Source organism: Ranitomeya variabilis, chromosome 1 (assembly GCF_051348905.1).
Source record: "Ranitomeya variabilis isolate aRanVar5 chromosome 1, aRanVar5.hap1, whole genome shotgun sequence".
Taxonomy (NCBI): Eukaryota; Metazoa; Chordata; class Amphibia; order Anura; family Dendrobatidae; genus Ranitomeya; species Ranitomeya variabilis.
In genome coordinates, this window is record NC_135232.1 from 201,276,529 (window position 1) to 201,564,886 (window position 288,358).

At 44.0% G+C, this 288,358-nt stretch overlaps 1 protein-coding gene and 1 long non-coding RNA gene across 4 annotated transcripts; one reads left to right on the plus strand and one right to left on the minus strand.

Annotated features, from left to right (window-relative positions):
- Positions 1–35,767: 35,767 nt before the first annotated feature.
- On the plus strand, positions 35,768–209,824 carry ZNRF3 (zinc and ring finger 3). 2 transcript variants are annotated; one of them, XM_077292036.1, is made up of 9 exons: positions 35,768–36,231; positions 149,497–149,622; positions 197,550–197,624; positions 198,836–198,967; positions 199,089–199,199; positions 204,424–204,591; positions 205,457–205,559; positions 206,014–207,579; positions 209,675–209,824. In XM_077292036.1, exons 1-9 carry the CDS (start codon positions 36,013–36,015, stop codon positions 209,698–209,700), a joined length of 2,526 nt encoding a protein of 841 aa, XP_077148151.1. In that variant the 5' UTR covers positions 35,768–36,012; the 3' UTR covers positions 209,701–209,824. The 2 variants fall into 2 exon arrangements, with proteins under 2 accessions (XP_077148151.1, XP_077148162.1); XM_077292047.1 differs by lacking the exon at positions 35,768–36,231 and adding an exon at positions 108,616–108,710.
- On the minus strand, positions 92,958–108,523 carry LOC143793859 (uncharacterized). Of its 2 annotated transcripts, none has more exons than XR_013220301.1 (4): positions 108,458–108,523; positions 100,187–100,338; positions 97,181–97,413; positions 92,958–93,518 (listed from the first exon to the last, which is right to left on the minus strand). It is a non-coding gene; the product is annotated as an uncharacterized LOC143793859 (long non-coding RNA). The 2 variants fall into 2 exon arrangements; XR_013220302.1 differs by lacking the exon at positions 92,958–93,518 and adding an exon at positions 95,695–96,051.
- Positions 209,825–288,358: the final 78,534 nt, after the last annotated feature.

A 288,358-nucleotide genomic window follows, 5' to 3' on the forward strand; every position in this document is an offset into this window, starting at 1 on the left:
AAGTAGTTTGTAACCATACTGGACAAATGCTGTCTCCTGTCACTTTGAATCAATGCAGCAGTACCTGTCGTGTCTGCGGTCATTGCGAAATCACTCCACAACCTGATCATAAAACCCCTCTATCCAACGCCACTTCGGATTTGTGCACCTCTAACACCTCTGCCATGTTGCCCCCTATGGCTCGTGTGAGAACCATCACCACCGCTGTGTTCTGGGAATGCCTGAACCAAATTATCTACAAGAGTTGCTTGTTTGGTAGCCAATATTTGCTCAAGGTTCTCATGTGGCATGATATTTTGTAATTTTCCTTTATATCGTGGATCCAGGAGGCAGGCCAACCAGTAATCGTCATCGGTTATCATTTTGATAATGCGGAGGTCCTTTTCTAGGATCGCAAAGGCATACTCAGCCATGTGGGCCAATGTTCCAGGTGTCAATTCACTGCTTGTGCTGGGTTGAGGAGCACTTTCTTGCAAATCAACATCACTTGTGTCCGACAAAAACCCTGTACCTGACCTTGCAACGCCACCAGTTTCTATTGCCCCCTGAGAAGCATCCTCCTCCCATAAATATTCATCCCCATCATCCTCCTTCTCCTCCTCTTCGTCCACCACCTCATCCAGGAGAGTTCCCTGAGCAGACAATGACTGACTGTCATCAAGGCTTCCCTCCTCCTCGGCTGCAGACGCCTGCTCCTTAATGTGCGTCAAACTTTGCATCAGTAGACGCATTAGTGGGATGCTCATGCTTATGATGGCGTCGTCTGCACTTACCAACCGTGTGCATTCCTCAAAACACTGAAGGACTTGACAGAGGTCTTGTAGCTTTGACCACTGCACACCAGACAACTCCATGTCTGCCATCCAAGTGCCTGTCCGTGTATGTGTATCCTCCCACAAATTAATTACAACACGCCTCTGTTCGCACAGCCTCTGAACCATGTGCAGTGTGGAGTTCCACCTTGTTGCAACGTCGATTATTAGATGGTGCTGGGGAAGATTCAGCAATCGCTGATGGATCAGCATACGGCTGGAGTGTACGTGCGACCGGCGGATGTGCGAGCAAAGTCTTCACACCTTCAGGAGCAGGGCTGGTAACTCCGGATAATTTTTGAGGAAGCACTGCACCGCCAGGTTCAAGGTGTGAGCCAGCAAGGTATGTGTTTCAGTTCTGAAAGGGCTATGGCAGCCATAAAATTCCTTCCGTTATCACTGACTACCTTGCCTGCCTCAAGATATACACTGCCCAGCCATGACTGAGTTTGTTGCTGCAAGTACTCGGCCAGTACTTCCGCGGCGTGTCTGTTGTTGCCCAAACACTTGTAACACATTTGTAACACAGCCTGCTGATGCTTACCACTAGCTGTTCCATAATGGGACACCTCGTGTGCAACACTGGCAGCTGCGGATGGAGTGGTCGTGCGACTGCGCTGTGTGTGGACAAGCTTTCGCTTCTGGAGGAGGAGGAGGAGGTGTGGCGAACGCGTACAGCCAACTGTTTCCTAGACCGTGGGCTAGGCAGAACTGTCCCACTATGGCTGTCCCCTGTGGACCCTGCATCCACCACATTAATTAATTAAGTGCACCGTGATGGACACGTAACGTCCCTGGCCATGCCTACTGGTCCATGCATCTGTTTTGAGGTGCACCTTTCCACTGACTGATTGCCTCAGTGCTTGGACAATGCGGTCTTTGACATGCTGGTGGAGGGCTGGGATGGCTTTTCTCGCAAAGAAGTGCCGACTGGGTAGGTCATAGCGTAGTACTGCGTAGGCCATCAGGTCTTTGAAAGCTTCGCTTTCAACCAACCGTTAGGGCATCATCTCTAACGAGATTAGAATAGCAATGTGGGCGTTCAAACCCTGTTTACGTGGATGGGAGGATGAGCACTATCTTTTCCTAATGAGAGACTCTTGTAGGGTGAGCTGGACTGGAGAGCTACATATGGTGGAACTAGCGGTGGTGGTGGACATGGCGGATTGAGAGAGGGTGTGTGATGGTATTCTTGATGTTGGCCTACATACAGTGTTTCCTACCAATAACCTTGTGATTCCCTGACTGCTTTGGCCTTGCGACGATACCTCCACATTTGCTGCTGGTGGTGTCCTAACCGGTGGGCTGACAGTGAGGGAAGTAATGTAGTGTTGCTGACTACTGTTATGGTTACCCCAATGACCAGGGGAATAAAAATACAAAACGGACTAGCTCTCGGGTGATGGAAACTAAGGTCGACCGTGACCTGAACCTGACCCAACACTTACAGTAGCCGGGGGATGTACCTACGATGCCCTAGACACCACGCGCCAGCCGGAGATCTAACTACCCCTATAAGAGGAATATACAGGCCTGCCTTACCTCCAGTGAGGAACCCCAAAAGATGATAGTAGGCCCCCACAGATATTGACGGTGAGTTCAGAGGAAATGACATACGTAGGATGAACAGCAGATTTAGCACAGTGAGGTCCGCTTACTAGATAGCAGAAGGACAGGAAAGTGTTACTTCACGGTCGACCTAAAAATCACTATTCAAAAACACCATCCAGAAATTACTTTAAACTCCAGTGACAACTCATGCCACTGGAGTAGTAATTTTCTGTCCACAAGAGCTTCCAGCACTGAAGAGTCACATTGCAGATAGCTGGACAAAAATAGCAAAAACAAGAAACAAAATTCAACTTAGCTGAACTGGAACTTGAGGCAGGTGAATGCAACAGAATGCTACCAGCACATTGCTGGCCGGCATATGACTAACAGCCAAGCAGCCTTAAATAGGAAACTCCCCTAGAGGGTGGCGACAGGTAATCAGAGATGGAGGAAGGCACATAAGAGGCACTACCATAACAGACCACCGGGGGAGCCCACAAACCGAATTCACAACAGTACCCCCCCCTTAAGGAGGGGGCACCGAACCCTCACCAGAACCACCAGGGCGATCTGGATGAGCACTATGAAATGCACGAACCAAATCAGGAGCATGAACATCGGATGCTGTCACCCAAGAATTATCCTCCTGGCCATAACCTTTCCACTTAACCAGATACTGAAGTTTCCGTCTGGAAACACGGGAGTCCAAGATCTTTTCCACCACATACTCCAATTCACCCTCAACCAACACAGGAGCAGGTGGATCAGCAGAAGGAACAACCGGTACCTCATACCTCCGCAATAATGACCGATGGAAAACATTATGGATATTAAAAGATGCTGGGAGGTCCAAACGAAAGGACACAGGATTAAGAACCTCCAGAATCCTATAAGGGCCGATAAACCGAGGCTTAAACTTAGGAGACGAGACCTTCATAGGAACAAATCGAGAAGACAGCCACACCAGGTCCCCAACACAAAGACGAGGACCAATACGCCGATGACGATTAGTGAACTGTTGAGTCTTCTCCTGGGACAACTTCAGATTGTCCACAACCTGTCCCCAAATCCGATGCATCCTATCAACCACAGCATCCACTCCAGGACAATCCGAAGACTCCAATTGACCGGACGAAAACCGAGGGTGAAACCCTGAATTACAAAAAAATGGAGAAACCAAAGTGGCAGAACTGGCCCGATTGTTAAGGGCAAACTCTGCCAATGGCAAAAAGTCAAGCCAATCATCCTGATCAGCGGACACAAAACACCTCAAGTAAGTCTCCAAGGTCTGATTAGTACGCTCAGTCTGGCCATTAGTCTGAGGATGGAATGCAGACGAAAAAGACAAATCGATACCCATCCTGGCACAGAACGTCCGCCAAAATCTAGACACAAACTGAGTACCCCTGTCAGACACTATATTCTCAGGAATACCATGCAAACGCACCACATTCTGAAAAAATAGAGGAACCAACTCAGAGGAGGAGGGCAATTTGGGTAAAGGTACCAAATGAACCATCTTGGAAAAACGGTCACAAATCACCCAGATGACAGACATCCTACGAGAAACCGGAAGGTCAGAAATAAAGTCCATAGAGATGTGCGTCCAAGGCCTCTTAGGAATAGGCAAGGGCAACAACAACCCACTGGCCCTAGAACAGCAGGGCTTGGCCCGAGCACAAACATCACAAGACTGCACAAACATGCGCACATCTCGAGACAAAGAAGGCCACCAGAAGGACCTAGACACCAAATCCCTGGTGCCAAAAATTCCAGGATGACCTGTCAACGCGGAAGAATGAACCTCCGAGATAACTCTACTGGTCCAATCATCAGGGACAAACAGTCTACCAGGCGGACAGCGATCAGGCCTATCCACCTGAAACTCCTGCAAAGAACGCCGCAGGTCTGGGGAGACAGCTGACAATATCACCCCATCCTTCAGGATGCCGGTAGGTTCGGAATCACCAGGCGAGTCAGGCTCAAAACTCCTAGAGAGGGCATCCGCCTTCACATTCTTGGACCCAGGCAGATATGACACCACAAAGTTAAATCGGGAGAAAAACAACGACCAGCGCGCCTGTCTAGGATTCAGACGCCTGGCCGACTCAAGATAAATTAGATTCTTGTGGTCAGTGAGGACCACCACCTGGTGTCTAGCACCCTCAAGCCAATGACGCCACTCCTCAAACGCCCACTTCATGGCCAGAAGTTCCCGATTTCCCACATCATAATTTCGCTCAGCGGGCGAAAACTTTCGGGAGAAAAACGCACATGGTCTCATTACTGAGCAGTCAGGATCTTTCTGCGACAAAACTGCACCTGCTCCGATCTCCGAAGCATCCACCTCAACCTGGAACGGAAGTAACACATCAGGTTGGCGCAACACAGGAGCGGAAGAAAAGCGGCGCTTAAGCTCTTGAAAGGCCTCCACAGCCGCAGAGGACCAATTAGCAACATCAGCACCCTTTTTGGTCAAATCAGTCAAAGGTTTAGCAATGGCAGAAAAACCCGCTATAAATCGGCGATAGAAATTAGCAAAACCCAAGAACTTTTGCAGACTCTTCAAAGAAGTAGGTTGCATCCAATCACAAATGGCCTGGACCTTGACAGGGTCCATCTCCATAGATGAAGGGGAAAAAATATATCCCAAAAAGGAAATTCTCTGAACTCCAAAACTACACTTTGAGCCCTTTACAAAAAGAGAATTAGCTCGCAAAACCTGAAAAACTCTCCTGACCTGTTGAACGTGAGATTCCCAGTCCTCCGAAAAAACAAGAATATCATCCAAATACACAATCATAAACTTATCCAGATATTCACGGAAAATATCGTGCATAAAGGACTGAAAAACGGAAGGGGCATTTGCGAGACCGAAAGGCATTACCAAATACTCAAAATGGCCTTCAGGCGTATTAAATGCGGTCTTCCACTCATCCCCCTGCTTAATCCGCACCAAATTATACGCACCACGTAGATCGATCTTAGTGAACCACTTAGCCCCCTTTATACGAGCAAACAAATCAGTCAGTAAAGGTAACGGGTACTGGTATTTAACTGTAATCTTATTCAAAAGTCGATAGTCGATACAAGGTCTCAATGAACCATCCTTTTTACCTACAAAGAAAAATCCTGCCCCTAGTGGAGACAACGAGGGGCGAATATGACCCTTTTCCAAGGATTCTCTGATATACTCCCGCATAGCAGTATGTTCGGGCACAGACAAATTAAACAAGCGACCCTTAGGAAACTTACTACCGGGGATCAATTCAATAGCGCAGTCACACTCTCTGTGAGGAGGGAGAGAATCAACTTTAGGCTCTTGAAAGACATCATAAAAATCTGACAGAAATGCTGGGATCTCAGAGGGAGTAGATGAAGAAATAGGAACCAAAGGTGCATCCCCATGAATACCCCGACATCCCCAGCTCAACACAGACATAGATTTCCAGTCCAAGACGGGATTATGAATCTGTAACCATGGTAATCCAAGCACTAAGACATCATGTAGGTTATATAATACAAGGAAACGAATAATCTCCTGATGGTCTGGGGTAAGACGCATAGTCACTTGTGTCCAATATTGTGGTTTATTGCTAGCCAAAGGTGTAGAATCAATACCCTTCAGGGGAATAGAAACTTCCAATGGCTCCAAATCAAACCCACAACGCTTGGCAAAGGACCAATCCATGAGACTCAGAGCGGCGCCAGAATCCACATAAGCATTCACAGTAACAGATGATAAGGTACAAATCAATGTCACGGACAAAAGAAATTTTGACTGCAAGGTACCTGTAGAAAAAGATTTATCAACCTTTTTATCAACCTTATTTATACGTTTAGAGCATGCTGATATAACATGAGCTGGATCTCCACAGTAGAAGCACAATCCATTTTTGCGCCTGTAATTTTGACGTTCGCCTCTAGACAAAACACGATCGCATTGCATATGCTCTAATGCCTTTTCAGAGGTCACCGCCAAATGGTGCACAGGTCTTTGCTCAGAAGACACCGCCATATGGTGCACAGGTTTTTGCTCAGAAGATACCGCCATATGGTGCACAGATTTTTCCTCAGAAGACCCCGCCATATGGTGCACAGATTTGCGCTCCCGCAAACGCCGATCAATCTGGATAGCCAATTTCATGGCATCATTCAGACCTGCAGGCACAGGGAACCCCACCATGACATCCTTCACGGCATCAGAGAGACCTTCTCTGAAATTAGCTGCTAAAGCGCACTCATTCCATCTAGTAAGCACCGACCATTTACGGAATTTCTGGCAGTATATCTCAGCTTCATCTTGCCCTTGGGAAAGAGCTATCAAGGCTTTCTCAGCCAAAATCTCCAAATTAGGCTCTTCATAAAGCAACCCCAAAGCCTGAAAAAACGCATCTACATTTAACAACGCAGGATCCCCTGGCGATAATGCAAATGCCCAACTTTGTGGGTCGCCACGCAATAGAGAGATAACAATTTTAACACATAGATTTTTTACAGGCCGGCCAAACTGTTATGGTTACCCCAATGACCAGGGGAATAAAAATACAAAACGGACTAGCTCTCGGGTGATGGAAACTAAGGTCGACCGTGACCTGAACCTGACCCAACACTTACAGTAGCCGGGGGATGTACCTACGATGCCCTAGACACCACGCGCCAGCCGGAGATCTAACTACCCCTATAAGAGGAATATACAGGCCTGCCTTACCTCCAGTGAGGAACCCCAAAAGATGATAGTAGGCCCCCACAGATATTGACGGTGAGTTCAGAGGAAATGACATACGTAGGATGAACAGCAGATTTAGCACAGTGAGGTCCGCTTACTAGATAGCAGAAGGACAGGAAAGTGTTACTTCACGGTCGACCTAAAAATCACTATTCAAAAACACCATCCAGAAATTACTTTAAACTCCAGTGACAACTCATGCCACTGGAGTAGTAATTTTCTGTCCACAAGAGCTTCCAGCACTGAAGAGTCACATTGCAGATAGCTGGACAAAAATAGCAAAAACAAGAAACAAAATTCAACTTAGCTGAACTGGAACTTGAGGCAGGTGAATGCAACAGAATGCTACCAGCACATTGCTGGCCGGCATATGACTAACAGCCAAGCAGCCTTAAATAGGAAACTCCCCTAGAGGGTGGCGACAGGTAATCAGAGATGGAGGAAGGCACATAAGAGGCACTACCATAACAGACCACCGGGGGAGCCCACAAACCGAATTCACAACAGACTACCTTCATTCTGAGCAGGTGCACCAACGGTACGGGACGTTTGGTAGTTAGTTCAGGCTTGCAAGTGCATGCTGGTTAAATGTCTAAGCATGCACGTTGTATTTAAATTTAGGGGATTCTTCCCTCTGCTAAAGGTCTTTGAGCATTTCTTACAGATAACTTTGCACTGATCATTCGGATCTTGGTTAAAAAATTGCCACACTACACTCTTCCTACTATGGAATACCTTTTCAGGCATTGCACGCTGTGCTACTTTCACCGGATGGCCATGCTGTACTAAAACTGTTTTTGTTTTTGACAAACGTTTTTGGCCTGATACGGGCCTGCCAGATGACAGCTGTTGCGATGTAGATGGCTGCTGCGGATCATCCTCCTCCGCTTCTGAGCTACTGGCAGCGGCACCCTCTTCCCCCAATGGCTGCCAATCTGGGTCAACAACTGGGTCATCTATCACCTCCTCTTCAATGTCATGTGCACCTTCCTCTGTGTCACCGTGTAAGGTGCTATAGCATTCGGGACGGGGCACCATAGTCTCATCAGGGTCAGATTCTGGCTCAGTACACTGTGAGGGCAATGTAGTGATCTGAGTCAATGGAACAGCATAATTATCTAGCTGTGGCTGTGAATCAGTGCACTCCATGTCCGATTCATCTTGTAATGGGCAGTTAACAATTTCCCTTTCTAACCCAGGCACGGTGTAAGGATTTGGACTGTACCTCTGTTCCTGTCTGCTGTTGCCCTCAGTTCGGTTACTTTTGCCCTTACCTAAGATGGAGTCACTGGCCTCACGGGGGCCATCTTGCTTCCTGTCAGACTTTCCCTGTTCCTGTCTGTGGTGTATATAAGGGAGCTCTGTATATTACTCATTGCTTGAGTATCTTGTTCCTGGACTTGTGATCAAGCTGGAAGAACTGCTATCTTGCTGGTTTCTTCGTTTCCTTGGGATACCCCATCTGTCTCCGGATCTACATCTCTTCATCGTAAGACTTGTTTCCCTGGATCTGCTCTACACTCGTATCTGCTGCTGGACTGTTCCCTGCTAGGAGGCCTGGCCTGGTCTCCAGGTCTCTGGACCTGACATACTTGGACTTCCACGGTCTGTACACATGCTTACTGCTTATCCAGCTCTGTCTGCTACTAACCTGCTGTGTCATAGCTGTTTACCTGCATACCATCATAAATATTCATGAACTCTTAACCTGTTGTCTCTCGGCCTCTTTTCTGACCCATGATACTGATCTCCACTGCACTTAGCACTAAGTTTATAACACACGGTATGTGTAAAGAGCTCCATGGAGTAAGCTGTAGTGTCGCCTGATGCATCCTTCACTTTTGGTTTGGGTGAAGGACACAAGGAAACGTCTTGTTCCTGACTGGGAGCATCCACTGACGACTCGCTGCTTTTATATTTGGAACTTTCTGAAGAAGAGGCGAAAGAGCTAGAGGCTGAGTCAGCAAGGAAAGCCAAAACTTTTTCCTGCTGCTCCGGCTTTAAAAGCTGTTTTCCTACTCCCAGATAAGGGAGCTTTCGAGGCCTTGTGTAGCCAGACGATGACGCTGGCTCAACACCTCCAGCCTTAGGTGCTATTGTGCTTTTCCCACTACCACCAGATGCACCACCACCACCACCAGTACCAGCTGGCAATGACTGCCCACGGGCTCTTCCACTAGACTTCCTCATTTTTTGGAAAATCGAACCAAAATAACAACCGTTATATGGTACTGTAAAACAAGGTAGAAGGTGTATATTAACTTGTTGAGAATTTAAATCTTCCTTTTTTTGGGAGACTGAACCAAAACTCAGGCCCTGTGCATAAAACAACAAAATGTAAGTGGCAGAAAGTGGCTGGCTGATATACGACAAATTAACAGGACAGAAATATATCCACTTTGTGAGAATTTGAATCTCACTTTTTTTGGGGGGGAGACTGAACCAAAACTCAGGCCCAGTGTATAAAACAACGCAATGTAAGTGGCAGAAAGTGGCTGGCTGATATACGACAAACTAACAGGACAGAAATATATCCACTTTGTGAGAATTTGAATCTCACTTTTTTTTTTGGGGGGGGAGACTGAACCAAAACTCAGGCCCAGTGTATAAAACAACACAATGTAAGTGGCAGAAAGTGGCTGGCTGATATATGACAAACTAACAGGACAGAAGTATATCCACTTTGTGAGAATTTTGAATCTCACTTTTTTTGGGGGGAGACTGAACCAAAACTCAGGGCCAGTGTATAAAACAACACAGTGTAAGTGGCAGAAAGTGGCTGGAAGATATATGAAAAAATACAAGGACTGTAGTACAATTTCAATCTCCCTACAATGATCTCAGGACAAGTATGGCAGCGATAAAAAGGACTGCTGCACACAAAAGTGTGGACAAATAAACAAAATAACTGTGCAGAAAGGAGCAACAGGATTTTTGCTTTTAAAAAAGCAGTTGGTTTGCACAGCAGCCTGCAAACAGCAATGCAGCTATCAGGGAGCCTTATAAGGCAGCCTAATAAGCTACAGAGCTGATGCACAAAAATATAGCCTCCACCCTCCCTGCAAAAAAAACGTGGTGTTGGACAGTGGAAATCGCCACAGCACATGCGGTTTGGGGGTTAATCTTCCCTCCCTAGCTATATCCCTTCTTATGATGAAGCTGCAGCAACCTCTCCCTATGCTAAGATCGGCAGAAGTAAGATGGCGGTCGGCGTGCACGCCCCTTTATAGCCCCTGTGATGCCGCAGAAAGCAAGGCAATCACTGTCATGCCCTTCTCTAAGATGGTGGGGATCGAGACCTATGTCATCACGCTGCCCACACTCTGCGTCCTCCTTCAGTGGCTGAAAAATGGCGCTGAAAGTGTCATACGAAATGCGACTTTGGCGCGCAGATCGCCGATCACGTGGCCAATCCCACACTAGGATCGGGTCGGGTTTCATGAAACCCGACTTTGCCGAAAGTCGGCGATTTTTTAATTTGTCCGATCCGTTTCGCTCAACCCTAGTGGTATATATCCTGAAAAAAATTAATCAAGTGAAACAGTTTTTTAGTATAGAGCACTCGTGTTAAATACAAAAGAGCAAATTATAAACAATAACTTACACCTAAAACCAATGGTAGGGAAAATAGAAAAATCTAGATCTTGCTGTGCACTGGTATTGGCACCCTTTTATTAAATTACTGTAGTATGGAAACACATTTTGACTCGCTTGTGGTAAATCACATATGAGAATCAACCGAGCACTCTGCCTCTTAGCCACAGGTGTTTTAATCGCAGGAGGTCCATTACCCCTCCACAGAGAGAGAGAAATTTAGTCTAAGAGGTTTCACAGGTACCCATTCAGATGAAGACGTTTATTCTTAACGAGGAAAGGAAAGTGTAGGACCTTGTATACGAGAGATGCCCTAATGTGGCTACCAGGTACACATGAATTGGCCAATGTATGCGCTAAACGCTCTCATTTTTTCATATTTCTAGTGCAGTAATGCAGTTCAACTTTCATGTTTGCATGTTTTAGCGCTACAGTGTGCTGCCTTATTTATTTGACTCTGTACGAGTTGGTGACTCTAGGTTGAGCACCTGTTCACACTTGATCTATGTTTGGATGTGACGGTCAGTTGTATTCACTAGACGTCTGATAGAGCACTCCGCCTCTTAGCCACAGGTGTTTTAATCGCAGCAGGTCCATTACCCCTCCACAGAGAGAGAGAAATTTAGTCTAAGAAGAGGTTTCACAGGTACTGATTCAGATGAAGATGTTTATTCTCAGCGAGGAAAGGAAAGTGTAGGACCTGGTATACGAGAGATGCCCTAATGCGGCTACCAGGTACACATGAATTGGCCAATTTATGCGCTAAACGCTCTCAATTTTTCATATTTCTAGTGCAGTAATGCAGTTCAACTTTCATGTTTCATGTTTGCATGTTTTAGCGCTACAGTGTGCTGCCTTATTTATTTGAATGAGAACCAACTGTGATTAATTGTCGGTACCCATGTGACATGAATTAGCCAATGAATGATAACTTCAGTATTTTACTTCCAAAGGGTATAAGGCTGTCTCCAAAGATCTTGGTATACCAGTTTCAAACAGTGGACAATGTTATTAAGAAGTTTTCCAATCATGGTACTGTCAATAACCTCCCTGGATGTGGGGGAAATAGGAAAATTGATAAGAGATGTCTGAGAAGGTTGGTGCGAATGGTGGAATAAACACCATGTCAAACATCCAAAGAACTGAAGGCCAAACTGGAACAGTCTGGGGTCATAGTCTCAACAAGTATCATATGCCGTACACGAAACCAAGCAGAGCTTTATGGGCGAAGGTCAAGAAACCATTGCTGAAGAAAAGACATAAATAGGAATGACTGATCTTTGCCAAAGAGTAGAAACTACAATCCTGAGAAAATTCTGCATCTGGTGCTGTAGGCATTGATCAAATCACATGAATCATGAAATCATCATCAAAATGCCCTACCCAGTGTAACAAAACTTGGTTTGAGTCGAGGACCATGGGTCTACCAGCAAGACAATGACTCAAAGCACACATCCAAAAGTACACACGAATGGTTGAAAAGAAATATGGACTGTTTTAAAATGGCCAGCATTAAGTCCTGACCTTAATCCCATTGAAAATCTTTGGGGTGAGTGGAAATCTGCCATTGGGAAAAAAAACAGTGCAAACATTCAAGAGCTTGAATAAACTGCAAAGGAATCGTAGGAGAAAATGCCAGCTGAAACGGTCAAGAAGCTTATAGATGGTGTTAGGCAGTGAGGGGAATTATATGCGAGGGACAGTATGCATCCCCCAGGAAGTGCATTGAGGCGACTGGAGTGCATTGCAGTCACAGACATAGCTGTGGCTCCAGTGCAGAATAAAAGTAAATTTGGTCGTGGACAAGCTATTTGCCCAAGGCAGATTTAAGAAAACCCAGCATGGGCTTTTATTTTTGGAGTGAACTACAGGATGTAGTGTGGTGGTTCACTCTCTCCAGCAGGGTCTTACAAGTGGCCCATGGCCACAGATCTCATTTAAAAAGCCTGCAGCAAAGGTTGGGTGAGTCAGCATTGGTTTGCAAGCTGCAGCTGGCTCTGCAACATATGGCTTATGTGTGCAGTAAACACAGAGCCAAGGGAAGCGAACGCCTGGTGCCCCATCAGTGTGACATGGTGGAGCAGTTGCCCATGGCAACCTGTGTCGGATACGGACTGTCTTGACACCTCAGCTGCGATCTGGAGGATACCGTTTGCTTTGCATTTGTGAGTTTTTGGACATTAAAGACATTTTGCTTTGAACTTTACTTGGTTACTGCCTCATTACCGCACGGTGTGAACACCGCCGCACTACAATGGCTACAAGAAATGTTTGGAGGCTGTCATCAATGCTAAAGGGTGTGCAACCAAGAATTATTTAGGGGTGCCCTTATCACTGCACATGCTGTTTATTCTGTTTCTTCTTTGAAATTGAAACATGTAAGTTGAAAAACAATGTTTTATTGTTTTATTACTTTGGACCACTAATTAAAAAATCATGAGGATCTAACTTTGGTAATTTCCATTTATTTCTGAAGATATTGTACAGTCTATGAAAAAAATGACCGGCTGCCAATAACAGTGAGCAGCATTGTATGTTCCTGTGTTTGCGTGGGTTTCCTCCCAAACGCCAAAGACATACTGATAAGGAATTTAAATTCTGAGCACCAATGAGGACCGCCATGATAATGTCTGTCATGATTAAGGGAGCTTAGTCTCCAGAAACGTGTTGAGATTCTTACCCATATGGCTCGTGTTGAAGTCTGTATCCTCTATGCTTAAAGTTTGTGAATAAAGAAAACGCTTTTTTACGGATTCGGTGAAGCTGGACATTCTCTTCTTTTTTGGATTCTATACACCTGGACACAGCGGGTCCGTGCTCCCGAAGATTGGTTTATGCATCACGGGTGAGCTGGTTTATATTCCTTCTTTCTAGGGCTAGAGGAAGCCTACGTAGCCCTCCTGAAAGCATCAGAGCACCAGGCAGATCGAGAGGCAGCGCAAGCAGAGCAGGAGGTGGCAGAATGCCAAGCAGAGCAAAAGCATCAGCTGGAGTTGGTTCGGCATGGTCTCCTACCACTCACTACAGCACCTCTGGAACCCAAGGTCCAAACCGAGGACTTCCCTTTGGACGGAGACCTGTACTCTTTTCTGCGAGCCTTTGAGTGAACCTGCCGACAGTACCATCTGGCCTCAGATAAGTGGGCCATTCCTGACCCCCCGTTTGAGGGGTAAGTCTCTGGAAGTTCTGGGGGACTTACCTGCCAGGGGGGAGCAGAACTGAGAGCAACAAACAGGCCCTGATCCAGTTTAACCTCACTCTGGTGTCTTACCGCAGGAAGTTCCGGAGCCTGCAAAAAGGCCCCAAGGACATGTGGGCCGACCACATGCGGGCCCCTATGAGAGCTGCAGAGCACTGGACCAAGAGTCTGGAGCTCACCACCGGCCAGGAGATCCAGGAGGTGTTTGTCATGGAGCAATTCTTGTGCAACTGCCCAGAGGATCTTCAGCGGTACATCCGTGACCGGAAACCACAAGGAGCTGCTGCTACAGCTGCCCTGGCAGATGAATATGCCAATAACCAGGCCCCTGAAGCCAAGGGGGCCACCCACAGCACAAGACTCTTCTTCCCTCTCCAGGCCAGGGGCAGAACCCGGGAGGCGTCACCTCAGCCCCGTCCTCATCCCCAAAACCAATCCATCATGTGTGTGGGTGGGGTGGTGGGACATCCCGTGACAATTACCAGTCCATCACTGTAAACCACGCCCCTTGTGCGGCCTAAGATGATGTCCCCTCAGGACTTGATACCCGGAAAAACCCTCAACGTCTCCAGGATTAGAGGCGTCGAACTGGCGCTGCCCGTCGCCAGGGTTCCCAAGGAGGAGAATGAGGGAGGTGGGAGTGTCGTCGAATATCCCCACGAATGGTTTACTTGGGACTGCTAGTGTCACAGTATGTGGCTACTGAGACCCCAAGTTCTGGTCTCCTATTATGTCTTGATTGATTTGTCTACTGCTAGCAATGTTATAAGTGTGTTTCCTGTTCCTTCTGCAGCAAGGGGGAGGTGGGAGCCGAGAATGACTCCTGCACTGATAGGGCACATGCGGCGCGCACAGATGAGACAGAGCCAGAAGACACAGGAAGGTGTGAGAATGCCCCCAGGTGTGATGAGACAGTGTGCTCTGGAGGGAGAGGTAGGGGGCAGGTAGCTGCAAGGTCAGAACCTGAGCTGGTGGAAGGGGCTGCCGCAGGGATTGTAGGGCCCCTAGAGGAGTCCAAACTGCTGGGTGCTGCGCAGCTGAAGGGGAACGTACCAATGGGGTTGGGCTGTCACAGGAGAGGTGGAGCTTCCAGTAACGCCCCAGGGCAGGAGGTCTCCACACCCTGGATGCCTGACCAGGTTGGTCCAACTGACTCGGCAACTTGTGTGGAAGCCAAGGGGAGGCAGGCACTACCCAGGGTTACAGCGGTCGTGGCCGCTGTAACCAGGAGTGCTGGAGCCCAAGGAGCCTCACGGAGGTCCGACGGCCTTCCCCCTTCTGACCAAGTGGCAACTGAGCCAGAGGGAGGCCTGGAGATGGGACCTTGGGAACTGACAGAAGACGTGGAAGTTTCGTCTATTCTGGCCACATCTAGTCAGGGGTTTCAGGCGTACATTGGAGGCCGATGACAGCCTGAAGGCCCTTAAGGAGCAGGCGGCACAGCCTTTCACAAACTCAGACCTCGAGCAGGTGGTCTGGGACCAGGAGCAGCTGTGTCGATTCAGCAACAGTCACCAGAGGCGTGGCCTAGGGACCAACAGTTAGTGGTACCCTATCCGTTCCAGGAGTTGTTGCGGATCACACATGAGCTTCCGATGGCTGGACATTTAGGGATCGCTATGACCAAGGCCAGGCTAGCCTAGCCCAGCATTTCTACTGGCCTAAAATGGGGACCAATGAGGCTGTCTACTGCCATTTGTGTGACACCTGTCAGAGTGGGGAAGGAGGGGCACACCCTAAAGCCCCACTGGTGCCATTGCCCACCATTGTTGAGCCTTTCTGGAGGGTGGCTGTGGATCTCATTGGACCGCTGTCCATTCCCAGCCACTCCGGGAAACGCTACATACCAACGGTAGTGGATTATGCCACCCGGTACCCAGAAGAGGTAGCCTTGTCGTCCACTCGGGCTGACAAGGTGGCCACCGCTTTATTGGAGATTTTCCCCAGAGTGGGATTTCCCCAAGAAATGCTCACCGACCGAGACCCAGTTCATGTCGCAGCTGATGGAGTCCCTTTTTAAGCAAATACAGGTGCAACATCTGGCGGCCAGCCCATACCATCCACAGACTAATGGTCTGTGCGAGCGGTTCAATGGAGCCTTCAAGCAGATGCTTAGGATGTTGGTTGACTCCCACGGGAGCGATACCTCCTTCACCTACTATTTGCCTATCGGGAAGCTCCACAGGCCTCAACGTGGTTCACCCCATTCAAACTCCTGTATGGGCGGCATCAACGAGGGCCCCTTGCCCTGGTGTAAGAGGCATGGGAAGGAGACTTGGCCACCCCTGGAGTGTCAGTCATTGAGTACGTCGTGCTTCCAGGACAAAATTACTGCCTTGTCATGGCTGGTACAGGACAATATGGCCCAGGCTGACCAGAAGCGCTGGTACGACCAAAACGCTTGTGAAAGGACCTACCAAGTGGGTCAGAAAGTGTGGGTACTGGTCCAAGTACCAAAGGACAACCTTTAGGCAGCCTGGGAGGGCCCATACCTCGTGCATCAGCAGCTCAATGACATCACGTACCTGGTCACCCTACATCACACCCATGAAAGGAAGGCCTTCCATGTGAACATGATGAAGGCCCATCATGAGCGGGAGGCCTGCGCCTTCCCTGTGTGCAACCTTCCCGAGGAAGGAGACCGAAACCCTCCTGGATCTGCTCACCCAAGCCAAGGTGGGTGGATCCATTGAAGATGTAGAGGTTGGCCACCAGCTCTCCGAGGACCAATGGTCCCAGCTGGTGAATACTCTACGCCCCTTCCGGGAGCTGTCAGCAGCCTTCCCGGAGGGACTGAGTTGGCCGTCCATCACGTGGACACTGGGAATTACCCTCCAATCCGGCGGTCAGCATATCGGGTCTCTCGAGGTGCAGCAGCAGATGCACCAGGAGATTGACGAGATGCTGAAGCTGGGGGTGATCCAACAGCACGTGGGTGTCGTCCATAGTCCTCATCCCTAAAAAGGACCAAACAACCCAGTTCTGTGTGGACTACCGGTGTCATGGTCACCGATGCACTGTCATGGTCACCAATGCGTTCCCTATGCCTCGCATCGATGACCTGCTTGATCAGTTGACCGGGGCTAAGTACCTGACCATTATGGATATGAGCCTGGGATATTGGCAGAACCCTCTGACCCACGAGGCCCAGGAGCGCTCCTCCTTTGTCACCCCATTTGGACTGCACAAGTCCACCGTGATGCCATTTAGCATGAAGAATGCCCCTGCCACTTTTCAGCGGATGGTCAACACGCTGCTCCAGGAACTTGAAGGGTAAGCGGCTGCGAACCTGGATGATATTGTCATCTTCAGTCCCACACTGAAGGATCACCTAGAGCATCTGACGCAGGTGCTTAGGCGGATGCACCAGGCAGGTTTGACAATCAAGCCGGAAAAGTGCCAGCTGGGCATGAGCGAGGTCCTCTACCTGGGTCACAGGGTAGGCGGGGGGTTCTGAAGCCAGAACCTGGGAAGGTGGGTGCCATCGCATCCTGGCCCACCCAAAGAACCAAGAAACAGGTAATGTCCTTCCTCAGCACCGCTGGGTACTATAGGTTTGTTCCACACTATAGCACCCTGGCCAAGCCCCTGCTGGACCTCACCAAGAAAAAGCTGCCGCTCGTGGTAGACTGGTCAGTCGCCTGCGAGACAGCTTTTCAGGTGCACAAGACCTCTCTCCAGCTCCCCAGTACTACAAGCTGCTGACTTTGCACGGCCGTTTGTAGTACAAACCAACGCCAGTGACTTTGGTCTCGGTGCCGTGCTCAGCCAGGTAAAAAATGCTCTCTCCAGCTCCCCAGTACAAGCTGTTGACATTTCATGTCCGTTTGTAGTACAAACGCCAGTGACTTTGGTCTCGTTGCCATGCTCAGCCAGGTAAACGACGCGGGCCAGGAGCATCCCGTCCTGTACCTGAGCAGGAAGCTATTCCCGAGAGAGGTGGCCTACTCCACGATGGAAATGGAGTGCCTGGCAATTGTGTGGGCCCTGCAGCCATACTTGTACGGGCATCCCTTCATTGTGGAGACAGACCACAACCCCCTCAGCTGGATGCACACCGTCTCCAGGACGAATGGGAGGTTGCTGCATTGGAGCCTGTCACTCCAGCAATACTTCTCTATTCGCCACAAAAGGGGCCGAGACCATGGCAACTCTGACGGGCTATCTTGGCAAGGAGATGCTTACCTGCCTAGGCCACCAAACAAATGCACTCTCAGGATGCAGTGGACCCATGTGGTAGAAGAAACACAGGTGCAGGATAACCGATGAAGCAGCCACTCACAACCTACCAAATTAATGGAGGGGGTGGCTGCTTGGCACATTGCCGCACATAAAAGACTTGTATGCGGCGCTGTTCACACAATGGAGATGCACAGCATCCAGGCAGGCCTAGTAGTGACACCCTTCTATTAGATCAGGCGGGCCTGCCCAGCGCTATCCAAATGCACCCCATGTGAACAGACACCACAGTTTACAAGACAAAAATGGGCCCAACTGCACCCTGGAAAAAAAGTGCAAAAAACACATAAAAAAAAAAAATTCTATGTGAGGTATTGGTTAATATTTTGGCCAAAATACGGAAGCTCATGACCCGCGTCAAGGGTCCCCACGCTCATGAGTCCTAACTCTAAACAGCAAAAGCACAAAAAGAGGATTCAAAGATCCTCCAAAAATAGAAAATACAGCAAAACAAGGCAGAGATGCTTACCTGCCTAGGCCACCAAACAAATGCACTCTCAGGATGCAGTGGACCCATGTGGTAGAAGAAACACAGGTGCAGCATAACCGATGAAGCAGCCACTCACAACCTACCAAATTAATGGAGGGGGTGGCTGCTTGGCACATTGCCGCACATAAAAGACTTGTATGCGGCGCTGTTCACACAATGGAGATGCACAGCATCCAGGCAGGCCTAGTAGTGACACCCTTCTATTAGATCAGGCGGGCCTACCCAGCGCTATCCAAATGCACCCCATGTGAACAGACACCACAGTTTACAAGACAAAAATGGGCCCAACTGCACCCTGGAAAAAAAGTGCAAAAAACACATAAAAAAAAAAAAAATTCTATGTGAGGTATTGGTTAATATTTTGGCCAAAATACGGAAGCTCATGACCCGCGTCAAGGGTCCCCACGCTCATGAGTCCTAACTCTAAACAGCAAAAGCACAAAAAGAGGATTCAAAGATCCTCCAAAAATAGAAAATACAGCAAAACAAGGCAGAGATGCTTACCTGCCTAGGCCACCAAACAAATGCACTCTCAGGATGCAGTGGACCCATGTGGTAGAAGTGTTTGGTGGCCTAGGCAGGTAAGCATCTCTGCCTTGTTTTGCTGTATTTTCTATTTTTGGAGGATCTTTGAATCCTCTTTTTGTGCTTTTGCTGTTTAATACACAAGCGAGTCCAATTCATGCAAACAAAAGTAAAGGCCCAAAATCAGCAGCACATGGCAGAATTAAACGTCCTTGCACGGCCAAAATGCCACAGTATATACCGCCATCATGTGCCACATAATAATGTCCATACTAATTGTGTAAACATAGATAGGTGTATCAATTACCCATTTCTGGTAAGGTGTCCTGAGCTGGGTCCCGGTCCCGTACCCCAACGCGCGTTTCGCGTTTACGTGTGCCGCTTCCTCAGGGGGCGTGGTTTAATCCGGCTCTTCTTCCGGTATAAATACTAATTCAGTGGAGTCCCATGTGATATAAGGGGGCGTGCGCGTGCGCTGCGGTGAACCGCAGATGACCATCACGTGCAGCGCCTCAAGCCTCGATCTCAGCAGACAAGCCCGGGTCACATGAGCGGGTTAGCGCCACGCCCACTACATATGACACCGGACCGCCGGCGAGAAAGAGGGAATCAGAGGCAGCTGGTATGTGCGAAAGATAAAGGGGCTATGAATAATAAAGTGTTTGATGATTACACATACTGTTACATATGCAAATAAAAAGTGAAAAGTGCAATAAAGTGACTGGTGCTGGTATAAAAACCTAGTGATTTAACACACTTAAGAGAAATATAACCACTTTATTTATACAATATTAAAAATGTATTGATCACTGCATCCATTAGATATACAACACGGCAGTCATATTGGAGAGGGGAGGGGAGTGGAATCCCGTAATAGCCATATAATATATCCCAAAGCATAAAATTCAAAGATGAAATCCATCCCTTTAACACCAGATGTCATATACTTTTCTTATAGCTGGAACAATCCATGGACAGATGTACCATCACTCATATGTCCCCACGTAGGTAAGTAAAATCCATTAGTGATGTGTTTTGTGCCAAATGTTTTTTTCTCTTTTCCACTGTTCTCTATCACACGAATGCTGACATACCAGTGAACACACATCAAAAAAGCATCAGGATCATCCCAAGATACGTCGTTTAGTTGTGATGGCCATATTTGTCCACGTGCTTTGTAATGCATGTTTAAACTGACTTTTACTGCAGATGTCATCTCCTTTTCTTATAGCTGGAACACTCCAGATGTCACCATCACTCCTCAGTCCCCACGTAGGTAAGTAGAATCCATTAATAATGTCTTTTGTGCCATATGTCTTTCACCGTTCTCTATCACATGGATGCTGACATACATATACACACCCTAAAATTAAAAGAAAACAAAGAACCAAATTAAAACCAATGATCAGAGGCAAGGACAACAAAGAAACCCTACTACAAATTACAAAAATGATGAGAATCCATGTGCTTCATTGAGACCCTTAGGTGTCATGGTTCCCAAGGTGGAAATCCAACGACATTCCCTTTGCGCCAAAAGCCGCCTAACATCTCCGCCTCTTATACCACATTGTACGTGATCAATCCCACGTACCATAAAGGACCTGGGATTGCAATCATGAAATAATTTGAAGTGTCGTGGTATAGTTTTCAATTTTACCAGATCAATTTCTTTCGCTGAAGCTACTATATCACGTACATGTTCACGCACACGGGTTCCGAGGCGACGAGAGGTGAGTCCAACGTAAACCCGCTCATGTGACCCGGGCTTGTCTGCTGAGATCGAGGCTTGAGGCGCTGCACGTGATGGTCATCTGCGGTTCACCGCAGCGCACGCGCACGCCCCCTTATATCACATGGGACTCCACTGAATTAGTATTTATACCGGAAGAAGAGCCGGATTAAACCACGCCCCCTGAGGAAGCGGCACACGTAAACGCGAAACGCGCGTTGGGGTACGGGACCGGGACCCAGCTCAGGACACCTTACCAGAAATGGGTAATTGATACACCTATCTATGTTTACACAATTAGTATGGACATTATTATGTGGCACATGATGGCGGTATATACTGTGGCATTTTGGCCGTGCAAGGACGTTTAATTCTGCCATGTGCTGCTGATTTTGGGCCTTTACTTTTGTTTGCATGAATTGGACTCGCTTGTGTATTAATTTTTAACCTCCCTAATACCTATGTCCTGTCATGTGTCCCGGTTTATGGGTTGCACCTTAATAATCACCGTTTAGCTACCTAGTGAATTTATTCATATTCATGTACCGTATTATATATCTGTTTTAAATGGAATTGATACTAGTCTTATAATAAAGGATATTTTGATTATATCCAGGCTTAATGTGACTCGTTTTTCTCCTGTTTTAATAGGCCTGCCTGGATGCTGTGCATCTCCATTGTGTGAACAGCGCCGCATACAAGTCTTTTATGTGCGGCAATGTGCCAAGCAGCCACCCCCTCCATTAATTTGGTAGGTTGTGAGTGGCTGCTTCATCGGTTATGCTGCACCTGTGTTTCTTCTACCACATGGGTCCACTGCATCCTGAGAGTGCATTTGTTTGGTGGCCTAGGCAGGTAAGCATCTCTGCCTTGTTTTGCTGTATTTTCTATTTTTGGAGGATCTTTGAATCCTCTTTTTGTGCTTTTGCTGTTTAGAGTTAGGACTCATGAGCGTGGGGACCCTTGACGCGGGTCATGAGCTTCCGTATTTTGGCCAAAATATTAACCAATACCTCACATAGAATTTTTTTTTTTTATGTGTTTTTTGCACTTTTTTTCCAGGGTGCAGTTGGGCCCATTTTTGTCTTGTAAACTGTGGTGTCTGTTCACATGGGGTGCATTTGGATAGCGCTGGGCAGGCCCGCCTGATCTAATAGAAGGGTGTCACTACTAGGCCTGCCTGGATGCTGTGCATCTCCATTGTGTGAACAGCGCCGCATACAAGTCTTTTATGTGCGGCAATGTGCCAAGCAGCCACCCCCTCCATTAATTTGGTAGGTTGTGAGTGGCTGCTTCATCGGTTATGCTGCACCTGTGTTTCTTCTACCACATGGGTCCCACTGCATCCTGAGAGTGCATTTGTTTGGTGGCCTAGGCAGGTAAGCATCTCTGCCTTGTTTTGCTGTATTTTCTATTTTTGGAGGATCTTTGAATCCTCTTTTTGTGCTTTTGCTGTTTAGAGTTAGGACTCATGAGCGTGGGGACCCTTGACGCGGGTCATGAGCTTCCGTATTTTGGCCAAAATATTAACCAATACCTCACATAGAATTTTTTTTTTTATGTGTTTTTTGCACTTTTTTTCCAGGGTGCAGTTGGGCCCATTTTTGTCTTGTAAACTGTGGTGTCTGTTCACATGGGGTGCATTTGGATAGCGCTGGGCAGGCCCGCCTGATCTAATAGAAGGGTGTCACTACTAGGCCTGCCTGGATGCTGTGCATCTCCATTGTGTGAACAGCGCCGCATACAAGTCTTTTATGTGCGGCAATGTGCCAAGCAGCCACCCCCTCCATTAATTTGGTAGGTTGTGAGTGGCTGCTTCATCGGTTATGCTGCACCTGTGTTTCTTCTACCACATGGGTCCACTGCATCCTGAGAGTGCATTTGTTTGGTGGCCTAGGCAGGTAAGCATCTCTGCCTTGTTTTGCTGTATTTTCTATTTTTGGAGGATCTTTGAATCCTCTTTTTGTGCTTTTGCTGGCTATCTTGGCAAGGAGAAATTGCGGAAGTGCCCTCGGGGGAACACAGGAATATGATACCCCCTAGCACCCTCTAAAGTGGGGAGGTATGAGGGACAAAGTAAATGTCTCTCCACTTCTGAAATGTGCCCCCACCCTTGGCATGCATTCCACAGTATCATTGTTTTCTTTTCATTAAAAGAGCTAGGACAAGCTCTTTGAAGCTTGGTCCCCACCAATTAGCACCAAAGTGCGTGCTCCTGAAGCTGCAGGCAAATGGAGAGAAGCAAATGGAAACACAGTCATACAAGTCACAATAAGCTCTGAGGTATTGAATCTGGAAAATTACCTATAATAGCAGAATGCAATATCTCTGAGCCTAGCCGAGCACATTATCGGAATCCGCGTTCCTTTCCCCACACGCCCATATTATTTAGCCACCTCCCGAACCCTGGATTATGGAGTTATGAAGCATAGCTACCAGGAATTACATACGGTAGGCATAATTAATCTCTATGCACAGATAAAATCCAGCAGAAGTCCGTGAGGGCGCCGTCTCCTTCAGAGTATCAGGCGGAAAGTTATGGTCCATCTACGGTTCTGGACATAAAATCATATTCTCAGAGATGGGAGGAGAGGTTGCACCACCCAGGGGTGGGAGCAGATGTGTGAGGTAACAGCCTAGGAGATATATGGCAGCCACTTATTTTGGACTTAGTTTTCTAATGGCTGGAGGATACGTTAGCTGCCGCAGCCAGGAAAGCCTGTAACTAAGATTTGTACCTGTGATCCATCAGCACCTCCCTGTAATCACATGCTACATAACACCGTAATTGCAACCTATCTATGTACTACACTCCTGACTGTATATATTTGCTCTTGTATATCTAACTGCATTTTCTAGTGCACCTCCTCGGCGATTAAATATAAAATTAATCTTGGGCTGCTCTTTTATCTCGATTCACGAATCCACACATCCTCACGCTCGGTTGGTTACATTATACACTACCCCAGGGTTGATTTCTGACCCGATATAAGCCTGCTGTCAGACGGGGCTTATTTAAAAAAAAGGAACTGGTGGTAGAATACTGTACTGTTTTAGTGAGGAACTCTGGCAGTGACGGCTGTGAGGTTTATATACAGTACAGACCAAAAGTTTGGACACACCTTCTCATTTATAGATTTTTCTGTATTTTCAGGACTATGAAAATTGTACATTCACACTGAAGGCATCAAAACTATGAATTAACACATGTGGAATTCTATACTTAACAAAAAAGTGTGAAACAACTGAAAATATGTCTTATATTCTAGGTTCTTCAAAGTAGCCTCCTTTTGCTTTGATGACTGCTTTGCACACTCTTGGCATTCTCTTGTACCTACTAACCAGAGGAGAGCCAAGCCAATCACCATCAAATGCTCTTCTAAGCACTTCTGCTCCTTTGTTTTAGTGATCAGTGTTGGTCTTTGGAAGCCAAAGCTTCAGGTTCACAAGTATGAAAACAAAGATAATGATTTTGCTACCAACATAGAAACAGTCTTTTCATTTACAAAGAACGGCCACAGGGGAGCAATAACATTACACTTTTCCAGAATTCTTCAGGTACGAAGCTCGATCACTAGAACATGCAGCAAACAAAATATCTACTTGGTCAGTTGATAGTAGTAGTTTCTCCAGTAACTCTATGCAGGGCTTCCCTCCTTCAGTGGTGGCTTCAGCTAGGACTCCACTACATTACTGATGAGTACCTGTCCTCACGTTAGGTCGGGAATGGACATTGACAGTGAAGGTCCCTGTGCAGGACTTGTCCCTAGGCTCTCCCATACTTCAATCACCCAAGTAAACACACATTTGCATGCATATTCACTTTCGAAAAACAATATAGTAAGATGTCCACAAGCTAATAAATAATGCACATACATTTACACATTAAGCACGCATTTACATAGTACACATATGCACACAGCATAAATAAGATACGGATATATACATCAGACACGTGAATAAAGAATATTTTTTATTATGCATTTGTTCAGACCACCAGACGAGCTGAAGGTTTTTTTTTAGTGTCATTTTGCCAAACACATATGTAAGAATTACATTAGTGTTCACTTTTTTTTATGGATTTAATGGAATAAGAAATAATTACTCCATTTAGCTATCACCATAATCTGTTCACTTATTATACGAGTTGTTACGATTACACGGATATAAAATATGCCCATGTTAGTTACCATTTGTGATGTTTATTTTAAAAACTGTGATTATTGTAATTGTTTTTCATTATTTGTTAACGATTTTGTAGGGGAACAAAATTCCTTTTCTCTTACTTCAAATATACAGGTATATAGAGATGAAAAATTCTGCTCCAGTGCAGTAAGTGGCACAAAGCTAGAGCTGCTCCCTGCCGTGCTACAGGTTGTGAGTTTGGATACTGGAACAGACCACATTTCAAAGCAAAAATTTGAAGGGGTTTTCTATTTTAGTAAAAAAGATTTAAAATTACCCAAGTTGATTAGGGCCTAGATATCATAAACTGTTTTTTTACATTTCCATGTAGTCCCTTTCAACACGCAACTCTGCTTATTTACATCTCAATTCAACAGGGATGAGACATGTCACTAGTATATCAGGCTTATCTAAAACTGGATTATCCGCTAGATAAAGGTTGAGACTTCCCTAACAGACCACATGCATAGAAGACAAGACACAGCTGTTGCTTGGTTTAGGTATGCAATGTAGACATATGGCTGTACGCCCCCTGCACCCCAGAACTATCCTATCCACAGAATAGGGTTGTAAGTCTGAGAAAACCACAGATCCATGTGACTGGTTGATGTGATGTAATCACAGCCAGATTACAAAATGATAGTTCAAGTTACATGACAGCTCCCATGAAGACCAAGAAGGAGACACTTACCGTATATTTGTGTAAGTGCAATACAAAGTTGAAGTTGTGGATGAAGTCTTAATTGTGATGCTGAGTCACTACTCACGGACAAGCCATGAGACCGGTTAGTCAGGAGGTCAGATACCAGGAGGGCTCGGAGTACAGAGGGGCAGGAGAAAGGCGTGGTCAAGTCACAGTATGGGGTTAAATGCCAGGAGGGTACCTCAAGATAAAGTGATACGAGAAACGGATAGTCCAAGCGCAAGTCCAGGATCAGGTACCTGAGGTCAGATAGTGCTAACAGCAAAATGGATAATACACAGGAATAGGCAAGACAAATCCAAGGTCCAACAACAAAGATCAGGAAATCAGACAATAAGCACACACCACACTGAGCAAAGCTACAACTCACAATGGTCTGCTCATAGCTAGTCAGTTAAATACGTAGCTAGCAAATTATCAAGAATGGGCGACACCTGGAGGATAGTTCACAGGCTTGGCCAGATTGAGCAGTAGGGCTGTCAATCAAAATACTGACAGCCCAGCATGCCCCAGATTGGATGACTGGGCTGTCACTCACCATACTGACAGTCCAGCACACTCCAGATCATATAGAGCAGCTGAGCTGTCACTAACAGCATCCCTAGGACACAGTGAGTGATGAAACCGTGACATTAATAATGGAGAGAAGTCTGAGCGTGTACAATCCCATGAATCAATGACAAATGAAAGCAGAGACATAAGGGGGAAGGAAAATGGAAGGATCACAGCGGCATCTGGGCTTGCCTTGACCCCGTGTGACTGAACTGACTACACATGCCATATGTATGCCTCTGTGTAAGGTAATTTATAGCAAATTCGGGATAAGTCGTTTTCTGGTCCTGTGGCTACTTTTAGTATGCAGTGACTGGAGCTGAAGCACCATAGCTACAATATGTAATGACTGTTCTGGGGTTCTGCCGATTAGCGCCCAGTGAAAGGGGCCACTACTCATTGTATGAAGCTGTGTTGTCCTAGCTATGGACACTTTACAGCTCATTCAGACGAGTGTAGAAGGATTCATGCAAACGAGCGCATAAATCGTACGTATGCTGTCCGATTTTAAATCAGATATCACACAAACAGGACATTGACCCATGTTATTCAATAGAGCTATTCAATTCTATTCTCAGCCCGACTGTCCGTGAGAAAAGAAATTGCAGCATGCACTACTTTCTTCTGAGTCTCGAATGAGATTTACCCATTCATGTCTATGGGTGCCTAAAATGGATGATAGGTGTCGCTCAACTGTATGAGTGGGTGCTCTGAAATCTGACAGGATTCACATAAATGAAATAGAATATACACTTTGGCACTCCCAAGATCTAAGATCTAGTCCTCCATGTTGCGGAGTGCCGAAGTTCATATCATATTTCATTTATGGGTGAGTAACGAAAAAATTGGATCCCACACAAATATGCGAGTGGCATCTGATTTTTACGGATACATTTCTACTATAAACCAAGGACATTTTGGTCATGTGCATTTTTTAGTGTAGACATGTGAAAATGGATGTCAGATGGATATCACATAGATGTAAGGAAAGTACACAGAGATGGCACATGGATGAAAAATTAGAAGAAAATCGTCTGAGCTTTCTGGATGAAGCGCGGATGCTTTCTCACCAGCAGGGCTGTAGAGTCGGTAAGCCAGACCACCGACTATGAACCTGACTCCTAAAATTTCCCTGACTACCAACTCCACAACACTGCCCCACTACTGAGCATGTACATAAAGTGCAGCACCGATTCATCTCCACTCCGACTCCACAGCACTGCCTCACTACTGAGCATGTACACAAAGTGCAGCACAGATTCATCTCCACTCCGACTCCACAGCACTGGTCACTAGTGAGCATGTACATAAAGTGCAGCACAGATTCATCTCCACTACGACGCCACAGCACTGCCTCACTACTGAGCATGTACAGAAAGTGCAGCACAGATTCATCTCAACTAAAAGCCGAGGTCCACAGAACAGGAACAGAGCAGACATTTATAGGACATTTCATAACTTTACCACATTCTTATGAAAACATATTTAGCACATCCTGCACTGAACTATTGTACCCAATTTATTATATACAGTCATGGCCAAAAGTTTTGAGAATGACACCAAAATTATATTTTCACATGATCTGCTGCCCTCTGGTTTTTATTAGTGTTTGTCTGATGTTTATATCACATACAGAAATATAATTGCAATCATATTATGAGTACCAATAGGTTATATTGACAGAATGAGTTAATGCAGCAAGTCAGTATTTGCAGTGTTGACCCTTCTTCTTCAAGACCTCTGCAATTCTCCCTGGCATGCTCTCAATCAACTTCTGGACCAAATCCTGACTGATAGCAGTCTATTCTTGCATAATCAATGCTTGCATTTTGCCAGAATTTGTTGGTTTTTGTTTGTCCATCCGTCTCTTGATGATTGACCACAAGTTCTCAATGGGACTCTGTCACCTGAATTTGGAGGGAACAATTTTCAGCCATAGGGGAGGGGTTTTTGGGTGTTTGATTCACCCTTTCCTTACCCGCTGGCTGCAATATTGGATTGAAGTTCATTCTCTGTCCTCCATAGTACACGCCTGCGTAAGGCAAGATTGCCTTGTGCGGGCATGTACTACGGAGGACAGAGAATGAACTTCAATCCAATATTGCAGCCAGCATGCAGCCAGCGGGTAAGGAAAGGGTGAATCAAACACCCGAAAACCCCGCCCCTATGGCTGAAAATTGTTCCCTCCAAATTCAGGTGACAGAGTCCCTTTAAAATCTGGGGAGTTTCCAGGCCATGGACCCAAAATCTGTTTTGTTCCATAAGCCATTTAGTTATCACCTTTGCTTTATGGCAAGGTGCTCCATCATGCTGGAAAAGGCATTGTTGGACGTCAAACTGCTCTTGGACGGTTGGGAGAAGTTGCTCTTGGAGGACATTCTGGTACCATTCTTTATTCATGGCTGTGTTTTTAGGCAAGACTGTGAGTGAGCCGATTCCCTTGGCTGAGAAGCAACCCCACACATGAATGGTTTCAGGATGCTTTACAGTTGGCATGAGACAAGACTGGTGGTAGCGCTCACCTCTTCTTCTCTGAATAAGCTGTTTTCCAGATGTCCCAAACAATCGAAAAGGGGATTCATCAGAGAAAATGACTTTGCCCCAGTCCTCAGCAGTCCACTCCCTGTACCTTTTGCAGAATATCAGTCGGTCCCTGATGTTTTTTCTGGAGAAGTGGCTTCTTTGCTGCCCTCCTTTAAACCAGGCCTTGCTCAAATTGTCTCCGCCTCACAGTGCGTGCAGAAGCACTCACACCAGCCTGCTGCCATTCCTGAGCAAGTGCGGCACTGCTGGTAGTCCGATCCCGCAGCTGAAACAGTTTTAAGATACGATTCTTTAGAGATAACCATGGTTAACTGAAGAAACAATGATACCAAGCACCAGCCTCCTTTTAAAGTGTCCAGTGATGTCATTCTTACTTAATCATGACTGATTGATCGCCAGCCCTGTCCTCATCAACACCCACACCTGTGTTAATGGATCAATCACTAAAACGATGTTAGCTGCTCCTTTTAAGGCAGGACTGCAATGATGTTGAAATGTGTTTTGGGGGTTAAAGTTCATTTTCTGGGCAAATATTGACTTTGCAAGTATAGTAATTGCTGTTAAGCTGATCACTATGACATTCAGGAGAATATGCAAATTGCCATTAGAAAAAATGAAGCAGTAGACTTTGGAAAAATTTATATTTGTCTCATTCTCAAAATTTTTGTCCATGACTGTACTAGATGGTGGCCCGATTCTAACGTATCGGGTATTCTAGAATATGTATGCGTAGTATCTTGCGCCGCCCACGCAGTACATTGCACAGCCCACGTAGTACATTGCGCAGCCCACGTAGTACATTGACCAGCCCACGCAGTACGTTGCGCAGCCCACGTAGTACATTGCGCAGCCCACGTAGTATATTGCGCAGGCCACGTTGTATATTGCCCAGCCACGTAGTATATAGCACAGCCCATGTAGTATATTGCCCAGCCACGTATATAGCACAGCCCATGTAGTATATTGCCCAGCCATGTATATAGCACAGCCCATGTAGTATATTGCGCAGCCCACGTAGTATATTGCGCAGCCCACGTAGTATATTGCGCAGCCCACGTAGTATATTGCCCAGCCACATATATAGCACAGCCCATGTAGTATATTGCCCAGCCACGTATATAGCACAGCCCATGTAGTATATTGCACAGCCCATGTAGTGTATTGCCCAGCCCACGCAGTATATAGCAATGCAGGCATCATATCCCTGTAAAAAAAAAAAAAGAAATAAAATAAAAAAAAATAGTTATATACTCACCTTCCGGAGCCTCCGGATCCAAGCGATGCTCCTCGCCCCCTCCGGTCCCAAGAGTGCATTGCGGTCTCGCGAGATGATGACGTAGCGGTCTCGCGAGACCACTACGTCATCATCTCGCGAGATCGCAGCATGGAGCGTCGGGAGGAGCGGGAAAGGCCTGTTGTCGTTCAGGGGGCCGACGGACTGTGAGTATCTAACGATTTTTTATTTTTTTTAATTATTTTTAACATTAGATCGTTTTACTATTCATGCCGCATAGGCAGCATGAATAGTAAAAAGTTGGTCACACAGGGTTAATAGCAGCGGCAACGGAGTGCATTACACCACGGCATAACGCGGTCCGTTACCGCTGCCATTAACCCTGTGTGAGGGCAGACTGGAGGGGTGTATGCGGGCGTTGGGCAGTGAGTGTGGGCACTGCGGGGAGTAAGGAGCGGCCATTTTCTTCCAGACTGTGCGCGTCGCTGATTGGTCGCGGCAGCCATGACAGGCAGCTGCCGAGACCAATCAGCGAACGAATAACCATTACAGACAGAAGGACAGACAGACGGAAGTGACCCTTAGACAATTATATAGTAGATTTTAGGAGTCGGAGTTGGTCCATTTTAAACCAACTCCACCAAAATAGACACCGACTCCATAGCTCTTGCTGCAAAACCTGGTGAAAGCTGATTGCGTGGAGCCCCCAAAGGTCGATATTGTTGTCATCTATATAGTAGATATGTTAAGGTCTTATATTATAGGCCCATTTAGCATTCAATCCAGTGATGCAGCGCTACTGTGAGGTGAACCAAGCAAAATACCTGGGGCTGAAGTTTCCCCTGCGCCATTTGGGTAACGCTGGGTTCAATTGAGCATACGCAAAATCATGCGATTTTCATCCAGATAAAATGGACAATTTAATCCGTACTCCATTCATAAGTCTGTTCTTTTACTTGTATATTACACCAGTATGGACTCAGTTTTATACATTTAGGCTGTGTGCACATGTTCAGGATTTTTCGTGTTTTTTTTTGGCCGTTTTCCGAGGGGAAAAATGCTTACAAAAAACGCATACATAAGCATCTCATCATTTTTAATGCATTCTGCAATTTTTGTGCACATGATGCGTTTTTTTCAGCGTAAAAAATGCATTGCGGTAAAAAACGCAGCATGTTCATTAATTTTTGTAGATTTTTCGCGTTTTTCCCACTATTTAACGCATTGGGAAGCTCCGGAAAAAAAACGCGCAAAAAACGCATCAAAAACGCGTTCGGATTTCCTGCAGAAAAAGTCCGGTTTTGTTCAGGAAAATTCTGCAGAAAATCCTGACGTGTGCACATAGCCTAAATGTTTTTTATGTTGATAAATGCAATGATGCGTGAAAAAATATATCATCTCTGGTAACCCGCACATGCTTCGTTTTTTGCGCACACACATTCACTTCTAATGGGCGAGTCTGCTCCGAGATATGGATTAGGGTGATTTCTTACACGCAGACTATTGGTCCCATTATACGTACATCTTAAAGGGAACCTGTCACCCCCAAAATCAAAGGTGAGCTAAGCCCACCAGCATCAGGGGCTTATCTACAGCATTCTGTAATGCTGTTGATAAGCCCCCAATGTATCCTGAAAGATGAGAAAAAGAGGTTAGATTATACTCACCCAGGGGCGGTCCAGGTCCGATGGGCGCCGCGGTCCGGGGCCTCCCATCTTCTTACGATGACGTCCTCTTCTTGTCTTCACGCTCCGGCGCAGGCGTACTTTGTCCGCCCTGTTGAGGGCAGAGCAAAGTACTGCAGTGCACAGGCGCCGGGAAAGGTCAGAGAGGCCCGGCGCCTGCACAAGGCAGTACTTTGCTCTGCCCTCAACAGGCCAGACAAAGTACGCCTGCGCCGGAGCGTGAAGACAAGAAGAGGATGTCATCGTAAGAAGATGGGAGGCCCCAGACTGGACCGCAGCGGGACCGCCCCTGGGTGAGTATAATCTAACCTCTTTTTCTCATCTTTCAGGATACATTGGGGGCTTATCAACAGCATTACAGAATGCTGTAGATAAGCCCCTGATGCTGGTGGGCTTAGCTCACCTTTGATTTTGGGGGTGACAGGTTCCCTTTAACAAGCCCTCACAGACCCTAATGACCCAGCTTCTATAGGACGGAGGTGCACATCAGGCACAGGCTGCGGATTTCCAAGAGCAGTACATACTCTTCATCCTATGATGGACGGCTTCATCCTCTACCTAGGAAAGCTCACATCAGGGCAATGCAAGACCCCAGGTGTGATAAGCAAAAGTGGAAAGGAAAAAGGAAAGAAAGCAATTAGAAAAGTAAATCTTTTAAATAAACACACAAACAAAGGTGTTTAGGAACCATTAGGAGAACATGCTGGGCCCCACGATAATGCACCACCTCCTCTCCAGGTGAAGGACTGCAGCCCCCGGGACAGGTCTCCCAGGCCAGGACTGCAGCCCCCGGACAGGTCCTCCCAGGTGCAGGACTGCAGCCCCCCCAGACAGGTCTCCCCAGGCGCAGGACTGCAGCCCCCCGGAAAGGTCTCCCCAGGCGCAGGACTGCAGCCCCCCAGAAAAGTCTCCCCAGGTGCAGGACAGCAGCCCCCCCCCCCCGGCAGGTCTCCCCAGGTGCAGGACTGCAGCCCCCGGACACGCCTCTCCAGGTGCAGGACAGCAGCCCCCCCCCTCCCAGGTCTCCCCAGGTGCAGGACTGCAGCTCCCCGGACAGGTTTCCCCAGGTGCAGGCCTGCAGCCCCTAGACAAGCCTCCCCAGGTGCAGTTCTGCAGCCCCCTGGACAGGTCTCCCCAGGTGCAGGACTGCAGCCCCCGGACAGGTCTCCCCAGGTGCAGGACTGCAGCCCTCGGACAGCTCTCCCCAGGTGCAGGACTGCAGCCACCAGAGAGGTCTCCCCAGGTGCAGGACTGCAGCCACCAGACAGGTCTCCCCAGGTGCAGGACTGCAGCCACCAGACAGGTCTCCCCAGGTGCAGGACTGCAGCCACCAGACAGGTCTCCCCAGGTGCAGGACTGCAGCCACCAGACAGGTCTCCCCAGGTGCAGGACTGCAGCTCCCGGACAGGTCTCCCCATGCACAGGACTGCAGCCCCCGAACAGGTCTCCCCAGGTGCAGGACTGCAGCCCCCGGACAGGTCTCCCCAGGTGCAGGACTGCAGCCCCCGGACAGGTGTCCCCAGGCGCAGGACTGCAGCCCCCAGACAGGTCTCCCCAGGCGCAATACTGCAGCCCCCGGACAGGTCTCCCCAGGCGCAGGACTGCAGCCCCCGGACAGGACTCCCCAGGCGTCAGACTGCAGCCTCCCGGACAGGTCTCCCCAGGTGCAGGACTGCAGCCCCCGGACAGGTCTCCCCATGCGCAGGACTGCAGCCCCCCGGACAGGTCTCTCCAGGTGCAGGACTGCAGCCCCCCGGACAGGTCTCCCCAGGTGCAGGACTGCAGCCCCCCGGACAGGTCTCCCCAGGTGCAGGACTGCAGCCCCCCGGACAGGTCTCCCCAGGTGCAGGACTGCAGCCCCCCAGACAGGTCTCCCCTTGCGTCAGACTGCAGCCTCCCGGACAGCCCGCAGCCTTTGATCTTTGTCCTCCTCCCCAGGCGCAGGACTGCAGCCCCCGGACAGGTCTCCCCAGGCGCAGGACTGCAGCCCCCGGACAGGACTCCCCAGATGTCAGACTGCAGCCTCCCGGACAGGTCTCCCCAGGTGCAGGACTGCAGCCCCCGGACAGGTCTCCCCAGGTGCAGGACTGCAGCCCCCGGACAGGTCTCCCCAGGTGCAGGACTGCAGCCCCCGGACAGGTCTCCCCAGGTGCAGGACTGCAGCCCCCGGACAGGTCTCCCCAGGTGCAGGACTGCAGCCCCCGGACAGGTCTCCCCAGGTGCAGGACTGCAGCCCCCGGACAGGTCTCCCCAGGAGCAGGACTGCAGCCCCCGGACAGGTCTCCCCAGGTGCAGGACTGCAGCCCCCCGGACAGGTCTCCACAGGCGCAATACTGCAGCCCCCGGACAGGTCTCCCCAGGCGCAGGACTGCAGCCTCCCGGACAGGTCTCCCCAGGTGCAGGACTGCAGCCCCCCCGGACAGGTCTCTCCAGGTGCAGGACTGCAGCCACCAGACAGGTCTCCCCAGGTGCAGGACTGCAGCCCCCCCGGACAGGTCTCTCCAGGTGCAGGACTGCAGCCACCAGACAGGTCTCCCCAGGTGCAGGACTGCAGCCACCAGACAGGTCTCCCCATGCGCAGGACTGCAGCCCCCGAACAGGTCTCCCCAGGTGCAGGACTGCAGCTCCCGGACAGGTCTCCCAAGGTGCAGGACTGCAGCCCCCGGACAGGTGTCCCCAGGCGCAGGACTGCAGCCCCCGGACAGGTCTCCCCAGGCGCAATACTGCAGCCCCCGGACAGGTCTCCCCAGGCGCAGGACTGCAGCCCCCGGACAGGACTCCCCAGGCGTCAGACTGCAGCCTCCCGGACAGGTCTCCCCAGGTGCAGGACTGCAGCCCCCGGACAGGTCTCCCCATGCGCAGGACTGCAGCCCCCGGACAGGTCTCTCCAGGTGCAGGACTGCAGCCCCCCGGACAGGTCTCCCCAGGTGCAGGACTGCAGCCCCCCGGACAGGTCTCCCCAGGCGTCAGACTGCAGCCTCCCGGACAGGTCTCCCCAGGCGCAGGACTGCAGCCCCCGGACAGGTCTCCCCAGGCGCAGGACTGCAGCCCCCCGGACAGGTCTCCCCAGGCGTCAGACTGCAGCCTCCCGGACAGGTCTCCCCAGGTGCAGGACTGCAGCCCCCCGGACAGGTCTCCCCAGGTGCAGGACTGCAGCCCCCCGGACAGGTCTCCCCAGGTGCAGGACTGCAGCCCCCCGGACAGGTCTCCCCAGGTGCAGGACTGCAGCCCCCCGGACAGGTGAGGTCTCCCCAGGTGCAGGACTGCAGCCCCCCGGACAGGTCTCCCCAGGTGCAGGACTGCAGCCCCCGGACAGGTCTCTCCAGGTGCAGGACTGCAGCCCCCCGGACAGGTCTCCCCTGGCGTCAGACTGCAGCCTCCCGGACAGCCCGCAGCCTTTGATCTTTGTCCTCCTCCCCAGGCGCAGGACTGCAGCCCCCGGACAGGTCTCCCCAGGCGCAGGACTGCAGCCCCCGGACAGGACTCCCCAGATGTCAGACTGCAGCCTCCCGGACAGGTCTCCCCAGGTGCAGGACTGCAGCCCCCCGGACAGGTCTCCCCAGGTGCAGGACTGCAGCCCCCCGGACAGGTCTCCCCAGGTGCAGGACTGCAGCCCCCGGACAGGTCTCCCCAGGTGCAGGACTGCAGCCCCCCGGACAGGTCTCCCCAGGTGCAGGACTGCAGCCCCCGGACAGGTCTCCCCAGGCGTCAGACTGCAGCCTCCCGGACAGCCCGCAGCCTTTGATCTTTGTCCTCCTCCCCGCCCGCTCCTCCTCCCGCACTGACTTCCCGGACCGCCGCCGCCGCTCTTCTGCCATCAGGACACTGGAAGAAGAAACAAGAATCCCGTAAGAAGTTCCTGGTGTTCCTGTGTTGTTCCCAGTGCAGCCCCCTCCTCCCCGGCACTGGGAGGGGACACGGAGGGGTCAGGGAGAGCTGGGAGGCGGGGACAACCCCCCCTTTTGGGAGAAAAAAAAAGGGAAAAAAAAGAAAGACAATCACGTGGATGAGATGAAAGGGATGCCGCCTGGCAGGGAGCGGAGACACCGAGGATCCTCAGCCATGTAATGGAGCGATGAGCGGGCAGCCCCCCATGTGATCCCCGCCTCCCGACTGCTGCGATCCCGGCTCTGAGCGCTGCGCCCTCCTGCTTCATCCGCCCGGCCGATCGTGCTGAACCCCCGGCCCCAGGACAAGTCGGAAATTATGTTCCCGTCGGTGCTGACCCCCCATCCTGCGAGATGAAAGAGCCGAGGGTCCGGGGGAGCCTGCCCCTGCTCTGGCTGGGGGTCCTGCTGGCTGCGGCTCCCGGGGGGTCCCGGGCTAAGGAGACTGCGTTTGTGGAAGTGGTTCTGTTCGAGTCCAGTCCCAATGGAGATTATAAAACCCACACTACTGAGCTGCAGGGGAGGTTCACCCGGGCGGGAGCCACGATCAGCGCGGAGGGGGAGATCGTGCAGGTAAGAGCCCAGGACCGGCGGCAGGTCACACAGTGTGGGGAGGGGCGGCCGCGGCTTTCCCCGGTGCCCTCCGCGGCATTCTCCGGTGCCCTCCGCGGCATTCCCCGGTGCCCTCCGCGGCATTCCCCGGTGCCCTCCGCGGCATTCCCCGGTGCCCTCCGCAGGTTTCCCCGGTGCCCTCCGTAGCATTCCCCGGTCCGGTGCCCTCCGCAGGTTTCCGTGGTGCCCTCCGCAGCTGTCCCCGGTGCCCTCCGCTCCCTCCTGAGGGCAGAGCAGAAGTTTCCTCACTTGCAGCAGGGCAGTGACTGGGGAAGGGGCAGCCTGTGGAGTCTGGTGACAAGATGGCCTCTACTATGTGTGGACTTCATTCACAATAGGGACACTGCTGGTGAGGAGCTGTGATAAGGAGAGCTGCCTGGTTCCTCAGCCTGTGAGGGCCTGCTGGGAGTTGTAGTCCCGCAGCAGCTGGCCAGGTGAGCCCTGACAGGCCATTGTCTCTGTTAGTAAATAAAGCCTTACATTTGCCAATAGTCTCACTTTCCTTGTGTTTAACCCTCTCAGCCCTGCCGGCAGCAGACTGTTTGTGCTTGTCCTTTTTGTGTTGTACTTCAGGTAACTGACCCGTCACAGTGCCCTGCTGGGGATGATACTGCACACAGTGCCCTGCTGGGGATGATACTGCACACAGTGCCCTGCTGGGGATGTTACTGCACACAGTGCCCTGCTGGGGATGATACTGCACACCGTGCCCTGCTGGGGATGATACTGCACACAGTGCCCTGCTGGGGATGATACTGCACACAGTGCCCTGCTGGGGATGATACTGCACACGGTGCCCTGCTGGGGATGTTACTGCACACAGTGCCCTGCTGGGGATGGTACTGCACACAGTGCCCTGCTGGGGATGATACTGCACACAGTGCCCTGCTGGGGATGGTACTGCACACAGTGCCCTGCTGGGGATGATACTGCACACAGTGCCCTGCTGGGGATGTTACTGCACACAGTGCCCTGCTGGGGATGATACTGCACACAGTGCCCTGCTGGGGATGTTACTGCACACAGTGCCCTGCTGGGGATGGTACTGCACACAGTGCCCTGCTGGGGATGTTACTGCACACAGTGCCCTGCTGGGGATGTTACTGCACACAGTGCCCTGCTGGGGATGGTACTGCACACAGTGCCCTGCTGGGGATGGTACTGCACACAGTGCCCTGCTGGGGATGTTACTGCACACAGTGCCCTGCTGGGGATGATACTGCACACGGTGCCCTGCTGGGGATGGTACTGCACACGGTGCCCTGCTGGGGATGGTACTGCACACAGTGCCCTGCTGGGGATGTTACTGCACACAGTGCCCTGCTGGGGATGTTACTGCACACAGTGCCCTGCTGGGGATGTTACTGCACACAGTGCCCTGCTGGGGATGGTACTGCACACGGTGCCCTGCTGGGGATGTTACTGCACACAGTGCCCTGCTGGGGATGTTACTGCACACAGTGCCCTGCTGGGGATGTTACTGCACACAGTGCCCTGCCGGGGATGTTACTGCACACAGTGCCCTGCCGGGGATGATACTGCACACAGTGCCCTGGCTATAAGGCATGCCATGTAATAGGCCTGGTCCAGACTGGCAGTGTGGGCATCCGTACCAGGGAAGGCATCGCTGGCTTACTTTTTGGGGTGAGGCGGGCACAGTGATCGCATTCTCCTGCACCCCGTGTTCTGACAGTGAGTTATTGGAGAAGATTCCGGGCTGGGATGATAGAAGTGAGATTGTCAGCGCTGCGCTTAACCCTTCGGGGGCCGGAGGTGACATCTGTGTACAGTATGTTTGGAAGGCCAGTGGCGTAAGAGCATCCAGACTGTGACCCATGGGGCACAAATGGTTTCTGCTCTGTATTTTTTATTTTTTTTGGGTGATTGGCTGGTACAGAATAAAAGGCCTGGATTTTTCTCTCTGCGCTTTGCGTTTTTCTGCCACGTGCGGTCTGTCCCCAGTGCTGCATGTGAATGCTTTGATGTTCGAGGCCGTTCCCATGTAATTAGACTGCAAGCTCTGCAGATCAGAGACGCGGTCGCATTGGATTAAATACACAAATTAACTGCAATCGCCATAGAAAAACACTTTCTAGTTAACTTAATTTCTAAGCTTTCTGCAGTTCTCCTTAGGGGAAAAAAAGCAAAAGCCAATCGGATGGTATTTAGTTACCATGTGAGCTGGAATGTGACTGGTTTCTCTGGGACCTAGCTCGCTGTCTGGACTATTGACCAACCATTCTGAGAAGTTCCCATCCTGTCAGCTTGTGAAGCCTCACATTAATCTGGCCCTAAATATTATCAGTGATAATCATGAGCCACAATCTAGGACTTTGTGTTCTTATGTGAGTTATTACTCTACCTTTCCATTATCTCTGTCCCTGGGAAAGCTGGGTGACAGTGTGGCCGCCACTACGACTCCAGTAAGGTTTGCCGCCCAGATGCTTTAATAGCACGTGCCCTTATTTCCACATAACAGTTCGGTGGAACCCTAGGTGAGGCTGCAAGGGGTTTTATGAAGAGGTTTTTTCTTAGCAGGTCCATTCCAAAAAAAAATGGTTGAAAGACTTCCTATTTATTTCTTTTGTAAAACCTGTTTGATGTTCAGTGTTTTGAGCATTTTTTTTTTTTTTCTCGTCAGGTGTTGAAAAAGTGTAAGTCGCGGATTTGATGGAATCTGCTCCAAATTAGCACTGGCCCTATCGGAAGGTGCAAAAAACCCCCCAAAATTTCAAAACCTTTCAAAAACTCTTCATAATTGAAAGGAAAAACTAAAAAATCCCCAATCAAGGAGCATTTCTCGAGCACTTTTCACTGATTTTTAATTTTTTTTTCCCGAATAGAGCAAAAATCCCGTACGTCTGTGTGCGCATACCACAAGGGTGTATTCACACGTGTGATTTTGCATTGAAACACATTTTGTCTTACATGTTTTTCGCCAACTGCAAACATTGTTGCAACCAATATCGGCATGATGACACCACAGTAAGGCTACGTTCACATTTGCGTTGTGCGCCGCAGCGTCGGCGCCGCAGCGCACAACGCAAACAAAAACGCGGCAAAACGCACGCTAAAACGCTGCGTTTTGCGCCGCATGCGTCGTTTTTGCCCGCAAGTTGGACGCAAAAAAAATGCAACTTGAAGCGTTTCTTGCGTCCAACGCTTGCGGCCATGCGGCGCAAAACGCAGCACAACGCATGTCCATGCGCCCCCATGTTAAGTATAGGGGCGCATGACGCATGCGGCGCCGCTGCGGCGCCCGACGCTGCGGCGCTGACCGCAAATGTGAACGTAGCCTAAATCATGGTTTTCATGCAGTTTTAACCAACATGACGACATGTCCATATTCCCTAGTACTTATTACAGTATTTTATTTATTTTATTGAATACAACCATTCCACATTCCCACATATCAGTCTATTGTAATACTCCAGTCTACAGTATTTGTAATCCTATACTTGTGTATGCATCCCATTATCAACACTGCTGGGTTCTGTTAACCCAAGGAAATGTGCAAAGAATGTTTTTCAGATGTGCATGAACGAGTTTTACGTTTCAGGACACACCAGCGCCTTTTTAAACATTTCTAGCGACGTCTTTGGCTGTCGTGTTTTTTTTTTTTTTTTTTTTTTTTTGCTTTAATTTTTTAACTCATGTTGAATAAACTACAGAGGAAACCATCTGACGAATGATCAGGTCACTTCTATTGAGTTCTCTGCATCTTTGGGAACCTGGAGTAGTTAAAAGAATCTGAAAAAACTGAATATGTGCACAGCAAGTCGTTTCTACGTTGCAGTGCAGGTGTCCATTCCTTTTAGCGTTTATTTAGTGCATTTTCTGAGGTGGGCTATGGACCATATCCACCTGAAAAAGACGTCTTGTAGACATACCACTATGTTTTTCCATTCTTTAAGGATTAGACTAAATCTACACACCTGTGATACCTGGACCATGCGCAGATCATAACGCGTGGCCCAACCGGCGGGTCTCCTGATCTGAGCTGTCTATTATATGCCTAGTAGGCAGTTATCTCAGGTCAGGAGACCCGCCGGTAGGATGATTTCCACAGTCAGGAGACCTGCCGGTCAGATGGTTCCACATGGTTCATGTTTCACTTATGTGAATTTGGCCTTACTTGCCGTAGTGGACTAGAAAATTATGGTCTGCACTAAATTCTTGGCATTAAAGCACTGCAATCCAGATTGAGCCTGACAGATCCCATTGTTGGCCTAAGTGAGTGATTGGATCTGTCATATGGGTCATGGCCTTGTGCTTGAGGATGTTTCCCAAACAGGACATGTTGAATTCTTTGTTCTCACTCCCGATAAACAGTCGCCAGAGTTATCTGTCAGTGGCTCATTCTCTTCTCACCTCTGAGAACATGTGCATGCTCACCTGAACCCAGCAGATGTGTATATGGAGCGGAGAGGGGTAATTGTTGGGCCAAGGAGTGTTTGGTTGACTATCTAAGGTGAACCTTCATGTGATCTTCGATCAGTTCATATTTCATTTTGATTCTTTACTGAGAATAAATGATCGATTGACGTCATTAAATTTCTATTTTGTATGATGAGATGAATCTTGTTACTAGAACATGTTGCCTTGCAGGTATGTCTAGTACCTTGAAACAAATGAGCAAAGGCCGTTCTCATTTCCATGCTCTCCTACACTGTGTCCATTCTTTGCTATGTTGTATGTCCTTCCTTTCTGTGAATGTCTTTCAGATGCATACAATCGGCGTACAGTAGTCCTGCAGCTGGAGAAGAGTCGGCTGGGAAAGCCAGTGGTAATGCAGCATCTGTGGAGGATGAGATGTCAATAGGTTGAGAGCATGATCTGATTACTTCCCAGGTTTGCTGCAAGTGCGAGAACGTATTGTTGCAGCACACAGTGGAGGGATCTGCTTTGTGTTAGAGATTCTTCCTGTAACTGATACCTACATCCTTCCTTGTCCTGATCATTAGCCTGTGAAATAAGACACTCGCAGTATGTGCGCTTGATAACGTAGCTCTTGGTGGACAGATTTCATCAGGTTTCTTTTGTGACCTAGATATTTGCAGGTGTAAATGTATGATCTGTTACCGATATGTGCACCATGTATCTGGAGTTTACTGATGTGTTGCATATTTACAGCCATGTCCCAGAAAAAGTGTTACAGAAACTGGAATTTATGTCGGGCCGAAACGCAGCCTCTATGGGTGGCCAATAAGTCAGCAAATAGTGTGCAAGATCATCCAACTATTATAAAAATGTAACAAGTACTTTTTTTTTTTTTTTTTTAAAGAGGGGTGTGTGGGACAGTAAGATACAATATTCGTCGTTGACATGACAGGTTTGATTAATACTATGGGAGAGGTGTCAGTTATTTAAGGTTAACTATCGTACCCTGTAGTAGTTCAGGTATTCCTCTGAATATAGGAAAGGAATTTATATATGTAAAGCTACTTATTACAATAAGTGCATGTTTCGTAACTTCATAGATGAGAACCACTATTGCACCATTATCGCTAATTACTGACCAAAAGCATGGCATCTTCTGATCTATATGGATCAAATAAGTAATTTTTGGACGTTTTTCATAGTCTTAGGTTTATTGTCACTGGCGGACACAGACAGAAAAGGGCCCCTGTGTAAGAACAATATATGGGCCCTTTGCTGTCCAAGAGCTCCTAAAAAGGCTAATTTCCACATGCTTTGGAGGTAGAAATGGCCCCCTTACCTCTTGGGCCCCTGTGTGGTTGCACCATTGATATGTCTGTTCTTGCTTTCAGTCCATGACACCGGCAGAGAGTGCCAACATTTTAAGACACATATGCGTTTCATACACTCTGGGTTGTATTAAGGCTCCTGCACATGATTGCGTTATCGTTACGGGTGCGATGCAACAAAACATCGTCTCGCACTAGGACCAATGTTAGTCTATTGGGCTGTGAACCAGTCTGTCCATCGGAAAAAATCTCTGCATGTCCTAGTTTGATCCCATATTTAGATCGTACTCATCCATGCAAGTCTGAGTCCTTGGAAAACATCGGACTGCACTAAGATGATCTGGTCACTACTGCGCATGTACATGAAGTGCAGCACAGATTCATCTCCACAGCACTGCCTCACTACTGCGCATGTATATAAAGTGCAGCACAGATTCATCTCCACAGCACTGCCTCACTACTGCGCATGTATATAAAGTGCAGCACAGATTCATCTCCACAGCACTGCCTCACTACTGAGCATGTATATAAAGTGCAGCACAGATTCATCTCCACAGCACTGCCTCACTACTGCGCATGTATATAAAGTGCAGCACAGATTCATCTCCACAGCACTGCCTCACTACTGAGCATGTATATAAAGTGCAGCACCGATTCATCTCCACTCTGACTCCACAGCACTGCCTCACTACTGCGCATGTATATAAAGTGCAGCACAGATTCATCTCCACAGCACTGCCTCACTACTGCGCATGTACATGAAGTGCAGCACAGGTTTATCTCCACTCTGACTCCACAGCACTGCCTCAGTACTGAGCATGTATATAAAGTGCAGCACAGATTCATCTCAACTAAAAGCCGAGATCCTTAGATCAGGAACAGAACAGACATTTATAGGACATTTCATAACTTTCCCAAATTATTATGAAAACATTTACAGCACGTTCTGCATTGTACTACTGTACCCAATTTATTATATATTTTAGGAGTCAGCCGGTCCATTTTATACTGACTCCACCTCCGACTCCACAGCCCTGGAACCTAGCCAATAAAGACTAAAACAAAGCAATTTTTAAGGGATGATGAGGGAGGACAGTTACATTGAATGATGCCTATAAGGAGAATTGCCAAGGCTTGTAAGCCAAAAAGTGGCACCAGAGATAAAGGCTACAGCTTCCAGAGTTATTCAGGTCTCACACCTTTTAGTATGCCGAATGTTATTTTGGTCTGAGTGCGTAACAGACTGAACAATCGCCAATGTTGGCCAATGTGCTAGTGCATATGAATGATCTTTCACAGAGCAGCGGCCATGACTGCTGTGAGATTGGCCATGTTTGTGTGATTCTTACCATACTGTCAAAAGTTTTTTTTCCTTCACATATTGCTCTTATTTTCTATAAAGGACAACTTTAATTGTTAGAAAAGTAAGCGCGTATGCTGGCATGAGTGAATGGCATGATCATTTCTTCTTGAACGCTTCTTGTCGTAGCTGTCTTCTGCTCATGGACCATAGCTACTGGTAAACACCTGGTCTAAGGGTACCGTCTCACATAACGATTTACCAACGATCACGACCAGCGATACGACCTGGCCGTGATCGTTGGTAAGTGGTTGTGTGGTCGCTGGGGAGCTGTCACACAGACCGCTCTCCAGCGACCAACGATGCCGAAGGCCCTGGGTAACCAGGGTAAACATCGGGTTACTAAGCGCAGGGCCGCGCTTAGTAACCCGATGTTTACCGTGGTTACCAGCGTAAAAGTAAAAAAAAAACACAGTACATACTTACATTCCGGTGTCTGTCCCCCGGCGTTCTGCTTCTCTCCACTGTGTCTGCGCCAGCCGGAAAGCACAGCGGTGACGTCACCGCTGTGCTCGCTTTCCGGCCGGCGCTCACAGTGCAGAGAAGCAGAACGCCGGGGGACAGACAGCGGAATGTGAGTATGTACTGTTTGTTTTTTTTTTACTTTTACGCTGGTAACCACGGTAAACATCGGGTTACTAAGCGCGGCCCTGCGCTTAGTAACCCGATGTTTACCCTGGTTACAAGCGAACGCATCGCTGGATCGCTGTCACACACACCGATCCAGCGATGACAGCGGGAGATCCAGCGACGAAAGAAAGTTCCAAACGATCTGCTACGACGTACGATTCTCAGCAGGGTCCCTGATCGCTGCTGCGTGTCAGACACAGCGATATCGTATGGATATCGCTGGAACGTCACGGATCGTACCGTCGTAGCGACCAAAGTGCCACTGTGTGACGGTACCCTAAAGGTACCTTCACACTAAACGATATCGCTAGCGATCCGTGACGTTGCAGCGTCCTGGATAGCGATATCGTTTAGTTTGACACGCAGCAGCGATCAGGATCCTGCTGTGATATCGCTGGTCGTTGAACAAAGTTCAGAACTTTATTTGGTCGTCAGACCGGCGTGTATCATCGTGTTTGACACCAAAAGCAACGATACCAGCGATGTTTTACACTGGTAACCAGGATAAACATCGGGTTACTAAGCGCAGGGCCGCGCTTAGTAACCCGATGTTTACCCTGGTTACCAGTGTAAAATGTAAAAAAAACAAACAGTACATACTCACCTTCGCATCCCCCGGCGTCCGCTTCCCACACTGACTGAGCGCCGTAAAGTGAAAGTACAGCACAGCGGTGACGTCACCGCTGTGCTGTTAGGGCCGGCGCTCAGTCAGTGCAGGAAGCGGACGCCGGGGGACGCGAATGTGAGTATGTACTGTTTGTTTTTTTTACATTTTACGCTGGTAACCAGGGTAAACATCGGGTTACTAAGCGCGGCCCTGCGCTTAGCAACCCAATGTTTACCCTGGTTACCCGGGGACCTCGGCATCGTTGGTCGCTGGAGAGCGGTCTGTGTGACAGCTCCCCAGCGATCAAACAGCAACGCTGCAGCGATCGGCATCGTTGTCGCTATCGCTGCAGCGTCGCTTAATGTGAAGGTACCTTAAGACCCTCAGTCGCTCGAATGAAAGGAAATGGCTCTTCACTATAGAATCTGCTGGCTTACTGATTGACATGATCTATTGGATCACAGGAATGGCGAGAGGCAACGTTAACACTTCTCTTTTGGTAGAAAGGAAATTCCTCACCACCATCTGATTTTATTTCGTATTTCCATCTACGTTAATTCTTATTTATTTTACTTTGCTTATATAGTGCTATCATATTCTGCAGCCCTTTACATACGTTATCATCTAAGTCCACAATCTTAATTCCCTGTCAGTATGTCTTTGGAGTGTGAGTGGAAACCGGAGAACCTGGAGGAAACCCACACAAACACGGGGGGAACATACAAACTCCATAGAGTCGGATTTGAACCCAGCAGGGCTGTGGATTCTGAGTCGGAGCCCATTTTAGTGGAGTCGGTGTCATGGAAATTGAGGAGTCGGAGTTAGAAGTTTGGCTTACCGACTCCCACAACTCTGGAACCCAGGACCCAGCACTATAAAACACCAGTGCTGACCATCGAGCCATTGTTTCTTCTAGTAAGCATGTTGTCCAAATACCTTTTCGGTAAATTAGATCCCTTCTTTTTATTTGCGTAGAAAATAATACGTACTTATGTGAGAAGGAAACTCGTTTTGTGAGGTTGTGTAGTGCGTGTTTATTGCAGTAAAATACAAATTAACTGAACAAATCAGTTACTTTGTTATTCACATGAAGTTGTATCATTTCCCTTATCAGATCATATTCTAATGAGGTTCTAAGAAGGGGAAACCTTTTTTTCCATATACCACCTGGAAGGACATATGTTTTTTGTTCATATGTTTATGCTGATTGCCATGCTATCACAGAAGAAAACCTCCTAAAGCTATTAATAATAAAAGAATCTGAGAAATGCTAGTTTTCCCTGAGGTTGACCATTTTCTAAGAAGTAGAAGCAATTTTCTTTGTTTTTAAAGCGTTACTTAAGTCTTTTACTGAACTGTTTATGTCTGGATCACACTGTCATGATTGTGTTGCTTGTCGGTGTTGGTTGATTTTTCTTTTTATGTCTTTTAATCTTATTTTCGGGCAGTACTTAGGTTTTATTGGATCATAGCAAGGCCTCCTATTTGATGCGTTGACTCTTTGTGATGTAGATCCTTCCTCATATCTCACTTTGGTCTTGGTTATGAGTATATTCCCTTTTGGGTGAAAGACCTGCGCAAATCCAGTGCTTGCTTTGAACTTATAGGTTATATCGGTGCGATGCCGATATCCTTTTTTAGTGGTTTCTGAGAAGAGTCGTATTCATCTAGTTTTAGGGGAAGTATCCATTGGGTGATCTGGCACAACGAGTGACCGGTCCACATTCTTTACACTCACCACCGCCACAGACACCTTTTACCATGTGTGTTTCCTATGCTTTATGCCAACTGTTTGCTCTCTTAACTCTAATCTCAACTGAGCTCTTATTAATACAAAATTAGCAACTTAAACAAGCCATTTAAAACTGTTTTATCCTGCCGAGCCGAGAGATAATGTCAAGAGTTGGCAAAATGAAGCAGTATTTTATTCTCTATGGGCTTTCGTAAGACTTATCTAAACTCTCTTTCAAGTCCTTCAGCTATTTCGTTTTTTTTTTTTCCTTTGGTTGACAACTGTAATGTACAGAAAATTGACTGAGATTAGAATGTAATATATTTGCTTTTACAGAAGTAGTTTGTGTTGAAAAGTATAGATGGTTGGGAGAAAGTTGTGAGCAATGTATAATCTGTTGGATAATGATTCTCAAGGCAAACTATTCTAGAGAGTGTTTCCATGTTTTCTCATGGCCATCACTGGCTACCTGCATGATTCTTGGATATAGCATTGTATGGTGACTGAATGCATGGTAGGATAGATGAAGTTGAGGGCAGGACAGAAGACTACAGGCATCAAAAACCTGATTGTCCTACTTATATTTATTTTACTTCATTAACGGTACATAGTGCCATTAATTCCTATCAGTATGTCTTCTGAGTGTGGCAGGAAACATGAGTACCTCGAGGAAACCAACGCAAACACGGGAAGAACATGCAGATGTCCTGCTTGGTGGGACTTGAACTCTGGTTTGCAATACTACAGTGCTAACCACTGAGGAATCATACCGCTCCATATTGCCATCATTAAAAAGTAACAGTATTAACTCCCCATGTTTGCGTGGGTTTCACCCGGGTTTTATGGTTTCCTCTCACGCTCCAAAGACATACTGATAGGGAGATTATAGATTCAACCCCAATGGGGACAGCGATTATGTCTGATAAATGCTTCAGAATGTGATGGCGTTTTATAAGCAAAAGCATAATTTATGACCAGCATTTTAATTTTTAATTCATAAATCAATAATAAATATGAAAATAATCTATTTTGTAATTTACTTTATCAGAGGAATATGCTTCTTTCTCCTGGATTGATCTTTCACTCACTTCATGGGTAAACCCTTTAAAATCTGTATTTATTGAAGACAGATTTTACCTGTGAATTGAGAATTTTGAGAGTGAAACATCAGCCAGGGAGGATAAAGAAGCAGAATTCTCTAATAAGAGATATTACAAAGTTTCTCATTTTCATGACTTCTGAAAAATTGTGTGGCTGCAAATCTCACCTTATTGTCCCATCGAGAGAGTTTTGATGATCACCATGTCATAAATTTATTGCAATCAAACACTATAGGACTCTTTTATTCTATATACTGTGTGTGTAAGCTAGACTTAATATATTATTTTTAGCCACTTTTTGTATCTCCTCTGATTACTGGTTGTCAGGGACACCATTTTTTCCTATTCTATTGGAATCATTTGACATTACGTCCATGTGACTGTCCTCCATTCTTTTGTCAGATAATGAATTCCCACCCAATTATATTCATCTCCATCATTTATTGTTGTTGTTCCGGCTTTATCCTTGAAGAGTTAGTTTTGTAAAGGTGTCTAGCCTGGAATGGAGCACACTAAACAGGATGGTGTCCTCCATTCTAATTCTAGGCATATAGTGCATTAAGTTGACCTTTTGTAGCTAAAGAGGTTGTCCACTACTTTAATATTGATTATCAGTGTCAGTTACGGAGCTGCTCCGTCTGTTGATGATGGCCATGGCCGGGTGCTGCACATCCATCCCCTGTTGATTAGAATAAGGGGCGGATGTGCAGTACCCAGCCGCGTGCACTATCAGTAGATGGAGCTGCTCCATAACTGCACTTTTGGCCACTGCCAGCACAGAGATCAGCTGATCGGGGTGAGTGTTGCACCCCCACAAATCATACATTGATGACCTATCATAAGGATGGGTCATCAATGTTAAAATAGTTCCTCTGTAATGCCCCTTCTGTCCTACTTTATCATAGTAAGTTGACGTATATATCACTTTCAACTTGCACTTTATATAGCAAGGATTCCTTTATAGTTGTCCATCTGCTAATAACATGTCATAAGAAAAGTAAATTCTTATCATTTAGCTATTTAGATGCATATTAACATTGGTCAAATCTTTGAAATTCTATTTACCGTATTTGCTCTCGGAGTACATCCAATAAAAGCCACAATACATCCAAGCTAAGACATTTATTATTAAAGTAGAAGTGGTGGGCACTTAAATCCCATAGCTTTTTCGTGTAGCATTAGCTTTTTGTGTATCCTATTTTATTTATGAAACCTTTTGTCTGAACTCGCGTTTCGAGCCATGATTACTGCATGGTTGACATGCACTGTAGGGTGAAAAGCACCCGCGTTATTGCATGGTATTGCATGGGATATGGTTTCACATAAATATATCAGCTCCTATTAAATGATTAGGTAAGACTCTGACCAACTTAAGCCAGGATGGCCACTGCCTGATACCAGCTTGCCCTATTCCTCTCAAAGGTTAGCACATTTTTCATTTTTAGATTTCATTATAAAATTGACTGCAGGTACGCTTTCCTCACAGGAGCTAATTACAGTGCTATATTCCGCTGGGTTTCTGCTTTTTCCACAAACACATAACAAACCTAAAGGCACCTGAAGCATATGTTTTATGGTATTGCAATTTGCTTAGCATCATCATAAGTGGTATCTATCTTTGTATTTCTAAAGGGGATTTTGGAGAACTGTGATCTGTACATCATTACTTCTTAACTTTACCGTAGACATCAAATAGCTTTCAGCCAATTGATCGTTCAGCCAACAAATATCTTTCCTGAGTTCCCATGTCCGGCGATAACTTATTTTCAGGGAGAAGAAAAAGTGTTGGTGTTGAAACTCAATATCCCACCAGTCCTAGGCAGAACTTTGCCTCAGTGGTTAGTACTCTTGCTTTGTAGCGCTGGTGTCCTGGGTTCAAATCCCACCAAGGACAACATCTACAAGAAGTTAGCATGTTCTTTCCTCCGGTACTCCAAAGACATACTGGTAGAGAATTTAGAATGTGAGCCCCATTGGGGACAAGGTTGACCATATCTGTGAACTGCTGTGGAATATGATGGAGTGTCGGAGGCCCTTGTACACACTAGGTCATCCTATCTCCTGGGGCTAAACTCAGGTTGGCTTCATGCCCATCCCTTAAGTTATTTTTTGAGCGTTATCTTGCCACCCACAAGTGCTGCCGTTTTAATGGACAAATCAAGTAGAATCATGATGTGGTTTTCATATTTTTTCCTTCTCTCTTTTATTTCAAGACACGATGGCAAGGGTGACGGTTAGAAGGCCATGCAGCATACGGATGTGGTAGCATGAAAGGCATGAAGCTGCTCCAGAAAGTAGATTCCATTTTGATTTTTAGTTAATGTGTATAATAAATCTTTACTTTCATGCCATGTTCATGACATATCGGAGTATAGGACAAATCGTTATTACACATATATACCATATGTCATACATGCACAGAAATTCTCATAGCCTAAGAAGAAAATAGATATAATTTCCACAACTGTAATTTTCAGCTTTTTGTAGGCCATTTGCTAAATTACTAATATCATATGATATAATTGATATAATTTTCTTAATTTCTCCATGAAATGTAATTGACCTTAATTTTACATAAGTGCTGTGATTATGTGTGCATACAAGTATTTGAAACGCAAGCGATTTATAACCGAAAGTGAATTGGAAGGCAGTCATGGCACATTATAGGTAATTGTCTAATGGTTAATTTTTCTCTACATGGTGATATCTTCATGTGTGAGGCATGTGTTTAGTGCCAAAAATTATATGATATACTGACCTGGGAATTGAGGAAAAAAAAACTTTCCAGAAAAACTTTTGGAGAGTGTATCTTTTGCTTCTGTGTAATTTTTTTGCCACCAAATACACTGCTCCCACTCTGAACCATAATGAATGAATATAGTCTTAGATGAAAGCCAGTGAAACACTGTTATTTGGGATTGCCCAACCATCTAATGTGTATATTGGTGTCTCAAGGCTTCCCCAAATGAAATATTTCAGGGGAAAGAAGAATGTGGTTGTTATTCAACATGTCCAATCCTTTTTTCTTCTGTGGTAGCATTTTTCCTTGCTCCTTTGAAAACATGCTCTATCTCCTGACTGTGTTTGACCATATGTCCACCATCAGGGCTGTGGAGTCGGTAAGCCACACCTCCGACTCCTCAATTTTCATGACACCGACTCCGACTCCACAGCCCTGATGTTCACCCTCTACCACCTCCGAAATCCTTCACCAGGACTGAGGGACCTACCATCCTCTCTTTTATGGACTGTACACAGGAGTACAGGTCAATTTGGAAGGATATCCCAAAGCACTATTTGCTTGTACCCGTATGTTTTCTTGCGATATCGCTGGGGCAATGATTTAGAGAGGTGGATTACCCGATACATTTTGTGAAGAGCGAGGCACTCACCAAGTCATTGTAAACACGTTAGACTGCTACTGCATTCAAATGGGTAGCCGGACCCTCATACTTGTGACAACTGGGGGTACTAAAAGCGTTTGGACACTTGACTCTTATCTTGTGAATAGATTTGTGCTTCTGGAAACGGCTCTTTTGATGTCCATATACCTGTTAATGAATTTAAGTATTTGAACGGTTCTAAAGCCACCGGAATCATACATGAAAGGTCTTCTAAAAAGTTCCATTTACTTGGCCAACAGATCTAAATGCTTTAGGATATGGAGTGTGGTCCACCCTAATGAAGTGAACACATATATATATATATATAGTATTGTAACATTTTATTTTTTGATTATTGTGCATAGCAATTTTCCCTAGACGGAGACCACATTTTGTCAAAGCATGTGTTTAAATAAACAGTGTTTTCTATTTGCAGGAGTTAAAATGGGACTTAAATACAGCTTGTAGATTTTTGGATTGGTAGGAGGAGAAAAGTTCTTCTTTATAGCCAGACAGTGTTTTCCACCTCTTAGGCGTCTGATTTCCTTGGTTGTATGTGAATTACCAGACTTTTAAGAGCATTGCCACCCAAACATAAATTTGACCATGTATTAATAAACAGCAGCCATCTTTTTTAAAATTACGGTATGTTTGTTTTAGAGATTTTTAGTTATCATTTTTTTCTTTGCGGTGGCCATTTTTTGCAAACATGACGATAGGAAATCCAGCCACTTTTTTGACTGGATACATTATGAATCTATTTTTTTTTCCTATAAGGGTACATTCATTCATTCATTCAACATATTCAACTACATATTAGCTTGAATATGTACAAATTGATTAATGAACATTAAATGAAAATGTCTCAGCTACTACACAAGATGCTAAATGGCAACAAAAAGGTTAATTTACATTGCGTGATGCAATGCAACATTCAGAGCCTGTAGTCTATTATTGATCTCGGCAGCACAGGTCCTGTTTACAGAGCATGATCCGCTGCCGAGAGCAATGTTCTTTTGTACCGCAGAAGGCTCATTTACTGGGTTATTGGCAGCCTTTTTAGACTGCTCGATTATCAATAATGAGCATTCTTAGGAACACTTGTTCATGAAAATCAGACAGTGTTGATGGATCTTAAGCAATCTGCATCATCAGACCTTTTTTAGGAACTTCTTGGGGCCCAAGCTTACAAATTTTTACTATACAGTCATGAACGAAAGTGTTGTCACCCTTGAAATTGTTCCAGAAAATGAAGTATTTCTCCAAGATAGTTATTACAATTATACATGTTTTGTTACTCGCATGTTTCTTTCTGGAACAACACGAAAAAAGGCAAATGGGAAATAATTTCACACAAAACCCCCAAAATGGACCTGACAAAATACAGTAGTTGACACCTTTACAAAATTGCAGGTAAACAACTTTGTTTGAAGCATGTGATGCGCGTTCAAACTCAACTGTGGCAAGTAACAGGTGTAGGCAATATGAAAATGCCACCTGAAACCAGATAAAAAGGGGAGAAACTGACTTAATCTTTGCATTGTGTGTCTGTGTGTGCCACACTAAGCATGGAGAACAGAAAGATGAGAACAGAACTGCCTGAGCACTTGAGAACCAAAATTGTTGTGCAGTATCAACAATCTCAAGGTTACAAGACCATCTCCAGAGCTGTTGATGTTCCTTTGTCCACGGTGCGCAACATAATTAAGAAGTTTTCAACCCATGGCAGTGTAGCTAATCGCATTGGACGTGGAAGGCAGAGAAAAATTGATGAAAGGTTGCAACGCAGGATAGTCCGGTTGGTGGATAAGCAGCCCCAATCAAGTTCCAAAGAAATTCAAGCTGTCCTCCAGGCTTCGGGTGTATCCGTGTTAGCATGGATTATCATAGCAGAAGACCCAAGAGGACCCCATAGCCGACACAGAGACACATAAAAGCTAGACTGCAGTTTGCCAGAATGTACATGAGTAAGCCATGATCTTTCTGGGAAAACATCTTGTGGACAGATGAGACCAAGATAGAGATCTTTGGTAAAGCACATAATTTTGCTGTTTACCAAAAATGGATTGAGACCTACAAAGAAAACAATACAGTACCTACAGTCAAATATGGTGGAGGTTCAAAGATGTTTTGGGTTCTTTTCTGCCTCTGGCACTGGGTGTCTTGACTGTGTGCAAGGCATCATGAAATCTGAAAATTACCAAAGGATTTTGGGTAACAATGTAGTATCAGATAGCTGGGATTGTGTTCTATGTCATGGGTCTTTTAGCAGGACGCTGACCATAAACATACTTCAAGAAGCACCCAAAAATGAATGGAAACAAAGCGCTGGGGAGTTCTGAAGTGGCCCGCAATGAGTCCAGATCTAAATTGATGTAAGGAGAAGGCACTCTTCTAATATAAGAAACCTGACGCAATTTGCAAAAAAAAAATGTCCAAAATTCCAGTTGAGAGGTGACAGAAGCTTGTTGATGGTTACAGGAAGTGATTGATTGCAGTAATTTATTTCAAAGGGTGTGCAACCAAATATTAAGTTGAGGGGGTGCCAGCAATTTTGTCCTGCCAATTTTTGAGGTTTTGTGTGAAATTTTGTCCAATTTGCTTTTTTTTTCCCTCTGTTTTTGTGTTGTTCCAATACACTCAAAGGAATTAAACATGTATATAAAAAAACATGCGTCATTGCAATAATTTTCTCGGAGACCTACTTAATTTTCTGGAACAATTTCAATGGTGCTAACACTTTTGGTCATGACTGTATGGATCTCTACATTTCCTGCAGTAATGAATGGCATTATATTTGCTGGTGGTAATACAGCATAGTGTGTAGTACAGGTGCTATGGTTCTGCTTAGTCTGTGAACTGGCTTATATCACTAAAACTTTACAGAAAAAATGAGTCTTTGTGCAAGGTGTTGTATACTAGGTACAAGGAAACGGGGAGTAGTGCAATATTTCACTTTTGATATAATAGAAGCAGGTTAGGTAGGAAGTATTGTATGCATTAACTTTTTCCCCCCTTTTTTTTTTTTTTTTCTATTTTTTCTTTTTTTTTTCTTTTTCAATTGAACAAGCCCCTGGCCGACACCGGTGTCTCAGGTTGCAGTTCTTCCCTGTCTGTCGGTTCAGGGATCAGAGGTTCCTGCATGTTGAATCTGGCAGCGCCAGGGGCCAGTTTCTAACAGTGTGACAGCATTTTTAATTTAACAGTGCCGCCTTTGATGTTCTTCAAATATTTATAGGCAGGTTAAGATAACTCTAGCAGGGATATTATTAATGTATATATTTGCTAAGTAGTTGCATGTCACGTGTCCACTTCAAATTTAATTTAAGAGTACACCGCAACTATATTACTGATCATAAAACTAATATAGCTTTGATATCTATCAAATGTCTTTTCTTTACTACACAATTAAATGCAAATTTAGTCAATGCAGGTATTCAACCGTTATAGAAATGCAGATCTACATGGACTTGTTAAGGATTTTTTTTTTTTAACGTTATCTTAATCTTCCTTTTTTCTCTTTTACGAGCACTCCTAAAGGTTGACTATTCAGACCAGTGCCATGGTCATGCTACTCTGCGCTCTGAGATCCTGCCAGCGGAAGCAGCCATGCCTCTTCCACACTGGAGGAGCGCAGGCGCTCTGAGACTTTCCATATTTAGCGATCCAACCATTGCTTGCAAACGCTCGCGCTCCTTGTCTAGGTAACTGGCTACTCTTTGGTCAGTAACCTAGGAAAAGAGCTGAACGCTGCAATTTATCCTTAACGAATCTTTATATTTTACAAAGTTGCCTGTTTTGATTCACACTTTGCAAGTTTACTCATGTAAGAAGTTGAGACATCTTAATAGATAAGTATTTCTTCGTTATACGGCTTATTACACACTCACTTGCAACTCTAAAGTCATTGATTGTTTTATTTTGAAGACTTTTCATTGCAGTTTTTTGCTTCTAGATTATTTTTCAAGCAATTCTACTTTTGGTTAATTATAGTTTGTTATATGACTTGGCAGATTGTTGAATACAATTAAAGAGGTTGTCCACAACGACAACAACCTCTTCTCCATCTGAATGATTTCCTCCGTTAAAATAAAAACACTTACACTCCCGTCCCGTGCCGGCGCCGTTTCAACGGTGTCAGGACTCGTGTTCCTGGGTCTCACGTGAGGTTGTTACTTCACCTACGAGTTTTGTGTCAAGGATAGATTATAGTCATGTTGTGTGAGATAATTACGGGACATCCTTTCTTAAAGGCTTCATGGAGTTCATTTGTTCAACAGTAGATCTCCAATTGACCTTTGAGAGGAGACCTTTCTACATTGGCTACTTTTTTTTCCCTAGATGATCACTTTGATAACATATATTGATTGTTCTCCACCAATTCTCGTGAGACTTTGCTTATGGTTGTCTATGGAGCCTTCTACAAAACATATTACGTTGCAGTATTGCTTCTGTGTGTGTGGCCGAGTTGCTCATGGCTTTACATAAACTCTTTTGAAGGTTATTGTACCATAGATACATCATCTTGTTAAGTGTAAACTTGTCTAAGAGACAGTATACCATCGTAAATGTGGAAATATGGCATCTACCAATCATATAGCAAGCCTGGGCTTTGGGAACCATTGTGTTTTAATGGGTTGTAACTGTTTGGAAACTTAGTATTGGGATTAAAATGGATTCAAAAGAGGGAAATAAAAAGCTTAATTCGCATCCCACTGTACACTATACACCGCTGTACCCCTACTATAAGGTGAATTGTATTCTAGTTAATTCCTAGTCCCAGGAAGACATGGCTCCTCTGCTTTTACTGCTGGCGCCTAACTATGAACACACTGTTCATGTTGCCGTCTGGCTCCTATTTGTCATATAATATTCATCTTTGAGCTAAATCATGTCACTGATATGTCAGTAAGATTAAAGTACATAATTGTCATTTCTAGGAAAAGAGCCAGGTTTTATAGACTACTCTTAAGTATGGAAAATTGCTCGCTACAATTCCTGGTCTTTTTCTATTGATCACTTCCTATACTTTTAGCTTTATAGAGCAGTCTTTATTAAATACTTAGGTTTTCCCATCTACTCTCAAGAGCTAAAATCATCTTGGGTAGCGTTGAAAGAGAATTAATAAAATTGAATACTCAATCTATTTCGATTACTCCATGGAATAAAATTCAAGGAACATTATTAGAGAGGCATGAGAGAAATTATGAAACTGATTTTGCAAAAAAAATTTGTAGTATATAAAATTGAGCAAAAAAGACTCAGCGGACCTTGGTCCAGCTGTCACATCTGTAGTCTGTGGCCGCGGGACTAGAGCGCAGCCAACCACCTCCTACCTGCCGGTATCCCTGGTGTCTTTCCTGATGAGCAAGCCCAGCTTGAAGTCTTGTGGGCATTAAACTGCAACAGTGACTTTGCCCTGAGCCTACTGTGGCACCAAGGATACCAGGCGGTAGGATGTTCGTTGGGCTCTGGTCTAGCACACTCGGACTAACAATGAAGCTGCTGGATCAGACACCTGCAAATCTATTTTCTCACCCAGGCAATAAAAGCTGGAGACCTTGGTGAAATGAAGTAGAACCCTCTTCCGATTTTTAGGCCCGGTATGACGCGTTCATGATGTTATGTGCACAAGAAGCTGTACGCAAAACGCATGTTGGAATGCATGGCACGGGAACAGGAAAGCATCCTTCAATATGACTGAATGTCTATGTTGGCCCAATTTTCCTCACTTGTTATACTTCCCTTTGTCTAGTTAGACTGTCTCCGTTGTCAGTATTTTTCACTCCTTGGCTGGATTTGCAATTATTGATGCACTTTAGTTTATTGGATTGCAATTTACTTTAAACAAGGCTACTATGGCTCATTAATTATATATCCAGTTGTATTTGTAGCACCTTTTGCGGCCTAAGTTTCATATTGCTCACTGTCCTCCAGTGTGTTTACCAATGGTACATCATTTACAGATATGTTAAAAATAATGTGCAATTAATAAGTAACATATTTTCAGCCTTTTCATTAATTATTCATTATTTGTAGATGTATTTTCTTTTTAGTTGCATGTTACTTTAAAAAAATAAAAATCTGTTATCAAGTACTATATAGCTATATAGCATTGTACATTTCTGATTCATGGCACTGGCCTGGTTACGGCACCTATGTTTTGAAAATGGTGACCTACTGTCTGCTGGCATCTTGTCTCCAAGGCATTTAGTCTATTTTCTATTTCATTAATCATATCCTAGTGGGTGTGTTTTAAGCCTAATTTTGTATTAATAAAAGCATGAGTATTGAATAACTTTGTAGTAGTTTGTGTGTCTTGGTGCATCAGTATTTTCTTTTTAGATAGGTCACATGCACATTGATTTATGTGTCATGGAGCTTGAAACAGTGTTGATTGTTTAGGACATCATGGCTGCTCATTGGTTAGAGCTGGTTATAGACATGGAACTTCCTCTAGATGTTTACATGATCTCCTTCCACTTAAAGGGAACGCTTATATAACCTACTGACTCCCCCTATATAGCCCCACAAATCTTCTTGATTTCTCTGGCGCTGTATGCTAATCGTGTCTGTCTGATCCGTTGGGCGTGGCTTCTGTCCTTTCCACCCCTCCCCCTGCTGCTGCTCACCGTCCTTGACATGGATGACGCCTCATTCTCATTGCCTGCGCAGACACATTGCGTCTCGCGCTTCTGCAGTATGCTTTGCCCAACTGCGGGCTAAGCCGAAAAGCAGAAGTATACATGCGCACTTCTGCTTTTTGGCTTTGCCTACAGTTGGGCAAAGCATACTGCGCGAGAGGCGACTTGTCTGCGCATGCGCGAAATATCTCATGGCTTAATGTCACCTTACAATAGCAAGGTGACATTAACCCTTCATTACACCATATCCCGCCGCTACACGGGAGTGGGAAGAGAGTGGCCAAGTGCCAGAATAGGCGCATGTTCCAGATGTGCCTTTTCTGGGGTGGCTGGGGGCAGATGTTTGTAGCCAGGGGGGGCCAATAACCATGGACCCTCTCTAGGCTATTAATATCTGCCCTCAGTCACTGGCTTTACCACTCTGGCGGAGAAAATTGCGCGGGAGCCCACGCCAATTTTTTCCGCAATTTAACCCTTTATTTTACAAGCTACAGCGCCCAAATTTTGCACATACACACTACTAACATTAGTAGTGTGGAATATGCAAAAAAAAGGGATATGAGATGGTTTACTGTATGTAAACCATGTCTCATATCCTGTCGGGTTTGTGAAGGAGAAATGAAAAGCCGGCAATTGAATTACCGGCTTTTCTATAGAACACCGCTGCGTATTTCTCGCAAGTTACACTGCTGGTCCGTGTGTAATCCGTATTTTTCTTGCCCCCATAGACTTTCATTGGCGATTTTTTTTATTTATTTTTTTTTGCGCAATACGGTGACAAACGCAGCATGCTGCGATTTTCTACGGCCGTAGAAGACCGTATAATACGGATCCGTAAAATTTGGCTGATAGGAGCTGGGACATAGAGAATCATTGGGCCGTGTGTTATGCGTATTTTACGGATGTATTTTCTGCGCTCATACGTCTATAAAACTCGCCAGTGTGACGCCGGCCTAATTGTCATCTTGTCAATGAAAAGGCTATGAATAAGTTGGAACCTGAGGCTGACCTGCAGCTCCTTGTATTTTGTATATACATGGGTCATGACACGGGAAATAGTCGGAGCCACCAGGATTGTAGCAAGGTGACACCGGCATGGTTGGTTGCAGGTATGCCTTGATCATCATCAACCAGAACTAGTTTTATTGTTCCATATTTAGTCTGGTATATATCTTAATTGAAAATCACAAAATTACATTTCTTAGTCTCTTGGACCTCACAAACTCACTTTGTGTTAGAAGGGAACCAAACATGTACGGTAGTTGAGTAGCATCTCAAGTCTGAGTATACTCATGATCCAAACTTTCTGTACACTGCTATGGAAATGCCTGGGAATGTAGTATCTCTCTTTGATGGTGCTGATTAGTAATGTTCTAATAAAACAGGATTTCATGGCTTGGCCTTACTCACTTCATAGTGTCAATTGGCTCGTTCACTGCATGTTGGAGGCCCAGCGATGGGTTGTGGGATGTTTTGACATTGTTTTCTTGCCAAGACCTTGTGGATAAAGCAGCAGATTTATCTGTTTAGCTATGAATTTGCTATATAGTTTCAATTTCTGAGATATTTCGCTAATGGACCAAAGATCTCCAAGTCAAGGTTTACTGTAATGCATTTAAAGCATAAATATGAGCTCATGCATTAGAAACCAGAAAGCAACATTTCATGTGCAAATAATAAAATACAGAGATGTATAACTGTAGGTCTCGGCTTCTTGACAAGGATAGATATTTCCTATTCCAGTGTTTGATATAATCTTGGTATGGTCTTGAAGACTGGCTTATAAAAGTGTGTACACTCCATGGAGAGGAGCCATCGTAATATGCGAGACGTAACTAAACAAGGTCATTAATGTTAATTACCATTTTCATTTTAGAAATGTAAAGCAGGGGTGTAGTCTTTGGAGGCCAGTTACTACACACCAATAGCCAGCTTGGCTACCATGCTCCTTGTAATTTTTCCAGCTCTACACACACAACACTAATAATAAAGCATGTATTATCAGTGGGGGCAGAAATCAAACCTATAACAAGACGTACGTCCTCTGCAATTGAATAAACTAATTTTTATAGAAACATTGTATAAAAAAATAGTTTTAGATGCTCAAGTATAAAAAAAAAAAAAAAGTAGGGAGCCACATAGTACATATTGTGAGGGTCATAGCAAACACATTGAAACAGTATGTAAGGAATGAGTACGGTAAATGAGGAAGTTGTGAAAATGTAGAAATCATAAAATGTATGTGTATGATAATAATACTACACGAACATGGATACCAGTGAGTACCAATTAAATTATAATTCAAACCAAAATTCACCATCATTATAAGACATACCTCTTGGTGGGATTTGAACCCAGGACCCCAGCGCTACAAGGTTGCAGTGCTAACCGCTGAGCCAGTGTGCTGATGTCTTATCTTGATGATGAATTTTGGTTTGACTTTTATCATTTCTTTCGGTATTCTATTCATGTAGTATTATCATACACACATTTACGTTTTATTATTTGTACATTTTCACAACTTCACCATGTACAGGGTGGGCCATTTATATGGATACACCTAAATAAAATGGGAACGGTTGGTGATATCCACTTCCTGTTTGTGGCACACTAGTATTTGGAAGGGGGAAAACTTTTCAAGATGGGTGGTGACCGTGGCTGCCATTTTGAAGTTGGCCATTTTGGATCCAACTTTATTTTTTCCAATTGGAAGAGGGTCATGTGACACATCAAACTTATTGAGAATTTCACAAGAAAAACAGTGGTGTGCTTGGTTTTAATGTAACTTTATTCTTTCATGAGTTATTTACAAGTTTATGACCACTTTAAAATGTGTTCAAAGTGCTGCCCATTGTGTTGGATTGTCAATGCAACCCTCTTCTCCCTCTCTTGACACAGTGATAGCAACACGGCAAAAGAAATGCTAGCACAGGCTTCCAGTATCTGTTTCAGATGCTGCACATCTGGTATCATCACAGCATAGACAATTGCCTTCGGATGACCCCAAAGATAAAAGTCCAAGGGGGTCAGATCGGGAGACCTTGGTGGCCATTCAATTGGCCCACGATGACCAATCCACTTTCCAGGAAACTGTTCATGTACGAATGCTCGGACATGACACACAAGATGGTGCACCACCACATTATGGATCCCAGGTCCGAGCATTCCTATATGAACAGTTTCCTGTAAAGTGGATTGGTCATCGTGGGCCAGTTGAATGGCCACTAATGTCTCCTGATCTGACCCCCTTGGACTTTTATCTTTGGGGTCATCTGAAGGCAATTGTCTATGCTGTGAAGATAGGAGATGTGCAGCATCTGAAACAACGGATACTGGAAGCCTGTGCTAGCATTTCTTCTACCTGTTTTTATATTTGAACATGTAAAACTATTTTTTATACATTGTTCAATAAAATTAATTTATTGAATTTTTTTTTATATACGGTATATATTTTTCCATCACTGTTGTAAATGGCATTTGAATTTTTTTTCTGGTAGTCTGTTTGCCATATCTTGCCGGTGACATGGATGTGATTCCAGGCCAACACCATCTATGTGTATATGTTTGTCGCGGGCTCTTGAGACCACTTGAGGCCACCATTCTTTAGCTAAGCAACACATGAGATAACTGGCTGCCTATTGCATTCCTCCACCCCAAAAATGTACATCTGAGAAGTGGGCATATTTTGTTCAATAGGGCGTGGGGATAAATGAGTGGAAAACACCCCCGGCTGTGTTTTTTTTTTTTTTTTTTTTTTCTTTGATTCTTCCATTGAAGAATATCCATTTTGAAATTTACAGCAAATATTGGAAGACTGTTGACTTGCTCCCATACTTATTAGATTGTTTGCTGAGCCTGCTGTTAATTATCAGGAGCCTTTTCCGGGGTCGATATACCATGTAGTACGATACTTAGTCTGATTTGTACCTGAGATATGTGCCAGCTGTAGGCTGCTGGGCAATTCGCACTATGTACTACGGGGAGTTGGGGGCTGAGTGGATTGGTGAAGGACCGATCCTGTGCATCACTTCTACTTACCAGTGGAAACTGTTTAGTAAAGTCATCTGTATGTGGCATTTTTTTTTTAAACTTTTGCGTAATTTTAACATGAGATCTGTGCACAGTACCCGAGTATAATTATCTTTGTAGGCCGTAAAGATGTGGTGGTGGAGGGGTTGCTCAGTTGCCTTTGACAGTCTTGTGAATACCTTCCACAATACTCTTCCCAACATGTCTGACTCCTGTGTCCTGTTTTGCATGGCTATCAAAGCACTTGTTCTCTCGTAAATGAGTGCCTGGGGCTCATGCCTGCACACTGCATACTGTGAGAAAGGCAACACCCTTAGCAAAGCCCCCGCTCCAGATTGGATTGCACTAGCCTGGGAAGCCAAAGCATCCTTTCTAGTGGAGTTAGGTTACCTCCCCTTGAAAGCAAAGCTGAGTAAATTGACTCCAGTTACAAGCAGACACCATGTGGTTAAATAAAAAATAAAAAAATAAAAAATAAAAATACGGAGCTGGCTGGTATCCCAAGTTCTGTGGATCAACAGTAGAAATGACTTAATAGAAACCTTAGCTTCCCGCTCCTTTAAAGTGTGTTTGGTTCCAGGTGGAGTGTTGCCTGCATTGGCTACAACATCAGAAGGATCGGGAGATTTTGCATGCATGACACTGTATCAGAGCCATGAAAATTAAAATGCAAATCTTTATCAGTGTACACTTAGTTTTATTTGTGCAAACATACAAATGAGACAAATCTACAAACACCTCTTGCATTATATGATTCAAATCTTTAGTTTTACCTTCCAGTGTTTTTGACCTTCAGATAACTGGACAGATAACTGGAATATTTTTAGAATGTAAGAAAGGTAGCTGCTTAGTGTAAGTTTCTTCTCTTCGCCTGTGATCAGAATTCTGATCATGGACAAAACGTGTATACTTCGAAAACTTGTAGCACTCACAGATATTCAATTCAAGAGATTTTATTGGCCTATACTTGTAAGAAATCAATATTATTGCCCTCTTACAGGAGCATTTATCAGTCGAAATCAATGTGTTATATGCATCGGTATATACAGTAAAATCTCATATACATATTAAATGTATAGGCTGACAATCTAGTCTTGTTGACTCTGCTGAATCTCTGAAGTCTAAGATACGCTCTTGTTATTAGAGCGGAAGGTCTGGTTGGTGGACCATGTATTCTCATAGTTGATGGCTACTTTTTACTAATTGATTGGTATTGGTTTAGAAGGGCTGGAGATGGGGGATAAGTGTTTTTCTTTTTTTTTCTGCAATAGTGTCCTACTTAGGCCACGTTCACACATTCAGTATTTTACATCAGTAGCCAAAACCAGGAGTGGAACAGTCGGAGAAATATGTCACCACTTCATGTTTCACCCACTCCTGGTTTTGGCTTACAAATATTGATGTAAAATACTAAACGTGTGAACGTGGCCTAAATCAGATGAAATGTGTTACTATTTGGTGTGACGCAAACTTCAAGTGGTTGTCTTAATAGGTGGATACATTGTATTGGACTTCAGAAATGAAAAGTACTTACTGTAACATGTAGGTGCTTTGCACCCCATGTACAAATAGCCTCTCCAGAGAGGAAGAGGACAGGAGCTCTGGGGCCATGTATTGGATGTAGCAATCCTAAAAATTAATATTGGCCCCTGCCACATGACTTTGAAGAAGAAGCCAAACTATGTGACAAGGCTTTTTTTAAAGGATCGATTTAGACTTGTAGGATTGCTCCTTACAATAGGAGGCACTAGAGTTCCTGTCATCTTCTCTGCAGAGGCATATTTAAATCCCCAAGGAAGCATTGCAAGACCTATGAGCGTTCCTATGCCAACTTAGCCCTCTCCGCAATGAGAGACTTAACCCCTTTTTACTCATTGAAACATCATGTCATATGACCATAACAGTCAATCATGAGTATGCCAGATGGCATGTTATAATGCCAGTGTAAGGCCTCTTTCACACTTCTGTCGTTTAGGGGCAGTCGCAATGCGTCGTTCTGTGCAAAAAACGCATCCTGCAAAGTTGCCCGCAGGATGCGTTTTTTGCACATAGACTTGTATTACCGATGCATCGCGACGTATGGACACACGTTCCATACGTCGTGCACTGGATGCGTCGGTATTTGGCGGACCGTCGTAGCGAAAAAACATTCAAGGGAACGTTTTTTCGTACGTCGGGTCCTGCAATTCCTACTGCGCATGTGCGGCCGGAACTCCACCCCCTCCTCCCTCTGACTATACAGTGGGCAGCGGACGCGTTGAAACAATGCGTCCGCTGCCCACGTTGCACAGAATTTTCACAACGTCCGTTAGTACGTCGCGCTGACGCTTAGCGACGGCCCCGTACCGACGGAAGTGTGAAAGAAGCCTAATGTAATTGATGCCCCCCATGTTGTCTGACAAAAAAAATATTCTAGGCATGGATGGTTTTAAAATAATAAAGCCATACTATCCTTCCATCACCCTGTGGATGCAGCCCAGTCTGCTCATAGGTCTGTCTCCGCTTCGGGAGGAATGTCTGCACCATCCAGATGTCAACTAGATGCGGAAGCCTGTAATTCGCATTTGATGATGATTTTTCGAGGTGTCTGTTTTTATTTTAAGAACATCCATACCTTGAAACATTTTTCTTTTTAGCATCTCATAAACACCACTAACTTTCTGAAACTTTAACATTTAAGGTACCGTTACACTAAACGACTTACCAACGATCACGACCAGCGATGCGATCGCTGGTAAGTCGTTGTGTGGTCGCTGGGGAGCTGTCACACAGACAGCTCTCTCCAGCGACCAACGATCAGGGGAACGACTTCGGCATCGTTGAAACTGTCTTCAACGATGCCGAAGTCCCCCTGCAGCACCCGGGTAACCAGGGTAAACATCGGGTTACTAAGCGCAGGGCCGCGCTTAGTAACCCGATATTTACCCTGGTTACCATTGTAAAAGTTAAAAAAAACCACTACATACTCACCTTCTGATGTCGGTCACGTCCCCCGCCGGCGGCTTCCCTGCACTGAATGTGTCAGCGCCGGCCGGCCGTAAAGCAGAGCACCAGCAATAATATACTTGGCACTCAGGAGAACTTTGTAGTGAAGTAAAACATCATTTATTCAGTGCATCCAGTTCAACATGAATTTCATGTTGAACTGGATGCACTGAATAAATGATGTTTTACTTCACTACAAAGTTCTCCTGAGTGCCAAGTATATTATTGCTGATGTACTACGGGTTGGATACCTAACTTGAGCACCTCCCAGATACCCAGAGTGCCGTGCTTTACTATTATGTAAAGCAGAGCACAGCGGTGACGTCACCGCTGTGCTCTGCTTTACGGCCAGCCGGCGCTGACACATTCAGTGCAGGTTAGCCGCCGGCGGGGGACGTGACAGACATCAGAAGGTGAGTATGTAGTGTTTTTTTTTTACTTTTACAATGGTAACCAGGGTAAATATCGGGTTACTAAGCGCGGCCCTGCGCTTAGTAACCCGATATTTACCCTGGTTACAAGTGAACACATCGCTGGATCGGTGTCACACACACCAATCCAGCAATGACAGCGGGTGATCAGCGACAAAATAAAGTTCTGGACTTCTAGCTCCGACCAGCGATATCACAGCGGGATCCAGATCGCTGCTGCGTGTCAAACACAACGAGATCGCTATCCAGGATGCTGCAACGTCACGGATCGTTGTCGTTCTCGCTGCAAAGTCGCTTAGTGTGAAGGTACCTTAAGCCCTCAAGAGGCGATCCTGTCAACTTTAGGAAAATAAAGGGGGGCTATTTTTTTTTTTACATACCAAATCTAGAGATTTTCTGTCCACAGTCTAAGTAAATACGGTACATGGTACATAGTCTTTCAGATTTAGTGTGTGGTATACTGTACTGTGCTCTTAGAGGCAGGGCTGTGGAGTCAGAATCGGTGTTATGGAAATTGAGGAGTCAGAGGTTTGACTTATCAACTCCACAGCCCTGCTTAGAGGACCTTTCACCAGTTTTATCATGTTAAACTGACCATATCATGGAATAGTGTCTGTTCAGAGATAAATTAATTTTAAAATTTCGCTTCTGTTGCAGAGATATTTAATTTGTTAAATTTAGATTCTATTCTAATTTATGATAAACTCAACAGGACACTGGTAGAGATTCTTGTCTGGGGGCATTGACTTTTTCCACTACATGATGTTGACTAATCATAAGAAAAAGGCGTAATGCAGAGGAAAAATGTAGTAAAATGTAATGATAGACAGCTCTGTTCTTAGCCCTGTGTAGTATAGAGCAGAGCTGAGTTCAATTACAATTATCTCAAGAACCTCCACCTCCCCTCTTAAAGCGCTTGCAACTCTGCCTCTCCCCCAACACTGATTTATGTGACATGACAGCTGGAAGTGTTTGTAATCACACTCGGCTTTGCTGCTTTCCCTTCCACCCTCCACACTGACTGCTGTTAGACTGAGCTGGAAGTGTTCATAATCACACTAGCTCACCTGCTCCCTCTTCACTATACTGACTGCTTTGAGATAAAAGCCGGAGATGTTTGTAATTACACTCAACTCTGTGGTATATGTACACAGTAGGTATAGAGATCATAGCTGAGATCAAGGCTTTCTTGCTACATCTCACAGGAGAAAGCTTGTTCTGTTGAACTTCCAGGGTATGTTACTCCCCCCCCCCCCCCCCCCCCGAACAAGCTGAGAAATTAAAAAAAAATAAAAACTATTTTTTGTTGAACTCTACGACTGCTATTCCATAATGTGGCCAGATTAACATGCTCAAACTAGTGAAAGGTCCTCTTTTAAAAGTAAGTACAGTTACTTACAGTTTGTCCTATAAACCTGCCCCTCCTTGTCATTATCCTAAAAACAGGAGTAGAAGACAGTAGAGAAAATTGCAAACTTTCAAAGAGTGTGCTTTACTTTTTAATTTTCTCTAATTGGCTTTAATAACTATAATTACCATTTTACCACACAGCGCATAAAATATTCTGCGATCAGTCTCCAAGCAAAACAGAGGGGAAAATGAATACTAATGCTGTGATTGATAAATTAACAGTATGTCGCTGTCTCAAGTTGTTTTTAGATAGATTAAAGGGAGCCTGTCACCTGATTTATGCTGCCCAAACCGGGGGTAACATGAATCTGAACTCGGCTATATGATTGCAGCCAGGTATGTGTTCTCAGTAATGTTCCAGCATTTCAGAGCAGATATACCTTTATACCTTACAAATCCAGCTGCGGACTATTGCCAGAGGCTAGACTAGTCCAGAGCCGCCTCCAGTCGGCTTCTCCCTGTCAATCACCCTCTGCGGCGCACAAGGCAAAGCCCTGTGATCCTCCAACTTTCCGGCATCCCTTGCGCATCTTCTTTAGGCCTGGCGCAATGTTATGCATGCGTCATACCGCAATGATCATGTCCTGCTGTCCCCAGTAAGAGGGCCTGGAGATACCAGCAGGTAAGAGAAGGTTCACAGGACTATAGACTAATGACTTTTCCGTCAGGGTCCTTCGAATCTTTTTTTTTTTTTCTCAACCCTAGTAGGCAGATGTTAAAAGCAGGAGACCTCGGTGTCCTAAATATCTCACTGTGAAATGCATTGGCATGGCCATGGCCTAGACTGGGTGCTTTTTTTTTTTTTGCTTAGAGAAGTTTAAAGCCTGTTTCTCCTTTTTAATTATTATTATTATTATTTATTTATTTTTTTTGTAAGTACTGACACATAGTATATGTATATAGTTTTTTTTTTTTCCTTTGGGGCGGTGCAAGGGTTAACTTGCATGAATGGTTAATGGAAGCGGGTGGCGGTGCATAAACCTGTGCAGCCAAAGCCATAATGATCCTTTCAAAAACCAACACCTTTCCTCCAGGCTGATTGAAATGCTAAGATCAAAGCCTACACACTCACAGATTCGCACACACATCCTTCAAAGCAATGCACGATTGATACTGAAAACGGAAAAGCTGTTGGTGATGTAATATAGCTTTTTATTTCACCCCCCCACCTCCGCCGCCCTCTCTTTCTCTCTCCCTCTCTCTGTTTAAACAAAGGCCGCCCTTGTTTATTTAGAGAAGCAAAGTGTGCTGAGAGCTGGGGAGGCAGGAGAGATACCCAGGTATTCCGAACTGCAGCCTGATTTCGGGGAATGCTGCCAGTTATCGGAGATCAGCTGCCACCCAGGTTGATTTTTCACCTTGCCCCCTCACATCCTGCTGATTCTTGCCTTTTGGATTTATTAAAACGTAAACTTTTAGCTGCAGGTAAAATTTGGCACACAATGCTGAAAAGGTTAAAATGAATTTGGAGTGAGACATTTACTGGAAATATCAGAGAATTAATCTAGATAAAGGGAGTCTGTCATACCTAAACCTCAAATTCCACCACTTATATAGTCTTATAGGGGACTTATCCTCTAGAAAATTCAGACCTGTACTGTAGACTTTACTGCCTTTACTTTTACATAAAAAAACCATTTTAATTCATATGCTAATTAGGGGTCCTCAGTGCATCTTTGGCGTGGGTAAGAGCTCAGTGCACCCTTATGCCGCCACGGTTAGCCCCCCCCCATGCCCCCTTAGTTTGATTGACAGCGCTTGCTTCGAGCGCTGCCTGAATTGAATTCCCAGCCCTACCCCCTGATACTGCAGGAGCTCAACAAGCGCAAGAGCACAACGTTAGTGTAGGATCTCATCCCCCGATACCGTCTATAGTACCACTCACTGCACACAGGTTCAAAGAGTAGCAAGCGGTGTTCTCGGGTCCTGCAGTGTCGGTGTGTTTAGGGCCGGAGATTCAATACAGCCAGTTCTCAAATGATTACTGTGAATCCAGCTAAAGTGGCGGAATGGTGCACTGAGCTCTTGGCCACACCAAGGGTGCACCAAGGATACCTAGTGAATCGGTCCGATTATGCTAATGACACTCTGATCAATCTTTGTCAGAGTGTGACCAAAGAAAAAAGACAGAAAAAAAAATGTCTCCAACTTCTCCATTCTGTCATCCGAGTTCGGTCCAACTTTTTTGACAGACCCCTTGACTTGAATAGCCGAGTACGATCCAATTAAGGATACAAATCATGCGTGTTTTGATTTTTTTTATTTATTAATTTTTTTTTTCTTTTTCTCAGACAAAATCGGTGCAAGAAAAAAATCATAACATTAGTCCAAGTGCAATAATCCAGTATTTTGTCAGAGTGCACTCAGACTGAAAATAAAGTCACATGCACGAGCCCTAATAATAAGCCATCAATATTGGGATACCACAGAAATAATGTGTGTATTGCACAAACTAAATATTAATTTCACCATTTTCCCTTTGGTGCTGCTGAAAGGAAATTGGACATTTTGCTACCAGCCATTTTCCTCAGCAAGTTATAGTTTTTCTTCTGGACCTGTTAGTTGGACAGCTTATATTTGGGGGTAGGGCATTTATTCATTCATAATTAATAATTCATAATTTAAGATCTGTCATTTTCTAATTCACTGACCTGTGTTTTTTTATTTTTATTTTTACTGTTAGTACATGGTAACCTTCATTGATCACATTGAAGGGCGGAGTATATGTTATAATCCAGTCCTTCCACAGTAGATTGCCTACACTGGACAAGTATGTGACCACTATGGAAGTTGTGGCAATCAATGTACAGTGCTCTAGAGTATGTTGGTGCTATGCAAACAGTGGGAAGTAAATAAATGCTCACCACAAATTATATTACTGTCCTTCCCCAATTTGTTGCAATATGGCAGCATGTGACCCTGACCATCAGCTTCGTCCAGTTGTAAGATATTTCATATGAGAAAGCCACTTTTCAATTGGAGGATGATTCGTAGACATTAACATAAAGAAATCCTGCCAAGCTCCTGTTAGCCCCCCCCCCCCCGCGTAAACCTGAAAGAAATATAGCGGGTGGGTCTCATGGCCTCATGGACCCTGTCATTTAATATGACTTTCTGTCAGAAGAAAGGTCAAATAAAGGCCAGGTCAGTCATCTCTGAAAGTGTGAAACTGGTTTTATCCAGTTTTTTCTGGTATGTTTGGCAGCTATTGTAACGGTTTTCTATTGGCTGTTAGCCGCTTTGCCGCTCTTTTTTTATATATAAACCCTGGTTTTGTGGTATCTGGTCATTCTGTCAGCGGAAGAAGATAAAGAAGACCCCACCCTCCCTCCCCTGAATTCTTGTAATTTTGCTATCGTGTAGTTTAATTGTGGGAAAATCACCCATGTCTGGGTGGATTGGTTTATTGGAAAAGTTTGGAACTTTGGTTTTATAATTTGAGGAGTTTATTTATTGGTGATTAATTAATTTATGTAACCCTAAATAAACTACACGGCCATTTTTATCCACAATTAAAGTGTTTTGTGTTTTTATTGTATGAATGCGTTCTATGAGGCCATGTAAAGGGAACCTGTCCTGTAAGAAAAGAAGGCTATTAAGCTGCAGATCTGAGGTGAATCTGCAGGTTATTAGCGTTGTGAAGCTGCTCGGCGACACCACTGAGAGCCCCGCTGCGGGGAGGAAATGAAGTTTACTTCTCCGTTAGCCCCGGGCTTTCAGTCATAGGGGTGGCACCGGCGCGGTTTCAGTCACCGCTGAGTGTATAGAGCTGCAGCTAGAATCGCACCCCAAGGACTGACAGTCGGCTCAGTATTAGACACAATCCGTGGACAGATATGGCATTAGTATTTGGAAGAAAGCAACAATATTTGTCTATTCCTCAAATTAAAATGTGCCAAGTAAGGCATATATATGTTGGACCTCCTGAGCAAGAGCTGCCCTTTTACTGGAGACTTCCTCTAAGCGGAGAGTCACGTGGCTGCGTAACTCAGACAAAGATCACAATGCAATACTTGGACCGGCTGAGCATGACAGCATTGCCTTGAGATCTTTGTCTGCGCTATACAACCGTCTGACTCTCCCCTTAGAGGAGTATATGTGTTGGTATACTCACCTCATAAAATATCAACCAGCGCCATTTGAAACCTTATTCATCATTGTAATTAATATGGAGCAACATCGCTGGCTGGTGATTTACTTATACTTTCCAGGCAGTGATTTGATCTACTTATTTTTCCAAGGTCTGATTTAATTCTCTTCATAAAATCATGTAAGTTTGGTAATCTTAGTAACCAACACAACTTCCTTCTCTTAATTTATTATTTTTCTATGAATATTTATTATATGTTTATAAAAATATATACATTTGGTTGAAGCATGAGAGGATTTCTGCCGGTTGGCCTGTCCCATGTCCTTAATTTCTTACAGTGAGTGGGTTTAGATTGGTCCTGCAAGTATAGGACTCAGCTTCACCTTGAATTACATGAGTATTACTGGGCTCTTTTGATCTTCCTTCCTCACTTCCTGAGTCGTCTCAATGCCTCTTTGATGGATTATTGTATTTTGCCTTTTCAAAGCTCTAGTATTGTGTGTCTGGCTAACAGTAAAACAAAAGCTTCACGTTCCCATCTGGTTCTCTGCACAGTGACCCTGGGAAGAGACGTGCACACATATATAAAATGTAGTTTGATGCAAGTAGAAGGTTACATTTTTTTTCATTTTTTTTTTCCCTTCAAATGTATTGAGGTTTAATACTTCACCTCTTGCATGTTCGAATTTCTTAGGGGCTATGATGTAAGAACATGCTTGCATTGTTAGTCAAGAAGTGATGAAATGATTGCGGTACTTTGATATCTGATGGAAAGTTCTCGGGGCTTTTCTGTTGATGGCTGAAACTACAGGTGGGATTTGTTAGACCATTTATTTCACTGGAATTGGTGGAATTCTCAGAAGTGAAGAAAACCCCACTATTGTCTCCTGATGTTATATGTCAACTGAATAATCATTGATGACCATAAAGCGAAATGAGTCATGGTGAGCTAGTGATGTGGTTTTTAATGTACAAATATGTAAAGGAAATAAGGTGGACAAGGGGTCAAAAGTGAAGTGTCACAGCCATAAACTCCCACTACAGAACCAATCTGAAATATAGGAACATATTAAAGTGGCGCATTGATCTCACTTGCCCTACAACCCAAAATGAGGTCTAATTGATGTGTCTAGTATTGGGTTATTAATGCATCCCAAGGTTTCAGGCTTTTATTTCCTTGTGGTTCCAAAGTTTGCTGAGGTGCCTATGAAAAATTAATAATTTTTCTCTATTTTAAGTGTTTTCCAGTTAAATCAAGATATCGCCTATCTTGATGATTGGTAATAACTTGTTGATCGATGGAGTCCAAACGCTGAGACACATAGAGATTCGCAGAATGCAGAGCTTTTATCCCCATTAGAATGGAGTGGCAATGCACATGCTCAACCTGCCCGACATTTATTTTCTAAGGGGCTGCCGAGTGATATTTGGCCTTTTGCGGCAGCCCTATAGAGACTAAATAGAACAATGGTCAGGCATCCAAGTTGCTTCTTGTAACAGGAATTCCCAGTCTACCGATCTGTGTGGGACACCCACTATCAGACGTCATTTCATAAAGAGTCAAAGTGCCATTAAACACAAAAATAACAAAGGGTATATTAGCTTCAAAGATGCACCACCACTTTTTAACTCCCTACTGGTCTATACTTGTTTTATCTTTGGACACATAGCATTGCCCGGCTTCAGGCCTCATTTAGAGGTCTATGATTTTTATGATATACTTCATATTTTATATAATATATTTTATATATTTTATGTTTTAGTTTGAATTTCATATACAGTGGGGCAAAAAAGTATTTAGTCAGTCAGCAATAGTGCAAGTTCCACCACTTAAAAAGATGAGAGGCGTCTGTAATTTACATCATAGGTAGACCTCAACTATGGGAGACAAACTGAGAAAAAAAAATCCAGAAAATCACATTGTCTGTTTTTTATCATTTTATTTGCATTTTATGGTAGAAAATAAGTATTTGGTCAGAAACAAACAATCAAGATTTCTGGCTCTCACAGACCTGTAACTTCTTCTTTAAGAGTCTCCTCTTTCCTCCACTCATTACCTGTAGTAATGGCACCTGTTTAAACTTGTTATCAGTATAAAAAGACACCTGTGCACACCCTCAAACAGTCTGACTCCAAACTCCACTATGGTGAAGACCAAAGAGCTGTCAAAGGACACCAGAAACAAAATTGTAGCCCTGCACCAGGCTGGGAAGACTGAATCTGAAATAGCCAACCAGCTTGGAGTGAAGAAATCAACAGTGGGAGCAATAATTAGAAAATGGAAGACATACAAGACCACTGATAATCTCCCTCGATCTGGGGCTCCACGCAAAATCCCACCCCGTGGGGTCAGAATGATCACAAGAACGGTGAGCAAAAATCCCAGAACCACGCGGGGGGACCTAGTGAATGAACTGCAGAGAGCTGGGACCAATGTAACAAGGCCTACCATAAGTAACACACTACGCCACCATGGACTCAGATCCTGCAGTGCCAGACGTGTCCCACTGCTTAAGCCAGTACATGTCCGGGCCAGTCTGAAGTTTGCTAGAGAGCATTTGGATGATCCAGAGGAGTTTTGGGAGAATGTCCTATGGTCTGATGAAACCAAACTGGAACTGTTTGGTAGAAACACAACTTGTTGTGTTTGGAGGAAAAAGAATACTGAGTTGCATCCATCAAACACCATACCTACTGTAAAGCATGGTGGTGGAAACATCATGCTTTGGGGCTGTTTCTCTGCAAAGGGGCCAGGATGACTGATCCGGGTACATGAAAGAATGAATGGGGCCATGTTTCGTGAGATTTTGAGTGCAAACCTCCTTCCATCAGCAAGGGCATTGAAGATGAAACGTGGCTGGGTCTTTCAACATGACAATGATCCAAAGCACACCGCCAGGGCAACGAAGGAGTGGCTTCGTAAGAAGCATTTCAAGGTCCTGGAGTGGCCTAGCCAGTCTCCAGATCTCAACCCTATAGAAAACCTTTGGAGGGAGTTGAAAGTCCGTGTTGCCAAGCGAAAAGCCAAAAACATCACTGCTCTAGAGGAGATCTGCATGGAGGAATGGGCCAACATACCAACAACAGTGTGTGGCAACCTTGTGAAGACTTACAGAAAACGTTTGACCTCTGTCATTGCCAACAAAGGATAGATTACAAAGTATTGAGATAAAATTTTGTTTCTGACCAAATACTTATTTTCCACCATAAAATGCAAATAAAATGATAAAAAAACAGACAATGTGATTTCCTGGATTTTTTTTTCTCAGTTTGTCTCCCATAGTTGAGGTCTACCTATGATGTAAATTACAGACGCCTCTCATCTTTTTAAGTGGTGGAACTTGCACTATTGCTGACTGACTAAATACTTTTTTGCCCCACTGTAGTCCAGTGTTAATCACTTAGAGTGCTGCTGTATTGTAGTAATTTGTAACTGTTCACATTGCTTTATTGTTAGCGAGTGCTGGTAAATTAATTTTTTTTGTGGTATATATTTGGAGGTGGCGGCTACCTCAATAATTGTCTGACCACTCCCCCCATCAGCCTAAGGCGATTTTTATTTGGTGATGGATCCTAACCACTCTTTAAATCTGTAGTCTTTTGGCCTGGGACAGGGATGTTTGATTGATATTAGGTTTAGTGTCTTATTAGAGATGGGTCTCCTTGTTTTGACTGGTGCGCCGCTAAGAACCTTCATTTTATAGGTGCATATTCTATATAGCAGTCATACAGTCTAAATTTCATATATTGGTTGTTTGCATACATCGTGGTGCTTACAGAGTCCTGCTGTATTCTCCTCTTTGCATCATTTTTATAGTACATTTAAAACATGGACCATTGCCCATCCGTGTTTTGGATCAGAGTTTCATCTGTGTTTGGTCAATGATTTTGACTGATGGAACAAAATAAATTTCAAAGCTTCTCCTATAAATTACAATTAGTGATGAGCGAATATACTCGTTACTTGAGATTTCTCGAGCATACTCGGGGGTCCTCCGAGTATTTTTTAGTGCTCGGAGATTTAGTTTTTCTTGCCGCAGCTGAATGATTTACATCTGTTAGCCAGCATACGTACATGTGTGGATGCTAGAGAACCCCCACATGTACTTATGCTGGCTAACAGATGTACCGTATATACTCGAGTATAAGCCGAGATTTTCAGCCCAAATTTTTGGGCTGAAAGTGCCCTCTCGGCTTATACTCGAGTCATGATCGGTGGTGGGGTCGGCGGGTGAGCACTGTCATATACTCACCTAGTCCCGGCGTTCCTAGCGCTCCCCCTGCCTGTCACACTGTCTTCGGTGCCGCAGCCTCTTCCCCTGAGCGGTCACGTGGGACCGCTCATTAGAGAAATGAATAGGCGGCTCCACCTCCCATAGGGGCGGAGCCGCATATTCATTTCTCTAATGAAGCGGTGCCGGTGACCGCTGATAGAGAAAGAGGCTGCGGCACCGAAGACAGGCAGGGGGAAGGAGCGGGACGCCGGGAGCAGGTAAGTATGTCATATTCACCTGTCCTCGTTCCACACGCCGGGTGTCGCGCCATCTTCCCGGCGTCTCTCCGCTCTGACTGTTCAGGCAGAGGGCGCGATGACGCATATAGTGTGCGCGCCGCCCTCTGCCTGGTCAGTCAGTGCGGAGAGACGCCGGGAAGATGGCGCCGAGGAGCTGCAAGCAAGACAGGTGAGTATGTGTTTTGTTTTTTTTATTGCAGCAGCAGCACAGCTATGGGGCAATAATGGACGGTGCAGAGCACTGTATGGCACAGCTATGGGGCAATAATGGACGGTGCAGAGCACTGTATGGCACAGCTATGGGGCAATAATGGTGCAGAGCACTATATGGCACAGCTATGGGGCAATGGTGCAGAGCACTATATGGCACAGCTATGGGGCAACGGCAGTGCAGAGCATTATATATATGGCACAGCTATGGGGCAACGGTGCAGAGCATTATATATGGCACAGCTTTATGTGGAGCATCTATGGGGCAACGGTGCAGAGCATTGTGTATATGGCACAGCTTTATGTGGAGTATCTATGGGGCAATGGTGCAGAGCATTGTATATATGGCACAGCTTTATGTGGAGCATCTATGAGGCCATAATGAACGGTATGGAGTATCTATTTTTAATTTTGAAATTCACCGGTACCTGCTGCATTTTCCACCCTAGGCTTATACTCGAGTCAATAAGTTTTCCCAGTTTTTTGTGGCAAAATTAGGGGGGTCGGCTTATACTCGGGTCGGCTTATACTCGAGTATATACGGTAAATCATTCAGCTGCGGCACTAAAAACAAAATCTCCGAGCACTAAAAAATACTCGGAGGACCCCCGAGCATGCTCGAGAAATCTCGAGTAACGAGTATATTCGCTCATCACTAATTACAATGTTAGGCCTTTTTCACACGTCAGTATGTCCTGGACGTGCAGTGACAGTTTTCTCACGTACCGGAGACACTGACACACGTACACCCATTTAAATGAATGTGTCTCTTCACATGTCGGCATGTTTTCACGGACCTTGTGTTCGTGTGCAAAACACGCTGACATGTCTGTTTTTGAGCTACAGCACGGATCACACAGACCCATACAAGTCAATGGATACGTGTAAATACGTACTGCACACGGATGGTGTCCGTGTGCGTTTTTAAAGTCATAGGGTTAAAATTGAAAGAAATTGTTTCAAGACACGGACAGCACATGAATGCTACATGGATGGTACACACAGATAGCACACGGATGTGACAAACGAACACACTGATATCTCTGGTACCCGTTTTTCCGGTACCGGAAAAATCAGGATGTGTGAAACCGGCCTAAGTCACAGAAGGCATGTGAATTCTACACTGAAGCCATCTGTGTGCCGTCCGTGATTTTTATGAACACACAAACTTGTATGGGTAATTTTGATCCATGTGGCTTTAGTCAAAAACGGACATGATTTTTTGTGGACCTTTCAGCCACGCAAGTAGACTATAATGAAATTATATTGTGTACGTGAAAAACGTTGATAAAATATGTACATGATTCATGGACTTCTCAATGAGACAGTAGAGCCTGTAATTAACTGAGTGTTTAATTCCAAGTGTGTGGCAAGGACCAAGATGTAGAGGCCAACCGGGACTTGCTGTGTTACCAGTTTGGGGCCTGGTCCTTCACATTCTGGCTTTGTCCTGCCAGTTCTGACTATATCGGACTGTATAGGGTCACCCCTCTTTGACAAGGGGAATGTAGTACTCAGTTGGAAATGTATTCATAAGATTCTGGACAGGATAATTCGGGAATTCTCACAGCTCTAGTGCTAAAGATGGTCCAGAATTATTTATGGAGAAGAGGAAGTATCTACTAGGACATGGAGTCAGGAGTGCTGACCGCTCCTTATCTTTGGGTTAGATTTTAAGTTTTTAAGCCTTTAAAATAACTCAGAAGGGCCAAATAGGGGACATATTAGAAAACATGAGTTGGTATAAATAAATGTGTGAATATTCCAATCTTGTAGAGGGTGTGACAGTGACACATAATTAAAGGAACTGTCAGCGGGCATTTTACCCCAGAATTCACCTCACAGGTGGATGGACTCACATATCCCTGGAAATGGGCTTTCTGTCTGCTGAGTGCAACGTTTGCTAACAAGTCTGAGTTTAGTGTCTCCAGGCCCGAGTGAGGAGACCTGCCGGCTGCAGCCCGCTGTCCTTTGAAAGCTGAGATCTTTAAAGTGCAGCCAAATGCTTAGTGAGTGAGGAATGATGTGCAATGGAAAGATTGTGTCTCACTTCCTGCTAACATGCTCTGCATACTATACCTCATCTATTATACCTTCTTCAAAGCCGAGGCTCAAGTCCTGGGCCGTGTTGCCATCTCCCCTTTCACTAGGCCCCACAGCGGGTATCAGCCTGTCTCTATATCCAGCGTTCCAGTATTTCTGGTAATGAATTTACTTTTGTTGCTTGCTAATATCTAGAGCTATTTAAATAAAGCTCCTAGTTTAGGAAACCCCAGAACTTTTCACAGTCAGATTGGAAACTCTGAGAAGGATTTGCCGTGATTTGTGTTGGAAAGGCACGCTGCTGTATAAAGCTTTGAGAGGGTGTTCTGGCTCGAGTATAAAGAAGACTCTCTTCTAATGGCTTGTCGGGCTCAGAACACAGTAGAACTTAAAAGACGTTCATAAAAAAAGAACATTTATATATAGACAAAAATCTCTTTAACACCAAAGTAGTATTTAATAAAACAGCACCAAGAAAATATATATATATATTTTTTTTTTTTTCATGCTTTTTGGATGTTTCTAAAGACCTCGAAATGTCACTCAGTTGAAGTTATGAGTCCCTTCTTGGAAAAGTTATGTCTAACTTTGAAGCAAAGATTTATTTTTTCATTGTCTCTAATCATCTAAAATAAAAGAAGCTTTGCAAATATTCTTCACCATGAAACTCCAGCACAGAAAGGAGCGAAGACCTTCAGTGTCATTCAGTTTGTTAATTGATCCGGCAATATGATAAGCAGATCTAGTCCAACGTTTCGACCTATGCTACTTTGCAAGTAGTCTTGATTAAAATGTTCTTTTGTCTCGTGTCTACAGTTTCTGTACAGGCCTATATGTACAGTATCTATGGTGCCAAACGACGAATGAACTGTGTGTAGTCTGAATTCTGTGCAATCCTATTACCTTTATTTGTCTCCTATTAAGAGGGAACCAAAAGCAGATTCATCCTGCTCAAACCACAGGCAGCATGAATTAGTAACTGGCTCTTTTTTTCAGCTCTGTATGTTTTACTCCGAAATGCATACTTGGAAGTCAGCCTGGAAAAAATAAGTCACTGATGACTAGTCCAAGAGGCAGGTCCCTAGTGTATTCTCACTGCCTCGATTTCCATAACTGACAGTTCTCTACCTGTGTTTGTACAATGTGAGACCTGTTGGTTAAAGGGAACCTGTCACCCCCCCAGGCGTTTTTAACTAAAAGAGCCATCTTGTGCAGCAATAATGCTTCATTCTGACAATGTGGCTCTTTTAGTTCTGGGTGCTGTAGCTGCCGAAATAATCAGTTTTGTAATTTGTCCTAAATACCTTTTCTTCAGTCAAGGAGGCAGGCCTTTCCCCACTGCTGCAGACGCCACACAGCCGTCACTCAAATCTTCTTGGCGCCGGGCGCCGCCTCTTCACCGCTGTTTTGAAATGAGCCGGCACCTGCGCTCTTTTCTCCTGCCTTGGGCAGGCGCAGTGAGCGCTGCCCGTCTGTCCTCATATGCAGTCTAGCTGACTGCGCCTGCGTGGCAGCTCTGCCTGTGATTCCCAGCCCTGCAGTGACTTATGATTTATTCACATTGTGGGGCTGGGATTCACAGGCAGGGCGTCCGCACAGGCGCAGTCAGCTGGGCTGCATATGAGGACAGACGGGCCGCGCTCACTGCGCCTGCCCAAGGCAGGAGAAAAGAGCGCAGGTGCCGGCTCATTTCAAAACAGCGGTGAAGAGGCGCCGCCTGGTGCCAAGAAGATGTGAGTGACAGCTGTGTGGCATCTGCAGCAGGGGGGAAACGCCGGCCTCCTTGACTGAAGAATAGGTATTTAGGACAAATTGCAAAACTGATTATTTCTGCAGTTACAGCACCCAGAACTAAAAGAGCCACCTTGTCGGAATGCAGCATTACTGCTGCACAAGGTGGCTCTTTTAGTTAAAAACGCCTGGGGGGGTGACAGGTTCCCATTTAAGAGGATCGAAGTGAGAGAAACTGCAGAGGACCAGCCTGTTGAACTAGCCCTCAGAGACGCGTGGTCACCCGCCAGCCTTTCAAAGTATGTTTCCTTTGAAACACTGGATAGTGAAACCTACATAGCTGTAGTAGCACAGTCCATGTCTGATTCGTGTGGCCTTTGGTTTGGGCAGCCTGAATCTCCTTTCAGGTTGCCTTTCATTCTAACCTGACAAATTCTGATTATAAATATGGATGTAGCCATTAAAAAAATTAGTAAATAAGGGTCATCTGCCTGTTACATGTATTTATTAAAAATTGTTAGGTCATGTTTTAAAGCAGGGGTAGACAAAGCCTCTGAGAATCAGTCAGGCCAATCCAGAAGCCTCTTTTCAATATTGATCCCGCTGTTGAAAATTGACCAGTTCTTAGTCCTTTTGCTGCCAAAGATGTATGTAAGAGCTGTTGCTTTTTTGGTGTTTCTTCTGAGTTTGGACATACAGAGACGCAGGTGCATACCAGACTGTAAAGGTATTCAGAAAACTCGACACACCAGCTAAAAGTTGTGAATTTATTCACATGTCCCACTGCATCGGCCATGGCCATGGAAGTGGCCACTTCACGAGAGAGGGAATACCACCAGTTACCTGCTGATGACTGCGGCTCTTCTTTGATTAGCCAACCTGCCATGATGTCACATGTGTGTCATACCACAACGATGGTGTTGTGCCAGGTTGACTATTCGCAAGAAAAGCCGTGCATGTCAGCTGGTAAGCGCCAGTTCTACTTTTCCTGTACAGGGCCACAGATCACTGCCGTGGTCCATGACATGGGACTTGCGAATCGATTTGCACCAGCTTTATTAGCTAGTATTGTACATGCATCCTTTTCTTTATATTAGGAAATGTCTTCACCATCAAATCAAACCTGGGTCATTTTCTAGGTTCCATATTCAGAGTGCAATACTTCAGTCAGGGAACAGCATGAAATGTTTTACTTCCCAATCTTAAAGGATGTGTTCAAGAACACTAAGGCTATGTGACATGTCTGAATGTTGCACATCTTGATCTATAAATGCTAAGAGGTGTTGTGTGTCCCAGGTTCTGCTTTGTGTAGAATTTCAGTTTCAAAACTATATATTATGCCTTTTCCATTACATTGTACTTCTTTTGTGCCTAAAAAAAAAGTAAAGTGTGGATTGTAACTAATATATATATTAATATATATAAATAAGATTTCTGGTAACCAATAGGCTACCACTACAACTCCTTAAACTTTCTAAGTTTACAAGATTTCAGTACAAGAAAAATATACCGTATAAATTTGTATCGTGCTAGCCAGTAGTAGAAAAATATTAAAATTTGAGAGTCCTCAAAGTTGACACCTTTTAAAGGCTAACTGAAAAGGTGGTAACAAATTGCAAGCTTTCGAGACTACTCGGGTCTCTTCATCTCTTCATTCTATGCCTGATGAACGGACCTGAGTAGTCTGGAAAGCTTGCAATTTGTTAACATCTTTTCAGTTAGCCATTAAAAGTATTAACCACTGAGGACTCTCAATTTTTTTTATATTTTCCAAGATTTCAGTAGGCAGATTTGCTATTCAGGAATCTGAAAACTGCGTCTGACACCAGCTTCAATAGCCTAGCAATATTGATTTTGTTACTAGCTAAGCTGTTCTAGGATTATGGGAATCTTTAATAACGCTTCAGTTGAGAATCTTTTGGGGCATTGTAAAAACCTATTATTTTTTATTATAATTATTGTGGTCGGAAATTTCATTGTCTTCTCCAGTAGTTGCAGAGTTGAAATTGATAGTATACCTGCACAACTCACACTTTATGGTTTTCACCTTGATATTTTACTCTAGCACTTAATTACAAGGTATAAATTCCATTTATTCCATTCAGAAACCACACTACTAGTGTAAACACCTATCTCTAATGGCACGAAGACTGTTTTATAGACAAGTAATTGGGTTCTAAATTCCAGTTGCTGTGGTTGATTTTGCAATTTTTCTTGGGGCTAAATGATTGCTACACAGAGTGCCTAGCAAGACTTCCACTGATGGAGACCTTGTCAGAACTTCCCCAAGGTCGTGTATTCATTAAGAGCAACTGGCAATTCATCCCATACATGCCATTCCAACACACAAACATATACACATGCACGCACTTCACAGCTACCGGCGGCTTGGCATTCCTCCCCAACAGAACTCTGAATACAGTGACATGGGGGCTGCGGAGAAGTCATATTATAAAATCACTGACCTCTTAGGTTATTAATGTACCTGTCTGGTGAGAACAATCAGATTTCTTTCCATGGGAACTTAAAAAAAAAAAAAATTTAAATGGAGCTCAATGGAAAGTCCTTATAATTAAGGACTGTAAAATATAATGTTATGAGTTGTCAACATTCTAAAGAAGAGGGATGGGAAGGGACCCAACAAAATCAATGCACACTAACTACATTATACGATAAGGGTAAGTTCACACGACGTATTTTTTTCTTTGTCAACATTTTTTTCCAGCATTTTTAGGAGCAAAGCAATTTGCAAGCACCAGAAAAAGATATTTACAAAATGTTAAAAAGAATAGTCCTAGTCAATTCTATGGAAAAATGACAGGGGTTTAAAAATACCTGGTTGGAGGAAAGAAGGAGGATGTCAATTCTTGGAACAGCTACTGAAGGAAAACGCTACAAACTAAGCACTGTACAATCAAAAGGCTATAAAAAAAAAAAAAAAAAAACCCTCTTCAATAAAAAAAAATAATCTTTGCAAAAACATTTGAATTTTTTTTTTTCCAAACAAAACGTTTCAGGAAATGCTGCAAGAAACGAAACACTCTTCCTAAGACTCCTCCAGTGTTAATCGTGTGTCCACATTTACGATCAGTGTGTCATCAGTATTTTTCCATATGGATAAAGAAATAAACAAAAGTCAAAGTTTCTCCCATACTTTGCATGGTACTCGGATTGTACACTGATGCCATCCGTTGCTGTACGTGTTTTTCACGGACTCGTAGACTTGTATTGGCCCTTTTCATTCGTGATACCAGACAAAAGTGGACATGTCTCTGTGTGGTTTGCACTGACGCACAGTCCATGAAAGAAAATGGACACGTGAATAGCAACATAAATTATAATGTGTACGTGTTGTATCTGTGAAAAAAACCAAAAAAACGGACACAATACGTGTGTACAACGCATATGTGTGAATGAGGCCTAAAGGTACCTTCACATTAAACGATTTTGCAGCGATAACGATAGCGATCCGTGACGTTGCAGCGTCCTGGATAGCGATATCGTTGTGTTTGACACGCAGCAGTGATCAGGATCCTGCTGTGATATCGCTGGTCGTTGCTGAAAGTTCAGAACTTTATTTGGTCGTCAGATCGCCGTGTATCGTTGTGTTTGACAGCAAAAGCAACGATGCCAGCGATGTTTTACAATGGTAACCAGGGTAAATATCGGGTTACTAAGCGCAGGGCCGCGCTTAGTAACCCGATATTTACCCTTTTTACCATTGTAAAAGTAAAAAAAAAACACTACATACTCACCCTCTGATGTCTGTCACACGTCCCTCGCCGTCTGCTTCCCGCACTGACTGTGAGTGCCGGCCGTAAAGTAAAAGCAGAGCACAGCGGTGACGTCACCGCTGTGCTCTGTACTGCCGGCGCTCACACAGTGCAGGGAAGCGGACGCCGGGGGACGCGAATGTAAGTATGTACTGTTTGTTTTTTTTACATTTACACTGGTAACCAGGGTAAACGTCGGGTTACTAAGCGCGGCCCTGCGCTTAGCAACCCGATGTTTACCCTGGTTACCCGGGGACTTCGGCATCGTTGGTCGCTGGAGAGCTGTCTGTGTGACAGCTCTCCAGCGACCGAACAGCGACGCTGCAGCGATCGGCATCGTTGTCGATATCGCTGCAGCGTCGCTTAATGTGAAGGTACCTTAAGACTGTAGGAAAAGGACTACAAACAGTGCATTTTGTGGTGGTCCTTTACACTTTTGGTGCCTTTGAAAAATAAATCTTTGCGGAATTCTCAGCAAAGGAGTAGGCTAAATAAGAAGTACGGTAGGTGGGTATGGACCATGTACCTCACTTCAGTGTTATTTTGGTCTTGGCATGTCTAGTAAGGAACTGCTGCACCCACTGGAATCAATTGATATCAATTGATGTTAAAGGGGTGGTCCGAAAGACATTCATTTCCATTCTAAATCACTATGTAAGTGCTTTATTTATTTTATACTAACGGTAATTTTTAATGGCTCTTCAATTGAGAATCTGTGATTTCAGGGATACTCAAATGAATCGTCAACAGAGGGCAGAGGCTGACGTCACTTGCAGGGGCGGAGCTGGTCTCTGCACACCAGGTAATCCTTTTTCACTCTGCACGGACAGTGCAGTGCGCTGTGTTGCCATCTTTTTGCTTCTGATCAGAGCAGGCGTGAGAGTGCACTGTCACTGTGCATATTTAATTGACAAACGACATGTGCTCAGTAGAGCATGGACTGGCCCAGCCCCTGAAACGGACGTCACCTATGACGCTCCATTTCAAGGGAGGTGGCAATTTGTGTTTCGGACTGTCTCTTTAATGGATGGCCAATTATAGAGATTATCACAATTGTGATCCTTTTGTGATGTGGACCTGAACAAACTTTGAGTGGCTTGTCTAATGCAATGGTTTTAAGATGAAAACATGAGGATACTAACCTGTCCTAGTCAAATAATAGGGATACTCTTTTGTACTTTTTTTTCTACAGATATTGCATTTTTCCTCACCCTTACAAGCAAACTATGTATCTGGCTTGTAAATATGCAAATTCATAGGTTCAGATATTGGTGTTCAAATTGAATTTATAAGGAGGTGAATGACGGTATCTTGGCTGAACCCCATGTGATTTACTTTAGTAGGACACACTTCATACAATTGGCACATTGGATTTACACTACTGGTTAGGAATTAGTGATTTGTAATCTCAAAGTTACAAGGAATTGAAATACGGTCTCTGTCTGGATTTCTGATCACCCATCTTCCTTTAAGAGAGAGACTGCTTGTTTCCTAATTCGATCCCCCCCTGAATATACCCTGGCTCAGCCGCACCCCAGAGCTGGCCATGGCAGCTGCAGTACTAGGAGGGCGAGCATGCTTTCTACCCATGCAACTGCTTCCCTGGCAACCAGCTCTTTGAAGATGACCCCCTTGTGATTTGCTTGTTGTCCCCCTTGTGTAGAATTATTGATTGGCGTTTGGGGGAAGGGAAGGTTAGATTCTCCAATAAGATTTCCCAGCCTTCTTCAGATTCTTCCATGTCAATTCTGTTTTTTTTTTTTTTTTTTTAAAGAAAAAGAATTAAAAATAATATAAATAAATAAATATATATATATATATATATATATATATATATATATATATATATATATATATATATATATATATATATATATATAAAAAAATGCGAGCACCAATTTTTGAGTTCTCAATGATCCTTTCACATTGCAATGGCTGCTAACATTTATACCATTGTACAAGAGCACAGCTATACTAATGCCAATATCTAAAAATGGGGCGGAATGGTCTGATTCCGTAAGAAAAAGGTAGTTTAATTGATCATATATCTTTATAAATGAATCCTATGCTGTTTTGGGTTTCATAAAAGCACCCAAGTTATATGATAGTACAACGCAGAATTTAAAGACGGAACACATGTTGTCGCGTGGAACTGTTTGCACGAGCAGCACATTTGTGGCTAAGGCATGGAGCCTGCTTTATCCTTGGTAAGAAGCCAAGTGTCTGATCATAAAAATAGTACTAAAAACCATTCCTGAATATTAAATGGATAAAGCCGAAACTGACATCTGCACTGCAAAATTGTATTTTTCACATATGTGTACTTAAAGGGGTTCTCCACTACTTGGTCAACCCCTTTTAAGTAAACTACTTGGACAAATTCTTCTTAAATGCTGTAGTCTCATTTCAGTAATGTCGGTACCAGCCCTCCCGGCCCTCACGTGACATCGTTATATTATGTTGCATGGTTCTGTTAATCAGCGGCCATTAATTGGCTGCAGTTCTCACACCTTTATTGGACATCCAAGCTTCCTCCGAGATGAGTGTGAGTGAAGCAGCCGATTAGCGGACCCTGATTGCTGCACTCACACTTCCCCCCAGTGTGGATATCCAGGTGTCAGTACTGCACCCAATTAGTCTGCACTTACTGGCCGCAGCTCTCACATGACATAACAATGTAATGGGAACACTGGGAGACCCGGTGCCGACTTCACTGAAACACCGCTGCGGGAAGTGCGGATTGGCTTTTCGTATTTTGTTCAGACCATAGTATTTAAGAAATGGGTATCCACATAGGGGACAACGGCTTTAATGCAGTTTGGCAACCATATATTACTATACAAACTATGATGAGGTCTAAGGGTAACATTCCTCCTTGTGAAGTGCACCCAATTAGTCTGCACTTACTGGCCGCAGCTCTCACATGACATAACAATGTAATGGGAACACTGGGAGACCCGGTGCCGACTTCACTGAAACACCGCTGCGGGAAGTGCGGATTGGCTTTTCGTATTTTATTCAGACCATAGTATTTAAGAAATGGGTATCCACATAGGGGACAACGGCTTTAATGCAGTTTGGCAACCATATATTACTATACAAACTATGATGAGGTCTAAGGGTAACATTCCTCCTTGTGGAGAGTGACATACCAGCCTGAATAATGCAATTTGGACAAACCTCCCACACCAATAAAAATAACTATCATAATTATCTTCATGCTTCTTTAGTTAAATGTCTGCAACATTTCTTTAGTTTTTAATTGTTTGCCTTTCATAAGCTAAATGTGTTTGTGGATTTTAAATGGGTTGTCCACTGCTTTGATAATTATGACCTATAGACAGGATAGTTGATCAATATCAGATCAGTGGGGGCCCCCTTGCCCAGAAAGAAGGCCCCCTCGCCCAGAAAGAAGGTCTCCACATCCACATCAGCTTGTGATTAGTGATGTGTAGAGCTGTAAAGGAGAAAAGGGCTGGCTTAGGTGTTAAAATGAGAACATCAGCCAGCCCCTTTATTTTACTTCTCACTAGCCAATTGCGGAAACTGAAGGGAAGGGAAGCCTTCTTTTAGCTAACCATTTATGCAGTACATTAGCGATAGGATCAGGATATCAGGGCGGAAATGAGAATTATAGACAGTAATTTATGCAAATTAGCTTTTTAACACTTTTAAATATTTTCTTTTTTTGTCTGGGTAACCCCTTCAATGATGGTGATGTTTGATTGGCTACTTCTAGTTTTGCAAACCATGGCTTCACCTTCAGTTTTATATTGTTTCACCTTTACTACATACACAAGAATGATTCCTTGTCAAGATCAATGTAACTCTTAAAGGAGTTGTCCGGTCCACTCTGTGTGACTGCAGACTTATGAATCCCCCCAAGGCACGCACTGTGTGATGCGGGAATTCGCTTGTTTCAGACCCTGGGACCTGAGGATATGTATGGGCGTGGCCTCATGTCATACACTTTTATTGAGTGACTAGTGATGCGGATGACCAATGGGTGTGGCCGACTAGAGGGCGTGACCTCACTCCATACAAGTGTATGGAAGCGAGGCCGTGTCTAGTGGTCGTCAGTTTGTATAACTAATGCATACCCTCTGGTCGGAAATCGGCAAATTCTTAAGTCTGCAGTCACACAGAGTTGGACCGGACAAACCCCTTTACACACAGAGGTGCACACATCCTATGGTCTGTAGGTCACGTTGAACTATTTTCAGAGGGCGTGCAAATAATTAAAGGGGTAGTGCCTTTTAGTGCTGTTTGAGAGGTTTTTGTCATATCAAAAGTGCAGTATCTATCTATATAATCGTCTAAGGGTCACTTCCGTCTGTTTGTCTGTCACGGAAATCCTGTGTCGCTGATTGGTCGCAGCCAGCCGCAACTAATTAGCGACGGGCACAGTCCGGCCGCGAATTGTCCCCTCCCTACTCCCCTCCAGTCAGGGCCCCCTCCATACTCCCCTCCAGTCAGCGCCCACATAGCGGTGTAACGCAGTCCGTTAACGCTGCTATTAACCCTGTGTGACCAACTTTTTACTATTGATGCTGCCTATGCCTAGTAAAAAGATCTAATGTTAAAAAAAAATTAAATTTTTTTTAAAAAAAATCATTATATTCTCAGCTTCCGGCGCCTTTCCTGTTCCTCGTGACGGTCCCAAGAATCCATTGCGGCAATGACCGGAGATGACATAGCGGTCTCGCGAGATGATGACTATGCATTCTTGGGACCAGAGCGTCGCGAGGAGCATCGCTAAACGCCTGGGCTGGATCCGGCGGCTGCCGGAAGGTGAGTATATAACTATTTTTTATTTTAATTATTTTATTAAGAGGGATATGGTGCCCACATTGCTATATACTACGTGGGCTGTGCAATATACTACGTGGCTGTGCAATACACTACGTGGCCTGTGTTATGTACTGCGTGGCCTGTGTTATGTACTGCGTGGCCTGTGCAATATACTGCGTGGCCTGTGCAATATACTACGTGGCTGTGCAATATACTACGTGGCTGTGCAATATGCTACGTGGGCTGTGTTACGTACTGCGTGGGCTGTGTTACGTACTGCGTGGGCTGTGTTACGTACTGCGTGGGCTGTGTTACGTACTGCGTGGGCTGTGTTACGTACTGCGTGGGCTGTGTTACGTACTGCGTGGGCTGTGTTAAGTACTGCGTGGGCTGTGTTAAGTACTGCGTGGGCTGTGTTACGTACTGCGTGGGCTGTGTTATGTACTGCGTGGCCTGTGTTACATACTGCGTGGGCTGTGCTATATACTACGTGGCTGGGCAATATACTACGTGGGCTGTTATATACTCCGTGGGCTGTGTTATATACTACTATACATATTCTAAAATACCCGATGCGTTAGAATCAGGCCACCATCTAGTGTGCTATAAATGTCTATGAGATTCAGTTTCTATTACCAGGACTCTCACATAGCTGGAGAATTGTTAAATGTAGTTCTTATTGAATATTAATCAGTCTTTCTCTATGACTCTATATTTATGAAAGGAAAGTAGTTTTCTCTAGGTAGAAGTTAATATTTCTGGGGTATGACTGCCTGATAAATGACAGCTGATGACAGTGGCCAGATTAACCAGCTGTGGCAGGGGATTGGCATAGACTTGTGGGCATCATAGTGCTTGTTCCATTCCTGCTGCCAGAAATGGCATGTGTAGTTTCAAATATCTTCCGATCAAAGCATGGAAATTCTTACATGTACTCTAAAGTCTTTTGTATGTGAAAATGAGTTGCTTTATAAGGAGCCACCTTTTGTCCACTTTGTTGGTGGACTGTTAAAAAATAAAATCTGTACCTGCAGGACAAAGCTGGTTCTTTAATAGGATCTTCCACAGGATTTTTCACATTGAGCTGAACACGTGATGTGGTAGTGGTTACAAAGCGGAATAAAACATGTTTTTGTGTTTTGGTTTTTTTTTGTTACTTTTTTTTTTATGTCACCTCTCTGTAGCAAAGATATTAGCAATTAAAAGCAATTGAGACCCAATGAGCCAACTTATTTATTTATTTTTTTTAAGTTCGAATCAGTGTTATTACTTACTTTTCACTGGAGGTGTGTGCTTCTTCTCCCTACATGAGTTGCCCATTCATAAGCAGGTAGCAACATCCTATAGAGAGAACACGCCTCCACAATAGCTTAGGTTTATCAGTGTGTGAGATATTAGGCTAGTTTCACACATCATTTTCTTGTTTTCAGGGTAAATCCGGCTAATTTGTAAAAAAATGGATCTGACGTAAATTGTGGAAAACTGATGCGTCGGATCCGTTTTGTTTTTTTTAGCTGGATCCGGCCTTCTTTAATCCGCATGGATTTTTGACTTCCTGATTCCGGGAATGAGAGAGAGATATTCATTGTTTCACCCATCCGTTCCATGTGTTTTTGGCCGATTCCGTCACTGTGCAGTTTTTTTTCCGCCGGACAAAAAAACGTTGCAGTGGACGTTTTCTCCGTCCGCCGGAAATGAATATTTGGACGGATCCGGAAAAAAAAAGGATGAAATGTCTGGCCATCAGGCACAATCCGGCGCTAATACAGCTAGATGGGAAAAAAAAAACGATCCGGCGTAAAAAAAAAACGGATCCGTTTTTTCCAAAAATTGCCGGATTGTGCCTGAAACAAAAAGCCTGATCTGTGAAAGTAGCCTAAGGATACAGCTCTGATCTCCAGGTCTAACCTCCTGCAGGATTCGACAGTGTAGAGTATGGAGCACAGATGACTAACACCTTTCAGTTAAGGGTAATGCTTTGCAAACCCATTTATCAGATCTCCACCTATGGTTAATATTGTCAGCTCTGCTGGTGTGCCCCTTCACTGCCTGTCCAGAGCTGAGAGGTCAACTTGTAGTAGCAGGTTGAACAATGCCATAGATCCCAACCAGATAAGCTCATGATACGCTACAGAATGAAATACATAATTGTACCCATGGATTATGAATGGAATAGAAGTTTACCCTGATACTTGTATTTTGTACACGTACCAGGAAGCTTAGCTCATCTGGTTGGTATTTATGGCATTGTGGGTTGAGGAGCATCCCAGCAGAGCTGTCTGTGCAAGAGGAGCACAGCTAATTTAAGGGTTTGATGTGAAAAAGCCACACACAGACCTTATCTGAAAGGTGTAAGTTATCTGTGCTCTATACCCAGCACTATCTAATCATTCAGGAGGTTAAGGTACCTTCACACTGAACAACTTTCCAACGAGAACGACAACGATCCGTGACGTTGCAGCGTCCTGGATAGCGATATCGTTGAGTTTGACACGCAGCAGCGATCTGGATCCCGCTGTGATATCGTTGGTCGGAGCTAGAAGGCCAGCACCTTATTTCGTCGTTAGGTCGGTGTGTATCGTTGCGTTTGGCAGCAAAAGCAACGATGCCTGCAATGTTTTACAATGGTAACCAGGGTAAATATCGGGTTACTAAGCGCAGGGCCGTGCTTAGTAACCCGATATTTACCCTGGTTACCATTGTAAAAGTAAAAAAAAAAAACACTGCATACTCACCTTCTGATGTCTGTCACGTCCCCCGCCGGCGGCTTCCCTGCACTGAATGTGTCAGCGCCGGTCGGCCGTAAAGCAGAGCACAGCGGTGACGTCACCGCTGTTACTGCCGGCGCCGCTGACACATTCAGTGCAGGGAAGCCGCCAGCGGGGGACGTGACAGACATCAGAGGGTGAGTATGTAGTGGTTTTTTTTTTACTTTTACAATGGTAACCAGGGTAAATATCGGGTTACTAAGCGTGGCCCTGCACTTAGTAACCCGATGTTTACCCTGGTTACCTGGGTGCTGCAGAGGGACTTCGGCATCGTTGAAGACAGTTTCAATGATGCCGAAGTCGTTCCCCTGATCGGGTCGCTGGAGAGAGCTGTCTGTGTGACAGCTCCCCAGCGACCTAAACAGCGACGCTGCAGCGATCGGCTCGTTGTCTATATCGCTGCAGCAGGAGATCAGCTCATACTGAGAAACCTAAGCTAAGGTTGTCCTCTCTAGTATGTTGCTTCCTGCTTATGATGGGGCAACTCATACAGGAGAAAGATATGCACTGCCTCCTACCCCCAGTGAAAAAAAATAACAGCAACTTGGACTTAGAGTTACTGTTGTTTTAATCTTTATTTCATAAATCAATAGTACACGTGAAAATAAGCAACTTTATAATATATCTTTTCAGAAAGCTGTGCTTTGTTCTGTCAGAATTGATTAGTCATTACCAAAATTCTCAGTTCTGAGGTAAAATCTGTATTCAGTGAAGACACATTCCAATTAGGCTTCTTTCACACTAGCGTCGTGCACTGCACGTCGCTATGCGTTGTTTGGTTGAAAAAAACGCATCCTGCAAAAGTGCTTGCAGGATGCGTTTTTTCACCATTGATTTGCATTAGCGTCGCATTGCGACGCTTTGCCACACGTCGCAACCGTCGTGCGACGGTTGCGCCGTGTTGTGGCGGACCGTCGGCTGCAAAAAACGTTACATGTAACGTTTTTTTGCTGCCAACGGGCCGCCCCCACCTCCCTACACCTCACAATAGGGCGGCGGATGCGCTGGAAAAATGCATCCGCTGCCTCCGTTGTGCGGCGCATTCACTGCTAGCGTCGGTACGTTGGCCCGACGCACTGCGACGGGCCGAGTACGACGCTAGTGTGAAAGTAGCCATACTAAGATAGAAAATGACAGGGCTACTGATGAGATTCCATGTAGATAGGGGAGGGAGGAGCTAGAGGCAGAGCTCCTCCCTCCTCCTCCCCCTTTAGTAGCAGCCGCCATCTATCTCAGTAATGTAAAAATCGTTCTTCACTGAATACAGATTTTACCTCAGAACTGAGAATTTTGGTAATGATCGATTCTGACAGAGAAAGAAGCAGATTTCTCTGATAACATATATAACAAAATTGCTTATTTTCATGTGTACTATTGAGTTATTAAATTAAAATTGAAATAACTTTTTTTAAACTCATTTATGTGTGAAAAAAATGTGATTTCTACTATCTCTGCAATGAAGAGGCAAAATCCCTGGCGAAAAAAAAATGGAAAACAAAACAAAAAACAAGAAGTTTTATTTTGCTCTGCAGCCACTTTTACATAGTGTCCAGTTAATCCTATTTGTTTATATTGTTCATCTTTTGCTCTATGTTTGCATCTAAATGCTTTGTGGGAATGTCACATGTACTTCATCTTGAAGAATATTATATTAGATATTATTGTCTCCTTTGCCCTATTAAGAATTTTGAGCAAAATAGAGGAAATTTCTTAAGGGGGAACCTGTCAATAGGCTTAAAAAACAGGAAACCTAGGGAAGCACAGCCACACAAATTGTAGGTGTTGACAAGATAGCTGAATTCCCTGAAAGTAGTAGCAAAAATCCAAAATGCTTATAGAATGGTGCTAAATCCATAATGCTGAAAAGGTGAATAAAGCGTAAAAGTAGTAGGAATAGGAAGACGCTCTCCGCTGAATCAAGAACTTTTATATTCTTCAATAAAAGTGCATAACATACAGGGGAGATGTAGCACGCACTAAGGCTACGTCTGTTTCGCGCTAATCCACGCTTCTTCTGTCCTCTTTTTTACACTACATTGAATTTGTCAACAAGTTTGGGGCAATGATTTAGTTATTCTGTTTTAGTCGCCATCTATACTGCGTTTATTTTTTATGTCTGACTCTGCCATGTTTTCCTTTCAAATCACCGAAAAAGCATGATTTAATCAAAGCCCCTGAAGAAGCCATGGAGCACAATTATGCAAATGAAGTTCAAATGTACTCGGTTTCTTTTTTTTTTTTTTTTTTAGATAGGCATAAATACTTAATAGACTTTGTTTTTCTGCCCATCTGAATAGACATAAGCCACTGTAAGAAAAGCACAGATATGCATCTCAACTTTGTGTCGTTGCACTCTGTGGCTCCATCTGAATATTGTTTTTCAGGGATCTACAGGGAACCCCCAGCGGATTCGTAGATGCGCAGCCTAAATGTAGAGTGAAGAGGGACTAAGGGTCTCTCGCGTTTACAGTGAAATGAGGAATATTTCCCTCAGCTTACTTTGCACAATGCTCATGTGCCCTATGCCACGGGACTGGAGTCTCGGACAATATGTTTTTTCTTTACAACCATTCACTGTATTTTCTGCCAATCTGTTATATTATAATGTTATTTACCATATTCACTTGCCCATTTTAGGCTGAGGGATAGCACTTTATGGAGGTAGGAATTTCATCTCCAAAAGCAGACCATTACTATAATGAAGAGACTCCATAAACCACTTCCCAACACACACACACACAACATTCTCCCTCCTTCCCAACCAGAAACCTCAGTACATCCTCATTGATTTCATTTCTAAAGCGCAGAGGAATGCATGGAGTGATGTGCCGAGGTTCTTGCCAAGCTGAGAGAGGTTGGGAACATAACTTGGTTTCTGTTGCTTCATGCCCTGTAGCAGTAAGGAATTTGAGTTTGAACAAAAGAAAACTGTAAAATGCTGTGTGTGTATTTTATTCCCTTTAACCCCTTTTTTGCTGGAGACTGGATCTAAGAGTCTTGGAGACCACAGGAGTTAGACTCCCAAGACTTGGTTTTATTTACCTTTTTTACGTTTCGGTAAATGAAATGATAAACTGATGCATCACTTACCAATCTCGTCCTGGATAATTAAGGATTGAGCATCTTCCACCAATGATCCAACCACATCCTGTGCCGAATTTGTCTTCTCTAACAGAAGATCAATGAGGTTTTGAAAGCCATGTATTATCATTTCATTTATGAAGAACTCGCTGTTCTTGCTCGAATGCTTTCCAAGCTGTAGTTCTCTATAACAGATGCTGGATGTCTGACTTCTATTCACTCATACAATCTATTAGAGTAGAAATATATTTGTGATGATCGTAAGCCTGAACTGATATGATGGAAGATTAGACTGGTTCCTGGTGGTGTCCCTCTAGCCCGATTTATTGAAACATCTGTTAGTCACTGATGGTAATGTATTATAAGAGGATACGTGTAATGACCCAATAATTCTCACACCTGGCACATCTAAAGGCAGCGTGTTTCCACAGAAGGTTCTGTGTCTGGCACTTAGGGAGTTACGTTTTCAGTTTGCTGGGTTTGTGGGTGGCACTACTTATTTGGACCACCGCAGGAGCTTGGTTATGCACTGTGACCCACTTTATCTCTTCAGGATAATTGGGAAGCAAAAGATTGCAAATATTCAGGCCGTGACGCAGGCAGCTATCTTCTGGCTTATGGAGGAAAGTTTGCATATCTACTTTGTGGACAGTCTAAGTATATTATGGTATTTTCTAAAGTATGTAACCAATGTGCAAAAAGTAATTTCATTCTTAACCCAACTGTTCAGTATTAAATCAAACGAGACTTTTTTTCAGTTTTGGAATTGTGATTGTTTATAACATTAATGTGAATTATATGAGCATAAAACACCATAAGAGTTTTTTTTTTATGTATTCATTTTGTTTTTTGTTTGCATTTTGCCCAATGTAGCTCATTCACAATTCAGATACAGCTCATAGTCCAGCATGCCTTTATATCTGGAAAAAAAGCAGATCCTTTGTAGGGTGTGACAGTTTTTAAGATTTCAAGATTGTAAATAGGAAGTTTTACCATCACTTTGATATGTTTGAATCCTTGTCCAAATGTGCCAAATGCAATACTGCAATTTATCGAAGGGAATACAAAACGTTATATACACCTTTTCTCTGCTACCTGCTTTCTGATGCAGAAAATATAGACCCAATATATACTAGTCTTCCAATATCTTCAGCATATGGCCAGTTTTAAAGGGAAACTGTCACTAGGATCATCCTCCAAAGCCGTCTATATGAGCATGTAGGTCGTAGGAAGCTGAATAAAATGATACCTTGATGTCTGCGATCTGATGTCTTATTTCAGAAATCCACTTTTTTCTTTACCTGGATCAGCTCATTTGCATATTATGGTATGGAATGATAGTCTGCCTCCAAAGAATATCATAAATGAAATGGGTCGTTAACGGTGTGATGTGTAATGGCCGCACGTCTGATCTCCCTGCAGAGATGTGTGTGATTATGCCTGACACATCTGCAGTGTCTTCTCGGCTTCAGCTCCCATCTCACAGGCAGACAGCGTTCTAATATTAAATACAAAATCTCAGGCACCATTAATCTTAGTAAGTAGTCAATGGGAACCCCGTAAAACTACTCAAACCAGTACAAAAGCAGCCCCCCGAGGAAGCCGAGGGCGAAACGCGCATTGGAGCGCGGGTGTGCGCACTTGGATCTCAGCATGGGTAAGATGACCGATTGGGAACACTGTTTTTGTGGGACACTAAGTAGCTCTCTTGGTGATTGAGCTAGATGGGCTGTGACTATCACTGCACTTATGCATCAGACATTGAGTAATGGGTAACTATCTTCTAATACGCACTAGCACCTTAGTATTGCCTTGCAGCAGCTGTTACTGGCCCTGTACCCTCCAATTTATATATCCATGCTGATTCCACAGTGCCACATACGTCAGTGAGTGCATTTCTGCACCTCATACAAATTCTCTCTGGTTGTATATACTATTATATGATATATTGTCTAGGTTGGCACTGTTTTTATATTGTATTGTATGTATAATAAAAGGAAAATCTTTTGTACATTTACCTCTGTGATTATTTGCTTCAAAGCTGTGTTTTTAGCGTTCTAATATTGTTGCAATACTGCAGAGTTGTGAGAGCTGCAGCTGGTAACTTGTTTTTCATGAGACAAAGTTCCCTACTACTGTCCTGTGTTATTTACATGTCTCACAGTGGTAACGGCTCCTTTCTTTTAACATAACTTCTGGAGGCAGAATCTCATTCAGAACAGTGTGCTGCCCATAGCCCTAAAAGCTCATTTACATATAAGAAAAATGTGTATTTTTCTGGAATAAGACGTCAGATCGCAATATCAAGGTATCAGCGTCCTATGACCTACATGCCCTTATAGATTTCTTATGATGGATGATATGATGGATTATATCTCTCGGAAGGCACACTGTACTTTACAATACAAGTAAATGGCAAATCTGAAAAGAGGATTGAAACACACCTGGATGTCTTTTAAAATGTTTTGCCATAGTTTTTGCTTAAAAAAAATAAGGAAAAAAGCTCTTTAATAGAGTATAGAAAAGACCAGATATCAACGATAAAAAACCCCCCACAAAAACCATGTGAAAAACAAGGAAACAACCAAAAATAACACAAAAGATGGTTCAGGAAAGAAAGACTCTAGTTTCCTAAAGTGTCTTCTGCTCGGATTCACCCAAGTTTCAAATTCTTTAATCTGTCATTCCTGCCTCCTGCTTATGATGGGTTTCTCTCTGTGAGCTCTGACAAGCTGAAGAGGAATCTTGAGCCACAGGAGATTCTGCAAGTGGATCATACAGATTGTATAGACTGACACTTTAAGTTAGAGAAAGTTTTATGTCTGTAAGTCATTGCTGTATACATGTGACGTTAATGCTGTCTTTTATAATTCAGAGATGATATGTTCAGCAACATGGGGGACTTACAAGAGCTAGAAAGTTGAAGTTTTGTCTGAAAATTGACAATAGTTATGATGTCATTCTTTACTTAGAAGAAAGTCAGATTGACTTCCTGTCTACTTAGCAGGACATGTACCAGACTAGTGGTCAGGCTGGAGATCACTTACGCAACTGGCCATAATGAAAGGCTTCCAAATGTGTGGCTGTAACTGTGCTGGGTTGTAGCAAATTGCACAACTAAAATATATTGCTCATAGTAAGCAATATGGAAAAAATTGAGTACTACTCTAAGCCAACCTGCTATAATAACTTAAAGGGTCACCGTCATTTAAATTATTTCATAGATATGGACCTTTGTGATATATCTTCTCAGCGAAACCTGATCAGTAGCAACCGCCATCTCCTATCTCGGCAATGGGAAAATCTGTTTTCACTGAATACAGATATTACTACTGAACTGAAAATTTTGAGAATGAATGATCCGGTTTCTCTAATAACATATATTACAAAGTTTCTTATTGTCATGTGTTCTATTGAATTATGAAATAATAATGAAAATGACGGTTACACTTAATTTTTGGCTTATTCCCTTCCGAGCTGATCGTGACTGAGGTGGGAACAACTGCCTCCAAGCACCAGCACACTGTTATTCCATGCCGTAAACAGCAGAGATAGGAGTAATTCTTTCGATTTTTGGAGAATTAATTAGTAAAATCTAAACGCATGAAAATTTTTTAGATAACGCTGCTGTCAATGCTACTGTATATTGTACAGATATATGGTCGTCATTGCTGTTGCATGCTTCTTTAGGGATATATGTGTGTGTGTATATGTATATATACAGTGTGTGTGTATATATATATATATCTCTATCTCTATCTATCTGTCTATCTATAATGGCTATAGTGGGGAGGACTCATCAGAGTGCATTGTGTATTCTGCAGTTATATGAAGCATTTACTGTATGCCCATTGTGGGATCTGTGTAATCTATTGTCGTCTTTTCTCATACTTGCTGCCAGGGCTTTGGGTGCCTGCTGAGACCTGGAACATGCCACTTAGCAGTCTCCGAGGGTTCCTGGGGGAGGGTCTTCTCCACAACTTGTAAGTCTGAAGTACTTCCAACAGCTTCCGGAGCGGTCGGGGGTCCCCTCCCTGATGGGATAGCCGCCTGGCCTTGATTGCACTCCACACTGGATATTCCAGGAAACCACGGGTGTACATAATCTGGTTTCCTCTGGGCCCCTGCACGCAATGTTTGGAGTCTGTCAGTTTTTCTGCATTTAGGGTTAACCCCATAATTGCTGACCATTCTTATTCCATATTTTGTTTATTGTATTACTTTCCTTGAACGAGTGAAACTATAAAGAGATTTTTGCGATCGAAGAACTAAAAAAGGTGAAGGAATAAAGAAATTGAAGCAATAGTCATATGGCTGATGAATTGTGTAACATCTAACCCTAAAGGGCCATAGGTCCTGGCAAGATCACATGAAAGCTCAATGCAAGCTTTTATTTTATTATCGCATCTCTATACTTATTACACACATAATTATCTTCCAACCATTGTATCTAAACAGCACCAGTATATTTTGGGGAACTTTTTCTTCATTGGTTGGTCACACGTGCTCATCTAAAAGCAACCCCTTGACTTGTATTAGAAATTTCAAAATACAATCCCAAGTTAAAATACTTGGTACTTTCTTTTCAGCTGTTGTCACCGTTTATGTAATTTACAGTCACCACTTAATTTCTGTAAGATCATGGCCGCTAGCTTCTCAGAGTGCCCCATGTATAACATGCTTTGGTAGTCTGAGATACTCCCCTCTTCCCTCCTCCTTGCTCTCAACTGATCTTCAGGGGAGTGTCTCAGACTAGACTATGGACTAGCACTGGGTGATTTGGTAGGCATAGAAATAAAATCTTGATATTTTTCTTTCAAACCAAATATACATTTTCAATTCTTTTTTTTTTTTCTTCTTTTTTTTGCTGCTGAAATTTCTACAAATACTTGTAATCCTTTTTTTAATATAAAATTTACAAAAGGATTTTGGCAAGTTGAGGCAACATTAATATAATTTGTACTGTGGGCCTATCTATCTATACCAAGTCTTTTTTTGTAGTTACAGAGCAATTTTTAGCTAATTAATGGCTGGCAGCTGCACACCACAAGATTATATGCGAGACCATAAATGGCCAATACTGGTTTACAGCACAGGGTTTTATAGAATCGACTCTCTATTCTTGTTTTTGTGTTCCTGCATTATTGTTAAAAAATAAATAAATTCAGATGTAGTGCATGAAGCATGCTGGTCGTCGCTGAGAGTCAGAAGTGGTTCCTTTCTCCTGAGTAGCCCCGACCTGGCTGGCTCGCCGGGATACCAGGGCTGTTGAGTCGGTATGCCAAACCACCGACACCTCAATTTCCATGCCACCGACTCCATGACTCCCATTCTACAGCCCTGCGTTATACAACATCACGAGAGCTCAGGAGGCATCCAGCGCATGTGCAGATGGAGATGAAGCCAGCTCACTTTACCTCACCGCACTTATGCTGATGCTTCCTGAGCTGCCCTGTTATGTATCCAGGCCAGAGAGGCCAGCCAAGTTGACTTATTTGAGGGACAGCCTTTTTTTTTTTTTTTTTTTTTTAAATATTAAAAGGAGGTATTTGAAAACATAATTCCTGGGCTGTAAACCAGTAGTGCTGCTTTACATATTCCCTTTAACTTTTAATAAATAGGCATATCAAAAGCCCTAAAATGGCCACAACATAGCACAGAAAAGAAATGCAAAAGCTCTCAATGTGCGCCAATAGTCCCATAATATGTTCATTCCTTATCAGAGCTGTGACAATCATAGGAAAAGTGCTGGAGGAGTGATATGTGTAGCTGCGCTTAATGGCGTCAGTGATGTAAAACCCAGAGATTTTCCTCCAGCACATTAAGTGCTGTGAGGGGTTAACAGCTAATTTGTGTAATGGGCTGGGTTTTTTGTGGACATCCATAGAGTGGGTGGGAGGATGTCCACCTTTTCTCCACACCAGAGTGTTGTCTGGGGCTTAAGTAGTTGGCCTCCAGAGACAGTAGGTGTTCAATGTCTGGAGAGGAAACACTCCAGAGAAGCGATTGTACAGGAACCAACCTGAACCATGTGTGTTCTGCTAACGGTGAGCGGGAGGAACCCCGCTCTCAGAAGGAATGTGCTTTGTGCCACCATTTCGTTTTGTTTTCCTGTTTTGCTCAGAGGGCTGTGTTTTGTTTTACTTCACCTTGGTTTATGCTGCCAATAATAAACCAAAGGAAGTTCTTAAAGAGACCATGTTCCTGTGTCTACCTTCGTGTACCGCTGAGTGAGCCGATCTACCACAGAGCATAAATTGTGAAATGGAAACGCCCAACCCACATTCTACCTCACAAAAACCCTATTACGACCACACACCTCCTGATACTGCTAGGCATGACACTTGACTTTAAAACATTGACCGCTTACGTCATTATTGCCCCCCAATCAGCGTCTATTTGGTAAAGACATTACTGAGACACTAAGGGAAAGTCCCTGGGATGCTAATATTGTTCATATAATATCGTATATTTTTGATTAATTGGGGTGCGCATATATCAGTAGGCAGTGCTGACTGAATAAACTCAGCTACTGATATAAAGTGGCCAGCCGCCAATGTGTTAAGGGGTATCATGATAATATGGAAAGATACAATAAAAATAATCTATGTTCAGACAGGCGAGACGCTGGAACACCACAACAGTGAATACAGTAAATATTTCATTTGTACATTATATAGCGCTTTTTTTTTTTTCTTTCTTCCCCATTTTCTATGGCAGTAATGCATTTTCAATGTTCTAGAGTAATCATCAACAGTGAATACAGGTCTTAGTATATGACATACTGATCACATATTATCCTGTGCATAATAATCTCTGATGTCTGGATTATACATCCTAATAATATGTGATGTGACATGATATACTATACCTACAGAACACAATATATAACTTTACCATATAACATGTTGTAGGCCACACTTTGTTTTGCTCCATGGCTTCTTCTGCACAATGCTGCCACTTACACTCATTGCTGATATTACCTCCTTCTCGAGGGGCGGGGAAGGGCTCAATCATTATTTGCGTTTCTGGTTAAATTCCGGACCATGCTGAAGAGAAAGGGTGAATTAATTAATTTCCAGGGAATCTTACAGGAACATCAACCCCCTGTGAGTATAAAGGACAGCTAAAGATAAATGCTTGGTACCTTTTTATATCTGAATCCAGAGAAATTCTTGAGTTTGGCAATTTGTAAATGAGGCATTAAGTGCTTGGTCACACCCAGATCATTTATCAAAGCTCTACGTCCTGAGGTTATTTCCATCCTTGGCATCTCCCTCTCAGTGAGTGATATAATAAGTGAGAAATGAGGTGATCCACGCCGGCATTAGATTTTCTGGCCAGTGCCTGACATCACAGACGCATTGAGTTATCACTCAACATACAGAGGGAGGCACCAAAAATGGAAATAACCTCAGGAGGCAAAGTTATCTTAAGTGCTCTGGGCGTGGCAAAGCACTTAATGCCTTTTTTTCATATTACAATCGTGGATTTCTCCACTTGCAGGTAATAAATTGTGGATTTAGAGGTACCAGTGCACTTGACTTTCACTGACCAGCCTTTTTTCAACCAGCCGTACTATGGACATTGAACTTCGGTAGTCTGAGACACTCCTCCAGCTTTTTGATAGACCAAAAAGATTAGGGATAGCGTACTAGACTTAAAAAACACAATGTGCTCAGTGTATGCTGAGAACCTGACATCTATTTCTACAATAAATTAGCATGAAAATGTCCACTTATATGAAGGGAATGGCACGTCAAATCAATAATTATAGCAACACATCCTGGTACTTAATAACTCCAGAAAGTATGAAGAGATCCATAATGTTAAAATTAATATAGCTTTATTAATGATATTTTAAAATAATGAGTCCAAAAAAAACAATATAGAAAGCAGAGTGCCTCACAGGTAATCGCCACAAACTCTTAAAATATATGATGATTACCGGTAGTTAATAAAGTAAAAAGCTGCCACATTACGTAAAAAAGTACAATATCTGCAGGAAAAATAAGATGGTATAATTTAAATAAATAAGACAAAGCGGACACTCTGGACCTAAGGTAGTATGTATTATGCAATGTATTATGAAATTAGTCTCATTAAGCAGTATACTACCAATATATAAGACCTTTAATAGTTTAGATTAAATATATTGCTGAAATATACCTCAGACATGGCACAGTGGCGTCCCCACACCCCAATGCACGTTTTGCCACTGGTGTCCCCACACCCCACTGGCACGTTTTACACCGGAAGAAGCCAGCAGCGAAACACGCGTCGGGGTGTGGGGACCCCACTCTGCCTTGTCTGAGGTATATTTCAATGTTTCTTTCGCCTTAAGGATGATATAGGTTTTCTCCCCTCACTGTTGAGCATCAGCCATTTGGCTGTGGAGACACTGAAATCCGGGCTCATACATCGGCAGCAATATATTTTATCTAAGCTATTAAAAGTCTTATATATTGGTAGCAATGAAAAAGAAGAAAATGAGGGCACTCACCAATCTTTCACGTTCTTAGTCCTTTATTGCAACACGATCCAGTTAAAACACATGGCCGGGGAAGAGAGAGAGCCGAAACCCGTGTGAGCAGGCGAGAGACGACAGCTGTTTCGCGCTGTGCTTTGCGCTTCTACAGGTCAGCTTGTGCATAGGTGAAACAGTGGAAATGTAGTGCCGGCCATGACACCGCCCACCACTTAGTCCCCTCCCACAAACCAAACGATACATACATATACTTTAAAAAGCACACTTAAAACCATTAACGCAACCTTAGTTGGTAACAAAACCTTTTGGCAGAGCAGACAATTGGAGACATTTAAAGTTATTCTAGGAACCACAGTTACTCTTTAGAAAGCATAAAAGGTTAATCTTTAGAAAGCATAAAGGGTTAAACCCTCGCCGCTACCAACAGCGCACAAGACACTGAAGAATGCACAACTTCTGCCATAATATTCACAAAATTACCCCCCAACATCGGTATAAACGTCAGCAAAAAGCAAAGAAACAAACAAACAAAAAAATCTCTTCAAAAAAATTCTTTAAAAACAACGTATACTACGTGATCTGTCCTGCATGTGATGAAATCTTTAACCGTGTGCTTCACTGCACCTATATGAAGAGTCCGGTCAGTTACATGTTGCTTACACCAAGGACAATGCCCACACCTGAAATTACCTTTGGGGATAGCGGTGTTCAGCCAGTTTTCGGAGGGCAGCGGTTGGAGTTCCTGGATGTCCTGGTGGAAATTAAGGACAATAAGATCTGTACGTCGCTTTATCGTAAGCCAGTAGCAGGTAACACCATGTTACATTTTAATAGTTTCCACCCAATGCATACAAAACGCTCTTTGCCCTATAGTCAGTTTCTGAGAGTGAGTAGGGTTAATAATACTGATGAGGGTTTTGATCGGCAGCTAAATGAGATGGAGACTAGATTCAAACAAAGAGGGTATCCTGATAGGGCTTTAATGACAGAAAAGGAAAAAGTGAGAAGTGAGAGGAGTTGCATAAGCAAGAACGTAAGGAAGGTGCCTTCTAATAGGGTTGACATAGAGAGAAGGTTTACCTTCAGTTTTCAATACAGCAATATGGACCAGCAAATCAGATTAGCCATTAAGAAAAATTGGCATATCTTAGGTCGGGACAAGGAGTTGGCTGAGGTAGTGTCTAGGGGTCCCCTCATAGCGAATAAACGGAGCATCAGACTAAGGGACAAATTAGTGAGGAATCGGGTAGTTAAGTCAAATCAGAACTGGCTGAACACCGCTATCCCCAAAGGTAATTTCAGGTGTGGGCATTGTCCTTGGTGTAAGCAACATGTAACTGACCGGACTCTTCATATAGGTGCAGTGAAGCACATGGTTAAAGATTTCATCACATGCAGGACAGATCACGTAGTATACGTTGTTTTTTGTCCTTGCAGGTATTACTATGTGGGAAAGACGATCCGGCCACTATATGTTCGTTTCCGCGAGCATTGCAGATCGATTGTCTCAGGGAAAGGTGTTCCACGGTTAATTACACATGTTAGGGATACACATGGCGGTGATGCAGGGGTCCTCTCCTTCGCCGGGATTGAGAAAGTCAGTCTGCCGGCGCAAGGAGGTGATCTGGATAATCTGCTCCTCAGATGTGAGACGAGATGGATTCTGCGCAGTGAAGCATTGGGGCCACTAGGTTTCAATGACCGTGCGGATATGTCGATATTTCTTTAATGATTTGCTGCTTGGGAAAGGAAAGAAGAAGAAAAAAAAAAAAAAAGGATGATTTATTTTTTTTTTTTTTTTTTTTTTTTAAAGAATTTTTTTGAAATGATTTTTTTTTTTTTTTTTATTTGTTTCTTTGCTTTTTTGCTGACGTTTATACCGATGTTGGGGGGTAATTTTGTGAATATTATGGCAGAAGTTGTGCATTCTGCAGTGTCTTGTGCGCTGTTGGTAGCGGCGAGGGTTTAACCTTTTATGCTTTCTAAAGATTAACTGTGGTTCCTAGAATAACTTTAAATGTCTCCAATTGTCTGCTCTGCCAAAAGGTTTTGTTACCAACTAAGGTTGCGTTAATGGTTTTAAGTGTGCTTTTTAAAGTATATGTATGTATCGTTTGGTTTGTGGGAGGGGACACAGTGGTGGGCGGTGTCATGGCCGGCACTACATTTCCACTGTTTCACCTATGCACAAGCTGACCTGTAGAAGCGCAAAGCACAGCGCGAAACAGCTGTCGTCTCTCGCCTGCTCACACGGGTTTCGGCTCTCTCTCTTCCCCGGCCATGTGTTTTAACTGGATCGTGTTGCAATAAAGGACTAAGAACGTGAAAGATTGGTGAGTGCCCTCATTTTCTTCTTTTTCATTGCTACATATTTATGGACACATTTTCATTGAGGTGCACCACCAAGTCACCACTGTATGGTTTGTCCATCCGAAGTCTGCACAAATGCACCTTGACTAGAGCCTATGAGAAGTCGTCAAGACAAATGCAGTGCCGCTCTTCTCCTTTTTTTTTTTTATATATCGGTAGTATACTGCATAATGAGACTAATCCCATAATACTTTGCATAATACATACTACCTTAGGCCCATAGAGTGTCCTGTTGTTTGTCGCCTTTATTTATTTATATTATACCATCTCATTTTTCCTGACGATATTGTACTTTACCTCGTGGCAGCTTTTCACTTTATTAACTATCATCATATATTTTAATAGTTTGTGGTGGGCCCCTCTGAGGCACTCTGCTTTTTAAATAGTTTTTCTTGTACTCCATTATTTTAAAATATTATTAATAAAGTTAGATTAATTTTAACATCATTGATCTTTTCATACTTTCTGGTGTTATTGGGTATCAGGATGCGTTTCTATAGCTATTTATACAAGTATTGTGTGCTAAGCAGAGGGTACATGCCAGGAGACTTTAAAAGGTATTTTATTTAAACTTGGGGTTGTGTTCATGAATCATGATGGCTATGGGTTCCTCACTAACCACTAAAATATTTGGCATCATATACATAGTTGCATAGCCTATTAAATATGCTTTTTTGTTGCTTGCAATATAGTAAATGCAATATCAATAAATTCTACTGTCTCATTGCAATTCCGCAACACATCACCTCTTTAATCATTGTGGTTGTTGATCCTAAGTAAAGAGACATTTCCTTTTCATCTATCCTCTTATGTGACTTCCTGTGATTTGTTTCCTTTGGCTGCAACCCAAGTGGGTGATCGAAGGTTGATGAGATCAAAGTCTAGTCTGAGTCTGGTCTGTTGGGTAACATAACAAGGCAGCGGCCGGCCAGCCTTGTGTCCTGTCCACCCTCCAAGGGGGTGACCTACAGCTTCCAATCGGTTAGGATTACCTACACCTCAGATCTTTGCCCTTCTCCATACACCTGCACCATCCCAGCTAGGCTTAAAATATTGGCAAGCTTGTCATACAATTGACCTTAAAGTCATCACTTGCTCAGGGGAGATACCGCTTTATGTTCACCATGGACACAAATGGTTCTTCCAAGTTGAGCATCCAACCAAAAAGCCTAGATCTGGGTTTTGGGGAAGATCCCATTTTTGTCTTGGTTTATCACACCCTAAGCCATCACATTTGATGTTCTTTTTAGGTAATTTTGAGCAAATCTAGTTTTAGTTCTTCCTACTTGCACCCATGTTGAACTCTGGTGTAGAGGTAAGATAAGCAAGTATGGATGTTGTTTCCTTCTATCTAGGATCCTTCCCCTAATGTGCTTATTGCTTTGTCACAGTTGCCCCTTTTTCTTAGAAGATATCTTCATGTTTGTGTACAGCCTTAGAGCCACAATAACCTGCTTTATGGCGTACTATACTGTGTAGACTGTAGTAAATTATTCATAGTTTTATGACTTTCTTTACAATTTGTCAATGAAGTATTTATCTCGGTGAAACTGTCTGATGGTTACATTACCCGGGCATATCAAGAATGGACAGAAAATGTCTTAAGTTTATGCACTCTCCGCCAAGTTTGTGTAATGTAAAAAGTAAAATGACACAGTACAATTGAGACTGTTGTTTAAAAGGGCAGCGGCGCAGTCCCCTGATGCCTAATAACCTTTTTCCTGCTTGGTTCATTGCAATAGCCCGTAGTAAATGGTGATTGCAGCCTGTTCTGCTATTCACGATCAGGTGCTTTTTTACTGCAGACCTGGGAGAATTTATTTTTTTTTTTTTGTGAAATTCCCCAATAGGTTGCAATGTTGAAAATATCACATTTGCAATTTGGTGCAAAACGAGAGTAAAGAACATGTTGTAGACACTGATGTGTGCAGCTGTTGGACATATGGGGAAAGTTCTTTTGACAATTATTATCAGTAAGGGACAGGAAGAGCAGCTGTTCCGTTTATTTTTTAACCCTTGATGAGAACGAGGGTTGATGGTTTTAAACCCAATAAAGTTGTTGCGAAGTCAAATAATGGAAATTACCTGCGTAGCATGGAGTAAGGCATCATATAATACAAATATTCACCAATGGAGTTTTCACTCAGGACGTTAGATACTCCATAGAAGGTAATAAACCGGATGAAGTGACTATGCACAGTGCAGTCATAAAGCTTATTAAATGCTTTGTATCAATTAGACAGTTTTGTAGGGCACGGAACATCCTGAGCAGATCAGATGGCATTGGTCTATTAAAGGGAACCGATCATTGGATTTATGCTGCTGGAACTACGGGCAGCATGAATCGGAGCTTGACTGCGGGATTTCAGCCCGGTATGTTTTACTCTGTTTTCCCTGAAACTCTGCAATGTTTCATAGTTTGAAAAACTGGCCAAGGACTATAGGGAAAGTCTAAAACTATAAGAACAAGTACACACAGCGTCTTCCAGACACCTGGTATTTCCGAGGGAAGTAGGCTTCTGGAAAATGCCAGCGGTCATTTACTGGCAACTTTGCCATTGTTTATGCAGTGGCTTCACCGCCAATGTCTTTTACTCTGCTCCTACCAAAGTATGTGCATGTCCGCATGTCACTTCTCTAACTGCTGTAGGGCTTACGAACCCTGAAACTGTTAGAAGTGACATAGGACAGAACATGTGCACAGCCATGCTGTTTTTACATAGTGCGCTTTAATGACACTTTAATAGACAGATTCCACCCGGAATGCACCTGAAAAAGATGTAATGTTCACATATCCTATGTGGAAATTCATGCTTTGGTGTGTTTTACTAGTGGAAAATTATCTAGGTAAAGTTGTGCTATGGGTGGATTAAAAAAAAACCCCATTGCTTCTGCGTTTTGGCCTTGTTTGTGTTAAGTAACGGCAGAGTGTAATTTGTCAATTGTTGATCACCTGAGGGTGCATTTACCTAAATGTAAGACCTTCTAAGGACCAGATTCTTTTCACTATGTCCTGATATGTAAAACCATATTTGGCTTTTCTTCCAGAATGTACATGGGTAATATTTTCTGAATTCTTCCACTTTGGAAAGCCATTCTGCAGCATTTTCTATGTGCAATGAGAATTTTGGATAGGTTAATTCTTCATAAAGTGAAATTCTGTATGATATTTTATAATCAAATCTGCAAAGCAAATAAAACTACAAAATCAATAGTTGTCAACAGTAATTCTGCCTGCAATTTTTACTGCAGAATTACAGTTTCAAATTTTTGTGGTGTATTTTTGAGGCATGTGTAAATCCAACCTAAGCTTCTATGCTTAAACCACATATTTAACGGAGTAAGTCCTGTGCTATAAGGATAGCTTACTTTGGAAAGTCTTCTCTAATCGTATAGCATCGGATCCGATGCGGTCTTTTGTTAATGGAAATTCGGTCTATAGGTTTGTACATAGCAACATATTTGGGGCAATTTTATGCATGTATTTTTGAATCAAAATCAAAGATGCGAATTTGGGCTGTTTGGCTTTTACAACCTCTATGTATTACAGAACATATCAGACTGCAGAATTAGTCATCAGTGAATCCGTTTGTGAACTTTTCTTATTTGATGATCGAATTTATAACTAAATCTTGATTTTACAAAACTTTCAAATTGATTTATGACCACAACAAAGTTTTAACTCAACTTTGATGTGGTCAGAAATCAAGTGAGTTGCCATTCATACAATGGTCTATTATTTTGTGGCAGAGATGGACACAACTGTTGACAAAGTTGTGCAGTTGGGCAGTATTTTCTTATCTGCCCCAACAGCTGATGCACTGGCTGAATGTGAACAATCTTTTAAGAAATCTGTGAGATCATTTTCCTTCCAGTGTATGGAAAAACGTTTTAGCTTTTTTTTTTTTTTTTTCCAGTCTCCTGACTCCACTGGGAACAAAAATGGGCTAACAAGACCTTAGTAAAGAGTGAGGATTTAGAAACCCTGCCATCAAAACAAGCTCACTAATGGATTTGGATATTATGGACTGAGATACATAGAGGCTGAAGAAATCCGTCAAAAAAAATTATTTTCTTATAAAAACTTAGTGGTGTCCACTAATAGGATAACCCCATCTCAATCTGAATGTTTGCCCTCCTTAATTCTCATTGTGCCTGTGCTGTTCTTCCGGCATCGGCACTTTTGTTCCTGGGGCTCTCATAAGGTAGATATGCCATGTGAGCACTGCACTCAATAGGCGCCGGCTTCACTGTCCCCTTCAGATAAATAAGTAATCAAGAGGAAGTGAGAGCTGTGGCTGGTCTCCTACCTCCTCTTGATTTCTTAGGTTACGTGCCGACGATCTGGAGTTGCTGCAGGTTTGACGCTGTGTACGTATGCACCGACAAACCCAAGGCAGCAATCTGTGACATCATAGTGGAGGAGATTTCAAGAAATCCTATGTCCACTATGCGTCCAGAGATGACCCGTGGAGATGGACATGCGGCACGTCTTTCCAGGCAACAGCAAGTCAATTTCTCTTGCGGAGAAAATATTCAGTTTAAGAAGGGGTTTTCCTAGAGGTGGACAGCCCCTTTAATTGCTAACATAATTATTATCCCGAAATGTATGAATGCATTTATATAAGTAACAAAAAATGCTCCTAAAGATGCCCATATCCTGATAGCGTTTGCTATATTTTTAACTGATACAATGTTCCTGATGATTTCAGACCATATACATTGGTTAGAGGAGTATCACAATAGCTCAGAGCGATTGTAAAGGTTAATTCTGAAGATTAGGACCGGTCTGTTTTCTCCATCTACAAAGTAGTATTGAAGCAATGAGGGCATATGAGCCAGCACAGACTTCCTGTTGCTCTTGGTCACACTCCCGGCTCACAGCTTTTGCTTGCAAAGGGCAGCAGCACATCTCGGGCCGTGTTATTGTTCGGCATACAGGGGCTCAGCGTTTCGCTTGGCCTTGCTGCCTCTTCTTTGTACTGCAGCCAGATACTGGTATAGGGCACCGAGGTCCTACAAGTCTGCCATCTGTTGTTTTCTTTCTGGAAGAGACAAGCAAAATATGACATTTAGAGTTCCATATTTCTTGGAAATGAATCCCATACAAAAAGATTTACTGGAGAATGTTTAAAGGAGTTCGATGAATTAAGAAGGCAATATCTTTATTTTATATACACATTATAATAAGTTATGTTGTTTTTATTGAATAATTGCAATTGCCAATATATTCCCCAATGCTGTACACCAAGTGTAATAAATACTACCAGTTCTTTACCAATATTAGGACCAAATTCTCATGAGTGGCAGATAACATATCCTTTAATTTTTGGATTTCTGAACATAAACATCTAAAAAAAAATTTAAGGCAGAAAAAGTCCAAAAGGGGAAATTTGTATTCAGTGAAGGCACATTCCCATTACCGAGATAGGAGATGGCGGCCGCTACTGATACAATTCTAAGTTGCTTATTTTCGTACTCGCCTCAAGAGGAAGTCAGGGCTGCGCTTCTCTCTCCCTTCCTTTTGATGTTTCATTTGTCAGAAGGCGGGAACAGTGACGCCAGCGCTGATTGGACGCCGAGCTCATGACCTCAGGAACGGCGCTGGCACAGGAGGTGAGTATAGGCTGTATTATTTTTATTTGGGCCAGACATTTAGATTGAGACCCCATTAATCCTCTATGACAACCATACTAGTTTTAATTTTTGTATGTTTAGGCCTTGCACGAATGTTTGAAAAAAACTATTTGCATGAAGAAAGCACTTAAAGGGGCATTTTGATAAAAATCTTTTGATATGGCTTATTAAAGATGAAAAACATTTCTGTAGTTTGGTTAGTAAAAGTTTCCAACTAACTAATGACTAAGGCCTAGTTCACACAAACTTATTTCATGGTTCGTATACGGACTGTAATGCCCAGATTGACTGCAGGTTAACTGACCCGAATTTACAGCCTCATAGACAAATAGCTGCCGTAAGTTCAGGACGGAGATCGGCCAGCAGGCCAGGCATTGCAGTTCGTTCATAGACCGTGAAATACGCCGTGTATTGTGTAATGGCCTTAGGGTGACATTAAACATGAGATAGCTGCTGGTCAATTGATTCTTTAACTTCCTGCTCGTTTTCCTGACTCCTCCATACACATTTGCTTGGCTCTTCTGAGGACCATGGCCCCAATTATGAAAACCGGTGATTTTTCACATCGTTCTTGACGAGGGAGCGTGTTGGAGTCACGCCTTTTCGTGAATCATGGGCATCTGAAAGGTAGCGCACGCCTCAATTTTACTCTAGTCTCTGACTTGAGTAAGATTTCAGACGTATGGAATGTCACAGCTCATCATGAATGCCGAAAGTTGCTACATTTTTTCGCAACTCTGTGATTTGCAAAAATGTTGCGCGTTTTTAAAACAATTTACTCCTGAATTTTGCCATAACAGTGTTATGAATCGGAGCCCATATGTTTTTAATGGTTGAAATTCTTTTCAATTTTTAGTAAAATTATTTTTTTTAATCAAGTTGTACTTGGTGTGGGATTGAATTTTTCTCTTTCCACCGTACATCCCACTATTGTGATAATAGCATTAGTATAATAGAAGGCAAATCATTCTGGCGAGTAAATGGCGGTGTGTCTTTCATTAGGCTTTTAGCATTATCTTCATTGATGGTAAAACAGTACATTTGTGTTTGCAGAGTGTTCCTGAGATGCAGGAGATAAGTTACATTTTACCATTTATCTATAAAGTGAAGAGATAATCGGGCTCTGATCATTTTATGGCTCTCGCTTTGATATTTCACAGAGTATAATAAGTCTTTTGTATAGTTCGGCAATAACATTTTATTACCGTTTTTTGATGTTGTGGATATTTTCACCACAGTAGGGGAACTAGGACGCCTAATGACTTCCTTTTAAAGTCTGCCCACACCGTTTTCTTTCTGCGCGCTGTTAACGTTGCTACTTTTATAGTTCATCACAAATTTCCAGCCTTCTCCTCAACTACAGAAGAGTACTATAACATCTTAAAAAATAACATGGCTGACAAAGGGCATGTGCGATCTGTGACTTATCATCTGGATTAAAATCTGATTCCCTATGAGGGTGACCCTATGCATGGCAGGTTCACCCTATATCCAAATGGAGTTTGCAGCAGGTGCAAGCAATTTTGTAATCTGCATTCAGAGAATTGAGACATTTGGAGAAATGTCTGCAACAAATCTGCCACCTGAGTGTTCCTGTCAATTCAGTGACCCTTTTTTTTTTTTTTTTTTTTAATGTGAAAATCTCTTACCAGAAAATATATACCAGTAGATATGACCTTTTAACGATTATTATCTGTATCCACAATGTCTACAATTTGCCACCCGGGTGTCCTAGAAACTTCATAAGACTATCGGCTTATGCATTCATAGGAGAGCAAGTGGTGTATGATTTCATTACGAAGTAGATTAACCATTTTGGAGCTCTTCTAGAAATTGGATGTCCATGTCTTTTGAGATTTGCAATGATGGGCATCGCAACCTAAGAAATGGCTTAAATTTTAAGAACTTTTGCTATCCTCCCGCTTTACGATTACATGTTCAGTATACTCTTACATAGCGACAAAGGTGAGGGTTACTGGACATGCTCCATGCTGTCCATCCCTGGGGAAAATCATTGAATTGAATGGGTAGATTTGCACTTGTCTAATGTGTTTCTTGCAAATTTTTCACCCAATACAAGCTGTTTGGAAGGACTGCAGCCCCTGTAGACATGTCTCCAGCTGGAAGCACCTGGAGGACAAGGAATGGCTCTACATACTGTATCTCTCTGGACTCCAAGAATGTGTTCATTTCCATTATGGGGCATTTATGTTTTGGATGTAAGAAGAAAGCTGACATGCAGGTGTAAAACTAATCATTTCGGAAGGACACAAGTGAGAACATTGTTATAAAGGCAAATGGTCACTTTTGCTGAGGAAATAGTCCAGGGAAATGGGGATCACCTAATCCTCCTTATTTTGGGCACCCCAAAAGGGGCCTTGCATTCCTCGTTCCTTTGCTCAGCACATTCCAGAGCGGAGGTCATTCCTCTGAGTACATTCCACAAAACTCCTTCCTTTGGAGGAGCTCAGAATGGGGAGGAGGGGCACTTCAAAGACTTTGACCAGCTGCCTATTGCCAAGGAGTTTAACCCATTATAGCGTCTTCAATCAGGAAGGGGTTCATGGAAAACTGGTTTCATATTTGTGATAAAACGTCCTCCCTTTCAAACTTATTTTCTGCTCTATGAAGAGTTAGGCTTTGATACCTCTCACTCTATCTCTGCCTTTGATTTGATCGGCCACTTACTTTCATTGCCTCTGCCTATATTTGCTACGTGTTTGTACAGTTTATTATACCTGGCATAGCAATTCTTGATTAACACACCTCATTGAGAATATCACATTTTATTATTTGGTTGTGTTTGACTGCTTTCACTCCATCACATTCACAAGTACATATCATTAAATGATACCGCCTGACATGATACAGGAAAATACATTACTGGTCAGGTACAGTTAGGAGGAATAAGTAACAAATGCAGTAAATGAAAACTCTTCTTTAGTCAATTGATTTAGTCTTTTCCATCCATCCTAGACCATCCTGAAAGTTTCTCTCAGATATTAAGCACATATGCAGCTTGCATCCTTTATCATTATTGCTGCTGCACAAAATATGCTACACTTTATAGACATTAGTATTGGGACCCTAAAAATCTTCTCCATTGAGTCAGTCCGTGGAAAACATGCACTCCTATGACATCTGATGCTGTCTTGATTTTTCACGGATTGATTGAATGGAGAAGATGGAAAAAAAATGTCTTTCCATCTTTGCCTCCTTTGAGAAAATCAGATCGCACTATGATCGCACTCTGGTCAAATTCTGGTCAGTGCTTGGTGGTGCTACGATGAGGAATTCAGCAGATGTTTAGCCCTACAGCCTCATTTAGGTTGAGAGATAAAAGCGACAGATACATGAATTCGACTTATGCTAGCCCAGAAAGCCACAAAACCCCTTTCACACAGCGGCCTCTGCCCAAACCGCTGACATAGGATCAGTGGCCGTCTGCAGACCTGACTCCTGTTGGTTGTTCAATGAGGGACACTGTTGTTTTTTTTCGGACTATGCAAGCATAAACACTAGTATTCAGCCTGTGAAGGCCCCCATGCCGCAATCAAATGCTCCTTTATCTCCCCAAAATTTCTCACAAAAAACCCCAATCAACCAGAATTTAAGGACCTCAATGAGCTTAAAGGGACTCTGTCACCTGAATTTGGAGGGAACAATTTTCATCCATAGGGGTGGGGTTTTCGGGTGTTTGATTCACCCTTTCCTTACCCGCTGGCTACATGCTGGCTGCAATATTGGATTGAAGTTCATTCTCTGTCCTCCATAGTACACGCCTGCGCAAGGCAATATTGCCTTGCGCTGACGTGTACTCCGGAGGACAGAGAATGAACTTCAATCCAATATTGCAGCCAGCGGGTAAGGAAAGGGTGAATCAAACACCCGAAAACCCCACCCCTATGGCTGAAAATTGTTCCCTCCAAATTCAGGTGACAGAGTCCCTTTAACCGCGATGCGACTTGGCTTGACCTCTAACCCAATAAGGTAGCAGGAGCCCAATTGCATTTCAGTTACGGTTTCTTCATCCCATTCTGTTTCAATAGACAATCGTCGTTTTCCCCCAAACTGAAATCAGCAAAGGATTTTCCGCTAATCCTTACAGATAAGGTACAGAAGGAGATTTGCCTAGGTGGAATAAGAGGCCCTTTCCCAACCCCACCATTTTACAATTTGGGCTTTTCCCCCTTAGGAATCATTCCCAAAAAAGATCCTGGCAAGTTTCAGCAAATTCTACACATCTCCCACCTCAAGGGGTATCCGTAAATGACAGAATTTCGAAAAGCACGCATCTGTTACATACGTTTCCTTTGAGCGGGCTATCACCTTGACTAGGGAGGTTGGCCCTTAAGCCTTAATGTCAAAATCTGATACTGAATCTGCTTTCCGCCTCTTGCCAGTTCTTCCGGATTGTCAACACCTTTTGGCTTGCTTTGTAGATGGTTCTTATTATTAAAACACAATCCAGCAAGACTTCTGGTTCTTCCATTTCCCTCCCCTTTTTAGGTATTGTGATTGATTCCACTGCAATTATGAAAAACTTTCAAAATTTCAGGGAGTGAAGGTTTTTTTGCTCGGTATGAAAAGTTTAAATAGTCACGCTATGCCAGATGCAGCCCTTGTTGGGTCTTCTCACATTCGCTTGCCATGTAATACCCATGGGAAATTTATTTTTCAAGATGTTTATCCCTGTTGACTAGCAATATCAAGCTCCCCCATCATAAAATCCAGATAAAACCCGCTTTTAAAGGCTGATTTGCTGCTTTGGAAGGAGTTCCTCTGGCCCTATAATGGTCACCACAAGTGTTTTCAGTCCCCTGAATTGACTAATAAGGATCCCTCCTTTTTTCTGATGCTGCCTGGTCCTGAGGTTTCGATGTTATTTTCGGAGATCAATGGTGTGCAGATCGCTGACCCGGGAATCTTGGCGCTCCTCAGGCTGGGTTACAAAGCTTACTTTAAGAGTTGTTTCCCATTGTTACGTATTTTGCCATATGGGGTTCCTATTTTTAGGGATAAACAAATTAGTTTTTGGACTGACAACATGAGCGATTTACACGCCATACATCACATACACACCCCCCCTGGTTATCAAACTACTTAGGTTCTTGGTGTTAAAATGTTTGCGTTTTAACATTTAACATCTGTTTCAAGCCCACCACATTCCGGGTACAAATAATGTAATTGACTCTTTCTCGTTTTGATTGGCAGAAATTTCAGGAAGGTTTACCCACAGCCAAAGTGGAGGGGCACATCTGCCCGTCCCTCATGTGGCAAGTGGTGGAGGACATTTGCTGGACCTGGTTAGATCCTCGGTAGCCCCATCTCTGCTCTGCTTTTCTGCCTAGCCGAGCTCCTCACCATGACGCGTTGGGACTTGGATAAATTCCATGATTTCTTCCAGGAATTAACCTTGGACTGGTCGGAGGTCATTTCCCGTGTAGCATGGCAGGGAGTGAGGGATGCAGAAGTTGTAGAGTGCTTTCGGCGCACGCTTAGGCTACTTTCACACTGCCGTCGGTACGGGGCCGTCGCAAACCGTCGGCCCTACGTATCGATGGACTTTGTGCTGTAATCAGCACAATGTGGGCAGCGGATGCAGTTTTACAATGCATCCGCAGCCCAGTGTGATGAGCGGGGAGGAGGGGGCGGAGTTCCAGCCGCGCATGTGCGGTCGGAAATGGCGGACACGTCACACAAAAAAACTTTACATTTAACTTTTTTTGTGCGGCGCGTCCGCCCATCCGTCGCTTATTCAAGTCTATGGGCAAAAAACGCATCCTGCAAGCACATTTGCAGGATCCGTTTTTTGCCCATAACGACGGATTGCGACGGAGGGCAAAAGACGGAAGTGTGAAAGTATCCTTAACGTGCACCTGTCCTCTTTATCCATTTTAAAACTGGAGTAGTCATCAGACATTGTCAGCTGGAGGGACACAATACCAGTCTGATGTTGCCTGATGGTGTTCATGATAAAGCTCGATATTTTTCTCTGTGGTCTACAGTATGGGATTGAGCAGACCTTGCACCAAATGGGTGGGGGTTGGCGCGCAGTATAAATGCTTTGCTCCTTCTTTGCGGCCAATTGTTATACCACAAGTGTTTTCGCTGTACGCAGTCTAACTTGTGCTGGGGGTCCCCGGCAGGACATAGCAATTCTTACTTGATCAGCAAGCCAATCGTGCTTTACTTGTGATTTTATCATACCCACATGCTTAGAATGCCACCTTGGCTGTGATGGACCTTCATCCATTAAAGAAAAAGAGTTTTGGTTTAAATGGTATCTCGTCTTAATTAAATGGGCTGCCATGGTATAAATGGGGTTGGTGGGTCTTACCAGTCTATTGGCATCCTGGTTCTTGGCATACAGGATACAACCTATTGAACCCACTCATTACCTATGATGGCATTCGTGGCTCAGCACAGTAATTTGTAGTGAGATTGGTAAGGGTTGACAGGTGCAGTATCTTCTTGACAGATATTGCAGTGGTGATTTTTGTAAGTATAGGTTACCGTAAATGAAATTTTTGGGACCATTTTCGAAGGTTGCTGCCAATTAATAATATATGTGTGCTTGTGTGTATGTATGTGTATCTCTCTCTCTCTCTCTCTCTCTCTCTCTCTCTCTCTCTCTCTCTCTCTCTCTCTCTCTATCTATCTATCTATCTATATATATATATATATATATATATATATATATATGATATTATAGTTGGAAAGTCCTCATTTTGATTCCTAGCAAGTACTGTTAATGAACAATCTGTCCTGATGCTTACAGGTCTGTCTCATCAGATTAGCCCTTTGATGTTGGGGCAGTGGCAGCAGTCAGGAGGAGACACATACTCATGCTGGCGGTTGACTATAACCATGTGCAGCAAATTATCATTTCCATGAATTTGGATCAGTACTTTGCTTCACTTCATGAAGTAATGAATGAGCCAAAATGATTTGTGTGTAGCGGATTTAACGCAATACTAATGATTAAACCTCATTAGAAAGTAATGGTACCTATGTGAAAATAAGCAATTCTATGTATTGAGCACTGGCAGGGCTGCTGCAGCGCCAGGATTCCTATGATTTGTCTTCCAGGCCATCTCCCTGGGGACACTGCTCACCTTCATGGCTCACTGCTTCTTGCTGCTTTTCTAATTAGGACAAAAGGCAGGAAGTGATTTCTCGCACTCTTTTAGAGAATGCTAGCCCCCCCCCCCGCCAAAAAATGAAATAAAGGGGGGGTCTCATGGCATTACAGATCTTAGGAATATTGTTGTTATCAGATATGCACATTGGTCTTTAATTTAGGGTTCAATCTCAGGTCAGTTTAAATGTCCATGGTGAGCTATTTTTAGAAGCTCTGGTTTTAACTGGTGTTTTTGGCGCCCATTTCAAAGGATTTTTATTGGTGGTTATGGTTGTTGGGCAGATTTATTCTGCTATATATTTGCCAGCTTTTACCAGGGAACATCATTCCGCTGGAGAAGTGAAGAAAAGAAGAGACCCCTTTCCAGGATGGAAGAATTGCTGCAGCAGCTGATCTCCAGAGCCGGCGCTGAGGGCGGGGTTGACTGGCTAAGGAGCTGCCTCGCTATAGAACCTTATGCGGTAGCATCCGAAGCCGTCTCCCCCCCTCCCTTACCGGCATCCCAGGCTGAGTCCCCGTGTCAAGACGCTGCAGAGCCACCATTGGTCATCAGAGCTCCAGGCTCTCCGGCCCTGCCGTTACCTCAGGATGGACCGGGTCCGTCGCAGAGGACCAGACGCCGCTCTCAAGCGCCATCCAGGAAGCCTCGCGGTGCTGCATCCAGGAGATCTCGCAGCCCAGCGCGAGAGCTCACACAGCGTCCTCAGCCGTCGCCAGCCGCGTCATCAGTGAGCGCTGGCAGATCAGGGGTAAGATGCAGCCGTACAAGCGCTGCGGGAACCCCTCTGTCAGGCGCCCTGTCGGCGATGGCTGTGGCCTCCTCCAGCATCCCAGCTCCCGCACCGGATCGCGTGCTCCCGCAGCGTGAGGACTCCATCGGGTCAGGATCAGCTGGCTCGCACCGGCGCTCGCCCAACATGGAGGGCTGGAGTGCTGGCAACTCTTCTGGACGCAGCAGCGACGCCATCAGTAGGGGTGAGAACATTCATGTGCCCCTGTCTGTCTCGCACTCTGATTTTAAAAACATGATCAAGGATGTGGTTTCAGAGACACTGGGGGAGGTTTTTAAATCTCCTTCTCCCACAGTTGTCAGTTTTGACAACAGTCCTGGAATTTCCACATCCTCTACGCTAATTCCTCAAAATCACTTTAAAGAAGCTCTGACTTGTGAGCTTTCTCCCCTTGGTTTTCATCTCAGCTCAGCAACAAAGGAGCTGATTTGGAGTAACCAATACATTGATTTATTTTCTCTGCTTCCTCGCAGGGATCAGCCGGGTAGGTTGGAGAGGCGCGATGAAAAATCTGATTCGGATGACGTTAAACGTGGTCACATCAGATCTTTCAACAATTGGATACAGGCCTTTTCAATTTACTCGGCGGTCCTGGGCGAGAAATCACCCAATTTATGTAGTAAATTGTTTCAACACATTGACATAATTTTGGAGGCATACCGCAACTTTGGCGGTTTTGCCTGGATTAATTATGATGAATCTTTTAGGCAAAAGTTAGCTGTTCATCCTGACCTCTCCTGGGGTACGAAGGATGTGGGGCTTTGGATTAATCTGATGCTGCCTCAGAGACAGTCTTCAACTAAACAGGTGTCATCAGCCCTCCCTAAGAAGGGCGTCTGTTTTGCTTTTAATGACTCTGTCTGTAAGTGGAATACTAACTGCAGATTTCGACATGAGTGTTCATTTTGCGGAAATGCGCACTCTATGTCACGATGCTTTAAAAAGCAGTCCGCTCAGCAAACACTTTCCAGGGACAGCAATGCAAAAAGCCTCGACCCCAGTGAAGCTGGAAAGACTGGTGTACTGGCTAAACAAGTACCCAGATCTTCTGAGCAGTAAATTAATTTTTAACGGGTTTTCTAAAGGTTTTTTTGTGCCTTCTTTTAAAGGGATCGGCTGTAAGTTGTTAAGGAATCTTCCCTCTCTGGCGTTTAATCCCGAAATAGCTAGAGAAAAAATTTTTAGCGAGCTGGAACTTGGTAGGGTCGCAGGTCCTTTTACCTCCCCTCCTTTCCCAAATTTTCGTATTTCTCCGTTAGGTTTAGTACCCAAAAAAGATACGGGATCTTTCCGCCTGATTCACCACCTTTCGTACCCCACCGGTTCATCTTTAAATGATGAGGTAGATAAAGACGTCTGTTCTGTTAGCTACTCATCATTTGATTTGGCCATAGACATGCTTAGGACTATGGGTAAGAACGCTCTTATGTCCAAATCGGACATTAAGTCGGCGTTTCGGTTATTACCTATAGATCCTAACGGTTTTAATTCATTAGGCTTTTATTTTGAAAACCAGTTTTTCTTTGACAAATGCCTCCCTATGGGTTTTTCCCTGTCTTGTTTTTACTTCGAGAGCTTCTCATCATTTTTGCATTGGATACTGGAATCTAATTCCCCCAACGTCAATATTTTGCATTATCTAGACGATTTTTTGTTTGTAGGCCCCCCTGAATCCTCAATTTGTTTAGATACACTTAATAGTTTTATTAAAATGTGCGAGTATTTTGGCGTTCCCATTGCCCATGAGAAAACCGTTTTTCCTTGTAATTGTATCGAGTTTTTAGGCGTTACGTTAGACTCGGTTAAAATGGAATCCAGACTCCCGCCGGACAAAATTGTAAAATTATCCACTGCACTAAATAATTGTCTTACCAAAAAGAAGGTGATCTTAAAGGATGTTCAATCTTTACTCGGCCTACTAAATTTTGCTTTGCGTATTATTCCAATCGGTCGAGTCTTTTCTAGACGGCTTTATGATGCTACCAAAGGATTAACGTCTCCTACTTCTCATATCAGAATTTCTTCTGAGATGAAGGAGGATGTAAAAATTTGGTTAGAATTTCTTTCAGATTTTAACGGAAAGTCTTGCTGGCAAACTGTTTTTATTTCTGCTGACTCAATCCCCTTCTCTGTTTCAGTGAATTCCACTTCCGGCTGTGGTGTTCTTTTGTCACATCATTGGTGTTATGTTCAGTGGCCATCTCATTGGTTGGATTCTCATATCACAAATAATGAGATGGTGCTGGAACTCTTTGCAATTTTTTTGGGGCTCTATTTATGGGGCTCTTTGATTCAAAACTCCAGGATTAGCATCTTTTCATTGAATCAAGGAGTACTTCTCTCCATAAACACCCTGTCCTCTAAAAATAAATGTGCTTCTTTGATTATAAGACAGTTGGTTTTAACATGCCTAAAATTTAATATTTGGATCAAAGCGAAACAAGGTGTGAGTGCATGGGCTTCAGTGGCGGGTTCACTGTGCAAACATGAGCGGTCAATTTTTTGCTTACAGGTACCCAACGCAGATTTGGAGCCAACTCCTTGCCCGCAGTCAATTTGGGAGCTGATTTCGATTTGATTCCTCAGTGTATTAGGAATTCCCTCTCTGCTAGATCATGGGCCGATTATTCGGCCGCGTGGCTTAGATGGGTGAATTTTTGCGCCCTTCATAACTTAAATTGTAATGTATCCAATGCCTTATCCGGCCTGCAGTTTGCAGTATCTCTGTCTGAATCAGGCCTCTCCCACTCAGCTATAGCTAAATCCATTGCAGGGGTATCGTTTTTTCTAAAATTAAGGGGTAACCCCCCGCTAACTAGTTTTTTTCCCTTAAAACAATTTTTGAAGGGCTTGAAGAGATCTAACTTTAAACCAGATTCAAGACGCCCGATCTCTTTCCAGCTTTTGAAGGAATTATGCTTAGCGCTCCCTGATGTTTGTAGTTCTAGAGAGGAGAGCCTTTTATTTTATTCAATATTCACACTCACATTTTTCGGTGCCTTGCGGGTTGGCGAGGTAGTCTCAACTAAAAAATCGGAACCTTCTGGTCTGTTCAGGTCTGATGTCAGAGTTGATAATTCTCAAGTAGTTTTATTTATTAGACAATCAAAAACAGACCAGATGGGCAGAGGTTCTAGGTTAATTATTAACTCTTTCCCTGAGCCGCTAATCTGCCCAGTATCTAGTTTAAGGCGTTGGCTTACTATTAGGCCAGATATTTCAGGCCCGTTATTTATTCATTTGGATGGTTTACCTGTAACTATATTTCAATTCAATGCGGTTCTAAAAAAATGCTTATGTTCTTTGAATTACCAACACCTTAGGATCACTTCCCATTCTTTCCATATAGGAGCTGCTACCGAAGCAGCCAGATCAGGCTTAGAGGATGCTTCAATACAGAAATTGGGTAGATGGGAATCTAATAGATTCAAATTGTATGTTCGCCACGAACTTTACGATTACTAATTATCTATTTATTTTTCAGGTCCATTCATAGTGTGGATTATTGGACACTCGTATATTTTTTGGGCAGAGAAGAGGGCCAGGCAGAGAGTTTATACTGAGAATTTATCATTTAATTCTTCTCAAGTTCAGATCTTCTGGCACAGTGTTCGGGGCATGAAATGGTCAAATTTTTGTTTTGAGTTTAGAAAATGTATTAACATGTTTCCTTTTCCAGATTTAGTGATTTTTCATCTGTCCGGTAACGATCTGGGCAAAATGAGAACTTTAGATTTATTAGCTTTTATGAGGTCTGATATTTGCAGCATTAGACAGTCTTTTCCGTCTGTTGGTCTTGTTTTTTCTGAAATTGTCCCCAGAATTTTATGGTCTGATTCTAAGTTTTTATTTTTGGATAAGATTCGTAAAAGAATTAATAGGAGTATGAGTAAATTTTTACCATTAATTGGCGGTTTTTCTTTTCGTCATGAGGATTTAGAAGGGTTTTTACCAGGACTTTTTCGGAATGATTTGGTCCATTTATCAGTTATTGGATTGGATATTTTTAACTTAAATTTACAATCAATGGTTGAAAAGTGGCTGTGTGGTTATGGGGGGGCCTCGCCTCTTTGAGGCTTGGCTCTTGGGAAAATCGCCCATTGGTATGGGCGGATTGGATTTGGTATTTTTATGGAAATATGGAAGTTGTGATTACATTATTTATTTTGTTTGTAACTGGTTTAACCCTAAATAAACATCACGGCCATTTTTCTTCCACTCAATAAATTCTGTGTTGTGTTTTTATTTATTATTTAAGGAATAGATCTTGTAATGCCATGCTAGCCCCCCCCCGCCAAAAAATGAAATAAAGGGGGGGTCTCATGGCATTACAGATCTTAGGAATATTGTTGTTATCAGATATGCACATTGGTCTTTAATTTAGGGTTCAATCTCAGGTCAGTTTAAATGTCCATGGTGAGCTATTTTTAGAAGCTCTGGTTTTAACTGGTGTTTTTGGCGCCCATTTCAAAGGATTTTTATTGGTGGTTATGGTTGTTGGGCAGATTTATTCTGCTATATATTTGCCAGCTTTTACCAGGGAACATCATTCCGCTGGAGAAGTGAAGAAAAGAAGAGCCCACCCTCCCTCCCCTTTTCTTTGTTAAGTCCCCGTCGTGATGTTCTTGTTTGTGGGAAAATCGCCCATTGGTATGGGCGGATTGGATTTGGTATTTTTATGGAAATATGGAAGTTGTGATTACATTATTTATTTTGTTTGTAACTGGTTTAACCCTAAATAAACATCACGGCCATTTTTCTTCCACTCAATAAATTCTGTGTTGTGTTTTTATTTATTATTTAAGGAATAGATCTTGTAATGCCATGTTCCTCTCTAGGTGAATCCTGTTACTCACTGTGGGATTGAGATCCAGCAAGTTGTTGTCAGTATAACCTGCTTGAATACTGTGCTATTCTGCTTTTGAGGTTATTTTAGACTTGGCCTCACCAATGCTAACTAGGCCTCCACCTGTCCTTCACATTCTGCTTTTCCAGAAGATCCCAGTCATAACTTGGTGATAAAAGCCCTGATCTCATTGCCTTTTGGGATATTGGTTAAAGGGACTCTGTCACCTGAATTTGGAGGGAACAATTTTCAGCCATAGGGGTGGGGTTTTCCGGTGTTTGATTCACCCTTTCCTTACCCGCTGGCTGCATGCTGGCTGCAATATTGAAGTTCATTCTCTGTCCTCCGTAGTACATGCCTGCACAAGGCAATCTTCCCTTACGCAGGCGTGTACTATGGAGGACAGAGAATGAACTTCAATCCAATATTGCAGCCAGCGGGTAAGGAAAGGGTGAATCAAACACCCAAAAACCCCTCCCCTATGGCTGAAAATTGTTCCCTCCAAATTCAGGTGACAGAGTCCCTTTAAACTGCTTTTAACATGACAAGTTTTTATCTAGTTTTGTTAAAAGGGTGGTCCGAAATATAAACTAATTTTCATCCTAAATCCCTATTTAATGCAATAAAAAATTCCCTTCCCCAACTACACTAACTGCTTTTCTTTTTTTTTTTTTTCCCTACTGCCTTTTTGATGACACTTTGTTTTAGAATCCAAGTGCATGCTGGGATACAAGCAAAGCATCATCAGAGGACAGAGGCTGCAGTCACTGCCACAGTCTCTGCCTCCTAACTGAAACAGTGTCATCAGTGACCTTTGTTTCAGGGGCTGGACTAGTGACCGTGTAGAAGAGCGGATCGGGCTGCATGTGCTGCTGAAGCGGAACTACTGGGGCCGAACCTCCTGTTGCTGGAGGGAATGAGTTTGCGGACGGAGCGAGCCAGTTACCTGGGTGAAGGGGGCGTAGCCAGGGGAATGAGGTTAAGAGGTTGTGTGGGAACTGAAAGGGGCTTCCCGCCAGAGCGCTGAACGGGTGCGGACCGCAGCTGTATTGAGGAGAGACACATGCCGAGTGGAATCTTGCGGAGAGCTCTACTCTTCTGCTCCGCAGTTGAATGGACTAGGGGTTCAGTGGGCAAAACCGGTGACTGCCTGCTTCCGCCAAAAGCGATACTGTGTGTTTTGGGTGGGGACGCATGAAGACGCCGCATCGGCCTCTGCAGGCACCCCATCACCTGACAGACCTGCAGAGAGTGACGGACAGTGGAGCTATGATAAGTGAATCTGATAACAAGAGACTGTCTTAGTTAAATAACCTTTAGGCTATGTTCACACTTTGCGGGTTTTGCCGCGGATCCGCAGCGGATTTGACACTGCAGATCCGCAGCAGTTTTCCATGCAGGGTAAAGTACAATGTTACCCTATGGAAAACAAAACCCGCTGTGCACATGCTGCGGATTTCCGCGGAAAAAGCCGCGCGGCTTTTCTGCGGAAAAAAAGAAGGAGCATGTCACTTCTTGGTGCAGAATCGCAGCGATTCTGCACCCATAGAAATGCATTGATCCGCTAACTTCCCGCATGTGGCTGTGCCCACGTTGCGGGAAGTTAAGCGGATAATGTGCCGATGGTACCCGGGGTGGAGGAGAGGAGACTCTCCTCCAGGCCCTGGGAACCATATTTTGGTGTAAAAAAAAGAATTAAAATAAAAAATGATGCTATACTCACCTCTCAGCGCTGCCCGCGGCGTCCGGTCTCAGTTGCTGTGCGAGCAGGACCTGTGGTGACGTCGCGGTCACATGACCGTGATGACGCCGCGGTCACATGACCGTGACGTCACGAAGATCCTTGTCGGCACAGCCGCGTGCAGCGCCGAGGAGATCGCGACGTCAGAGGGTGAGTATAACCGATTTTTATTATTTTTTACATTACTATTGATGCTGCATATTGCTGCATATGCAGCATCAATAGTACAGGAGTAATCCCGCAGCGGAAACCGCGGAACAAACCGCGATAAATCTGCAGGGATAACCGCAGCGGTTTTGCCCTGCAGATTTATCAATTCCGCTGCGGGATTAACCCGCAGAGGAACCCGCAAAGTGTGAACGTGGCCTTAAACAGTTTATATTGCATCCCTTTTCCCCTGTTATCTCCCTGTGAGGAGTTCATTGCTGTTGAACAATTAAATATTGGATAAACTCTACTCTGCGCGTCTGTGTCGCTGCATCCAAGCACCTGTGTGTTACCACTGCTCTGTCACTCTGCAATGTGCACAATGGCAGCACACTCTTTTGCCGGCTCAGATCAGCAGTAACGAGCCGGCAACAGAGCGGCAGTGTCAGAATGCATAGTGTGCAGAGTCCAACTCGGCTCCTGCAAAACCCGGTTGATGCTGGTCTCTGCATGCTTGGTATTCTGACACCGTGCACTAACAGTGCGCTCTGTTGCCGGCTCATTACTGCTGATCTGAGTCGCCGAGAGAGCGCACAGTCATTGTGTACATTGCACAGGGACTAGCCCAGCTTCTGAAACTAAGGTAATGGGTGATGCTTTTTTTCTGGGAGGTGTCAGAGAGGCCACAGTGACCGCAGCCTCTGCCAGCTGATGACTCTTCATTTGAATATACCAGTTTACACTGGGATTGTCAAACAAAGTGTCATAAAAAAAGAAAGTGGCGAAAAGGAAAAGCAGTTAGTGTAGTTAGGGAAGGATAGAGAATTGTTAATCTAATATTTTTTCTAATTTATTTTATTATGGAATTTTATAAATAGATATTTAGGATGAAAATTAATCTGTATTTTCGACAACCCTTTTATTCTTTTCTAGTAGAAATCTGCTAATAGCAGTAAATGATTAGCATATATTCTAAAATTTTGGCACAGTCGGTGCACTGTAAGCAACCTGTGCTTGGACCTTACTAAAAATGTATAACATCATTATGCCGCTCTTACAACTTCTGGTCAAAGTTCTGTTTAGATACTTGGAATGTCCATGGGCAGCCCCTGAGACTAACACCCAATGATAAGGCTGGTATATTTTGAGTTAAAAAAAGAAAAAAGTTTCCATTTTTCACTGAACCCAAAATCTTGAATTTCCAACATTTTTTTTTTTTTTTCTTTTTTTTTCTCATGAATTTCTAAAAGGTGGCTAGAGACTTGCTCAGTGTTTAGCATTCCTTATTACTTGGGATAAATTCTCTGGGAATGGTATCTCTTCTGCTTCAAGGGTCTACACATTTCTAATTTACTTACTCCTTAATCACTAAAATTGCGTGATTATGGTGTCACAATTGGTCAAACTTGGACAGTTCTCTAAAACGTTAGAAAAGATTCACTCGGGAGATTGTTATGAAAGGGATGTGGAGTTTAGAAGACAAAGATCAGACTGGAATATGAGACTCTAGTTTTCCCAACTGTGACTTGGCAAAGTTCAGAGCAATTTAATGGGTTGCTCTTTGGTGTACAACAAGCAGCTGGTGGCTTAACTCTTTCATTTCAACTCTACTGGCTTTAAAGGGGCCCTTAAAGGGAACCTGTCACCACGTTTTTGGAAGATGGGATAAAAATAGCGTTAAATAGTGGCAGAGGTGGGCGTTACATTAGTGTGTGTGTTATGCGTTTATTACCCACCTAAGTTGCCGAAATAACTTTGCAAAGTCTCCGTTTTCGCCTGTCAATCAGGCTGGTCAGGTCGCATGGGCGTTGTCTTCCCCCAGATTTGGTGTAGTTTTCCGTTGGTGGCGTAGTGGTGTGCGCATGCCCAAAGTCCGGAATCCTCTTCCAGGGGATTTAAAATAGCGCGGTGTTCGTTATTGCATTGGTGATCGGTGGGCGCGGCCATCTTCCTTTGGCCGCGCGTGCGCAGAAGCGGCGCTCTGCTGGCCGCGGCTTCAGGAAAATGGCCGCCGCGATATCCATCTGCGCACGCGCGGCATCCCGCGGCCATTTTCCTGAAGCCGCGGCCAGCAGAGCGCCGCTTCTGCGCACGCGCGGCCAAAGGAAGATGGCCGCGCCCACCGATCACCAATGCAATAACGAACACCGCGCTATTTTAAATCCCCTGGAAGAGGATTCCGGACTTTGGGCATGCGCACACCACTACGCCACCAACGGAAAACTACGCCAAATCTGGGTGAAGACACCACGCCCATGTGACCTGACCAGCCTGATTGACAGGCGAAAACGGAGACTTTGCAAAGTTATTTCGGCAACTTAGGTGGGTAATAAACGCATAACACACACACTAATGTAACGCCCACCTCTGCCCCTATTTAACGCTATTTTTATCCCATCTTCCAAAAACGTGGTGACAGGTTCCCTTTAAATAGCCGTGGAACCAGGGCCAACCTGCTCTATGAAAAGTTCCTAATACTGCCAAGATGTGTCCCACCTCAGCTCAATTCCATCTAATAATTCGGCAGCTCATGGCGGCACAAACTGAAATGATGTTAGTGTAAAAAGTCTTTGTAATGGCGCATGTATCTGCTGCAGTCTTACATTCATATTGGCTGATCATTTTTTTATTTGAAGTTACAAGTAAGCATGGGCATTGTCCGTTCTTAAGACGTTCATAGCACTTTGTATTTTCATCCTAATGTTCTCCTTCACTGCTAGCTTAGCCAGGATTTATTGTGTTCATCGGAAAGAACACGTCTTTCTTTTTCCATATTTCTGCTGCTTCCTCTTGTTATCTATGGTTAGACTTTAAAATGCAATACACTTAAAATATGATTTCCCTAAGGCTACTTTCACACTTCCGTCGTTTGGCCAACGTCGCAATGCGTCGTGAAAACGCATCCTGCAAAGTTGCCCGTAGGATGCGTTTTTTCTCCATAGACTTGCATTAGCGACGTATGGCAATACGTTGCAAGCATCGTCCACTGGATGCGTCGGGTTTTGGCAGCCCGTCGTCTCAGAAAAACGTTCAAGTGAACGTTTTTCCGTACGTCGCATCCAGTGTTTCACACTGCGCATGCCCAGCAGGAAACATCGCTCTCACGATCTTTACTGCTCGGCAACGAAGACGGGAATGTGACAGCAAACACTTCCGTCGGTACGTCACACCGACGCTTCGTGACGGCCCCGTACCGACGGAAGTGTGAAAGAAGCCTAAGGACTAAAGGGTTTTGATTTGTTTTGCTGGCTGTTTAATGCCATAGCTGCGGGAGTAATTCAGATGAGGCGACAGCTTTTAGTTCTTCCATAAAACGCTAAATTCTTTCTGAAATCTTTTAAATTTGGTTAAGAATTTTAGTTTATATATTGAATTCTTATAAAAATGGATGTCTACCTGAATAATTAATTCAACATGTCCTATAAAAGTGATCCGGTCCAATTATTATTTTTATTGTTTTCATATTTAGAGAGCTTAGATTTCAGAATCAGGATATGTGCAGATAGTTGTTTTTTTTTTTGTTTTTTTTGTTTTAGGAGTCTCTTCAGTATGTAAAAAAAGATGGGGAATAATGAAGGCGCATCTCCTGATGGTATCCAATCTCCTCTAAACTAGGGATTGCCAAATCAAAAGGATATAAAAAAAACTTTAGGAAAAAAAAAAACTGTTCCAAAAAGGTTGTTTTTTTTTTTTTAATGCTTGAAGGAGTACTCCCTTCTTCAAGATCCTATCCCAATATGTAGATAGTGAAATAATAGTATTATTATTGCCAAATACCTCCAATTCGAAATGTAGTGTAGTTCTTCTGATTTAATATGTCACTTACCCCATGTGCAGGGCATTGCAGTAGCTTAGATATCCATGGTTACAACCACTAACGACTATCTGTCACCATATGAGTGGTCATAACCATGGATTCCTAAGCTACTGCAATGCCTTGCACATGGGGTAAGTGACATGGCAAATCAGAAGATATACTACATTTCTAATTGGAGGTATTGCTAATATTATTATTACCTTTTACATATTGGGATAGGATCTTGGATATCAGTATACCCTTTAAAAAAACACTTAAGGAAATTAAGCAAACTCCTGTAAAAACTCCCCAAAGAAAGAACCTTTTCTGAAGCAGTTTCTACTGGAAAATGCATCACTTTTGACCTCCTTAAATAAACTTTGTGTACCCATATCTTAAAAGGCCAAGATTTAAGAGTTCATCCTGTTCTCTTCCCAATAACTTTCCTATTGTACCATTGATTACATTTTTTTGCCCAGTTGATAAACTCTTATGTACAGACAGACCATCAGTATGTTTAAAGGGAAACTGTGAGTAGAATCAACCTTCCTAAGCCATCTATATAGACATGTAGGTCATACCAAGCTGAATAAGATCTGTGATCCAGTAACTTATTCCAAACAAATCCACACTTTTCTTAATATGCAAATGAGCTGCTAAGATTTATGGGCCGGACACAGATCTCCATGAGAATCTGCCTCCGGAGCGTGTAGATCAGGAAAGCAGACTGTCTACCATTACATGTCTTACACTGGTAATGCCCCCTTTTATTTATAATAAGCCCTGGGGACTTCAGATAGCTGTGAGTAGCAGATCTGCTAATCAATATGGACTCTTCAGCAATGGATATTTTTAATGTACACCTATTGGTCGGTACTTGTAGCCGTCATGCCGGATTTGGTGCCAGACTGAAAACTTTGGCATCAAATAGGTAATATTACATATTACAGAATGGGTGGATGTACTGATCTCTTTAGCAAGCTTCATACTGTCCTGGGGAGGCTCACTAATGTTCAATTAGTAGGCCATAACATGGTTTATCTGCTGACATTTGTCTTCGAGTGATCAAAGTTTGGCCTTAGCGCCAGGTCACATTGTCATGTTATTTCTTTATTCCTTGCTCGTTGGGCTTGAGCCTTTTAAAACCAGTTAATTACAAGTCACTCAGTGAATAAGCAATCTTTTGTTTAGCGGAGATGAAAATGATTTCCTCCCGGGAGACTGTGCTGCTTGTGTTTTAGTTATCTAGATTTCTTTTTACGTATGCACATTTTGATGTATCAATCTCTACATTCTCTTTCGCTCGGAGTCCCATGTCCCCTTTTTCAAAGGTTTTCTCATTTATCTTTTCTTATGTTATAAACGCATTACCGCACCAATATCTGCATTTAAATGAAAAATCAAAATTCGTGTAAGAAAGTCCACCTAAGAAAGCAAAAAAATAGAATAAAACTCTTATGATATTTTTTGGGGGAAATGACGTGCATTGGAGTATCTGGGGACGCACCAATGACCTAGTCTGTATTATTGTTATCATCCATAAATACTGATTGGGCCCCATGTGTATATATAATATAGGTTCTAACAGCTAAGTTACACAGTAAGCTAATAAGCAACTGGCACATAAATATCGTTATCCACTTGGGTTTTATTTTTACATGCATTTTATGATTGGTAAACTTTTTAGACTTTCTTTATGATTGCAGTGGACTCTAGAAAATTGGAGTTGTATTAATTTTTCCAATTTGTTATAGGTGTACTGTACTTGTATTGATTTTGTTTCATCATTATTATTTATTAAGCTTAATGCAATGGTCAACGCTGTATATCTCCAAGTGGTTTTAGGAAGGCCATATCTTGTTTTAACTATGCAATTGCATCATTTTTTTTCCTTATTTTTTGTATTTTTATTAAATTAATTGAGAGACTTTGAGAAGTTTGAGCGCACATACAGTACAGACAAAGTTTGGACACACCTCATTTAAAGATTTTACTGTATTTTCATGACTATGAAAATTGTGCATTCACACTGAAGGCATCAAAACTATGAATTAACACATGTGGAATTATATACTTAACAAAAAAGTGTGAAACAACTGAAATTATGTCTTATATTCTAGGTTCTTCAAAGTAGCCACCTTTTGCTTTGATGACTGCTTTGCACACTCTTGGCATTCTCATGATGAGCTTCAAGAGGTAGTCACCGGGAATGGTTTTCACTTGACAGGTGTGCCCTGTCAGGTTTAATAAGTGGGATTTCTTGCCTTATAAATGGGGTTGGGACCATCAGTTGTGTTGTGCAGAAGTCTGGTGGATACATAGCTGATAGCCCTACTGAATAGACTATTAGAATTTGTATTATGGCAAGAAAAAAGCAGCTAAGTAAAGAAAAACAAGTGGCCATCATTACTTTAAGAAATGAATGTCAGTCAGTCTGAAACATTGGGCAAACTTTGAAAGTGTCCCCAAGTGCAGTGGCAAAAACCATCAAGCGCTACAAAGAAACTGGCTCACATGAGGACCGCCCCAGGAAAGGAAGACCAAGAGTCACCTCTGCTTCTGAGGATAAGTTTATCTGAGTCACGAGCCTCAGAAATTGCAGGATAACAGCAGCTCAGATTAGAGACCAGGTCAATGCCACACAGAGTTCTAGCAGCAGACACATCTCTACAACAACTGTTAAGAGGAGACTTTGTGCAGCAGGCCTTCATGGTAAAATAGATGCTAGGAAACCACTGCTAAGGACAAGCAACAAGCAGAAGAGACTTGTTTGGGCTAAAGAATACAAGGAATGGACATTAGAACAGTGGAAATCTGTGCTTTGGTCTGATGAGTCCAAATTTGAGATCTTTGGTTCCAACCACCGGGTCTTTGTGCGATGCAGAAAAGGTGAACGGATGGACTCTACATGCCTGGTTCCCACCGTGAAGCATGGAGGAGGAGGTGTGATGGTGTGGGGGTGCTTTGCTGGTGACACTGTTAGGGATTTATTCAAAATTGAAGGCAGACTGAACCAGCATGGCTACCACAGCATCTTGCAGCGGCATGCTATTCCATCTGGTTTGTGTTTATTTTTCAACAGGACAATGACCCCAAACACACCTCCAGGCTGTGTAAGGGCTATTTGACCAAGAAGGAGAGTGATGGGGTGCTACGCAAGGTGACTGGCCTCCACAGTCACCAGACCTGAACCCAATCGAGATGGTTTGGGGTGAGCTGGACCGCAGAGTGAAGGCAAAAGGGCCAACAAGTGCTAAGCATTAGGGTTGAGCGACTTTTGCTTTTTTAGGATCGAGTCGAGTTTCGTGAAACCCGACTGTCTCGAAAGTCGGATCGTGTGAAATCGGCCGAATATTGTGCAAAGTCGGGGGGCCGACCGAAACACAAAACCCAATGCAAGTCAATGGGGATATTTTTTTTTTTAGTCTCTCTCTCTCTCTCTCGTCCCTGCAAGGTTTGTGTTTCACTGTGGAAATCGCTATATCCCAAACGTTAACATGGCGGTTTTACCCCCTGTGACGCCGCACAAAGCGAGCCGGAACCCATGTCATCACGCTGCACGCACTCCTTCATTGTCTTAAAAAATGGCGGGGAAAGCGTCATGCAAAACGCGACTTTGGCGCGATGATCGCCGATCGTGTGGCCGATCCCACGCTGGGGTCGGGTTTCACGAAACCCGACTTTGCCAAAAGTCGGCGACTTTTGAAAATGACCGATCCGTTTCGCTCAACCCTACTAAGCATCTCTGGGAACTCCTTTAAGATTGTGGGAAGACCATTCCCGGTGACTACCTCTTGAAGCTCATCCAGAGAATGCCAAGAGTGTGCAAAGCAGTCATCAAAGCAAAAGGTGGCTACTTTGAAGAACCTAGAATATAAGACATAATTTCAGTTGTTTCATACTTTTTTGTTAAAGGGACTCTGTCACCTGAATTTGGAGGGAACAATTTTCAGCCATAGGGGTGGGGTTTTCGGGTGTTTGATTCACCCTTTCCTTACCCGCTGGCTGCATGCTGGCTGCAATATTGGATTGAAGTTCATTCTCTGTCCTCCATAGTACACGCCTGCGTAAGGTAAACAGCAACCACAAGACGGATTTCATCAACCCAAGGTATCATTGTAATCAGTATAAAGGTGCCAACCTGAGACTGTCTGTAGGTTACTGTGCATAATCCTGCTGACAGGTTCCCTTTAAAGTCCCAAACATAAAGCTAAATTGTTGTATGAAGATGGCCATTTCATTTGGATAATAAACAGCACATTTATCTGACAGTCATTTACTATAACCATAATAACATGTATGTTCTAAAAGGAAAAATAAATTAATTGTAGTCTGATGTTGTGAGACTACAACAGAGGTGGCCTTTACATCTGGATCCTGAAGCATGAATTGCCACATTACCACTTTAAATGTACATGTTTCTGATACCAGACATAGCCGACCCGATGGTGGTGGTAATGTGAGCCAAATACTGCTATAGGCTTTCTGGTGGAATTAAGACATGGTAGTCCGGTTTCACACATCCAAGCTTCATGATTTCTTGACCCAAACTCAACAACCTCATAGTCATACATGAAGCTGTTGAGCTTGGGTCAGGTGACCCCCAAATGGTCCGGAAGTCACAGGCAGTGAAACTTAGAGGTATATTACACCACATAGGAAAATGTATCTAGGTTGGTGTTCGTCAGGAGAAAGTATTACCATGTACCGTCATTATGTGACATATCATCCCTTACCGTCTGCCTTCCACTCACATTGCCCGGAGTGACACTTGTTAGCTGCAGCTGGCAGCACCTCATTCCATTCATTTCTTTTGTTTTGGTTTTATGCCATGTAAAACAAGGACGCTGACAACTGCAAGTCCAACCACTCCTTAATCCAAGCTGCAGTTCTTCTGGTATAATGGGGACCATGCATATCTAACATGGATTTGTCTTCATGCAACCAAAGTATAGATACACACATCGCAGAAAAAAAATTCTTTAGTTTTTTTTAAGGCTGGGTTAAGTGTTTATTATCCTGTGATTTAAAGACAGATTCACATTGAGGGCATTTTTTTATTTTAGTTTTTTTTTTGTTTTGTTTTTTACACAAAATCTAGGAATAAGAGTCTGTTCTTACAGTTTTCATATTCGGCAGATTGTTCAAATGAAAAATTTATTGCCTATTGCAAAATCTTCGTGTGTGATTTTATGAAGTTTCATACACTCACTGGAATAATATAGCAAAAGGGTGGGGAATAACTGCCCACTAACACTACAAGGTTTTCACTAATGCAAATCGGAAATGGCAAAATGTGAGAACTAAAATGTAATTTTTAATAACCATTAAACTAAAATTAATGCCACCATTAAAAAGGTAAAGGTAGAACATTCAGAGGCTTAGAATTAAGCCACCAAAAGGTCTATCCTCCCTAGTAGTGCAGAAAGGAAAGTGATCAATGTGACTACCCCTGCAGTATGGGAGCTGCAATGAATGAACAGAACAACTATCCCTTTAAGTGAGTATATGGGATAAATCTCATTACAGGTCCACTTGCCTAGAGGTGATCTGAGTCAAACAAATGACGTTGTTCAAAGAAGTCACTCTATTAGCAAGATGATATATCCTTGATAATATCATGTGTATACAGTATATTCACAAAATCATAATCAAGACTCTAATAACAGAGACCAAAAAAATTGAATTATCTCCCCCATTCTGAAGTCCTTGATGTGAGAAGGGTATAGCCGTGTACTCAATGTGATCCGTAGGGGAGTAAGTACCAGGAGTGCCAATTCCCCCCATAGGTCCCTATAGAGCAGGGGTCTGGCCCTTGATGACCTTTTATCAGGCCCCTGAGCAGGTTCTCAGGGACCGCATTCTTGGGCAAGGAGCTGTATTTTGATTGCCACAAGCTCATTAATTTCTTCTTGTTCTGTTAGCACACACACGCAGTGTTCACTACTGAACATTGAAGGGCATGCAATGAAAGATTAAGTTCTGAAACCAGTGCCAGAGTGAGGATGTACATAATAATAATAATTATAATTATAATAATTATTATTATTTATATAATTTATATAGCGCTAACATATTCCGCAGCGCTTTATAGCTTAACAGTTTCAAACACAACAGTCATAAGTAACAACGTTAGCAATACAATAATTAAAGCAAAATAAGACGACCCTGCTCGTGAGAGCTTACAATCTACAATGAAGTGGGGGAGATACAAAGTACAGGTGTGTATTTACAATGATGGTCCAGCCATCTTCAGGGGGTGGGGGATAGATGGAAATAGTGAATGGGCTACATACACACACATAAAATGACTGATTAGTGAATGTGATAGGCCGCTCTGAACAAATGTGTTTTGAGGGAGCACCTAAAACTATGCAAATTGTGGATGGTCCTAATTTCTTGGGGTAGAGCATTCCAGAGGATTGGCGCAGCACGGGAGAAGTCTTGGAGTCCTGAGTGGGAGGTACGGATTAGTGCAGAGGTTAGTCGAAAGTCATTTGCAGAGCGCAGTGGTCGGTTAGGCCGATAGACAGAAATGAGGGAGGAGATGTAAGGGGGTGCCGCACTGTGGAGAGCTTTGTGGGTGAGAACAAGTACTTTGAATTGTATCCTGTAATGAATGTGCAGCCAGTGTAATTACTGACGAAGAGCGGACACGTCCAAGTAAAGATTAGCTAGATGGACAACCCTGGCTGCAGCATTAAGGATAGACTGGAAAGGGGAAAGTCGAGTAAGGGGAAGGCCAAATAGTAGAGCATTGCAGTAGTCCAGGCGGGAGTGGATCAAGGCGACAGTGAGGGTTTTTGTTGTTTCCATGGTGAGAAAAGGACGGATTCTAGAGATGTTCTTTGTGGGCAGACTTTGTACGGCCCCCCGAAGGATGGTATAAATATCCAAATGGCCCTTCGCAGAAAAAAGATTCCCCACCCCTGATATAGTGGCTCACTCTGTATCTGTCCCCAAAACTCCTGCTCTGGCAAGGGCAGTCCACAGCTAACCCTATATTGGAGGCCCTGCACTCTCCCTTCTTGGCGTACCGACACGTTTCATCCAAGTGACTTCAAAGGGGCTAGCTTGTCTAAGGTTAAACAATAAAGTGCTTGGTGCACGACAAACGTGGATCCCTCCACTCCCTGTATTGTTCTGCAGAGAGAAGGTCCCTGAGTAGAGAGTAAATATATATACACGTGGTAAATCGAATATGTACGGTAATTAGAACTCACCAACAGCTGTTTCACCCCCAATGAATTGAATCCCTCTGTGATGAAACACATGTCCTCGTAGATGTTAAGTCGCGCATCTACATTGTAGCTGCTGCTACTTCCGGTTCGCTGAAGCGCACGCCAGAGTGCTGGAACGCAAGTCAATCATAACCTCACTTCCGGTTTGGGTGAGACGCATGTCCACGTCATTTCCGGAGTTTGGAATGCAGGCAGAGCAATAGGTACACTGGGATGCTGGAACTTGCGCACCAGACATCAGGATGCTGAGACATCCTAAGACAACGCAGTGTAATTTCCAGAGTATGGAACTCAAATAAGTATGCGTCGCCATTCTGGTTTGTTAGGATGTATATGTATTGTTAAGGAAAACAAAGCACTGATGAACACACATCATAGTACACCAATTAACCAAAACCCCTATCCTATCGTAAGAAACAAATCCATAATAGGGGTTACGCAAACAGATATAGAATAATTGTCGTCCCATTCATGATGGCAAATTAATGCAAAAGAGCTTATTTGGCATGTTAGGATGTTTCCACATCCCATCGAATCTGTAGGATCAAGTCTGTGCTAGATGAGAAAAAAGGAGAGGGGAGCAAATCAGATAAAATGCCCATAATTAATTTGTTCGTTGAGACCAAGTGGTGCAGTTGTTCTTAGGTAGAAAATCCACTTGGTTTCCTTCTGCTAAAGGATTTTGTCCCAATCACCTCCCCTCACAGGTCTTGTCACCTTTTCGATCCCCATAAACTTCATGATGTTAGTATTTCCTCCATGGCAATTATTTACATATCGTGACATCAGTGTATCTCTATTGTGTATGATATCACCTATATGCGCCTGTACTCTACGATTAACTTCTCTAATGGTTTTCCAGATATAGTCAATGCCGCAGTCACAAGTGGCCTTATAAATAACTCCCCTTGTGCTGCAGTTCATGAATTCCTTGATGTTGTAGGTTCTTTCTGTTATGTTGCTATTGACAGTATTCCCCCTGTAATGTGGGTGCAAGTGACATAGTGGCCACATTTGTAACAACCGTTCACTTCATTAGACAGCTATGTGGTGGCTGTGGGCTTGTACGAGTCTGTGATGAAGAGATCTTCCCTTTTTTATAGGTTATGAGGGAAGATTTTGTAAGTTTGGCATCCACATCAGAGTCCATAAGCAGGATGGACCAATGTTTGTTGAGTATTTCCCCGTACATGAGATGTTCCATTGTCATACGTTATTATGAATCTCTTCACGCCCGTGTCTGATGGTTTCGGTTTGGGGTTTAGTAGTTGAAGTTGAGGACTCCCTTTGCTTCTACATAGGCTTTTTTCAAAATGGTAGGATAATAATCTTTATTAATAATAAAAATAATAATCTTTATTTTTATATAGCGCTAACATATTCCGTAGCGCTTTACAGTTTTGCACACATTATCATCTCTGTCCCTGATGGGGCTCACAATCTAAATTCCCTATCAGTATGTCTTTGGAATGTGGGAGGAAACCGGAGAACCCGGAGGAAACCCACGCAAACACGGGGAGAACATACAAACTCCTTGCAGATGTTGTCCTTGGTGGGATTTGAACCCAAGACTCCAGCACTGCAAGACTGCTGTGCTATCCATCAGTTAGGAATCAGTTCCTAAGTTCCCCAGCCTGGAGGTCAAATAATTGTTCAGTCGAACAGTTCCTGCGTGCTCACAGGTACTGTCCTTTTGGAATACCCTTTTTGAAGTGATGTGGGTGACTGCTGTTCCTTTCAAGCAGAGCATTGGTGGCTGTGGGTTTTCTAAACGTTGATGTTTTAAGTTCACCGTATGGACCTTTCTCGGTCAAAATGTCGAGGAATGGCAAGGAGGAAAAAATCAACAGAGGTGAAAGCCACTGGAGAAAAAATCCGCAGCTTGCTAATTTATGCAAGTTTTTCAGTGTAAAATTTCCACAGCAAAAATCTGCACCACTTGGTGCCTTTGCCCCTGCTGATTTGCTATTATGTATCAGAAATGAACATTGTGGATGCATCCAAATATGTTTCTGAGGAAAAGTGTAAAGGAAAAACTTTTGTAGCTTTGTGTCATTTCTTAAGGTACCTTCACACGAAACGACATTATAACGATATCGCTAGCAATCCGTGACGTTGCAGCGTCCTCGCTAGCGATATCGTTTCGTTTGACACGCAGCAGCGATCAGGATCCTGCTGTGATGTCGCTGGTCGCTGAATAAAGTCCAGAACTTTATTTGGTCGTCCGATCGCTGTGTATCGTTGTGTTTGAAAGCAAAAGCAACGATACCAGCGATATTTTACACTGGTAACCAGGGTAAACATCGGGTTACTAAGCGCAGGGCCGCGCTTAGTTACCCGATGTTTACCCTGGTTACTAGCGTAAAATGTAAAAAAAACAAACAGCACATACTCACATTGCGTCCCCTGCAGTCTGCTTCCTCCTCTGACTCAGCGCCGCAAAGTGAAAGTGAAAGCAGCACAGCGGTGACGTCACCGCTCTGCTCTCACTGTACGGCGCTCAGTCAGTCAGGAAGTGGACGCAGGGGGACGTGAATGTAAGTATGTGCTGTTTGTTTTTTTTAGATTTTACGCTGGTAACCAGGGTAAACATCGGGTTACTAAGCGCGGCCCTGCGCTTGGTTACCCGATGTTTACCCTGGTTACCAGGGGACCTCGGCATAGTTGATCGCTGGAGAGCGGTCTGTGTGACAGCTCTCCAGCGACCAAACAGCGACGCTGCAGCGATCGACATCGTTGTCGCTATCGCTGCAGCGTCGCTTCGTGTGAAGGTACCTTTATTTTGCTTGCATTAAGAACTTTGTTTAAAGGACATGTAAATTTGCAAAAAGGATTATGCATCTCCTATGGCTTGGACCATCAGACAAAAAACCTTAAAAGGGTTATCCAGGACTATTTATTTTGTTACTACAGGCCTAAGAACGAACAGGCAGAATACAACCCCTGGCAAAAATTATGGAATCACCGACCTTGGAAGGATGTTCATTCAGTTGTTTAGTTTTGCGCCTTGTCTGTGATCTGCTTTTTTTCTACCAAGTTAAAGTAATTTCAAATGGCAACTTTCTGGCTTTAAAGGGAACCTGTCACCCCCAAAATCGCAGGTGATGTAAGCCCACCGGCATCAGGGGCTTATCTACAGCATTCTGTAATGCTGTAGATAAGCCCCCGATGTATCCTAAAAGATTAGAAAAAGACGTTAGATTATACTCACCCAGGGGCGGTCCCGCTGCTGGTCTGGCGCCTCCCATCTTCATCAGATGATGTCCTCTTCTGGTCTTCACGCTGCGGCTCCTGCGCAGGCGTACTTTGTCTGCCCTGTTGAGGGCAGAGCAAAGTACTGCAGTGCGCAGGCGTGGGCCTCTCTGACCTTTCCTGGCTCCTGCGCACTGCAGTACTTTGCTCTGCCCTCAACAGGGCAGACAAAGTACGCCTGCGCAGGAGCCGCAGCGCGAAGACCAGAAGAGGATGTCATCTGATGAAGATGGGAGGCGCCGGACCCGGACCAGCAGCGGGAACGCCCCTGGGTGAGTATAATCTAACGTCTTTTTCTCATCTTTTAGGATACATTGGGGGCTTATCTACAGCATTACAGAATGCTGTAGATAAGCCCCTGATGCCGGTGGGCTTACCTCACCTGCGATTTTGGGGGGAGACAGATTCCCTTTAAGAAACACAAAAAGAAATCAAGACCAAAAAATGTGGTAGTCAGTAATGGTTACTTTTTTTAACCAAGCATTGGGAAAAATTATGGAGTCACTCATTTCTGAGGAAAAAAATATGGAATCATGAAAAATAAACAAGCAAAAAAACACTCCAAAACATCACTAGTATTTTGTTGCACCACTTCTGGCTTTTATAACAGCTTGCAGTCTCTGAGGCATGGACTTAATGAGTGTCAAACGGTACTCTTCATCAATCTGGCTCCAACTTTCTCTATAGCAGGATGCATTACACAGGTCAACAAAAAAAAAAATTTTTTCTGGTGTACAAAATATTTTAATGAATTTGGGGTATTTTTGGGGTGCTGATTCTGAATATGTCATCAGTTTTGCCAGATTGGCTCAAATTTTTGAGATTTTTGGTATCTTATTTATAGCACTTGTTGGTAAATGCGACGCATCATCTCATTAATTTCTTTGGATTAGTACTTGAACTGAGCAGTTCTCAATATAGTTTTGTGTTAATTAGTGTTCTAAAAGTTTGTTCATAGCTTGATTTTTGCACTAACTTTATGTTGTTGTCTGTTTTCCAGTGAAAAGCATGAACTCATCAAGAAGAAGTTGTCTTAACGATCCAGACTCATTCTGTTACATTTGTGGTGAATACACACTGCCAAAACATAGAAGAAACATAACAGACTTCGTAAAAAAAGTGTATTTTGCCTATTTTGGGTTTATGCTTGGGGACCAAGACAAGTTTTGGGCACCACACATAGTGTGCAAAGCATGTATCGAATTATTACGAAAATGGAGCAAAGGACAAAGAAAAAGCTTCAAATTTGGTGTTCCAATGGTGTGGAGAGAGCCAAAAAATCATCATGATGACTGTTATTTCTGTGCAGTGCAAGTGCAAGGATTCAATAAGCATAAGAAATGAAAATGGGAGTAACATGGAATCTGCAAGAAGGCCTGTCCCTCATTGTGAAGATGTGCCTGTACCTGTGTTTACCATAAATAACAGTCATCATGATGATTTTTTGGCTCTCTCCACACCATTGGAACACCAAATTTGAAGCTTTTTCTTTGTCCTTTGCTCCATTTTCGTAATAATTCGATACATGCTTTGCACACTATGTGTGGTGCCCAAAACTTGTCTTGGTCCCCAAGCATAACCCCAAAATAGGCAAAATACACTTTTTTTACGAAGTCTGTTATGTTTCTTCTATGTTTTGGCAGTGTGTATTCACCACAAATGTAACAGAATGAGTCTGGATCGTTAAGACAACTTCTTCTTGATGAGTTCATGCTTTTCACTGGAAAACAGACAACAACATAAAGTTAGTGCAAAAATCAAGCTATGAACAAACTTTTAGAACACTAATTAACACAAAACTATATTGAGAACTGCTCAGTTCAAGTACTAATCCAAAGAAATTAATGAGATGATGCGTCGCATTTACCAACAAGTGCTATAAATAAGATACCAAAAATCTCAAAAACTTGAGCCAATCTGGCAAAACTGATGACATATTCAGAATCAGCACCCCAAAAATACCCTAAATTCGATGAAATATCTTTGGCACCAAAAATGCTGTTGACCAGTGTTATCATCTTGAAAAATGATTTTGTCATCCCCAAACATCATTTCAATTGATGGGATAAGAAAAGTGTCCAAAATATCAACATAAACTTGTGCATTTATTGAAGATGTAATGACAGCCATCTCCCCAGTGTCTTTACCTGACATGCAGCCCCATATTGTCAATGACTGTGGAAAGTTATATGTTCTCTTCAGGCAGTCATCTTTATAAATCTCATTGGCACTAAACAAAAGTTCCAGCATCATCACCTTGCCCAATGCAGATTCGTGATTCATCACTGAATATGACTTTCATCCAGTCATCCACAGTCCACGATTGTTTAGGTGTTAATGACTGCTTTCGTTTAGCTTTTCTGTATTTAAATCCCATTTCCTTTAGGCGGTTTCTTACAGTTCGGTCACAGACGTTGATCCCAGTTTCCACCCATTCGTTCCTCATTTGTTTTTTTGTGCATTTCCTGTTTTGGAGACATATTTCCGGTCTTGACGCTTTGATGTCTTCCTTGGTCTACCAGTATGTTTGCCTTTAACAACCTTCCCATGTTGTTTGTATTTGGTCCAGATTTTAGACACAGATGCAGACTAACGAGCAGATCTAATTTGATGCAGGTGTTAGTTTTGGTTATGAAAATTTACAGGGTTATTCCATTATTTTTTTCCTCAGAATTGAGTGACTCCATAATATTTCCCCTATGCTTTGTTAAAAAAAGTAACCATTACTGACTACCACATTTTTTGTTCTTGATTTCTTTTAGTGTTCCTTAAAGCCAGAAAGTTGCCATTTGAAATGACTTAGTTTTGTGCCATATCTGTGATCTGCTTTTTATCTCCAAAATTAAACAACTGAATGAACATCCTCCAAGGCTGGTGATTCCATAATTTTTGCCAGGGTTTGTAGCTGCTAACATTACACCTGTTATGACTGGCACTCATCCCTGCCAGCACAGATTGGTAACAGACTGCTCCTGCTGGCGATTCAGTGACTTCCGATGTCTCGGCGACTTCTCTTGTGCTATGCTCTATTGACAGGGCGTCACAGCTGATGTCATGCTGAATGGCAGCTGGCTCCCTGCTGCCTAACTGCGGGGAGCGAGCTGTCAGTCGGCATGATGTCAACAGTCAGGCCCCATGGACAGAGCATCCTGAAAGTGGAAGAGCTGGTCTGTTGACATGGAGCAGCTGAATCGAAAGTAGGAGCGGTCTTCGACCACTCTGAGACGGAGCTGGGTAGGACATGGCATAGTTGAGTAGAACATGAACGTAGTTGGAGGCAACTACCTGCCTATTAGTAAGAACAGAAAATGATCATGGGCAACTCCTTTAAGTGCTCACACCTACAATCGTTGTGGTTCTTTAATGGGCAAGTACATTAATAATGCCATAGATTTTTAGCTAAATAGACGATTGGACATGTTTGCCAACCTGCAGCAGGTGACTTCTTCTCATTTTAAAATAGGAGGTAGATTCTCTCAAACCTTAATTATTTCTGCCATGAAATGTCTTGGACAGTGGTAGGTCTGTTGTGTGGTGGGTTTTGATTTCTGTGTGGCTTACAATCCCATCTTTAGATTACTTGCACCTGTAATTTGAATTATGGAGAAGCTCCGGTTTATAATTAAAATTCCCCATAATCCTTGTACCATAACAGGTTTAATCTCAGACAATGCGGCAAACTCTGCCCTTTGTGACAAAGAGGAAATGTTTTGTCTTACGATGAAAAAGCCGTGCTGGCAGCGGACATGATAAAAAGGAAACATTATTGGGTAGAACACAAATATGCGTCTCTTTAATGCTGCTCAGTTCCAAGCTCAACAAGACCAGGATAATTATTGTACCTGTCCCTAGGTGCTTTGGATGCCTTATAAAGGCTCAGTGTTGGCAGTGCCAGCACAAACTGATAAGGTGGTCCAACCAGTCAGGTTACTCGCCATTAACCCTTGCTGTGTTTAAGGGGACACTCAATGCTTTGCAGTAAAGAAGGATTAGATGAAACAATGAACACTCTACATAAAGACTTGCTCATGTCTTATAAAATTCATGCATTGACTTTTTTCTAATTTTTCTTGCCAATAGTAGATATGTCTCAGATTTGCTCTTTACATTCATCAATATATAATACATCTAGCGCCTGAGTCTGAACAAATAAGGCAATCCCCCTAAGGAACATATAGGTGGTTGTCAAGTAATTAATGCTTGTGGGACAATCTTATCATCTCAGTAGCATACACTCATCAAAATTTGATCTGTAGGCAAATCTGGAATCCTATTGAATTTGAACCCAATATTGTATCGTCACTTGATACGTCTATAACTGTTGTGCAGATACCTAATTATCCCCTCTTATTAAGGTCTTTTTTTTTTTTTTTTTTTTTTTCAATTTGTGCAGTTTTTCTTTTGTAGCAGAGTTTCTACACCATACCATCCTCTCCGTTCAGAAGCCACCATATGACCTCATGTATTGTGTGTATATAAGGTATATATAATTTGCCATGTAGTTTATATTTCTGGTTTTAGGAACTCGTCTGGTTGAGTATCTTTCTAGGCATTTGAGGAATGTCTGCAAATGTGATTTAAAATCATTTCCTGTAAGTGTAATTTTCTGTTGGGTGTGAAAAGATGATCGGATCTGTTCTGTGTGAGTGTGATATTGAGATGAAGAGAAACTGGACAAAATATTTGCGGTGTGAACCTAGCGATATGAACTTTAATACTTGTGTGAAATGTCTTACAGAAACTTTCCATTGACTGAATGTGAACAGCACCTTCCACTTGTCATAAAATAGCATCTACATGTATGTCATGAATGATTTTTAGATTACGGGTCCATCCCCATTTGTATTTTCTGAGCAGTGCAGCAGCTGAGTGGATGGCACTGTTGTGTTGCCGCTCTGGGGTCCTGTATGTGGATGAAACAAATTTTGTTGTATTGGGCAAAAGTGCTTATATATGCGTCTGTATATATAATCTTCCTCCTAGATGCCTAAAAGGCTTGTCTCCTGTTATTCCATCACTGGTTTAAATCGTTGTGGTGATATTCAGAATCGCTGGACTGAGCCAAGTGAAGTAATTGAGGCTTCTGAATATAAAAAATAATAAATTGGGCTCCATTCAGGCATCTGTTTTTTGTTTTTTTTCTCGCACGTGAAAAAAAACAACTGATTTCTTCAGTGTTTTGTTCGTTATTTTTAGGATCACGTTTTTCACTGACCCAGACTGAAATATGAGATTTTGTTCTGTAACCTAGATCAAAGTTGGACTTGTCTGTTTTTTTCAGTTTATTTTTTTTTGTGGATACTTGGTCAACAAAAACGTATATACATGAACAGCACCAAAGACCAGTGGTCCCTACCCATTCTTGCCTTCAGAGTCACATCCAGCGCCTCCCATCGCCGGTATAATGACAGACAGATAAAGCTTACCCACTGAAGGTACACCAAAGTACACAAAAACCTTGCACCCCCACCCCCACTCACCACACTGTTGCATCAAGCTTCAATCACCCCTCTAATTGTCAGTATCATATTTTCCCCAGCGTGCCATATTTATCCCCCACCAATATATGTGGATCCACATCTGTTCTTCTGTCTGGGGCTACTCACAAAAGGCACCATCTGAAGATCTGCTCTTCATAGCTGTTTGCTAGACCTGTTGCTAATCCAACAAACTGTCAGACAGCGCGAATCACACATCAAGGGACTGCAAACCACATGTGGCTCCCGAGGTACAGGATGGGGGCTCCTGCCATAGGTATATGTTCTAACCACGAATAAGACTGATAGATTAAGCATGTGAAACAGGAATATCTGTATCAGGTCTAAGATGTCATTTTTATGACAAATAATCCAGAATTACTATCTCTATTCCAGCAACCATAAGCAAACAGCTGATCGGATCTGTTAGGTGTCGAACAACATAAATCTGATGGTGATGAACTATCCAAAGGATAGCTCATCAGTATCTAAAGCTGGCCATAAACATGTAGTAGCTGTTGGCCGAGTGCTCACTCATCCGTCAGCTATCTCTCCTGACTCCCCCATATACATGAAACGGCTCTGGCAGCAGTGTATTACCTGAATAACAAGAGGGGTGGGTACAAAATTTTAAATTTCCTCACCTTCCCCCCCAACTTCACCTAAGGCTACGTTCACATTTGCGTTGCGTCGGGCGCAGGTTCGGTGACGCATAGCGGCGCATGCGTCATGCGCCCCTATATTTAACATGGGGGTGCATGGACATGCGTTGTCTTGCGTTTTGTGATGCATGCGTCATTTTTGGCGCAAGCGTCAGCGCGCACAGGACGCTGCATGTTGCATTTTTTTTGCGCCGAAAATCAGGCCAAAATTGGACGCATGCGTCACAAAAAGCTGCGTTTTGCATGCGTTGTGCGTTGCGTCGCCGGCGCTGCGCCGCACAACGCAAATGTGAACGTAGCCTAATAGAGGAGAGTTGGAACATTACTCTGTGTAGGGGTGCCGTAAGTCTTGGAAACCCCTTTTAATACAATAGTTTATTGTGTTATTTATGGGATAGCTTTTTATAAAAAACTAGATGATGGCCCGATTCTAACGCATCGGGTATTCTAGAATATGTATATTAGTATAAAGCACAGCCCACGCAGTATATAGCACAGCCCACGCAGTATAAAGCACAGCCCACGCAGTGTATAACACAGCCCACGCAGTGTATGACACAGCCCACGTAGTGTATGACACAGCCCACGTAGTGTATGACACAGCCCACAAAGTATATAGCAATGTGGGCACCATATTCCTGTTTTAAAAAAAAAAAAAAAAAAAAATTTAATAAAAAATATATACTCGCCTTCCGTCAGTCCCCGGATCCAGGCCAGGTGTTTACCGATGCTCCTCGCGATGCTCCGGTCCCAAGAATGCATTGCGGCAATAACACGTGATGATGTAGCTGTCTCGCGAGACGGCTACGTCATCATCTCGCGAGACCGCTACGTGATCTCCGGTCATTGCCGAAATGCATTCTAGGGACCGGAGATCACGAGGAGCAGGAAAGGCTTCGGAAGGTGAGAATAGAATTATTTTTTTATTTTTTTTTAAATTATTTTTAACATTATATGTTTTTACTATTGTTGCTGCATAGGCAGCATCAATAGTAAAAAGTTGGTCACACAGGGTTAATAGCAGCGTTAACAGATTGCTAAAACCCTATGTGGCCGCTGACTGGAGGGGAGTATGGAGGGGGCACTGACTGGAGGGGAGTAGGGAGGGGCCAATTCGCGGCCGGACTGTGCCTGTCGCTGATTGGTCGCAGCCAGCCGGCCTCGACCAATCAGTGACCCGGGATTTTCACGACAGACGGAAGTTAGAAACAGACGGAAGTACCCCTTAGGCAATTATATGTATAGATACTCCAGCTTTTGAAGGCCTAAGAGTGGGATATTAACATATTATTATATATATACCCCATTAGACTATGGGGGATGTAGTCTTGTTGTGTCTGGTTCCTCTTTCCCTTGTTGGAAGGCATTCGGGAGGCTGACCCATGACACTGTCGTTTGCCAAGCCTGATAAAATCGGCAGAGACTAAATTGGATGGCCAACTTTAATCTTACAATTGAGGCTACTGCAGAAGCAGAGTACCCATTACTAAATGTGTCATTGTTAATTTATATTGATGCTTTTGATAGTTTTGTCCTGCTTAGGTTGGTTCCTGGAGTCATTTTTTCGAAGTTCTAGACTCTACAATATTTTGTCCACTTCTGCCTTAAGTACTTTATATAATGTGCCTTTTATAGGTTTAATTTAATGGATCTAAAATTAAAGAACACAAATGACTTTTAGATGCATAGTGTCATATTTTGGTAAGAACATGCTCACATGATAGTTGGAACTTGCGGTTTATACATGTTCTACGTGAATGATGCATAGGTCAGTGCATGGCGCTCTCTTTAATGAGTTCATAGTAATAATTGCTATTGGAAATATCTGAGTTTATGTATAATTTCTATTGGGGTGCTGATATGGTGAGAATGCTTGGATCAATAGCAGAGCTGTCTGTGCTGATAACTGGGGGATAAAGGAGATTTTAAATGAAAGTGGAACTTGTCATACAAATTTGTGACCCATGAGAAAGATTTGAGGACAATAATTTGCCTCGGTTTCTGTTCCTCACCCTGTGCACTCTCCCTGCCAACGTCCCAATGCACAAAACTCTCTTTTTTTCTTCCTTTGTTTTGTCTTTATCAAGCTAATCGGATTAAAGGCTCAAACATTTCAAAGAAACTTCAGAGGCCCCTTTAAGATTGCCCACCCTTCTCCCTTTTTTTTTCTTTTTTGATCTTGCACATCTCTTCCCCTAAATATTGGTGAAGAAGAAAATTACTTTTTACGTTAAGCCTAATAGTGTTATTAACAAAATAATTAATAATCCTTGCTGCATATGTGGAGATGATCGCTACTTAGACTCGTACAATGACTAAAATTAATCCCTTTACATTTTATTTTCTCTTTTTTTCTAGTATTCCAACAATCTATCAATTCATTAAATTCATCTCCTTTAGGCTGCATTTTTATGTCATAGTAAGTGCGGAATAAACTTTCACGGCAAAAAAAAAAAAACATACACCACGTCTGGGAAGTGTGAACACAGTCTTATATTTATCAGTAAAATCACTGCTTTTCTGGTGGACAGTGATTAGCTGCAGGGGTTAATGGAGGATTAAAGTAACACTACAATCAAAGTTTTATCATCTTAATATATTGCAGTCATCATATTATACAGCACTGTGTACTTACAGTTGCTTATTTTGCCTTTGTACCCAGCTAATTCTTCTGTTTTCCTTTATGTCTGACATCACGTGATTAAAAACCGTTTACCTGAATCCTTCTAAGCTCTATGTTGAAACAGGAGGTCCACGCAATAGATGTTACCTCTAGAATTGAGCGAATTTGTTTGGAATTGGTCACCGAATCTGAATCTTTGTGCTGAATGTATTTTTGATGATCGATTGGGAACACATTAGGTAATTTCTACTCCCATTGACTCTAATGACGTTCAGATGTGTTCGGCAGTAAATATTGTTTTTCTAATATTCGTCGATTTGTATTCAGAACCGAATCAATTTGCTCAACTCTAGTTACCGCTCCACGCAGTTGATGTTACCGCTCCATGCAGTCGATGTAGATGTTGCCGCTCCACGCAGTAGATGCTGCCGCTCTACGCAGTCATATTTGTGCCCTATTCATGCTGAATGTATGTTTGATGTTTGATTGCGAACACATTCGGTAATTTCTACTCCCATTGACTCTAATGACGTTCGCCTGTGTTCGACGAATATTACAAAAACAATATTTGCTGCCAATTGTATTCAGAACCGAATCCGAACAAATTCGCTCAACTCTAGTTACCGCTCCACGCAGTATATGTTGCCGCTCCACGCAGTATAGGCTGTCGCTCCAGGCAGTATATGTTTCCGCTCCACGCAGTAGACGCTGCCGCTCCACGCAGTATAGGTTGCCGCTCCACGCAGTAGACGCTGCCGCTCCACGCAGTAGACGCTGCCGCTCCACGCAGTAGACGCTGCCGCTCCACGCAGTAGACGCTGCCGCTCCACGCAGTAGACGCTGCCGCTCCACGCAGTAGACGCTGCCGCTCCACACAGTATAGGTTGCCGCTCCACACAGTAGACGCTGCCGCTCCACGCAGTAGACGCTGCCGCTCCACGCAGCATAGGTTGCCGCTCCACGCAGCATAGGTTGCCGCTCCACGCAGTAGACGCTGCCGCTCCACGCAGTAGACGCTGCCGCTCCACGCAGTAGACGCTGCCGCTCCACGCAGTAGATGCTGCCGCTCCACGCAGTATAGGTTGCCGCTCCACGCAGTAGACGCTGCCGCTCCACGCAGTAGACGCTGCCGCTCCACGCAGTAGACGCTGCCGCTCCACGCAGTAGACGCTGCCGCTCCACGCAGTAGACGCTGCCGCTCCACGCAGCATAGGTTGCCGCTCCACGCAGCATAGGTTGCCGCTCCACGCAGTAGACGCTGCCGCTCCACGCAGTAGACGCTGCCGCTCCACGCAGTATAGGTTGCCGCTCCACGCAGTATAGGTTGCCGCTCCACGCAGTATAGGTTGCCGCTCCACGCAGTAGACGCTGCCGCTCCACGCAGTAGACGCTGCCGCTCCACGCAGTATAGGTTGCCGCTCCACGCAGTAGACGCTGCCGCTCCACGCAGTAGACGCTGCCGCTCCACGCAGTAGACGCTGCCGCTCCACGCAGTAGACTCTGCCGCTCCACGCAGTATAGGTTGCCGCTCCACGCAGTAGACGCTGCCGCTCCACGAAGTATAGGTTGCCGCTCCACGCAGTAGACGCTGCCGCTCCACGCAGTAGGTGCTGTGTGAGTGAGCAAAGCTGCTGAGCGGTCACGTCAGCCAGAAGAGGACTGGTGCAGCACTGTAAATTAATGAAAACTGTGATCGTCAGTATTTTTAGACACTTGGACACCATTGCATATATAATTAGGAGAGATTATGGAATGTTGCCGAGACAGCTCCTAAGCAAGCTTACAGACAATTTCAACCAACAATTGAACTTTTTGCTCTTTATTGGTCTGTCTAAACTTCGGAATTCGCCCAACAATCGGTAACGATGCCTCCTTGTTCCAGATTATCAGCCAGTGTAATTGGGCACTTAGCTTTGTTATTTTTTGATTATCTGAAGAACAGAATATTTATGGTTTTTCACTTGCTAATTTTGCCCTCATTCTTTATTGTAGATGCATCCTTTGGGACTTTGCAATAACAACGACGAGGAAGATTTGTACGAGTATGGCTGGGTTGGAGTGGTGAAACTTGAGCAGCCTGAAATGGATCCAAAACCATGTCTGACTGTGTTGGGAAAGGTAAGGAAGCCGCAATGCCAGTGTGAACAGTACTTTATTTGTCAATTAGCTGGTAACTCTGTTAGCTGTGCTTGACAGACAAGAGGCTGTCGTAACTGCTGTTTGCTTGCTTTGTATTAGGAAATTGCTAGTTGATACTTTTTTATGTCATCACTAGAGCAGTGTTCCCCAACTCCAGTCCGCTTTATCGCCTGTACATTATACTAAGGGAATCCTGAAAATATGATCTGCTGATGGTTCTTGAGGACTGGAGTTGGGGGAACACTGCACTAGAATGACCCTAAACCCAATCTCTGTGTATTTTCAGCATTGTATGTGTGCATGTACACTCACATCATTTTTGTACTGAGGAAGCAGCACACACTATTTTTCATATGTAATTATGCTGGTGTTAGACTTTTGGCAGGGAATAACATTTATTTTTGGTTTCCTCACTCCTTTAATCAATTAAATCTGATGTTCATGCCTTTTCCGCTTACTTCCCTCTGGGTTTTTATGGGAGTTTAGCCAAGACTAAAAAATATTGAGCTAGTTTTTGTGTAGTTACCATTCTAACACTTTTGTATTTTTTGTGCATTTTAGAGGCCTATGTTGTAGAGCAATGTTTTAACCTATGATTTAATACATTCTTTCCGAAGGAGTGATAGACTGAAAGCATTGCTTGTTACATTGCAGATTGAAAATGTCCTTAATTCTAAAAAAAGACACACTTTGTTTTTTCTTTATTTTTTTTTTTTGTCATGACTCGCTGTAGGCAATACATGACTGCTTGCTCTTGGGCAGCAACAAATTAAGTTTTCTGTGCATTGACATCCCATCATTTGCAGGAGTGGTGTATCATTAGTAATTAGTAATAGACCAGTAATCTGAATAGGGCTTGCAGAAATCCACATTTTGATGTTTATTTTTGTTTATAAATGGAAATCGATGAGATGTATATATTTTATGACCAATTTACACGGCCAGCAATAAGCGCCAATAAAAGTTTTCCAGTGCTGTTTTTCTATCCTTTTTCCATGGACAAAATGATGGCTAATGAGATGGTTCTGTCCCCATGTACAGTGCTCGGGGCGATGTGGTGCTGATAATGTGATGATGTGATGCTCACCTGACCAACGGGTGTCTTGCTTGTTTGTCGGGTGATTGCATACTTGCGTTAGATGGCCGATTATCACGTTGTGTAAATGTGCCATTACATATCATGTAGATATGAATATTAAATTTACATGAGTCATCAGATAGTAAGGAGTTATCCCTTGTGAAATCTTGTCTCGCAATGGTTGGTGGGTTCGATGCTTTACCTAGAAGCTTCTATGCGGGTGTGTATATATAATATGCACAGTTGCAGTTGAGAATCCTGCTCCTGTCTTCTTTTCTTCTCTTGCTTCACCCTGAAGCCAGGACACCTGCCTCTACAGAGTTATCAAGCCTTTGATGTTCAGTAAGCAGCGGTGGGTGGGAACAGGGAGAGAGGGGGTCGAGAGGCCCTCCATGTTCCTATTGCCTATTCTAAAAGACAAGCGATGTCCAGACTTGTCAAAGAGGAATTGAGTGTTTATATATGTAACCACACCACCTCCCCCAAGTATTCTCTCAGGTGTGTCTGAGACGGCGGGAATCTGAAAGATACGCACACAGGAACGCCGCTGGAAAAGTATGTGATGGTGCCATCTCTGGAGCACTTATCTTTATTGCATATTCATCCTCTCTGGACATTGTAACCTCTGTCGGCTTTTATCTAGTTCCAAGCTTAGGAAATCTCTGTAAATGTTAACGGCTTTAGTTAAAAGCTTGAATATGATTGAGATTTAATGTCCTGCAAATTATACAATATGATTGATGGAACAGTGGTGGAAAAAGCTGCCATCAGATTGGAGGGCATAGTTGTTGCGGTATGTTTTATAAATTAGTGAACGGTTTTGCAGAGACAATATACATGCAGTTTTCATAATCAAATGTATAATTTAAAACTCTGTGACTTACTGTATGTTTTTTGCTCAAATCAAGTCTCTAAGACTGTGTGCCCACAATGAGCTTTTGGTCAGTTTTCGAAGCTGTGCATTTTTGCTGCATCAAAAACGCAGCATCTAACGGTTCCAGCACAGTGGATGGGATTTCTAGAAATCCCATATCCACTGTGTCCATAGTCTCCTGCAGATCACCCGTGGAGACTGACATGCGGTGCGTCTTCCGCAGCAGCATGTTAATTTTTCTTGTGGAGACACTAGAAATGTATTGAATGAGGTAAATCCACACTGTTCAGTGAACCCATGTGCCTTGACATACAACACTGTGCCAAAATGTAAATTCTCATTAAAAAGTTTTTTTGTACCGAGATTTTACATTTATATACGAATTATAGCTCAAACTAATGTTTTAGCTCCCCATTTTTGTGCTCATTATCCTTCTCATCGGAAGCGAGGAGGGATTCCTGCTGGTGAGCAGGCCATACAATAATCTTCAGCGTGTTCTCTGCTTGTCAGAGTGCTTTATTTCACTAAGCATAAAATTATTTGTAAAATAACCCTTTAAGTGACTGAGTGTCCAGGGTCTGCATTAAAGGTGTAACCAAGGCATAAGGTTAAACATATGTTTTGCTATATTTAGGTCTATGATTTTATGTATGCTGATTTGTCAGTTGAGTCTTTTATAGTCATGGCTGAAAGTGTTTTCACCCTTGAAATTTTTCCAGAAAATGAAGTATTTGTCCCAGAAAATTATTGCAGTTACACATGTTTGTTTCCTTTGTTTGCATTGAAAAAAAAAAAAAAAAATCGGCAAAAAGGCAAATTTGACATAATTTCACACAAAACTCCAAAAATGGGCAGGACAAAATTGTTGGCACCTTTCCAGAATTGCTGGTAAACAATTTTGTTTCGAGCATGTGATGCTTGTTCAAACTCACCTGTAGTAACAGGTATAGGCAATATCACACCTGAAACCCTATAAAAAAATAAGTTGACTCAATCTTTGCATTGGGTGTCTGTGTGCCACACTAAGCATGGAGAGCAGAAAGAGGAAAAGAGAACTGTCTGAGGACTTGATAATATTTCAACAATTTTGATTCTCAACAATCTCAAGGTTAAAAGACCATCTCCTGAGATCCTCGTGTTCCTTTGTTCACGATGTGCAACATAATCAAGAAGTTTACAACCCTAGACCCTATAACTTTTCTCCCTGGTCGTGTATGGCAGAGAAAAATTGATGAAAGGTTGCAATGCAAAATAGTCCGGATGGTGGATAAACAACTCTAATCAAGTTTTAAAGAAACTCAAGCTGTCCTGCAGGATTTTGTGTCGCAATGTAGTGCCCATTGTCAGAAAGCTGGGTTTGCGTCCTAGGTCATGGGTCTTCCAGCAGGACAATGACCCTAAGCATGCTTCAAGAAGCACCCAGAAATGGATGGAAACGAAGCGCTGGAGACAGCGTCGGACTGGAACGCTTTGGGCCCACCAGAGAAAATCATTCTTGGGGCCCACTATGCAGTTACCTAGAAATACAAGACCACCAATTGTGTGGTAAAACACGCTAATATCAGGGTATAATAAAAGGTAGTACACGTCTTAATTATGTAGCAGATGTTGGGGTTGAATCATAGAGGGGTAGCCCCCTCATAGAATATAATGTCACCCCTTGAGAGAATAATGCAGCCCCACCACAGAATATAATGCAGCCCCCCATAGCGTACACTGTAGACCCCTCATATAGTAATATGGAGCCCCCCCAGAATATAATGTAATCCCCTGAGAGAATAATGCAGCCCCACCACAGAATATAATGCAGCTCCCATAAAGTATACTGAAGCCCCCTCATATAGTATGATGTAGGCCCCAGAATATAATGTAGTCCCCTGAGAATAATGCAGTCCCCCACAGAATATAATGTAGCCCCCCTCACAAAGTATAATGCAGCCCCTCTCCACCCCCATCATTGTCCTCATCACCACCTCCATCACTGCCCATTCCACCATCTCCATCATTGCCTCCTCCCTCACCATCATTGCCCATCACCTCCCCCACCACCATCATTGCCCATCACCTCCATCATTGCCTGCCCCACCGCCATCATTGCCCATCACCTCCATCATTGCCTCCCCCACCATCATTGCTTATCGCCACCATCATTGCCTATTGCCTCCATCATTGCTTCCCCCTACCATCATTGCCTCCCCCACCACCATGATTGCCCATCACCTCCATCATTGCCTCCACCTCCATCATTGCCTCCCCCACCATCATTGCCTCCCCCACCTCCATCATTGCCCATCACCTCCATCATTGCCCATCACCTCCATCATTGCCTAATCACCTCCATCATTGCCTCCCCCAACCTTCATCATTGCCTCCCCCGCCATCATTGCCCAATCGTCTCCATCATTCCCTCCTCTCACCTCCATTGCCCATCACCTCCAACATTGCCCATCACTTCCAACGTTGCCTCTCCTCACCATCATTGCCCCCCACCATCATTGCCCATCACCTCCATCATTGTCTCCCCTCACCGCCATCATTGCCCATCACCTCCATCACTGTCTCCCCCCACCGCCATCATTGACCATTGCCTGCACTAATGCGTCCCCCACCAATATCATTGTGCTTCCCCACCAACACACACGCAGGCACACTCACGCATGCGCACACACGCAGGCACACTCACACAGACACACTCACACGCAGGAACACTCGCACACTCGCACGCAGGCACACTCGCACGCAGGCACACTCACACGCAGGCACACACAGACACAGGCACTCACACACAGACACAGGCACACTCACACACAGACACAGGCACACACAGACACGCAGGCACACTCAGACACAGGCACACTCACACACAGACACGCAGGCACACTCACACAGCACAGCTCACCTCCCTGCAGCCTCTTCTTTGCCGGCAGCTTTCTGTGTGAGACAGCGTGCTGGATGATGACGTCGTCCAGCTGGGCTGTCTCAGACAGGAAGCAGGACGTCTGGATGTGCTGCTGCTGCCAGGAGGTGAACTGCGCTGTGTGTCTGACTCTGTGTGCCTGTGTATGTGGTGCGGACGGTGCGTGTGTGTGGTGCGGTGGTGGGACTTTACATGCGGGCAGTGTTGGCCTCACCCTGCAGCTAACGCTGCCCGCTATAAAAAAAAAAAAATGGTATTCACGCTTCTCCACGCCCATAGGGGCGTGGAGAAGCGTGAATATTCATTTTGCTTTAGCAGCGGGGACAGGATCCTGTCTCCAGCTGCTGCTAGGCTGGCACAGGGCGGGCCCCCTTGACTCATGGGCCCCATAGCCACTGGCTTGGGGCCCCTGGAGCAGTGGGGGTCCTTGAAGCAGTGGGGGCCCTAGGCAGCTGCTGGCAAGTATGCCAGCAGGTGTCAGTGTCTCGGCCCACCGGAGAATCCTCCGGTTCTCCGGTGGGCCAGTCCGAGCCTGGCTGGAGAGTTCTGAAGTGGCCAGATCTAAATCCCTTTGAACACCTGTGGAGAGATCTTTAAATTGCTGTTGGGAGAAGGCACCCTTCAAATATCAGGGACCTGGAGCAGTTTGCAAAAGAAGAGTGGTAAAAAATTCCAGTTAAAAGGTGAAAGAAGCTTGTTGAGGTTATAGGAAGCAATTGATTGCAGTTATTTATTCCAAAGGGTGTGCAACCACATATTAAGTTGTGGGTGCCAACAATTTTCTCCTGCCCATTTTTGGGGGTTTTATGTGAAATTATGTCCAATTTTCATTTTTTTTTTGTGCTGTTCCAATACACACAAAGGAAATAATCATGTGTAATTGTAATAATTTTGTGTGAGAAATACTACATTTTCTGGAACAATTTCAAGGATGAAAGCTTTCATCCATGACTGAAACTACCTTTTTAGGCTGTGTACACATAGTAAAATATATTGTTATTCTCTTAATGCATTATAACTAGCGATGAGCGAACTTGCTCGGATAATGTCTTATCTCTGCACGCTCGAGTGTTATCCGTGCATCTGGGAGTGCTCATATATTTTATTCGAGTCCCCACGGCTGCATGATTTGTGGATGTTAGACAGCCTTAACACATGTGGGGATTCCCTAACAAACAGGCCATCCCTGCATGTGTTGCAGCTGTCTAACAGCTGCAGATTATGCAGCTGCGGAGACTCGAACATAATATACGATCACTCCCAGAAGACCAGAGCATGCTCGTATAAGACGTTATCCGAGCACATTCGCTCATCACTAATTATAACATGAATAAATACCACATCCTTGCAGTAGATATTAATTAAAGAGGTTGTCAACTACTCGGACAGCCCCTTCTTAATCATAATTTTCCCCCACGTAAACTAACAACCTATACTTCGGTGCCATCCCAGCAACGTTGTGACGTTATTTGAGCCCTTCGGCTTCTAATGGGCCACTTCACTCTGACTTACTTTGAAAGTAATTGACATCTGGAGGAAATCGGAGAGCAGCAGCAGCTTTCACTTCTTCTGGATGTCAAATTCATACTTACCATATTCATCTCCACAGTAACACAGCAAACAATCTGTGTAGTCCGGTCCTTCAGCCTTAGGCTGTGTGCACATGTTGCGGATTTGATTGCAGTTCCGCAGCGTTTTTTGCCGCACGGAATTGCATCAAATCAGCATTGTAGTGCACAACCAATGTAAGTCTATGGGAGCCGCAGGCTTGTTGTGCACATGCTGCGGAAAAAGCCGCACCGCAACGCAGCTTTTTTTTTTTTCCGCAGCATGTCACTTCTTTTGTGCGGAACTGCAGCGTTTCTGCACCCATAATTTACCAAATGTACAAAAGTATAAAGTATGGAAGAAAATACGAAACTTCAGAATATACAATGTTTGCTTTTTCAGTCTGCAGTAATCTTGCCTAACCACCCCATAAACATGTAAACTTTACCTATTGTGTAGGGTTGGTTAAACTGTACAATGTGAATTTTAGAATATTCTCTCGTGTGATAACATGAGTAACATTGTTTCTTCCAATATATACAAGTGCTTCTCACTAAATAAGAATATCATCAAAAAGTTAATTTATTTAAATTCTTCAATAACAGTGAAACTCATGGAGCGCCCCTAGACGCAGGGCCGCGGGGTACTCTGTACCGGGCCTCTCTGTCTCGGTCCTGGGGTTGTCACGGTGGCTAGACCTGGTCCGTGACCCTGCTAAGGGGCATCCAATGAAAGGTGGGATGGTGGTGCGAGGTGCAAGGCGCGATGAATAACGAGGACACAGGGTTGCAGTCTCTTTACCTCTTTACTGAAGGCTTCAGGATCCGCAATCCAGAGCACTGCTAAGGCTAGGTTCCCATTGCGTTTTAGTGTGAGCGCTAACGGACAGCGTTGCACGGTGAAATTAACGCTGTGCAACGCGTCCATTAGCGCTCCCATTGCCAGCAATGTTTAAGCGCATTGCTAGCGCGTGTCATTTTCGGCACGCGCTAGCGATGTGCCATTCTTTTGTAGCGCGCCTTGGACACTGCTTGCAGCGTCCGCGGCGCGCCCGAGGTCCGTTCCCCGCTCTCGCAGATCGGGGATCTGCGCTAGCAGGGACGTTTAACGCGACCCCTTAAAAGACATTGCGTTAGCGCAATCCGCTAGCGCTTAGCGCTAAACGGATTGCCCTAACGCAATCTGAACCTAGCCTATCAGGGCAGGCTGAGACCGGCCGGTCCGAAGGCACATTCAGAGTTTCCTTTGCAGGTGGAAATCAGTGCCTACCTTCTAGCGCCTGTGTGTTGTAGTACCTCCCTGCTGAGCACCACGGGATAGTCCTCACAACTGTTGTGTCTGTTTCTGATGTTCTTTCTCACAACTCGTATCTGTTCTGATGTTCTTCTCCGTCCCACAGATGATATGGATAGGACGCACCCGTATGACGGCTAGGCCTGGAGTTCTTCCAGGACCCTAGTGTCGCCCCTCTCCCACAATTGCCCCCTATGTCTGCTTAGGTGATTTAGGTGAGACAGCCAACCTATAATTAACTGTCCTGCCGCTGTTTGAAGTATTGCTTGGAGCCTAATACTTGGCGTTCCGGCCACCGGCTACGCGCCTCAGTAGGATGTTGCCACGATCTTAAGGCACGACTCCTACTGGCTTTATCTCCTTTTTGCTGCGATCTCATTTCTCACTTCTCCACAGTAAACCTCGCTTCGTTTCCTTTCTTAGGACGCCGCCGCAACGGGTGCAGGCGCGGCTCCGTAACGTTCTGTTCTGTTCGCTAGGCCACTGTCAGGATCCCACCCCTGACAGAGACCCCCCTGAATCTTCCCCTGCAACACCCTCTGCCACAGGATGTTGCCTGGATCCAACCCAGTCAGCTTCTGTCTAACTTCCTGTCCGGCCCCCAGTTTTACCAGATTGTGAGGAGTGGCCTAACACATAGAACCCTTTGCTCCCCCTGGTGGCCAGAGTGTGACTTGTAATATGTGACTGTGATACCTGGTCAGGTGAACTCCTTAAGTGCCATCAGACGTACACACTCCCCTTAGTGGTGGAGCGTCAGTACTGCAACGACCAGGACTCTGGGGCGCTGCACTCATATATTATATAGAGTCAATACAGAGTGATCTATTTCAAGTTATTTCTGTTAATGTTGATTATTATGGCTTACAGCCAATGAAAACCCAAAAGTCATTATCTCCGTAAATTAGAATACTTTATAACACCAGCTTGAAAAATGATTTTAAAATCTGAAATGTTGGCCTACTGAAATGAATGTTCAGTAAATGCACTCAATACTTGGTCGGGGCTCTATTTGCATCAATTACTGCATCACTGCTGAGGTGTTATGGAAGCCCAGGTTGCTTTGTTAGCAGCCTTCTGCTCATCTGCATTGTTGGGTCTGATGTCTCATCTTCCTGTTGACAATACCCCATAGATTCTCTATGGGGTTAAGGCGAGGCGAGTTTCCTGGCCAATCAAACACAGTGATACTGTTGTTTATAAACCAGGTACTGGTACTTTTGGCAGTGTAGACAGGTGCCAAGTCCTGCTGGAGAATGAAAATTCCATCTCCAAAAAGCTAGTCGGCAGAGGGAAGCATGAAGTGCTGTAAAATTTCCTGGTAGATAGCTGTGCTGACTTTGGTCTTGATAAAACACAGTGGACCTACACCAGCAGATGACATGGCTTCCTAAACCATCACTGATTGTGGAAACTTCACACTAGACCTTAAGCAGCTTGGATTTTGTTCCTCTCCACTCTTCCTCCAGACTCTGGGAGCTTGATTTCCAAATGAAATGCAAAATGTACTTTCATCTGAAAACAACACCTTGGATCACTGAGCAACAGTCCAGTTCTTTTTCTCCTTGGCCCAGGTAAGACGCTTCTGATGTGGTCTATTGGTCATGAGTGGCTTGACACAAGGAATGCGACACTTGTAGCCAATGTCCTGGATACGTCTGTGTGTGGTGGCTCTTGAAGCAATGACTCCAGCAGCAGTCCACTCCTTGTGAATCTCCCACAAATTTTTGAATGGCCTTTTCTTAACAATCATTTCAGGGCTGCGTTATCCTGATTGCTTTTGCACCTTTTTCTACCACATTTTTTCCTTCCACTTAACTTTCCGTTAATATACTTGGATACAGCACTCTGTGACAGCCAGCTTCTTTAGTAATGACCTTTTGTGGTTTACCCGCTGGCTGCATGCTGGCTGCAATATTGGATTGAAGTTCATTCTCTGTCCTCCGTAGTACATGCCTGCACAAGGCAATCTTGCCTTACGCAGGCGTGTACTATGGAGGACAGAGAATGAACTTCAATCCAATATTGCAGCCAGCGGGTAAGGAAAGGGTGAATCAAACACCCGAAAACCCCGCCCCTATGGCTGAAAATTGTTCCCTCCAAATTCAGGTGACAGAGTCCCTTTTTACTTATTCCTCAGGAAGCTGACAGCCTTTCTTGTCAGATTTGTAAGTGAATTTTCAACTTTACGGGCAAGGAGTATGGGATATACAGTACTTTTTTTTATTTTTATTATTATTATTATTATAAATGGAGAGAGAAAAATATTTGTCTCATAAGATATATTACCAAGTTTCTGTGCAAATACTGGTAATTTTTGCAAAGTCTGATGAAATTAAAAGTTAGTTAGTTAAAATCTACCGTACTTAAAATTAAAATATTTCAGGGGTAGAGAATTTAATTTGTAATTTTTTTATGTTTTTTTCTGAAATTAGGTACAGGGAGTTGAGATATGGAGGGGTGTTGTAACTAGGTTCTGTCAGTGTAAGTAGCTCCACCAAGCCAATCCATATACCTCGGCTTACTTTGTGATTGTGATATTAGGATTAGCTGCATTTACACCTGAATGTTTGTTTTGAGTGGCGTCATGGTTTAATATGGATTAATAAGGTAAGCATTTTAATCCAGTCTGAGTATTGGACGTGATAATTGTACAAGCTGTCTTGCATTGGTTAAACGGGACCTGTTAGATCTTCTGGCAAGTCTGTTCTTATAAATACTTGTATTCCGCATGAAATGGCAATGCTTAAGCATCTTTTCTTAGAACTCTTTATTGTGGTGTTCCTCTGTTATTCCTCATGGAAATATACTTATAAAATAACCAGTGCATGTTACTATTCCCACTATCTGGTCAGTGCTGATAGAGCGCATATATCGTACAAGCTGTAGTACTGTAACTCTGGTTAATGATACAGTTCTCTAGTGAGGAAGAATGACGTGAATGATATTAGGATAGATTTTAAGGTGAAGTCTATAGTAGTAGTAGTAAAGGTCCGCCACATACATTAAAGACGGACCATCCAATATGTATGGGGACATTTGGACTCATTCCCATCACATGATGTCAATGGAGAGAAGAATTGGCCATTTTTACTCCTTTCGACCTCTCTAGAGAGAAGCTGCCACTGAAGGTGTCTGACAACGGCTTTCTCCACTCTATAAATACAGAACAAACGCATGCCCAGTTGACCCCAGTGCACTTCTGTATATGTACAGTAACTCTTACAAAAAAGCTGATCTAAGGGCCGCCAATACATATTAGATACAAGTTGTCTGAACCTACTAATTTAGGCAGGACTTGCCAACCTTCTGATGTGTATGAGTGCCTACCGATTCTCTCCCGACACATGACGTCTGTATCGGGCCTTTGAAATTTCAATGACTGTTGATTTCAAGAAGAAAAGGCTTTCTACTCTCCTTTCATTGAGAACACCTGAACACTTGGCCGAGCCCAACACAGATATGTATGGGGAAGTCAGACGAGATTGCGGTCTGCCAAATGAACGTTCTTTTGACAGCTATCTTTATGGCCAGCTTAATATTTATGGCTACCCTGAATGAGTAATGTAGATTTTTGTTTTATAAGTTTAACAGTCCATAAATAATTACATATATTTTCATATAGGTATGATTCACTGTGAAATTCTCTTTTTTTTTCTTTTCTCTTTTATCATGGTTGCTGTCTGTATAACTGGAGCTCCTTTGCATTGTACAGTACAAAAGGTCAGGCCATGAAGGACAGAGCAAGATAAAAAAGCATGCTGAGGAAGGAAAGGGATAGTCAGTCTGTCCTGTATCTCTCCTGCACATAAATAGTTATCAGGCAGTGTGAGAAACCTAAGGCCTAAGGGCTCTGTGTAATCTAATACGTCCTAGGCCTCAAATAACCTCATAGCCGGCTACACATCTAAGAGAGTCTTTTAATATTTCAGACGCCTTCTTTCTATGAAATACACAGAAGCTGACATTCTTCATGTAGAGTTATATACATTAATACTGCTGTTCCAGCGAGAGTACCTGTACCTGGATTATATAGGTGTGTAATAATAATAATAATAATAAAAATAATAATTATTATTATGTGCTGTGCTTTTAGAAGTGGACACCATCCCATGGCATTACAAGATCTATTCCTTAAATAATAAATAAAAGCACAACACAGAATTTATTGAGTGGAAGAAAAATGGCCGTGATGTTTATTTAGGGTTAAACCAGTTACAAACAAAATAAATAATGTAATCACAACTTCCATATTTCCATAAAAATACCAAATCCAATCCGCCCATACCAATGGGCGATTTTCCCACAAACAAGAACATCACGACGGGGACTTAACAAAGAAAAGGGGAGGGAGGGTGGGCTCTTCTTTTCTTCACTTCTCCAGCGGAATGATGTTCCCTGGTAAAAGCTGGCAAATATATAGCAGAATAAATCTGCCCAACAACCATAACCACCAATAAAAATCCTTTGAAATGGGCGCCAAAAACACCAGTTAAAACCAGAGCTTCTAAAAATAGCTCACCATGGACATTTAAACTGACCTGAGATTGAACCCTAAATTAAAGACCAATGTGCATATCTGATAACAACAATATTCCTAAGATCTGTAATGCCATGAGACCCCCCCTTTATTTCATTTTTTGGCGGGGGGGGGCTAGCATGGCATTACAAGATCTATTCCTTAAATAATAAATAAAAGCACAACACAGAATTTATTGAGTGGAAGAAAAATGGCCGTGATGTTTATTTAGGGTTAAACCAGTTACAAACAAAATAAATAATGTAATCACAACTTCCATATTTCCATAAAAATACCAAATCCAATCCGCCCATACCAATGGGCGATTTTCCCAAGAGCCAAGCCTCAAAGAGGCGAGGCCCCCCCATAACCACACAGCCACTTTTCAACCATTGATTGTAAATTTAAGTTAAAAATATCCAATCCAATAACTGATAAATGGACCAAATCATTCCGAAAAAGTCCTGGTAAAAACCCTTCTAAATCCTCATGACGAAAAGAAAAACCGCCAATTAATGGTAAAAATTTACTCATACTCCTATTAATTCTTTTACGAATCTTATCCAAAAATAAAAACTTAGAATCAGACCATAAAATTCTGGGGACAATTTCAGAAAAAACAAGACCAACAGACGGAAAAGACTGTCTAATGCTGCAAATATCAGACCTCATAAAAGCTAATAAATCTAAAGTTCTCATTTTGCCCAGATCGTTACCGGACAGATGAAAAATCACTAAATCTGGAAAAGGAAACATGTTAATACATTATCTAAACTCAAAACAAAAATTTGACCATTTCATGCCCCGAACACTGTGCCAGAAGATCTGAACTTGAGAAGAATTAAATGATAAATTCTCAGTATAAACTCTCTGCCTGGCCCTCTTCTCTGCCCAAAAAATATACGAGTGTCCAATAATCCACACTATGAATGGACCTGAAAAATAAATAGATAATTAGTAATCGTAAAGTTCGTGGCGAACATACAATTTGAATCTATTAGATTCCCATCTACCCAATTTCTGTATTGAAGCATCCTCTAAGCCTGATCTGGCTGCTTCGGTAGCAGCTCCTATACGGAAAGAATGGGAAGTGATCCTAAGGTGTTGGTAATTCAAAGAACATAAGCATTTTTTTAGAACTGCATTGAATTGAAATATAGTTACAGGTAAACCATCCAAATGAATAAATAACGGGCCTGAAATATCTGGCCTAATAGTAAGCCAACGCCTTAAACTAGATACTGGGCAGATTAACGGCTCAGGGAAAGAGTTAATAATTAACCTAGAACCTCTGCCCATCTGGTCTGTTTTTGATTGTCTAATAAATAAAACTACTTGAGAATTATCAACTCTGACATCAGAAATGAACAGACCAGAAGGTTCCGATGTTTTAGTTGAGACTACCTCGCCAACCCGCAAGGCACCGAAAAATGTGAGTGTGAATATTGAATAAAATAAAAGGCTCTCCTCTCTAGAACTACAAACATCAGGGAGCGCTAAGCATAATTCCTTCAAAAGCTGGAAAGAGATCGGGCGTCTTGAATCTGGTTTAAAGTTAGATCTCTTCAAGCCCTTCAAAAATTGTTTTAAGGGAAAAAATCTAGTTAGCGGGGGGTTACCCCTTAATTTTAGAAAAAACGATACCCCTGCAATGGATTTAGCTATAGCTGAGTGGGAGAGGCCTGATTCAGACAGAGATACTGCAAACTGCAGGCCGGATAAGGCATTGGATACATTACAATTTAAGTTATGAAGGGCGCAAAAATTCACCCATCTAAGCCACGCGGCCGAATAATCGGCCCATGATCTAGCAGAGAGGGAATTCCTAATACACTGAGGAATCAAATCGAAATCAGCTCCCAAATTGACTGCGGGCAAGGAGTTGGCTCCAAATCTGCGTTGGGTACCTGTAAGCAAAAAATTGACCGCTCATGTTTGCACAGTGAACCCGCCACTGAAGCCCATGCACTCACACCTTGTTTCGCTTTGATCCAAATATTAAATTTTAGGCATGTTAAAACCAACTGTCTTATAATCAAAGAAGCACATTTATTTTTAGAGGACAGGGTGTTTATGGAGAGAAGTACTCCTTGATTCAATGAAAAGATGCTAATCCTGGAGTTTTGAATCAAAGAGCCCCATAAATAGAGCCCCAAAAAAATTGCAAAGAGTTCCAGCACCATCTCATTATTAGTGATATGAGAATCCAACCAATGAGATGGCCACTGAACATAACACCAATGATGTGACAAAAGAACACCACAGCCGGAAGTGGAATTCACTGAAACAGAGAAGGGGATTGAGTCAGCAGAAATAAAAGCAGTTTGCCAGCAAGACTTTCCGTTAAAATCTGAAAGAAATTCTAACCAAATTTTTACATCCTCCTTCATCTCAGAAGAAATTCTGATATGAGAAGTAGGAGACGTTAATCCTTTGGTAGCATCATAAAGCCGTCTAGAAAAGACTCGACCGATTGGAATAATACGCAAAGCAAAATTTAGTAGGCCGAGTAAAGATTGAAGATCCTTTAAGATCACCTTCTTTTTGGTAAGACAATTATTTAGTGCAGTGGATAATTTTACAATTTTGTCCGGCGGGAGTCTGGATTCCATTTTAACCGAGTCTAACGTAACGCCTAAAAACTCGATACAATTACAAGGAAAAACGGTTTTCTCATGGGCAATGGGAACGCCAAAATACTCGCACATTTTAATAAAACTATTAAGTGTATCTAAACAAATTGAGGATTCAGGGGGGCCTACAAACAAAAAATCGTCTAGATAATGCAAAATATTGACGTTGGGGGAATTAGATTCCAGTATCCAATGCAAAAATGATGAGAAGCTCTCGAAGTAAAAACAAGACAGGGAAAAACCCATAGGGAGGCATTTGTCAAAGAAAAACTGGTTTTCAAAATAAAAGCCTAATGAATTAAAACCGTTAGGATCTATAGGTAATAACCGAAACGCCGACTTAATGTCCGATTTGGACATAAGAGCGTTCTTACCCATAGTCCTAAGCATGTCTATGGCCAAATCAAATGATGAGTAGCTAACAGAACAGACGTCTTTATCTACCTCATCATTTAAAGATGAACCAGTGGGGTACGATAGGTGGTGAATCAGGCGGAAAGATCCCGTATCTTTTTTGGGTACTAAACCTAACGGAGAAATACGAAAATTTGGGAAAGGAGGGGAGGTAAAAGGACCTGCGACCCTACCAAGTTCCAGCTCGCTAAAAATTTTTTCTCTAGCTATTTCGGGATTAAACGCCAGAGAGGGAAGATTCCTTAACAACTTACAACCGATCCCTTTAAAAGAAGGCACAAAAAAACCTTTAGAAAACCCGTTAAAAATTAATTTACTGCTCAGAAGATCTGGGTACTTGTTTAGCCAGTACACCAGTCTTTCCAGCTTCACTGGGGTCGAGGCTTTTTGCATTGCTGTCCCTGGAAAGTGTTTGCTGAGCGGACTGCTTTTTAAAGCATCGTGACATAGAGTGTGCATTTCCGCAAAATGAACACTCATGTCGAAATCTGCAGTTAGTATTCCACTTACAGACAGAGTCATTAAAGGCAAAACAGACGCCCTTCTTAGGGAGGGCTGATGACACCTGTTTAGCTGAAGACTGTCTCTGAGGCAGCATCAGATTAATCCAAAGCCCCACATCCTTCGTACCCCAGGAGAGGTCAGGATGAACAGCTAACTTTTGCCTAAAAGATTCATCATAATTAATCCAGGCAAAACCGCCAAAGTTGCGGTATGCCTCCAAAATTATGTCAATGTGTTGAAACAATTTACTACATAAATTGGGTGATTTCTCGCCCAGGACCGCCGAGTAAATTGAAAAGGCCTGTATCCAATTGTTGAAAGATCTGATGTGACCACGTTTAACGTCATCCGAATCAGATCTTTCATCGCGCCTCTCCAACCTACCCGGCTGATCCCTGCGAGGAAGCAGAGAAAATAAATCAATGTATTGGTTACTCCAAATCAGCTCCTTTGTTGCTGAGCTGAGATGAAAACCAAGGGCAGAAAGCTCACAAGTCAGAGCTTCTTTAAAGTGATTCTGAGGAATTAGCGTAGAGGATGTGGAAATTCCAGGACTGTTGTCAAAACTGACAACTGTGGGAGAAGGAGATTTAAAAACCTCCCCCAGTGTCTCTGAAACCACATCCTTGATCATGTTTTTAAAATCAGAGTGCGAGACAGACAGGGGCACATGAATGTTCTCACCCCTACTGATGGCGTCGCTGCTGCGTCCAGAAGAGTTGCCAGCACTCCAGCCCTCCATGTTGGGCGAGCGCCGGTGCGAGCCAGCTGATCCTGACCCGATGGAGTCCTCACGCTGCGGGAGCACGCGATCCGGTGCGGGAGCTGGGATGCTGGAGGAGGCCGCAGCCATCGCCGACAGGGCGCCTGACAGAGGGGTTCCCGCAGCGCTTGTACGGCTGCATCTTACCCCTGTTCTGCCAGCGCTCACTGATGACGCGGCTGGCGACGGCTGAGGACGCTGTGTGAGCTCTCGCGCTGGGCTGCGAGATCTCCTGGATGCAGCACCGCGAGGCTTCCTGGATGGCGCTTGAGAGCGGCGTCTGGTCCTCTGCGACGGGCCCGGTCCATCCTGAGGTAACGGCAGGGCCGGAGAGCCTGGAGCTCTGATGACCAATGGTGGCTCTGCAGCGTCTTGACACGGGGACTCAGCCTGGGATGCCGGTAAGGGAGGGGGGGAGACGGCTTCGGATGCTACCGCATAAGGTTCTATAGCGAGGCAGCTCCTTAGCCAGTCAACCCCGCCCTCAGCGCCGGCTCTGGAGATCAGCTGCTGCAGCAATTCTTCCATCCTGGAAAGGGGTCTCTTCTTTTCTTCACTTCTCCAGCGGAATGATGTTCCCTGGTAAAAGCTGGCAAATATATAGCAGAATAAATCTGCCCAACAACCATAACCACCAATAAAAATCCTTTGAAATGGGCGCCAAAAACACCAGTTAAAACCAGAGCTTCTAAAAATAGCTCACCATGGACATTTAAACTGACCTGAGATTGAACCCTAAATTAAAGACCAATGTGCATATCTGATAACAACAATATTCCTAAGATCTGTAATGCCATGAGACCCCCCCTTTATTTCATTTTTTGGCGGGGGGGGGCTAGCATTCTATTTTTATTTAACTTGACTGTCTCTTAACATTTTGGGAGACTATTTTTCACATTTCCACATTAGCCACAAACGGACTACCAGCTATTCTGAGCTTTCTATAAGACCACAATTGTTGAGTTACTTGTGCTGCATTACTGTCTGTTAATAGTTGAAAATTTTATTGAGGAAAAAAAAAGGGGAGAATAATTCTGTAATGTAACATTGTTGGAACATTTTTAATCTAAGCAATAAAATCTTAAGGCACCAATACATATACTGTAAGACTCAGCCAAACTTGCTGACATTAGCAGGAATAGCCAACAGGCTAATGTGTGTGGGGGCTTTCTGACTTCCCCCATAGATAGTGTCAGGAGACAGATGGATCTGGCTTGCTGAATTTCAGACAGCGTTCCATTTATTTTTCTTCTCCGAGAGGAGCCACTTGCAGGAGTCTGGCAGTACCTCTCTCATAGAAAACACAGGAGCGCTTGGCAGAGTCAAGAGTTCCTAGGTATGGTGTAGCCGGGAGAGATAACTGTTGGTTTTCTAACATGTATGGGTTCTTAAGTGGTTTTACACATTAGGATGGGTCCATACAAATGACTTCCATCAGTCGCAGCGTAAGGCCGGGGTCACACTTGCGAGTGCAATGCAAGAAACTCGCGCATCAATACCTGGCACTGCCGCTGGCACTCGGGACCGGAGTGTGCGGCTGCATGTATTTCTATGCAGCTGAACGCTCGGGTCCTGAGTGGCGGCGGCAGTACCGGGTATTGATGCGAGAGACTCGCACGAGTTTCTCGCATTGAACTCGCAAGTGTGACCCTGGCCTAAGGCAGAATTAACCAGGCAGTAGATACCTCTGGCTCTGCTTCCCTGGATCTCAAAAAACAGATCTACTGGGAAAAGCTAACCTTCAGAAGAACTAAAGTGAACCTGACTGCTGATACATGCTGCCCAATCCACGGGCTGTATGATCTCACCCTGGTATATTTGACTCTGAAATGCTGTGGTGCTTCAGAGAAAAACATTCTTTAAAAGCCACCGGAGGCTGGACCGCCCTAAAGACTAGTCTTCCTGTCTTAGTAGTGGACACTGCAGACCCTCACAGAGCAGGCTTCCGCACAGATCTCCTATATCCAGATGACTGATGAAGGTCAGGTATTGACCGAAACGCCTCTTAATTTTCTGGAATTTCTTCACTCAATAAATAAGTTTTTGAATACACCTATATGAGTGTCAAGTATTTCTCCATCACAGCTGACGGATGTGGTTATCCTACTTGTGCACCACCAGAATTCCAGAAGTGCCGTGTTTTTCTAATTACTGGAGACTAGTCAGACAGGCGGATCCCCTTGCCTCCTGCTCTGCATTGACAGGTCTCTGCCTGCATGCGCTTGTACAAGAGTAAAGCACAACATTTATGTATTCGGTGACCCAGTAGGATCATATTCCTATAATTATGTAACGTAAACGTGGCATTTGGATGTGAAAATGGTAGGTATTTATTTGTGCAGGCAATAAAAAAGAAGTTTCAGTCCTAAAATGGACCTTCTTCAGTAACAAAGATTGCATAGGTGAAAGGAAATCAAAAGCGACAGGCTGCAGTTGCTGCTGCCCGTCACTTGTTCTTTTGCTTCTGATTTCCTTTTACCTGTGCAGTCTGTTACTGAAGAAGGTCCATTTTGGACAGAAACGTCTGTATTTTTATTGCCTGCACAAATAAATATCTACCGTTTTCACATCCTAGTTCCCAGTTTACTTTACATACATCCACGTATTTGCAGAGACTCGTCACTCCCGAGCAGCAGGCGGGGAGAAGGTCCTGATACATATTGAATTACGGCCAATCGATTTTGCTAGGCGTTGAGGGTCTCTGGAATATCACCTGAAGCATTATGAACTAATCAATAGAAATTAGTTGTAAAATAATATACTGTTATTTGTATTTGTATTATTTTTCAGTGGGTTAATAAAAGTATTGAGTACGGTGTAGAATCCACATAGAGAGTTAGTATATATTATTTTAATCACTGCAAATTATTCTCGATCTTTCCTTACATGTTTTCTTCCCAACGCATTAACCCAAGATCTAAAAAGTTAGACTGCTAATCCTCACTAGACCTCAGCAGTATCTGAGAAGATTAAGAGATTTTTTTATGTCTTGATAAGGTCCTTTTGAAGTTGATTTGAAAAATGTTTGCTGCCTATTGAAGTCTGGTCATTTGGAATAAACACATGAATCTTTGGACATGTGCCATCCTGCTGGATCTAAACAGAATAAAGACTGTACAGATCATATTTTAGTAAAGATTTAGGCGTAATCATTATTTTTCATCTTCAAGTCACACAAAATAATTTGTAGTATTTTCTAATTTATAGAGTTAAAGTACTTTTTGTATTTTTTTATATGGGTAAAGATTATACATTTTTGGAGATGCTTTCTATAGATATACATACGGTAATTTGAGAACTGGTAAAGGGATATTTATTCAAATTAAAACTGTTGGCTTAACCCCGGAATTGGTGAGGGGTCCGCAGTACTGACCGAAATCAGTGGGTTCAGTGACTATTTATTTGTATGGGCTAAGAAGAGGACTAGTTAACTTGTGAATCAATTTTACAATGAAAACTATCCTTGTGGTGAGTGTCCATATAATATGTTGGGGGACGCTATACAGCTTAGTCCTCTGTATATTCATTATTGTTTGTTTGGATGCACATTAAAACGTTCCATCAAATAGGGACAAAATGACAGAGTTCTTCCATGGTCTTCGAAATATTGTTGTACCCTATACGCATTTTTTTAATATGGGTAATTATATCTGTCAATTGTTTTAGGACAATAGACGTGAAAATAACAACTTCTAAGTTAAGTGTCATCTTTAAACCATTCCATCTACTTACAAAGTTTTTGGTAGGGGTTATCCTCAATACTTGACTGTGGATATGTACAATATTACAATACACAGTTGGGTTGACCTTGCTAACTACATACTGTGGGAATTCTCTCACTAGTGCTTACTGTACAAATAAAGTTGACTGCTATTACAAAAAGCCCCTGGTTCTTTTGGCAGACATTGTGTGGGATGAGCGAACCCAAGTGGGTGCTCCATGAGAATTCAAGACCAATGTAAAATACTTTGATAAATGACTCTTAAGTCACTTTTCAGTAATTCTATGTCTCAGCAGAAAGTATAGGGCTACTGATATGTAGCAACAATAAAACCTAACATGATGAAATTTGGTATGACCACAGAGTAATTATTAAGAAGAAACTCTGTAAATTGAGATGAGAATAGTCTCTTGTCTACCAAATCTGAACAAAGCTCTATGAAAGTGATTACCGGTAATCTATTTTTCAAAGAGCCGCTAATGTGGCCATACACATTCAACTACTGTCTGCTGACCCTGCTGATTTCATTGGGACTGGCCAAATAGCTAATGTGTATGAGCTGTTCTGCTCAAACTTTTTTGCCACAATAATAACCAAGAAGATATCAGACATTTCTGTTTTAGCAAACTTGATAGTTTTCATGGCTTTTTTCTGTGAATACAGGAGAAATAGCTGCTGTCTGAACAAGCTGTGGCCTCCTTGGAGCTTGGAATGGAGCCCAAAAATATTAGGGTAAAGTAAGCCAAACCTGGTGATGTTTGTTGGAACTGGTCAACCATCCAATGTGCATAAGGGCCTTCTTTGATGTGCACCACTTTAAAGCCTATGAGACTGATGCAAGTTTGGTTAAAAATGGATCAGATAAGTTAATGTTTACTTGTCCAGTCAATGAGCAGAGCCTGATTTATGCGCAAGCCTTTATTTTTTTCATGGCCTAATTTACCAGTGAATGAGCTTTTAATGAATAATGTTGAATAGGGGCCAATGTATGGGCTAATGACAAACCACTAGTCATGTGTGACTGGTAAATTCATGGCCATGTAGCATCACTTCCTAGGACTATTCATTTCTTGAGTATCTCCAGAATTTAGTTCCAAAACCAAACTTGCCGATTAACAACTTGTACCATTTTTATGCCTTCACATTTACAGATTTAATTATGGAATTTATTCAAGTACCAGGGTGCCAGTTCAGACAAGACGTTGCAGCAACCCCAATATTTTGAGTTTTTTTGTAGTCTGTAACAGCATTCTCTTCTGTGCGCTAAATAGTTCTGAAAGGTTCTGTGATTTCATCCCCTCACAAAAGCCTCCTTTTACTGCTGCCCCATGCATGGGTTGCCTTCCATCACCTAAGCACGTTCCATTGACTTTATTGTTTTGCATTGTAGTTTAATCAAACAAGTCCCGGTGTCCTCTGCGGCTCAGAGTAAGGGCCCAGGTGTAACCGGGAGAGCCACAGACAAGTAAATATTCCGTCCACAAGACACAGGCAAAAGAAAACAGATTAGTTTTTTTTTTTTTTTTAGCAGAATAAAGAGTCTTAAGTTACATGTCTTTACAGTATCTTAAGAAGCCTCTAGTGTTATTACCACCTGCACACACAAGTTGTGAATATGCAAAAGAAAGGGAGATTAGAGGGAGTTTATCCAAATAATACGGAGGTGTCCCCCAAGAAAGCTTCAAACAAATTCTCACTCATTCACAGTCAACCATAGCGATACATTCATTTTATTCCCATTCATACATCTCTTGGCATAGCTATGTGCCCCCCTCACCCTTTTTCACTAGGAATTAGTGAAAATGTAATTTATTGTCTGGGAACACTTTTGTACTACTGGCGCACCATGAAGGATACATTGGTGTGTAAGCTGAATACATGGACTATTTCATTCCTCCTAATGGCTCCCGAGCCGCGCATCATATGTCGTATGTTATGACTGGTCTTACCTCTGATAGGTCACTGTTTTGTTTCCAAATTTATTTATTTATTTTACTCATTTATATAGCGCCATTAATTCCATAGCACTTTACAGACATTGGGGCTCACAATCTACATTCCCTATCAGTATGTCTTTGGAGTGTAGGAGGAAACTGGAGAACCTGGAGGAAATCCACACTAACATGGGGAGAACATACAAACTACTTTCTTGTTTTTTTTATTTGAATTGTAATTGTTTTTATATGACACCTAGTCTTTTTTGACAGTTTCATAAAGATAAAGTAGCCTGGGCTTTTTTCTTTTCAAGGCAATTTCTCCAGAAATCTGACATTTGATATAATGTAACTAGAGTTGGATTACATCACTACTTTTGTATGTCTGGGTAGTTTTTCATTACCCTTGTGCCTTTTACAGAAATTAGTCATTTATTGTAGCCACTGCCGGGGTAAGTAGATTAGAGTTTTGGGTGGTAGACAGTAGTTATGAGCACACTCAGTGTGCCTAGGGTGCTCGGATACGAACAGAGTATTGCGGGTGCTCGATTGACATGTTTGAGTACCCGCAGTTGCATGTCTCATGGCTGTTAGACAGCCACAAAACATGGTGATTGTCCATGTTTGTCAGGCAATCCCTGCATGTTTTGTGGCTGTCTAACAGCCACGAAACATGCGGCCTCTGAGGTAGTGACCCCTGTTACAGCTAGGGGGCACTGTTTGTACTCTCCAGAATGCGCACGGAGGCGTAGTGAGGCCATGAGGGCGTATGGCAGTCACAGGTGTGGCTGTGATTAGAATGGTGAAGCAGTGACTGATCTACTACCCTGTAGTAGAGGGGGAGGTGTGTCAGTGTTGAGCTTGGAAGCAGACAGAGCAGTTGTCTGCAGAGCTCTTTCTGTGTGGAGCAGCACAGGGGCAAGAGGAACCAAGGGGACTGACACCCTGCGCCTTGGGTTGTCTTATGTTTACCCGGCTGCAATCCGGAGGATAGAGTGCAGTGCACCGCATGAGTACAGAGACTTGGTAGCGGCGTGTGGTCGCCCAGGGAAACTGGACAGAGGGAAGTCCGGCCTCTTTATTGACTGCAAACTAAAGCCATGTATTTCCAATGTACTGTATGAAGAAGCCGTGTATTGTAGAGACTGTGTGAAGTAACACAATAAAGGAACGTTTTGTTTTAACTTGCTTGGGTCACTGCCGTTTCACTGTGTATGGTCCTACTGCTGCATTACAGGCCGCAGAGACTTGATCAAGTCACTCGAGCACTCGTGATACTCTGTGCATACCCAAGCACCCTAGGTAGACTGGAGTAAAGAGCACTTGCACTCATCACTAGTAGACAGCCATATGTCTGCCGCATCTCCCACTGAACTACAGAAATGTTGATTTAGACAGGCGCGTTGGCGTGTTACTTATTGAAACACTGGCAGTGACAATAAATCCAAAATTTCTATATGATGGATGTGATTGCGGACCCCACCTCTGGATCTCTGCTTCAAAACTGACACCGTTGAATTGGTTGATCTGCATTTTTACCGCTGATTGGAAGCTTTGCCAATGAATCATTTATCTGGGCCAAATGCATTTATGTATTCATATTACAGCTGAGAGTAATTCATGCTTTCTTCATAATGTAATGACCTGGATGCCACAAACCGTTATCTAGGGCATTAAAAGTAGCTGAGAAAGGGAACCTGTGAATACGTATTTATGTATAGCAGTAATAGTTTGGCGGTATTGGCGCTTGTCATTCAATAATAATGGTACCTGATATGAAGAGATGTGCAGTGCTGTAAATCTAGTGAAGCCATATGCAAATCAGTCCAGATGTGCACTGGGGGCGTGTCAGTGCACCCGGACTGGTTCTTCCAAGTGCTTCATTGGGGCACATGCACTTACACAGCCATACTATTACTTCCATATGTTAAAATGGACTAACAGGCTTTCTTTGAATGTCCGGTTTTGACACTGATACAGTGCCTTGCAAAAGTATTCGGCCCACTGAAACTTTTCAACCTTTTCCCACATATCATGCATCAAACAGGTGGATTATATTTATCATCATTAGGCATTTAGGACAACATTGGATCATTTAGAGATCCACAATGAACTTCTGGAGTGAGTTTGCTGTACTGAAAGTAAAGAAGCCGAATAATATTGCACGCCCCGCTTTTCAGTTTTTCAAATTCCATAAAAATTTAAAATCTAATATATAAAGCTGAATGTGTGTATGTCCGGGATTGGCATCTGAACCGTCGCAGCTACAGGCACAAAATTTTGCACAGTCACACGTCTGGACCCCGAGAGCGTCAAAGCTATGTTGTGAGGTGAAATTTTAACCCCGCGCTTTCCAATTCACCAAACAATTTTGCCCCTATCTACATAATGGAGAAAAAATGAAAGGAAAAGTGTTGGAGGCAAATTAACAGCTGCCAGATGTGAACAAGGGGGTCTTAAAGAATGAGAGCGATGGCGCCAAAGAGTATATACTGTACAGTTGCTAAGGTGGGGCCCCGACATGGGATAATCACCACACCACCACGGGGATATGAACACACACACAAAATGCGCCACACACTACCACGTGCTCGAACACATAAACCACCCTCAGCGCACATTTCACCACACATACACCAACCTCGCCACATAAAAGTCGAAACACAAAAGTCGCCGCTCAAAACTCGCCACGCGCAAAACTCTCCACATGCAAAACTCGCCACACGTGCAAAACTCACCTCATGGAAAACTCGCCACATGCAAAACTTGCACACGCGGAAAAAATGCCACATGCACAAAAGTTGCAACACATGCAAAAGTTGCCTCACACAAAACTTGCACGTACTCAAAAGGCACCACACATAAAACTCGCCACGCGCAAAACTCGCCATGCGCAAAACTTGCTGCACACAACTTGCTACACTAACCTGTCACATGCAACTCGACACACAAAAAGTTGCTACACGCATGTCGCCACACAAAACTCATCTCACAAAAGTCGCTACATGCATGTCGCCACACGCAACTCAACACACACAACTTGACACACGAAACTCGCCCTAAAACACACACAAGTCTGGTATTATCCTTCAAAAATAAAAATCTGATTAATAAGCAGACAAACTACAAGAGCAACAAATGTACCATACAGGAATCCGTCAGCTGTCAGTCACATGACCAGTCTATTATGTGTATGTGTGAGCTAATATATACTGCCAGGGGGTGGGCTTACTGTTGGCTGGGGATTTATCAGGCTGCCAATTTAGCTTACAAATACTGAGGTAAAAATACTGACCAAATAACGTGTGAACGAGGTCTAATACAGGAGGAGATGACATACAGATATATACTATATACAGGAGGAGATGACACACAGGTATATACTATATACAGGAGGAGATGACACACAGATATTTACTATATACAGGAGAGATGACACACAGGTATATACTATATAGAGGAGGAGATGACATACAGGTACATACTACATACAGGAGGAGATGACATACAGGTATATACTATATACAGGAGGAGATGACACACAGGTATATACTATATACAGGAGCAGATTACCTACAGGTATATAGTATATACAGGAGGAGATGACATACAGGTATATGCTATGTATAGGAGGAGATGACATACAGGTATATACTATATACAGGAGGAGATGACACACAGATATATACTATATATAGGTGAGATGACACACAGGTATATACTATTTACAGGAGGAGATTACATACAGGTATATACTATATATAGGAGGAGATGACATTCAGGTATATACTATATACAGGGGAGATGACACACAGCAGGTATATACTATATACAGGGGAGATGACATACAGGTATATACTATATACAGGAGATGACATACAGGTGTATACTATATATAAGGGAGATGACAAACATGTATATACTGAGGTGAAAATGAGAGGTGTGAGGTGAAAATGAAAAGGTGTGAGTGCAAAATGAGAGGAGTGAGGGAAAATAGTGGAGTGATCGGAAAATGACAGATGTGAGGTCGAAATGACAAGTGTTAGGGGGGAATGAGAGGAGTGAGGGGGAAAATAAGAGGAGTGAGGGGGAAAATGACAGGTGTGAGGGAGAAAATGAGATGTGAGGGGGAAAATGAAAGATGTGATGGGGAAAATGAGAGGCGTGATGGGAAAATAAGAGAAGTGAGGTGCTATAACTAACCACAGATATTTACTATGCCCAGGCAACGCCGGGCTCTTCAGCTAGTAACCAATAAATTTCATTCAACTTCACAATTGTGTTACACTTGTTGATTCTTCACCAAAAATTTACATTTGGTATCTTTATGTTTGAAGCATGATATGTGGGAAAAGGTTGAAAAGTTCCAGGGGGCAGAATTCTTTTGCAAGGCACTGTATGTATTAGGCCTTACAAATTGTCATATGCAGAAAGTATATATTATTATATATCAGACATCGTGGTCTAACTTGCTATACACATCATAGAAGATATAGTGCAGGAATAAATGATTGAAAATTAAGTAAACTGGCAGGCGTCCAGCGCTGATAGTAGACTTGGGATAAGCCCTAGCAATGTGGTTTTCTTACTTAGAATTTTTATTATTTTCAAAATGCAGACGGAGCAGATTTTCGTGTCACTTCAGAGCTTTATGTTTTGAGATGGCTTGAGGATTTCATAGAATGTCTTTGATTAGGATGAAAGGGAAAAAGTAAAGTAATTTAAAAGAGAAGAATTTGAGAGCCGTCTCAGTGGGAGAACAGCGGGTGATCACACAAGGCCTATTTCCCTCTTGGCTCGTCTTTACATTCCATCCGCTATGTGTTGTCTAAGCTGCTGGGTTTCTTACTGAAGTATCTTCTGCGATTGTAACCATGGTCCCTGGGAAGCTGTCCTTGGCCATTTGTTTCAAAGAAGTCCTTAATCACCCACGGCTTGTGTCTTAAGCTGAAATATCGACATTTTACACGTGATATACTCAGGACCGTATTTGGTGTTCATGCTGCCATAGGCACTTTGGAGGGAACCTTTCACCCCCCCCCCCCTTCCCCCCCCAAGTCGTTTCAAACTAAAGGAGCCACCTTTTGCAGCAGTAATGCTGCATTCTGACAAGGTGGCTCTTTTAGTTCTGGGTGCTGTAACTTGAGAAATAATCAGTTTTATAATTTGTCTGAAGTACCTGGTCCTCAGTCAAGTGGGCCGGCGTTTCCCCCATGCTTCAGACAGCACACAGCTGTCACTCACATCTTCTTGGCGCCGCTTCCTCCTCACCGCTGTTTTCAAAAGTAGCCTGCGCTCTTATCCCCTGCCTGGTGCAGGCGCAGTGAGCCCATATGCAGCCCAGCTGACTGCGCCTGCGCGGCCGCCCTGCCTGTGATTCCCAGCCCCGCAATGTGAATAAATCATAAGTCACTGCTGGGCTGGGATTCACAGGCAGGGCAGCCGTGCAGGCGCAGTCAGCTGGGCTGCATATGAGGAAAGACGGGCAGCGCTCACTGCGCCTGCACCAGGCAGGAGGCATAAGAGCGCAGGCGCCGGCTACTTTTGAAAACAGCGGTGAGGAGGAGGCGGCGCCAAGAAGATGTGAGTGACAGCTGTGTGGCGTCTGAAGCAGGGGGGAAACGCCGGCCTCCTTGACTGAAGACAAGGTATTTCTGACAAATTATAAAACTGATAGATTGTGGCCCGATTCTAACACATCGGGTATTCTAGAATATGCATGTCCCCGTAGTATACCTTTATGACATCATCGTCGCCTTGGCAACCATTATGACATCTACGTCGATACTGTGCCCGTCGCTGATTGGTCAAGGCCTGGCGGCCTCGACCAATCAGAGACACGGGATTTCCAGGACAGACAGACAGACAGACAGACAGACGGAAAAACCCTTAGACAATTATATATATAGATTATTTCTCTAGTTACAGCACCCAGAACTAAAAGAGACACCTTGTCAGAATGCAGCATTACTGCTGCACAAGGTGGCTCTTTTAGTTTGAAACGACTGGGGGGGGGTGACAGGTTCCCTTTAAGTAGTCACGCCCCCTATTGGTTAAGGGTATGTGCACACGTTGCGGTTTCTCTGCGGATCCGCAGCGTTTTTTTGCAGTGCAGAAACGCTGCAGATCCGCTATTGATTTACAGTACAATGTAAATCAATGAGAAAAAAAAAATGCTGTGCACACTTTGCGGAAAATCCGCTGCGGAAACGCTGCGGTTTAAAAGAAGTAGCATGTCACTACTTTTTTGTGAATCTGCAGAGTTTTTGTACCCATTACATTATAGAAAACCGCAGGTGTAAAAAAGGCAGCAAATCCGCAAGAAAACCGCAGCAAAAACGCACAAAACAACGCTGCGGAACCGCACAAAAAAAACGCAGGTGCGTTTTCTGCCAGGAGAGAGAGAATCCGCACCAGAAATTCCTAAGCCGAATCCGCCACGTGTGCACATAGCCTAACACCTCATGCAGCCATCAGTGTTGCATATATACAGTTAGGTCCATATATATTTGGACAGAGACAACATTTTTCTAATTTTGGTTATAGACATTACCACAATGAATTTTAAACAAAACAATCCAGATGCAGTTGAAGTTCAGACTTTCAGCTTTCATTTGAGGGTATCCACATTAAAATTGGATGAAGGGTTTAGGAGTTTCAGTTCCTTAACATGTGCCACCCTGATTTTAAAGGGACCAAAAGTAATTGGACAATTGACTCCAAGGATATTTCATGAACAGGTGTGGGCAATCCCTTCATTATGTCATTCTCAATTAAGCAGATAAAAGGCCTGGAGTTGATTTGAGGTGTGGTGCTTGCATTTGGAAGGTTTTGCTGTGAAGTAAACATGTGGTCAAAGAAGCTCTCCCTGCAGGTGAAACAAGCCATCCTTAAGCTGCGAGAACAGAAAAAAACCCATCCGAGATATTGCTACAATATTAGGAGTGGCAAAATCTAAAGTTTGGTACATCCTGAGAAAGAAAGAAAGCACTGGTGAACTCATCAATGCAAAAAGTCCTGGGCGCCCACGGAAGACAACAGTGGTGGATGATCGCAGAATAATCTCCATGGTGAAGAGAAGCCCCTTCACAACAGCCAACCAAGTGAACAACACTCTCCAGGACGTCGGTGTATCAATATCCAAATCTACCATAAAGAGAAGACTGCATGAAAGTAAATACAGAGGGTTCACTGCACGGTGCAAGCCACTCATAAGCATCAAGAAGAAAAAGGCTAGACTGGATTTTGCTAAAAAACATCTAAAAAAGCCAGCACAGTTCTGGAAGAACATTCTTTGGACAGATGAAACCAAGATCAACCTCTACCAGAATGATGGAAAGAGAAAAGTATGGCAAAGGCGTGGTACAGCTCATGATCCAAAGCATACCACATCATCTGTAAAACACGGCGGAGGCAGTGTTATGGCTTGGGCATGCATGGCTGCCAGTGGCACTGGGTCACTAGTGTTTATTGATGATGTGACACAGGAGAGAAGCAGCCGAATGAATTCTGAGGTATTCAGAGCCGCCATACTGTGTGCTCAGATCCAGCCAAATGCAACAAAACTGTCATACTACAGATGGACAATGACCCAAAACATAAAGCCAATGCAACCCAGGAGTTCATTAAAGCAAAGAAGTGGAATATTCTTGAATGGCCAAGTCAGTCACCTGATCTCAACCCAATTGAGCATGCATTTCACTTGTTAAAGACTAAACTTCAGACGGAAAGGCCCACAAACAAGCAGCAACTGAAAACCACCGCAATGAAGGCCTGGCAGAGCATCAAAAAGGAGGAAACACAGCGTCTGGTGATGTCCATGAGTTCAAGACTTCAGGCAGTCATTGCCAACAAAGGGTTTTCAACCAAGTACTAAAAATGAACATTTTATTTAAAATTATTGAATCTGTCCAATTACTTTTGGTCCCTTTAAAAACAGGGTGGCACATGTTAAGGAGCTGAAACTCCTAAACCCTTCATCCAATTTTAATGTGGATACCCTCAAATGAAAGCTAAAAGTCCGAACTTCAACTGCATCTGAATTGTTTTGTTTAAAATTCATTGTGGTAATGTCTATGATCAAAATTAGAAAAATGTTGTCTCTGTCCAAATATATATGGACCTAACTGTAGGTTCTCTTCGTAGTTTTCACAGATACAACACATGCCCATTATAGTCTATGGGGCAGTTCACATATCCTTTTTTTTTTTGCGCAACCATATCCCACACACCCTGCACCCACACTCACCCCTCTATCCCACATACCCTGCAGTCCTCTATCTGATGCACCCATCTATCCTACACACAGTGCATCCCCATGTGCATCTCTATCCCACACACCCTGCACCCCCATGTCCCACATAGCCTGCACCCCTCTCACAGCCTGTATCCCCATTCACTACTGTCTGCACCCCTCTATCTCACTAACTCATGCACCCTGCACCCCCTTGCACCCATCTATTTTAAGCACCCTGTACCCCTCTATCTCATTCATCCATTTCATGCACTCTGCACCCCTCTATCATGCACCCCTTTGTCTCATGCCCCCTCTTTCATGCACCCATTCCCCTCTATCTCGTACACCCTGCCACCCTCTTATTTCATGCACCCTGCCCACTCTAGCTTATACACCCTGCCCTTCTATTATGCACCCTTCCCCGCTCTCTCCTGTACCCCTCTATCATGCACCCCTTTGTCAGTCTGCACCCCTCCAGCCCACACACCCCTCTAGAAGTCTATACCCCCCATGTACTCTGTTCCCTTATTACCTCTCACAAAACTCAGTGGCCCCCCCCACAAGTCATATAAGCATGGCGTCATTACAGGTCCTGTACAACCACTAGGATGTATTTTCTTCCGTCTGGGCCAGGAAGCTGATTAGCGCTCCTGTGTCCCTGCAGCGCGCTGGCACCTAGAATTCCACCTACCTTCTTAAGAAAACGCAGGTTTTGTTATTTGGCCCGGTCAAGGGAAAGGGGGTCCAGTGCCTAGTGGCTAATATGGCCCTGGTTATACTCTGAAATATGCTTGGAGACACTTTTCAATATAAAATTGCTTTTCTTATCTGGTATATCTAGATCATTGTACAAAAAAGGTTATGCACATTTCAATACCCTTTTATGTTTTCATACCTCAGCATTTTGAGGATATGTTTGTTGGCAGTGTATGGGAACTGTCTTATTTAGAACCAAAGGCTGAACACCTGTACATACCTAATAATTCTCACAGCTGAGGGTTTGCTTCAGATGGATACAGTGTAAGTAACCCTGATTTTTTTATTATTATTATTGGTAGACAGGTATTTTATATTGGAGTTTTTTTGATCAAAAATACATTTTTCACGAGGTACATGCTGCCCTATCTAAGAGCAGCATTAATTAAGACCATTTACTTAAAAACAATTACGCTAAATACATTTTAGAAATTCCTGAGCTCTCCTGATTCTGACGCTCTCTACGGTTTTGAACTACGTTGCTCCGTTGCAGAGATATTCATATTTGTTGCTTTTAAGCACAGTATGTGAAATCTCTTCTTATAGCATAGCTGATATTTTTCAAAAGTTTTCTCTGGGGGCATGTGATTTATCCCCTCCCTCCCAGATTCTGCTAACCAAAGCATTGCCATCTAGTAGTCTCAGATGGTGTGTTTGGTCATCCTTTCTTTTTTTGCAATGTGTAGTCACATCCATCTGTACCCTAGTTTATAATAGTTAGTTATAGGGATTGTGCCACAAAATACATTTGTGCATATGAGTTCTAAATACAGTAAATTAAACTCCATACTAAAACCTCCATCACTAAAACGTGGTTTTCGACCTCCCCCCCAGTTTGATTGGAAAGTCGCTCATGCACTTTGCAGCTCTATTAACTGTTTATGGGACTGACGGAAGCAGAGAACAGCATTTAGGGCAGTAGCGTAGCTACCGTGGGGGGTGTAGAGGGTGCTGGCGCTCTGAGGGGGCCCACCCCGAGCTACGCTACTGCAACTGTACCGGCGGGGCATTCTGCAGCAGAGCAGGGAGAATCGATCTCCCTGCTCTGCCGCCCGGCCGCTATGGGGCCCCTGAGCAGGCGGGGGGCCCGGTGCCAGCAGTGGGCCCCCTACCGTCATCGGAAGATCAGCTGTACCGGCATTTAGCCAATACAGCTGATGGTATTGATGGAAGAAGGAGCGCTGCGCTCCTTCTCCAATTATCCCCCTGTTAGTGTCGACGTCGCCGACACTGACAGCGGGCGCGATGACGTCACCGCCCGGCACCCACTGTCAGGAGATCAGCAGGAGCAGCGCTGGAACCAGGAAGAAGAGAGGTGAGTATTTATTTATTTATTTATTTATTTTAATGGGTGCTTCTGCCTTATTACAGGGTCTGCCTATGGGGGGCTGCCTTATTACAGGGTCTGACTATGGGGGCTGCCTTATTACAGGGTCTGACTATGGGGGCTGCTTTATTACAGGCTCTGACTATGGGAGCTGCCTTATTACAGGGTCTGACTATGGGGGTGCTGCCTCATTACAGGGTCTGACTATGGGGGTGCTGCCTTATTACAGGGTCTGCCTATATGGGTGCTGCCTCATTACAGGGTCTGCCTATAGGGGTGCTGCCTTATTACAGGGTCTGCCGCCTTATTACACGGTCTGCCTATGGGGGTGCTGCCTTATTACAGGGTCTGCCTATGGGGGCTGCCGTATGCTATAGAGTCTGCCTATGGGGAGTTCATTATACTATATTGTGGACTATTTGGTGCATTATGCTACTGTATATGGAGGCCATCATACAGTATGGAGATTACAGTGTGGGGGTCATTATGCATTGTTGGAGCCATCAAACAGTTTGGAGGCTACTAAGGAGTCAGTATACTGTGTGGGTGCATTATACTGTGTATAAGAGAGAATCATGCTGTGTATAGGGGAGCTGTACAGGGGGAGACTCGGGACTTTATTAAATGTAAAGCGGGCACTCATTGTTATAGGGGGAACTCGGGTTACTGTGGCTATCAAAGGGGCACACAGGGCATTATTACTTTCTAGGGGCAAAATATGGGCACTGTTTTCTAGGGCACTTGCACCTGGCATTACTATATTGTAGAGAGTTGCTTTAGAATTTAGAGGGCACAGAGAACCACACAGCAGGTGCAATAATAGGGACACATACTGCAGCAGTGGCTCAGTATTGGGGTATCAGGGGCAGTAATAGGGACATATACGGCAGCAGTGGCTTAGTATTGGGGTATCAGGGGCAGTAATAGGGACACATACGGCAGCAGCGGCTCAGTATTGGGGTATCAGGTGCAGTAATGGACACATATGGAAGCAGCGGCTCAGTATTGGGGTATCAGGTGCAGTAATAGGGACACATACGGCAGCGGCTCAGTATTGGGGTATCAGGTGCAGTAATAGGGACACATACGGCAGCAGCGGCTCAGTATTGGGGTATCAGGGGCAGTAATAGGGACGCATATAGCAGCAGCGGCTCAGTATTGGGGTATCAGGGGCAGTAATAGGGACACATACGGCAGCAGAGGCTCAGTATTGGGGTATCAGGGGCAGTAATAGGGACGCATATAGCAGCAGCGGCTCAGTATTGGGGTATCAGGCAGTAATAGGGACGCATATAGCAGCAGCGGCTCAGTATTGGGGTATCAGGGGCAGTAATAGGGACACATACGGCAGCAGCGGCTCAGTATTGGGGTATCGGGCAGTAATAGGGACGCATATAGCAGCAGCGGCTCAGTATTGGGGTATTAGGGGCAGTAATAGGGACACATACGGCAGCAGCGGCTCAGTATTGGGGTATCGGGCAGTAATAGGGACGCATATAGCAGCAGCGGCTCAGTATTGGGGTATCAGGGGCAGTAATAGGGACACATACGGCAGCAGCGGCTCAGTATTGGGGTATCGGGCAGTAATAGGGACGCATATAGCAGCAGCGGCTCAGTATTGGGGTATCAGGGGCAGTAATAGGGACACATACGGCAGCAGAGGCTCAGTATTGGGTTATCAGCAGGATGAGAAGTTTGTGCAGGTTGGGAATAGATGGTGATGGGGCTGGAATGAGAAGTGAAACGTGTCTTTGTTGTAATCTCTGCAGGTGAGTCGTTGCTGTAAGAAGTTGTCATGTCGGTCTGGGCCAGATGGAAAAGACGGGAAAAATGAACGATTCCATCAGAAAGGACGTCAGCGGTAAGACATTATCTGTAACTGTGCAGTGATCTGTTATATGTTCTGTAGGACTGGTATCTACCACTGACCATATAGCGGTAATATCCATATTGGTCTTTATATAGAGATTATCTTCAACAATAGCGCGGTCATCTGCTGAGGTTCTCCTCCAGTATTAGGGCGCGTCACCGAGTTGTAATCAAGGTTACCTGGTTAGGGGCCCACTGAGAAGCTTTGCCCCCCCTTGGACCAAAACCCTAGCTACCCCTCTGATTCAGGGTAACCATCAGCCCTACAGACATTGGATGCATGCTCTATTAAAACTCTTCACATGGAGAGGTGGTGTCTGAGAACACCTTGTGATGGATGGGGGTCCCAGATGTGGGCTTCTCAGTAATTATACATTTATCTGCTGGATCAGAGATGTCTCTCCTTTGGAAAGGTGATAAATAACTATTGGTGTTCGCCTCCTTAAAGGTCCCACTTTATTCTTGATCATGTATTAATGCATAGAATTATAGATGTCTTTCCAGCCGCACAGTAATAGAACAATACCCAGCTGATCTGCATAAAATACAAGCGGCATAAGGTCTGAATCCAGTAGTGAGTGACCCCAATGTCCCAGCCCCCTTCCCTTTTCCTTTTTATTTCTCCTTTATGTTTTTCAGCAGAAGAGGTTGGGAGTGCTGCCTGCTTCCTTTCCTTTCATCAGTGCCGCCAGAATGACCTGTGAATTGTACATTAACCACCCACTGCCTCTGATCTGTTAATCATTAATCTCGTCCGTTAATGCTGCAAGAACCAACAGGGTTCTCTTGTCTTCTGCTCTGTGTTCTCACCGCTCCCATCTCACCAACAAGGCTGGGGTCGCCTGAGGAACTTGGGAAAGTAACTCCGTGAACTCGACTGATAGTGGCACCTATAGGATCAGAGACGAGGTGTTCCAGTCCATTGTCTTCCCATAAGTGTCGCGTTCAGACAACATGTCACTACTTATAATTAGGCTGCTCTCAAACACTTTCTAGCATCATGCACAAAAGTAATTGCATTGTGGCATGATATGAACATGTTTCGGAGGTTTGTCTTCTCCATCCTTGTTAGGTGAAATGAATTTTGGATGCTTAGCAAGGTTTTCCTTACGAATGAGTGGTTGATAAAATGGTCCATTTGTCCTGAGTGGTATGAGTATTTTTTTAAATTTTTTATGGCACATTGGTTTCTACTGTTGTCGGTATCCAACCTGGGGGATCTGTATCCAAATGCACATCTGTGTATTCTCCCTGAGTATACACGGGTTTCCTGGTTCCTCTGGTTTCCTCTCACACTTAAAACACAATTTTGATATGAAGCCAAGTGACCTAAGCAACCGACTATAGTGTGTGACTGAAGGAAATTAGATTGTGGTCCCAGCAGGGATTGAGACTCATGTGAGTAATGACAATCAGTGTGATGGGTAATAAAAAATGTTCTAGCAGTAATATTGGTCTGTGGATGTTGAGTTGGGATGTTCTGACTAGGAATATGATATTCACATAGGGAGGAGGTTGGTGGGAGCCCAACACTGATGTCTTAAAGCTCTAAAATCCTTACAGATTTTTTTTCTGCCATGTGTATATTTTAGGTTTTTTTTTAATAAAACCCCATTCTTTAGCGTCTTTCCTAGATGCAGATGTACAATGTAGAAAGTTAAGTCTGTAAGAAATCCGCCGGTGTAAAATCTGCTGAATCCAATATTTTTGGCGGGATTTGCCATCCATCTCATGGAGATGGAGGCCTCCAACTGTGCCATAAATGATGTGGAAGAGAAGGTTTAGACATTTTGAATATATTATTCTAGAAGAAGAGCTATTGCTAGGGGTGCCTGGCTACAGTTTACACTCCTCTCTCCCCTTTGAAAACATGAATGCTAAGCTAAGCATTAGTGAGGGTGGGTTTCCAAGATCTTTCTGATGACTTCTGATGTGTCTAGCCCCTTTACTCTGGAGAGATCCAGCTAGATAGACATTGTTACACTTCCAAACTTGCCTTTTTAGAATGGAATACATAGAAATGTAGCTACAATATGTAATGTCGATAGCTGATCATCTGCATTACATCATGATAAATTGTGTTTGACGTGTTCATTTTATAGTAAGTTGTACCAGGCTTGGGGTGCATCTGGATAGAATTTATTATGAAACGAATGTTTCTTGGATTCTTCTCTTTTCTATGGTTATTTCTACTAGCGGCATCATTGCGAAACCTTTGCAAAAAGATAGCAGCACTGTTAAAACTTGCAGAGTAGGTGTGACATACCTGAATTCTTCCACTCTGTATTCACTGTATGATGCCAATGACCAAGGGACACCAACACAAAGGATGGTATTGACTAGCCCTATGACTTCCCTTCTCTACTTGGGAAGGTCACTTTACACCATCTCCTCAAATATTTCAGCTCTGATATGTTAAGAAGTCCACTGTTTGCCAGCAGTCACATATTTTTTAACAAGTCAATGTGGTCTCATTGGCGGACATTGCCATTTTCTTTTCTTTTTTCCAAAGTATAAGTTTTCTACTATTTTCTGCCACAATAAGGCTTCTGCAAATGCATAGAGGAATTATGGCCATATGGTATTGATACTAATGGCAATCATTTCAAAGATTTCAAGAAAAAAAAAAAGTTTTTTTTCATCTATTTTTTCAGTATGTTCCCATAGTATCTCAGTGTAGATGGCAAATGTTATACTCTCGGCAAACTAAGTCCTCATTCATTTCACTCATCTGATTATTCGCGAACGAGTAGCTGTGATTTTTTTCCTAAATTTCTCCAAGTACAATAAAATTGTACACTCTGATCAAACTCTGATCAGTGCCTGATAGTGGCAACTGCTATGCAATTCTGTCTACAACACTGCTCTAGTGAATCAAAGGCAGTGGAGTCTGTCTCCGTTAGCTTATCGTGACCTATCAGGGTTTATTTAAACCAGAAGACCCGTTTTAGGGTAGGTTCATTCTTTAAAATGTTCTACTCCATATTTTCTGGTTCATATTTAGCCAATGATCAATGAGAAAGCATCAAGATACCGCAATACAATCCAAGCACTTCACGCTATGCATAACGGGAAGGTGGGGGTGGTTTAGGTAATGTTCACGCAGAGTTTTTAGGGAGATAAATATGAAGTTCTTTTCAAGAGAAATCAACATCCGGATCCATATGATTTTAGGCTAGGTTTTCAGATCTGAGACATAAAGAGTTTTTGAAGTTTTCCAAGTACTTTTTTCTCTCCACTCAATTTAAAAAAAATATTTTTGACAGTACAGGGTTAAGTTTTCAACCGTTTCAGCCTCGAATGGAATCTGCTTCAAATAAGTGAAATGTCACTTTTTTTCTTGGCGGGATTTTCAAAGTTTCATTGGAACAAAAGTGTGAAATAAAAATTGCTGTATGGACCACAATATAAATTTCTTATTGAAATTTAAACAAAGATTACTCGAGTATTTAAAATTCCAATCCACGTTTATTCTCCAGCATGCAGATGAGATTTGGTACAGCCTCGTTAGTGATAAGCGAATATACTCATTACTCGAGATTTCTCGAGCACGCTCGGGTGTCCTCTGAGTATTTTTTAGTACTCGGAGATTTAGTTTTCCTCACCTCAGCTTAATGATTTACATCTCTTAGCCTGCTTGATTACATGTGGGGATTCCCTAGCAACCAGGCAACCCCCACATGTACTTATGCTGGCTAACAGATGTAAATCATTCAGCTGCAGCAAGAAAAACTAAATCTCCGAGCACTAAAAAATACCCAGAGGACCCCCGAGCATGCTCGAGAAATCTTGAGTAACGAGTATACTCGCTCATCACTAATCCTCGTCCACTTTGTTGATTCTGAATGACCTATGGATTTTCACCCACAAATCCAAAAGGAAAATGCACAGTTTATATGCCACGTGTGAACCTACTTTCCAGTGTAGATGTAGCGCTTATCGGAATTTGTATTTATCCTTGGCAACGCGATTTAAATGTTATTTATAGGGAACCTGTCTCCAGGTTTTCACCATATATAATACGGCCTCCACCATTAAGACATCTTTGACTGCATACTAGAATGCTGTAAAAAAAAAAAAAAGTTCCCAATCCCCTCTCCCTGATCCCAGAAAAGAGCTTTTATTATGCTCCGAAAGTGCGGTCAGGTCTGATGGGCGTCTCTGGTCTTCATCCGGCGCCTTTTCTCTTCTCTAAACCGCCATCCTACTTCCCTGCTTTGTGTGGATGACGTGTCCTACATCATCCACACCGTGTCCCCCTATCACGCTGCTGTGCACGTGCCCTTCTCCCTGCCCTGCCAGGGGCAGAGCACAGTTCTGTAATGCGCTTATGACCTGGAAATAATGATGGCGCAAGCGCACTACAGCACTTTGCTCTGCTCTCATCAGGGCTGGAAGAAGGACACTTCCACAGGAGCTCGGTTGGGGGGCACTGTGTGGATGACATGGGATGCATCATCCACATGAAGGAAGAAGGAGAACAGTGATTGAAGGATGAGGGGAGGTGCCGGATCAAAATCAGAGATGCCCATCAGACCGTACTGCGCCATCTGGGATCTGCATAGGGCATTGGGGATTTATTTATTTTTTTTACAACATTCTAGTATGCACTAAGTGAGGCGTTAATGGTGGTGGCCATATTTTATACGGGGAAGACCTGATGATCTGCGAGATCCCTTTAATTTATCTACACTCTTTAGATAGAGCCATAGATCGGCAGCACACTATATCCATTAAATTCCTGTTATCGTTTTTTTGTGATAGATGCTTCTGTACTTTTTATGCCCCACACCTCAGCCTAAAGGATTTTTTTCTGTTGTGTTGCTCAGGTTTCACTGAACATCAATGCAAATGCTGAGAAGAAGGGAAGATGATGCAACAGCGCACAGGGCCGGGTGCATGGACTTTGAGTGTCCTTGAAGTTCAGTTAGCTCCCTATCCGTGCAAGGCATATTTGGCTCGCACAGTAATGCTTTTATTTTGTGCAGTGTGTACTGCTGGAACAGTAATGGATTTAGGAAGGAGCGAACATCTTGTCTTTTATTTAAGAACAGCTTTGAGAGCTCGACCACAATGCAATAGGTTGTAGTTTTATGTCCATGTATAAATTATTTATTTTTTCCCATTATGACAGGCCAGTCCACTGTTAAGCCTCCTAGAATACATAGTGAAACCTCTGATGAATATATTTGAGTTACCAATTTAATTATCACTTGTTTTTAATACCTGCGGTTCGGCATGGAAAGGTTGGTATTAATAAAAAAAAAAATGTTTTGGAATACGAAGGCTCTTCATTCCCGCAGCACAGCCCGCCTAAATGTGGCAGCTTCCATTTCTGCCATTGTTTCCTCCAGCCACAGGGCAGCAGCAGCAGTTTTCCATGCCTTTATAGGTGTTGTGCCTGCACACAGCACCTCTCGATGAGTGCTACCATCCATTATACCTATCTCTTACCCGACGGTATTACGGTACCCTATTTTGTGTGCGCTTTTGTTCCTCTCCAATTTATTTATAACACACTGAAGAAATTCAGGAGTATCACAGTCGAAACCATCAGAAGATGACTTCCCTCAAAGCAAAATATTTCTAAATTATTCAAAAACTACTAGTCTAAAATTAAGATCTAGAGCTCGATTCATCAAGACTAACGTTGGATAAACTACACAGCCGGAGTTTAGAATTGTATTTGCGACTACTGTATCATTTACCGCGCCTCAATAATTGAATGTTAAAGAACAAAGTTTATTTTAGTCAATGGATCTTGGAATAATAATAATTTACACATTTGGATGTGTTTAAAAAAAATGTTCCTGTGCTGAGATAATCTTATACATGTGTCCCTGCTGTGTATTGTGTAATGGCTCTGTTTGCACGGTGAGACACGGCCATTACACAGCACACAGCAGGGGCACATTTATAAGATTATCTCAGCACAGGAACATTTTTAACACATCCATTTGTGGAAATTATTTTTATTCCAAGATCTATTTTTTAAAATGTACTTTGTTCGCTAAACAACCACTTTAAGGCCCCCATACACATTAGACTAACAGCGACTGAGCCTGCCAGTATTGACGGGTTAGGGCACGTTCAGTATTTGGTCAGCATTTTACCTCAGTAAAAAACCAGGAGTGGGTGATAAATACAGAAGTGGTGACGTATTTCCATTATACTTTTCCTCTGATTGTTCCACTCCTGGTTTTGGCTTATAATACTGATGTGAAATACTGACCAAATACTGAACGTGTGAACGTGGCCTTACGCTGAAAGTCTAATGTCTGACTGTCCCCCGACAGATGATGTCAGGGGAGGGGAGGTTCCTGAATATCCCATTTCTGATGTCTGGCGGCATTTCCCTCATAGAGAACACAGTAGTTCTATGCCAGTTCAGTGCTTCTTGTATGAAGGAGTCCGGTGCGTGAACCCAGTGCTAGCCTGCTCCGATATGCAGAACAGTCACATCCGCAATTGCATGTATGGATTTTATACTTTTTGTTCTTTTGTAGGGATCTCACTCCTCACTAGAGTCTCTGTCTGGGTGCACAGTCCAGTTAATGCTCACCCTGCATTTATGTCCTCTGTTTGGCTAGGTGCCAGGATAGCTGGTGTATACCGGACCTATCCATAGTGCCCCCTTCAACAGATATCAAGAGTCATTTTGGCATCCTTTGGGTCAGCATATGTTGATACATCTACTTTTTAACCATATAGAACCGTGCAGAAGTTCACATAGTCAAATGCGCATTTCAATACCGAAGCATCCAGCCTAACCAAACTGTAAATTATTTATTCATTCTTTTTTAATATGGAAGCCTGTTAGTGACCTATTGTCATGGGGTACTAATTTACTGGCATAAGTTAATTGTATACTTTAGGATACCCCCCTATGGCGTTCCTATGACGGAAGGATCAGGTTTGATGTGAGCTGAGCCCAAGGATTGTGGCCTGGTTGACTAGAACAAAAGACTACAATGCAGCGAGGAGACGCACCACTACGTTACCTATGATCATCGCCTGAGTATATTTACTAAGCTGTCATTTTTTTTATATCCTTATTGTGAGTTTATGATTTTTTTTTTTTTATGGAATTGCTAAGATATTGGGCAAACTTATTTATGCAGCTAGCAAAGGCGTTCTAGCCTTCCCTCATTGAATGTGACTCCCATTGCTCCCAGTGGACACCCATCACTAAGCTCTGAGCTTTAGCTGTTTTTGATGATCTTGGTCCTATAAATTCTTGATGTGACAGATCAGAACATCTGAGAGTCACCCACTTCTGAATAAACTTGTCATCCCATCACATTCCCGAGTGAATTACCGTAGACCTTTTGTGAAGGCTGTCGCTCCCCAATATGTTTCATCTGCCAGGAAAACTCCGCCATTACCCAGTGTACAGAGGATATGATCAAGTCCACAGATATATAGCCCAAGTCCATGTTTCCTACACCCCTGGCTGTACCTTCTGTCATAGACTCTCCTTGTACTCGTCAGTGCTTGTTACAAATTCATTCATAATTAAGAGGCAAAGCGTCTTGTGTGGAAAATTAGTTCAAAAGATTTTTTTTTTTCCTTTGCTCCTCCACCTTTCTTCCCTGGGGCTCCCCTAAAGCCTGACAACATGGGTGGATTACCAGAAAAAGAACTCCTTATTAACTATTTAAACACCATCATCACTTTATCAATGGTTCTTTATCATACCTCCTGTACTTTTCCTCTGTAAATTTAAAGTCCGTTTTGCAATGTACTTTATTTTCCAATGATGGCCAACGAGCTCAGGAATGTAGATGCCAAAACTTATAGGATGTTTTTATAATGGAAGTTCTAGCTGTCTGGCTACTAAAGTATCCAACTAATGGAACGAAATCCAGTAATAGGCGTATGTGTGTAGTTTTTCTAGTGTAGGTCGCCCCTATTTTTCAGCAGGGCTGTTGATGGAGATTTCTCAATACCGGTTCAAGGGAAAAGTGGAGCAATTTCCCATGACTATAAATTAGGTTACAGCTATTGTTTTCCGAAGGCCTTCTGAAAAGATCTGAGATCTGGTTGCAGTCGGCCGCTGCTGTCCTTTTCCCATGCACCGGTTTCATACACTGATGTGTTTTTCATCAGGGTGAACTGAATTTTATGTCGCATTGTGCATTTGTTCTAACTATACTTTACGTACTTGTTCTACTTAATGTGTAATGCTCCGCGGATAGCGACGGCGCTATAGGGATAAATGGTCGTCTAGAGGATGGCACTGATGAGAGGGAAGCTGACACAAGGCAAGTAGTAACATAAAGCACTAGAGAAACAGAAGGAGGTGGTTGCTAAGAGAGGGGAGTGAGAATAAGAGCTGGTGAATAGGAGAACAGAGCAAGGGATTGCATTCCGTGCTGTTGGCTGCTTTGATCTCCTGCCAAGAGAACCTGCAAGGTCGGAGCCAGCAGCCCTAAAGTTCCGGATATGTGAGGCTTGTGGAATGCTGGAGTGCATGTATGAAGTGTGTGTAATGTGTTTGATAGGTGCTCTCACCATTCGCCCAGCTCCACCAAGAGCACTGCACAAAGTAACGTCTGAGAACACAACTTTCAAAGGGATTGCAGACATGTATGACCCTTTAGATCTAAAAACAGAGGTCTTAAAGGTGCACTTCATTAAACTCCCTCCACTTGAAAGTGCTTTTTACACTGACGCTGAACTAATTTTTTATTGTTTTTAAAAACCCAGATATGCGCTAGTTGTCTCATTGCGCTATGCGGAGGCAGTTGTTTTAGATGCTGTTGCGTGGGATGTATATATTCCAGAGGTATACTAGCTGCATCCTATGGCATCATTGTACCTTCTCCCAGACACAAGGAGGTGGCTGCCGGAGACTTGGAGGGTCATGCAGACTTTGACGCTCAATTTGCCTTTGAAAAATCTACTGTGAGTTTTATTCGAAGCTGACCCTGATTACGATGGCTAGCAATTCTGCAGGAGGACTAGCCTCATCATAATTCTGTGGGGTGAATTCACAGGCTTTGTGTATAAAATCTGCAGTTGCTATAGAATGTAAAATCTGATCTTTTCCAGAATGTGCAAATGACGGATAAAACCACATCTACACATGCATTGCCGATTTCCTTTTGCCATGTTTTATGCACGCATTCAGAGACAGAATCTCCATCATGTGAACATGGCTATAATTGCTCATGCGCGTCAGATTAATGAAGCACTCGTAATACATTTCTTTATTTGCTAAATTTGTTTGAATTATTGTGTTGTGTAATGTAAGTCCAACAAAATATTTACCAATCGCTGTCTTCCCAGGGTTTCAGCGCTGCTCTCTTCCTCTTCGCACTCGCGTAACTGAAATTCTGACTCGCTGGGTCACACTGCGGTCTATGTGATCCAAGAGTTGCTATTAGTGTAAGCCTATGGAACTTCATTCTGCCACTCCATAGACTTACAATGCAAGGCAGGGATGTGAAACTCAAATACACAGAGGGCCAAAGTTTAAACCTTGGACAAAGTCACAGGCCAACCTTAAAAATTATTTTAAAAAAAATGTCTACAACTGAGCAAGTTTTTACTTATCATCAGCATATGGCCTAATTTAAATGTAATAACAAAGAATAAAAAACCTTGAATAAAACAGATAATAAAGTATGATGCAAACAAAAAAAAGTGCCCCCAAACACCATATGATACCCCTACAGCGAATTCCTCCACAGTACTCTCCACACGCACGGTATGATGACCCTACTGTAACCCATCCCTCAATCCCCCAACAAAGAATGGTGACTCCATCACAGTATGATTCTCTAACTGTAATCCCCACACAGTATAATGGCCACAAAAAGTGCTCCATACAGTATAACTGGGCCCTGCAATTCCTTCTGTACAGTATAATGGCCCCACATAGCGCTGTATACAGTAAAATGGCCCCACATAGTACTCCATACAGTTTATTGGCCTCAAAAAGTCCTCCATACATTATAATGCACCCCACATAGTGCTCTATACAGTTTAATGGGCCCCATATAGTCGTCCATACATTATAATGTGCCTCACATAGTGCTCCATACAGTGTAATGGGCCCACATTGAAAAAAAAATTCATACTCGCCTCTGCTCGTTCCACCGCTGCTTTGGTGTCTTCAAATCCTCTGCACATCTCAGTACAGCGGGCACATTGTAATGATGTAATAACGCCCACTGCGCTAAGACGGCAGATGCAGAGGGGGAATAATGGAGAGGGAGCATCAGCTGATTGCTTTCAGCTATATTGGCATCTTGGATGCTGATACTGTTGAAAGTGCTATGCTGGGTGGGCCAAATATACTTGGGGGAACCTGCCCAGGGTTGCGGGCCAAATGTACTTACCCTGCGGGCCAGATTTGGCCTGTAGGCTACAGTTCAACGTGTGTTGTAAGGCTAGGGTCACTCGACTGTTTTTCTCCCATCCGAGAAAGTCGGGATGATTGTGCTAATAGTTTGATCAGAGTGTTATCCAAGTTTCTTGGTTGTGGAGAATTGAAGAAAAAAAAATATCCCACTTCATTCTTCAGTCTGTGAAAATTGGACCCATAGACATGAATGGCCGAGTGCAATCCGATTATCAGATGCAACTTGTGCATACAACTGCATGCTTCAAATCGGACATGTGCACTGTCCCAAGGAATAACATGGCCCGGTGATATCCGTCATTTTGACTTTTACGGTCGTGTGCACTGGCCCTAAAAACGACTTGAGGCTCAGGCTCACACCTAGACCCCAGTGTGATCCGGCGAGTTCGGATTTCAGCCATGTGAGTGAGAACAGCGCTGGAGCAGCGCTGAAAAATGTGGAAGATGGCGACCGGCAAGTATTTTATTGCGTGTACATTAGCAATTAAAGCATTTCTTGAGAGTGCTTCTTTAATGCGGCATCAGGTAAAAATATCCGTGCATTGCCCTGTCATCATGTTAATAATTATTTTAATTTATTATTTATAACCATTTCTGGTACAAGTTTATGACACCAAGCATGGCTCCAAAAAATGAAAGCAAACCACGCCGTGATCATGTTTGGTGTGTATGTTCAGCAAAGTATCGGAAAGGGCGACTGTCAAACATCAGGCTGGACTCCGCCAACATAGTTTTTCCAACCATATTATATCGTATAGACTATGGTTTCCAATGTAAGGGCATTGCAATTGGCCTAGACATGTGCAACTGTATATCACAACTGCAATTCCTCCCCCCTCATATTAGAAAGCATACGCTATGCATTATATATATATTGCTGAAAAATATTGTCAAGGGGATATCGACGTCATGTATGACAAAGGTCACTCCTTGCTATTTGTCTGACTATCATCTTCTGGTGTGATAGGCCAAACATATACTCCAAACCTGAACATGACCTTCTGATCAGTCTCTGCACACTTGTGTGGCCTGGAGTTCCACTATGAAAGGAACAAAAACATTGAGGGGTGCGATTTCCCCTTTATTCTCAGAATAGGTGGGGTCCCAAAGATCCAATCCCAGAGCTACTCATCATAAAGTGTAGGAGCCATGTAAGATGTGATGTCTCCATTAATGTGCTGCTTCATACAGTAAGAGACTACAAACTGTACTTGTGTGACCCCTAGTGGAAAAAGAATGGAACTGCATCTGGAATGGTCTTACTACCCTGCTGCACTACAAAATGTACTACTCACGTCTAAACCCTCAATGTCCTTTTAATCTAAAGTGTCTAATATGAAATATAATATAAAACCGTTATTATAGTAGTAATGGTAATGCAGTTTCTGAATGCACCAATTATATGTATTTAAGGAAGTATTCCACAATTGAAAAACCTTTTTTATGTACATCAAATAATGGTAAATAGAAGTAATTCTTCATTTTAGGCATTTGTATTCATTGTTCTATACATTGTATATGAAGCAAAGTGTTGGGATGACTATGATTGATCCGAAGGAGTAATAAGTTACTACATACAAGTGCTTCTTACTAAATTAGGATAGTATCAAAAAGTTAATTTATTTCAGTTCAATGCAAACTGTGAAACTCCTATATTATATAGAGTCATTACAAACAGAGTGATCTATTTCAAGTGTTTATTTCTGTTAATGTTGATGATTATGGCTTATATCCGATGAAAACCCAAAAGTCATTATCTCGGTAAATTAGAATGCTTTATAACACCATCTTGAAAAATTATTTTAAAATCTGAAATGTTAGCCTACTGAAATGTATGTTCAGTAAATGCACTCAATACTTGGTCGGGGCTCTTTTTGCATCAATTACTGCATCAATGCGGCGTGGCATGGAGGCGATTAGTCTGTGGTACTGCTGAGGTTTTATGGAAGCCCAGGTTGCTTTGATGGCAGCCTTCAGCTCCTCTGCATTGTTGGGTCTGGTGTCTTATCTTCCTCTTGACACTATCCCATAGATTCTCTATGGGGTTAAGGTCAGGCGAGTTTGTGGCCAATCAAGCACACTGATACTGTTGTACTTTTGGCAGTGTGGACAGGTGCCAAGTCCTGCTGGAGAATGACATTTCCTTCCCCAAAAAGCTTGTCTGCAGAGGGAAGCATGAAATGCTCTAAAATTTTCTAGTAGACGGCTGCGCTGACTTTGGTCTTGATAAAACACAGTGGACCTACACCAGCAGATGACATGGTTCCCCAAACCATCACCGATTGTGGAAACTTCACCCTAGACCTCAGGCAGCTTGGATTGTGGCCTCTGTCTCCACTCTTCCTCCAGACTCTGGGACCTTGATTTCCAAATGAAATGCTAAATTTGCTTTCATTAGAAAACACCTTGAACCACTGAGCAACAGTCCAGTTCTTTTTCTCCTCGACCCAGGAGTTGTCTATTGGTCCTGAGTGGCTTGACACAAGGAATGCGACACTTGTAACCCATGTCCTGGATACGTCTGTGTGTGGTGGCTCTTCAAGCAATGACTCCTTTCAATGCTGCGGTTATTCCGGTTGGTTGTGCACCTTTTTCTACCACACTTTTTCCTTCCAATCCACCTTCCATTAATATGTTTTGGATACAGCACTCAGTGAACAGCCAGCTTCTTTAGCAATGACCTTTTGTGGCTTACCCTCCTTGTGGAGTGTGTCAGTGACTGCCTTCTGGACATTGTCAAGTCAGCAGTCTTCCCCATGATTGTGGAGCCTACTGAAACAGACCAAGGGTCTTTTTAAACGCTTAGGAAGACTTTGCCGGTGTTTTTTGTTAATTATTCTAATTATGACTTTTGGGTATTCATTGGCTGTAAGCCATAATCATCAACATTAACAGAAATAAACACATGAAATAGATCACTCTGTAATGACTATATAAAATGAGTTTCACTTTTTGTATAGAAGAACTGAAATAAATTAACTTTTTGATGATATTCTAATTTTGTGAAAAGCACCTGTACCACCTGTTAGTGTGAAACCTTGCGTTGCACTCCTCCTTGTCAGATATTTAATGAAAGCTTATTTCCCATAGATGTCAGTATATATTGAGCACTGACAAATTTGGTTAAACGTATTCTCGTTTTGTCTTCTAGGCTAAGCGGGCGGTGCAGAGAGGGGCTACAGCGGTTATCTTTGACGTCTCGGACAACCCTGAGGCTGTGGAGCAGGTATGTGCTGAATAAAGGCGCTCCGATTGTCACTGCTTTCTTACAGAGCTGAGCAGTGAGGTTCAGTGTTCTGTCTCTGCATCCTCTTAATGACTATTTTTGATGATCCAGACGCCATTCTTCTCCCAGTGTTCAATGCCTACCACTAAAGGTCTATGCAGTGACCTGTGATTTCCAGAACGTGAAGCAACCGCAGATGTGTAGACAGTGAGCTCCCTGAGAAAACAAGTCATTGACAGCAGAGACAGGCGGACATTCCATTGGGACAAGAAGAAAGGGAGACCACTTACCACCTCCACAGCAGCAAGCAGATTCCATCACAGACACATAAAGGGGGACGTTATGATGAGTTATTGGACTGCAAAATGCCCATATACTACTCTTGGTTCCACCACTGAGGAATGGGGCTTCCAATCACGTAGGGAGAGATCAGTGAAGAATACTTGTCTTTCGTTAGTTCTCTGGCTTTGCAGGTGGAGTTGTGATTGAAAGAGAGTCTGTCATCCCCTGTAGAGGACTTACCCTAAATAAAGCTCATACCTGCAGTATAGATTTTTCTCCTTTAATTTTCAAGAAAATGGTTTTATTATATATGCAAATAAGGGCTCTTCAGTGCACCCTTGGCATGGTTTAACAATCGGGGTACCCGTCTGTTTCCGTAATAAACATGATGACCATCTCCCCTTTGCTTGACTGACAGCGCTCAGAGTGGGCACTGCCTGAAGTTAACCATTGGCCCTGCACATCTACATCAGTAATGCAGTGTGCGCAGTGTCAGTGTGAGTACTAAGTGGCTGAATGATCCTGTGTGCCACAAGACAGGAGCGAGAGATAAGAGCGTGCCCGCACTGACGCGGAGTGTGTGCTCCTGTTTCCCTCCTGCAGTGTCAGTGCCAAGGTGCCCGACCAGGGATTCACTTCAGGGGGAGGTGCGCAGTATGTGGTTATCCGGAGTGGAACATTGCATTAAACCACGTCATGTGTGCACCAAGGAACAATGAACTGTTTTTCTGTACAACTAAATACCGCAGGTATGAGTTTTACATGAGCTAAGTGACCCATAGGTCTGCATACATGGTTTAATTCGAGCTTTGGGTGTGACCGACTCCCATCAGACAAATCAGCTCAATGATTGCAAACAATGCTTAATTTTGACGTTTGTCTTGAAAATGAGACTTTTTTTTGTTATTTATAATGCTCATTTGTTGCAGCTGAATCAAGGCTTGGAAGATCCACTTAAGAGGCCAGTTGTATATATGAAAGGCACTGATGCTATGAAACTGATGAATATCGTCAATAAGCAGAAAGGTGCCCGAGCAAGAATTCAGCATCGTCCTCCTCGGGTAAGCGTCGTGCTGCTGGTGTAATAGTGAAGTGGATTGTAATGCCACTGCTGCCCTAAGGTTGGAGAGTAAGGTTTGATTCAATGTATTTGGCAGTAATTGTTTTCCTTTTTCTTTTCAGCAACCTACTGAGTACTTTGATATGGGCATCTTCTTGGCCTTCTTTGTGGTGGTGTCCCTGGTCTGCCTTATCCTTCTTATCAAGATCAAATTAAAGCAAAGAAGAAGTCAGGTATTCATTGGTTGTATTAACACTATATTGTATCTAAATTTATCATTTGTTTGCTTTTTGTTTTATCAAGATACTGAACTTAAAGGGGTTGTCCGATGAAAATGAGTTAGCACAAAGGATAGGTGTTATCTTGTTGATCAATGAGGGTCTGACAACTGGGACCTGCACTTATCAGCAAAACATGGAGTGTCAGTGCGCTTGCCTGACCTCCATGCTCCATTCTTTCCCTATGAGGCTGCTGTTCCTTGCATTCAGCTTTTTCCAGCCTCCCTATAAAAGATGAATGGAGCGGTGGTCAAGCACTTAACTGTGACTCCATTTGTAACAGGGATACAAATGTCCCATCTGGGATAAAAGTTCCCCGTTTTGCCAATCTGTGTGAGTCACAGTGGCTGGACCCTCATCAATCAGCAACTCATCATCTATCCTCAGGGCCGGTTTTAGGCAAAGTGGGGCCCTAGGCAAAAGTTTAAAATGGGGCCCCAAATGCTAACATATTGCACCAACAGAAACATTTTGGTTGTAGCTACATGCGCTGATTTCAGGCCACTAAACGAGCGTGATCAACAATATTGAAGTCATTCGCCACTTGTTTCCAGCCTCTTTACACTGGCTGGGGACAGAATGATCACTAGTAAATCAATCTGTCCCCATACAGTATCATCTTAGCAGAATATCTGCAGTTTTAACTGGGCGATGTGCTGATGACAACAATGATTTTTGTTCCGGCATATACTGTACATACATACACCGTACATACACACAGATACACATACCTTACATGCATACACACATACAGTTATATACACAGATAGTATACACATACCGTACATACATATACCATACATACACACAAATACACATACATACACCGTACGTAGACACACAGATACACATACAAATACAGTATATGCAAACACATACATATACCATACATACACACAGATACACATACATATACCATCATACATACACATACCGTACATGCACACATGCATATACCGTACATTCACACAAATGCCGTACACATATACCGTACATACACACAGATACACACACATATACCGTACATACACAGATACAGTTATATACATATAGTACACACATACCGTACATACATATAAAATACACCCAAATGCACATACCGTACATACATACATATACCGTACATGCATACACACACATATACCGAACATACAGATACACATACACGTACCGTACATACACACATACAGTATATACACATACCGTACACACATATACATACACATATACTGTATGTACATGCACATAAACATACATATATACCATATATCCATACAAATTTATTTCACATACACAGATACATACTGTACATGCATACACACACAGCCATACAACTATACCATACATACACACATATACTGTACATACACAGATACACACACACACACACAGATAGAAACATACACATAGATACACACAGATGCACACATACATACACAAGCATATACATACATACATACTAATCTTGTATAGGTGATCAGATGAGCCCTGCAGGTCAGTTCAGCTGGAGAAGGCTGCAGACCCCACTGTGGGGGATGGGGCACAGAGCAGACAGCACCTGATGATAAATTCCCAGTAAGGGAGGAAAAGACTGAAATTCAAAAAGTTCCATGACTAAAATTATAAAGAGATAAGTTATAAAGAGCACTATAACTGCACATTACTTTTCAGGTCACTTCACAGCATACATTTTGCTGCCGTGCTGCCCCTGCAGTGAGCTCCTCCCCCATCTCTTCTCTGTGAGGAGACGCTGCAGCCTGCTCTGAACAGAACAGTGGAGGGAGCAGAAGACCCCCTGTAAGGGTACTGTCACACAGTGCCATTTTGATCGCTACGACTGCACGATCCGTGACGTCGCAGCGATTGTATGATTATCGCTCCAAAGTCGTAGACTGCGGTCACACGTTGCAATCACGGCGCTGGAGCGATGCCGAAGTCCCCGGGTAACCAGGGTAAACATCGGGTAACTAAGCGCAGGGCCGCGCTTAGTAACCCGATGTTTACCCTGGTTACCAGCGTAAACGTAAAAAAACAAACAGTACATACTTACATTCCGGTGTCTGTCCTCCGGCGTCTCAGCTTCTCTGCACTGTGTAAGCACAGCGGCCGGAAAGCACAGCGGTGACGTCAGACGTCACCGCTGTGCTCGCTTTCTGGCTGGCCGGCGCTCACAGTGCAGAGAAGCTGAGACGCCGGAGGACAGACACCAGAATGTAAGTATGTACTGTTTGTTTTTTTTTACGTTTACTCTGGTAACCACGGTAAACATCGGGTTACTAAGCGCGGCCCTGCGCTTAGTTACCCGATGTTTACCCTGGTTACAAGCGAACGCATCGCTGGATCGCTGTCACACACAACGATCCAGCGATGTCAGCGGGTGATCAAGCGACGAAAGAAAGTTCCAAACGATCTGCTACGACGTACGATTCTCAGCAGGATCCCTGATCGCTGCTGCGTGTCAGACACTGCGATATCGTATGGATATCGCTAGAACGTCACGAATCGTACCGTCGTAGCGATCAAAATGGCACTGTGTGACAGTACCCTAAGTCCTGCTCTTCCTCCATGATGGCTCTATGTGCTGTGCAGCCGGGGCCCCTGACTGTAGGCGAGTACTCACGATTGGGACGCTCCATGCAGGGGGACAGACGGCAGCCAGTGAACGCTCTCCTCAGTCTGGTCACTGTGAGGTAAGGAAAGCGTTCATTGGCCAGCGTCTCTCCCTGCATGACACGCCCCCTTTTTGATCTCCTGCACTTCGCGCCCCGCTCTCTCCCCGACACTCGGTGTTCCATGATTACAGGAGGGAGTGAGAGGGGCCCGACCCTGCATGATACCGGGCCTGCCTGCAGGGGCCCCCCTCCACCTCTGGGCCCTGGAGCAGTGCCATCAACAGTATGTCTGCCCCTGGCTGGGGGCCCCTAGGGCAGCGGGGGCCCCAGGCAGCTGCCTAGTCTGCCTGCCCCTAACGCCGGCCCTGCCTATCCTGTTGATAGGTGATAATTTGTTTTCACTGGACAGCCCCTTTAAGTTCCCTTGCTAGAGGCATATACGGCTACTTTCACACTAGCGTCATCCGACGCACATCGCAATGCGTCGTTATGTAGAAAAAACGCATCCTGCAAAGTTGCCCGCAGGATGCGTTTTTTCTCCATAGACTTATACATAGCGACGCATTGCGACGGAGTGCCATACGTCGCATCCGTCGTGCGACGGATGCGTCGTGTTTTGGCGGACCATCTGCACAAAAAAGCATGTAACGTTTTTTGGTCTGTCGGTTCCGCTTTTTCTGACCACGCATGCGCGGCTGCAACTCCGCCCCCTCCTCCCCACTCATCACACTGGTCAGCGGATGCGTCAGAAGACTGCATCCGCTGCCCACGTTGTGATTAATTAACACACTGTCCGTCGGGCCGTCGGTTTGCGACGGCCCGTGCCGACAGACTAGTGTGAAAGTAGCCTAAGGCATAAACCAGTAACGCCATATGGCTCCAGATTGTATACTTTGCATCCTGAGTGATGTTTATTAGCTTTTGGTATTATGTTCATTTCTGCAGAAAAAGAAGTTTAGTATCCAGCTATAAATCTGTCACAGTGTAACTGCGGAATAGCAAATGGGCTCCTATGCTATCCCTCAGGCTAGGGGGACCCTAGTTATCCCTGTCGCCAGGATTACCCCTGAAGGTGGGGACTCCTTGGTCTCATTTCTCACTATGCTTCTGAGTAGCACTAATCTATTAAGTGTATGAGAAGAACAAAAATAAGACAGACAGGGCCAAATAGCACAGTCACACAGCACTTTCCCAGGAAACACACAAACAAAATTGCCTGTGAGGCAGCAAAGTAAGGGTACCGTCACACATTGAAATTTCCATCGCTACGACGTTACGATTCGTGACGTTCTAGCGATATCGTTACGATATCGCTGTGTCTGACACGCTACTGTGATCAGACACCCTGCTGAGAATCGTACGTCGTAGCAGATCGTTTGGAACTTTCTTTCGTCGCTTGATCACCCGCTGACATCGCTGGATCGTTGTGTGTGACAGCGATCCAGCGATGTCTTCGCTTGTAACCAGGGTAAACATCGGGTAACTAAGCGCAGGGCCGCGCTTAGTAACCCGATGTTTACCCTGGTTACAAGCGTAAACGTAAAAAAACAAACCGTGCATACTCACCCGTCGGTGTCCTTCAGGTCCCTTGCCGTCTGCTTCCTGCTCTGAGTGCCGGCCGGAAAGTGAGAGCAGAGCGCAGCACCGCTGCGCTCTGCTCTCACTGTACGGCTGCACTCAGAGCAGGAAGCAGACGGCAAGGGACCTGAAGGACACCGACGGGTGAGTATGTACTGTTTGTTTTTTTACGTTTACGCTGGTAACCAGGGTAAACATCGGGTTACTAAGCGTGGCCCTGCGCTTAGTTACCCGATGTTTACCCTGGTTACCCGGGGACTTCGGCATCGCTCCAGCGCCGTGATTGCAACGTGTGACCGCAGTCTACGACGCTGGAGCGATGATTATACGACGCTGCGACGTCACGAATCGTGCCGTCGCAGCGATGAAAATTTCAATGTGTGACGGTACCCTTACATAAAGGCACCAAGGGAAAAGGAAGGGCTTAACCAAACATTGCTCAGAACAACTTTGGAATAACCAACAGTTATCCAGGATTGTGTCCACCTCTCCACACCAGGATAGACTAACTATAGCTGCCATTACCTGCATAGCAAAGCCAGCATATACAGAAGGAAAACAGACATGACTGGTTCTCGCACAGCATGTGTGACTAAAGGAGATTAATAAACATTCGCCCAGCAAAGATTTATTGCTAACCTACCTGCCCTTTGAGTTGACACCCAAGTCACTCTGCGCTGATCATAGCTATCAATGGAGTTGAAAGAGGGTAAGAGTCTGTGGATTGCACAGACCCTGACGCCGCCATGACGGTTGGTGATACTTGCAAAGACCTCCTTATCACAGTGGTAAACCAAATTTCCCCTTTGTTATAAAACTTTCTGCAGTCATAAAACGTAACTGTCTGACATATTTGTTTTTTATGGTTCTGAAAGTTACCACCAAATGACATTGTAGAAGATCTACCCAGGCCAGGATAGCATGCTGTGCGTTGAAAAACAGACCAGGGCTAATTGATTGGAGTAATCATGGTAATGATCTTCTTACAGAACTCCATGAATAGGATGGCCGTTCAGGCACTGGAAAAAATGGAGACCAGAAAATTCAAGGCCAAGGGCAAAGTACCTCGGGAAGGTAGTTGTGGTGGCCTTGATACATTGAGTAGCAGTTCCACCTCTGACTGTGCCATATGCCTTGAAAAATATATTGATGGAGAGGTAAGATTGATGATGGTTATTATAGAATTCATATTGTATGTGTTCTTTATCTCATTTCAGTGTATTGACAAATATTTTGCAGACTTTTACTTCATGTATTGGATATTTATTTATTGAAAAAATACTCATTGTAGGCAATATCCTTACAGATCAAAGATAATGGGGAGTAATAGCATTATCTATGTCACAAAGTTTTTGCTGCATTATAAAAAATGTTTTTATTTGTCTGAATGTTTCTTTTTGATCCAGTTGAGGTAGTGTTATGTGTATTCTTCAGTACCTCTCAATTGAGTAGTGTCTGATTGAATAATAATTAAAAACACAAGCTTACTGTTGGATGGGGTAACAAGGCTGTTGGCACAGCTATTTATTTATTTTACTCATTTATATAGTGCCCTTAATTCCACAGCACTTTACAGACAGTATCATCTCTGCCCCAATTGGGGCTCACGATCCAGATTCCCTATCAGTATGTCTTTGGAATGTGGGAGGAAAGCAGGAGAACCTGGAGGGAACCCATGCAAACACTGGGAGAACATACAAACTCCTTGCAGATGTTGTCCATGTGCCAATATTCACGTCTTTCTGAGCATGCATGTGCTCTTAGTAGGAGAAATATAAACCACTGCTAGATACCTGGTGGTGGCGGCTTATCTCATGAGAACAAAGACTTGGCCATGCTGAAATCCAACATGCTGTCCTTGCAATTCCCCAAATCTGCCATGGGAGTTGAGACTCCCCCAGACAGATATATGTCCAGCAAGACCCCCTGAATTGGCAGGTTTGACTGACGTCAAACTAATATTTATGACCACCTTTAGTTGTCTTCATTGCGCCTAAAGATATTTTTTTTTGTCTTGCCTAGGAGCTGAGAGTCATTCCTTGTACACATCGATTTCACAAGAGATGTGTGGACCCGTGGCTTTTACAGAATCATACATGTCCACATTGCAGGCACAATATTATAGGTGAGTGTTAGAAAACAAAAATGACTTTTGCACGTAGTAAATAAATGGTACTGGTTGCGCACCTATATAAAGTATCCTTATTTTGATATTTAGCTAAACATATCTATTTTATTGTGGAAGGTTTAATTCAGTGGGATAGCTATAAGGTATGTGGCGGTGATTGTCATATCCAGGACCTGGTCCCTGACAAGTCCCCAGAGGCTCCTTAAGACATGAGTATTTTTAATGATGTATGGTATATGGGGGCTCTGTTACAGATTTAGCACTGGGGTCAAGAAGCTTTAGGTTATGCTTCTGGCTTAGTTATGTTTTATTTTGTAGTTGTTAAATACAGTTTTACATGTCCTTCTTGTTCCTCAGGCATAACCTTACAGACTCATAATGACTTTGTGGATTTTTTCTATAGAAAATGCTTGTTGTTGATACTTAAATATAATTTTTTTTTACACCACAGAGCAAAAGAAAGGAGGTCATGGCAGCTTGTGTGTTGATGGCTCAAACAGCCGAGGCCAACAGCAACAGAGAGTCATTCTTCCAGTCCACTACCCAGGAAGAGTACAACGAACTGGACCTATTGCTGCATATCCAACTCGTACCAGCATGGGCCCACATGGCAATCCCATCACAGTACTCACTGTGGAGCGACCGATGGAGCCTCCTTTCCTAGCTGGATACAGGCCTGTATCAATAGATCAGCCAACGGCAGGCCATCACTGTGATCTGGAACACGCTCAGTATCCTCAGGCTAGTCATGGCTTTCGTCGGTCCAAATATGGAGGAAGAGGCTTCAACACTGCCACCTGTTACTCTCAATATGAAACCATGTACCAACACTACTACTTCCAGGGGTTGAGTTACCCGCATCTCCAGGAAACGGTCAGCGTTAGTCAGATGCCCAGAGGAATAGAAAAGAGCTTGAACCATGGCTTTCCGACTGGTACTAATTTGCTATACCAGACTGCACCTACCATGATGCACATGGCCCCTGCATCAACTGGTGGCAGCTGTTACCTTCATAGTCAGCACCAACATCGTTCAGTATGTAGTGGCTACTTAGCTGATGTACCCTGCAGTGACAGTAGCTCCAGTTCGAGCTCCAGCTCAGCACAGGGACATGCATCATCTAGCGACTCCATGCTGGACTGCACAGAGGCCAGCAACCAGGGAGTATACGGCAGCTGCTCCACCTTTCGAAGCTCTCTCAGTAGTGACTTTGACCCATATGTGTACAGGAGTCGAAGTCCTGCTAGGACTGGAGTAGTGGATGCCATAGCATGTGGGGGGGATGTTGGAGCAGGACATGGAAGAGGTAGGTCAGACTGTAGACCTCAACAGACCTTCCCAAATTCTTCCTCTCGGGATCGCTTGTCTAGTTGCAGCCTGGAGATGAATTATAGCAGCAATTCTTCCCTAGAGCGCCGAGGGGCTGCTGTGGCATCTGGGTTAGTCCCAGAAGCATCTTGTACCATCCCACAAGGGGGTGGAAGAGACTGGCGGGTGCCCGAAAAGGGTTGTCATTGTTGTTTTCAAATGCCTGCTGGGGATCCTGGTCCAGACTGCACAAACTTATATATGGGTACTGAACCCCAGCAAGCCACAGCTGCACCCCCCGGTGGAGGTTTGTACAGTGTTACCTCCAGCCTTTTACACCGGACAGAACCGGGGTCTCTACTTGGCCACACTGCTCGGCCCTGCTGCCTCTATGAGGAAAATCATGGGAGCTGCTTCTCTGAGGACTATGCAGTCAGCATTCAGTATGCCCTGGCAGAGGCAGCAGCGGCAGCAGCAGCAGCTGCAGTGGCCGGGTGTGAGGCTAGTCAACCTATACCCATCATTCCCGAGGATCCAGGCTACGAGGGTGGCTTAGATTGTGTGGGTCATGTCTCCTGGGAGATGGAGGCTGATGAAGATGATGAGGAGGAGGTACTGTACTGCCAAGAAGGACCGTGTTGTACTCTAGTAGAGGAGACACGTGCCCTGTGTCGAAACACCGCAACAGAGGGATCTGGAAATGTCACAGGTAATGAATTAGAATTTTATGCTAAATTTTATTTTTTTTTGTTTAGTTTTAAGTAAGAGGCAGTTGAAAATAAACATGCTGGCTAACATCTTTCTTATAGAAAAAAAAGGGGTGCTCACTGTAAAAAGAATTTGGTGCTCAGAAGAAAATGCAAAATATGCTAGAAGAAGAGAAATCTTCGGCACTCAATAAGTAACAGTTTATTTATTTTTATTTTTTTTTCACTTGGACTATTAATAAACTGTTACTTATTGAGTGCCGAAGATATCTCTTCTTCTAACATCTTTCTTAAGGTACTGTTACACTAAACGACTTACCAACGATCACGACCAGCGATGCGATCGTTGGTAAGTCGTTGTGTGGTCGCTGGGGAGCTGTCACACAGACAGCTCTCTCCAGCGACCAACGATCAGGGGAACGACTTCGGCATCGTTGAAACTGTCTTTAACGATGCCGAAGTCCCCCTGCAGCACCCGGGTAACCAGGGTAAACATCAGGTTACTAAGCGCAGGGCCGCGCTTAGTAACCCGATATTTACCCTAGTTACCATTGTAAAAGTAAAAAAAAAACACTACATACTCACCTTCTGATGTCTGTCACGTCCCCCGCCGGCGGCTTCCCTATACTGAATGTGTCAGGGCCGGCCGTAAAGCAGAGCACAGCGGTGACGTCATCGCTGTGCTCTGCTTTACGGCCGGCCAGCGCTGACACATTATATATATATATATATATATATATATATATATATATATATATATATATATATATATAATTTCATAGAGAGATAGATAGCAGAAAAGCCGATAATTCATTTGTCGGCTTCTGCAAAATCATTGCAGAAGCCGACAGGGTAGGAGACATGGTTTACATACAGTAAACCATTGCAGAACAGTTAGATTTATAGATGTCAGTGTCTCATACTGTTAGTACTATGTGTGTGTAAAATTTGGGACCTTTATGTATTTAATAAAAGAATGTTTTCACGGAAGAAAAATGTTGTGGGCTTCTCTGCCAGAAAGGGAAAGCCAGCGACTGAGGGCAGATATTAATAGCCCAGAGAGGGACCATGGTTATTGCCAACCCCTGCCCCCCCCCCCGGGTAAAACATCTGCCCCATCTGTAAGATGCGCCAATTCCGGCACATGGCCTCTCTCCTCCCACTGCCATGTAGCATTGGCATATGGGGTAATAGGGGGTTAATGTCACCTTTGCATTGTAACGTGACAGTAAGCCTGGCTTAGTAATGGAGAGATGTCAATAAGACATCTCTCCATTACTAATCCTATAGTTTGTAAAGGGTTATATAAACACACATACATGCAGAATAAAGTATTTTAATGAAATTAAACACTGAATATTTTATTGTTACTGGTAATCCATGCGACGCCCTCGATCTCCTGTAATAAATGAAAAAATAACAAAGCAACAATATACCCATACCTGTCCGGCGAACAGTCAGTCCCACGACGTAATCCATATCTGGGGTATATACAGTTTACAACCGGGAGCAGTACTAATACGACCGTCCCGGCTGTAAACTACTGGGGAATGAATGAAATGCTGAGAGCAGAGCTTCAGAGACTAGCGGTGACATCACTGAAGCTGCGCTCCCTCACAGCATGAACTCAGATGAACTCTTGAGCGTGGGAATATATATGTAATCTAACTATATATTTTGAAGATTATTTTGTTTTAAAACGATGTGTACAGTTGTATTTTACAATGCGATTTTAACATGAGCTTTTCCATATAGAGAACGGCTGTATGTAAAACCTCATGTTAAAATCGGATTGCATATGCATGTCATATGGATGTTCCGTGGAAAAATCGCATTACACTCGCATAGCACTCATCTGTTTTTTCGGTCCGGAAATCGGACCGTGTTTTTTTTCTCGCAAATGGGTATGAGCCTTAGATTGATACTTGTTACTGATCTGTAGTGTTTTTTCTAGCTTACAGTACTGCTATCACTTTTTTATCACTTTTTTTAAAGCATTTTTTTGTGTTTTTTTTTTTTTTACTTTTTTCATGATATCTTTGTACTGATTAATTTTCAATGCAATTTATATTCCTGCTTTGTATTCCATATCAACAGGCTTCCACACCACAGACAAAGACTGAGCACTAAGGATACAAACTACTAGGATTAGATCGAATCTTGTGGAATACTTTCTGAACTTTTAATAAAAGAATTAAAAAAAAAATCACTTTTTTTTTTTTTTTTTTTTTTTTTAAATATTTTTACCGAAAGTTTAACTTAACAATGCATTGTGATCTGGAATCCGCCACACAATACAACCACTTTTACCTGCTTTATTCCCTGGACTCAACAATTGGAGAATCTGTGTTATTTGTTTAGGTGTTTTATTTTTTTTTTTAATCTTTTATTTTATAAATAAATATATATAAATATATAAATATATATATAAATATATATTATTTTTTGGTTGGTGTTTTAGATTTTTTTTTTCCTTGTGAGTTTGTACATGCGCAAGAACTGTCGTTTCCTGATGAAAAAGAGATATATATTTTTTCAATAAAATGAACAAGAAAATATTAATATTATTTTTATCTTTTGGCTTTGAAGCCAGGAAAAAAAAAACACAAAAAGAAGAGTGATCAGGGGTTAACTTTGTTTTTATCTGCCTCTTTAAATGACAAATTATTTTGTATTTAAGTTGAGCCTTTGCTAAACAATGCCCTAATTTGTACTCGTTATAGCTGCAGTTTATATTTATGGTGCATTCTTTGTAATGATCATAAGCTAAAACCACTTTTATGTTACAGTAATCATTTTTTTTACATGAATGTATTTGTGCAATGCAAATATATTTTCAATGTTTTTTTCATGCCCTATTTCTAGAATGCTCTGTGTTTATGTATGAGTAGATTAGTTTTTGCTCATAAGCAATATATAGAAATATGGACTGGTCTGGTTAAAATGTACTGATTTGCTCCTGGCTGAACTGATACTTCCCATTCACTTTGTGCCTTAGTGATGTTACTGGTTTATGTGGGAAAGCTGTATTGGTAAAAGGGTTGTGCAGGCGCAACATATTGATGACCTATCCACAGGATAAAACATCAATATCAGACTGGTGAGGTCCGGCACCCTGCTGTTATGTGCTATGGTGCCCACGTAGGCAAATAACCGCTGATCAGTGAGGGTTCCGGATGTCGAACTTACCGCTCTTGATATTGATGACCTATCCGAGGGATGGGTCATATGTAGTGATGAGCGAATATACTCGTTACTCGAGATTTCCCGAGCATGCACAGGTGTCCTCCGAGTATATTTTAGTGCTCGGAGATTTAGTTTTTATTGCCGCAGCTGAATGATTTACATCTGTTAGCCAGCATAAGTACATGTGGGGGTTGCCTGGTTGCTAGGGAATCCCCACATGTAATCAAGCTGGCTAACAGATGTAAATCATTCAGCTGAGGGGAGGAAAACTAAATCTCCGAGCACTAAAAAATACTCGGAAGACCCCCTGAGCATGCTCGGGAAATCTCGAGTAACGAGTATATTTGTTCATCACTAGTCATATGTTGTGCCTAGGCACCCCCTTTAAAGAGTATTTGTTTGATATACAGTATAGATGCTGACACTGGGTACTGAAAATGTGTTCCTGTGAGTGCCACCTAATAGGGATGTGTATGTATTCTAATGTTATTCATTCAGGCTTTTTTTCATTCAATTGATATTTAACACCCTGTGCATTATAATGGTCTTAAAGGGGCTGTCCACTTCATCATTTTTTAACAAATGGATGTGACTACTGGGTACTTACAAATATATAAATATTAACTATTCACCCTCCTGTACTTTTTAATAGAGCCTGTTGCACAGATTGCACAGCTCTCATGGTTGCTAGTGGAGGGGCATGTGGCCAAACCTGTGATGGATCTCCCATGCATAGTGTTTTAAATCGCCAATGGACGATAAGCATGCCCCTCCATTGACAAACTGTGATCTGTGTATGTTTCAGGAGGAGAACCTACCATCTGTGTGTGTACAATCGATGTATACATACATATATATCTGTCAGCGCTACAAAATCCGGTCATCTTAAAAAAAAGAAAATATATATATATATATATATATATATATATATATATATATATATATAATTATAATATATCTCTCTCTCTAGATAGGCGTCAGTGCTACAAAGGTCCCTGAGCTCATTTGTTAAGATAACGTGGGCAAACCTTTTAGCGTTCAGGAGGCGTTCATTTTGTAACCTATCCTTTCGCTTTCACATTCAATACTTTTTCATTCACGGTTCCCATTTGTTCTAGCAGACCAATGAATTTTATGTCTTGACATATGCAACTGAACCCAAATTTGACAATGGCCAGAATATTTAGGGCTTTGTTGCAGCCTCTATACATGGCCAATGATAATGGATGCCCTGATTATCATTTTTTATATCCCTTCTTAATCCATATGCAATAATGTTAGGATTAATAATAACTCGCAAGTACAATTTCTCTTTAGTCGGCATATGGGGTGAACCAACCAGACCTTTATATTACTACATATCAGTGTATCATTACTACACATGCACTTACTGATACATTTCAAGGTCCAGTACAATGTGGATTAATCTAGGGGTGGGTTAGGAGGTTAGTGGGATTACTTTAATGGAAACATTTCTGAAACTAAAAATGCCATTTCTGAGCCACAATTTCTGTGTATCCACTTCAATTTAGCAACCTGCATTTTCCCTTAGTGACTTCACTTTCTATCATTTTTTGATCGATCCATCATTGATCAGATGTGTTTGGGGGAGGGGGTCTCCCAACACTTTGCAGTGACTGCAGGGGAGAGAGGGATCAGCTATGTTGGATTTTAACTTGCCTTTTACCCTCTAGCAGGTAAGACACTGCCTGAGGCATCTGTCAGTCTGACTCGCCTTTTTCCCATTTGGAAAAAATAAATAAAAAAAAGCCAAAACTGTTGTGCATGTTTATGGTGGAGTTGGAAGGGTAGTCCAGTGAAATCACGTTATCACCTATCTGCAATATAGGTGACAACTTGCTGATCGGTGGGTGTCCCTCCACCGGTACCCCCACCAATCCATAGATCAGGGCACTTTTATACCTGATGAACTTTTATCCTCGTACAAATTATTGTGGCAAAATGGTTGCCTAATCGCCACTCTTTTTATTCTCTATGGGGATGTCTGGAAAAAGTCAAGCGCAGAGCTCACAAGCCTCATAGGGAATGAATAGAGCAGCAGCAGCACATGTGCACTGCAGCTCCATTCTAACAGGTTTTTCATCTGCCAATCGGTGCAGGTCACAATGGTCAGACCTACCACCAATCATCAAGTTATCACTAGTGATGAGCGAGTGTACTCATTGCTCAGGTTTTCCCCAAGTCTCCGAGTATTTGTAACTGCTCGGAGATTTAGTTTTTGTTGACTAGCCAGCCTGAGTACATGTGGGGGTTGCCTGGTTGCTAGGGAATCCCCACATGTATTCAAGCTGTCTATCAGCTGTAAATCATGCAGCTGAGGCAACGAAAACTAAATCTCTGAGCAGTCACAAATACTCGGAGACCACTCGAGCGTGCTCGGGAAAACCCGAGCACCGAATGCACTTGCTCATCACTAGTTATCACCTATACGTTTTCAAAAAAGCAGGCAGCACTCCATTTTCTTTAAGATAATATGCAGGATTTTAATGAACCCACATGTCTCTGCGACGTTTCGGCTCTGAATGAGCCTTTCTCAAGCCTTGAGAAAGGCTCATTCAGAGCCGAAACGTCGCAGAGACATGTGGGTTCATTAAAATCCTGCATATTATCTTAAAGAAAATGGAGTGCTGTCTGCTTTTTTGAAAACGTATGGACTAGAGACAACCGGTGGACGGGTGGTCTGGGGGCTTTGCACCCGAAGATAAGTAAAGGATTTGTGCTGTTCCAATTTTTGCTATTATATTATTAGTTATCACCTATAGTGATGAGCGAGTGTACTCGTTGCTCAGGTTTTCCTGAGCACGCTCGAGTGGTCTCCGAGTATTTATGACTACTGGGAGATTTAGTTTTCCTCGCAGAAGCTGGATGATTTGCTACTGTTAAGGCCCCGTCACACATAGCGATTTACCAACGATCACGACCAGCGATACGACCTGGCCGTGATCGTTGGTAAGTCGCTGTGTGGTTGCTGGGGAGCTGTCACACAGACAGCTCTCTCCAGCGACCAACGATCAGGGGAACGACTTCGGCATCGTTGAAACTGTCTTCAACGATGCCGAAGTCCCCCTGCAGCACCCGGGTAACCAGGGTAAACATCGGGTTACTAAGCGCAGGGCCGCGCTTAGTAACCCGATGTTTACCCTGGTTACCAAAAAAAACAAACAGCACATACTCACCATCTGATGTCCGTCAGGTCCCTTGCCGTCTGCTTCCTGCTCTGACTGAGTGCAGCCGTACAGTGAGAGCAGAGCACAGCGGTGACGTCACTGCTGTGCTGTGCTCTCACTGTACGGCGGCACTCAGTCAGAGCAGGAAGCAGACGGCAAGGGACCTGACGGACATCAGATGGTGAGTATGTAGTGTTTTTTTTTTTTTTACATTTACGCTGATAACCAGGGTAAACATCAGGTTACTAAGCGCGGCCCTGCGCTTAGTAACCCGATGTTTACCCTGGTTACCAGTGAAGACATCGCTGGATCGGTGTCACACACACCGATTCAGCGATGTCAGCGGGACCTCAACGACCAAAAAAAGGTCCAGGCCATTCCGACACGACCAGCGATCTTGCAGCAGGGGCCTGATCGCTGGTACGTGTCACACATAGCGAGATCGCTACTGAGGTCGCTGTTGCGTCACAAAACTTGTGACTCAGCAGCGATCTCGCTAGCGATCTCGCTATGTGTGACGGGGCCTTTAGACAGTTTGATTACATGTGGGGGATTCCCTAGCAACCAAGCAAACCCCACATGCACTCAGCCTGGCTAATAGCTGTAAATCATGATGAAAACTAAATCTCCGAACACTAACAAATACTCGGAGGTCACCTGAGCGTGCTCTGGAAAACCCGAGCAACGAGTACACTCGCTCACCGCTAGTCACCTATGCTACGAAGAGGAGATAACTTGTTTTCCGCCAGACAACCTCTTTAAGCATATCGCCAACTGAATAACGATCTCGAACAGTCAATATCACTCCCTCGCTGCTCCTTTGAAATTTGCTTACCCAATGAAATAAAATGCCGTACAATAGAAAAAATTTTTGAGATGACCCTTCAAAATCATTTAATATATATTTCCACACACTTAATATATGTTATGTTATCATATTGAGGACTTGGAAATTGCATACAGTGAATATAAAAAGTTTACACTTCCCTGTTAAAATGGCATGTTTTTGACATGTAAAAAAATCTTACTAAGAAGAATAATTTTTGAACTTTCGTTTACCTTTAAAATGTCACCCATAATCTGTACAATTCCATTGAGAAGCAAACTGATATCATTTTGATTGGGAAAATAAAAATATCACTGGTTGCATAAGTGTGAACACATTCTTGTAATTGGGGATATGGTTGTGCTCAGAATTAGATAATCACATTTAAACTCATGTTAAATAAGTCAGTACACAGCTGCCATCATTTACAGTGATTCTGATTAATCCCATATAAAGTTTAGCTGTTCCAGTAGGATTTTCTTAGCTGCATTTGTCAGCAAAACAGTGGTCCTTTAACATCTTACAACACAGCAAATGGATCTCATTCTTGAAAGTTATCAGTCAGTGGAAAAGTACGAAAACATTTCCAAGGTATTAGATACACCATGGAACAATGTAAAAATATGATTATCAAGAAGTGGCTTAAATTTGGCGCAACATTGACATTAGCTAGAACTGGACAATTTTAAAGTACTGACAAGAAGAAAACTGGTCCAGGAGGCTGCTAAGAGTCCTGCAACAAAAATAAAAGAACCTGAGGAATTCTGGCAAGTACATGTTGTGCACTATATGTGACAACAATCTCCTGTATACTTCATATATCTGGCGTGGGGGGGAACGATGACAAAATCTGCCAAAAGAATGTGGAAAAATATGTTCTGGTCTCATGAGACCAAGGTTGAGCTTTATGGCCCTAATTCTAAAAGGTATGTTTGACACAGCCACACTGCACATCTCCAGAAGAACACCATACACAGTGAATCATGGTGGATGCAGCTTTCTTGCTGTTTTCATCAACTGGAACTGGGGATTTAGTTCAGTATGAGGGAATTATGAATAATTCCATATGTCAGTCAATTTTGAAACAAAACCTTTATGCCTCTGTTAAAAAGTTGAAGATGATGAGGATTTTCACCTTTAACACAACAATGACCCTAAGCATACCTCCAAATCCGCAAAAGAATTGCGTCAGAGGAATATAAAAGTTTTGGATTAGCTTGGCAAGAGCCCAGACCTAAATCTTATTGAAAATCTGAGGGTGACCTAAAGACGGTTGTACACAGCAGATGCCCTCCTAATCTGACCGATTTGGAGAGCTACTGCAAGGAAGAGTGGGCATAGATTGCCAATTCTAGCTGTGCCATGCTGATGGACTCCTACCCAAAAAGACTAAAGGTTGTCATCAATTTAAAGGCTGCTTTAAGGGTGTGCATGTTTATTTAAATTCTTTATTTATCTTTTTACACCTAAAAAGATTTCAGTTTATTTTTCCATTGAATTGTACAGATTATGGTTGACATAAAAAAGTAAAAAAACAAAAAAAATCTGAAATTATTCTTCTAAGTTTTTTTTTTAATTTTTTTTTTTATACATGAAACCGGACATTTTAACAGGGATGTGTAGACTTTTTATATCCCCACTATATGTATTCCTATAATAACTAAACACAAACATATATATCTAGATTTAGACCTTTGACCTTTTAAGATTTACCTACTTTCTATAATGGTAGATGAAATGTCAGTAGGAGTGCATTCCAACATCCTTGTGAATGTCTGTGTGCTGCCCAATTTTATATCTTTAAACATTTTAAGCTGAATGGTGTATTCTATAATAGTATATTATTTACTATTATATATTACTATATATTACTGTATAACTTTAATATATATTAATTTACCAATAGTTTATTTACTAGTGCCAATGTTACTAAGAAGTAACAGACAGTAAGAAGACAGACATACCAATTTGAAATGTATTTGCGATCTGTACATATATCTAAATATATTACCCAGATAGCAATACAATGACATTTTATTCTGCTTTTAGTAAGCTGCGCCGTACAAACCCTACTTTTTGTCTTAGCGTGAATTGGTCCACTACACCCACGGCCACCACTTTTGTGACAGAAGGCATTGAAAGTAACTTTGTACCAGATTCATTAGATCCTTTTTCCTTCTCAAGTTTTCATTTTACAGGTACAGAGGCTTGCGAAAGTGTTTACCCTCTTGATATTTTTCGTGTTTTGCTACTTTACAACCTGGAATTTCAGTTTTTTGAGGGTTTACATGTTTTCAGTTCATGTAAAGAACATGGCTACAACGGTGAACATTTGGTATTCTTTTTATTGTGAAGCAAACAACAAATAGGGCAAAATAATTGAAAACTTCAGTATTCATAACTATTCACTCCTTCTGTTGCACCTCCTTTTGCAGCAATTACATCTGCAAGTCTGTTGAGAAGTCTCTATGATCGTTCAACATCTTCCCACTGGGATTTCTGCCCATTCCTCAAGGCAAAACTGCTCCTACTCCATCATATTAGATGGTTTCCTCTGGTGAACAGCAATCCTCAAGTCTGACCACAGATTCTCGATTGGATTATGGACTGAGCTTTGACTAGACCACTCCAAAACATTTGCATCTTTCCCCTTAAATCATTCGAGTGTTACTTTAGCAGCATGTTTTGGGTCATTATCTTCTTGGAAGGAGAACCTCTGTCCTAGTCTCAAATCACTGACAGACTGAAACAGGTTTTGCTCAAGAGTATCCCGGTATTTCGCACCATCCATCTTCTCTTCGGTTCAAACCATTTTCCCTGTTGTCGAAAACATCCTCACAGAACGAAGTTCTTGAGGTGATGAGCTGTGTTGGTTTGGCACCAAACATAGTGTTTACTTGGTGGTTAAAAAGTTCAATTTTGGGCTCATCTGACCACAGCACCTTCCTCCATACTTTTGGGGAGTCTCCCGCATGTCTTTGTAGTAAACACAAAAAGAACTTTACAATTTTTCGGTGTAAGTAAAGGCTTTTTTTTGCCCACTCTTCCGTAAAGGCCACCTATGGAGTGTACGGCTTGTTGTCGTCATATGGACAGATACTCCAGTCTCTGCTTGGGAACTCTGCGGCTCCTTCAGAGTTACCTTTGGTCTCTGTGCTGCCTCTCTGATTAATGACCTTCTTTCCCAGGCTGAGCATTCTGTGGCCTTTCTGAAAAGGTGTGCATATACTGACCGTCCATTTGACACTTAGATTACACATAGGTCGACTTCCTTTCATGAAGTATGTGACTAAGCATGTGACCTATGAAGGAAATTTTTAGAGGATCCATCGTAAAAGGGGTGAATACATATGAATGTCAATTTTTAATTATTTGATCCCATAAATTTAATTTATGCTATATTTTTCTCACTTCACCAACTTAGCTTATTTAGTGCCGATGCATCGCACACACATCAGATTACAAAAATATTTACACACAGGTTGCAATGTGGTAACAAAATGTGTGAAAGGCAAGGGGGTGAATACTTTTGCAAGCCACTGTAGAGGGAAGTTTATAAAATCTTTATTCTTATTAAATTCTTTAGGTCAGTTTGGTGATGAATTGATAGGCTGCATTATCAGTGATGTCCTTTGTGAATGAAAAGGCTGTGCTTATTTATAAAAATATAGGCCCTGATTCATCAAGACTAACATTATCGTATTGAAGGGTTGTAGGGGAGTAAAAGGCGCCTGGTTCATTAAGGGGCGAACCTCACCTAATGAATCTGGCACCTCTTGGCAGAAATGTTACTCTAGTCAGAAAACTGATGTAAACGCTTTGATATGTCAGCCCCATAGCCTATACACAGTGCATACATTCTGGAGCATAAAAGGGGTTGCCCAGCCTTAGGCTACAAGTCTGCAGTCACTAAAAGTGAATGCTCATATTGCGTGCACTGTGAGGATTTTCCATCGCCTGGAGTGGGCAGTCATGTGACGGCAAGGATGCAATTAGCATACTTCCAGCCACATTCCGACTAGACTGTGTCTGGCCTCCCTCCATATACTTGCATTGAGCGAGGCCATGCCCATCTAGTCGGCACATGACCGCATGTATGCAAATCACATACTTGTGGTTATTCGCCTGCCGCTTCCGGCACCGGAGAATTCTGACATCGTGTAGTGCGCACAATGTGAGGATTCACAAGTCTGCAGTCACTCTAAGATCAAACAACTCCTTAAAACATATTTTTTGTTTTGTGATCTAGCTTGAATGGAACGTTTCTAGTAAGTTCTGGCATGTTGGCCTGCAGTAGTCACTTATAGCCCGATACCCCCATATTGAAGCTAGGATGTAAGCTATAATGCATGCAAATCATTGATGCAATATATTGACTTGTTGGTAGCATTTGTTATTAGTGCTAGGATTTGGTTAATGAAGCAGAAAATGTTAACTCATTCATTGTTAATACTACTGTAGGAAAAAGAGACCTTTCAGGTGGCTGAGCTGGAGCAATAAGCTCAGGGTAACACCTGCCTTTGGTTAAGAGATGCAACAATTTGGGGATACTTCAAGCTAATATTGGATCGGGCACACGTGTGTGGAACCGCAGTACTAAATAGTTATTGATCTCAAGTATCCACGTAACTACCACAATATACAATTTCTCTTCTCATCAGTGCATCTGGCGAGCAGCATGGCCTTATTGGTCTCTCTTGCACTGAAAGTGAGAACGCTGCTAACAAGCTTTGGCTATTTCATGTAGGACAAGGCGCGAGACATATTGGAATTATTGTTGCATATCCCCCTCTTATTAATGGGATTCAATCAAGTAATGGTTAGACAATTGTTCGATTACTCGCTCCTGGTAAAAAGGATATATATGTATTCATTTAGACCAACAAGAAAAATACAGCTCCCACTACAGAAATGAACGTTGCGTGGCCACAGCTATAACTTATGTTTGGCTAGCTTCGGTCAACATTTATGATTTGAAACATGTGGTTCTTAAAAGGAGTCAAAATACCTATGCAAACAAAGCACCAGCAAATGGTGCACCCTTGGTGTGGCAGAACAGGTCAGTGCGCCTTTCCACTTATTGGCTTTCCATCTGGCTTTGAATTCCTCTGGCTCATGTAAAGAAACAGCTGTCAATCAAGGAAGAGGTGACAGAGATAGATGGAAAGCCAATAGGTGGCAAGATGCACTGAACTGTTTGGCCACACCAAGGGAGCACTGTATGCCTGTGATTTTTTTGTAAAGTTAATTTGTTTAGGTAGACTCCTTTTTAAGCTGTTGTAAGACTAAGCCCCAGGATGCCTATGGATGTCAGGACTTGATGGGAAATGTAATTTTGGCTACACTACTGCTACCAAATGTTCCTCATCAATGATTGATCAGTAGATTGAAAAGTCATAATGCAATGATTTAACGGGCATTTTTTTCATTAGGCTGATCCTCTTAGATGATGGGAAGGGGTTTCCTCTTGGTCAAACAAAAAGCGTCATAACAATAATACCACAAGATCCTTTTTTGTGTGAAATTGAGATAGCATTGTACAACTGTGTAAGAGGGTGTGGTGATATATGGTATATCTTGTTATTTTACGGATGGGGTGTTGGCCAATTCATGGTAACGCATCTTTGCACTGACACCTTTCTGCCCACCGCAAGTGCCTTGTGTACAATATTGGGGTATTCTATGTAAAACTGTTGGTTTCATCTGAATCCTTGTGCTATGTAATAAATCACAAATGAGGCCTCATGTAAAAACTATTGGCTATAAAAAGTAGAATAGTTAATCACAACAGCCAATCAAGTTATTGTACTTTTGACATTATCTAACTTGCTTTATACCCCAAAAAGTTTTGTTTTCAATCATTTTTATTGGGTTTTTTAAAGCATTGCCCCAAAATTAAATGTCTGTGGTATAAAGTATCTATCTTAGTTAATAATTTATCAAAAAAAACAAAGTGACTATTACCCCAAAAAAGTTTGATTCCGATTGACTGCCATGGGAAATCAGTAAGTTTTTTTTTTTGTTTTTTTTTTTTTTGTCTACACTAGTTATATACACGAGACTCCCCTTCATTGGTTATTAAATACTTCCTTTTACAAAAGACCATAATCATGCAATTTGATATAATAAAACCATATTAACCAGAGTAAATATGTTAGAAATTTGTAAAAAAAAAAAAAAAAAAACTATGTAAAAAAAAAAGCAAAAACTTTTTTTTTTTTAAGGGAGCAACGGTTCATTTTTTTTTTCTTTTTTACTTAAATACTGACTTTTATGTTTGTACTTTGTCTTTGTCTTGCCTTTTGGTACTGCAGCTTTAACAGATATTGTGTAGCACTTAAAAGAATATTATGAGGAAACATATTTTGGGATATATCTTTTCAATCAAAGCTTCTACCAGTAAGATTTTTTTTAACTGTTTGTAAAAAGCTGAAAACGACAACAAAAGTGTGTATGTTATATGTATATGTGTGCCCTTTTTCATTTATGGAATTGTTCTCAGAATATTTATTTACTAATATATTTATCTTAAGACAAGTCTTACGTTGAGTGTTAACGGGGTAATCAATGAATATATCTAACACACAAAAAAACTTGTTTTTGTATCTGTCCAGAAAATGCACATGGATGTAAAGTTTCTGACCAAATTATGATTTAAGAAAAAGAAATGAAATAATTTTAGTACTATACAGTTTTTGTAACAGTGTACACATGTCAAAAATACAATTTTACCAAGAAAATTTGTAAATTGTCACTCTTTTTATTTTATGATCTGTACAACACATTGTTTTAACTTGATGCATTTAATTTCCACACCAGTAATTTTATCCCATTGTCAGCATACCATACCATTTTGAGGGAAGACTTTACATTAGATTTTGGATCATGAATGGTTGTGGAAATATATATTTTTTTATGTTCTTTATTTAGTATCTTGCCTTTTATGGTGTGTTTTAAGCTCTCTAAAGAAGCCTTTCAAAGAATATTTCCAGAGAAAAGTGCCATAATTAAAACTTATAGAAGTGTTTTCCTTTTCTTTTCTTTTTTTTTTTTTTTAGTTGGAAGCAGAAACAGAGCCAGGTCATGTCCCCTGCATTAGAGTTGCATATAAAAACAAGATGGTTTAAGACCATTACCTAAACATAACACATTGCAGTAAATATTAAGCAATAGTGCAAGAGTAACAATGATATTATCTTAAACCCAGTAAGAAAATTACCACCCCCGAGATCTACCCCGGATTTTAAGGTGTAACATAATTATGACCCATTGAACCATAGGATATGGACAGAAAGAAGAGAAAAAAAGATGACGAGGAGGTAGATGGATGGCAGGGGTTATGATGGTTGTTACCATACAGAAATTGAGAAGAAAAATGTCCCATCAATGTATAATTTTTCATGATACAGAGTTTTTAACATTTGTTTAATGTGACATGCAAGCAAAACATCTGGTTTCCCATGTGAACAATGTTCATAATTTTACAGGACCAGAGTCAGAGGGTCTTTCTTTTTCCATAATGAAGGGATATATACATGTATGAAATAATGAACATGCAGTCACTCCACAAGTTATCTGTACTTCCTTCCAAAAGAACTCATCAAGCCCAAAATGTGTTTATACTTATGTAATTGGAGGCAATAATTCTCCAGAAAATTGAGAATTGAGGGCATGCAATACTGCACACTATTGCAAAATTGTGTAACTGGCATGTTGGAAGCAAGAGAAAATACAATTTGCACAAAGTTGCAAGCTTTTTTTGCTTTGTTGTCATGGACATTTTTAGCTCTGCCCATCATTGGAGAAAATAAATGGTGTGGTGGGGGCTGATATGGAGGAGTTTCGAAAAGATATATAATGGTCAAAGTATGTCAGACCGTTTTTAAGAGAGTCTTTTCTTGTGTAAAGATAGTCATAGCTGGTAGTCACAAGAGGAAATGCCGAAGAGGATACCACATCCAAGCCTTCAGGGCTCTCAAGTCCAAAACCTATCCAAGCCGGGTAATGGTAGAGTGAGATTTTAGGGTAGTTAAGTTTGGAATGTATATTGACACAAAGTGACTAGGGATGTTGGGCGCCTACCTGATTCCTCTAACTAGGGGGCACTCTAGTCTACCCCTGTCCCCAGGATTACCCTGGAAGGTGGATACACCGCAGTCACTTACCTTGCTATGCTCCTTAAACCTGATCTGTTCCCTCCCACACCCAGGGAGATGTGAGGCTGAAGTGTATAGGATTACACTAACAAGACTGACAAGGGTAGACAGGGATGAAAGAAAACTGCAATCATACAAATTTACTCACAAAACCACAGAGTGAAACATGGGAGGGATAGGTAGGAGAACCCAGATAGGAGAGGATGAGGATAAGCATTCAAACCAACTCCAAGCAGAAATCTCCTGAACAACTCTCCAACCATTTACTCTAAACACTGAATTTCTGCTCCAACAACTAAACAGGAAGTAGAACTATCACTGGCAACTCACAAGTACCAGTGACAAGCATATATAGCAGAGGGACTCGAGTGGCCAACATAGAACAGCTGAGACAATTCAGGATGGAGAGCTCCAGTTGATTACATGAACTGATTAGCCCTTGCAATGACAGAACAAGGAAAAAAACCTGCAGTTTAATAGGATGGTGAAGCAGTTCTAACAATTGCTGGTACAGACATCTTAAACCTTGAATAAACCTCCTAAAATTCACCTCTGTTGAAATTGCCTTGCATGTGTCTCGGTGGAACAGCAACAGAGATGGACCAGAAGATCGTAGTCACACGAGATCCTGCACTGCTTAATATCGGAAAAATATCTGGCTATATGGTAGTTCTTACAATCAGGGAGGCATTTGCTTTATCTGATTTTCAGTCTAAGGCCGGTGTCACACTTGCAACTGCAATGCGAGAAACTCTCCTCAATAACCGACACTGCTGCCGGCAGTTTGGACCACAGCGTTCAGCTGCGCAGAAATACATGCAGCTTCACACTATGCCCCGAGTGCTGGCGGCAATGTCGGGTATTGAGGCGAGACTCACACGAGCTTCTCGCATTGCGGCTGCAAGTGTGACACCGGCCTAAGACTCCGCTCACACGTTCAGTATTTGGGCAGTATTTTTCATCAATATTTGTAAGCCAAAACCAGGAATGGTTGAAAACTGCAGAACTGATGCATATGTTTCTATTCTACTTTCCCACTAATTGTTCAACACCTAATTTTGACTTACACATACCGATGCAAAATATTGACCAAATACTGAACATGTGAACATGGCCTAAAGGGATCACTTGATTCCAAAAGGTTTCCCTGCCAAATGACTGCACTCTGTATCAAACCAATAGGTCTAAAGCAGGGTCTTAGGTGTTTTGGCTGGGAATCTAAATAATAGATGTAATATTCTAGGTTAAGATGTTTCTCTTAAATATCTCACAATATCAGAACAATCTGGACCCTTTGCGTATAGGGTACAGTACAGGGATAAGATCCACTCAAAAAATGTATTTTATGCCAGTACAGAGAAGTGAAGACTTTTGATGAAACCATTACTGACCCACAAAACACTAATAATAATTAAAAATAAAAAAAAATGCTTCATGTGTACAGCTATATTTTCTCAGTGTGTAAAGTCATATCTGAGCTCAGCATGTAAACAAAAGAAAAAAGCATGATTAAATGTAAATGAAAATGTTAGTAAAGATTCTATGTGAAGTCCTCTAATCAAGTTGGGTCCCGAAGAGAAAATTGACCTGCCTTTTGATAGAATCCCAATACATTTTACCCTAAAAATGTCTTTATACAATTGAAGTGGGAGCTCAGCGTTGGTCATTCAAGTGCCTCCACACCAACTTTCTGTTTGGAGCTAACAAATTGATTAGTACACATATTATAAATGGCAATTCTAAGCAATACTAATCTAAAGAAGAAATATGAACACAACTTTCGAACTGGTAACAGCTATTTGAGCAGGTTCATCTTTAAAACTTACAGATTGTTTTCCAGAACACAAATTGTGTGAGGATTGTGTGCCGTTCTGTATGCACTGCTGGCAGCTCCCTTTGCACTTTCCAATTGATGACATCCCAGACGTGCTCTATGGGAGACAAGCTGCAGGCCATGGTAGCATGCTTCCGCTGTGCAGGACACTCATAGTAGCACAAGCAACACGTTGCCTGGCATTATCCATTGGAAAAATGACTTCTGGGACACGTTCCTGTTTCCTCATGAAGGCATCTTCATGGCATTGCCAACTTGGTCTTCAGTTCGAACTCTAGTTGTCATTGCATCCAAGGTAAAAAACAGGACGTCTTGCTAAAGATGAAAGGTCACCATTCCAGCTTCCATTTCCATCTTCCTCTGGACCATTTAGCCTTTGAGAGCGGTTGTATGAGTTCATTCGAACGCCTGGAGCTGAACATCTGACTTGTAGCCCAATATCATGCAAATGCATTTTGATGACTTGTCTAAACACTGATGTGTTAGGCTCGGTATGTGATGTCTAGTTTAATTTGCATTACAGAATGGATCATCATGTGCCATTCTATAAATCTGACAAGAACATGTAGCTACAACATGAAGAGGATTACAGGAGAAAACATCACACCCCTCCTCCCTGAATTATGGTGTTAGGTGGCATACTATAAAGTAGCCAAAACCCTCTAATTTTCATTCTTGGTACAGTCACAGCTTGGTGTTAAATTGATTTGGTCATGGAACCAGCTGTATAACCAATTCTTTAAAGGGAACCGGTCATGCCAAAAAACGCTATTAACCTGCCAATTTGCAGTTAATCGGCAGGTGTTCTAAAGCTGTGAGGCTAATGTAATCAAAGCCTGGCAGCTGGGAAGAAATGAACCTTATTCCTCCTGGCAGCCCCCGTCTTTTAAACATGGAGGAATTGCCTCTTCCAGTCTTCACTGTTAAAAGGGCATCATTGCTGATGTCATACTGATTGATAACTGACTCTGCATTTAGACAGCGAGAAGCTGGAAACCGAACAAAGCAGAAGAGAAGATGCAGCTCTATCGACGTGAAGCCACAGAATTGCCAGTTCATGACCTCTCTGAACTGGCAGAACAGGAAGGTATTTGGCAACTACCTTCTTGTAAAATCTTAGCATCTTTGCTTATTTTTTTCCAAAGTTCCAGATAACCCTTTTAACCTTTTCAAGACATATGACAAATATATTTGTCATATGTCGTGTCTCCCCCTTTGAAACGGGTGCCGGCACTGAGCCCGCATGTTTTCCGGCACATGACAGCTGATTTGATCAGCTGTCATGTGCCGTTAACAGCAGCAAGTGGAATAGTTATCCACCCGCAGCTGTTAACATTTTAAATGCCACTGTCAATCTCTGACAGTGGCATTTAACATGATCACACCGGAAGCGTCTTGCTAACTGCCCATCGGCACCCCTGTCACATGATTGCATGGCGCCGATGGGTTGGCATGACAACCAGGGTTCTGCAGGAGCCGCCCCGTGTCCGGTGTTCATAGCAGATAATTATTTCTGCTATGCATAAGAGGGCTGAAGCCCTGTTATGTGTAGCACAAGCGAGCAGGAGATTGCAGCTTCAAGTCTCCTAAGGAGACCACTGAAGCAAGTAAAAGGTGTAAAAAAAAAAAAAAAAAAGTTTTTAAAAATATAAAAGTTCACATCACTCCCCTTTTGCCCCATTGAAAATAAAATAATAAAAAATAAAATACACTATCAAAATATAAACAGAATTGATCCTAATTGTAAACTGTAATGAGAAAAAAATTTGAAACGCCAGAATTACGTTTTTTTGATCACCGCAACAATGCAATAACGTGATAAAATTTTTGAGTGGATACAATCTTTTGATAGCAATAAAAACGCCGGCTCGGTGCACAAAAAATAAGCACTTACCCAGCCCTAGATCCCGAAAAATGGAGACTCTAGGAGTCTCAGAAAATGGCAACATATTTCTTCTTATCTTTGGATTTTTTTTAACCACTTAAAGGGAATCTGTCACCTACTTTTTTGTATATACAGTTGTGGCCAAAAGTATTGACACCCCTGCAATTCTGTCAGATAATACTCTTCTTCTCTGTCAGAGAATACGTTTCTTCCTGAAAATGATTGCAATCACAAATTATTTGGTATTATTATCTTCATTTAATTTGTCTTAAATGAAAAAAACACAAAAGAGAATTAAGCAAAAAGCAAAACATTGATCATTTCACACAAAACTCCAGAAATGGGCCAGACAAAAGTATTGGCACCCTCAGCCTAATACTTGGTTACACAACCTTTAGCCAAAATAACTGCGACCAACCGCTTCCGGTAACCATCAATGAGTTTCTAACAATGCTCTGCTGGAATTTAAGACCATTCTTCTTTGGCAAACTGCTCCAGGTCCCTGATATTAGAAGGGTGCCTTCTCCAAACTGCCATTTTTAGATCCCTCCACAGGTGTTCTATGGGATTCAGGTCTGGACTCATTGCTGGCCACCTTAGAAGTCTCCAGTGCTTTCTCTCAAACCATTTTCTAGTGCTTTTTGAAGTGTGTTTTGGGTCATTGTCCTGCTGGAAGACCCATGACCTCTGAGGGAGACCCAGCTTTCTCACACTGGGCCCTACATTATGCTGCAAAATTTGTTGGTAGTCTTCAGACTTCATAATGCCATGCACACAGTCAAGCAGTCCAGTGCCAGAGGCAGCAAAGCAACCCCAAAACATCAGGGAACCTCCGCCATGTTTGACTGTAGGGACCGTGTTCTTTTCTTTGAATGCCTCTTTTTTTTCTCCTGTAAACTATGTTGATGCCTTTGCCCAAAAAGCTCTACTTTTGTCTCATCTGACCAGAGAACATTGTTCCAAAACGTTTTAGGCTTTTTCAGGTAAGTTTTGGCAAACTCCAGCCTGGCTTTTTTATATCTCGGGGTAAGAAGTGGGGTCTTCCTGGGTCTCCTACCATACAGTCCCTTTTCATTCAGACGCCGACGGATAGTACGGGTTGACACTGTTGTACCCTCGGACTGCAGGGAAGCTTGAACTTGTTTTGATGTTAGTTGAGGTTCTTTATCCAACATCCGCACAATCTTGCGTTGAAATCTCTTGTCAATTTTTCTTTTCCGTCCACATCTAGGGAGGTTAGCCACAGTGCCATGGGCTTTATACTTCTTGATGACACTGCGCACGGTGGACACAGGAACATTCAGGTCTTTGGAGATGGACTTGTAGCCTTGAGATTGCTCATGCTTCCTCACAATTAGGTTTCTCAAGTCCTCAGACAGTTCTTTGGTCTTTCTTTTCTTCGTGCTCAATGTGGTACACACAAGGACACAGGACAGAGGTTGAGTCAACTTTAATCCATGTCAACTGGCTGCAAGTGTGATTTAGTTATTGCCAACACCTGTTAGGTGCCACAGGTAAGTTACAGGTGCTGTTAATTACACAAATTAGAGAAGCATCACATGATTTTTCGAACAGTGCCAATACTTTTGTCCACCCCCTTTTTTTATGTTTGGTGTGGAATTATATCCAATTTGGCTTTAGGACAATTCTTTTTGTGTTTTTTTCATTTAAGACAAATTAAATCAAGATAATAATAACAAAGAATTTTGTGTTTGCAATCATTTTCAGGAAGAAACTGAGTATTATCTGACAGAATTGCAGGGGTGTCAATACTTTCATAGCATACATTCTGTAATGCTGTAGACAAGCCTCCGATGTAACCTGAAAGATGAGAAGAAACAAGTTATATTATACTCACCTAGGGGGCGGTCCGGTGCGATGGGTGTCGCGGTCCGGGTCTGGTGCCTCCCATCTTCATGCGATGACGTCCTCTTCCTTGCTTCTGTCGTGGCGCCTGCACAGGCGTACTTTATTTGCCCTGTTGAGGGCACTGGCGCTGGGCTTCTTGGACCTAAAAGAGCCACCTTGTGCAGTACTAATGCTGCATTCTGTCAAGGAGGCTCTATTAGTTGGGGTCTTTTCCAACTCTGAAATATTCGTTTTCATAATTTGCCCCTCATACCTGTAGTCTGTCCAGGGGCATGTCTTTTCCCCCCAGCCATCCCTCAGCCCCTCCGTGCGCCGGCTCCTCTGCAGTCATTAACGTGCCCGGCGCCTGCGCTGTAAGTTTTTTTTTTTTTTTTTCGGGCATGCGCAGTTTGCACTGCCCTTCAACTCCCATTCGATGTTAATGACTGCAGAGGAGGTGGAGCACGGTGGGACTGAGGGATGGCTGGGAGGCGTTTGTGTACGGGGGAAAAGACATGCCCCCCAGACAGACTACAGGTATGAGGGACAAATTATAAAAACTAATATTTCAGCGTTGGAAGGGACCCCAAATAAAAGAGCCACCTTGACAAAATGCAGCATTAGTGCTGCACAAGGTGGCTCTTTTAGTTAAAAACGACTGGGGTGGTGGCAGGTTCCCTTTAACCCCTTCAAGACCTTGCCCTTTTCCATTTTTGCATTTCCGTTTATCGCTCCCCTTCTTCCCAGAGCCATAACTTTTATTTTTCCATCAATATGGCCATGTGAAGGCTTGTTTTTTGCAGGACAAGTTGTATTTTTGAATGACATCATTGGTTTTAGCATGTTGTGTACTAGAAAACGGGAAAAAAAATCCAAGTGCGGTGAAATTGCAAAATAAAGTGCAATCCCACACTTGTTTTTTGTTTGGCTTTTTTGCTAGGTTCACTAAATGCTAAAACTAACCTGCCATTTTGATTCTCCAGGTCATTCTAAGTTCATAGACACCAAACATGTCTAGGTTATGTTTTATGTAAGTGGTAAAAAAAAAATTCCAAACTTTGCCCCCCAAAAAATTGTGCAATTTTCCGATACCCGTAGCGTCTTCATTTTTCGTTATCTGCGGTCGGGTGAGGGCATATTTTTTGCCGGCCGAGCTGACGTTTTTAATGATACCATTTTGGTGCAGATACATTCTTTTGATCGCCTGTTATTGCATTGTAATGCAATGTCGTGGTGACCAAAACATCATTCTGGCGTTTTTAATTTTTCTCTCGCTACGCCTTTTAGCGATCAGGTTAATCCTTTTGTTTATTGATAGATCAGGCGATTCTGAACTCAGTGATACCAAATATGTGTAGGTTTAATTTTTTTATTAGAAAACACTATATATCTGCGCTAAGTATATACCCCTATGAATGGATAATGCGAACCCCAATAGCTCACAAAATTAACATAAAAGTGCGATGGATAACAAAATATCAAATGTTAGATGGGTTACCTTATGTAGCAGAGGTGGGGGTTTAGCTCAAGGTTCGGTCTTTTGGTGATCCTGGATCCCGGGGTAGGGAAGAAGTCTCTAAAGAATATCTACCGATTGCGCTTCAGGAATGACACATCCTCAAGATAAATGACAGTTCCCCCAATCTGTGGACCATCCCTGATTAAGGAATTTGGTCCACACAGAGCTCTGTACACCATCATGTGCCAGGTCACGTAACTTGTGACATCACGCAAGGTCCTGCCTGCACATCACCGGCTTACCGCGCGTTGCCGTCTTCTGTCACGAGCGCTCATCGCTCGCGCAAGAACCCATCAGCGAAGCAAGAGGAGCGTCTGTCACCGGCCGGCACAGCGCTCCTGAAGACTTCCTGAACCGCAATCGGTAAATACTCTACCCCGGGACCCAGGATCACCAAAAGACTGAACCTTGAGCTAAACTCATGGGTCCTACAGTTGAGACCACATTTATCTCTAAAGTGGGAGTCTCAATCATAGAGAACATAGTCCTTGCAGTGGGACACTTGGTGACCAATCCTGTCACTGTGGGAAACATTGAAAGATGGTCATTGTGGGAAACAATCCTTTAAGAGCATTTAGCATGCAAATAACTGCAGTTTTCTACATTCTTCCTTTCACTAGAGATTCAGTACAAAAAGATATATTTTACATTTTTTAAAAACAGAAAAATATGCAGTAGTAAACTAGGAAAGAGACAGCACGTCTGACACTATGACCAGCCTAATAAGTAAGATCAACATCATAATGCCCTAAAAGATTGCCAGACTTCTTTAGAAATTTAATGTAGACCAACCTTTTATATGGATTTCCAGAATTAAAATATATACGGTCAATTCTATTTAATAGGTTTGGCCCCTTCAAAGAATCTCCAGACAAATAGCGATGGGGAAGTGAATTCTCTCATTGAACATTTATAAATATGGCACACTATTAAACATCATCCCTCTTCACACTACTCCAAAGTCAAAGTTTGTGTTACATCTTAAGCAGACTCTGGGTTTGGGCAGACGACCCAGAAATGTCAGCGCTTTGGACGCAGAGCATGTTCGCTGCGTCCAAAGCTCTGCCTTCTATTGAATGCAGGTGATTCCGCATGTGTTTACTGAACTGTGTGGATTCACCTCATCCAATGCATTCTATGGGTGATTGCCGAGAGCTGCTACTGTGCAGGCGCAAGTGGCGCCATCTTGGAGGAGGAATTTTTTTTTCTTCTCTAGCTAGATAGCGCCGCCTGCACAATAGCTGCTATCCGATCACCTCTATATATCCATATCTCCTACTGCGCAGGCGTGGCAGGCACCATTTTCAAATTGATTTTTTTATATGCACTGCTCAAAAAAATAAAGGGAACACTTAACAGAATATAGCTCCAAGTAAATCAAACTTCTGTGAAATCAAACTGTCCTCTTAGGAAGCAACACTGTTTGACAATCAATTTCACATGCTGTTGTGCAAATGGAATAGAAAACAGATATAAATTATTGGCAATTATCAAGACACACTCCATAAAGAAGCGGTTCTGCAGGTGGGGACCACAGACCACATCTCAGTACCAATGCTTTCTGGCTGATGTTTTGGTCACTTTTGAATGTTGGTTGTGCTTTCACACTCTTGGTAGCATGAGTTGGACTCTACAACCCACACAAGTGGCTCAGGTAGTGCAGCTCATCCAGGATGGTAAATCAATGTGAGCTGTGGCAAGAAGGTTTGCTGTGTCTGTCAGCGTAGTGTCCAGAGTCTGGAGGCGCTACGAGAAGACAGGCCAGTACACCAAGAGACGTGGAGGGTGCCGTAGGAGGGCAACAGCCCAGCAACAGGACCGCTACCTCAGCATTTCTGCAAGGAGGAACTGGAGGAGCACTGCCAGAGCCCTGCAAAAAAACCTGCAGCAGGCCACAAATGTGCATGTGTCTGCACAAAAGGTTAGAAACTGACTCCATGAGGATGGTGTGAGTGCCCGACATCCACAGGTTGGGGTTGTGCTCACAGCCCAACACCATGCAGGACGCTTGGCATTTGCCACAGAACCAGGATTGGCAAATTTGCCACTGGCGCCCTGTGCTCTTCACAGATGAAAGCAGGTTCACACTGAGCACATGTGACAGAGTCTGGAGACGCCGTGGAGAGCGATCTGCCTGCAACATCTTTCAGCATGACCAGTTTGGCAGTGGGTCAGTAATGGTGTGGGGTGGCATTTCTTTGGAGGGCCGCACAACCCTCCATGTGCTCACCAGAGGTAGCCTGACTGCCATTAGGTACCGAGATGAGATCCTCAGCCCCCTTGTGAGACCATGTGCTGGTACGGTTCGCCCTGGGTTCCTCCTAATGCAGGACAATGCCAGACCTCATGTGGCTGGAGTGTGTCAGCAGTTCCTGCAAGATGAAGGCATTGAAGTTATGGCCTTGCGCCCCCCATTCCCCAGACCTGAATCCGATTGAACACATCTGGGACATCATGTCTCGCACCATCCACCAACTTCACCATGCACCACACTGTCCAGGAGTTGGTGGATGCTTTAGTCCAGGTCTGGGAGGAGATCCATCAGGAGACCATCCGCCACCTCATCAGAAGCATGCCCAGGCATTGTAGGGAGGTCATAAAGGCATGTGGAGGCCACACACACTACTGAGCATCATTTCCTTGTCTTGAGGCATTTCCTCTGAAGTTGGATCAGCCTGTAACTTCATTGTCCACTTTGATTTTGAGCATCATTCCAACTCCAGACCTCCGTGGGATATTAGTTGTGATTTACATTGATAATTTTTAGGTTTTATTGTTCTCAACGCATTCCACTATGTAATGAATAAAGATTTACAACTGGAATATTTCATTCAGTGATATCTAGGATGTGAGATTTTAGTGTTCCCTTTATTTTTTTGAGCAGTGTACTTTTCAGGAAAACCTCAAGCACAAATATTAAAGGGAATCTGTCACCTCATTTTGCCGCTATAAACTGCAGCCACAGCCATTAGGGGCTTTACAGAATGCTGTAGATAAGCCCCCGATGTAACCTGAAAGATAAGAAAAACAAGTTAGATTATACTCACCCAGGGGTGGTCCGGGTCCGATGGGCGTCGCAGGTTCGGGTCCGGCACCTCCCATCTTCATACGATGTTGTCATCCTCCTTGCTTCTGTCACAGCTCCTGCGCAGGTATACTGATTTGCCCTGTTCAGGGCAGAGCAAAGTACTGCACTGCGCAGGTGACGGGAAAGGTCAGAGAGGCCCGGCGCCTGCGAACTGAAGTACTTTACGCTGCCCTCAACAGGGCAAATCCGTACGCCTGTGCAGGAGCCACAACAGGAGCAAGAAGAGGACATCATCGCATGAAGATGGGAGGTGCCGGACCTGCGACACCCGTCGGACCTGAACCGGGACCGCCCTGTGAGTATAATCTAACTTGTCTTTCAAGTTGCATCGGGGCTTATCTACAGCGCTACAGAATGCTGTAGATAAGCCTCTAATGGCGGTGGCCGCAGCTTATAGCGGCAAAATGTGGTGACAGATTCCTGTTAATTACACATGTAACATGTTAGGGCTGGCGGAACGCACCAAGTAAATATGGAGATATTATAGGTGCGTTCGCAGCCAAGTGTCCACCGTGCAGGAGTGGAACCTGCTGCTAGTAAATGGCGGCACTACGCCTGAATAGACACGGGTTCCGTCACATGGTCTATATAGGAGCGAACTCTGTTGCTTCACAGTCTCCAGGATTAACGGTAATGCTGTGCTCTGTTAACCTCACAGATGATCACAGCTCACTAACGGAGCACGTAGCATACAGTGGTCATACAGTCAGCAACAGCATACAAACAACTCCTCCTTCGACGTGCCGGAATTCTAGTGGCTATACAGCTGACCCTGAGCACATGCTGACCCAGACCACAAGGTAGCTAAGCTCATACACACAAGAACATAAGTTGATACTAGCACATGGCCATTATACCATGCGAACCTTTTATAGAGAAAGCTCTCCAGGACCTTCCTAGTTGTCCAATAGAAACTGCTTCAGGACCTGAGCGGGTGACCCCAGACCTCCAATGAGAGGCCGTCCCTTGGGCATGCTCAGTAGAGGAAAAGCAGGACTTAGTCCCAGGAGTGTCTGCTCGCCGCTGACCAGTGCTGGTGCAATACTATTGTAGGAACTCGAGGATTCTGATAGCGTGGGGCAATGAACAGACAGAGACGGGTTTCTTTAGTGCAAATAGTGTATTTGTACAACAGCAATGACACCCAAAACAATATACCGATAACCCGCAGTGACCTGCAATGAAACAAGTCCTTGAAACATATACAGCAAATCAGCAGAGTTCTTAAGGCAGAGTCTTCAGCAAGGTGATCAAAAGGTGAGTATGACATGGTGCAGATCCAAAACACCGTCGGTGCAGAAAGAGTCAAATCCAGGTATGAAGTAAACACAGGGAAGTCCAGAAACTAGTTCACAAGTTGATCCCAGATGTGGCATAAACACGAGTAAGTCCAGAAACAGGTTCACATGAAAGTATTATACTGGTGTTGTTTCCAACTGCTTCCACCGGGGGAGTAAATGAAGGATTAAGTAGCAACACACAGTCCAGAAACATAGTCCAAAAACACAGTTCTTACCAGGAGGAGTGAACCAAGGGTTAAGTTCCAAAGTCAACAGACTAATGATAACATGGAGAGTGTAGCTTACATATGCAGAGAATGTCCAGAGGCACAGGCACACTGAGAATAAGCAGCTGAGCTGAAGGGGAACAGAAGCAGAATACTCCAGCAAGGAAGCTGACACCTGAACCGGGTTTTAAACAAACGAACAGGAAGTAGGGCAGACAAAAACAGCAAACTCCATTTAACAAAGGGCAAGATCATTCACAAGGTGATTTGGAAAACCCGGAATACTGACATTATTCCCCCCTAGAAACGGCCTCAGGACGGTCCAGGACCAGGCTTGTCTGGGTATCTACAATGAAACTGGGCAAACCTTCAGGGGAGCATTGATGTTACTTACTGGTTCCCAAGAATCGTTTTCAGGAGAGTGACCCTGCCATCTAACAAGATACTGAAGCCGGTTCCTATGAAGTCTTGAATCAATAATGTCCTGTACCACAAATTGTTCTTCGCCATCAACCAACACTGGTGGAGCGGGAGGTACTATACGTCCCTGAAATGTGTTAAGAGAGACCGGTTTTAATAAAGAAACATGAAATACTGGGTGTACCTTTGGAGTTCGTGGTAGCTTCAGCCAACAACAGAGCTCACAATCCCGGTGATCTTGAATGGACCGATGAACTTCTGTCCCAGTTTCTGCGAAGGAACACCCAATTTTAGATTCTTGGTGGACAACCAAACCGAGTCTTCTACCTTGTACATAGGTGCAGTTTTTTGGAATCTATCAGCTGACTTCTTGTAACGCTCCCTACTGCGGTCAGGGAGTCTTTCAAAACTTCAAGATTACGTTGCAACAGCACGACTCTCTTGAACTGCTGGTACTGAAGTAGCAACCGGAGACCTAGGCAAAATAATTGGATGATATCCCAGATTGGCAAAAAAAAAGGCGTTACCTTCGTGGAACTGCTCTGTGAGTTGTTATACGAAAATTCTGCTAAAGGAAGTAGCTTCAGCCAATCATCCTGCAAATGACTGACGTAACAGCGTAGATACTGCTCCAAGGTTTGATTGGTCCGTTCGGTCTGCCCGTTGGTCTGAGGGTGGTATGCAGAAGACAAGCAAACATTAATGTGGAGCGCAGAACAAAATCCTTTCCAAAACCTAGAGGTAAATTGTATTCCCCGGTCAGAGATGATCTCATCTGGTACCCCATGCAGCCGGAAAACGTTCTGGATAACCAGATCCACTGTCTCTGTAGCTGAGGGAAGACCGGTGCAAGGAATAAAGTGAGCAGCCTTCGTTAAACGGTCCACTACCACCAAAATAGTATTTTTACCGCCAAAGGTGGGTAACTCTACAATAAAGTCCATCGAAATAGACCCCCAAGGGCGAGATGGTACGGGTAGTGGCTTAAGAAGGCCAGTAGGTGAAACACGAGGAACTTTGTACCGAGCACAAACCTCACAAGAGTGGACATAGTCATTCACATCTTTCAAGCAGGTAGGCCACCAGAAAAAACAACTAAAAAATTCCTGCGTCTTCTGTACCCCCCTATGACCAGCCAATAAGGCGTCGTCGTGGACCAACTTGAGAATTTGAAGTTTCACAGCCTCTGGGACATAAATGCATCGATCTCTAAGCCATACATCATTCTGAAAGACAAGATTCACATTGTCAGGTGGGGCAGCAAGAAATACGTCACCGTCATAGGCCAGCTTGATCTCCCACAAGTCCCGGTCCTGGAGCACTCTTATGAAATTGGCATCTGACAAGATGGTCTTAGACGGGGTCCCAGGCACGGAGTCCATGGTGTGGATTCAGGATAATGCATCGGCTTTTCCATTACGCGAACTTGGGTGGTACGAGATAATAAAATTAAAGTGGTTCAAAAACAAACTCCATCTAGCTTGTCGAGGAGAGAGACATCTGGCGGACTTAAGGAATTCCAAATTACGGTGATCTGTGAGCACTACTACCTGTTGAGTTGCTCCCTGCAAATGGTGTCTCCATTCCTTAAAGGTGGAAATGATTGCCAAAAGTTCCTTATCTGCAATGTCATAGTTCAGCAGATCATAACCTGCGAGAAAAGAAGGCACACGGGTGCAGCAACCTTTGTCTCCGGTTCGTTGTGAGAGGATTGCTCCCAGTGCACAGTCAGAAGCGTCCACCTCCATGACAAAAGGCAGTGCGGGATCCGTATGCGTCAATATCGGAGCCGTGGTAAAACAAACCTTGAGGCGTTCAAAGGCTCCCAGGGCTTGCGAAGACCATACAAACTTCTTCCCCTTTTTAGTGAGGAAAGTGATGGGACGGACAATTTCCAAAAAATTCCAGATAAAATGTCTATAAAAGTTAGCAAAACCAATGAATCATTGTACCTCTTTAATGTTTCCTGGTACCGGCCAATCTATGATCGCCTGGATCTTGCTGGACTCCATATTTCAATCCCTGGGGAGAAATACCATAGCCTAAAAATTGAATTTTGGAGCAATGAAATTCACACTTTGAGTTTGATGTACAAATGATTATCTCTCAAACGTCTGAGCACGGTCTTAACATGTTCCTGATGTTCCTGTAGGGAATCAGAGAAAATCAAGATGTCATCCAGGTAAACTACTACATAATGATCAAGTAAATCCCTGAAAATAATGTTGGCTAAGTGTTGGAAAGCAGCAGGAGCGTTACAGAGTCTGAATGGCATCACTAAATATTCAAAATGTCCATACTGGCATCTGAAAGCTGTCTTCCATTTGTCTTCGGGACGTATACGGAGTAAATTATATGCCCCGCGAAGATTTAATTTGGTAAATATTTAAGCTTGGCGAACTCTCTCCAACAATTCAGGAATTAGCGGCAACGGGTACCTGTTACGAATGGTTACCTTATTTAGCTCCCGGTAGTCAATACAAGGTCTTAGAGTCCCATCTTTCTTCGTTACAAAGAATATGGGGGCTCCCACTGGTGAAGAAGGAAGGTGATCGGATAAACCCCTTGGCTAAATTCTCATCTATGTATTCTCGTAATGTCTATAATTCTGGAGCTGCCAATGGGTAAACATGGCTTAAAGGAATCACTGCCCCAGGAAGCAGTTCTATAGGGCAGTCATATGGTCTATGTGGAGGGAGTTGGTCTGCCTTCCTCTTGTCACAAATGTCCGAGAATTCCTGGTAAACCTGAGGGAGAGTAGATACCTGTATTGTTTCCTCCAAATTCTGGGTAACAGGAGCCGTTACTGCTGGACTGATGGTAGGACTACACTTCAGGAGGAAGGATATCTCCTTGGTTTCCCAATTGATGTTTGGATTCTGTGACCGTAACCAGGGAATTCCTAAAATTACAGGAAAATGAGAAGATATTAACATAAATGAAAGGGTTTCCTGATGGTCTGGTTCCATCTTACACTTCAGAAGCACTGTCTCCCAGTCTACTGGCCCAGAAACTAATGGAGAACCATCCACCGTTTCCATGGTGACTGGTGAGGCTCTTAGTTGTGTCTTAATACCATGTTCCCTGGCAAAAGAAGAATCCATGAAATTCCCACCTGCTCCAGAGTCTATCATAACAGAACTTGGCATCCACTGTCCCTCCCACAGAATCTGAATAGGAAGAGAACAATGTGAGTATTTCTCCCCTTGATCTTCAGGGGAAGTCGACATCACTGTTAGGGGAACCACAGAATCTAGATGTAAACTGGTCTCTGAAACTTCTGACTCAGTGTCCGTATTGTCATAATCCCCTACTGCCGCCAACACCTTGTTAGGTCGCCTGGGACATTTAATGAGGAAATGATCTGATTGACCACAGTAAAAACACAAGTGTTCACGAAAACGATATTCACGGCGTTCATTACTCTCACGTTTTTGTAGTGAGTCCACTTGCATAGGCACCTCCTCAGCCTCCCGCGAGTTCTTGCTGGTAGTTTCCCTAGACGGAAGAGCAAAATTAGTGATGCGATTTAAAGCTGCCCATTTCTCTTGTCTGCATTCAGTTAGGCGGATATCAATACGCACACAGTGTTGTAAAAATAACTCAAACTCCTGTGGAGACTCTGAGCGAGCTAGCTCATCCTTTATTGTACTGGACAACCCTTTCATAAAAATTGGCAATAAAGCATTGATATCCCAGTTGGTATCCACCACTAACCTCTTAAATTCAGTAATATATTCTATGACTGAACATTTCCCCTGGCGTAAGGAAAGCAAAGCAGTTTCAGCAGTGGCACGGCAGTTGGGATCATTGAACATTTGCGCCATAGCTGCCAGAATATCATCCAAATTATTTAGTCTTAGGCGAACTGAAGACCGCGCACATGAGGTAGATTTAAGGTGGTTTATTGAAGCCTACGCGTTTCAAGAGCTATCTTGCTCTCTTCTTCAGGGCATATAGTGGACTATATGCCCTGAAGAAGAGAGCAAGATAGCTCTTGAAACGCGTAGGCTTCAATAAACCACCTTAAATCTACCTCGTGTGCGCGGTCTTCAGTTCGCCTAAGACTATTACCTCCAGCATCCCTTTGGATTCTTGTGGAGACCTGCTGCTATGATTATGCCTTCTTGGGAGTTGTGACCCAGGTTCACAACACCAATAGGTGAGCACATTCCCTACAAAGGACTGTATGTGTGTTTTTTAAACAGTGTGACACATTGGGGGCGCCTTGTCTTTTCTCTTTTATCCAAATTATTTAGACAGACATTGCGACTTTCAACCATAGGATTGCCCAAGCCAGTGCCCATGATGTCAACAACATAATAATACATAATACCTTAGATCTATCTGATAGTAGGAGGCATGTACATCAAAGAATAATATGCATTGATTAACAAACCCACAGAATTACTTCGGTCACCATTAAACTGGAAAGGAGGCAATTTAGGCATACTGGTGGGTGGTGTATGCTGAGCAGGTGGTGTATCCTGAGCTAACAAGGTACGTAAATCTTGGAGAGCCTGTCCAAACACCTGCGCATTGTGGCAAGCCCGGGAGTCCATGTCTCTAAGCTTATTTTGTACAGCTACCATCTCCTGCTGCAAGGAATTAATCATAGAAAGCAGTTGGTCTACCCATGTCTCTGTCATTGCCCCAGCAGAATCCTCTGTTGGCTGGAGTATCCTGTAATACTATTGTAGGAACTCGAGGATTCTGATAGCGTGGGGCAATGAACAGACAGACGGGTTTCTTTAGTTCAAATAGTGTATTTGTACAACAGCAATAACACCCAAAACAATATACTGATAACCCGCAGTGACCTGCAATGAAACAAGTCCTTGAAACATATACAGCAAATCAGCAGAGTTCTTAAGGCGGAGTCCTCAGCAAGCTGATCAAAAAGGTGAGTGTGACAGGTGACATGGTGCAGATCCAAAACTCTGTCGGTGCAAAAAAGTCAAATCCAGGTACGAAGTAAACACAGGGAAGTCCAGAACAAGTCCACAAGTTAATCCCAGGTGTGGCATGAATACAGGTAAGTCCAGTAACTAGTTCACAAGTTGATCCCAGATGTGGCATAAACACGAGTAAGTCCAGAAACAGGTTCACATTAAAGTATTATACTGGTGTTGTTTCCAACGGCTCCCACCCGGGAAGTAAATGAAGGATTAAGTAGCAACACACAGTCCAAAAACATAGTGCAAAAACATAGTTCAAAAACACAGTTCTTACCAGGAGGAGTGAACCAAGGGTTAAGTTCCAAAGTCAACAGACTAATGATAACATGGAGAGTGTAGCTTACATATACAGAGAATGTCCAGAGGCACAGGCACACTCAGAATAAGTAGCTGAGCTGAAGGGGAACAGAAGCAGAATACTCCAGCAAGGAAGCTGACACCTAAACCGAGTTTTAAACAAACGAACAGGAAGTAGGGCAGACAAAAACAGCAAACTCCATCTTAACAAAGGGCAAGATAATTCACAAGGTTGTTTGGAAAACCTGGAATACTGACAGCTGGTTACAATGGCTGAGCCTGGAAGATCAGCAGTAACCAAGCGCACAGTATCTGACTGAGCCAGACGCTAGGACCGACGTCTCCTCAGAGCAGGCTCCACTGCAGCTGAAGAAGAATGGGAGACCGCAGCGGAGGTGGCTCGAGATTCCCCCTGTGCAGCGGCGGGAACTTGACACCTAGCATTACCCCCCTCCTAGGGCCCCCCTCCTTGGGCCTCGCTGCGCTCGAAGGCAGCAATGATTTGCGGAGCCCGAATGTGCTCCGTAGAGATGAGCCACCTCCCTAGTGTTTGGGTTCGGTTTGGTTCGTCGAACAGGGACGAACACCGTCGAACCCCATTGAAACCAATGGCAGGCAAACACAAACACATACAAACACATGGAAAACACATAGAAAACACCTTAAAAGCTGCCCAAAAGCTGACAAACTGCTCAGAAGACACAACAAACACATGGAAAAGTCACAACTACATATAGACATGCGAAAAGAAAAGAGGTGGAGGAGTAAAAGGAGGAGGAGACACAGATATAGGCATGTCATGCCCTTCTAAAATCAAGAAAGGCTGGAGTAAAAATCTAAACTCACTCTACCAACATCCAGACGTCTTGACAAAAAAAAGAAAAAAAGAAATATCTTTAGGTAGAATGGCGGCGGGTCCATTCAGAACACTTTCCTTAGAAGACGTAGTGGTACCCCCATTGGGAGTTGTGCCAAAAAATTAACCCAATACATTCAGACTAATCCACCATTTGTTATATCCAAGGGGCAGGTCAGTAAACGACAACATCGACGCGGAACCAAGTACAGTACTATGTACTGTACCTCCTTTGATGAGGCAATCAGGCGGGTCAAGTGGTTGGTAAGGGGCACCCTAATGGCCAAAACAGACATTGAGGGGGCGTTCCGGTTACTACCTGTGCCTCTGAATAGTGTCCTCCCATTGGGCTGCTTCTGTGAAGGAGCATACTACATAGGTCGCTGTTTGCCCATGGGGTGCTCCATATCCTGCTCACTATTTGTGGCGTTTAGTTGCTTCCTCGAATGTGTCGTCATGGACGTTTGTAAGGTGGCACATATTATCCATTACCTCGACGACTTCTTATGCCTGGGCCCAAAAGATTCGCCACAGTGTGAAAACACGTGGTAGTCCACCTGTGAGAAGGAGAGAGCTGGAGGGAGAGTGGACACCCCAGAGCCGAGGAGTTAGATTGAGAAAGAAAGAAGGCGGTGTAGCTTGCTTCATGGGTGGGATACTCTGCTGAGTAGCAGAAATTGCTACTAGGCCCAAAAGGATTTCCTGGGCCAGATGCCGTTACAAAATAGTAGTTAGGTAAACAGGCGGTGTAGCTTGCTTCATGAGGGGGGTACGCTGCTAAGTAGCACTAAATTCTACTAGGCCCAAAAGGATTTCCTGGGCTAGATGCCGTTAAAAAATAGTAGTTAGGTAAACAGGCGGTGTAGCTTGCTTCATGGGTGGGGTACGCTGCTGAGTAGCACCAAATTCTACTAGGCCCAAAAGCATTTCCTGGGCCAGATGCCATTAAAAATAATACTTAGGTAAACAGGCGGTGTAGCTTACTTCATGGGTGGGGTATGCTGCTGAGTAGCACTAAATTCTACTAGGCCTAAAAGGATTTCCTGGGCTAGATGCCATTACAAAATTGTAGTTAGGTAAACAGGCAGTGTAGCTTGCTTCATGGGTGGGGTATGCTGCTGAGTAGCACTAAATTCTACTAGGCTCAAAAGGATTTCCCGGGCTAGATGCCATTACAAAATAGTACTTAGGTAAACAGGGGGTGTAGCTTGCTTCATGGGTGGGGTACTGTGCAGAGTAGCACAAAATGCTATTAGGTACAAAACGATTTCCTGGGCTAGATGCAGTTAAAAATTAGTAATTAGATCAACAGGTGGTGTAGCTTGCTTCATGGGTGGGGTATGCTGCTGAGTAGCACTAAATTCTACTAGGCCCAAAAGGATTTCCTGGGCTAGATGCCGTTAAAAAATAGTACTTAGGTAAACAGGCGGTGTAGCTTGCTTCATGGGTGGGGTACGCTGCTGAGTACCACCAAATTCTACTAGGCCCAAATAGATTTCCTGTGCCAGATGCCATTAAAAATAGTACTTAGGTAAACAGGCGGTGTAGCTTGCTTCATGGGTGGGGTACGCTGCTGAGTAGCACTAAATTCTACTAGGCCCAAAAGCATTTCCTGGGCTAGATTCCGTAACAAAATAGTAGTTAGGTAAACAGGCGGTGTAGTTTGCTTCATAGGTGGGGTACGCTGCTGAGTAGCACTAAATTCTACTAGGCCCAAAAGGATTTCCTGGGCTAGACGCCGTTACAAAATAGTGGGTGGTGGGTGGCTGGGCTACTCTGCTGACTAGCAGACACTGAAGCTTTGGAGCAGATCTCTGAATCCCAGGCCATAGTATGAGTAAACAACTCTGCAGACAACCCCACCCACCTGGAATTGACGATGGCAACGTCATGTAAAACTCAGCAAGGGGACTAAATAAAAGAGTCTCCATTTCTTCAAAAAATTCGGCCACAGACACCACTTAAGTGGCATCAATTTCGCCAGAGTTTTTTAAAACGGTTGGTGAGGTGATTTTCAAAAATCATCAAGCTTTTAGTCTCCCCAAATGGCACAGGGGTAGAAAAGTCCTTGCGGATTCAGGATTTGTTCATCTTGATCAACGTTAGTCTGTCTACATTGTCACTGAACAGCCACGTGCGCTTATCTGTCAGCACACCACCAGCAGCTCTGAACACAAGTTCAGAGAGAACGCTGGCTGTGGGGCACGACAAGATCTCCAAGCGGGATCTCCAAGCAACAGCCAGTTTCCTAATCCACACTGATGAGGGGCAAAAACCCCGAAACAGCTGTCTGTGGATGGATACCATGCTTGGCATAGGTGGTTTTCCTTTATTGGATGTTTTCCTTTATTGGATGCTGCCCTTCCCGTGGTTGTTCCTTCCCGGGGAAAGGCCTGGCTATTCATTGCTTGCGTTGAGAAACACGTGATGGTGTCTCCGCAGCTACTCTACATGCATTTGCATATTTGGGGGCAGTGTTCTGGATCACTGCGTTGAGAAACACGTGATGGTGTCTCCGCGGTGTTGGATGTTTTGGTCTCCCCGAGGTCAATCATCCGTGCCTAAAATAGAAAAGTAGGCTCAATGCAGTTTAAAATGGGTTACAGGGGTACACAGGCAGCATTGGTTTGGTCAGTGGAGGACGATTGCAAGGAGTGGCGCAGACTTACTAGGCCTAAAATAAAAAAGTAGGCTCTATGCAGTTTAAAATAGGTTACAGGGGTACACAGGCAGCATTGGTTTGGTCAGCGGAGGACGATTGCAAGGAGTGGTGCAGACTTACTAGGAATAAAATAAAAAAGTAGGCTCTATGCAGTTTAAAATAGGTTACAGGGGTACACAGGCAGCATTGGTTTGGTCAGCGGAGGACGATTGCAAGGAATGGCGCAGACTTAGTAGGCCTAAAATAGAAAAGTAGGCTCAATGCAGTTTAAAATGGGTTACAGGGGTACACAGGCAGCATTGGTTTGGTCAGCGGAGGACGATTGCAAGGAGTGGCGCAGACTTACTAGGCCTAAAAAAGAAAAGTAGGCTCAATGCAGTTTAAAATAGGTTACAGGGGTACACAGGCAGCATTGGTTTGGTCAGCGGAGGACGATTGCAAGGAGTGGCGCAGACTTACTAGGCCTAAAATAGGAAAGTAGGCTCAATGCAGTTTAAAGTGGGTTACAGGGGTACACAGGCAGCATTGGTTTGGTCAGCGGAGGACGATTGCAAGGAGTGGCGCAGACTTACTAGGAATAAAATAAAAAAGTAGGCTCTATGCAGTTTAAAATAGGTTACAGGAGTACACAGGCAGCATTGGTTTGGTCAGCGGAGGACGATTGCAAGGAGTGGCGCAGACTTACTAGGCCTAAAATAGAAAAGTAGGCTCAATGCAGTTTAAAATGGGTTACAGGGGTACACAGGCAGCATTGGTTTGGTCAGCGGAGGACGATTGCAAGGAGTGGCGCAGACTTACTAGGCCTAAAATAGAAAAGTAGGCTCAATGCAGTTTAAAATGGGTTACAGGGGTACACAGGCAGTATTGGTTTGGTTAGCGGAGGATGATTGCAAGGAGTGGCGCAGACTTACTAGGCCTAAAATAGAAAAGTAGGCTCAATGCAGTTTGAAATAGGTTACAGGGGTACACAGGCAGCATTGGTTTGGTCAGCGGAGGACAATTGCAAGGAGTGGCGCAGACTTACTAGGCCTAAAATAGAAAAGTAGGCTCAATGCAGTTTAAAATGGGTTACAGGGGTACACAGGCAGTATTGGTTTGGTCAGCGGAGGATGATTGCAAGGAGTGGCGCAGACTTACTAGGCCTAAAATGGAAAAGTAGGCTCAATGCAGTTTAAAATGGGTTGCAGGGGTACACAGGCATCATTGGTTTGGTCAGCGGAGGACGATTGCAAGGAGTGGCGCAGACTTACTAGGCCTAAAATAAGAAATTAGGCTCTATGCAGTTCTAAACTTGTAACAGGAGTAAACGGGCGGCACTGCTTTGTTCGGTGAAGGACAACTGGAAGAAGTGGCTGACACAGTAACTTGGCCAAAATAGTAAAGTGGGCTAAATGTCTGCAAAAAAATGTTCCTAGATAAACAGGTGGCAAAGCTAGGTACAGGGGTGGGTTCCTCTGCTGAGCAGCAGACAGTGGTAGTTCGCGCACAGTATTCACAGGTCTAAATGGAGGGCAGGGCCCCTGTATATTTTTAAAACATCTATCATTTCAACATATTTGTATTGGCAGTGCCATTGAAGGGTTTGACAGCACAGACTAAACAGTGGTGGAGCAGTGAGAGGTAAGTTTTGCAAGTGGTAGAGCACTGTTTGAGCTGGGGGGGAACACTCTCTCGTGGGCGGCGGTACTGGCCCAGGGCCCCTCATATTACGATGGTGTGTCTGACGTTGGGTGTGCACCACCACCGCCAGAGACACTTCATTGTACTATGAGGGACCCTGTGCCAGTGCCGTCGGCCAAAAGTGGGCACACCCACCTGTCCAGGCAAACGGCACTCGCACGGGTGCTTGCGCCAAGTGGTGACCACGGCCCCGTGGGGGGAGTCAGCCCATTTAGGGAAGTGTAAAAATGGCCTATGGTGGACATTCAGCAGCTGCAAATGGAGGAATTGGAGCAGTCAGTAAGAGGAGTCCAAAAGCAAGACCTTTTTACAGGAAAGCTACGTGTCAGCAGGGGAAGGTGGGGCAAAATAATTAGAAATCCATGATTGGTTCATTTTAATGAAGGTTAGATCATCAACATTTTGGGTAGTCAGATGAGTTCTTTTTTCGGTCAGTATTGAACCAGCAGCACTGAAGACTCTTTCTGATAGCACACTAGCAGCAGGGCAAGCGAGCTCCTGTAATGCATATTCTGCCAATTCAGGCCAGGTGTCTATTTTAGATGCCCAGTAATCAAAGGGGAATGACGTGTGAGGGAGAACATCGATAAGCGAGGAAAAATAGTTCGTAACCATACTGGACAAATGTTGTCTCCTGTCACTTTGAATTGATGCAGCAGTACCTGTCGTGTCTGCGGTCATTGCGTAATCACTCCACAACCTGGTCAAAAAACCTCTCTGTCCAACGCCACTTCTGATTTGTGAACCTCTAACACCTCTGCCATGTTGCCCCCTGCAGCTCGTGTGAGAACCATCACCGCCGCTGTGTGCTGGGAATGCCTGAACCAAATGGTCTACAAGAGTTGCTTGTTTGGTAGCCAATATTTGTTCTCAATATTCTCATGTGGCATGATATTTTGCAATTTCCCTTTATAGCGTGGATCCAAGAGGCAGGCCAACCAGTAATCGTCATCGGTCATCATTTTGATAATGCGGGGGTCCCTTTTTAGGATACGCAAGGCATAATCAGCCATGTGGGCCAATGTTTCAGGTGTCAAACACTGCTTGTGCTGGGTTGAGGAGCACTTTCTGGCAAATCAACATCACTTGTCTCCCGCAAAAACCCTGTACCTGACCTTGCAACGCCACCAGTTTCTATTGCCCCCTGAGAAGCTTCCTCCTCCCATAAATATTCATCCCCATCATCCTCCTCCTCATCCTCTTCATCCGCCACCTCGTCCAGGAGAGTTCCCAGAGCAGACAATGGCTGACTGTCATCAAGGCTTCCCTCATCCTCGGCTGCAGACGCCTGCTCCTTAATGTGCATCAACTTTTAGTGGGATGCTCATGCTTATGATGGCGTCGTCTGCACTTACCAGCCATGTGCATTCCTCAAAACACTGAAGGACTTGACAGAGGTCTTGTAGCTTCGACCACTGCACAGCTGACAACTCCATGTCTGCCATCCAACTGCCTGCCCGTGTATGTGTATCCTCCCACAAATACATTACAGCACGCCTCTGTTCGCACAGCCTCTGAAGCATGTGCAGTGTGGAGTTCCACCTTGTTGCAACGTCGATTATTAGTCGGTGCTGGGGAAGCTTCAGCAATCGCTGATGGTTCTGCATACGGCTGGAGTGTACGGGCGACCAGCGTATGTGCAAGCAAAGTCTTCGCACCTTCAGGAGCAGGGCTGGTAACCCTGTATAACTTTTCAGGAAGCACTGCACCACCAGGTTCAAGGTGTCAGCCAGGCAAGGTATGTGTTTCAGTTGTGAAAGAGCTATGGCAGCCATAAAATTCCTTCCGTTATCACTGACTACCTTGCCTACCTCAAGATGTACACTGCCCAGCCAGGACTGATTTTCTTGCTGCAAGAACTCGGCCAGAACTTCCGCGGTGTGTCTGTTGTTGCCCAAACACTTCATTTCCAACACAGCCTGCTGACGCTTACCACTAGCTGTTCCATAATGGGACACCTCATGTGCAACACTGGCAGCTGCGGATGGAGTGGTCGTGCGACTGCGCTCTGTGGACGAGCTTTCGCTTCTGCTGGAGGAGGAGGAGGAGGGGTGGCGAACGCCTACAGACAACTGTTTCCTAGACCGTGGGCTAGGCAGAACTGTCCCACTATGGCTGTCCCCTGTGGATCCTGCATCCACCACATTAACCCAGTGCACCGTGATGGACACGTAACGTCCCGGGCCATGCCTACTGGTCCATGCATCTGTTGTGAGGTGCACCTTTCTACTGACTGATTGCCTGAGTGCATGGACAATGCGGTCTTTGACATGCTGGTGAAGGGCTGGGATGGCTTTTCTCGCAAAGAAGTGTCAACTGGGTAGGTCATAGCGTGGTACTGCGTAGGCCATCAGGGCTTTGAAAGCTTTGCTTTCAACCAACCGGTAGGGCATCATCTCTAACGAGATTAGTCTAGCAATGTGGGCGTTCAAACCCTGTGTACGTGGATGAGAGGATGAGTACTTCCTTTTCCTAACGAGAGTCTCTTGTAGGGTGAGCTGGACTGGAGAGCTGCATATGGTGGAACTAGCGGGGGTGGTGGTGGTGGACATGGCAGATTGAGAGAGGGTTGGTGAGGGTATTCTTGCTGTTGGCCTACATACAGTGTTTCCTACCAACAACCTGGTGATTCCCTGACTGCTTTGGCCTTGCGACGATACCTCTACATTTGCTGCAGGTGGTGTCCTAAAAGGTGGGCTTACAGTGAGGGAAGCAATGTAGCGTTGCTGACTACCTTCATTGTGAGCGGATGCACCTACGTTACGGGACGTTTGGTAGTTAGTCCAGGCTTGTAAGTGCATGCTGGTAAAATGTCTATGCATGCACGTCGTATTTAAATTTTTGACATTCTGCCCTCTGCTAAAGGTCCTTGAGCATTTCTTACAGATAACTTTGCACTGATCATTCGGATCTTGGTTAAAAAATTGTCAGTTTAATTACCCTTAAACAGCTTACCTCACTGTTCAACACTCTACTCACCAAGCAAGAGTTCATCCAAAAATACTCTCCACCAAGCTCTGAAATATTGCGTATCATCCAAATTTTCCATTTCGCTGAACAGATACTGGGACATGGTACCACCCACCGCCCATCGGGTTATGAACAAATATGCTTAAGTGACCCACTGGGCGGGGGAGCTATCTCTTTAATTTATTCGAACCTAAATGCAATACCAGAAGATGTAAAACTTAAAGAAGTTGTCCACTACTATAACTTTTTTTTTTTTTTCATAAATCTTGCTATTATGGGCCACTGAAAACATCCACTGTGTTTATTTTAGCAATATTACCTTTTATCATGCTGTAGCAGCACATCTTTAGTGCTGGATTCAGCTCCCATGGGGTTAATCGACAACTTCCTTTCTCCTGAGTTACTGTGCTCTAATACTACAAGTTCCATGATGCATTGCACTGCTACTAAGCACGAACCTACCACACCCACTCCAAAACACACCCAAACCCCTCCCTCCTCTCCCCCCTCTAGCTTCAGAAAGATTTGTGATGTCATTTCTGTCCAACCTCCTCTTTTACATTTGTCCAACCCACACTCCATTACACACAGATAAATGGACAGATAGATAGATAGATAGATAGATAGATAGATAGATAGATAGATAGATAGATACAGATATATCTATATATCTATGTCTATTTCCATAGGTATGTCCATATCCATGTTTCTAAACCCCTTCACCCCCTGGAGCTTTTTTGTTTTCGTTTATCGCTCCCCTTCTTTCCAGAGCCATAATTTTTCCGTCAATATGGCCATGTGATCGTTTGCGTGACAAGTTCTACTTTTGAACGACACCATTGGTTTTACCATGTCGTGTAGCAGAAAATGTGAAAAAAATTCAAAGTGCAATGAAATGGCAAAAAAGTGCAATCCCACACTTGTTTTTTGCTTGGCTTTTTGGCTAGGTTCCCTAAATGCTAAGGCTGTGTGCACCCGTTGCGGATCTGATTGCAGATCCGCAGCATTTTTTGCTGCACTGAATTGCATCAAATCCGCAGTGTAGTGTACAACCAATGTAAGTCTATGGGAGCCGCAGACTTGTTGTGCACATGCTGCGGAAAAAGCAGCACCAAAACCACACCAAGAACTGCATCAAAACTGCACCAAAAACTGTATCAAAACCGCACCAAAACTGCAAAACTGCACCAGGTTTTGATGCAGTTTTTGGTGCAGTTTTGATGCAGTTTTTGGTGCAGTTTTGATGCTTTTTTTGGTGCGGTTTATGCGCGGTTTTAATGCCGTTTTTGGAAATAAGTAAATAAACGGAACTTGTGCATGATTTGAATGGAAACATGCATGAAAAAACGGATTCCAAGGCCGGATTCATCATTTCACAGCTCAGTTTCATACGTTTTTTTGCCGGATCCGTCGCTGTGCGTTTTTTCGCCGGACAGAAAAAACGTTCCTCTGTATGTGTTTTCCATCCGGCGGAAACAGCTTTTTTGACGGATCTGGCAAAAAACGGATGAAACTCTATGAGAAAAAAACATCCGACGGAAAAAAATAGATCCGTTTTTTTCAAAACTCGCCAGATTGTGCCTCACGGCAAAAACCTGATGTGTGAAAGCACCCAAATATATGGATAGATACATCTATGTATCTATAGATATATCTATAGATAAATATATCTATAGATAGATATATCCATAGATATATAATAGAGAGGCCGATGTTTCTATAAGGGTATGTTTCCACGGTCAGTAAACGCTGCTTGTTTGACGCTGCAGCGTCAAACAAGCAGCGTCTAGATGTTCCAGCATAGTGGAGGGGATTTTATGAAATCCCGTCTCCACTATGCGTGGAAACCCGCACGCGGCGGCCCTACGACTCCGGACATGCTGCGCGTCTTTTCAGAACGCAGCATGTCCGTACACCTTGCGGGGACGCAGCGTCCCCGCAAGGCATATCACAGGGCCCTATGGCGAGGGGTGCGATGATCCCGGATGTGTACTGTACACATCCGGCACCATCGCGTCCCATTAAGGGGGCGGGGCTTATCGCCGAGCGGCTTCGCCGCTGCGCTGATACCGGCCCCCAGACGGACCGTGGAGACATACCCTTAGGCTACTTTCACACTTGCGTTTTCCGCAATCCGTCTTTTTGGGAAAAAAACGGATCCTGCAAATGTGCTCGCAGGATGCGTTTTTTACCCATAGACGTGTATTAGTGAAGGATTGCGACGGATGGCCACACGTCGCGTCCATCGTGCAACGGATGCGTCGTGTTTTGGCGGACCGTTGGCACGTCCGTCGCGTCTGCCATTTTCTACCGCGCATGCGCAGCCAAAACTCCGCCCCCTCCTCCCCGGACTTCAGAATGGGCAGCGGATGCGTTGAAAAACTGCATCCGCTGCCCACGACGTGCACAAATTTCACAACGTGCGTCGGTACGTCGGCCCAACGCATAGCGATGGACCCGTGCTGACGCAAGTGTGAAACAGGCCTTAATGAGCGTTTAATTTAATAAAAAACTGAAAAAAACGGCGTGGGCTACCGCGCAATTTTCTGAGCAAGAGGGGGAAAGCCGACGGCCGGGGGCCAATATTTGTAGCCTGCTATGAATATCAGCCCGCAGCTGTCTGCGTAGCCTTTACTGGCTATTAAAATAGGGGGACCCCCCCCAAAAAAATGACGTGGGGTCCCCCTATATTTTATAGCCAGAAAGGCTATGCAGACAGCTGCGGGCTGATATTCATAGCCTAGAGAGGGGCCATGGATATTGGTCCCCCCCCCTGCTACAAATACCAGTCCGCAGCCACCCCAGAAATGGCGCATCTGTAAGATGCGCCAATTCCGGCACTGAGGCTGGTTTCACACTTGCGTTTTTGGACGCTGCGTTTTAGCGCTAAAAAACGCATGCATTTTTTTTCCCTATACTTAACATTAAATACGCATGCGTTTTTTCGCATGCGTTTTGACGCGTTTTCGGCAACGCATGCGTTTTTGTACGCGCGCGTTCATTTGCAGAAATGCAACCTGTAGTAATTTTTAGCAGCGTTTTTTTGCCGCAAAAAAACGCATGCGTTTATTTGCGGCAAAAAAATGCATTGCTGTCTATGTAAACGCATGCGTTTTTAAGCACATGCGTTTGTTTGCGATAAAAACGCATGCGTTTTTATAGAAAAAAACAGAAAAAAACACTGAAACACCACCCACCACCATCAGGGTGATAAAGGGATCCAAACCCTAACCCTACCCCTACCCCTAACCTCACCCCTAACCGTTTAATGAACATTTTCTGACAGTCATAGTGCCACGATATTTCAGTGCCACGTATTTCAGTGCCACGTATATAAGTGCCACGTATATAAGTGTGTTGTGAATTTGCTTTTTGCTCCCTCTAGTGGTTACTAGTTTTTTGACTCTGGTTTTTCTGTCATTCCTTTTATCCGCACCTGGGTCGTTAGTTAGGGGTGTTGCTATATAAGCTCCCTGGACCTTCAGTTCAATGCCTGGCAACGTAGTTATCAGAGCTAGTCTGCTGTGCTCTTGTCTACTGATCCTGGTTCCAGTTATATCAGCTAAGTCTGCCTTTTGCTTTTTGCTATTTGTTTTGGTTTTGTATTTTTGTCCAGCTTGTTCCAAATCTATATCCTGACCTTTGCTGGAAGCTCTAGGGGGCTGGTGTTCTCCCCCCGGACCGTTAGACGGTTCGGGGGTTCTTGAATTTCCAGTGTGGATTTTGATAGGGTTTTTGTTGACCATATAAGTTACCTTTCTTTATTCTGCTATCAGTAAGCGGGCCTCTCTGTGCTAAACCTGGTTCATTTCTGTGTTTGTCATTTCCTCTTACCTCACCGTCATTATTTGTGGGGGGCTTCTATCCAGCTTTGGGGTCCCCTTCTCTGGAGGCAAGAAAGGTCTTTGTTTTCCTCTACTAGGGGTAGCTAGATTCTCCGGCTGGCGCGTGTCATCTAGAATCAACGTAGGAATGATCCCCGGCTACTTCTAGTGTTGGCGTTAGGAGTAGATATATGGTCAACCCAGTTACCACTGCCCTATGAGCTGGATTTTTGTATTCTGCAGACTTCCACGTTCCTCTGAGACCCTCGCCATTGGGGTCATAACAGTTTGCCAGGCCAGTATTAAATGTTTAATGCATTGCAGAAGAGGGATTATAAGAAAGAAGATTCAGAGTTTTTTTTTTTTTTTTTTTCTTTCTTCTTCCCCTTTACCTCAGAGTGGCTATGCTTGCTGCAGACATGAATGTCCAGACCTTGATTACAAGTGTGGACCAGCTGGCTACTCGTGTGCAGGGCATACAAGACTATGTTATCAGAAATCCTAGGTCAGAACCTAAAATACCGATTCCTGAACTGTTTTCCGGAGACAGGTTTAAGTTTAGGAATTTCGTGAATAATTGTAAATTGTTTTTGTCCCTGAGACCCTGTTCATCTGGAGATTCTGCTCAGCAAGTAAAAATTGTTATTTCGTTCTTACGGGGCGACCCTCAGGATTGGGCTTTTTCGCTGGCGCCAGGAGATCCGGCATTGGCTGATCTTGATGCGTTTTTTCTGGCGCTCGGTTTACTTTATGAGGAACCCAATCTTGAGATTCAGGCAGAAAAGGCCTTGCTGGCTATGTCTCAGGGGCAGGATGAGGCTGAAGTGTATTGCCAAAAATTTCGGAAATGGTCCGTGCTGACACATTGGAACGAGTGTGCACTGGCCGCTAATTTTAGAAATGGCCTTTCTGAAGCCATTAAGAATGTTATGGTGGGTTTTCCCATTCCCACAGGTCTGAATGATACTATGGCACTGGCTATTCAAATTGACCGGCGGTTGCGGGAGCGCAAAACCGCAAATTCCCTCATGGTGTTGTCTGAACAGACACCTAATTCGATGCAATGTGATAGAATCCTGACTAGAAATGAGCGGAAAATTCATAGACGCCGGAATGGCTTGTGCTACTACTGTGGTGATTCTACACATGTTATCTCAGCATGCTCTAAACGTATAGCTAAGGTTGTTAGTCCTGTGACCGTTGGTAATTTGCAACCTAAATTTATTCTGTCTGTAACTTTGATTTGCTCACTGTCATCTTATCCTGTCATGGCGTTTGTAGATTCAGGTGCTGCCCTGAGTCTCATGGATCTCTCATTTGCTAAGCGCTGTGGTTTTACTCTTGAACCATTAGAAAATCCTATTCCTCTTAGGGGTATTGATGCTACACCATTGGCAGCAAATAAACCGCAGTATTGGACACAGGTTACCATGTGCATGACTCCTGAACACCGCGAGGTGATACGTTTCCTGGTTTTACATAAAATGCATGATTTGGTTGTTTTAGGGCTGCCATGGTTACAGACCCATAATCCAGTCCTGGACTGGAAGGCTATGTCAGTCTCAAGTTGGGGCTGTCGTGGTATTCATGGGGATTCCCTGCCTGTGTCTATTGCTTCTTCTACACCTTCGGAAGTTCCGGAGTATTTGTCTGATTATCAGGATGTCTTCAGTGAGTCTGAGTCCAGTGCACTGCCTCCTCATAGGGACTGTGACTGTGCTATAGATTTGATCCCAGGCAGTAAATTTCCTAAGGGAAGACTGTTTAATCTGTCGGTACCTGAACATACCGCTATGCGTTCATATATCAAGGAGTCTCTGGAGAAAGGACATATTCGTCCGTCTTCTTCCCCTCTTGGTGCGGGATTCTTTTTTGTGGCAAAAAAGGACGGATCTTTGAGACCTTGTATTGATTATCGGCTTTTAAATAAGATCACTGTCAAATTTCAGTATCCTTTACCGCTGTTGTCTGACTTGTTTGCCCGGATTAAGGGTGCCAAGTGGTTCACCAAGATAGACCTTCGTGGTGCGTACAACCTTGTGCGCATTAAGCAAGGTGATGAATGGAAAACCGCATTCAATACGCCCGAAGGTCATTTTGAGTACTTGGTGATGCCTTTTGGGCTCTCCAATGCGCCTTCAGTTTTTCAGTCCTTTATGCATGACATTTTCCGGAAGTATCTGGATAAATTTTTGATTGTTTATCTGGATGATATTTTGGTTTTTTCTGATAATTGGGATTCGCATGTGGAGCAGGTCAGGTTGGTCTTTAAAATTTTGCGTGAAAATTCTTTGTTTGTCAAGGGCTCAAAGTGTCTCTTTGGTGTACAGAAGGTTCCCTTTTTGGGGTTCATTTTTTCCCCTTCTGCTGTGGAGATGGACCCAGTCAAGGTCCGAGCTATTCTTGATTGGACTCAGCCCTCGTCAGTTAAGAGTCTTCAGAAGTTCTTGGGCTTCGCTAACTTCTACCGTCGTTTTATCGCTAATTTTTCTAGCATTGTGAAACCTTTGACGGATATGACCAAGAAGGGCTCCGATGTAGCTAATTGGGCTCCTGCTGCCGTGGAGGCTTTCCAGGAGTTGAAACGCTGGTTTACTTCGGCGCCTGTTTTGTGCCAGCCTGACGTTTCACTTCCCTTTCAGGTTGAGGTGGATGCTTCGGAGATTGGGGCAGGGGCCGTTTTGTCGCAGAGAGGCCCTGGTTGCTCTGTTATGAAACCTTGTGCCTTTTTCTCTAGGAAGTTTTCGCCTGCCGAGCGAAATTATGATGTGGGCAATCGGGAGTTGTTGGCCATGAAATGGGCATTTGAGGAGTGGCGTCATTGGCTCGAGGGTGCTAAGCATCGTGTGGTGGTCTTGACTGATCACAAAAATCTGATGTATCTCGAGTCTGCTAAACGCCTTAATCCGAGACAGGCCCGCTGGTCATTGTTTTTCTCCCGCTTTGATTTTGTTGTCTCGTATTTACCAGGTTCAAAGAATGTGAAGGCCGATGCTCTTTCTAGGAGCTTTGTGCCTGATGCTCCTGGAGTCGCTGATCCTGTTGGTATTCTTAAAGATGGAGTTATCTTGTCAGCTATTTCTCCGGATCTGCGACGTGTGTTGCAGAGATTTCAGGCTGATAGGCCTGAGTCTTGTCCACCTGACAGACTGTTTGTCCCGGATAAGTGGACCAGCAGAGTCATTTCCGAGGTTCATTCCTCGGTGTTGGCAGGTCACCCGGGAATTTTTGGCACCAGAGATCTGGTGGCCAGGTCCTTTTGGTGGCCTTCCTTGTCAAGGGATGTGCGGTCATTTGTGCAGTCCTGTGGGACTTGTGCTCGAGCTAAGCCTTGCTGTTCTCGTGCCAGCGGTTTGCTCTTGCCCTTGCCTGTCCCGAAGAGACCTTGGACACATATCTCCATGGATTTCATTTCTGATCTTCCGCTATCTCAGGGCATGTCCGTTATCTGGGTGATATGTGATCGCTTCTCCAAGATGGTCCATTTGGTTCCTTTGCCTAAGCTGCCTTCCTCTTCCGATCTGGTTCCTGTGTTTTTCCAGAACGTGGTTCGTTTGCACGGCATCCCTGAGAATATTGTGTCAGACAGAGGATCCCAGTTCGTTTCCAGGTTCTGGCGATCCTTTTGTAGTAGGATGGGCATTGATTTGTCGTTTTCGTCTGCTTTCCATCCTCAGACTAATGGACAGACGGAGCGAACCAATCAGACTTTGGAGGCTTATTTGAGGTGTTTTGTCTCTGCTGATCAGGACGATTGGGTGACATTCTTGCCGTTGGCTGAGTTTGCCCTTAATAATCGGGCTAGTTCCGCCACCTTGGTTTCGCCTTTTTTCTGCAACTCTGGTTTCCATCCTCGCTTTTCTTCGGGTCATGTGGAGCCTTCTGACTGTCCTGGGGTGGATTCTGTGGTGGATAGGTTGCAGCAGATCTGGAATCATGTGGTGGACAACTTGAAGTTGTCACAGGAGAAGGCTCAGCGCTTTGCCAACCGCCGCCGCGGTGTGGGTCCCCGACTACGCGTTGGGGATTTGGTATGGCTTTCTTCCCGCTTTGTTCCTATGAAGGTCTCCTCTCCCAAATTTAAACCTCGTTTTATTGGGCCTTACAAGATATTGGAGATCCTTAATCCTGTATCTTTTCGTCTGGATCTTCCTGTGTCGTTTGCTATTCACAATGTATTTCATAGGTCCTTGTTGCGGCGGTACATTGTGCCTGTAGTTCCTTCTGCTGAGCCTCCTGCTCCGGTGTTGGTTGAGGGCGAGTTGGAGTACGTGGTGGAGAAGATCTTGGATTCTCGCCTCTCCAGGCGGAGGCTTCAGTACCTGGTCAAGTGGAAGGGCTATGGTCAGGAGGATAATTCCTGGGTGGTCGCCTCTGATGTTCATGCGGCCGATTTGGTTCGTGCCTTTCATGCCGCTCATCCTGATCGCCCTGGTGGTCGTGGTGAGGGTTCGGTGACCCCTCACTAAGGGGGGGGTACTGTTGTGAATTTGCTTTTTGCTCCCTCTAGTGGTTACTAGTTTTTTGACTCTGGTTTTTCTGTCATTCCTTTTATCCGCACCTGGGTCGTTAGTTAGGGGTGTTGCTATATAAGCTCCCTGGACCTTCAGTTCAATGCCTGGCAACGTAGTTATCAGAGCTAGTCTGCTGTGCTCTTGTCTACTGATCCTGGTTCCAGTTATATCAGCTAAGTCTGCCTTTTGCTTTTTGCTATTTGTTTTGGTTTTGTATTTTTGTCCAGCTTGTTCCAAATCTATATCCTGACCTTTGCTGGAAGCTCTAGGGGGCTGGTGTTCTCCCCCCGGACCGTTAGACGGTTCGGGGGTTCTTGAATTTCCAGTGTGGATTTTGATAGGGTTTTTGTTGACCATATAAGTTACCTTTCTTTATTCTGCTATCAGTAAGCGGGCCTCTCTGTGCTAAACCTGGTTCATTTCTGTGTTTGTCATTTCCTCTTACCTCACCGTCATTATTTGTGGGGGGCTTCTATCCAGCTTTGGGGTCCCCTTCTCTGGAGGCAAGAAAGGTCTTTGTTTTCCTCTACTAGGGGTAGCTAGATTCTCCGGCTGGCGCGTGTCATCTAGAATCAACGTAGGAATGATCCCCGGCTACTTCTAGTGTTGGCGTTAGGAGTAGATATATGGTCAACCCAGTTACCACTGCCCTATGAGCTGGATTTTTGTATTCTGCAGACTTCCACGTTCCTCTGAGACCCTCGCCATTGGGGTCATAACATAAGTGCCACGTATGTAAGTGCCACGTATGTAAGTGCCACGTATGTAAGTACCACATGACATGTATTTCAGTGCCACGGATTTAAGTACCACGTATTTCAGTGCCACGTGCCACGTATTTCAGTGCCACCTATGTAAGTGCCACCTATGTAAGTGCCACGTATTTCAGTGCCATGGATTTAAGTGCCACGTATGTAAGTGCCACGTATGTAAGTGCCACGTATGTAAGTGCCACGTATGTAAGTGCCACGTATGTAAGTGCCACGTATTTAAGTGCCACGTATTTAAGTGCCACGTATTTAAGTGCCACGTATTAAAGTGCCACATATTAAAGTGCCACGTATTTCTGTCACGTTTACGGTTAGGGTTAGAGTTGATGTCACCGCTCTATAGGACCCTCAGTGACACACTGACAGGAGGCAATGGCTCCTGCAGTGTATCACTGAGGTTACTAAAGTTCACTGGTCTCACTTTATGGCAAAAAGCTGCGTGGGAACATTCTCATACAGCATGCCATAAAGTGAGACTAGGGACTATTTTCTCACAGGGGCGTAGGAATACATTGTGGGGAATACATTGTGGAAGGATACCTTCCTCCCCTCATTGTGTTCCTGGTGCCCCTGGTGAGTGGTTGCGTCAGCTGATGCTCCTGCTCTCCACGGGAGATCGTCGTGGGACACTCGTTTTAATTGGATTTCTGCGGATCAGGGAGTATAGTGTTTGTTTATTTTAATATTTTTTACAGATGACAATGGCTTCGGGGATCAAAGTGACAAGTGATGGTGAGTATGTACTCTATGTTTTATGTACTGAATGTCTATATGTATGTACTGTATGTAATGTATGTATGTACTGTATGTCTGTATGTATGTACTGTATGCGCATGTCGTCGCATGCCGCATGTCGTCGCATGGCGCATGTCGTCGCATGCAGCATGTCGGCGCATGTCGTCGCATGCAGCATGTCGTCGCATGGCGCATGTCGTCGCATGCAGCATGTCGTTGCATGGTGCATGTCCTGTATGTGTTCTATGTATGTATGTACTGTATATGTGTTTTTTTTTCTTTTTTTTACATTCAACACATTAGCCGGATGATGGGACTACTACTGTCCCATCATTGGCTAATGTGTCACTCACTGCCACTGTAGCAGGCAGAGCCCGATGGGACTTGTTGTCCCATCGGACGATGCCTGAACACAGAGACAGACACACACACACACACACCACCCCCCAGCACATACCGGTCCGCACAGCGCCGGCGCCGGGGACCGCACGGCGCCCGGGACCGCACAGCGCCGGGGACCGGGACCGCACAGCACCGGAGCTCGGGACCGCACATCGCCGGTGCCCGGGACCGCACAGCGCCGGCGACCGCACAGCGCCGGCGCCCGGGACCGTACAGCGCCGGGGACCGGGACCGCACAGCACCGGCGCCCGCCCGCACATCCCTGCCTAGCCCCGCCCGCCCCCAGCACAGCCCCGCAGGCAGTTTCAGCCCCGCCCACAGCCCAGTCACTTTATGAGTGACTGCTCTCTGTGGAGCCTGGGGACATGCCTGCTACTGACGTCACGTCAATTTCCAGAGTCTGGAAATTGACGTGACGTCGGCGGAAATGAGCGGCGGCTGAAGCCTGGGGGTCACGTGACCCGGACTCAGGCACCAGCATAGCGCCGCTCACAGGCGAAAACGGCTAAAGAAGGTATTTACACAAATCATCAGGGGCCCCGGGGGGATACATAGGGGGGTTAATTGAAAGTAGTGGACAACCCCTTTAAATATATGATACAGTGGGAAAATGACTTCAATAAGATAATGTCCCCATTAGATTGGCAAAAATGTTGTTGCTCCCTCACTAAGGGCAGTCTCCAGACTTCTATAGTTGAGACGTCTATCAAACTTCTACATAGAACATATCTAGTCCCGAGCAAGCTACATGCTATCTTCTCAAACATATCGGATCGGTGTTTCAGGGGGTGTAGTGCTCTGGGAGATCTGAGGCATACGTGGTGGGATTGCCCGGTCGTGTCCGCCTTTTGGTCAAAAATCAAATCTATTGTAGAGGAGCTGTATGGTGGGGCGATCCAGTTAGAAGTGACAGTGTTCCTACTGGGGGCCAGATACCCGGGCTTCTCCAACAAGCTCCATAATTTAGTTAATCAACTATTTCTTGCTGCTAAGCTGCACATTGCAGCGAAATGGAAAACAGCTACCCTATCTCTCTCCCCAGTAATTGACAAGATGAACACTATCATGCTATGTGAACGAATACAAGCTACAAGAGAGGACTCCTGGGAGTCATATTATAAAGTGTGGAGACCGTGGATTGAAAGGAATCCTAACAGTAATCTTGATCAAGTTTTAACATTATCTCTATGAGGCTAATCTAATATCCGATGGTTTCTATTGGACTCGCTCCTTATACTTGACCATTGATTGTTTGATTGGTACCACTATGATGCAGTTATGGATCTCTTATCCCCCCCCCCTTCCTTCTTGTTCTTTCCATTTACCTGTCTTTGTCTATGTGTTTGTTTGTATTGTTTAAATACCATGAAAGTTATTCTGGATTTTGATAATATTCAAGTATATTCCCCTGCGTGGGATTTTGTTGTAAAGCTTTCTGGATTTATCTTGAAAATAAAAACTTGTTGAAACTAAAAAATTGTCAGTCTGCACTCTTCCTACTATCGAATACCTTTTCAGGCATTGCACGCTGTGCTACTTTCACCGGATGACCACGCTGTCCTAAAACTGTTTTTGATTTTGACACACAGTTTGGGCCAGATACGGGCCTGCCAGATGAAAGCTGTTGCGATGTTGATGCCTGCTGCGGCTCATACTCCTCCGCTTCAGAGCTACTGCCAGCGGCACCCTGTTCCCCCAATGGCTGCCAATCGGGGTCAACAACTGGGTCATCTATCACCTTCTCTTCAATGTCCTGTGCACCTTCCTCTGTGTCACCGTGTAAGGTGCTATAGCGTTTGGGACGGGGCACCATAGTCTCATCAGGGTCAGATTCTGGCTCAGTACACTGAGAGGGCAATGTTGTGATCTGAGTCAATGGAACAGCATAATAATCTAGCTGTGGCTGTGCATCTGAGCACTCCATGTCCGATTCATCTTGTAATGGCCTGTTAACAATTTCCCTTTCTAACCCAGGCACGGTATGTGTAAAGAGCTCTATGGAGTAACCTGTTGTGTCGCCTGACGCATCCTTCACTGTTGTTCTGGGTGAAGGACACAAGGAAGCGACTTGTTCCTGACAGGGAGCATCCACTGACGACTCGCTTTTTTAAAATTTTGAACTTTCCGAAGAGGAGGCGACAGAGCTAGAGGCTGAGTCAGCAAGGAAAGCCAAAACTTTTTCCTGCTGCTCCAGCTTTAAAAGCGGTTTTCCTACTCCCAGAAAAGGGAGCGTTCGAGGCCTTGTGTAGCCAGACGATGACGCTGGCTCAACAACTCGAGCATTAGGTGCTATTTTGCTTTTCCCACTACCACCAGATGCTCCACCACCACCACCACCATCATTACCAGCTGACAATGACCGCCCACGGCCACGACCTCTTCCACCAGACTTCCTCATTCTTGGGAAAATGTAACCAAACTAACAACCGTTATATGGTACTGTAAAACAAGGTAGAAGGTGTATGTAAACTTGATGTGAATTTAAATCTCCCTTTCTATATGTGTGGGAGACTGCGGCAAAAAATCAGGCCCACTGTATTACACTACACAGTGTACATAGCAGAAAGTGGCTGGCAGATATACGCCAAACAGAACTGACACAGATGCACTTAGTGGCAATATTAATTTCCCTTTTTATGTGTGGGACACTGCAGCAAAAAACAAAAGAGGCCCACTGTATTACACTACACGGTATAAGTGGCAGAAAGTGGCTGGCAGATATACGCCAAACAGAACTGACGCAGATGCACTTAGTGGCAATATTAATCTCCCTTTGTATGTGTGGGACACTGCAGCAAAAACCAAAACAGGCCCACTGTATTACACTACACGGTATAAGTGGCAGAAAGTGGCTGGCAGATATAAGCGAAACAGAACTGACGCAGATGCACTTAGTGGCAATATTAATCTCCCTTTTTATGTGTGGGACACTGCAGCAAAAAACAAAACAGGCCCACTGTATTACACTACACGGTATAAGTGGCAGAAAGTGGCTGGCAGATATACGCCAAACAGAACTGACACAGATGCACTTAGTGGCAATATTAATCTCCCTTTTTATGTGTGGGACACTGCAGCAAAAAACAAATCAGGCCCACTGTATTACACTACACGGTATAAGTGGCAGAAAGTGGCTGGCAGATATACGCCCAGCAGAACTGACGCAGATGCACTTAGTGGCAATATTAATCTCCCTTTTTATGTGTGGGACACTGCTGCAAAATTCAGGCCCACTGTATTACACTACACAGTATAAGTGGCAGAAAGTGGCTGGCAGATATGCGCCAAACAGAACTGACGCAGATGCACTTAGTGGCAATATTAATCTCCCTTTTTATGTGTGGGACACTGCAGCAAAAAACAAAACAGGCCCACTGTATTACACTACACAGTATAAGTGGCAGAAAGTGGCTGGCAGATATGCGCCAAACAGAACTGATGCAGATGCACTTAGTGGCAATATTAATCTCCCTTTTTTTGTGTGGGACACTGCAGCAAAAAACAAACCAGACCCACTGTATTACACTACACAGTATAAGTGGCAGAAAGTGGCTGGCAGATATACGCCAAACAGAACTGACGCAGATGCACTTAGTGGCAATATTAATCTCCCTTTTTATGTGTGGGACACTGCAGCAAAATTCAGGCCCACTGTATTACACTACACAGTATAAGTGGCAGAAAGTGGCTGGAAGATATATACAAAAATAAGGGACCGTACTACAATAACAATCTCCCTTCAATGATCTCAGGACAGGTATGGCAGCCAGCAATAAAAATGACTGCTGCACATAAAAGTGGGGACAAATAAACAATAGAACTGTGCAGAAAGGAGCAACAGGACGTTTGCTTTTAAAAAAGCAGTTGGTTTGCACATGGTCATGCTTCCTTCGTCTGCCCTCTCCCCCCAACCTCGCACAACAGAAATTTGATCAAGGTCTCCCTCATCTGATGAGTCTTCCATGCCCAGCGCCAGTTCGTCCTCTACTTCTTCCTCGCCTCCTGCACCTTCCTCAACGGTTTGGCTGCTACCATGCGCCCTCAGTAATCCCTCTCCCCCAGCCTCCAATGCCAGCTGCCTTGGTGCTGCCAACCTTCTTGACCTTGGAGATATGATCCCTTCCGCATACGACTCCTCCTGTTCCTCCTCCTCCTCTTGTTTCACCACCTGACTCCGAACACTGTGTAAGGTGTGCTCCAGCATGTAAATCACCGGAATGGTCATGCTGATAATGGCATCATCAGCACTAAAGATCTTCGTTGCTATTTCAAAACTGTGCAGAAGGGTGCATAGGTCCCTGATCTGAGACCACTCCTGCAGCGTGATTTGCCCCACCTCTTGATCTCATTGGCCCAGGCTATACGTCATAACGTATTGCACCAGGGCTTGTTGGACAGTGCAGACACTGCTCCTAGGCCCAAAACTATTAACTGGATTAGATGCAGTAAAAATTGAGATACGCAGGCGGTATAGTTTGTTTCACAGGCGGGCTACTCTGCTGACGTGCAGACACTGCTCCTAATGTAATAACGTGCAGGTACTGAGTATGTCACCACGGAACAGGCAGACCAACAGTTGAGGGGTTTAATAACAGGAATTAGGTTCTCCTCGCAGGGAGGAAGCAATGGAAAATAACTAGCAATAAAACAATGAAAGAATACGGGAGTTAAACAATAAAACAGAATTAAGCAGGATTTCTTGAGAAAAGAACACTTATCAGTCTCATGAGGACTTGCTTGGAGGGTCGTCTTCTCCAACGTAGGCGCCGAGAATCAGTGGCACTTGTCGTCCCTCTGTGGTCCGTGAGCAGAGTAGTCTCTGAGAGCCTGCTGCCTGGGGTTTCGGGAATTAATGTGGTATGCACAGGCTCTGAGTCTTTAACTTTTATAGCACAGCCACAAAATCAGGGCTCCACACGGTAGTCTCTGTACCAGGAAAACAAGGGGCTCTGCACTGTTAAGTCTCTGTACCAGGGAAACAGGGGCTCTGCACTGTTAAGTCTCTGTACCAGGAGTCAGGGGCCAGGGTGTAGTAGTCTCTCAACGGGTCTCAAAGCGCCCCCCTAAAGTCACAGCAGAGTCCGCTTTAAGTACTCACTGGATGCAGTCTTTCTGGGCAGTCTCTACAAGATGCAGTCTTTCTGGGCAGTCTCTACAAGATGCAGTCTTTCTGGGCAGTCTCTTTCTCTCTCTCTTCTGGAGCGCAGCTGCACCCGGCTCTGCAAGCTGCTCTGCAAGCTGCTCTCTCTCCTGCATGCGTCCCTTTCCCGCTCTCTGGCTGCTTCCCTGCTGTCCCAGTCTACAAGTCTCTCCCCTGTTGTGGATTCTGTTTTTGGGCTCCCTCTGGTGGTTACAACTGGTACTGGGTGACTTTGGTGGGTTGCGGTCTCTGGTTTCCACCTGTCCATCTGAGGCTGGGTGTTTCCTATTTAACCTGGCTTTCCTGTCATTCCCTTGCCGGCTATCAATGTACTCAGATGTGCTCAGTTTGGTTCTGACTACCTGCTTCCAGATCTCTCAGGATAAGCTAAGTTATGCTTTTCAGTTGTTTCGTTTTTTGTCCAGCTTGCTAAATATTTCTCTATGCTAGTTGGAAGCTCTAGTGGGCTGAGGTGCTCCCCATGTGCCATGAGTTGGCACATGGGTGCTTGTAATCTCAGGATGGTTTTTGATTAGGGTTTTTTGCTGACCGCTCAGACCCCTTTTGTATCCTTCTGCTTTCTAGTTATAGCGGGCCTCGTTTTGCTAACTCTATTTTCATATCTATGTGCGTGCCTTCCTCTCATTTTCACCGTCAATACATGTGGGGGGCAACTATACCTTTGGGGTTTATTTCTCTGGAGGCAAGTTAGGTCTTTATTTTCTCTGCAGTGCTAGTTAGCTCTTAGGTTGGCGCGAGGCGTCTAGAATCAACGTAGGCACGCTCCCTGGCTATTTCTAGTTGTGTTTGTCAGGAGTAGGGCAGCGGTCAGCCCAGGTTCCATCACCCTAGAGCTCGTCCGTTATTTGAGTTATTTTTTGCTTGTCCAGTGCGATCCCCTAGCCATTGGGATCCATAACAGTATAGCCGGCCACAAAGTGTTAATTGTTTGGGCTGAAGCAGGAGAAAAAGAAGTGTTGAAGGGAAATTTTTTTTTTTTTTTTTTCCCTCAGAGTTTTGCTGCCTAGCCTTTAATTGCTGTCTAGCTGCTTCTTACCTCCTCTTAACCCTTGAATGGCTTTGACCTTAGCTGTTTAATATGGATGTCCAGAGTTTGACTTCCAGCCTGAATAATCTCGCTGCAAAAGTTCAAAACATACAGGATTTTGTTGTTCACACTCCTATGTCTGAACCTAGAATTCCTATTCCAGAGTTTTTTTCTGGAGATAGATCTACCTTCCTGAATTTCAGGAACAATTGCAAAGACCCTGCTCAGCAGGTCAAGATTGTAATATCTTTCCTGCGGGGCGACCCTCAGAATTGGGCATTTGCATTGGCACCAGGGGATCCTGCATTGCTCAGTGTGGATGCGTTTTTTCTGGCACTGGGATTGCTCTATGAGGAACCTAACCTGGAGATTCAGGCTGAAAAGGCTTTATTAGCCCTCTCTCAGGGGCATGATGAAGCGGAAGTATATTGTCAAAAATTTCGGAAATGGTCGGTACTTACTCAGTGGAATGAGTGCGCCCTGGCTGCAAACTTCAGAGATGGTCTTTCTGAGGCCATTAAGGATATTATGGTGGGGTTCCCTGCGCCTACAGGTCTGAATGAGTCTATGACTATGGCCATTCAGATTGATCGGCGTTTGCGGGAGCGCAAACCTGTGCACCAGTTGGCGGTGTCTTCTGAGCAGGCACCTGAGACTATGCAGTGTGATAGAATTCAGTCCAGAAGTGAACGGCAAAATTATAGGCGGAAAAACGGATTGTGTTTTTATTGTGGTGATTCAGCTCATGTTATATCAGCATGCTCTAAACGCACAAAAAAGGTTGATAAATCTTTTGCTATTAGTACTCTGCAGTCTAAGTTCATTTTGTCTGTAACTCTGATTTGTTCACTGTCATCCATTTCCGTCGATGCTTATGTGGATTCGGGCGCTGCCCTGAGTCTTATGGATTGGTCATTTGCCATACGCTGCGGTTTTAGTCTGGAGCCTCTGGAAGTTCCTATTCCTTTGAAGGGAATTGACTCTACACCACTGGCTATGAATAAACCGCAGTACTGGACACAAGTGACCATGCGCATGACTCCCGTTCATCAGGAGGTGATTCGCTTCCTTGTACTGTATAATTTACATGATGTACTAGTGCTTGGTCTGCCATGGTTACAAACTCATAATCCAGTCCTGGATTGGAAAACAATGTCTGTGTTAAGCTGGGGATGTCAGGGGGTTCATGATTATGCACCTCTGATTTCAATCGCTTCATCTACTCCTTCTGAGGTCCCTGCGTTTTTGTCTGACTATCGGGATGTTTTTGAGGAGCCTAAGCTCAATTCGCTCCCTCCTCATAGGGATTGTGACTGTGCTATAGAATTAATTTCTGGCAGTAAGTTCCCTAAGGGTCGTTTATTTAATCTGTCAGTGCCAGAGCATACTGCTATGCGGAATTATATTAAGGAGTCCTTGGAAAAGGGACATATTCGTCCATCTTTGTCCCCTCTGGGAGCAGGTTTTTTTTTTCGTGGCTAAAAAAGATGGTTCCCTGAGGCCTTGTATAGATTATCGCCTTCTGAATAAGATTACAGTCAAATATCAGTATCCATTGCCATTATTGACTGATTTGTTTGCTCGCATTAAGGGGGCTAGGTGGTTCACTAAGATAGATCTTCGCGGTGCGTATAATCTTGTGCGGATAAAGCAGGGTGATGAGTGGAAAACCGCATTTAATACGCCTGAGGGCCATTTTGAGTATTTGGTAATGCCTTTTGGACTTTCTAATGCTCCTTTAGTCTTTCAGTCCTTTATGCACAATATTTTCCGTGAATATCTGGATAAGTTTATGATTGTGTATTTGGATGATATTTTGGTGTTTTCTGATGACTGGGAGTCTCATGTTCTACAGGTCAGGAAAGTGTTTCAAGTCCTGCGGGCCAATTCTCTGTTTGTGAAGGGCTCAAAATGTCTCTTCGGAGTCCAGAAGATTTCTTTTTTGGGGTACATTTTGTCTCCTTCTACTATTGAGATGGATCCCGTCAAGGTTCAGGCGATTTGTGACTGGACACAACCTACATCTGTTAAGAGTCTTCAGAGGTTCTTGGGTTTTGCTAATTTTTATCGTCGGTTCATTGCTAATTTTTCCAGTGTTGTTAAACCTTTGACTGATTTGACTAAAAAGGGTGCTGATGTTGCTAATTGGTCTCCTACGGCTGTGGAGGCCTTTCAGGAACTTAAGCGCCGGTTTTCTTCTGCTCCTTTGTTATGTCAACCAGATGTTTCACTTCCTTTTCAGGTTGAGGTTGATGCTTCCGAGATTGGAGCGGGGGCGGTTTTGTCACAGAGAAGTTCCGATGGCTCGGTGATGAAGCCATGTGCGTTCTTTTCTAGAAAATTCTCGCCCGCCGAGCGCAATTATGATGTGGGTAATCGGGAGCTTTTGGCCATGAAGTGGGCATTTGAGGAGTGGCGTCATTGGCTTGAGGGTGCTAGACATCGTGTGGTGGTCTTGACTGATCACAAAAATCTGATTTACCTTGAGTCTGCCAGGCGTCTGAATCCTAGACAGGTTCGTTGGTCGTTGTTTTTTTCTCGTTTCAATTTTGTGGTTTCATACCTGCCAGGTTCAAAGAATGTGAAGGCAGATGCTCTTTCCAGGAGTTTTGTGCCTGACTCTCCTGGAGACTCTGGGCCTACTGGTATCCTTAGGGATGGGGTAATATTGTCCGCCGTCTCCCCAGACTTGCGTCGTGCATTGCAGGAGTTTCAGGCGGATAAACCTGATCGTTGTCCACCAGAAAGACTGTTTGTTCCGGATGATTGGACCAGTAGAGTCATCTCCGAGGTCCATTCTTCTGTGTTGGCTGGTCATCCAGGAATATTTGGTACTAGAGACTTGGTGGCCAGGTCTTTTTGGTGGCCTTCCTTGTCAAGGGATGTGCGCACCTTTGTGCAGTCTTGTGGAGTGTGTGCTCGGGCTAAGCCTTGCTGTTCTCGGGCCAGTGGGTTGTTGTTATCCTTGCCTATCCCGAAGAGGCCTTGGACGCACATTTCCATGGATTTTATTTCAGATCTCCCTGTCTCACAGAAAATGTCCGTTATCTGGGTTGTGTGTGACCGCTTTTCTAAGATGGTTCATTTGGTACCCTTGCCTAAGTTGCCTTCCTCCTCTGAGTTGGTCCCTTTGTTTTTTCAGAACGTGGTTCGTTTGCATGGGATTCCGGAGAATATCGTTTCTGACAGGGGATCCCAGTTTGTGTCTAGATTTTGGCGGACGTTTTGTGCTAAGATGGGCATTAATTTGTCTTTCTCGTCTGCATTCCATCCTCAGACGAATGGACAGACGGAGCGAACTAATCAGACCTTGGAAACTTATTTAAGGTGTTTTGTTTCTGCTGATCAAGATGACTGGGTTGCCTTTTTGCCACTGGCCGAATTTGCCCTTAATAATCGGACTAGTTCTGCTACTTTGGTTTCTCCTTTCTTTTGTAATTCGGGGTTTCATCCTCGTTTTTCCTCTGGTCAAGTGGAGCCTTCGGATTGTCCTGGAGTGGACGTGGTGGTGGACAGGCTACATCAGATTTGGAATCAGGTGGTGGACAATTTGAAGTTGTCTCAGGAGAAGGCTCAGCAGTTTGCTAATTGCCGTCGCCGCGTGGGTCCCCGACTTCGTGTTGGGGACTTGGTGTGGTTGTCTTCTCGTTTTGTCCCTATGAAGGTCTCTTCTCCCAAGTTCAAGCCTCGGTTCATCGGTCCTTATAAGATCTTGGAGATTCTTAACCCTGTATCTTTTCGTTTGGATCTCCCAGCATCGTTTGCTATTCATAACGTGTTCCATCGGTCGTTATTGCGGAGGTATGAGGTGCCCGTTGTTCCTTCGGTTGAGCCTCCTGCTCCGGTGCTGGTGGAGGGAGAATTTGAGTATGTTGTTGAGAAGATCTTGGATTCTCGTGTTTCCAGACGTAAACTCCAGTATTTGGTTAAGTGGAAGGGTTATGGTCAGGAGGATAATTCCTGGGTGGTCGCCTCTGATGTTCATGCGACTGATTTGGTCCGCGCCTTCCATAGAGCTCATCCTGATCGCCCTGGGGGTTCTCGTGAGGGTTCGGTGACCCCTCCTCAAGGGGGGGGTACTGTTGTGGATTCTGTTTTTGGGCTCCCTCTGGTGGTTACAACTGGTACTGGGTGACTTTGGTGGGTTGCGGTCTCTGGTTTCCACCTGTCCATCTGAGGCTGGGTGTTTCCTATTTGACCTGGCTTTCCTGTCATTCCCTTGCCGGCTATCAATGTACTCAGATGTGCTCAGTTTGGTTCTGACTACCTGCTTCCAGATCTCTCAGGATAAGCTAAGTTATGCTTTTCAGTTGTTTCGTTTTTTGTCCAGCTTGCTAAATATTTCTCTATGCTAGTTGGAAGCTCTAGTGGGCTGAGGTGCTCCCCATGTGCCATGAGTTGGCACATGGGTGCTTGTAATCTCAGGATGGTTTTTGATTAGGGTTTTTTGCTGACCGCTCAGACCCCTTTTGTATCCTTCTGCTTTCTAGTTATAGCGGGCCTCGTTTTGCTAACTCTATTTTCATATCTATGTGCGTGCCTTCCTCTCATTTTCACCGTCAATACATGTGGGGGGCAACTATACCTTTGGGGTTTATTTCTCTGGAGGCAAGTTAGGTCTTTATTTTCTCTGCAGTGCTAGTTAGCTCTTAGGTTGGCGCGAGGCGTCTAGAATCAACGTAGGCACGCTCCCTGGCTATTTCTAGTTGTGTTTGTCAGGAGTAGGGCAGCGGTCAGCCCAGGTTCCATCACCCTAGAGCTCGTCCGTTATTTGAGTTATTTTTTGCTTGTCCAGTGCGATCCCCTAGCCATTGGGATCCATAACACTCCCCTAGGGAACCTGCGGCACAGCTCAAAGGTTCCGGGCACAGAGCCGAGAAGGTAACCGCCCCCAGACTCTTCTGGTGCTTTTAACTCCTTACATTCCCCCCTCTTTCTGCTCGCCATTCCACGGGCGAGATCTTCAGGAGCTCCTGTTGGCAATCTTCTAGTCCTTGCACAATCTGCTGCCAGATGAACTCATCCTGATTGTAACGAACAGGGGGTACACCAGCCATTGAACGTTCAGAGCGTCTAAAACCAGCAGGGGCGGTGGTGTCAGCTGCTGTGGGAGGAGTCGAGGCTTCCTCCGATACGTTGGTAGAATCTGGCACCAGCCCTGTTCCTGGGCTCACTGGAGGAGATTCGAAGTCTTCCTCATCTTCCACATCTACATTGATCACTGGCGCAGCCGGTGGGGGTGCTGGAGCAAATTGGACTGATTCAGGATCTCGAGACAAACATGGACGCAACATATTCCTGTGCAGCGTGCGGGTGGGAGTCCCTTCTTCCGTTTCGGGCTGGACCTCATAAACGGGACCCCCGTTGCCGAGCCGCCGCTTCACTCGGTACGGCCTTTTCTCCCATCGGTACTCCAGTTTGTTGTGTGGGCGCTTTTCCCTCACTAAGACTCGGTCTCCAGGCCACAGGGCTGTCCCCTTTTTAGGAGCTACCTGGGGATGCTCCAATTCTTGTAGCCGGTCCTGCACTAGACGTTGAATTGTCCGCAGCCGACGACGATGTTCTTGAACCCAGGAGTACACCCCCGTCCGTGGGTAGTCCTCCTCGGGTTCCAGCGCCAGCTCTACCAGTCCCTTCCCGGGTCGGCCAAAGAACAGAGAGTAGGGGGTGAATCCGGTAGTGCTGTGTTTACGATTGTTATATGCCCAAACCAATTCAGGGACGGACTCAGTCCACTTCGCCTTCTGGTCCTCCTCCAGAGTCCTCAGCATTTGAATCAGAGTGCGGTTAAATCTTTCACAAGCCCCATTCCCCTGTGGATGATAAGGGGTGGTCCGGGACTTATCTATTTTGTACAGCTGGTGCAGCTCCTCCATCACTCTTCCGAGGAAGCAGGCCCCTTGATCAGAATGGATGCGCTTGGGACACCCGTACACCTGAATGAAGTGTTTGCAGATTGCGTGAGCCGCAGACTCGGCAGTTTGGTCCCGCATGGGCGTCACTACGGCAAATTTAGTAAAGTGGTCTATCATCACTAAACAATGCTCATAACCTTGATGTGCTGGTTTAATTGTCAAGTAATCTATTGCCAGTAGGTCCATGGGGCCAGAAGACCTCACCGTCTCTGTGGGAGCTCTTTGTTCTGGTGGTTTGACCAGCTCACAACTTCTGCATTGCCGACATACTTTATCCACAGTGTTCCTTAAGTGGGGGTGATAAAATAGGCGCTGTAACCACTGGAAAGTCTTTTCTGGCCCAAAGTGTGCTCCTTTCTCATGTGCTTCCTTAGCCACCTGGTCTATCATGGACGAGGGAATCACTGTCTGCCATACAAGACTAAGTTCTGTTTGCAGGAATACCTTCCGGTACAGGATGCCATCCCGCAACTCGAGCCTCTCCCACTGGCGTAGCATCTTCAGTACTTCAGGTGACATGGACCTCCTCTCACGTCGATTGGGCATTTGTTCAGACACGACCCACCTTCTCAACTGAGCTAGCTCCGGATCCTCCTGTTGTACTCGGACCCACTCATCGCGGGGCTGCTCCAGCAAATTCACACAGGCCTCTTCCTGTTCAATTTCTCGCACCGCTGCCACCGTCCTGGCAGTCTTTCCAAAACCTGGAACCTCTACATCTTCCAGTTCTTCATCCTGGCTGGGTGCTGGTTTGCGATAGTTTACTCAAGAGAGGGCATCCGCATGTACATTCTCAGCTCCTCTTTTATACGAAATTCTGTATCGGAACTTGGCCATTCGGGCTACCCAACGTTGTTCTAGGGCGCCTAACTTGGCATTCTCGAGATGGGCCAACGGATTGTTATCGGTGCGTACATGAACTTCTGAGCCAGCCAGATATTCAGCGAACTTCTCAGTCATTGCCCACACCAGCGCCAACAACTCCAGCTTGAATGAACTGTAATTTTCTGGATTCCTTTCTGAGTCATGCAGAGACCGACTGGTGTATGCGATGACGCGCTCTTTCCCGTCCTGCATCTGCGACAGTACAGCCCCGAGGCCCTGCAGGCTCCCGTCAGTGTGCAAGATGAACGGTTGTGTGAAGTCAGCGTAGGCCAGCACGGGGGCCTCCGTCAATGCCTTCTTCAAAGCCAAGAATGCCTCTTCCTGATGCTTCCCCCACTGTATGTTCCTGTTTTTGGCGCAAGAGGGCACTCCCCTCAACAACTCCTGGAGTGGATTAGCAAGGCGGGTAAAGTCTTTTACAAAGCGTCTGAAGTATCCCGTGAGTCCCAGGAATGCACGCACATCTTTCACCGTTTTTGGAGTTGGCCACTCTTGTACCGCAGCGATCTTCTCCTGGGAAGGCCTCACCCCTTCAGCGGAGACAACATGTCCCAAGTATTCAATCTCGGTACGGAAGAGGTGACATTTCTGGGGTTTCACTTTCAAGCCATACTTCTGTAGCCGACTCAGAACTTGCTCTAATCTCTGCAGATGCTCCTCAAAGGTGGGGGCAAAGACGATGATATCATCCAAGTAGATCAAAGTGGCTTCAAAGTTCAGGTCTCCCAGACATCTCTCCATGAGTTGCTGAAATGTTCCTGGGGCGTTTGCTAGGCCGAAGGGCATCCGGTCAAACTCATACAGTCCCATCGGAAGGATGAAGGCCGTCTTGGCTCGGTCTTGCTCAGACATGGGCACCTGCCAGTAGCCGCTGGCCAAGTCTAACGTAGAGAAATATCTGGCATTCCCTAGTGCCGTCAGGGACTCCTCTATCCTGGGCAGTGGGTACGAGTCCCGCACTGTGCAAGCATTGAGCCGCCGATAGTCCACACAGAACCGCAGGGACCCGTCTTTCTTTCTCACCAAGACGATAGGGGCAGCCCACGGGCTCTGACTCTCACGTATAACTCCCTTCTTCAGCATGTGTGACAGCATTCCCTTCACCTCCTGGTACATCTGTGGAGGTATTTGGCGGTACCGTTCCCGGATTGGCGCCGCATCCCCGGTGGGTATCTCGTGGGTAATGGCCGTGGTACGTCCAAAGTCATCTTCATCTTTGGCGAACGCATCCTGAAATTTCCCCAATACAGCTTCTACCTGAGGTACCTGCTGCGGAGTAAGTTCCGAGAGCTCCGCCCTCATGCGTTCCAGTATCTGGCGCCCTTCTTGCATTAACCTGGGGTCCGGAGCTGCCTCCGCCTTGACGGTCACCAGCCACGGATCTTCTGGCCTTGCTGTCAGCTGTACCGCCTCAGTGGGGACCAATTCGTCTGGAAGGCCCAGGACTTGAGCGACTTTGCTTCTAGGGGGCAAAGTTATATCTGTCTCCCCCAAATTGATGCAGCGCACAAGGACAGTTCCATCCCGCACGGTAGCCAGGGACTGTGCGACCAATATTCCTGACGGCAGCTGGTCGGCTCTGCTGGGCTCAATTTGGACTTCGACTCCCTCCAGCGGGATGCCAGCTCGTACAGGCAGGGGAAGCACTGTCTGCCCAGGGGGCAACACTCGATTGACTGAGGCGGGGACGACGACTTTGCCGAGTTCCTTTCCGTCGCTGTATGCTTCCCGGACCTGGGCGGTCCGTATCAGTTGTTGGAAGACCCTTCTCTGGGGAGTTTGGTCGCTCCATTGTTGAAGGAACTGTTCCGGGGACTCGTTGAAAACGAGGCTTCCGAGGTCTTTTAACACATTCATGCCCAGGGTCACGGTATGGTCTTTAGCTACCTCTCCATCCACCAATACCACTCCTCTCCTCCCGAGGTCTTTTCCGCAGACCTCTATGTTCATCCATACCACCCCTGCGACCGGGATGGGCAAGTGATTGGCCGCCATAAGTTTGATCACAGGACCCCATTCGGGCCGTAGCGCCTCTGTGAAGTGATGGTGGAAATATCTCTCAGGCATGGTGGTCACTTGTGAGCCGGTGTCTATCAAGCATCGCACTGCTCTTCCATTGATTTCTGCCCAGACCAGAGGGCACGTGGAAACAAGGCTGTGGGGACTTTTACTCCTCCTCCTCTGTTCTTCACGCTCTGAGCGGCGCCCCTCAAGCCCAGAGCCACCTAGTTTAAAGGAGGATGCGGGGATGGTCGGCTCCGCCGGGGACACCATCGAGCAATGTGGCCGGACTCTCCACAAGTGTAGCATGTAAGAGGGCTTCTCCTCCTGGTAGTTTCACCCTCCCTTCGGGGGGCAGCTTCTCTGTCTCGCACCAGAGGGCCGGGCCCCTCTGCCAGAGTTCTTCTGGAGGCCGCCATTTCTTCACGGACCTGTCTAATCTCCATTCTCAGGTCCTCCACCCACTGGGGAATATTGCCTGCGGTGGTGGTTACCTCCCCGCTCTGCACCCTTCCTACCAGCCCCGTCACTCCCTGTTCTTGTTCTCGCACACGCGCCTCACTGCCAACCTCAGAGAAAGTCATGTCTGGCTTTACTCGCATGCGCTCTCGCAGTGCCTGTTTCATCATTGCGTCACGCAGTCCTGTCACTAGCTGATCTCTGAGCACCACATCAACTGACCCTACCCCTACACCGTCCTTTCGTCTGATAGCAGTGTGAAGCTCTTGTAGGGCGTTCATGAATTGGGTCACGGTCTCCCCCTCCCGTTGTACCCGGTGAAACAGTCGCATGCGAAGTTCCCCTACGTCAGTGGGGTCCCCATGCGTTTCCTCAAGTATGCGCAGCACTTTGTCCAGGGTATCTCTCTCCCGGGGGGACCTATGCATGACAGAATCCCGCGCCTCCCCCTCCAGAGCCATCAATGCAATTTCTGCCTCCAGGGCTGGTGTCATGGGGTGCATCCGCATCATTCCCCGGATACGCTCTGTCCAACTCCACAACATTACATTGTTCCCAGTGAACCTTGGCAAATTATTCAACATGGCTCCCAGGGAAATGCTAGACCTGGGAACTTCCCCCGCTGCTTGGTCTGCCCTATCCGCACTACCGTGTGACATCCTGCCGACTACGCCAAATGTAATAACGTGCAGGTACTGAGTATGTCACCACAGAACAGGCAGACCAACAGTTGAGGGGTTTAATAACAGGAATTAGGTTCTCCTCGCAGGGAGGAAGCAATGGCAAAATAACTAGCAATAAAACAATGCAAGAATACGGGAGTTAAACAATAAAACAGAATTAAGCAGGATTTCTTGAGAAAAGAACACTTATCAGTCTCATGAGGACTTGCTTGGAGGGTCGTCTTCTCCAACGTAGGCGCCGAGAATCAGTGGCACTTGTCGTCCCTCTGTGGTCCGTGAGCAGAGTAGTCTCTGAGAGCCTGCTGCCTGGGGTTTTGGGAGTTAATGTGGTATGCACAGGCTCTGAGTCTTTAACTTTTATAGCACAGCCAGAAAATCAGGGCTCCGCACGGTTGTCTCTGTACCAGGAAAACAGGGGCTCTGCACTGTTAAGTCTCTGTACCAGGAGTCAGGGGCCAGGGTGTAGTAGTCTCTCAATGGGTCTCAAAGCTCCCCCCTAAAGTCACAGCAGAGTCCGCTTTAAGTACTCACTGGATGCAGTCTTTCTGGGCAGTCTCTACAAGATGCAGTCTTTCTGGGCAGTCTCTACAAGATGCAGTCTTTCTGGGCAGTCTCTTTCTCTCTCTCTTCTGGAGCGCAGCTGCACCCGGCTCTGCACGCTGCTCTGCAAGCTGCTCTCTCTCCTGCATGCGTCCCTTTCCCGCTCTCTGGCTGCTTCCCTGCTGTCCCAGTCTACAAGTCTCTCCCCTAGGGAACCTGCGGCACAGCTCAAAGGTTCCGGGCACAGAGCCGAGAAGGTAACCGCCCCCAGACTCTTCTGGTGCTTTTAACTCCTTACATTAGGCCCAAAACTATTAACTGGATTAGATGCAGTAAAAATTGAGATACACAGGCGGTATAGTTTATTTCACAGGCTGGCTACTCTGCTGACGTGCAGACACTGCTCCTAGGCCCAAAACTATTAACTGGATTAGATGCAGTAAAAATTGAGATACACAGGCGGTATAGTTTGTTTCACAGGCGAGCTACTCTGCTGACGTGCAGACACTACTCCTAGGCCCAAAACTATTAACTGGATTAGATGCAGTAAAAATAGAGATACACAGGCGGTATAGTTAGTTTCACAGGCGGGCTACTCTGCTGACGTGCAGACAGTTCTCCTAGGCCCTAAACTGTTAACTGGATTAGATGCAGTGAAAATAGAGATACACAGGTGGTATAGCTAGCTTCACAGGTGGGCTACTCCGCTGATGTGCAGACACTGCTCCTAGGCCCAAAACTATTAACTGGATTAGATGCAGTGAAAATAGAGATACACAGGCGGTGTAGCTAGTTTCACAGGCGGGCTACTCTGCTGACGTGCAGACACTGCTACTAAGCCCAAAATCCCAAAACGATTTACTGGGTTAGATGCAGTAAAAATTGAGATACACAGGCGGTGTAGCTAGCTTCACAGGCTGGCTACTCAGATGACTATCAGACAATGCTACTAGCCCAAAAGGATTGGCTGAGCTAGATTACACCAAATGCTGTGACTAACACTTGCACAGCACTGGCTCAGACCTGCCTGGCAAACAGTGCTATGAACTGCTGTAACCTTCCCTGAAAAGGGCTGATATTACAACTAGTCCCGACTCCTCCCGACTCCCTAAACCTATCTCTCTGACAATTTGCTCCAAGAAAACACTCTTAGTCTGTATAGCGCCCACAGCAGCAGCGGTGCCGTCTAACACTAAGCTGCAGCAGTGAGGAAATGGTGGCAATGGGGCAAATGGCTGGTTCTTATAGGGCAAGGACATGTGACATACACAGCCAATGACACATGCGTTTGCTTGTGTGCATCACATGCACATTGCTGTGTGTGTGTGCACTGCTGATAGGCTGAGAGACTGCACCGCCCCTTTGTAAATGCGGGAAAGAAAAAAAATGGAGATCGGCGTTATTTCAGCACAGATCTATCCCCCGCCCACTATACACTGAAACAGTCCATTAACAATGATAAACAGTTTTAATGTGCAAATCAAGCTAGGCTTTTGGTGAACGAACAGTTATCGAACAGAAACTCGAACAGCCGAATTTTAAGCAAATTGTTCGGGTTCGTCGAATGACTCGAACACCGCCCAAAACAGCTCGAATTTGAAATTGGCAAACAGTTCGACTCAAACACCGCTCATCTCTAGTGCTCAGCACGCTCCAGGACCTGTCCTCTGGCCCATAGTCCTTCCAATCCACCAAATAAAATTTTTTGCCACGTACCCCCTTACACCACAAGATAGTGTTCACCTCAAAATCATCCGTGGATGAACCCGATGTCCCAGCAGATGACTCAGAAAACTGGGACATGTGAACGGGCTTATGAAGAGACACATAAAAGGTGTCGGTGATACCTAGGCGTGGAGGAAGGGCCAGACAGTAGACCACTGGGTTAATCTGTTCCAGGTCCTTGAAGGGACCCAAGTAGCGAGGTGCAAACTTAGTGGACTCAACTCGCAGCCTGATGTTACGGGCGGAGAGCCACACTAAGTCGCCTGGAGCAAAGGTCGGAGTGGGGTGCCGATGTGCATTGGCGGAGGACCTCATTCTGTCCTTGAAAGACCGGATGGCATCGTGAGTGCGGTCCCAAATGTCATGTGCCTCCACAGCCCAGTCTGCCACCCTGGAATTGGCAGAAGACACGGGCATAGGCACAGGAACCCACGGATGCTGGCCGTAGTTAAGTAGGAATGGGGTCTGTCCAATGGAGTCAGCTACAGCATTGTTTAGCGCAAACTCCGCCCATGGTAGCAAGGATGCCCAGTCATCCTGCCTAGCAGAAACAAAATGTTGCAGATATGTGACCAAGGTCTGGTTGGCCCTCTCTACCAACCCACTCATCTCGGGATGGTATGCTGAAGAGAGATTCAGCTCGATGCTGAGTAGACGATAGAGCTCTCTCCAGAACCAAGACACAAACTGGGGACCCCGGTCACTGACAATTTTGTCCGGCATACCATGTAGGCGGAAAATGTGTTTAATAAACAACGCTGCCAAGGCCCGTGCAGAAGGTAGTTGTTGAAGAGGCACCAAGTGCACCATTTTAGAAAAATGGTTGGTGATTACCCAAATGATGCAGCCACGGGACTTGGGTAAGCCCACCACAAAGTCCATCCCATCCATCTCCCAGGGCCTGTCTGCCACCGGCAGGGGGTAAAGTAACCCAGCTGGCCGTTGTCGAGGAGACTTATTCTTGGTGCAGGAGACACACACCCGAATATAGTCTCCAACGCCAAGGGCCATATGCGGCCACCAGTACATCCTCACCAGAAGCTCAGAAGTCCTTTTGTTCCCAAAGTGTCCACCCATCCTAGACGAGTGAGCCCAAGAGAGAACCTCCGGTCGCAAATTCGATGGCACAAAAGTCTTGCCCGGGGACACAAATTAATATGGCAGCACACTGCGGCGTCAAAACATTCCACCATGAAACATGAAAATTGAACTGCATTACTGCATTAGAAATATGAAAAAATGAGAGCGTTTAGCGCATTAATTGGCCAATTCATGTGTACCTGGTAGCCACATTAAGGCATCTCTCATATACCAGGACCTAGACTTTGCTTTCCCCGCTGAGAATAAACATCTTCATGTGAATAGGAATCTACTGTGAATCCTCTTCTTAGAGTAAAATCTCTATCTCTCTGTGGAGGGGTAATAGTCCTGCTGCGATTAAAACACCTGTGGCTAAGAGGTGGAGTGCTCAGTCAGAAGGCTAATGAATACAAATTTTAAAAAACTGACTGTCACATCCAAACATATAGTGTGAACAGGTTCTGTTGAAACAGTTTTTTTGAATTTTGCCCGGGGCACAGACTCTAGCGAAACCGGAGCCACGGTCCACAGACTCTCAGAAGGGACAATAAGCCGAGGTTCCTCCTCCTCCACTGATGACACCACGGAGCGGGAGAGAGCGTCGGCACGAATGTTCTTCTCCCCGGAGAGAAAATGGAGGGTGAAATGGAACAGGGAGAAGAACAGGGACCATCTGGCCTGGCGAGAATTTAGCTGCTGGGCAGTCTGTATATAGACCAAATTCTTGTGGTTGGTGAAAACTTGGAAGGGAAAGCGAGCCCCCTCCAGGAGGTGTCTCCACTCTGAGAAAGCCAACTTCATGGCTAGCAACTCCCTGTCCCCGATGGAATAATTCCTCTCCCCTGGTGTGAGGGTCTTGGAGAAGAAGAAACAAGGATGCTTCCGACCTTGAGCATCCTTCTGGAAGAGGACTGCTCCAGCACCAACGGAAGAAGCATCCACCTCCTTAATAAAAGGTTTATCAACATCGGGGCGATGTAAAATAGGAGCACTAGCGAAGTGTGACTTAATTGAGAGAAAGGTTCTGGAAACCTCCTCTGACCACAATTTGGGATTTGCTCCCTTTTTGGTGAGGGCAACCAAGGGAGCTACCAAAGTTGAGAAGTGGGGAAGGAACTGGCGAGAGTAATTAATGAACCCCATAAAGCGCTGCACCGCTTTGAGAGAATGGGGTTCCTGTCAGTCCATCACAGCCTGTAGCTTGGCAGGATCCATAGCCAATCCCTGGGCGGAGATGATATAGCCAAGGAAAGGCGAGGACTCCTGATCAAACACACACTTCTCCAACTTGGCATAGAGGGAGTTTGCCCCTAGGAGGTCGAAGACTTTGCAAACATCTCTCCGGTGGGAGTCAATATCTGCAGAGTAGATGAGAATATCATCTAGATAGACTACGACCGAGGTGGAGAGCATATCCCGGAAGATATCATTCACAAAATCTTGGAAAACGGCAGGGGCATTACAGAGCCCGAAGGGCATCACCAGGTATTCATTGTGCCCATCCCTGGTGTTAAATGCCGTCTTCCATTTTTCCCCCTCACGGATGGGAATCAGGTTGTAAGCACCCGCAGATCTAGTTTAGTAAATACCCTTGCTCCCCGCAACCTGTCGAATAGCTCTGATATCAGAGGCAGAGGGTATTTATTCTTAACGTTGATGGCATTAAGACCCCTGTAATCAATACATGGACGTAAGTTCTCCGTTCTTCTGCACGAAGAAGAACCCTGCCCCTGCAGGTGACACTGACTTCCTAATGAATCCTCTTGCCAGATTCTCCTGGATGTATTGGGACATCGCCTCCATCTCCGGGAGAGACAGGGGATAGACTCGACCCCGGGGAGGCTCTGCACCAGGCAAGAGGTCAATAGGACAGTCATAGGGGCGGTGGGGCGAATGGGTCTCCGCAGCCCTCTTGAAGAATACGTCTGCATAGGGCCAGTAGTGCTTGGGGAGAGAGGTAAGATCTGCGGCTATTTCAGTAGTAGCAACCTGAACGCACTCCCTCAGACATCTGCCCTCACAAGATTCACTCCATCCCAAAATTCTCCCTGAAGACCACTCTATATGAGGGGAGTAATAACGTAACCAAGGTATCCCTAGCAGGATCTCGTCTATTCCCTTGGGGATGACTAGGAGGGAAATAATCTCCTGATGGGATGGAGACATAGATAATGTAAATGGGATGGTCTGGTGTGTTATTTGTGAGGGCAGTGTCGACCCATTCACCACTCGTACAGTCACCGGCTTGGCTAGCATCACCAGGGGTATTGCGTGGCATTGGCTAAGGCTGGGGACATAAAATTCCCCTCCGCCCCAGAATCCACACAAAGCTCAACTGTAAGAGTGGAAGGGCCAAATGTGATTGTCCCCTTAAAGGACAGTTTGGAGGAAAATGCCGCTGTGTCTAGTAAACCTCCTCCTACGGTTACTAGATGCGGTCGTTTCCCGACCGCTGGGGACACTTCTTGGCATAATGTCCTATCTGCTGTCAGACATTACAGACCACGGGTATTCAAGTGGCCCGGGACTTAGGTCTTGCTCGAGATAGCTCCATGGCCTCATGGGACTTGGACGCCTGAACAGGAGATTCCAGAGGAGTGGTGAAGGTAGGACTCAACTGTAACCTCTGCCTACACTGGGTTTGCTCCAACCTTCGTTCATTAAAACAAAGGACGATACGTGTGGAAGTAGTTATAAGCTCCTCCAGTGTGGCAAGAATCTCCCTGGTGGCCAAGGTGTCCTTCACATGGTCAGCCAGTCCCTTCCAAAACACCGGTAAGGACTTTATCAGACCACTCCAGCTCTGAAGCCAAAGTCCAGAAGAGGACGGCGAATTGACTGAGCATGGGCGAGCCCTGAGTCAATGCCAGCAATTGGAGCACCATATCATGGATGACACGAGGTCCCATAAAGACTTGTTTCAGAGAGTCCAAGATGCAAGGAGCACTCTGCACCACATGATCATCGCGCTCCCACAGCGGTGTTGCCCACTCCAACGCCCTGCCCGACAGAAGGGATCAAATAAATCCCACTTTAGCCCGTTCCGTGGGAAAACGTGCAGCCAAGAGCTCTAGATGTATAGCACACTGACTCATGAATCCGCATCTAGTATGGTTTTTTTGTAGTCTACAGCTGCTGGGGCAAGGGAATTTAAATTGTAATTGCTAAAATTTAATTTTCATTTTTCGAATACTTTACACGTGCACAAGTTAGATCTGTGATCCAGAAATATGCATGTCATTTAGCTCTTTGGGAATATATAGATGTGATTCATCTAAAATTGTGCTAGCATGACAATTTTTTTTTACCTGCAGCTAGTGAATTTTATTAACAATTTAAAGGGATTTTTCAGTCTAAGAAGAAAGATCTGCTGTTATGTCATGTAAGGTCAGCTGAATCTTGATATCAGGATTTCCCTGTGCGGTTGGTTGATCACGTGACCGCATGTATGCAATATGTATGCTTCCAGTCGTGTGTCGACAAGGGTGTCCTCCACTAGAACATTAAAAACCAGAGAAGACCCTAGCTGACACATGAATGCAAGTATGCAAATGGCATACATGCGGTCCCAAGACTGCCCACTCGCATGGGGAATACAGTGGAATCGTGACAGTGTGTATATATATATACAGTGACTGCAGACTTTTCTTGTGAGGCTTGATTAAGGCCATGTTCACACATTCAGTGTTTGGTCAGTATTTAACCTCAGTATTTGTAAGCCAAAACTAGGAGTGGGTGATAAATACAGAAGTGGTGACGTGTTTCTATTATACTTTTCGTCTGATTGTTCGACTGGTTTTAGCTTACAAATACGGAGGTAATAAACTGGCCAAATACTGATAGTGTGAACGTTGCCTAAAAGCTACATTTGAGCTAAGGACAGTTAGGAATAAAACATTAAACGTACAACCTGCTAAATATCACAATATTTCCCAGAGGCAGTAAAAAGGTTTGCTATTGGACTAGCCAGTAGTAAGAGGATTTATTCTGATCAGTAAGAGAAATCAAATATTCATCATGTAGATGTGATGCCTTTTTAAGGCTGACAAAAATATAATGATGTTTCAAAGCAAGCTTAGCTTTCAAGACAAATGAGTGTTCATTTTGTATATCTGTGTTTCTTCAGATACATTTTTATACCACGCCGGATGAAAAAAAAAATCAAAGATGTTGCTTTATAACATCGTGTTATTTTTGTTCACCGTTAAAAAGCAAACATCATATATGCAAGATTATTATTTTTTGTATCTACCTGAGAGCAATAAATCTTCATAGCAGATCACGTTATCAAAAATTCACAATGAGCTGTTTCTCCACTAGATGGCAGTAATCTCCCAGTAGGGGGAAATACGCTTCTAATCTTAAAAGCAGAATGCCCCTCATTCTGTAATCATGTTTTTTGCAAAAATAAATCAGTTGTTTGAGGGAAATGTTTCATTCTTTAATTGACCATAAGCAAATATTTTAACAGCCTTAGGGCTCATACCCATATGAGAGAAAAAAAAAAGGTCTGATTTCCGGACCGAAAAAACAGACAAGTGCTATGCGAGTGTCATGCAATTTTTGTGCGATTATTATACGCAACATCCGTATGACATGCGGCGTATGCAAGCCATGTGCAATGAGATTTTAACATGAGCCTTTACGTACATCAGTTCTGTCATTTACACATCGTTTTAACATGTATGTCTTCAAAACACATACAAACATACACACACACACACACATATATACTGTATATATATATATATATATATATATATATATACACATACAGTACAAACCAAGAGTTTGGACACACCTTCTCATTTAAAGATTTTTCTGTATTTTCATGACTATGAAAATTGTACATTCACACTGAAGGCATCAAAACTATGAATTAACACATGTGGAATTATATACTTAACAAAAAAGTGTGAAACAACTGAAATTATGTCTTATATTCTGGGTTCTTCAAAATAGCCACCTTTTGCTTTGATGACTGCTTTGCACAATCTTGGCATTCTCTTGATGAGCTTCAAGAGGTAGCGTAGTGTCCAGAGTCTGGAGGTGCTACCAGGAGACAGGCCAGTATACCAGGAGACGTGGAGGGGGCAATAGGAGGGTAACAACCCAGCAGCAGGACCGCTACCTCAGCCTTTGTGCAAGGAGGAACAGGAGGAGCACTGCCAGAGCCCTGCAAAATGACCTCCAGCAGGCCACAAATGTGCATGTGTCTGCACAAAAGGTTAGAAACAGACTCCATGAAGATGGTCTCAGTGCCACAGATGGGGTTGTGCTCACAGCCCAACACCTTACAGGACTCTTGGCATTTGCCATAGAACACCAGGATTGGTAAATTTGCCACTGGTGCCCTGTGCTCTTCACAGATAAAAGCAGGTTCACACTGAGCACATGTGACAGACGTGACTGAGTCTGGAGATGCCGTGAAGAGCAATCTGCTGCTTGTAACATCCTTCAGCATGACCAGTTTGGCAGTGTGTCAGTAATGGTGTAAGGTGGCTTTTCTTTGGAGGGCCGCACAGCCCTCCATGTGCTCACCCCTCGGTAGCCTGACTGCCATTAGGTACCGAGATAAGATCCTCATACCCCTTGTGAGACCATATGCTGGTGCCATTGGCCCTGGGTTTCTCCTAATGCAGGACTATGCCAGGCCTCATGTGGCTGGAGTGTGTCAGAAGTTCCTGCAAGATGAAGGCATTGAAGCTATCTACTGTCCCACCCATTCCCCAGACCTGAATCCGATTGAACACATCTGGGACATCATGTCTCGCACCATCCACCAATATCACATTGCACCACAGACTGTCCAGGAGTTGGAGGATGCTTTAGTCCAGGTCTGGGAGGAGATCCCTCAGGAGACCATCCACCGCCTCATCAGAAGCATGCCCAGGCGTTGTAGGGAGGTCATACAGGCATGTGGAGGCCACACACACTACTGAGCATCATTTCCTTGTCTTGACTCATTTCCACTGAATTTGGATCAGCCTGTAACTTCATTTTTCACTTTGATTTTGAGCATCATTCCAACTCCAGACCTCCGTGGGATATTAGTTTGATAATTTTTAGGTTTTATTATTCTCAATAAATTTCACTACGTAATGAATAAAGATTTACAACTAGAATTTTTAATTCAGTGATATCTAGGATGTGGGATTTTAGTGTTCCCTTTATTTTTTTGAGTAGTGTGTATAACAGCTCTGGCAAAAATTAAGAGACCACTGCAAAATGTTTAGTTTGTCTGATTGTAAAATGTAAATTGTTGTTGTATTCTATAAACTTCTGATAACATGTCTCCGAATTTCCAAGCAATACATTTTGTATTTTCTTTCTGCCAAAGAAAAAAAAATGGTCAAAAAAAAACAAAAAACAGTGCTTGCAAACCTTAAATAAGGCAAAGAAAACTAGTTGATAATCATTTAGAAACAACAGTACTAATGTTTTAACTCAGGAAGTGTTCAGAAATCAATATTTCGTGGAATAACCATGATTTTTAATCACAGCTTTCATGCGTCTTGGCATGCTTTCCACCAGTCTTTCACACTGCTTCCAGCGCAAAAATGTAAGCAGTTCTTTGTTTGATGGCTTGTGACTATCCATCATTCTCTTGATTACACTCCAGAGGTTTTCAATGGGGTTCAGGTCTGGAGATTGGGCTGCCCATGACAGGGTTTTGATGTTGTGGTCTCTTAATTTTTGCCAGAGTTGTATGTATTCTATGTGTATATTTCTATTCTATCTATTCTATTCTAACCTGTCAGTGTGATTTTACTGTACACCGCACATGAATTACCGGCTTTTCAAAGGACACTGGTGCGTAAAAAATGGACAGCACTCGCATGGTGCATGGTGATTATTTTCTCACATCCATTGACTTGCATTGGCGAGTCTCGTCTGAGATACGCAGCAATACGCCGCATGCTGCAATTTTTTTTTTAGTCCGATTTCAGCTGAGAAAAAAATCGCAGATGAGATGTAACTCATTGAATAATATTGGTCAGAGTGCAATACGATTTTTTTTTAATCAGATTGCACTCGTCCGTTTTTTTCGCAAATGAGTATGAGCCCTTATAGTAACATCACTATTTTTCCCGACGCATCAAAAACTTAAAAGCCAGCAGGTTGCTGTTCTGTATCATTCATCAGGGAGTGTAGCCTAATATTCTTTGACATTGGCTACCTCTACTTCCTCTGTCACTGTTCACATCTCTGTAAGGATTGCCTTACAGCCCCATTTAAATGAATTTCTTGAAAAAAAATATGTGATAATTTACTTTCTCCCTCATTCTCGCTCCCTAATCTTTATATACACTGAGATGGTGCCATAATGCCATGACATGTGTTTGGCCTGCATCTAATATTTCAAAAATGCCATGTGGGATACATTGATAAATGCTCTATGTGGACAGTGCCTTCTAAAAACCTACATACATTGTTCTAGATGGCAAAACCATTAACTACTCTTTATGGAATAGTGGGCTACCATTTCATACATTTTTGTTTAACATAAGCTGTCTTCCCAACAAGTATTCTGATGTTTTTTCCTTCACTTATTGTCTGCATCACCTTAATTACTACAGGTCGCATAAAAAGCCATTGAGTATGGGGTTGACACGCTGGGCAATAAGGCCTCCTTCACATGTCCATTTTTATGTTCGTATACTGTCAGTTTTTTTAAGGACTGCAAATACTGACATATGCACGCCCATTCGCGCACATGTCAGGTTTTTCACACGGATCATGTGTTCCTGTGGAAAACCCACAGACAAGTCCCTTTTTTAAACATACCATGAATAAAATGCGTGCTGCATGACGCATATCGGTGACACATACCGTCACCTGGGAAAAGCAGTACAATTAGCACTGTTCCAAGGCACCAGGTGCTGAATGCAGCACTCATCATTTTTGCCTAGTTTCCCTGTTATCAGCGAGACCAGGAGAGTCTGATAAGACTTAAGGTCAGCATCTGCTGTGTAGTGTTTACTAAATAAATAAAAAGAAAAAGAAACAAGTTTAAAAGCATTTATCTATGTCATTCCATGACTTTTTAAGGAACAATCAGCCTAACATAAGGCTGCACCCCATCTGTCAAGGAAATGGATAGGTAAATAACCAATCAATGTTACAGAAATACAAAATATCAAAAGGTCTCAAGAGGACAACAAAGATTTGATATTATGTGTGCATGTATAGTAGGGAAAAAATAAATATGAGCAAACACACATCTGAGAAAAAAAAACTGACCAAACCAACAAACCATGCAGCGTATATATATCTCAATAGAAGAAACACAATGTTAAAAGTAAGTGAATCAGTATAAACCTAGGGACTAAACCACAGAAAACTAGGCCCCTGAAGAAGCCACACACGCATTGGGCAGCTCACCCTGCTGGTCCATGCTGATCTCAGTATCTACTATATTTGTGTGTGGTTTAGTCCCTAGGTGAATACTGATTCACCTACTTTTAACATTGTGTTTCTTCTATCGGGATATGTACGCTGCAGGGTTTGTTGGTTTGGTCAGTTTTTTTTTCTTAGCTGTGTATTTACTCATATTTATTATTTCCTGACTATACATGCACACATAATTTTGAATCTTTGTTGTCCTGAGGCCTTTTAATATTTTGTATTTCTGTAACATTGATAGAATATATAAATAACCAATTTGCTTGTCAGACAGGTGCAGCCTTATGTTAGGTTGATTGTTGCTTATCTATGTCATTCCATGACTTTTAAGTTTTTATCAGTGATGTGAACTCTCAGCACGCCAGTCAGATCATACTTGGTCTGTGTTTTTTTTTTTTTTTTTTTCAATTAAATAACTTTACTCTGTCTTTGTCTTTATTAAATTTGACTATGGGGTTAGTTATGAAGGTGTCTTATAGACGCCTCGCTATTAGTAACCCTGGGCTTGATGTCACCGGCCATAAAACAGCTGAAATCAACCCCATAACTATTACTCCACTTGCCACCGCACCAGGGCAAGTGGGAAGAGCGAGGCTAAGTGTCAGAATTGGTGCTTTTAAAGGATGTGCCATTTCTGTGACGGCTGTGAGCTGATATTCTAAATCTGGGAGGGGTCCAAGATCTATGTCCCCTTCCTAGGCTATTAATATCAGCCCACAGCTGTGTTTAGCACTTGTTGGTTAGTAATTATAAGGGGTACCCCATGTCATTTTTTGGCAGAGGGTTCTCCTATAATAACCAATAAAGGCTAAGCAAATAGCTGTGAGCTGATATAAATAGCCTGTGAATCTTTATGGCTGTTAGCCCCTTTCCAGAATATTACCATCATCCCCCAGCCATGAGCTTTCCCTCAGCTGGTTATAAAAATTGCAGGGGACACAGCACTGTTTTATTTATTTATATAACCCCCTAACCCCCAGAGCTTTTTTCAGCTTTGCGTTTTTGTTTTTCGATCCCCTCCTTCCCAGAGCCATAACTTTTTTATTTTTCTGTCAATATGGCCATGTGAGGGCTTATTTTTTGTGGGACGAGATGTACTTTTGAGCAATACCATTGGTTTTACCATATCATGTACTAGAAAACAGGAAAATAATTCCAAGTGCGGTGAAATTGCAAAAAAAAGTGCAATCCCACACTTGTTTTTCTTTGGCTTTTTGCAAGGTTCACCAAATGCTAAAACTGACCTGCCATTATGATTCTCCAGGTCAATACGAGTTCGAGTTCACAGACACCAAACATGTCTAGGTTCTTTTTTATCTAAGTGGTGAAAACAAATTCCAAACTTTGCTGAAAAATAAAAAAATTGCGTAGCATCTCCATTTTTCGTGATATGGGGTTGGGTGAGGGCTTATTTTTTGCGCACCGAGCTGACGTTTTTAATTATACCATTTTGGTGCAGATATGTTCTTTTGATCACCCATTATTGCATTTTATTGCGACCAAAAATACATAATTCTGCCGTTTTGACTTTTTTTATCGCTACCCCATTTAGCGATCAGGTTAATCCTTTTTTTAATTAATAGATCGGATGATTCTGAATGTGGCGATACCAAATATGTGTAAGTTTGATTTTTTTATTATTATTGCTTTATTTTGAATGGGGCGAAAGGAGGGTGATTTGAAAGTTTGTATATATATATTTTTAAAAATATTTTTTACCTTTTGGCATGCTTCAATAGCCTCTATGGGAGGCTAGAAGCTGCCACAACTTGAT

Coding starts and splice junctions, on each gene's coding strand:
- ZNRF3 (XM_077292036.1), top strand. CDS start 36,013: ATGAAAGAGCCGAGGGTCCGGGGGAGCCTGCCCCTGCTCTGGCTGGGG. Junction 198,968..199,088: donor TTCAGCATCGTCCTCCTCGG/GTAAGCGTCGTG, acceptor TTTTCTTTTCAG/CAACCTACTGAGTACTTTGA. Junction 199,200..204,423: donor TAAAGCAAAGAAGAAGTCAG/GTATTCATTGGT, acceptor ATCTTCTTACAG/AACTCCATGAATAGGATGGC.